Source organism: Phyllobates terribilis, unplaced genomic scaffold (genome assembly GCF_046119375.1).
Source record: "Phyllobates terribilis strain yellow unplaced genomic scaffold, ASM4611937v1 Scaffold_1__5_contigs__length_1240528914, whole genome shotgun sequence".
Taxonomy (NCBI): Eukaryota; Metazoa; Chordata; class Amphibia; order Anura; family Dendrobatidae; genus Phyllobates; species Phyllobates terribilis.
In genome coordinates this window covers 398,905,577-399,193,934 of record NW_027362761.1, presented here as the reverse complement: position 1 = coordinate 399,193,934, position 288,358 = coordinate 398,905,577, and the positions used below count along the sequence as shown (strand labels likewise).

Genomic DNA, 288,358 nt, shown 5'->3' with positions numbered 1-288,358 from the left:
AAGGGAAAGGCAGAACCAGGTACACACAGGATACTTGCAATGAAGTAGCGAGTGGACTCTAAACTCACAAACGGGAGTACAGGGACAACGAGTAGGAGTTAGGTACGGGATCAGATTCTGCAGGAAAAGGGAAGGTACGGACATAGAGAAAAACAGGTAACAGGCTAGGAGAGTATTCAGACAGGAACAGGCAAGATACAGGAACGGGTCTAGATATGCGGCCCCTAGAAGGCGGAAAGAACAGGCTAGGAGCGTGTTCACACTGGCCTGGAAATACAGCCTCCAGGATAGGCAGAAGACAACAGGCTAGAAGATAGTTCAGACAGGACACAGTTCAGACACGGGAACTGATACCGCAAGGCAGGAAGCATAGACAAGACCTGGCACATCAGTGACTGGAAGCCAACTGACAGAACACAATGCTCAGGCATGGATTCCAGGGAGGAGCTGGGTTAAATACCAGGTGATAGACAGCAATAGGCTGAGGACGCACAAGGGGTGTGCCTGCAGCAGCTACAAGAAGCAGGAAGTGATCGGGCGCCGCCCTTAAGCAGCGGAAACAGAGGCAAGCAGACAGCATGGAGGGAAGCCAGGCTAGCCGACTGGACTGGAGATCAAGTGCGCGCTCTTGCACAGTGGGAGATGGACCATTATGCAAGGACGCCGCCAGGTATGTTACAGTACCCCCCCCTTACGCCCCCTCTTCTTCAGGCCTGCCAGAATGTTCCGCAGGGAATTCGAGGGCCAATCCTTCACTTCAAGGAGATCACTTCCACTGTCCACAGGAAAAACTGGTCTCATCTGAGTAGCTCGGATGCTACCTCCTATCCAGCCATCCTCAGCAACAGACAAAACGGGTGGAGTACCAGGAACAGCACACAAGGAAGTCTCTCTCCACTTATTATCAGGTAGCACCCCAGAGGGTTCAGGAGACAACTGGAAGTCCTCCGCCGGGTTGGAGGGGTGCAGAGACTCGGGGGTAACCTCTGCTTTGGAGTACACTAGGTCAGACTCGCTGGAAGAAGCGGGCGAGGTATCAGGTACCGAGTATAGAAGAGTCCCTGTCCATTCGCTATCAGGTAGCACCCCGAAGGGTTCAGGAGACAACTGGAGGTCCTCCGCCTGGTCGGAGGGGTGTAGAGACTCAGGGATAACCTCTGCTTCGGAGTACACTAGGTCGGACACACTGGAAGAAGCGGCCGAGGTATCAGGTACCGAGTATAGGAGAGTCTCTGTCCATTTGCTATCAGGTAGCACCCCGAAGGGTTCAGGAGACAACTTGAGGTCCTCCGCCTGGTCAGAGGGGTGTAGAGACTCGGGGATAACCTCTGCTTCGGAGTACACTAGGTCGGACTCACTGGACGAAGCGGGCGAGGTATCAGGTACAGAGTATAGGGAAGACTCTGTCCATTCGCTACCAGGTAGCACCCCGAAGGGTTCTGGAGACAACTGGAGGTCCTCCGCCTGGTCGGAGGGGTGTAGAGACTCGGAGTTAACTACCGCTTTGAGGTACCCATTGTCAGGCTCACAGGACGGAGCGGACGAAGTATCGGGTACCGGATGTAGGGAAGTCTCTCTCCATTTGTCATCAGGTGGTATCCCGGAGGATTCAGGAGGCAACAGGGGGTCCTCCGGCAGGTAGTAGAGATGCACAGACTCGGAGGTAATCACTGCTTCGGAGTACCCTTGGACAGGCTCACCGGTTAAAGTGGGTGAAGCATCAGATACCAGGTGCAGGAAGTCCTCCTGTGTGGATTCTAGGTGGGCAGAAGTCTCTTCGGGCAGGATAACTGGTGCGCTACCCACGCACATTACCCGTCGGGGCTGCTCTGGGATACAGGGAAGTTAAGCTTCAGCAGGGACTTCAAGGTTGGGGTCAGGAGGTCTTTGGGAGGACAGACCCTGGCGTGACGGCTTGCCTCTACGCCTAGCAAGTCTGGACTGCCTCTTGAGGTTGGGAGAAGTATTCTGGAGAGCGTAGTCATCCTGTGTGGATTCTGGGTGGGCAGTAGTCTCTTCGGGCAGGAGGACTAGTGCGCTACCCACACACATTACCCAACGGGGCTGCTCCGGGTTATTGGGAACTGAAGCTTCAGCAGGAGCCTCCAGATTAGGGTCATCGAAGACCATTAGAAAGGCCACCAGGGAGGCCATTATGTCCAGGACGATAGGATCCTGTGCGTCCCATAGGGGGGTGATCCATTTCAAGGCATCACCCGCTAGGTAAGACATCATGAATCCCACCTTAGCCCGATCGGTGGGAAAACAAAGAGGGTAGAACTTGAAGTGTAGCATGCATTGCTCCACAAATGCACGACTCTGTCTTGGATCCCCATAGTACCGTGGCGGATCGGCAGGAACGGGTGCAGAAAGCTCCATCTGGACGGGTGTGAAATTCGCCTGGAACTCAGCTAGTAGCAAAAAAAAAAAAAATAAATACATTTCTTCTAGATGCACGTATTCGCTGGAAAAGGTCTCAGAGAGCGAAGGCCGTGGGGCTCAACGGGAACCATGGCCTGAGCATGCTGTAATGCACAAGAACGGGCTGAGTGGCGTGTGCGTGTATATGTAGTGGTTCCACTGGACCGTGCCGGAGAGTGAATGCCTGGAGGGGCGTAACTAAGTATCCACCCGATCCGACCAGGGTCGCACGACGGCATACGACGCCAGTGCACCAAGGAGGAACCGAGTAGAGGGTCCAGGTGCTACTCCAGGATAGACCCCGGACACGGCTGTTGACCCACACAGGTGAATACAGGAACAGGCAGGTTAGGCTGGCACACAGACTACTGGGTATAGGCAGACACGGTTGGTATGCAGACTGGCGGATGCTGGTAAGCACGACTGGTATGCAGGCAGGGAGGTACTGGCAGGTACGACAGGTTGGAGCACCGAGTGGATAGGACCCAGTACAGACTGGGACTCAGGAACAGAACCGCAGATGCGGTGGACAAACAGCAGAGTGAGGCCGCCCAGAGCGGCGAGCAAGAGCAGAACAAGACGAGACCGCCTGGAGCAGTGAGCGAGAGAAGAGCAGAACAAGGTCGCCTGGAGCGGTGAGCGAGAGAGGAGCAGGGCGAGACTGCCGAAGCAGCAAGCAAAGGGTCAGAGCAGAGCGAGACTGCCGGAGCAGCGAGCAAAGGGTCCGAATAGAGCGAGACTGCCGGAGCAGCGAGCAAAGGGTCAGAGCAGAGCAAGACTGCCAGAGCAGCGAGTAAAGGGTCAGAGCAGAGCGAGACTGCCAGAGCAGCGAGCAAAGGGTCAGAGCAGAGCGAGACTGCCGGAGCAGCGAGCAAAGGCAGAGCAGGCAAGAACCGCCGGAGCGGTGAGCAAGGCAGAGTAGAGGGGACAGGGCTCTGTTCACATGGAACAGACTGGAAGGGAAAGGCAGAACCAGGTACACACAGGATACTTGCAATGAAGTAGCGAGTGGACTCTAAACTCACAAACGGGAGTACAGGGACAACGAGTAGGAGTTAGGTACGGGATCAGATTCTGCAGGAAAAGGGAAGGTACGGACATAGAGAAAAACAGGTAACAGGCTAGGAGAGTATTCAGACAGGAACAGGCAAGATACAGGAACGGGTCTAGGTATGCGGCCCCTAGAAGGCGGAAAGAACAGGCTAGGAGCGTGTTCACACTGGCCTGGAAATACAGCCTCCAGGATAGGCAGAAGACAACAGGCTAGAAGATAGTTCAGACAGGACACAGTTCAGACACGGGAACTGATACTGCAAGGCAGGAAGCATAGACAAGACCTGGCACATCAGTGACTGGAAGCCAACTGACAGAACACAATGCTCAGGCATGGATTCCAGGGAGGAGCTGGGTTAAATACCAGGTGATAGACAGCAATAGGCTGAGGACGCACAAGGGGTGTGCCTGCAGCAGCTACAAGAAGCAGGAAGTGATCGGGCGCCGCCCTTAAGCAGCGGAAACAGAGGCAAGCAGACAGCATGGAGGGAAGCCAGGCTAGCAGACTGGACTGGAGATCAAGTGCGCGCTCTTGCACATTGGGAGATGGACCACTATGCAAGGACACCGCCAGGTATGTTACATCGTATATTTGCCTTTATGTAAGGATGGTGGACTGTGCTATCACGTTCCTGCCCCTGTGAAGACACCAATCACATTGTGTTGTATTGTAATGTGTATTGTGTCATGCGTCTTTTGTATATAATGTGTACTGTGATAAGTAATGTTAATAATGTATGGTGTAGGATGTGATAATGTAAGGCATAGTGTATAAGAATAAATAGTTGACTGTAGTTTAGGTAGTGACATTAGGGTAAGGTAGGGTTAATGTTTGGGACGTAGTGGGAGGAGATTAGTGTTAGGGCAAGTGACTGCTTCCTGTAGGTAGTTAGATAGGGTTTGGAGAGTGAAGAGAGCAGTGCTGCAGTTGGGGTGATCAACAAAAGGAAAGGAGACTTAGGGCCAGGGATAGCGAGATCCTGAAGTAACCGACTGTTAGAACCTTGCTCTTAGGTTTTTTCCTTTGCTGGTCACATGACCTTGTTGGCCTATTTAATCCTGCTCCGCCCTTCTGGCTTTGCTGGACTTCATTGTTTAACTACTTTCTAGCTAGCCTGTGCTCTGTATCTAACTCTGTCAGTTTGCTTGGTCTACGGACCTCTATGTTCTATATATTTTGTTTGTTCGTCTGTCTGTTAGGAGGTGTCCCATTTTCCTCCCAGTCCTTAGTACTTGTAGGGATTCCTTCCCCACATCTATAGGTCTCCGTACAGACTAGCTTAGGACTTTAGCAGGTCTGATCGCAGGATCAGGTCCCCTGTTACATCGTAGGGATTCAGCTGAGTTCTATCGTAGGGACAGATCTCCTCTCTTTCCTTAGCTCTGGTAGCAGAACATAACAGTAAGTCCAGCCCAGCAAATGCTCTAAGGAAAGATTTTTTTCTGTTCCATCATGGTGTCGGTTCTGGATTTGGCTAAACACCTGCAGGGACTCTCTTTGGAGGTGACTGAGCTCCGTCAACACGTGAGTAACTGTCCTGGAGCACATTTCTTGGAGCCTAAGGTACGTTTGCCGGATTTATTTTTTGGTGAACACCGAGAATTTTTTTCATTTAAAAATGCTTGCTTATTGTATTTTCGTTTGAGACCCAAGTCCTCTGGGGATGATTCCCAGCGCATAGGGTTTATAATGTCACTTTTGCGCAAAGAGCCTCAGGAGTGGGCCTTTTCTTTGCAACCTAGTGATACATGCTTCAGTTCAGTGGATAGTTTTTTTTCTGCCTTGGGACTATTATATGATGATCCTGACCGTGTCGCATCAGCTGAGACTGAGTTGAGACGTTTGAAACAGGGATCAGGTAATGTGGAAAAATATTGTACTCATTTCCGTCGATGGTCTACTCAAACAGGGTGGAACGATTCTGCTCTGAAAAGTCTATTTCTTGCTGGGCTCAGTGAAAGGGTTAAAGACCTGCTAATTGCTTATCCTACACCTGAAGATTTGCAACAGGCTATGCAATTAGCTATACGGGTGGATAGGAGACTGCGTGCAAGGGTTAATGAGAGCAAATCCTCTGCTATGTCAGTTTCTGGTTATGAGAATGTGTGTACTAACAGTGGTGAATCAATGGAGATTGGAGCGATGGCACCTCGCTCTCAAGAAAAAGATCGCAGATTTTCTGAAGGCTTGTGTTTCTATTGCGGAAAATCTGGTCATTTAATTAAAGACTGTGAGCTTCGTATCAAGAAAGAAAAAAAAATGGTCAGTCATGCCCGTATTGCCTGTTTCAAATTCCAAGGGTGTATTTTTAGCTGCTTCCACGATTGCTCAGGAAAAATTAATGGAATTTCGGGTGTTTGTTGATTGTGGGTCTACTCTGAATGTTATTGATGGGGGATTCTTGGAAAGACTCAATTTAAAACCCGAACCTTTATCATCCCCCATTGCTGTGGTTTCTGTGGATGGTTCCCCTTTGAAGAATATTACTCTCAAGGTCTGTGAATTTCCTCTCACTATTAATGGTGTTCACCATGAGAAATTGGATTTGGTAGTGTTGAATAACTTGCCTTCTCCAGTAATATTGGGATTGCCCTGGTTAAAATTTCACAATCCTGTACTGGATTGGTCTACCAGTGAAATTAAATCCTGGAGCCATAAATGTTATGACAAGTGTTGTAACGGGCGTATTGCAGCTTTGGATAGGGGAGAATTGCCTGTTCCTATTCAGGATTTTTGGAGAGTTTTTTCTGAGAAGGAATCGCAGGTTTTGCCTCCCCATAGAGACTATGATTGTTCTATTGAATTTGTCCCTGGAGCGACTCTTCCTAAAAGTCGTTTATTTAACCTTACTATTCCTGAGAGAAAGGCTTTGGAGGAATACATACAGACAAGCTTGGCCGCCGGTCACATTAGGCCCTCTAAGTCTCCTGTGGCGGTTGGATTTTTTTTTGTAAAAAAAAAGGACGGCGGTTTACGTCCTTGTCTGGATTTTCGTGAGATTAACAAAATTACTGTACGCAATCCTTACCCACTGCCATTGATTCCTGATCTGTTTAACCAGTTAATGGGGGCCAAGTGGTTCTCTAAAATCGACCTTAAGGGGGCATACAATCTGTTGCGCATGAAGGAGGGTGACGAATGGAAGACTGCTTTTAACACTCCTGTGGGTCATTTTGAGAATCTGGTTATGCCTTTTGGTCTTACTAATGCTCCTGCATTTTTTCAGAATCTTATTAATGACATCCATAGACCTTTGATCGGCAAAAATGTGGTTGTGTATTTGGATGACATTTTGATTTATTCGCCGGATCTGGAGTCTCATTGGCGGAGCGTACGTGAGGTATTACAGTTATTGATGAACAATTCGCTTTTTGCTAAACTGGAGAAATGTGAGTTCGCTGTACAGAGAATTAGTTTTTTGGGCTACATTATCTCCAGCGAAGGTTTTGAGATGGACCCGGTTAAAGTTCAAGCTGTGCAGGAATGGCCTAGGCCTATTGGTTTGAAATCGATACAGAGGTTTTTGGGTTTCGCCAATTATTACAGAAAATTCATAAAAAATTTTTCTAGTATTGTCAAACCTCTGACCGATCTCACCAGGAAAGGTGCTGATGCGGTTCAGTGGTCTTCTGAGGCCATTGAAGCTTTTGTGTATCTCAAGGAGAGGTTCACCTCTGCTCCCATCCTTATGCAGCCTGATGTGACTAAGCCGTTTTTGGTTGAGGTTGATGCTTCCTCTGTGGGGGTTGGCGCAGTATTGTCTCAGGATAACGGGGATGGATTACATCCCTGTGCCTTTTTTTCAAAAAAATTTTCGGAGACTGAACTGAATTACGATATTGGTAATCGGGAATTATTGGCTATTAAACTCGCATTTGAACACTGGCGCCACTTCTTGGAAGGTGCGGAATTTCCCGTTCAGGTTCTTACGGATCATAAAAATCTGATATATCTTGATGCTGCCAAGCGCCTGAATGCCCGTCAGGCTAGGTGGACACTGTTTTTCTCGCGGTTTAATTTCTCCGTTACTTACATCCCTGGTACTAAGAATGTTAAGGCGGATGCCTTGTCTCGCAGTTTTTCTCCCATAGTCGGTGCTGAGAAAGAGGAGAACATTTTACAAGAAGGTGTTGTGATAGCTGCTTTGGACTCCGTTTTGGAAGATGAGATTCTTAAAGCACAGGAGAATGCCCCATCTAACACTCCTCATGGGAGGTTGTTTGTGCCTGGGACCTTTAGGAGAGATTTGTTTGTTGAGTGTCACGAATCTCGGTTGGCAGGTCATCCCGGAATCTCTGAGACCAAGAGACTGGTGGGTCGCAGTTTTTGGTGGCCTGGATGGCAGAAGGAAGTCATTAAGTGGGTGCGCCAATGTACTATATGTGCTAGATCTAAGTCCTCACATACTCCTGCTGCGGGGTTGCTTTGTCCTTTGGAGGTTCCCAGTGCTCCTTGGACACATTTGGCTATGGACTTTATAACTGACCTTCCCCCCTCTGAGGGTTTTACTGTCATCTGGGTGGTCGTGGACCGTTTTAGCAAGATGTGTCACTTGGTTCCCTTCGTCAAACTGCCCTGCGCTAAAACTCTCGCTAAGGCCTTTGTCAAGGAAATTGTCAGACTTCATGGCGTTCCTACTGACATTGTTTCTGATAGAGGTCCTCAGTTCGTGGCTCGTTTTTGGCGTGCCTTTTGTGACAGGTTGGGAGTTCATTTGTCGTTCTCGTCAGGATATCATCCTGAATCTAATGGCCAGACAGAAAGGAAAAACCAGGATGTTGAGCAGTTCTTGCGTTGTTTTGTGGCAGACAATCAAGAGGGGTGGTCTGAGTTTCTGCCACTTGCTGAATTTGCTCTGAACAATCATACATCTTCTTCTGCTGGTTGTTCGCCTTTTTTTTGTTGTTCTGGGAGACATCCGTCGTTTGGGTCGTTCTCCAAGTTGGGATCTGCCGTGCCTGAGGAGGAGAATTTTTCCGGTGATTTGGAGAGAGTTTGGACGGATGTGCATGGTAATCTTCAGGAGGCCAACAGAAAATCTAAAGACTACTTTGATAGGAAACGACAGGAGGTTATGTTCGCTGTTGGTGACATGGTTTGGTTGTCCTCTAGGAATCTGCGGTTGAGGATTCCTTCTAAGAAATTGGGTCCCAAGTTTGTAGGGCCCTTTAAGGTGCTTCAGGTTGTCAACCAATCTGCTGTTAGGTTGGAGGTTCCTACCTCCTGGAGAATTAATCCGGTATTTCATGTCTCTCTGTTGAAAAAAGCTGTTGTATCGGATTGTGACGCCTCTGCCTCTGTTCCCCCGGTGGTGGAGGACGGGGAATATGAAATTTCTCGCATCCTTAACTCTAGACGGTATAGAGGTAGTTTGCAGTATCTTGTGGCCTGGAAAGGTTTCGGACCCGAGGATAACTCTTGGGTGAGGTCGGATGATGTTTCCGCGTCCAGACTTATCAGAGCGTTTCACAGGAGATTTCCTGATAAGCCTGGTCCTAGGGGATCCGGAGGATCCTCTTAGAAGGGGGGGTACTGTTAGAACCTTGCTCTTAGGTTTTTTCCTTTGCTGGTCACATGACCTTGTTGGCCTATTTAATCCTGCTCCGCCCTTCTGGCTTTGCTGGACTTCATTGTTTAACTACTTTCTAGCTAGCCTGTGCTCTGTATCTAACTCTGTTAGTTTGCTTGGTCTACGGACCTCTATGTTCTATATATTTTGTTTGTTCGTCTGTCTGCTACTATTTCTGTTAGGAGGTGTCCCATTTTCCTCCCAGTCCTTAGTACTTGTAGGGATTCCTTCCCCACATCTATAGGTCTCCGTACAGACTAGCTTAGGACTTTAGCATGTCTGATCGCAGGATCAGGTCCCCTGTTACATCGTAGGGATTCAGCTGAGTTCTATCGTAGGGACAGATCTCCTCTCTTTCCTTAGCTCTGGTAGCAGAACATAACACCGACGAGACAGAGTGGCCTTCTGGAAAAAGTACTTGGATAGGACGGAGAGCCACGAAACCCCTGAGCTTGCAAACGCCAAAGGTAACAGGCCTAAACAGGTCTGAGTTCGTGGGACTAGTAGGATTCCCAAGCTGTAGATCCAGGGCACCAGTAGTGGAATAAATAGGACACAGAACCGCTGAGCGAGTAGAGAGACTTGCTGATCAGGGCTGTGGCATAGAAGCTGGGTTGTGATGAAGTAGGGCGAAACAGTGGGCGTCACTAGCCCTGGAGTAGACTACTGTGTGAAGGAAAGTACTGTAAAGGAAACATCTATAAGACTTTGTTCCTGCTATCCCTTGTACATAACCCTTACCAAGCTAACATTCAGTAAAGACTTTATTTTTGAACGGAAGTCTCCTTTATTGAACTCTGGAACCTACGGTCCTGGCCAGCCAACACCACTGGCTACAGGTGGCCAGCACTGACATAAGACCTTCATAGCACAAGTACAAACACCCAGCCAATGTAGCATGCCGGAGCATAAAAGATGAGTGCCTCACCCGCAGCTTCCGCCCCGTGCTGCGCTACACTTACACATGAGTGTCTATCAATCATTGGTAGAAAAACACAAGAAGATTAAAAAAATATAACATAGAAATACTGTATTATAAGCTTTAAATAAATATTCCCTTAAAGAGGACCTTTCACGAAAATTTTCATGGGCATAGGATGTAATAGTAGTTGCAGAGTGTTATAAAACGTTTTTGTATTTTTTAATTTCGCCTCTCCGTTGTGGAAATGTTAGCAATAAAAGTACTTGGCACCTAATGAGTTAACTTTTCTTAAAGGGGTTATCCCACGAACAAAGTACATTTTAATCAATGGATATTAGAATAAAAATAATTTCCATAACTGGATGTGATAAAATGTTCCTGTTTTGACCCTGACCTGTGGCTTAGAGAATCCGCCTTACCAATAAGCCTTAAAGAGTAAACGTTTTAATTTTCTTTCATAACTCAATAATAGATGTGAAAATAAGTAAATTTGTAATGTATCTTATCAGAGAAATCTTCTTCTTTCTTCCCCTTGTAAGGTGGCTAATGGCTGTCCTCTGTGATGTAACCCGGAGTGTTTCTCTAATGCACATAAGCACTAAGAGGTTAGTTTGGTGCACCTGGGACTGGGTTATGGGTAGCTGAGAAAGTTGAGCGGGTCTAGCTACCCACATACCTCACCTCTGGGTGTGGTTAAAAGCCTATAAAATGGAGGCTGTTGTTTGGCACATGGTCTGTGTGTCTGGAGGGAGAAGGTCTCCTGTGTGGTTGTCTCCAGACTTGGACATGTACTGGATGCCTACCAGCCTGTGTGACCACAGTACTGGTTAACCAGAGTCTTTGCTAAACGGACTGTTTTCTTTGTTTTTGCCTGCACTAAAGGCTGTCTGTTTGCATTTTGCTTTTGGATGAGTTTATGAAGCCAATAAACCGTTATGGACATTTAAAGGAACATGCCTCCTGTTTGCCTCCCATCGCACCCAAGTGAGTATGATCCCTACAATTCATGTTAGACATGCGGGCACCGTTTCCAGCAGACATGTGTGACTTCTATAAGGAGGACTGCATGTCCTGGGTGAAGTCTGCCATAAGCCAGCAAGTGACAACGGACAAAATGGAGGACCTGCTCAAACATCTGTTACTGTTATGATCTGCAACAAGTACTAAGGAAAGATAGAGGAACGCTGTCCCTACAGTAAGACTAAGCTGAATCCCTACGATGTAGCGGGCTAACTGTTCCTTGTGAACAGACCCACCTTAGTCCTCGGCTAGTCTGAACGAAGACCTATAGGAATTAAGGGAGGGGTCCCTAAAAGAACGAAGGACTGGGACAAAAATGGGACACCTCCAAAACAGAAGTTGTTGCAGAGCACAAAAAGACAAACTGACAAAAAGTACTAGAGGTCCCAAAGGACCAGGCGAACTTGACAGAGAAAGGCACAGAAGCACCAGGCTAGAGAGACAGTAGAACACTGAAGTCCAGCACAGACAGGAGGGCGGAGCTGGAATATAAAGGCAGATGGTCACATGACCGCAAACCACAAGATAGAAAAACAAACAGGAGGGTTCTAACAGTTACAGGCACAGCAGACGCAGCAAACGCAGCACCAGCAGCACCAAGCGCAGCACAAGCAGATGCTACAGCAACAACAAATGACGCAACAAGAGATCACTAAGCAGCTGATGAAGCAGATACAGCTCCAAAAACAGCAGCAACAGGACCAGCATCGTCAACAGCAGCAGCAGATCGAGTTGCTTGAAGAGGCGGTCCATGGCACGGCGACAGCTTCGACAAGGTCAGTAGGCGACTGTTCCATCCGGAAGGCGGTAACAGGAGACTTGCATAAAATGACCCCGGAGGATAATATAGAGGCCTTTCTGACAGTGTTTGAAAGGGTCGCCGAGAGAGAGAGACTTCCGCCAGAGCAGTGGGCAGAGGTGCTGGCGCCATACTTGACGGGGGAGCACCAGAAGGCTTATTATGATTTAGCTTTGCAGGACGCCAAAGAGTATGGCAAGCTAAAAACTGAGATTCTGGCACACTTGGGAGTGACGTTGCCTGTCAGGGCACAGTGGGTCCATCGCTGGGCTTATCACCGGGACAAACCCCCTTGCTCTCAAATGTTTGACCTTTTGCACCTGGTCCAGAAGTGGCTGCAGCCAGAGTCCTCTATGCATGCGCAGATGGTAGAGCGAGTGGTAATGGACCAGTTTGTGCACTCCCTACCGAGGCCCATACAGACTTGGGTTGCCCATGGTGATACTCGGAATGCTGATGAAATGGTCGGACTGGTCGAGAGATACCAGCTGGTTGAGGGCTCCTTGGGAAAGCAGCCCACTCTATACTGGGGGTCCCAAAAGGGGGTGAGGCGTCCAAGGTCCAAAGGGGCAGGGGAGGTGGTGCCCAAGGTCCCTCCGGGTGATGTGATTTGCTGGAGGTGCCACGGCCCAGGCCATATAGCTGCCCGTCGTCCCTTGACCGCCAAGTAGATGGACTGCAGCATAGGATGCCTATGTTCATAGTATGTGTATCTGGCCTGCAGCGTGAACTGTCCACCCAGCAAGGGGCTACAAGCGTGTCCCGTGAAGGTGAACGGGTGGCGGGTAACGGCACTGCTAGACTCCTGGAGTCTGGTAACCCTTCTGAGGGCAACCCTTCCTCTCCAACTGATCACGGGGAAAAAAGTTAGCGTACGGTGCATTCATGGCGATGCTAAGGTCTATCTTATGGCCAAAGTGGACATTGAAACGTCCCACGGTACTGAGTCCCACAAAGTCGGCATCGGTCAGGACTTGTTGCACCCTATCATTATAGGCCGGGACTTTTGTTTATTTTGGGATCTGTGGGAGAAGGGTTCCGAGTTCACTGGCTCAGATAGGAAACCAGTTAACCCTGATGAGGTATCATCGCACCCAAAGTCAGACAGGTTTCCCTTTTGTGTCCTTGTGGGGGATGAGGAGGTAGTATCCCCCGACTCTGACATTCAAGAGTTAGGGGTGACCAGCGAGAATTTTGGGTATGCCCAACATAGGGACCTAACTCTGAGGGAAGCTTTTAATAATTTCATGGTCATAAATGGGGTTGCATAGGAGCCGGGGGCTGACACAAGCTTTCCCTATTTTATGATAAATGGGGAATTGTTGTACCGGGTCACGAAAGTGAGGGAGGAGCTGGTGGAACAGTTAATAGTATCTTGGCCAAGTGGCAAGGACCATATGAGGTGGTGGAAAAGGTTGGTGAAGTGAATTATAAGGTTCACCAACTGGGACGACGTAAGCCATATCAGATATACCACATCAACCTCAGAGAGGCAACACAGAGAGGCGGTGGAAGCTCCATGCTTATTGGAGATGCTAATGAAGACCCAAAGACAGCAGTTTTGGGAGTTGCTGCAGAGGAACAGAGATCTGTTCTCGGAATTGCTGGGCTGTACAAGAGTCATAGAACACGAAGTTCTGATGGAACCACATGTGTGGGTGAACTTGAAGCCCTATCGGATACCTGAGACCTGATGAGAGTTGATCTCCAAAGAGGTGGCTTGTATGCTGAAGCTCAATGTCATTGAAGAATCCAAGAGTGGTTGGTCGAGTCTGATTGTCTTGGTCCCAAAGCCTGATGGTGAGTGGAGATTCTGCAATGACTATCGGAAGTTGAATGAGGTCTCCAAATTCGCCACGTGTCGATGAGCTGATCGAGAGTCTTGGGTCAGCAAGGTACATAACCACCTTAGATTTGACAAAGAGATATTGGCAGATCACCATGGCACAGGGAGCCAAGGAGAAGACTGCGTTTTCTACGGCAGACGGATGCTACCAGTATGTCCGGATGCCTTTTGGACTGCAGGGGACCCCTGCAACCTTCCAAAGAGCCATGGATTGAATCCTTGCGTCCCATAAGAAATACGCCGCAGCATACCTGGCTGATATTGTTATCTTCACCCCAGACTGGGAGAGTCATCTGGAGAAGGTCCAGGCGGTGTTTGATGCTCTGAAGAAGGTGGAGTTTTCAATAAACCTGAAGAAATGTGCCATGGGGAAAGAAGAAGCCAAATACCTGGGTTATGTAGTGGGTAGAGGCGAGATCAAACCCCGAATCAGTAAAGTGGAGGCAATCAAAGCCTGGCCGAGGGCGCTGTTAAAAAGACAATTTAGAGCCTTCCTGGGGATCATGGGATATTACTGGAGGTTCATCCCAAACTTCGACATGATGGTCGCACCCCTGACTGACCACCTTAAGTGGACAAAATCGGCGATGGCCAAATGGTCTGAAGAGGCAGAGATGGCCTTTAAAAAAATGTAAGGGGCTTTGTGTAAGCAACTGGTCCTGGTTGCCCCCGACTTTAAGAAAGAATTAGTACGCCAAACGGACGCCTCAGATGTCGGTTTGGGAGCAGTCCTTTCCCAGGAGATACAAGGGGAGGAGCACCCTATTCTCTACCTAAGTAGGAAACTGTCCTCATGTGAGAGGAATTATTCGGTCATAGAGAAGGAGTGCTTGGCCATAAAGTGGGCATTGGACACATTATGGTACTATCTGTTAGTTAGGACGTAAGTTTAGGTTGGTATCCAACCATGCCCCACTCAAATGGATGATGGAAACAAAGGGTAAAAATGCTAGGGTCACCCACTGGTTATTAGCCCTACAAGATGTCAACTTCCATGTAGAGCATAAAGCAGGGAAGCTACATGGTAATGCCGATGCCGTCTCGAGAATCCCCTGTCTGGTAGTAGAAAGTGCCAGAGGGGGGAGGTATGTAAGGTGGCTAATAGTCGCACAGTCGATGGGAGGTATGTGTCACAGAGATGGTTTTCCTCTGTGATGTAACCTGAATTGTTTGTCTAGAGCATGTGAGTGCTAAGAGGTTTGTTTAGTGCACCTGGGACCAGGTTACGGATAGCTGAGAGAGTTGGGCGGGTCTAGCTACCCACATACCTCACGTCTGGGTGTGGTTAACAGCCTATAAAATGGAGGCTGTTTTTTGGCACATGGTCTGTGTGCCTGGAGGGAGAAGACCTCCTGTGTGTGGTTGTCTTCAGACTGGGCCGTGTACTGGATGCTTGCCAACCTGTGTGACCACAGTGCTGGTTAACCAGAGTCTTTGCTAAACTGACTGTTTTCTTTGTTTTTGCCTGCACTAAAGGCTGTTTGTTTGCATTTTGCATTTGGATCAGTTTATGAAGCCAATAAACCATTATGGTCATTTAAAGGAACATGCCTCCTGGTTGCCTCCCATCGCACCCAAGTGGGTACGATCCCTACACCCTGGACTGATCATTCATTTTAAAACTTCTCAATTTACGGGTAAAATCTGTTTTCAGTGAAGACAGACTTTCCCACTCCTGAGATAGAAGATGACAGTTGCTACTGATGAGATGCTATGTAGCGCCGGCGTCCCTGCCCTCTGCTAGGCAGGGACGCTGTTCCCCTCACCTCTCTGCTCCGTGCCCGGCGTCCTCCTCCCGCTCTGCTGGCAGCGCGCGCTCCTTCCCGGCCACTGTGCTTAGGGCGCGCGCGCTCTCCCTCCCTCTTAAAGGGGCCGCGCGCGCCGTCCTAAGGAGTCCCCGGCCAATGGCCGGAGGACTTCACCATATATAAGGCACCTCCTCCAAAATGGAGGTGCCCGAGCAATGTTGTTGCACTGTTCACTACTCTGCTTCAGCCCTCAGGTCCCGTTGCCAGTTACCTGCCAGATACCTGCCAGATTCCTGCCAGATTCCTGCCTGATTATCTGCTACCTGCCTGCTAGTCTGAGGTCCGACGGTCTGCCTTACTACTCCTGTCAGTCTGTCTAAGGACCAGCCTGCCCGCTCACCTGGGAGCGCACATCAGCCACCTGCCTGCTTGCCTGAGGTCCGACGGTCTGCCTTCCAACTCCTGTCAGTCTGTCTATGGACCAGATTGCCCGCTCACCTGGGAGCACACATCTGCTACCTGTCTGCTAGCCTACCTGGAGGCTCCGCCGTCACGTGCTGTGACCACCTGCCTGTCCAGTGACTCCTGCCCGCTCACCTGGGAGCGCTCATCTGCTGCCTGTCTGCTAGCCTACCTGGAGGCTCTGCCGTCACGTGCTGTGACCACTCGCCTGTCCAGAGACTTCTGCCCGCTCACCTGGGAGCGCTCATCTGCCGCCTGTCTGTTGGTCTTCCTGGAGGCTCCGCCGTCACATGCTGTGACCACCCGTTCATCCAGAGACTCTCGCCTGCTCACCTGGGAGCTCACGTCTATCATCAGCCGCCACAGGTCGTACCAACCCTTTACTTAGAGACTGCCCCGGTCACTTGCCGTGACCATCTGCCCGTTCATCCAGAGACTGCCCCGGTCACTTGCCGTGACCATCTGCCCGTTCATCCAGAGACTGCCCCGGTCACTTGCCGTGACCACCTGCCCGTTCATTCAGAGACTGCCCCGGTCACTTGCCGTGACCATCAGCCCGTTCATCCAGAGACTGCCCCGGTCACTTGCCGTGACCTCCAGCCCGTTCACTCAGAGACTGTCCCGGTCACCTGCTGTGACTTCCTGCCCGTCTTCCCTGGTCGCCACCCGCTCCCTTACAAGGACCGCCCCCTTGTATAGTAGCTCAGAGGTTCCGCCTCCCAGACCCGTTACATGCTATATAGGAGGAAGGAGTTCTGCTTCTATCTTTTGCTCCTACCCTCTCCATAAAACTTTATGGGAGCCACCTTTCATCTCCTATCTTAGTAATATAAAAATCTGTCTTCACTGAATACAGATTTTACCAATAAATTTAAAATTTTGAAAATGAATGATCAATCAAGGAGAAGAAAGAAGTGGATTTCTGTGATATATTATCTATATATTATATTATTTTTCTGTGTACTATTGATTTATGAATAGTGTTGAGTGAGCGTGCTCGGTTAACCCTTTCACCGAGCACGCTCGGGTGCTGCCTGAGTATTTTTGGCGTGATCGACAAGTATGTTTGAGCCGCCGCGGCTGCATGTGTCATGGCTGTTAGACAGCGATGACAAATGCAAGGATTGCCTGTTTGTTAGGCAACAGCCGTGACACATACAGCCACGGCGGCTCAAACATAGCTGCCGAACATGTCAAAAATACTCGGGCAGCACCCGAGCGTGCTCGGTGAAAGGGGTTACCAACCACGCTCGCTGAACACTATTTATGAAGTAAAACTTAAAACAATGGTTATTCTTTAACCCCTTCTGCCCTTAGGCTCTTTTCACCTCCCAGACAAGGCCAAATTTTACAATTCTGATCAATGTCACTTTTTTAGGTAATAACTCTGGAGCACTTCAACAAATCCCAGTGATTCTGTGACTGTTTTTTTGTGACACATTGTACTTCATGCTGGTGGTAAATTTAGGCTGATATTGTTTGCTTGCATTTGTGAAAATATTGGAATTTTGGCAAAAATTTTGAACTTTTCACAATTTTCAAACTTTAATTTTTATGCCCTTAAACCAAATAGTTATATCACACAAAATAGTTAATAAATAACATTTACCACATGTCTACTTAACATCAGCATCATTTTTTAAACATCATTTTTTTATAGGAAGTTAGAATTGTTAAAAATTGATCAGCAATTTCTCATTTTTCCAACAAAATTTACAAAACCAATTTTTTTAGGGACCCCTCTCCATTGCTAGCATCAGGGCTTGATGCCAGATGTGATTTTTGACAATTCAAAGCTGTCATCAACCCCAACTATCATTACCCCGATTGCCACCGCACCAGGGCAATCGGGAAGAGCGCCAGAATTGGCGTATCTAATGTGATGTGCCAATTCTTGGGCAGCTGTGAGCTGGTATTTTTTAGGCTGGAAAGGGTCCAAAAACCAGGAACCTTACCAGCCTGATAATATCAGCTCATAGCTGTCTGCTTCACCTTGCCTGATTACCAAAAATAGTGGGGGACCCCACGTGTTTTTTTTTTATTATTTAGTAAACACCCTTTAGTGCCACATGAAAAGCACTAAAGGGTGCAAGTTTATTATATGTAGGGGCTTGTGAAATTATATATCTACAGGACGTTTATTCTATTACACCACTTCTCCCATAGAAGTGGACAGAGCAGGGTTACACATTTCTATGGGAGCAGTGGTGTTATATGTGACCTCGCTCTGTCTGCTTTTATGGGAGCAGTGGTGTAATGTGTTATCCAGCTCTGTCCACTTCTATGGGAGCAGTGGTGTAATGTGTGACCCATCTCCGTCCACTTCTATGGGAGCAGTGGTGTAATATGTGACCCCCGTTCCATCCACTTCAATGGGAGAAGTGGTGTAATGTGTGACCCCCGCTCTGTCCACTTCTATGGGAGCAGTGGTGTAATATGTGACCCCGCTCTGTCCACTTCTATGGGAGCAGTGGTGTAATATGTGACCCTCGCTCTGTCTGCTTCTATGTGAACAGTGGTGTAATGTGTGACCCCCGCGCCATCCACTTCTATGGGAGAAGTGGTGTAATGTGTGACCCCCGCTCTGTCCACTTCTGTGGGAGCAGTGGTGTAAAGTGTGACCCTCCCTTGTCTATTTCTATGGAAGCAGTGGTATAATGTGTGACCCCCACTCCGTCCACTTCTATGGGAGCAGTGGTGTATTGTCTGACCCTCCTCTGTCTACTTCTATGGGAGCAGTGGTGTAATGTGTGACCTCGCTTTGACCACTTCTATGGGAGCAGTGGTGTAATGTGTGACCCCGCTCTGTCCACTTCTATGGCAGCAGTGGTGTAATGTGTGACCCATCTCCGTCCATTTCTATGGGAGCAGTGGTGTAATATGTGACCTCGCTCTGTCTGCTTCTATAGGAGCCAGTGGTGTACCACTAATGGCGACAGGACACGCCACTGCTATGGGGCCCGTGAGCCGGGGGGCCCCGAAGCAGTGGGGGAACGAGGAGGATAGGTGAGTATTGTATTTACCGGGTGGGGGGCGGGGGGAGGTCACGGAGGAGCGGGTCACAAGCGGTAGCCGCTGTTGCAGCTACCTTGTGTGCCCGCTGCTAAAGGGAAATGAATGTTCCCTCTTCTCCACTCCCATGGGCGTGGAGAAGAATGAATATTCATTCTCTTTAGTAGCGGGCACGGAGGAACGCTGAGCTGTGGCTCCTGCTGACAGTGCCTGCTACTAAATAGAATGCATATTCATTCTTCTCCACGCCCATGGTCCCGGAGTGGAGAGGAGGGAATATGCCGGCAGCTCACATCAGCGTCTGGGAGCGCGCGCTGCTCAGAAGCTGACATGAGCTGCTGGCAGACAGGACACAGCGCTGGAGCAGAGGTGAGGAAGGAAGGTGAGTATAAGTTTTATTTTTTTGTTTGTGCAATGATGGGGCCATACATACCAGGATTGGGGGATGAGGGGACCACACATACCAGGATTGGGGGATGAGGAGTCCATACATACCAGAATTGGAGGATGAGGAGTCCATGCATACCAGGATTTGGGGATGAGGGAGGCCATGCATACTTGGATTGGGGATGAGGGGTGCCATGCATACCAGGATTGGGGATGAGGGGGCCATACATACCAGGATTGGAGGATGAGGAGTCCATGCATAGCAGGATTGGGGGTGAGGGGGCCATGCATACTAGGGTTGGGGGTGAAGGGGCCATGCATACCAGGATTTGGGGAAGAGGGCCCATACATACCAGAACTGGGGGCTGAGGAGGCCATGCATACCAGGATTGGGGGATGAGGGGGGCCATGTATACCAGGATTGGGGATGAGGGGGGCCATGCATTCCAGGATTGGGGTATGAGGAGTCCATACATACCAGGATTGGAGGATGAGGAGTCCATGCATACCAGGATTGGGGGTGAGGGGGCCATACATACCAGGATTGGAGATGAGGGTGCCATACATACCAGGATTGGTGGAAGAGGGCCCATACATACCAGGATTGGGGATGAGGGGTGCCATGCATACCAGGATTGGGGAGGAGGGAGCCATACATACCAGGATTGGAGGATGAGGAGTCCATGCATAGCAGGATTGGGGGTGAGGGGGCCATGCATACTAGGATTGGGGATGAGGGGTGCCATGCATACCAGGATTGGGGATGAGGGGGCCATACATACCAGGATTGGAGGATGAGGAGTCCATGCATAGCAGGATTGGGGGTGAGGGGGCCATGCATACCAGGGTTGGTGGTGAAGGGGCCATGCATACCAGGATTTGGGGAAGAGGGCCCATACATACCAGAACTGGGGGCTGAGGAGGCCATGCATACCAGGATTGGGGGATGAGGGGGGCCATGTATACCAGGATTGGGGATGAGGGGGGCCATGCATTCCAGGATTGGGGTATGAGGAGTCCATACATACCAGGATTGGAGGATGAGGAGGCCATGCATTCCAGGATTGGGGTATGAGGAGTCCATACATACCAGGATTAGAGGATGAGGAGTCCATGCATACCAGGATTGGGGGTGAGGGGGCCATACATACCAGGATTGGAGATGAGGGTGCCATACATACCAGGATTGGTGGAAGAGGGCCCATACATACCAGGATTGGGGGCTGAGGAGGCCATGCATACTAGGATTGGGGATGAGGGGTGCCATGCATACCAGGATTGGGGAGGAGGGAGCCATACATACCAGGATTGGAGGATGAGGAGTCCATGCATATCAGGATTGGGGGAAGAAGGCCCATACATACCAGAACTGGGGGCTGAGGAGACCATGCATACCAGGATTGGGGGATGAGGAGGCCATGCATACCAGGATTGGGGATGAGGTGGCCATGCATACCAGGATAGGGGGATGAGGGGGTCATGCATACCAGGATTTGGGGATGAGGAGGCCATGCAAACCAGGATTGGGGATGAGGGGTACTATGCATACCAGGATTGAGGGTGAGGGGTGCCATGCATACCAGGATTGGGGGATGAGGGGGTCATGCATACCAGGATTGGGGGATGAGGGGTGCCATATGTACCAGGATTGGGGGATGAGGGGTGCCATACATACCAGGATTGGGGGATGAGGGGTGCCATTCGTACCAGGATTGGGGCATGAGGTGTGCCATACGTACCAGTATTGGGAGATGAGGAGATGAGCAGATGAGATCTGCTCTTCTGTGACACAGACAAATATTTATTTTTGTGGGGTAGGGGGGGCCCAATTAGAGCTTCTGCTATGGGGCCCCATGATTTCTATGTACGCCCCTGATGGGAGCAGTGGTGTAATGTATAACCCTGCTGCGTCGACTTCTATGGCAGCAGTGGTGTAATGTGTGACCCCGCTCGGTCTACTTCTATGGGAGCTGTGGTGTAATGTGTGACTCCCGCTCCATCCACTTCTATGGGAGAAGTGGTGTAATGTGTGACCCCCGCTCTGTCCACTTCTATGGGAGCAGTGGTGTAATGTGTGACCCTCCTTTGTCTATTTCTATGGGAGCAGTGGATTACACCACTGCTCACATAGAAGTAGACGGAGCGGGGTCACATCTTACATACATTAGATACTGCATATCTAATCTCACCCTGTGTGAAAGGCTATGTGCCCACGATGCAGAAATGCTCAGGATTTTTTCCTGAGCATTTCTGCATCTCCCTGGCAGAAAAAAACGCATGCGGATTGTACATGTGTTTTCCTGCCAGGGACATGTGGAAATGAAGCGTTCTTCACTTGCATTTCCGCATGCAGGTTGACAAGCGCTTTCCAAGCGATTAGTATCACTTGGAAAGTGCTTGTCAACTTGGTCACACTATATAAATCCATGCAAAAGGCATGGATTTATATAGTGTGACCCCAAAGAATGGTTAAAAATAAAAAAATAAATGTATACTTACCCTCCGATGGCCCCCGATGTCCTGCTCACTCCGTTCTCCCTTGCCGGCAGCGGTGGATTGAAGGACCTGCCGACGTCAGTGTCGCGTGACCCGTCACATGACTCTGACGTCAGCGCAGGTCCTTCAATCCACCGCAAAGTGCCGGGAAGCAAGGAGGAGCGCACCGCGGGCCGCCAGAAGGTAAATATATATTTATTTTTTATTTTATTCTTTTTTTACTCTCCACTCCTCTACACCCGGGTACCATCCGCGCATTAGAACGTGCCAATTATGCAAGTACAGATGCAGTCTTGCGGAATTGGCGCGTTCTAATGCAAGTCAATGGCGGTGAAAACGCAGTACTTCCGCAAAATAATTGGTAGTGCTGCGTTTTTTCCGCAATGATAATCCGCAGCGGAAATTTCCGCAGTATGTGCACAGCACATGCGGATTATCATTGGGGGACATGGCAGGCCTTCTACCATGCGTTTTTTAAGCGTTTCTGCAGCGTCTTTGCAGCTGCGGAAACGCTTAAAAAACGCATCGTGGGCGCACAGCCTTATACTCAGCTGAGCTTAATATCTAATCCCATCATGTGATAAACCACACTGAGCCCTGTATCTAATCCCAGCGTGTTACTCTAAGCGTATCTAATCGTGCACGTGATACACTTCTCTTATCTAACCCCAGTTTATGATACAGCGAGCAGCACCATCTAACAGAATCAGTGCTGCCATCCATCCTCGGTGACACTGTACTTGTCAATATTACTGGCAGTCACAAACAAAATGGCTCCACACTGTGATCCTAAACTTCACCCTTTCTTATCTTTTTACAAACACCCAGAAGGGGAGGGGAGGAGTGACATCACACATGCATGAGCTGATCCATCCCCAATTTACTGCAGTCATAATCTGAGCTAGTTGTACACTAGGTTTTCATGCCAAATTTCAGCAGCTGCTCCCCCTAGTGTTTAAAAGTAGAAATACCAAATATTTTAAAATTATTTTTCATATTTTATTTCATTAAAAATAAATGATAATATTAAAAAAAAAATTAAAACTTTAATACTTAACATTTTTTCAATTATTGAAAAAATATTTTTTTTGATGGTACCTTCCCTTTAAGTTTCATTACTCTGATTGCTGGTATAATGCATAGCAATGCACCAGCACTACAATGGATTATACCTGTCAGTGCCGCACTGGCAGAAGCCTTTTAGACCATATTCTGAGAAAGGTCTAACAGGCTTTCCATAGAAGGCAGACCCGGAGGTCGTCATGATGACTTCAAGTTGCGGGGAAAGCCAATTGGAAGGAAACTCCCTCCCTCTCCTAGCCTCCTAAATGTTGTGATCGATATCGATCGTGGCATTTAGGGGGTTAAATGGCCCAGGGCTGTGCAAGCATAGCCTGTGATAGCCGGGTCTCGGCTATTACTTTTGCCGAACTCACAGCGGCGATCGCGCGGACACTGCTCCTGAAAGTTATCCATCAGGAGAAGGTTTTTTTCAACATTTCCAAGTTATTAGATATTCCATGGAACACTGGAAAGAAAGTAATCAAAAAGTGGCTTAAAGAGTAACTATCAATATAATTTTTATTTCATAAATCAAAATAAGAAACTTAGTAATATATGTGATCAGAGAGATCTTCTTCTCATGGACTGATCATTCATTTTCAAAATTCTCAACTCACAGGCAAAAACTGTATTTAGAAAAGACAGACTTTCCTATTACTGAGATGACAGTTACTAGTGTTTAGAGTCTAAGGAGACGGGAGTTGAGAAGAGACGGGAGGAGCTAGAAGCAGAACTCCTCCTGTTCTTTTAGCTCCAATTTTTTTTATTTTCACAAGAGAAACAGTAGAAAATGCACCATACAATTTGTTTTGCAATTTCTCCTGAGTACACCGATACCCAATAAGTGGAAGAAAGCTACTGTCTGGGAGCACAACTAGACTCAGAAGGAGTGCCATTTGACTTTTCTAATGCAAAATTTGCTGGAATCATTAGGGGATGTCATGTCTCGTTTGGAGAGCCCCTGATTGCCTAAACAGTGGAAACCCCCCACAAGTGACCTCATTTTGGAAACTAGACCCCTCAAGGATCTTATCTAGATGTGTGGTGAGCACCTTGAACCCCCAGGTGCTTCTCAGAAGTTAATAACGTTGAGCCATGTGGTCGGTTTCCCTCTCTGTTGGACTACAGCCTGTGTTTTCTCTGTCCATCTGCTGATAATGCTCTTGCTTATCTTTTGCTTTGTTGTTTTGCTTCTGTGCAGGTTTTTTCACTTCCTCGTTTATTTTGCCCTATCACATCATGAGAGGGGCTATTTATACTCACCTGGCACATTGTTACGGGTCCGGGTGGTGGAACCTCTGTGCTGAGATGCAAGGAGGGAACAGAGGGGCGTAACTAAGTGCCAACTCAGACCGACCCTGGCCACATGGCGGCTTAATCGACTCCGTGAACCAGGGAGGGACTGGGCAGCTGGACCAGGTGCCACTCCGAGACCGACCTTGTGTGAGAGCAGGCGACTCCCACGGGTCAGATGGCTGAAGCTGACCGGTACAGCGAAAGAGCATGGCAGGTAGCTTGACCGATGATCCGGGTAGGCAGGCGAGCTCGGCAGGTAGTCAGACAGGTGATCCAGGTAGGCACGCAGGCGGACACGGCAGGTGGCCTGACAGGTGATGCGGGTAGACAGGCAGGCGGGCACGGCTGACAGACAGGCTGGCGGGCACGGCAGATAGACAGGCTGGCGGGCACGGCTGATAGACAGGCTGGTGGGCACGGCTAACAGACAGGCTGGCAGGTACTGGAACCTGAGGGCTGAGGAGAGTGTTAGCACACAAACAACAACCTTGCACAGGCACCTCCATTCTGGAGGAGGTGCTCTATATAGGAGTGGTCCTCCGGCCATTGGCCGGGGACTCTTTAGGACGGCGCGCGTGGCCCCTTTAAGAGGGAGGGAGCACAGTGCCCTGGAAGCTGTGCGCAGTGCGCGAAACAGCAGCACCGGCAGGGGAGCTGGAGGATGCTGGACCGGGACCGCGGCAGTGAAGGGAAGGGCGTCTCTGCCCGGCAGGAGGCAGAGACGCCGACACTACAGTACCCCCCGTTTACGCCCCCTCTTCTTTAGGCCCGCAAGAAATTTTTCAAGAAGACGAGGGGCATGAATGTTCTCTCTGGGCTCCCAAGATCTCTCCTCAGGACAAAACCCCTTCCAATACACAAGAAAGAAAGTCTTTCCTCTTACCCTCTTGATGGCCAAAATGTTCTCTTCCTCAAAGATGTCCTCAGCGGAGACTGGAGCTGGAGCAGTACCTGGATCGTCAGAGAAAGAATTAAGGACAACAGGTTTGAGGAGAGACACGTGAAAGGAGTTGGGAATCTGTAAGGAGGAAAGGAGTTTCAGCTTGTAAGTCACTGGATTTATTTGGTTCAGAATCTCGAACGGACCGATGTACCGCGGACCCAACTTATATGATGGTATCTTGAGACGGACACATTTTGGAAGAAAGCCAGACCTTGTCTCCTGGACGGAATTGAGGCGGATCCAGACGTCTCTTATCAGCATGCTTCTTCATCCGCTCGGAGGACAGAAGAAGCGCAGATCTAGTGTCCTCCCAAATTGCAGAAAATTCACTGACGAGAGACTCCGCGGCAGGATTGTCCACTGAAGCGGAGATGGAAACGGAATCCAGGGGTGTTGACCGTAGACCACGAAAAATGGATACTTAGCAGAGGACTCACTCACATGGTTGTTATAGGAAAACTCGGCCCACGGCAGGAGCTCAATCCAATCGCTACGGTGAGTGTTGACAAAGTGGCAAAGAAAGTTGGTAAGGATCTGATTGATACGTTCCACTTGACCATTGGACTGAGGATGGTAGGCAGAAGAGAAATGCAAAGAGACATCCAGCAGCTTGCACGTGGCTCTCCAAAAGCGAGAAGTGAACTGAACTCCTCGATCCGAGACAATATGGAGGGGTAAGCCGTGGAGACGGAAGATGTGACGGATAAAGTCCTTAGCCAGCACAGGTGCAGATGGAAGACCAGGCAGAGGAATGAAGTGAGCCATCTTGGAGAAGTGGTCGGCGACCACCCAAATGACAGCACAACCGGCAGATACAGGAGGATCCGTGATGAAATCCATTGCAATATGTTTCCACGGAGCGGAAGGCACGGGAAGAGGAAGGAGACGACCGGCTGGAAGGTGCCTGGGTATCTTGTATGGGCACAAGAGGAACAAGCCGTGACAAAATCCGCAACATCCTTGTGCAGGGTGGGCCACCAATAGTGCCGGGTAATGAGCAGAAGTGTCTTCCTCTGGCCGGCATGTCCAGCCAGTTTGGATGAATGGCTCCAGAGTAAGACCCTCTTCCGATCCTGAGCCGCTACAAAGGTCTTACCAGGGGGAAAATGAGATAGGTCAAACGGAGCAACAGTCATTATTCTGGGGGGATCAATGATGTGCAGAGGCTCCTCCTCCAGTTTGGAAGACAGAAAAGAGCGGGATAGAGCGTCGGCTTTAATGTTCTTGTCTGCCGGGCGGTAATGGAGGTTGAAGCAGAATCGAGCAAAGAACAAAGACCTTCTGGCCTGACGCGGGTTTAGTCTCTGGGTGGTCTGCAAATACACAAGGTTTTTATGGTCAGTGTAGATAACCACCGGGTGCAGAGCCCCCTCAAGCAAGTAGCGCCACTCCTCCAGCGCTAATTTGATGGCCAGCAGTTCACGATCCCCTATGGAGTAATTACGCTCGGCCGGAGAGAAGAGTTTGGAGAAGAAGACGCATGTCACCATTCGCCCTTACGAGGATTTCTGGATGAGCACTGCTCCGGCTCCGGAGGAAGAGGCATCAACCTCCAGGAAGAACTGTTTATTGCCATCAGGAAGGTTAGCACAGAAGAGGAGGAAAAGGCTTGTTTAAGAGAGATAAAGGCCTTCTCTGCCTCGGGAGACCACTCCCTGGGATTTGCACCCTTACGGGTTAGAGCAGAGATGGGAGCTGTCCGGGAGGAGAAATGAGGAATGAAGAGGCGCTAATAGTTAGCGAATCCCAGAAACCGCTGAATGGCCTTCAACCCCTCAGGTCATGGCCACTTTAAGACGGCAGACACCTTCTCGGGATCCATCTGCAGTCCGGTCTCCGAGATGATATACCCCAGAAATGGCAGGGAGGTCTGCTCAAAGAGGCATTTTTCGTAGTTAGCATACAGGCGATTTCTCCGGAGCCTCAGCAGTACCTGACGAACATCCCTCCAGTGAGAGGGCAGATCAAGGGAGAACACCAAGATATCGTCCAGGTACACCACCACGCAGGAATGCAGGAGATCTCGAACGATATCATTTACCAACTCCTGGAAGACGGCTGGAGCATTGCAGAGACCGAAGGGCATCACGCGGTACTCGTAGTGACCACCCCGGGTGTTGAATGCCGTCTTCCATTCGTCTCCCTGGCGGATTCGGACCAGATTGTATGCCCCACGCAGGTCGAGCTTAGTGAACACCTTGGCACCCTTTAGGTGGTCAAACAGCTCTGAGATGAGAGGCAGGGTGTAGCATCGGCGTCTCTGCCCTCTGCCAGGCAGAGACGCCGTCCCTCTCACCGCCGCGCTCCCTGCCCGGCGTCCTCCAGCGCTCCTCTTCCTGCTTCTGCTGCCGGCGCGTGCAGCTTCCCGGGCACTGTGCTTAGGGCGCGCGCACTCCCTTCCTCTTAAAGGGGCCGCGCACCGCCCTAAGGAGTCCCCGGCCATTTGCCGGAGGTCCTCCCATATATAAGGCACCTCCTCCAAAATGGAGGTGCCCGAGCAATAGTTGATGCACAGTGTATTTACCTCTGCTTCAGCCCTCAGGTCCCGCTGCTAGCCTGACTACTAGTCCTGCCCGCCAGCCTGACTATCACTCCAGTCCGCCAGCCTGACTACTCTCCAGCCCGACAGTCTGTCACTTGCCGTGACAACCTGTCTGCCTACCCGGAGGCTCCTGCCTGTCACTTGCCGTGACCACCTGTCTGCCTACCCGGAGGCTCCTGCCCGTCACTTGCCGTGACCACCTGACAGTCTACCTAGAGACTTCCGCCTGTCACCTGCTATCTATGCCAGTTCATCTACCCGGACCTCTCGTCAGCGTGCCTGCTGTGCCCATCTGCAGTATCAGTCAGTCTCAGCCATCTGACCCGTGGGAGTCACCTGCTCTCTTACAAGGTGGTCCCCAGAGTAGCACCTGGTCCCTCTGCTCGGTCCCTCCCTGGTCACGGAGTCGTTAGCCGCCGTATGACCTAGGTCGGTCCGAGTTGATATGTAGTTACGCCCCTCTGGGTCCCTCCTTGCACCGCAGCACAGAGGTTCCACCACCCGGATCCGTAACAGTTTGCTCGGGCCACGGAACCCGGTGGCTCCCAAGTCCCCGCACTCTCTGACCTGTACCAGGAGGTTTCTCGTCAGAGATCCCAACAGGAAACCATCCTGAACTTCCTGCATAGTGTCAACTCCCACCTGGACACACTGCCTGTTCCACCTGTGTCCGCCTCGAGTCGTGCTACTCCTGCTCCGGCAGCGCCGCTGCCCACCAATACCCCGGCTTTCTGCACCTCCTCGTTTAGGAGGCGAACCCGCTCTAGCTCGGGGTTTCATAAACCAGTGCTCCCTGCACTTTGAACTTTTGGCACATCAGTTTCCCTCTGACCGGGCCAAGGTGGCGTTCATCATGTCTCACCTCACTGGGGAAGCACTGGCATGGCTTAATCCCCTGTGGGAGAGAGAGGATCCCCTGGTGTCCGATCTGTCGTCTTTCCTCATTGCTTTCCAGAAAGTCTTCGATGAACCAGGACGAAAATCCTCTACTGCCTCCTCTTTGCTTCATCTCCGCCAAGGGAGTCTCACCGTGGGCCAGTATGCCATACAGTTCCATACCCTCGCTTCTTAGCTTGCCTGGGACAACGGGGCCCTGGTGTCCATCTTCTGGGAGGGCCTTTCCGGCCGGATTAGGGATGAGTTGGCCGGTCGGGACATTCCTACCACCCTGGATGACCTGGTGTCGCTAGCTACCCGGATCGACATCCGTTTCCTGGAACGTGCTAAAGAGACCACCCGGGAGCGAAGATTTCCTCGCCTTGTTCCGACTTTCCAGAGACCTGTCTCTCAATTAGCTACTCCCCGGGCCCGAACCTATGCAAGTCGACCAGACCAAGATGGTCAAATCTAGCCAAGAGTCACGCCAAGCCGAGGGGAGCTGTTTCTATTGTGACTGTAAGGAGCACTTCATCCGTTCCTGCCCGGCAAAGCTGGGAAACGCCAGTACCTAGGATCGCTTGGAGAGGTCGTCCTAGGCAAAAGTAAACCCTCTCCTTGCATGACTTTGTCTGTCTCCATCTCCTGGGGAGAGAAGCGCTACTTTGAAATTGCACACCTAGATTCCGGAGCTGCTGGGAACCTCATTTCCCAGTCCCTGGTAGAGAAATATCACATTCCCACCAAACCTCTGGCTGAACCATTGGCAGTCGCCTCCGTGGATGGAAGACTCCTTCCGGTGACCATCCTGCTCGTCACAGAACCTATAACCCTGCAGGTGGGAATGCTGCACTCTGAGAGGATCTCCTTCCATGTGCTTTCCGGTCTCTCTCACTCCCTATTGCTAGGTCTACCCTGGTTTCAGAGACATGAACCCGTGCTGAACTGGCAATCCGGTGAAGTACTCCGTTGGGGGCAGGATTGCCATGAGACCTGCCTGGTCCCGGTCCGCCCGGTTCGTCCGCCCCTCACCCCGGCTAATCTACCCGGTTTACCGGCACCTTACTGGTCCTATGCAGATGTCTTCGATAAAAAGGAAGCTGAGACACTGCCACCTCATAGGCCATATGATTGCCCGATCGACCTGGTACCCGGTGGGCGCATTTACCCATTGTCGTCGGCCGAAACCCGGGCCATGTCGGGATACATTAAGGAGAATCTGGCTAAGGGATTCATCCGGAAATCTACCTCCCCGGCTGGAGCCGGATTCTTCTTCGTCAAGAAGGATGGTTCACTACGCCCCTGTATAGACTATCGAGGACTTAACCAAATCACGGTCAAAAACAAATATCCCCTGCCACTCATCTCCGAGTTGTTTGACCGCCTTAAGGGTGCTAGGATCTTTTCCAAGCTGGATCTACGTGGGGCGTATAACCTGGTCCGGATCCGTCAAGGAGACGAGTGGAAGACGGCATTCAATACCCGGGAAGGTCACTATGCCTGTTACCTGTCAGCCTACCTGGAGGCTCCTGCCTGTCTCTTGCCGTGACCACGTGTCTGCCTACCCGGAGGCTCCTGCCCGTCACTTGCCGTGACCACCTGACAGTCTACCTAGAGACTTCCGCCTGTCACCTGCTATCTCTGCCAGTTCATCTACCCGGACCTCTCGTCAGCATGCCTGCTGTGCCCATCTGCAGTATCAGTCAGTCTCAGCCATCTGACCCGTGGGAGTCACCTGCTCTCTTACAAGGTCGTCCCAGAGTAGCACCTGGTCGCTCTGCTCGGTCCCTCCCTGGTCAAGGAGTCGTTAGCCGCTGTACGACCTGGGTCGGTCCGAGTTGATACGTAGTTACGCCCCTCTGGGTCCCTCCTTGCACGTCAGCACAGAGGTTCCACCACCCGGGTTCCGTAACACAGGGGGTGCTTATTCTTGATGGTAATCTGGTTTAGACCCCTATAGTCGATACAAGGACGAAGAGAGCCGTCCTTCTTTTTGACGAAGAAGAATCCTGTCCCTGCCGGAGAGGTGGATTTCTAAATAAATCCCCTTGCAAGATTTTCTTCAATATATTCAGACATGGCACGGGTTTCGGACAGCGACAAGGGGTAGATTCGCCTGTGAGGAGGTGAAGCACCAGGTATTACGTCGATGGGGCAATCCATATGGCCTATGGGGTGGTAGTGTCTCTGCCTCCTTTTTATCAAAAACATCTGCAGAGGACCAGTAGGGTGCAGGCAGGCCATGTAGGTTAGCCGGAGTAGACGGGGGTTGAGCAGGACGAACTGGAATCAGACAGGTCTTATGGCATTCCTGCCCCAAACGGAGCACCTCTCCCGAGCTCCAATTCAGGATGGGCTTATGTCTCTGTATCCAAGACAGGCCAAGCAAGATGGGATGAGAGAGACCGGACAGTACATAAAAGGAGATCTTCTCTGAGTGCAGCATTCCCACCTGAAGAGTTACCGGCTCAGTGACCAACAAGATGGTTTCAGGGAGAAGTTTTCCATCCACAGAGGAAACTGCTAAAGGATTCGCCAGACATATGGTAGGAATCTGAAAACGCTTTACAATGGCCTGTTGAATGAGATTCCCAGCGGCTCCGGAATCCAGATGGGCAGTCTCGAAGAAGCGGGTCTCACCACTGGTAACGGAAACGGACAGAGTCAAGGGCGGAGAGGAAGAACTCTTGCCTAGGACGACTTCTCCGATCGGTCCTAGACACTGGAGTTTCCCAGTCTCACTGGGCAAGAGCGGATCTGTTGCTCTATATTGCCACAATAGAAGCAACTCCCCTCGGCACGACGGGTCTCCTGGCGAGACTTGACCATTTTGGCTTGGTCAATTTGCATCGGTTCTGGTGAAGACAACCGGGGGAGTGCAGGTTGCGAGACGCGGAGGTTTCCTCTCACAGGTCATCTCCTTAGCGCTTTCCAGGAAATGAATGTCAATCTGGGTAGCTAATGACACCAGGTCGTCCAGGGAGGGTGGTATGTCACGACCGGCTAGCTCATCCTTGATCTGTCCGGAAAGGCTCTCCCAAAAGGTGGACACCAGGGCTTCATTGTTCCAGGCTAGTTCAGATGTGAGGGTTCGGAAACGTACGTCATACTGGCCCACAGTGAGACTCCCTTGGCGGAGACGGAGAAGTGAGGAGGCAGTAGAAGATTTTCGTCCAGGCTCATCGAACACCTTCCGGAAGGCAGCGAGGAAAGCCTGAAGATCGGACACCAGGGAATACCCTCTCTCCCACAGAGGGTTAAGCCACGCCAACGCCTCTCCGGTGAGGTGAGACGTGATGTACGCCACCTTGGCCCGGTCGGAGGTGAACTGGTGTGCCTGAAGTTCAAAGTGCAGCATGCACTGATTTATGAAGTCCCGACATAGAACGTGGTCACCACCAAAACGTGGAGGTGCAGAGAGCCGGGGTCCAAAGCCGGGTGCCACAGCGCCACTGGGTTGAGGTGCCGCTCGGTTAGAGACGGATACAGTCGGGGTGGACGGCGCGTCCAGGTGAGAGTTGACTGTCCGCAGATAGGACAGGATAGTATCCTGTTGGGATCTCTGGCGAGAGACCTCTTGGTACAGGTCTGAGAACGAAGGAGCCTGGGAGCCACCGGGTTCCATGGCCTGAGCAAACTGTTATGGGTCCGGGTGGTGGAACCTCTGTGCTGAGATGCAAGGAGGGACCAGAGGGGCGTAACTAAGTGCCAACTCGGACCGACCCTGCCCACATGGCGGCTTAATTGACTCCGTGAACCAGGGAGGGACCGGGCAGGTGGACCAGGTGCCTCTCTGGGATGGACCTGGTGTGAGAGCAGGCGACTCCCACTGGTCAGATGGCTGAAGCTGACCGGTACAGCGAATGAGCACGGCAGATAGTTTGATGGGTGATCCGGGTAGGCAGGCGAGCTCGGCAGGTAGCCAGACAGATGATCAAGGTAGGCAAGCAGGCAGACACGGCAGGTGGCCTGACAGGTGATCCGGGTAGACAGGCAGGCGGACACGGCAGGTGGCCTGACGGGTGATAGGGGTAGACAGGCAGGTGGCCACGGCTGACAGAAAGGCTAGCCGGCACGGCTGACAGACAGGCTGGCGGGCACGGCAGATAGATAGGCTGGTGGGCACGACTGATACACAGGCTGGCGGGCACGGCTAACAGACAGGCTGGCAGGTACTGGAACCTGAGGACTGAGGAGAGTGTTAGGACACAAACAACAACCTTGCACAGGCACCTCCATTTTGGAGGAGATGCTTTATATAGCAGTAGTCCTCCGGCCATTGGCCAGGGACTCTTTAGGACGGCGCCCAGCCCCTTTAAGAGGGAGGGAGCACGCGCGCCCTAAGAACAGTGCCCGGGAAGCTGCGCGCGATGCGCGCAACAGCAGCAGCAACAGGGGAGCTGGAGGACGCTGGAACGGGGCCGCGGTGGTGAGGGGAACGGTGTCTCTGCCCGGCAGGAGGCAGAGACGCCGACGCTACACACATGCAGTTTTTTCTGGCTATATTCCGAGTTAGATGGATGTTTGGAGTCCCTGCTCCCCAGTCAAGGATTATCTCGCTGAGGTTTTCTCTGTTGCTTCTCCTGTGTTTTTTTGTTTGTTCCCCTTAGCAGTACTCTTCCCATTTTGTTGCATTTAAGGTCTGGGGTTTTTCACATATACTTTTTGGATTCCTTTCCTTCCGTCTTTCATGTATGACTGTGTGAACACGTCCTTAGCCCTGTGTCTCACCCTCTGTCTGTGTGCACTATGTTCTGTCATGGTTGTTGTGGGTCACACTGTCACGGGTGTGTCAGATGTGGCAGACAGTCGCCCTGCAGTTGGTTGCAGAAGATCTCTTCGTTTGGCATTACAGACACCTTCTTAACTGTTTCACTCTAGGACCCAGCGGCTACCTCCCTCCTGCTCTAATTGACACCCTTGCCTGGGTGTTTAAATAGTTTCATTTTAGTCCAGGGATCAAAAATATCAAGGCTGATGCTTTGTCCCGGAGCTTCCATGGTGGCGTTGGCCATGAGAACCCTGGCCCGATATTACAGAAGGGGGTAGTCATTTCGCCATTATATCCTGAACTGGAGGGTGAGGTGTTGGAAGCTCAGGGGGACGTTCTTGCCGCCTGCCCTCCAGGAAGGCTATTTGCACCATCTAATCTGTGCCGCAAAGTAATTAAAAAAAATCATAACTCTGTGCTTGCTGGTCATCCAGGTGGTAAGGCAACCGCGGACCTCCTCTCTCGTCGTTTTTGGTGGCCGGGATTGCATCGGGATGTGATTGAAGGTTCTAAGGTTTCGCTTACCCGTCCGCCTGGTACTCTTCTTCTGCTACATATCCCTAGTAGGCCATGGACATACTTGTCCATGGATTTTATTACTAACCTATTGGTTTCTGCAGGCAAAATGGTGGTTTTGGTGGTTGTAGATAGGTTCAGTAAAATAGTTCACTTCGTCACATTACCTGCACTTCCAAATGCCAAGACACTTGCTCAGGTGTTTATAAATGAGATCTTGAAGCTTCACAGGGTTCCCTCCGATGTGGTGTCAGATCGGGGAACCCAGTTTGTTTACAAGTTCTGGAAAGCATTCTGTTCTCGACTGGGGGTGCAGCTGTCCTTTTCCTCTGCCTTCCACCCTCCGTCGAATAGACAGTCGTCTCTGAAATCAGAAGGATTGGGCATCCTATTTACCGCTGGCAGAATTTGCCATTAATAATCATCATCAAGAATCCACTGGCAGGTCACCGTTCTTTGGTACATATGGTTATCATCCACAGTTTGGTACCTTTAGTGGGGGAGGAGCTTCAGGAGTTCCTGAGGAGGAACGTTTTGCTTCGTCGCTGTCCTCAGTGTGGCGGGGTGCTGAGTAATTTAAAGATCACGGGAGACAGGTATAAACGCATGGCTGACAGAAAACGCTTGCCAGGTCCAGACCTGAATGTGAATGACTTTGTGTGCTTGTCTACCAGGAATATTAAGTTGAAAGTCCCTTCCTGGAAGCCGGGACCTAGGTTTATTGGTCCCTATAAAATAACTGCCGTCATTAACCCAGCAGCGTTTCATTTGGAGCTTCCTCAGGCCCTTAAGGTCCACAATGTTTTCCACAGGTCCTTACTCAAGAAATATGTGGAACCTCTTGAGCCCTCACCTCTACCGCTGCCCACAGTAATGGTTGATGGTAATCTGGAGTTTCAGATTTTGAGGATTGTAGGTTCTCATCTCCAACGTCGTTCTCTACAATACTTGGTGCATTGGAAGGGTTATGGTCCAGAGGATGTGGGTTTCAGTATCAGAGGTAAACGCTCCCAGGTTGGCTCCTTCATTCCACACCTCTTATTCTGAAAAACCGGGTCCTGACTGTTCGGAGGCCACTCGTAGAGGGGGGCTACTGTCACGGGTGTATCAGATGTGACAAACAGTCGCCCTGCAGTTGGTTGTTGAAAATCTCTTTGTTTGGCATTACAGACATCTTCTTAGTTGGAGCTTGGAGCTGGTGCAGTCTGCTTACTTCCTCTGTGGTGCTAAGAGGATGTGTGTGTAATCTCTCTGAAGTCGGCTCAAGCTAAGTTATTTCGCCATGTGTCTGTCTACCTTGTTGTCTTTAGTTGTTAGTGGGGACTGACTAGTGCTCAGCCCCCCACTTCCCTAGCCATTGGCTAGCTCTAGGGAAATAAAGGGTTTTAGGTTCCTGTACGGCAATTGGTGAGGAACCAATAAAGGGACGATAGGGGAGACAGGGTGATATCAGATCAGCCTAGGAGGTCTCCATTCCCCCTTTCCCTAGTGTCTGGGCTCCCTTCCCCTCATCCCTTCGTGTTGCACTTAGTCTTTCCCATACCTTGCGTGACACACACTCTGTGTATAGTTGAGGGTGTAGTTAAGGACACTCAAGGTTAGCCGTCGTTAAATGGGGGAGTCGTTGCATAATTTTAGGGTGCCAACCTCCGCGGTCATGAAGGGACAAATTAGGGGCAAGTTATGGATTTGCCTAGTCTGTACAGGAACCTATGGTGTGTAGGTTTAAAATCTCCCCAAGTTTGTTCATCCCCGTGCGAGTATTAGGACTCAGTCATAACAGTGACGTTTATTGAACTTCATAAACTTGCATAGTTCTTTAAACGAAACACAGCTTTTTTTCCGGTACACATGTAACAAAAAAATTACAGTTCTTTTTCAATGAAGGCAAAACAATAACAGGGTCTCACCCAGACAGCAATTCAGGTCCTCCTTTAGGATCATTGTGCTCATTTTCACTGGTAACTCAGACATGGATGAGCTAATCCGGATTTGGTCACACAAAACGACTATTGTCCATAGCAATCATACTTGCAGTTTGGTGCACACAACCTGTGCAGTTGTAAGAGTATGTCCAGGACAAACGTTCTCTTCTTTCCTCCTTACTAAAATGGGCACATTTTGTGTGTTTTAAGTACATTGAGTGGTTTATGGATAATAATGTAAATAATATAATATGTACGGTTTTATGAATATTTTGTATGTGAATGTATTAAGAAAGGGACAGCATAGGAATAGGATTAGGAAATAGTTAATACAGAAAGGATTGGAAAAGTGAAGTGGAGGGCACTATAGTTCAGGAAGTTCAATAGGTTCAGTACAGAAATAGTTAATGTGTTCAGGGAACTCACCCCAGTTAGGAGGGGTAGGAGTAGATTTAAGTGGAAGCATTTCCTGGTTAGAGCAAATGGAGAGAGATGCAGAAATAGTGACAAGTGTTGATTAGATCAGATAAGATTGTTGAAACATAAGTTCAGGGCCAGAGGGCTGAAGTGCACAGGAGATGCAGACAAAGGAAGAGAGAGCAGCATCAGAACGGTCGCAACAAATTTCTGTGGTCCATCCAAGGACGTCCGGGGCCTACGGCCCGAATTAGGTATGAGTCTACCTCAGGCTATGTGCACACTGTGCGTTTTTGATGCATTTTTGCGGCGTTTTTTCTGCGCAGACATGCACCAAAAATGCTACGTAATCCACGTGTCAGCTAATGCAATGACAATCCTGAAGTGCTGTGCACATGATCTGGAATCTTCCGCTTAGGATTGTCATTGCGTTTAAATCTGCAGCATGTCCATTCTTTATAGCAATTCTGAAGTGTTTCCCGCCCATTGACTTCAATTGAACCACAGCAAACCCGCTGGTATAAATATATTTGCGGATTTCCTTTTTTTTGTTTGCTGCGTATTTGACTGACTCAATTGAAGTCAATGAGTCAAATACGCCGCAAAAACGCACAAAGAATGGTACCCATGCCGGGGAAGAAGACTACTCCCATCATCCCACTGCCGCTCCCACTGATAACAGCGAGATCGACGCTGCTGAGGTGAGAAGTAGTCTCCCCAGCCGAGCTGACGTCTGTGCGCGGTGTAAAAAAAAGTAAAAATCTATATTGAATTAAAAAAATACCTTATTCTCACCTGTCCGGTGTCCTCCCAATGTCCCCTGGTGACCATCACCCGGTGGCCGGCGGTACAGTGACAGGAGCGCGCTCGGCAGTGTACATCGCTGCGCTGCCGGGATTGATTTCAACTGAGTTCATCAGCTGGATATCAGCTGACAAGATCCGGGACCTCACTTTACGGCATCGGTGCTGTGTGGGGATATTCTCACGAATTTTCCCACCAACACTGATGCAGTAAATGATGTTACCGGAGCTTAACAGCTGATCTTCCGCTGATGAACTCAAGGTGAACTCAGCCTGCACCACAGCAATGTACACTGACAGGAGTGACACTGACACTGATACTGGAGTGACACTGACTCCTGTCAGAGTATAGTGCTGTTTTCTACAGCAGTCACATCAGTGATTGATGTGGCTGCAGTAGAAGTGACCTGGATCACCGTGGGACACTCAGATTACGTCATGACGGTGGACAGATGAGGGATATGGTTTTTTTTTTGTTTTTTTTTACAGGAGACAAGGGATTCGGGGATTAGGAGAATAATAAATACATTATTAAAACCATGTGTCATTTTATTTCAATAAAAGACTTTATTCTGGCGGTGTCTTTATTGAAAAAGCGTTGTAAACCTTACTACAGGGTTAGTAATGGGGGTGTCTTATAGACGCTTCTTCATTACTAACCTGGGCTTCATGTCAGCCACCAATACAAGGCTGACATGAACCCCAACCTTATTACCCCACTTGCCACCACTGCACGGCAGTGGGAAGAGCGGAGGCTAAGCACCAGATTTGGTGCATCTTATGGATGTGCCATTTCTGGGGCGGCTGAGAGCTGATATTATTAGCTGCGGAGGGGGCCAGGATCAATGGCCTCTTCCCTGGCTATTAATATCAGCCCGCAGCTGTCTGCTTATCCTTTTCTGGTTAGATTTTATAGGGGGATCCTACGTCAACTTTTTTCTGGGATCCCCCTATAATCTAGCCAGTAAAAGCAAACAGCTGTGGGCTATTAACCAGGGAACATTTTTGGCTAATGGCCCCTTACTCGGCTACTAATATCAGCTCCCAGTGGTCGGCTTTCCCTCTGCTGATTATGAAAATGACGTGGGAGCCCACACCATTTTTTTTAATTTTAGGTTATGTGCCCACGATCTGGATGTAGCAGCGCTTTGGATGCAGAATATTTTTGCTGCATCCAAAACGCTGCATTCTATTGAACGCAGGTAAATCCTCATGTGTTCACTGAACCATGTGGATTTACCGCATGCAATATATTTTAGTGGTCAAATTTCTGTTGCGGAGACTAGCGACTCCGCAAGAGAATTTGACATGCTGCGGTCCTAAAAAGACCCGCTGCTTGTCAGTGTCCATGGGTGATCCGCAACCTCAGATGAACGCATAGTGGACATGGAATTTCTAGAAATCCCATCCACTATGCTGTAGCATCTGGACGCTGCGGGTTTGATGCTGCATAAACACGCAGCTTCAAACCTGCAGTGGCTTCTGATCGTGGGCACATACCAAAACTCACCTGCAGCATGTCAATTTCTATAGCAGACATGCTATTCTCCACTGCAGATTTTGACCAATTGAAATGTCATTATATGCTGTGGATCCGCATGTACTGACAACAAAAGTGCGGAATTAGAACACAGCGTTTTGAATGTAGCAAAAATACGCTGATTCCAAAGCGTTTCTGGTTGCTGATTAGGGGTACGTAGTGGCTAATAAAACAGCTGTGAGCTGTTATTAATAGCCAGGGAACATGTTTGCCTAATGGAACCTTCCTAGGCTAAAAATAGAAGCCCTCAGCTGCCTCAGATATTACTTGAATGGAAATGCTAATGAGCTTGGTTTTATTGTATTAGCTGACACCTAGCCCTTTTGTTTAGTGATCAAAACTGTCAATCACACCCTTTCATTACTAAACCTAATTAAAGTAAAGTAAAGATTTAAATAGACACACACACAGAGTAAACATTTTATTTGAAATACAACAGATACATTCTTTAATCATTTAAATTAACAAATATACTCACCCCAGGTCTGACGGTAATCCAAGGGTTATTAAAGTGACGTTTCTTTATTCAAATATCATTATTAAGCTCCAAAAAGCTGCAAAACTCACATTTTTTCTGCAGTGTTTTTTCTGCCAAGAGATGCAGAAACACTGCAGAAATTTCTGCAATAAAATCCTGAATGTGCGCACATAGCCTTACTTTCTTGCTCTATGGGGAAGCCAGACGGGAAGCCACAAAAGGAAATGGGTTGGGATTCAGGATAGCTGCGGAGCCGGGCGGAACATCCCAGGGACTAGAGGTGCCAGCAAAGAGAGGGATAGCGCAGGCTGAAGAAACCATTACCACTTTGACATATTGTGCTGTATATGTAACTAAAACTGAACTTGATCTGCTGAGTAAAGCTGAACTGTTTAAAAACGACAAAGTGCCTGCTGTTGACTGTGTGGCTGCATCCGGATCCGAAATCGTGGAGCTAGTGGAGTCTTCGGGACCAAAAGTGAGTGTTATCCACTTTACACAGACCACATGACAGATGGGACATTATTTACTTGTGGGGTGTCAGGGTGTGGAATAACAACACCCCCTTGCCCATGACTACCGCCCTGCACACCTTACACAGTCTCCTCTCAGATAGATTCTGGCTTGTCTCTCTTCAGTTCTAACGCAACCCACACTGCTCTGCTCCCCCAGCTTACTTCCTCCAGTGAACACAAGGCCTGATTCTAGTCATAGCAATCACATGCCTCTAATCAGGACATCTAGTGTTAGGTTTTAACCGTGTCCTACCTGCCTTTCCTACAGAGGGTTCTGCTGTTCTGGCACCTCAGATATTCTATCAATGTGTCATGGCATCCACAACTTATTATATCAAAATCTGCACTCCAATATGACGCTTCTTCCCTTCTGAGGTTTGCACTCTGCCTGAAAAGTAGTTTCTGACCACATTTTTGGAGTGTTCGCAAATTCAACAGAAATTGTGTTTTCTCCTCGTATCCCCTTGTCTAATCAACGCTCTTCATCAGCATCTTTAACAGTGGCTCAGGAACCACAAGCTATTCGCAGCTGCAGATTCTATTGATTATATGTGAGACTAGATGTGGCATTACATTATGCCATTGGCAATAGGGTCAAATGGTACCACTGTCAATTAACACTGGTGGAGTCAGAGTCATATTGTCTGGTCAAATCTTTAGTGGAACATTTTTCTTTTTAAAAAGAGTCTGGCACCCCCTAAACTTAATTTAAGCTAATCATGTTAGGATGCTGCTTGAGTATCCAGGTATTTGGAGCCCACATTGCTAACATGAACTCCTTTCCTGCTCTATCTAACTTACTGACAAATTCAGCTCTGCCACATCATTGGTTAATTTTGCTATATCACTGGCCTCTTATGCTTGGATTATGTGATAAAGCTAGCTCTGCTGTATTGCTCTGTAACTCTGCTGGCCAGTTCTTTGAAGGGTGAGGGCCTAAAAAGGGTGTACTCTTACTCACCTGCCTATGCTCCAGTGCTAGACTCTGCATCTTCCTCCTGCCTCACACATCTCCCTCTATTATTCTGCATGTCGGGTTACCATGGTGGGACGCCACATGAATATTCAGTTAGTTTGTGCCCAAGCCGCTACCATGGGCTGCTTTCCTGTTTTGCCTAAATCTCCTGACAAATGCAATTCTGTTGCATCAATGAGCAACTCTGCTACATTATTGGCCAGTTCTGCCTGGACTCTGTTACAAATCCAGCTTTGCTACATCAATGGGTAACTTTACTACATTGATGGCCAAGTAGTTTGGATATCTGAGAGTCAACAGGAACTAGTTCAGGAGGTGTAAGTGACGCGCCCCCTGGGCCATATTCTTTAGGGGAATACCCGGAGCCGGATCAGATGGGGGTTGTAGTCTTCCGAGTGGCTGTGACCCGGTCCGTGCCCAGGGTGTCAAGCTCAGTGTGTGTGGCAGTCCTACAGATGTTATAAAGTTCTTTATGTCGACTACGCCACCCGTTGTATTGCGGTCACTACGGCCGCCGCTGCAGCAGGGTCCGCTGAGGCTGATGGTGTTGGTGCAGCTTTTGATAGTATAACCCCCAACGGGTGGGGTATAGCCTCAGGGGGTCAGGTGCAGAGGATGGGGGTTGTGGTGGTGCAGCATAGATGGTAATTAAAGACAGAGTCGGGTTGTGCAGTTTAGGGTATTTACTTACTGCTGATGTTCCGGTCACTCCAGCTTCAAGTGACCACCCGAGCCGTGCTGCGTCCACCAGGTCCTGGATTCAGCCAACCCCCAAGCAAGTCCGGAGCGTGACCCTGAGCCCTCCTTCCTGTCCTGTCTTCTGGCCGTCCCCACCAGGGATCCACCTAAGTCCAGCTCCCTCGGGCCTTCTGTTGGGAGACCCTTGGCCTTGGGTTCCCTGACCCTCCACGTGGTTTGCCTTCGGGGTGGATGTGGTGGGTGGCCGTGGCAGACGCTGCCCACGGCCTCCGGTCTCTGGCTAGGGTGTGCTTTTGCCCCCACCAGCTTGGGATCCGGTACCCTATTGCCGACTCTTCACCCGGGGATTGAATTTGGGTTCTCAGAGTCCTTTCTTTTTCCCCCTCTGGGTCTTTCCTTCTCTGCTCCACTCTCTCTCTGCAGGCTCATCTGGACCTCTGCTTCTTACTGACTTCTCTCAGACTGACCCTGATCTTTGATGGTGCCCACCTTAAATACTCCCTCTATGTGTGAGCTCAGGTGACCAGCACCCAATGAGCTCCTATCTTTACCCAGGCTGCTCCCCCTATCTGCCCCTACACTACTTGGGATGTACCACCCCCCTCCCACTCCAGCCAGGAACAGACTCGGTCGTACCTGCACATTTCTAAGTGGGAGTACCGTTGGTCTGTTCCCCGGAAATGGGATGTGTGTAGTGCATGCAGCCTACCGAGCTCAGTTCCACACTCCATCCTTACCCGGGAGTGGAATATCACACCTCTGGGTTGAGGTGCAATACCCCTGTAGCAGCCGAATCCTCAGGGTGCTACATAAGATCTCAGGTTTTAAGAATCCTTGCAAGGTTCAACAAGAACCGTTATGCCTGCCGGGGCTTTATAGATCAGTTCCCATCTGATAGGTCAAGAGTGGCCTATATATTTGCATTACCACATTAACCTAGGCAGCACCCCTGTGGGAATAAGACAATCCCTGGTTTCAATTTTCCTGGTCTTGATGAAGCTAATTGGGTTAGCTCAGTGACTGATGGAGTGTTTGAGATGAGAAGGGACTATTTTGGTGGCTCAAAATACGATTTAATTTCAGATTCTGGTCTTTGAACTTGTTTGGAATAATGCATCTCTGATGTCTTATATGTCAGTCTTGCAAGTCAGATTAAAAATAAAATACCTGGAAGGGATCTACCAATTGCAGTGGACCTGCATTTCCAGGAGAGACTCAGAAGCTAAAGAATCGCCAGCTACCAAGAGCTTCTATTTAGCCTCCTTCCACATAGGGTTTCCCTGAGCCTAGGCATAATTTGTTGTCATCTTCAAAAGAGAAATGTCTAATTCCTGTTTCCATTTTCTTAAAATCTTCTGTTTTACCTACACAAGCATTAGTGGATTTTTCTTTAACAAAGTGACTGAATGTTCTCTCTGTAACCACTTTTGAAACTCAGTGCTGCAAATGGCTGCAGAATCCCTTATCTCCTTGTTCATTGAAACAAGAAGAACAATAAGTAAGTTTTTCATTTTGAAGATATTTCATTGCTTGGCTCTTCCCCACATTGAGACTAATTTTGGGGCTACCATGGTTAAAACAGCATTCACCAATTGGTCTACTAGTCAGATTACCCAAAGGCTTTCTTATTGTTTTTAGTGCTGTATCGAAATTCGGGCAACATGGTGGCTCTGTAGCCAGCACTGTAGCCTTGCAGGAGTTTGTATGTTCTCCCATGTTTGGTGGGTTTCCTACAGTTACTCTGGTTTCCTCCTACATCACAAAAAACATACTGATAACAAATTTAAATTGTGAGCCTAATGTTGACAGTGATTAGTAAGTGTGTAAAATGCTGTGAAAATTAATGGAGCAAAATAAATAAAGTATCACTTTTGCTGTTTTTTTGTTCCTCATTCTTGTTATTTAATACCTCTCCTCCATTCAGGGACTTTGCAAACATGTTTTCCAAGCAAAAAGGAGAAATATTGCTGCCTCATTGCCTATTTGACGGTGCTATTACTTTTCTTTCTGGGATTGAACCTGCTTGAGGACAATATCTTCAATCAGCTTACTCGGACTTTAGTAACACAATCTGTACACAATTTTTGATAAATGCCTATCTTAATGCCAAAAGTTTCGGTATTTATCTTCAGTATAGTAGTTTTTACTATAATTGGGTTGACAAGACCCATTTTTCCACGATGGCATGCTTTGTACAATATTGATTAAAGGGGTCGTGTGGTACTTTAGATTACCCTCCCATGTATCCCCCCCCCCCAGGTCCCTAAGACTTTTTGTAAATACCTTCTGATACTGATAATGCCTGTGAGCGGCGCTATCAGTGGCAGACATCACGTGACCCACGACAAGTGAGGAGTGACTCAGCGCTGGGGTCCCTGTGGTGGTTGCTGGGTTGTGGGCGGGGTTACCCCCAGCTGATCACGTGATGCCTGTGAGCTTCCACCGATAGCGCCTCTCACAGGCATTGGCAACAGCAGAACGTATTTACAAGAAGTCTTAGGGACCTGGAGGGGGATACATGGGGGGGTAATCTAAATTACCACACAATCCCTTTAAGGACATTTTCCATTTTCAGGGGTTTCCTGCCACTGTTGTCTCAGGCAGTGGAGTTCAGTTCATTTCAAATCTCTGGAGAGCTATATGTAAAATCCTTAACATTTCGGAGTGGGAGGTTTTGCTTACTGACTGCACAGCCTAGCACAGAATAATGGCAAAACAGAAGATTAATCAATCTATGGAAGAATATCTTTGAATATTTCAGAAGAAATTGGTCAAATCTGATACCTTGGGCCATCTTTGCTGAAAATAACTTTGGAGGCTACTGAAAAACTTCCTTTCTTCACCATATTTGCAAAAGATCCTCTTCTTCTATGCTTTTTATCTCTCAGAAGCAAGCTGCTGTGGACAAGGTTGTGAGGACATCCATGGCATATGGACCTTGGTTTAGTCCAATCAGCTATAACATACTTACATGTTGGTACGGCTATAATATACTTACATCTTGGTACAGATATACTTACATGTTAGTACAGATATAATATACTCCCAGGTTAGTATGGCTATAATGTAACGCCGGTGTCCCTGCAAGCAACTTTTCCCTCCCCCCGACAGCGAAGCCAACATACTCACTGCCGCGTCCGCCCAGCAGTGTCCTCTGTTCCGGGTCTTGCTGTGTCTCCTGTGTCCCAGGGCCTGCACACACCGTGCAGGTCTCCTGGCTGCGCGTTACCTGTCTCTTAAAGAGACAGCACATGTGCACCTGATGTGTCCCCAGCCAATAGCTAGGAGGCACCTAGTACTTAAGGCACCTTCACCTGTTGGAAGGTGCCTGAGCAACATTAGTCAGTGAATATGAATAGCGGTACCAGAGCGCCAATAACAGGGCAAAAATATTAAAAGGACTGATTTATTAATACACACAACGCGTTTCGGTGGTATCTGATGAAGGTGTCTGTGTCCACCGAAACGCGTTGTGTGTATTAATAAATCAGTCCTTTCAATATTTTTGCCCTGTTATTGGCGCTCTGGTACCGCTATTCATATTCACTGATTGTCCTTTTCCCCCTGTTGGGGTGTGGTAGAGCTGCCTTTAATTTATTGTTCTTTCACCTGTGGGAGGAATTTAATTAGAATTACTACCCTGGTTTTCCAAGCTGTGCTGCCCTAACCCCTCCGGAAAGCTGCCGGGGGTGTTGGTGAAGCTGGGCGTCTATCTCGGCGTTACATGCTACTAACCTGACCACGTGATCCACCATCGAGAGATCAGGATCTGTGAACGCCGCTGGAAATAGATGACAGCCACCAACAGAGCGGAGCTTGTGGAGCTTTACACTGGGGTTGTGCAGAGGTGCACAACTTCATAAGGTTAGTAGCCATCCCCACACCCCTCTAACAATTGCAATACTGAGTCACCCATTGCGCCTTGTTCTCTCCTCTCTTTACATATTGAGCAACATTAGTGTCTTTAGTGTTTCCAACATAAAAGTTCGTTGTCAGGTACCCGTTACTGAACCCGCCCTTTGTTCCAGTACTTGTGCCAGTCCTGGCTAATCCTGAACCTGTCTAGTCTGAACTAGTTCCTGAACCTGTTACCTGTCCTGTCAATACCAGTACTTGGGCTCCGAATGCACTCTGTCTGAACTAGAATCAGCATCCAGTCAAGCCCTTAGGCTCCAAGTCCGCTCCTGCATCCCTATTTCCTGGATTCAGCTGCTACGGTACCGTGGTCTGTCCTGGAGTGGTACCTGGCGACCACCTGTGGCTCAAGTCTAACCACACCATCAGGGGCTCATGTGAAGAACCAGGTGGTTGCTTAGTTATGCCCCTCCAGGCTCTCTCCGGTCCGTGGCTCAGTGGGTCCACATCCACCAGCGTGTGTGGCGTATATCCTGTGATACTAATCCTGCAAATTTTTCCCAGCTTATAAATATTACATGCCATTTAAACTGCACCAGTATTGTGTTAAAAACATACAGCCAAATTTTCCTACGATACCAATCCTGCCAAGTTTTTTCAGCAGGGAAATATCATACGTATTTTAAAATGGGCAAGGCGCATGGTAAAGGACGGGGAAGTGGATGTGATGCTGATGGTGAGCGCAGAGGCGGAGGCAGTGAGCAAGGTGAAACTGTGCCTGCTGCGGGAGCACAACAAACACATCATGTAGACCTAGCTTCCAATCCCACTTTTTAGGGGGGCGCGGAACCCCACTCTTGAATCCAGACCTGTGTGAAAATGTTGTTCGTTGGATAGCAGATAATGCTTCCAGTCAGTTTGCCAGCACCACTCTGTAAACACATGGTCCAGTCTCAGTAGCCGTGATTCTGTACCACATAATCCTCAACCTGATCCTCCTTCCTCCCACCATGCCGAGTGCCCGGAGACAAGTGATCCCACACTTGGACATTTTGAAGAGCTGTTCACATTTCCATTTATAGATTCTGGCCTGTTGCCCTGCCCGTTTCAAGTGGGACATGAGGAGATTGCAAGTAGCGATGGTGGGAAACTGCAATTACTGTAGCAAGAGGTGGATGATGATGAGTCACAATTGCCAACAAGTGATGATGTTAAGTCAGCAAGTCACAAGGAAGACCAGGGTATGGAAGTGGAAGGCGAGGTAGTGGATGATGAAGTCACTGACCCAACCTGAGAAGGTGACATACAGAGCAAAAACTGTAGCGTAGAGGGGGGGGGGGATATGCAGCACCACAACAGTCAGGAAGAAGCAGTGGGGTGGCCAGAGACACAAGGCGGGCAACTGTTCCCCAGAACATCAACAAGGTGGAAGCTGCCAGGCCAAGGGTTAGGTGCTCCCGAGTCTGGCGCTTTTTTAAAGACTGTCCAGTTAACCCAAAAAAGGCCACTTGCAACATCTGCCACGCCAGCATCAGCAAGAGCAGCACAACTACCAACCTGACCGCCACCAGCATGCTCAGGCACATAACAGCAAAGTGTCCGACTAGTTAAGGCGAATGCCAGGGTCCAGAAACAGTGTCTGCGGGTGAAACCACTGCCTCTTCCACTGTTCTACGTGCACACCAATCCCCTGTCCATGACGCAGGTCAAGATGTCTCCCACCCTGCACCTTTCATTGCACACTTGCAACCACATCCACGTCCTTGTCCCAGCGCAGTGTTCAGTTGTCCCTACCCCAGTCCTTCGAATGCAAGCGTAAATACACAGCCACCCACTCACCCGCCCGCCACAATACTAAACAGCCACATTTCTAGACTGCTTGCACTGGAAATGTTGCCGTTTAGGCTTGTAGAGACTGAAGTTTTCCGCAATCTCATGGCGATGGCCGTCCCTTGGTCCCCAGCCACCACTATTTCTCCCGGTGTGCATCCCCACCTTACACAAGCACGTGTCCTATAACGTCAGCCGTGCCCTGACCAATGCTGTTACTGGGAAGGTCCACTTAACCACAGACATGTGGACAAGTGCTTATGGCCAGGGATGCTACATTTCCTTGACAGCACACTTGGTGAACATTGTGGAAGCCGGGACCCATTTGGACCCTGGGACGGAACACATTCTACTGACGCCGAGGATTGCAGGCCTTCGTTCAATCATGGTTTCCCCCACCTTCTACAGCAGTCCCTGCACCTCCTCCTCCTCACCCTCCATCTTTGAAACGTCAACATCAGTCACAAGTTGGAAGCACTGCAGCACTGCCTCAGCCAAGTGGCAACAGGCTCTGCTGAGGCTAATATGATAAGGTGACAAACAACACACCACCACAGAGTTGTTGAAAGGTCTAACAGACCAGACTGATCTGTGGCTCTCGTCCCTGAACCTTCAGCCAGGCATGGTCGTGTGTGACAATGGCCGCAACCTGGTCAGTGGCAGCTCTGAAGCTTGGCAACCTCATACTATGCCTGTCCCACGTGTGCAACTTAGTGGTTCAGTGGTTTCTCAAAACCTACCCTGATGTGTCTGAGCTACTTGTGAAAGTACGTCGCATGTGTGCCCATTTCTACAAGTCAGCTCCAGCTTCCGACGCCATGGCAGTGCTGCAGCAGCGTTTGTAACTTCCAGCTCACCGATTGGTGTGCATTGGATCTCAATATTACATATGTTGGCAGGGCTTTGTGAGCAGCAGAGGGCAGTAATTGAATACTAGCTCCAACAAGCCCGTCGGTTTTCCGGTCAGCCTCCGCATATAAGAGCTGATGAGTGGCTATGGATTTCTGACTTCTGTGCGGTTCTCCAAAGCTTTGAGGACTCAACCAAAATGGCGAGCGGCAATGATGCCATAATCAGCGTCACCATCCCGCTTCTCTGTCTACTGAAACGCTCGCTGCTCTAAATTTAAGAGGAGGCTTTGCAGACGGAGCAAGTTGAGATGGAGCAAAAAACTATACAGCCCATCCTCATCTCATATTTTCAACACGGATTGGGTAATAATGAGGAAGAGGACAGGAGTTGGTTGCCTGTGCTACAAACGGTACTAACCACACCACCCTTATCAAGTCTGTTCAGCGTGGATGGCCTGAAAAGGACGAGGAGAAGGACAAGAAGGAGAAGATGGACAATCATCCTCTTGGTTGGGATAGGGAAGTCTTGGCTGTTGGCAGTCTGGCACACATGGCTGAATTTATGTTCCACTACCTTTTCCGTGACTCGTGACTCTCGCATTGCACACATTTTGGCCAACAGTAATTACTGGTTAGTCACCATTCTAGACCCACACTACATGGATAACTTTCCATCTCTCCTTCCCGGTGGTGGAGAGGTCTACTAAAATGTTGCAGTACCAGAAGGCCCTAGTTGAAGGTTTATTAAAAAAATTCTCTTCTGACAACACTGGCGGCAGCTAGTGGGGTTCGCCTGCTGGCACGCTATAATTTGCGAGGGATGCCTGCTGGCCCTCCAAGTTTCAAATTTTATAGTATTAATACTATTAATATGAAAAAGAAAATTTGCCCACCTCAGATGGATACATTATATTGTAGTAGTAACACACTACTTTGCATAGCCGGCTGCTGGCCCTCCAAAAATGCTTAGTAAGGGCTGGCTGCTGGCCCTCTAAAATTAGAGTGAGGGCTGCCTGATGGCCCTCTGACAATAGTGAGGGCCAACTGTTGGCCCTCTAACAATAGTAAATGCCAACAGGGAAAGGGAGAAGGAAAAGAAGCCAGCTCACCGGTAAGTAGAAGTCTTGATGTGATTGAATCCGCACGGATAGCCTGGGACCAGGTGGATAGCAAATATGGGAAGATAATTCCAGCAAATGCAAAAAAATATTTTTTAAAAACTGTTTATTCCACAAAAAAGTTGAAAGGTACATGGCAGAATACAGACCAGCAGAGTTCAGAAAAAAACAATGCGTTTTGACCTAAGTGGTCTTACTCATGGTTGTCTTACTCTTACCATGATTAAGATCACTTATGAGGAAACGCGTTGGTTTTTTCTGAACACTGCTGGTCTGTATGCTGCCGTGTACCTTTTAACTTTTTTGTGGAATAAACAGTTTTTAAAAAATAGATTTTTTTGCATCCGCTGGAATTATCTTCACATACTAACAATAGTAACGGTCACCTGATGGCCCTCTACAAATAATGAGGGGTGCCTGATGGCCCTGAAATAAAAATTGTGACTTTCAGAGTCCCTCCTTCATAGATTAAACAGGATGTGTCATGTCTCACACACAGCACATGGCCGGAAAAAGTAGTAAAATGTTAAAATTACATTAACTGATGAATGGTTTTTTTCACCATTGAAAGCAATTCAAAAGTGCAAAAACACTATGTGTGAACATAGCCCAAGGAGTGGAGGAGCACTTTTTTTCCTCTTATTTATTTTGCCTTATATACAAGTCATTATCTTGGAAAGAACGTTTCTTAACATTCTTGCAAGTAAAATCCATTTTCTCTGCGGTTTTATATGTTTTAATGTTAGTCTGTAAAAATGCCGTAATACTCTGACAACATTGTTCCAAGCTGCGACCTGGGATTCAGAGATGCTTCCAGGGGTCTTCCCTATGCTGTTCCCATGCCATTTCAGCGCTGTTTCCATCGATTTGAGCAATTTTTAGACCCCTCCAGACCTCCGGGGGGATTCGGAGCTGGAAAAAATGCTTGAGTTTCCCATTGACTTCCATTATACTTCTTACTCGGGTTGAGTACCCAAGCATTACGATTTGCTCGACTCGAGTAACAAGCACCCGAGCATTTTAGTGCTCGCTCATCACTAGTCTCACACAGACATGCATGCACAGAGCCTCCTGCTCTGATGTTTGCAAAACCAAACTGACACACCCAACCCTTACCTCAATGTTTAAATGGGAATCATGGACATGGGCCACTCCCAAGACCCGGAGTGGAGGGAGAGATCCGTCCCACTACCTTCTTACAGATCTCTCCAAAAATAAAATCTTCCTTCAGATTTCCTAAATCTGACTTGGTCAAATAGCTTGACCAAGTCCACACTCACTTTTATATTGCATTGTGATCACAGCTGTGGCTGTAATTACAATGCTCTCCAGCAGGTTCAGTATGTTTCTATGCACATTCTGGGGGACATATAATAACCCTCATATATGATTGCCCTCACTGCCTCACAGCTGGTACAGCTATATGTAGCATTGGCGTCTCTGCCTCCTGCCCGGCAGAGACGCCGTCCCCCTTACCGCCGCGGTCCTGCGCCGGCGTCTTCTGGCCTCCCTGCAGCTGCTGCTGGTGCACGCAGCCTCCCCGGCTCTGTGCTTAGGGCGCGCGCGTTGTCCTAAAAAGTCCCCGGCCAATGGCCGGAGGACTTCCCCTATAAAAGGCACCTCCTCCAATATGGAGGTGCCCGTGCAAGGTTTTAGCTTTGTGTTTGATACTCTGCTTCAGCCCTCAGGTCCCGCTGCTAGCCTGACTACTAGTCCAGCCCGCCACTCAGACTACAAGTCCAGCCCGCCAGCCAGACTACAAGTCCAGTCCGTCCGCTTGTCTACTCTCCAGCCCGACAATCTGTCTACAGTCCTGTCCGCCAGTCTGTCTATGGGCTCTGTCCGCCTGCTTACCTGGAGGCTCCTGCCTGTTACCTGCCGTGCCTGCCAGCTTGCTTACCTAGAATCACCTGCCTGTTACCTGCCGTGCCTACCAGCCAGCCTACCTGGAGGCTCCTGCTTGTTACCTGCCGTGCCTGCCAGTCCGTCTGCCCGGATCACCTGTCAGCCAGCCTGCCGTGCTCATCTGCTGTACCGGTCAGTCCCTGCCTTCTGACCCGTGGGAGTCACCTGCTCTCATACAAGGTTGGTCCCCAGAGTAGCACCTGGTCCCTCTGCTCAGTCCTTCCCTGGTCACGGAGTCGATTGAGCCGCTGTACGGCCTTGGTCAGTCCGAGTTGATACCTAGTTACGCCCCTCTGGTCCCTCCTTGCACCGCAGCACAGAGGTTCCACCACCCGGATCCGTAACACTATAATATACAGTTAGGTGAAGAAATATTTGGACAGTGACCAAATCTTTGTGATTTGGGCTCCGCACGCCACTATTTTTAATTTACAATGAAACAATTGAGATGCAATTGAAGTGTAGACTTTCAGGTTTAATTAAAGAGGTTGAACAAAAATATCCTGGTAACGATTAGGAATTGCAACCATTTTACTACAAAGTCTCTTCATTTTCAGGGCTCAAAAGTAATTGGACAAATTAACTTTACCATAAATAAAATGTTCATTTTTAATACTTTGTAGAGAATCCTTTGGAGGCAATGACTGCTGTGAGGATCTGAGGTTGTGGGTTGTAATATTCACCTAGGCAGGTTAACAATGCAACTATGTTTTATTCCTTACATCCATTGTCTTACAGTAATTCCGCGTAGATGGTCACAATGCAGTGTCCTCAGTCCACAAAATCCCATCCTGGGGCCGATAGTTCCACTACCCATGTACCAGGCGAAACCCACTGTCTCCCAACTTTTGGTTGGCCCAGTGCTTCTGTATCTCTCACCACTATAGTCTATAGTCACAGACCATGCTCCATACCATGACTGTAGCACGTCTCCCGCTTCAGCTGGCAATTTCAATCCTTAAGATAGTTCCTAACATCCAGACGATAGATATCATGACCGTAGCACGTGTATAAAGCTTCAGCTGGCAAACGATCTCCAACCGTCTTTATGGATTCAGTGATGGGCAGAGGAGCAGACATGTATTCCACCTGATGGAGCCATGGTTCCTTGGGCTGTTTCTGAAGATTCACTCTAGAGTGGGAGCCAGAGACTTTATACCCACAGCTCCCATTCAGGACATTCTTTTATAAGATTTGGGGAAGGTATTTTCCTGATGCTGAGCCCATCACCTGGGACTGCATGTGAGACCTCCTGTGGTGATGGCTCCACTGGGACTACTACCCTCATCCACACAATGGGGCTAGTGACTGGGAGAACAATGGCTTAATTGAGGCCCCTGAGACACTGAGGAGAGTAAAGGCCCCGTCACACATAACGAGATCGCTAGCGAGATCGTTGATATGTCACAGTTTTTGTGAGGCAATGGCGATCTTGCTAGCGATCTCGTTATGTCTGACAGGTAGCAACGATCAGGCCCCTGCTGTGAGATCGCTGATCGTTACAAAGCTTCCTGGACCATTCCTGGGTCGTTGCGCTCCCGCTGGGCAGTGTGCATCGCTGTATTTGACACCTTATCAACGACCTCGTTAGCGATTCAGAACTGAGACACGTAGGCGTGCATAAATTGGACTTTTCGCGCCCCTCGTCCCCGATTGGTGGTCGCTACAGCGTTCTCATTTTCCGCCGTGCATAAAGAAGGCAACAGAATAGCGATTCCATCGTTTGTTTCTGACCTTGTGATGGATTGCAGATCCTAGCAGAATTCTCCGGGCTGTTGATATCCGTTCATTCGACTGAGTCCTGATTTTGCGTAATTTTATGCACGCCTTTGTGACACAGTACAGTCCCTATCAAGGTGTGGATTGTTGAAATAGCTGCTGTGTGAAAGCGTCCCAACGACCACCGAGATCGTTAGTTATATCGCTGGGGCGGCCGAAATCGTTGGGAAGTTCGGCATGTTTGACAGCTCCCCAGCGATCACGAAACGACTCTCCAGCGATCCCAAAACCGTGACGTAATAACGATCTCGCTAGCGATCTCGTTATGTGTGACGGGGCCTTTATGGACTGATTGGTAAAGGTAAAAGCAATTTCCTGTCTGACCTTATGTATACATAAGATCCATCAGTCTTCATCTGCTTACTGTCACTGTTTGGAAACATTGATACCAGAGCCTGAACACTTTTCAGGTACAATTAGTGCACTTAAACTGACGAGCAAGCAAATCTCTAATAAAACACAACAATAAGTTTGACGTAACCAGTGCGCCATGCTGGAAAGAGTCTACATCCCTTAGAGCCGTGGATTCCGCTCTACGTATATTGGTCCAATAATCTTTAGTCAAAGGCAAAATCCTCACAACTGCCTGAAGTCTGGAAACCATGGACATCACCAAACTCTGGGTTTCCTCCTTTGTGATGCTTTGCCTTTACTGCAGTTGACTTCAGTTGGTGCTTGTTTGTGTCATGCTTCACTAAGGAGCCAGATGGTGCAAGGCGAGACAGACGGGAAGGGAAGCAGCACAACTAGGGACAGAATAAAGGAGCACCCCTGAATCTTGTCCTGCGCAACCCAGAGCTCACTGACGTCCCTAGACGGGTTTTTTACCCTGCATGGTGATCATGTTCCTAATCCCTGTCCTAAATAAAATGACAAAGAAGTCAGCTCACCCACTTATTCCTCCGATACACGGAATGACAGCAGTGCCGCAGCTATAGTAGATGAAGAAAGAAAGAATGGAATTCCAGCATCCGGATCTTCTAAAAACTTGAAATTTATTAGAAAAATATTTTTAAAAACTTATAACACAAAAAGTCATAACCAACCAGCATGGTATTAGAAGAGCAAAAGCATTTCAAACCATGTGTCTTTAATCATTGCATGTCTTAGTTACTAGCAGGACGGCTTTTTATGTCATATCCTGTCAGTCCACATGATCCATCATGTCCAATTGAAAATGAGTGCTTAAAATGAATAAAATCAAATGAATTACAAAAAACAACCACAAAAAAAGAAAATTACAATAAGTGATAGCAATAAAAAAGATTTAACTCATTCATAATGGTGCATAATATCATGTCTGATATTCATCCCGGATGGCATTCTTGTGTTAAGTATATAAATACACCAGGATTCTCTGTTCAGAAGTTTTCTACCCCAATCCCCTCCTCTATAAGGTTTATTAACCTTTTCTATGCCTATCACGGTGAAAGATGTAGTATCATCTCCTTGTATCTGGTAAGTTTGTTAACCGCATCGGACAAATGGCGTCTAATGCATATTTTTAGGTGTCCACTAGTACAGCCCACATACTGTATTTTGCAAATGCTGCAAGTGATCAAATAAATCACATATGATTAATTACAATTTATGAAATTGCGTAAGATATAAGTTTTACTGGTGGCCATAGATGTGAAGCTAGAAGTGACAGTTGTAACGGGTCTGGGAGGTGGAACCTCTGAGCAACTATACAAAGAGGCAGTCCTTGTAAGGAAGCGGGTGGCTCCCAGGGTAGGCGGGCAGGTAGTCACGGCTAGTAACGGGGACAGTCTCTGGGTAGAAGGACAGAAGGTCACGGCAAGTGACGGTGACAGTCTCTGGGTAGAAGGGCAGGAGGTCACGGCAAGTGATGGGGACAGTCTCTTGACAGGCGGGTGGTCACGGCAAGTGACAGCTAAGCCTCCAGATAGGCTAGCAGGCGGGTAGCAGGTGGACGCTCCCAGGTGAGCGGGCAAGAGTCTCTGGACAGGCAGGTGGTCACAGCAAGTGACGGCTAAGCCTCCAGATAGGCTAGCAGGCAGGTAGCAGGTGGACGCTCCCAGGTGAGCGGGCAAGAGTCTCTGGACAGGCAGGTGGTCACAGCAAGTGACGGCTGAGCCTCCAGGTAGACTAGCAGGCAGGTAGCAGGTGGACGCTCCCAGGTGAGCAGGCAAGAGTCTCTGGGCAGGCAGGTGGTCACAGCAGGTGACGGCTAAGCCTCCAGGTAGGCTAGCAGGCAGATAGCAGGTGGACGCTCCCAGGTGAGCGGGTAAGAGTCTCTGGACAGGCAGGTGGTCACAGCACGTGACGGCAGAGCCTCCAGGTAGGCTAGCCGGCAGGTAGCAGATGAGCGCTCCCAGGTGAGCGGGCAAACAGATCCATAGACAGACTGGCAGGGCTGGTAGGCAGACTGTCGGACCGCAGGAATGTAAGCAGATAGACAAGTATCAGGCAGGTATCAAACAGGAATCTGGCAGGTAACTGGCAGGTAACTTTCAGGTATCTGGTAACGGGACCTGAGGGCTGAAGCAGAGTGATAGGCTATGCAACAACATTGCTCGGGCACCTCCATTTTGGAGGAGGTGCCTTATATATGGTGAGGTCCTCCGGCCATTGGCCGGGGACTCCTTAAGACGGCGCGCGCGGCCCCTTTAAGAGACCCTAAGCACAGTGCCGGGAAGCAGCGCGCGCTGCCAGCAGAGCGGGAGGAAGATGCCGGGCACGGAGCGGAGAGGTGAGGGGAACAGCGTCCCTGCCTAGCAGGAGGCAGGGACGCCGACGCTACAACAGTCACTGTAATGCTGTAGCCATGTTGGTTGTGGCATTACAGTGATTGGCTGGCCGCATAGCGTCATCAGGTCTATATGACACCGGGGACCCTATGCTGGTTACAGTCTACCGATCAAAGATGCAGAGTAAGGAGAGCTGCAGCTGAGCAAGGGAGAGAATTGGTGGTTATTTTAACCCCTTTACCTCCGAGGGTGGTTTGCACGTTAATGACCGGGCCAATTTTTACAAATCAGACCACTGTCACTTTATGAGGTAATACCTCTGGAACGCTTCAATGGATCTCATTGATTCTGAGAATGTTTTTTCATGGCATATTGTACTTCATAGTGGTAAAATTTCTTCAATATCACTTGCGTTTATTTGTGAAAAAATCAGAAATTTGCAATTTTCAAAATTTTAATTTTTAAGCCCTTAAATCAGAGAGACATATCACACAAAATAGTTAATAAATAATATTTCCCACATGTCTACTTTACATCAGCACAATTTTGGAACCAATTTTTTTTTTATTAGGGAGCTATAAGGGTTAAAAGTTGACCAGCGATTTCTCATTTTTACAACAAAATTTGCAAAAACATTTTTTTAGGGACCACATCACATTTGAAGTGACTTTGAGGGGCCTTTATGACAGAAAATACCCAAAAGTGACAACATTATAAAAACTGCACCCCTCAAGGTGCTCAAAACCACATTCAAGAAGTTTATTAACACTTCACGTGCTTCACAGGAATTTTTGGAATGGGGAAGAAAAAAATGAACATTTAACTTTTTTCACAAAAATGTTACTTTAGACCCCAATTTTTTTATTTTTTCAGGGGTAACAGGAAAAAATGGACCACAAAATTTGTTGTGCAATTTCCCCTGAGCACGCAGATACCCCATACATGGGGAAAAAATACTGTTTGGGCGCACGGCAGGGCTCAGAAGGGAAGGAGAGCCATTTGACTTTTTGAATGTAAAATTTGCTTGAATAATTAGCGGACACCATGTTGTGTTTAGAGAGCCCCTTATGCGCCTAAACAATGGAAACCCCCCATAAGTGATACCATTTTGGAAACTAGACCCCTCATGGAACTTATCTAGATGTGTGGTGAGCACCTTGAACCCCCAGGAGCTTCACAGAAGTTTATAAAATGGAGCCGTGAAAATAACATTTTCACATTTTTCCCACAAAAATGTTTTTCAGCCCCCAGTTTTGCATTTTCATAAGGGTAACAAGAGAAATTGCACCATGCAACTTGTTGTGCAATCTCTCCTGAGTAAGCCGATACAACATATGTGGGGGAAAACCACTGCTTGGGTGTACGGCAGGGTTCGGAAGGGAAGGAGCGCCATTTGACTTTTTGAATGTAAAATTTGCTTGAATAATTAGCGGACGCCATTTTGCTTTGGAGAGCCCCTGATGTGCCCAAACAGTGGAAACCCTCCCACAAGTGACACCATTTTGGAAACTAGACCCCCTCAGGGAACTTATCTAGATGTATGGTGAGCACCTTTAACCCCCAGGTGCTTCACAGAAGTTTATAACACAGAATCGTGAAAATAAAATTTTCACATTTTTCCTACAAAAATGTTTTTCAGCCCCCAGTTTTGCATTTTCATAAGGGTAACAGGAGAAATTGCACCATGCAACTTGTGCAATCTCTCCTGAGTAAGCCGATACTCCATATGTGGGAGAAAATCACTTGTTGGGTGTACGACAGGGTTCGGAAAGGAAGGAGCGCCATTTGACTTTTTAAATGTAAAATTTGATTGAATAATTAGCGGATGTGCCCCTGATGTGCCTAAACAGTTGAAAACCCCCACAAGTGACACCATTTTGGAAATTAGACCCCTCTGGGACCATATTTAGATGTGTGGTGAGCACCTTGAACTCTCAGGTGCTTCACAGAAGTTTATAACATATAGCCGTAAAAATAAAATTTTCACATTTTTCCCACAAAAATGTTTTCAGCCTCCAATTTTGCATTTTCATAAGGGTAACTGGAGAAATTGCACTGTGCAATTTGTTGTGCAATTTCTCCTGAGTAAGCAGATACCCAATATGTTGGGTAAAACCACTGTTTGGGCGCACGGCAGGATTCAGAAGGGAAGGAGTGCCATTTAACTTTCTGAATGTAAAATTTGCTTGAACAATTAGCGAATGCCATGTCGTGTTTGGGGAGCCCCTGATGCGACTATACAGTGGAAACCCACCAGAAGTGACCCCATTTTGGAAACTAGACCCCTCAAGGATTTTATCAAGGGGTATAGTGTACATTTTGAACCCATAGGTACGACAAAATTTGATAACATTAGGTCATCATATTGAATAAGTTGTCATTAGTATTGAGCGCAAGTGCTCGCTACTTGAGTTTGCATCGGGTACTCGGGTATGCACCATGTGTCACAGGTGCTCAAGTGACATGCTCGACTCCCTGCCCCGCATGTTTCACGGTTGTTAGACACCCAAAAAAAAACATGCGGGGATTGCTCGTGCATGGCAGGCGATCCCAGCAACGTTTATTTTGGCCACGAAGCATATGGGGCAGAGACTTGAGCATGTCACTCGAACACCGACGATACTCAGTGCATACACGAGCACCAGATGCTAACTCAAGTAGCGAGCACTTGCACTCAACACTGGTCGCCATATCGTCATCATTTTTTTTCTTTACTTTTGAAAAAATCCCAACCCTAACCCCAACCCTAATACAACCCCAACCCTAACCCTAACCCCAACCCTAGCCCAACCCTAAACCTAGCCCAACTCTAACCCCAACCCTAGTCCAACCATAACCCCAACCTTAACCCTAACCCTAACTCTAGGCCAACCTTAACCCTAGCCCAACCCCAACCCCTGCCCTAACCCTAATGCAACCCCAACCCTAACCCCAACATTAGCTCAACCCTAACCCCAACCATAACTGTAGCCCAACCCTAACCCTAGCCCAACCCTAAACCTAGCCCCAACCCTAACCCTAGCCCAACCCTAACCCTAGCACAACCCTAACCCCAACCCAAATACAACCCTAACCATAACCCTAGAGTTTATTTTTTGACACCGTTCCTCATGTGGTATATGTGTTTAGACACACACTAAAAGACTTTTTTTTGCCAAGACTAGTTTTTGCATCGCCATATTTTGAGAGCTATAATTTTTCCATATTTTGGCCAACAGAGTCATGTGATGGATTGTTTTTTGAGGGACAAGTTGACGTTTTTATTGGTACCATTTTCGGGCATGTGACATTTTTTGATCACTTTCTATTCCGATTTTTGGGAGGCAGAATAAAAAAAAAACAGCAATTCCGGAATTGTTTTTATGAGTTTTTTTTTATGTCGTTCAGTGTGTGGTAAAATTAATGAGTTAGCTTTATTCTTTGGGTCAGAATATTTACAGCGGTATCCTATTTATATAGTTTTTTTATGTTTTGCCGCTTTTACACAATAAAAACTATTTTCTAGAAAAAAATATTTTTTTGTATCGCTTTATTCTGAGAGCTATAACTTTTTTATTTTTCGGATGATGGAGCTGTATGGTGGCTTGTTTTTTCCGGGACAAATTGACGTTTTCAGTGGTACCATTTTTATTTACATTCGCTTTTTTGATCATGTGTTATTCCATTTAGCATTATTTTTGCTTCGTTTTTTATTTTATTTTTTTACTGTGTTCACTAAAGGGGTTAACTAGTGGGACAGTTTTATAAGTCAGGTCGTTCCGGACGCGGTGAAACCAAATATGTGTACTTTTATTGGTTTATTTTTTTTTCATAATAAATAAATATTATGGGTTTAATATATTTTTAGTTTTTGGGGATTCTTTTTTTAATTTTTTTTTTTTTATATTTTTACAATTTTTTTTATTTATTTTTTTTACTGTTACACATTGTCCCACTATGGGACTTTCACTTTTTGCAGCCTAATCGGCTGCATGGCATGGAGAGCAGCAGCTCCCTATGCCATGCAGCCTGTCAGCGCTGCACACATGGGAGACATTACTTTGGTCATGCACTGCGCATGACCAAAGTAACATCCTGCCTCCTGGTGACCCGGATGTTGTCATGACGACATCGGGTCATCATGACAACATCCGGAAGCTGCCACAGACATCGCTCGATGCCAGCAGGGGAGGTGAGTATAGAGATCACCTCCTCCTATGCCACCGCACTGCTGCGATCGACTTCGATCGCAGCATTGCGGGGGTTAATGTGCAGGGAGTGGTGCGGGAACGCTCCCTGCACATAGCACCGGGTGTCAGCTGTGACAATTAGCAGTGTGGGGCGATCGCCGCACGCGTAATAGTACGTAGCTGGTCCATAAGTCCCAGGGCGCAGCTACGTACTATTACTGACCTGGTCTGAAAGGGGTTACACAGTGATTCCACACCACAATTATTAATCTACTCTAACAGGGCTCATTCTGAAGAATATTAATACTGCTGACAGCACTAGTTAGGCAGAGTTTGTGGAAAGCTAGTTTAATACAGAATAGGGTCCATTGCACATTCTTTCCGCTGATGGATCTCCTATCAATAGCCATAGATATCAGGGATAATATTCTTTTTGTTCTTAATCCTGATAATTTTGGTGCAAAGCAACATAATACACCATTTTACTGCTCCATTTTCTTGTTACTGCAATATTAATCCTGATTGTTTTGGAAGCTGCAAAATATTATACTCCATTTAAAGTCTGCTACTTGTGTGTCCAAAATATATCCACACTTGTTCGCTGACCAATAGCATCGGTATACTGGCACTGGCCAAAAGAACTGGTCATCAGACGTGATCAAATACTGCGGTATTAATCCTGACATTTTTTTGCAAGCTGCAAAATATTATACTCGATTTAAAATAGGCAGGGTGCGTGGTAAAGGATGGGGAAGTGGACATGATGCTGATGGCACACGCCGAGGCCGAGGGCAAGATGAAACTGTGCCTGCGAAGGGAGCACAACAAACAGCCACATCATGTTGACCTACCTTCCTGTCCCACTTTCTAGGGGGCTGCGGAACACCACTCTTGAAGCCAAAGCAATGTGAAAAGGTTGTTGGTTGTGTCGTCACTGAATTTTGGGTCTTCTATCCTTTGGATTACGAGCTCGGAGAGAATGAAGACACAGGACAGGATGTTTGTGTCTAAACATACTCTAAAAAACTTTATTACAAAACACAGGGCTAATATACACCCTAAAGGCAGGAAACGGATTTGCCATATATGGTTCGATTATACAGTTTAGCTGAACAAGCGAAAAAAGCTAGTTTCTGTATGCTTTAAAATATTTAATTAGACTTATCTAGTTAGCAAGGTCATTTCATCTTTCTGCAAGAACACATTATTGCTACAAGAAGAAACATCTGGCCAGGGAGTACACTTTATCTTCTCCCAAGGACACGCTATTGATACAAGAAGGAACATTCATAGCTGTTGTTTTCACCTAAAATAACTGTCAGACTTATATAGCATAGATGGGGCCCTTAAACTTGAGCGACTCCATCTTCTGCTATAACATTCCATCCTTTTGTTCCTTCATTTATCAATACGAATTTCTATGTTTTCTTTTAGTACAACGCTGAATACACATTAAAAAAGCTTAAAAACCAAATAAACCGCAAGACACATTAGCAAAACCTGTAAAATAGCTTGTACTATACCAGCCAACCACCCACCAATACCTTTAAACCAATTTGCGGGATTTAGAAAGGAAAATCTCTGTGTGGAATTATTGGCCAAAGTATTTGAACAGTTCACCCAAAAGTTTATCTCTTCCCATGAGACTGGGACAGCGAGAAAGGGTATGCTAGTGGACGTCACAGGGGCATGTGTACATATCGAACAATTAGCAATGGTCTGGTTTTGCTCCTTTAGTCCATCGATTAGAGCAAGATGGTGTCTAATGAATCTATTGTCGTCTCCATCCATGGTGCCTAACCTAGTCCATGCACCTGTGGTCGCAAGTATGCAGGTAAGTATAAACAATGTCTTCATTCTTTGTCCGCTGGTTCTCCTAGTATCTTTTTGCAATGGGACGCGTGGATCCAGGTCTCTTTTCCCTCTAGCTTAACGGCTGTACTTGTGGTCAGCAGAACTTGAAAGGGTCCGTCAAACCGTGGATATAGGCTTTTCCTCACGTGTCTTTTTATAACCACCCAGTCTCCAGGTTGCAGCGTATGGCTGCTAGAGTCTTGATCTGGATCTGGAAGAGAACTGAAGACATTATCATGTACTTGCTTAATCTTTTTGTGTAAAGCCCTCACATAGGAACTTAGCACATGGTTGTTCATTTCTAATGCTTGCGGATAGAAACACCCTAGGCTAGGTACGTTGCCAAACAATATCTCATATGGAGAGAGTCCAGTCTTTCTATTAGGTGTGTATCTTACTGAAAACAGAGCAAGTGGTAAACAGTCCGGCCATGGTTTTCCTGTCTCAGCCATGGCTTTCTGAATTTTTAATTTCAATGTCCCATTCAGTCTTTCCACTTTACCACTACTTTGTGGGTGATATGGGGTATGGAATGCTTGTTGAATTCCTAGAGCTGACATGACTTCATTCATTATTTCACCTGTGAAGTGTGTACCTCTGTCACTCTCAATTACCTCTGGTACCCCATACCTGCAGACCACCTCCGCAAGCAGTTTCTTTGCGGTTGCCGCAGCCGTGGCTTTGGCAATCGGGAAAGCCTCTGGCCATCCTGAGAACAAATCAATACAGACCAACACATATTCCCATGATCCTGACTTTGGCAGCTGAATATAATCAATTTGCAGTCTCTGGAATGGATAGAGGGGCCGGGGGGTGTGTTTGGGTGGTGTTTTAACTACTCTACCCTGATTATGTGTAGCACATATCATGCACCCTTGTACCAGGTTTTCAATACAGGTGGAGAATCCTGGTGCCACCCAATGTTTCTGCATCACACTCATCACACCCATTTTAGATTGGTGTGTCGGCCCATGTAGTATCTGGGCAGCTGCTGGGTACAGTGCCCTTGGAAGGCATCATCGTGTCCCTTTCCCCCATACCCCATTTGCTTCATTCAGGCATGCACCTTCCTTTAACCACTTATCAACCTCCTCCTTTTGAGCCTGAGCCTGCATTTGGGATAAGATGTCCTCCGACACAAAGGGGTTTTTAGGGGCACTTAACTGACGTACTGTTGACCCTTGCTGCAGCTTACAGGCTGCTGTTTTTGCCGCTGCATCTGCCATCGCGTTTCCTCTGCTTACCTGGTCGGTGCGTCTGGTATGTGCTCTTACCTTTATGACAGCTACTTGTTTAGGTAGTTGTAGCGCATCAATTAACTGCTGGACCGCATCAGCATTCTTAATGGGGTGTCCTGCTGCCGTCAGGAAACCTCTTGACTTCCATATTGGACCAAAATCATGCGCCATACCGAATGCGTACCTAGAATCTGTGTAAATGTTAACAATACTACCTTCCGCTAGTTTACAGGCCTTGGTTAGGGCCCTAAGTTCAGCTTCTTGAGCTGACTGGTGTGGGAGCATTGGTTCTGCCTTGATTACTGCATTGAGGGAGACAACTGCATATCCAGTATGGAAGGTACCTGAATCGTCCTGATGACGGGATCCATCTACAAAAAATTCAAAATCTGCATTTTGCAATTCATGTTCAAATACTGTAGGTAAACCTGCCGTTTCTTGTGCCATCATTTGTACACAGTCATGAGGAACTTCCTCTCTTGGATCTTCCTTAAAAAGCACAGTACCTGACTCCTCCTTTAGATCCAAGAGAGGTAACAAAGTTGCTGGATTCAGGGTAGTACACCTCTGTAAAGAAACATTGGGAGGCATTAACAGTGCACATTGTAACCTGAGATGACGTGCTGCTGAGAGGTGAGCGGGTTGCACTTGATTCAATATAGTGTAGACATCATGAGGTGTTAGAACGGTGAGCGGGTGGTCAAGAACAATGTCTGCGGATTTATGGAGTAATAGTCCAACAGCATGCAGAGCACATACGCAGGATGGTGCACCTCTGGCTACCGCATCTAATCTGCCACTAAAATAGGCAACAGGTCTCTGATTATCACCGTGTGTTTGAGTTAAAACTCCTGCTGCATGTCCAGCTTGTTCATGAAGGTACAGAGTAAATGGGAGCTCATAATTAGGGGTACCCAAAGCTGGAGCGGCCAAAATACGATTCTTGAGAGAATAAAAACAGTCTATTGCCTCTGATGTTAGTACAAAAAGTGTTGGGGTAAGACAGTCATAGAGGGGCTGCATTAAAACAGAGACGGCATGAATCCACTGTCTGCAACAGGAAACAAGTCCAAGAAAAGTTCTGAGGGCTGCAACATTAATGGGGACGGTGAATGCCTGTACTGCTTGTTTGCGTGCATTTGTTAAATGACGAGCTCCTGGTGTAATGCAATGTCCCAAAAAGGTGACTGAAGATTTACAAAACTGAAGCTTATCTTTCGATGCCTTGCAGCCAGCGTGATAGAGAAACAACATAAGCGATATAGTTGCACTATGACATTGTTTCCTGGAGGGGGCACAAATGAGGAGGTCATCGACATATTGCAAAACAACGATATGTGGTTCAGACCATCCCTCCAGTATTTCCTGCAGACTTGCAGTGTACATTGTGGGTGAATTCTGGGCACCCTGTGGCAACACTGTCCATGTATATTGACTACCCTGGAATGTGAAAGCAAACAGGTACTGGCAGTCAGGATGTAATGATACACTGAAAAATGCATTTGCCAAATCGATCACTGAAAAACAAAGAGAGTTAGAAGGTATCTGTGACAGAAGAGTATGTGGGTTGGGCACAACTGGTGTTAGAAGTTCTGTGGCTTTGTTAACCAACCGGAGGTCATGGACCATTCTATATGCGGCTGGTTGTCCTGGCACGCTCTTTTTCTTTACTGGGAACAGGGGAGTGTTGCAAGGGGACTGGGTTTTGACTAGGACTCCTCTCTGTAGTAATTTTTTGACCTGCTGGGCTATGGCATTCTCCTGAGCCGAGCTAAGGGGATACTGCCTCTGTTGAGGCAAGATGGCTCCTGGTTTTAATTTCACCATTACTGGTTGAACTCTTAACCTACCAACATCTGTTTTGTCTGAGGCCCAAAAATCATGTGGTACAGCCTGCTCCAATATCAGGGGAAACTCATTTGTCTCTTCTATGCTGGCAATATCTAGTGACATAATTTTGCAAAGGGTACTTGGTTTTAAACCTGGGGTCATGGTGACAGTGCCATCGGGATGATACTCAATATGTGCTTGTAATTGGGACAACACATCATTTCCCAAAAGGTTACATTGGCCTCGGGGCGATACCATGAGCTGGCTATGTACAGTAGCTCCTTGAATTTGCAGGGGAATTCTTTTAGTGACAGGAAGCAGGACAGACGGGGAATTGAAAGGGGTGGCAATGACATGATGTGAAAAATCAGTGTCAGTGTATGGCCAATCACCTTGCGTAATTACTGAATTGTCGGCCCCCGTATCTACTTGGAAATCGATTTCATGTCCCCCTGGTAGGTTCACCTGCACTATACAACTGGGAGTTGGGGGTAAGGAGATGAGGGGGTTCATGTGCAAGCTACCCTCATCCTATGGGGGCGTTGTTTGGTCGGCTGGAGGACCCGTACTCTGAGCATTTGGATACGGGTTGGTCCTACAGTTCTTTCTAAAATGTCCTGGCTTTTTACATCCGTAACACAGTTTCTGTCCTCCTCCTTCAGTCCGTCCTCTGCCTCTGTTGTTTCTGGGGGTCGTCTCTACTATATGTATTCTGGCAGCTCTTTTTGCCTGCGCTATGTCATGCTGTGTCCCCTGAGCTATTCTAGCTAAATCTTCTGCCTTCACTGATCTCCAGTCCGGTCTACTTGCTTTTACCTTCTCTGCAATCTCTTTCTTTAGTCCATTCATGAAAGCACTTGCTAATACCCTCTCACTAGTCTTATTCCCGTGGTTGAACCCCATTTCTGACCAGGTTTTCTTTAGTGCATAGAAATAATCCTTAGGATCTTCCTCCTTTCCCTGCACTCTATCTTCTAGTGTAACTTGCTTTTCTGCTTGCCTGTCTTGACATGCTTTTACCAATGCTGCTGCGAATAGGACTCCAGCTGCTGCATCATTAGATTCTGCATCTACGGGTCCGGTCCTATTGGCATACTGTTTTTTTGTCTCATCTATCAACCTATCATAGCGGGCTTCATCTGCCAATTTTCCCTTAATTACCCCCTGCAGATCTATTCTAGTGGCATGGTACGTATCCTGTATGGTGGTGATCATTCTAGCGAAACCCATAGGGGACTGGGACGGATCTGGCAGCTGGGAGATCAGTGCCAACTGCTCTGAAGGACTCCATGGTCTATACATTAACATTGTACGAGCTTCCTGACCTGGAACCACTGCATCCCCCCCTGCTGCTGCTGCTGCTGCTCCTGGCACAACTACCGTCCTCATTGGGAATAGACTAGCTGGGTGGGGTCTCGGTCCTCCACATGCCACACAGATGTCTACTGTCAAGGGATTCTGCTGTCCACATCTGGGGCAAACCCAACATTTAGGTTCCTGGGAATTCTGGTACTGGGGTGGGGGTGACGTTGGGAGCGGACAGGGAGGAAAATCTGTCATTCCAGTTTTTGTCAGTCTGTAACGTCCGTCTCCTAATTCTTCAATCTTTCCTTCAAAATAAGCGCATGCATTCATCCATACATCCACTGTCTCCAACAGACCCTTATCTTTCAGCCAGCCATGATAGGAGTTAAAGAAGGATTTCCATTTCTCTCCATTCATCTCTTCATTCTCATTCATTCCTGCTTTACACAATATTTTGTCAATTCCAATCAGTGCCTGTTTCCCTTCTCTGCGTACCACTAAGTCTTTGGCTATAATGCCTTCCTTGGCATTTTGGTTCCCCATTTTTTTCGGTTCTCCTCACCTAGAAGAGACTCCTCAGTCACTTAGACAATGGTCACTTAGACAATGGGCCACAAAGGTTTCTGAACCATTCCACTACTAGCCTCTCTAGGACTTATACGCCAACCAGAAAAACAGACCAAAAACATCAATCCTGGGACACATCCACAACACAATCATTGGATCCATACTTTCATTCTTAAATTCTCGAAAGGATAGAAGGCAGGACTGTCAATTTATCTGAGGGATTCTACTGGTTCAAAGGGACCTGAGCCAGACAACAATCTGTTGAATTACCTGGGGAGCCGACCGCTCGGGGGTGAGGGAGTCTCTTCTATGCAGTGATATAATTAGGTAGAATATAACAGTTATTCTTACCTCAGCGCTGTATATATCACCAACAGAGAGCTTCACTCGTCCCACGTCTCGGACCGGTCGAGCACCCTTGGGTAGATTAACTCAAGGTCCCTGTTCGAGGCGCCAGCTGTCGTCACTGAATTTTGGGTCTTCTATCCTTTGGATTACGAGCTCGGAGAGAATGAAGACACAGGACAGGATGTTTGTGTCTAAACATACTCTAAGAAACTTTATTACAAAACACAGGGCTAATATACACCCTAAAGGCAGGAAACGGATTTGCCATATATGGTTCGATTATACAGTTTAGCTGAACAAGCGAAAAAAGCTAGTTTCTGTATGCTTTAAAATATTTAATTAGACTTATCTAGTTAGCAAGGTCATTTCATCTTTCTGCAAGAACACATTATTGCTACAAGAAGAAACATCTGGCCAGGGAGTACACTTTATCTTCTCCCAAGGACACGCTATTGATACAAGAAGGAACATTCATAGCTGTTGTTTTCACCTAAAATAACTGTCAGACTTATATAGCATAGATGGGGCCCTTAAACTTGAGCGACTCCATCTTCTGCCATAACAGTTGGATAGCAGATAATGCTTCCAGTCAATTTGCCACCACCAGCACCCTGTCTTCCACACAGTCCAGTCTCAGAAGCCCTGAGTCTGTACCACATATTCTTCACCCTGATCCTCCATCCTCCCACCATGCCAAGCACCCGGGGACAAGTGATCACACACTTGGACACTCCGAAGAGCTGTTCACATTTCCATTTATAGATTCTGGCCTCACGCCAGGTGATCACCTGATGAAGGCGTTTTTTTCCGCCAAAACGTGTTGTGATTAATAAATAAAAATTTTTTAATCCCACTTATTTGCCTCATCCTAGCTATTTGGCGCTCCTTCCAAACCGCCTTTTCTTTTTCCTTGTTACACAAGCACATGTCCCAGAACATTACCAACGCAGTTACTGGTGAGGTCCACCTAACCATGGACACGTGGACAAGTGCTTGTGGCCAGCGACGGTATATTTCACTGACTGCACACCAGGTTAATATTGTGGAAGCCGGGACCCAGTCGGACCCTGGGACCGAAAACGTCCTCCCGAAGCCAAGGATTGCGGGCCCTGGGTCAATCAAGGTTGCCCCCACATTCTACAGCTCCTGCACCTCCTCCTCCTCCATCTCCGAAATGACCACATCACTCGCAAGCTGGAAGCACTGCAGCACTGCCTCGGCCAAGCGGCAACAGGCTCTGTTGAAGCTTATCTGCTTAGGCGACAAACCGCACACCGCTGCAGAGTTGCTGAAAGCTGTAACAGAGCAGGCAGATCTGTGACTCTCAGTGCTGAACCTACAGCCAGGCATGGTCATGTGTGACAATGGCTGGAACTTGGTGGCGGCTCTAAAGTTGGCTACATCGCAATCGTACCATGCCTGGCTCATGTGCTCAACCTAGTGGTTCAGTGGTTTCTCAAAACCTATTCTGATTTGCCTGCCCATTTCAGAAAGTCAGCTACAGCTTCTGCCACCCTAACAGTGCTTCAGCAGCCTTTGCAGCTTCCAGCTCACCGACTGGTATGAAATGTCACCACACGTTGGAACTCAATGTTGCATATGTTGGGAAGGTTTTGTGAGCAGCAGAGGGCAGTTGTTGAGTACCAACTTCAACACGCCCGTCGGTATTCATGTCAACCTCCGCACATAAGAGCTGATGAGTGGGCATGGATGTCAGACATCCTCCAAAACTTTGAGGACTCGACCAAATAGTGAGCGGAGATGACACCATAATTAGCGTCACCATCCCGCTTCTCTGTCTACTGAAACGCTCGCTGCTCACAAGGAGGCATTTCAGGCAGAGCACGATGAGATGGAGTAAAGAACTATACAAGGTGATGCTACACAGCTCAGCTTCATCTCATCTCAACGCGGATTGGGTGATAATGAGGAGCAGAAGGGGAAGGAAGAGGAGCTGGTTTCCTGCGCTACAGACAGTACTACCAACACCACATTCATAGCGTCTGTTCAGTATGGATGGCCTGACGAGGGGGAGGATGAGGAGGAGGACCAGAAGGATGATAACATGGACAATTGTCCACTTGGTGGGGACAGGGAAGTCTTGACTGTTGGAAGTCTGGCACACATGGCTGAGTTTATGTTCCGCTGCCTTTCCTGTGACCCTCACGTTGCACACATTTTGGGCAATAATAATTACTGGTTGGTCACACTTCTAGACCCGCGCCACAGGGAGAACTTTCTATCTCTCCTTCCCATGGCAGACAGGTCTAATAAAATGTTGCAGAACCAGAAGGCCCTTGTTGAAGAATTATTAAAAAAATTCCCAGCTGACAACACTGGCGGCTGAGGTCACAGTTCCTTGGACAACCAAGGAGTACAGGCAAAAGAGACACAAATCAGATGCAGTGATAAGCGAGCATATTCGCCACTATTTGTTACTTGCCCGAGCATTACAGTGCTTTTGATGCTCGTTGCTCGGTGACCATTTTTTGAATGTTCGGGCGGGAGCTCGAGTCCCCACCCCGCATGTTTGGCGCATAATAGGCAGCCAAGTACTACGCAGGAATTGCGTGTCAGTCACTGTAATGCTGTAGCAATATAGGTTGTGGCATTACAGTGATTGGCTGGCCGCAGAGCGTCATCAGGTCTATATAAAACCAAGGACCCTAGGCTAGTCACAGTCTACTGGTCAAAGATGCAGAGTAGGGAGAGCTTCAGATGAGCGAGGGAGAAAATTGGTGGTTATTTTAATCCTTTTACCCCCGAGGGTGGTTTCGACGTTAATGACCAGGCCAATTTTACAAATCTGACTACTGTCACTTTATGAGGTAATACCTCTGGAATGCTTCAACGGATCCCACTGATTCTGAGAATGTTTTTTGAGACATATTGTACTTATGACAGTGGTAAAATTTCTTCGATATCACTTGCGTTTATTTGTGAAAAAATCTGAAATTTGGAGAAAATTTAGAAAATTTAGCAATTTTCAAAATTTGAATTTTTATGCCTTTAAATCAGAGAGATATATCACACATAATAGTTAATAAATAACATTTCCCACATGTCTACTTTACATCAGCACAATTTTGGAACCAACAATTTTTGTAATTAGGGAGCTATAAGGGTTAAAAGTTGACCAGCGATTTCTCATTTTTACAACAAAATTTGCAAAACCATTTTTCTAGGGACCACATCACATTTGAAGTGACTTTGAGGGGCCTTTATGACAGAAAATACCCAAAAGTGACACCATTCTACAAACTGCACCCCTCAAGGTGCTCAAAACCACATTCAAGAATTTTATTAACCCTTCACGTGCTTCACAGGAATTTTTGGAATAGGGAAGAAAAAAATGAACATTTAACTTTTTTCACAAAAATGTTACTTTAGACCGCAATTTTTTTACTTTTGCAGGGGTAAAAGGAAAAAATGGACCCCAAAATTTGTTGTGCAATTTCCCTTGAGCAAGCAGTTACCTCATATGTGGGGAAAAAACACTGTTTGGGCGCACGGCAAGGCTCAGAAGGGAGGGAGCGCCATTTGACTTTTTGAATGTAAAATTTGCTTGAATAATTAGCGGACGCCGTGTTGCGTTTAGAGAGCCCCTGATGTGCCTAAACAGTGGAAACTCCCCATAAGTGATACCATTTTGGAAACTAGACCCCTCAGGTAACTTATCTAGATGTGTAGTAAGCACCTTGAAACCCCAGGTGCTTCACAGAAGTTTATAACATGGAGCCGTGAAAATAAAATGTTCACATTTTTCCCACAAAAATGTTTTTCAGCCCCCAGTTTTGCATTTTCAGAAGGGTAGCAGGAGAAATTGAACCATGCAACTTGTTGTGCAATCTCTCCTGAGTAAGCTGATACCCCATATGTGGGGGTAAAACCACTGCTTAGGCGCACGGCAGGCTTCGGAAGGGAAGGAAAGCTATTTGACTTTTTGAATGTAAAATTTGCTTGAATAATTAGCGGACGCCATGTTGCGTTTAGAGAGCCCCTGATGTGCCTAAACAGTGGAAACTCCCCATAAGTGACACCATTTTGGAAACTAGACTCCTCTGGGAACTTATCTAGATGTATGGTGAGCACCTTGAACCCCTAGGTGCTTCACAGAAGTTTATAACTTGGAGCCGTGAAAATAAAATTTTCACATTTTTCCCACAAAAATGTTTTTCAGCCCCCAGTTTTGCATTTTCATAAGTGTTACAGGAGAAATTGCACCATGCAACTTATTGTGCAATCTCTCCTGCATAAGCCGATACTTCATATGTAGCGGAAAACCACTGCTTGTGCGTACGGCAGAGTTTGGAAGGGAAGGAGCGCCCTTTAACTTTTTGAATGTAAAATTTGCTTGAACAATTAGCGAATGCCATGTCGTGTTTGGGGAGCCCCTGATGCACCTAAACAGTGGAAACCCCCCACAAGTGACCCCATCTTGGAAACTAGACCCCTCAAGGATTTTATCAAGGGGTATAGTGTACATTTTGAACCCAGAGGTACAAAAGAGTTTGATAACATTAGGTCATCATATTGAATAAGTTGTCTTTAGTCTTGAGCGCAAGTGCTCGCTACTTGAGTTTGCATCGGGTACTCGCGTATGCACCATGTATCACGGGTGCTCGAGTGACATGCTCGAGTCCCTGCCCCGCATGTTTCATGGTTGTTAGACACCCAAAAAAAGACATGCGGGGATTGCTCTTGCATGGCAGGCAATCCCAGCAACGTTTTTTTTGGCCGCGAAGCATATGGGGCAGAGACTCGAGCATGTCACTCGAACATCCACGATACTCAGTGCATTCCTGAGCACCAGATGCAAACACAAGTAGCGAGCACTTGCGCTCAACACTGGTCGCCATATCGTCATCATTTTTTTTTCTTTACTTTTGAAAAAATCCCAACCCTAACCCCAACCCTAATACAACCCCAACCCCAAACCCAACCCTAGCCCAACCCTAGCAATACCCCAACCCTAACCCCTACCCTAACTCTACCCTAACCCCAACCTTAACCCCAACCCTAACCCTAGCACAACCCTAACCGTACCTCAACCCTAACCCTTGCCCAACCCTAACCCCAACCCTAATACAACCCTAACCCTAGAGTTTATTTTTTTATACCGTTCCTCGTATGATATAAGTGATTAGACGACTTTATTCTTCGGGTTGGAGCGATTACAGCGATACCAGATTCATATCGGGTTTTTATGATTGACAGCTGTCACACACTAAAAGACTCTTTTTTCCAAAGACTAGTGTAACATCCCTGGCGGCGTGCTTGCATAGTGCACCACCTCCCACTATGCAAGACTGCAATCTTACCTGTCAGTCCAGCCTACAAACCTTGCTCCAGTTCATGCTGTGTGCATGTCTCTTGACTGACTGCTTAGGGCGGCGGCCAGGTTCCTTCCTGATTCTTATAGCTGCTGTGGGCGCACCCCTAATGCGTAACCAGCCTATTTCTGTGAGTCACTGGATATTTAAACCCCCTCCACCCAGAAGGAGGGGCCTGAGCAACACCTTCACTCAGTTAGTCCTTGCTACTGAATTGCCAGGTCCTGTCCTGTTTCTAGTCTGTTTCCGCCACTCTGGGGGCTGCATACCCAGACCTGTTATCTCTGACTTCTAGTCTGTTTCCGCCACTCTGGGGGCTGTATACCCAGACCTGTTACCTGTAACTTCTAGTCTGTTTCCGCCACTCTGGGGGCTGTATACCCAGGCTCGTTCTTGTATCTCATTGCAGTAGCAGTTCCTGTCTGAACTGTCTCCTAGCCTGTTACCTGTTTTTCTCTATGTCCGTACCTTCCCTTTTCCTGCAGTATCTGAACCTGCACCTAACTCCAACTCGTTGTCTCTGTACTTCTGTTTGTGAGTTTTGTGTCCACTCGCTACTTCATAGGAAGTACCTTGTGTGTATCTGGTTCTGCTTGTCCCTTTTCCCTTCCTCCGTATCTTCCTCCTGTGTTCTAGTCATCCTCCTGTATTTTCCAGTCTGTTCCATGTGAACAGAGCCCTATCCTCTCTGCCTGCACCTTCAGCCCTGTTCGGCTCTGCTTGCTCACCACGCTAGTGGTTTCTCTCTGCTCTGACTTGCTCACCGTGCCAGTGGTTTCTCTCTGCTCTGACTTGCCCACTGCTCCGATGGCTTCCCTCTTCTCTGCCTTACCCACTGCCCCGGCGGCTTCTCTCTGCTCTGCCTTGCCCACCGCTCCGGCGGTTCCGCTCTGCCCTGCCTTGTCCACCGCACCTGCGGTTTCGCTCTGCTCTGCCTTACCCACTGCTCCGGCGGCTTCTCTCTGCTCTGCCTTGCCCACCGCTCCGGCGGTTCCGGTCTGCTCTGCCTCGTCCACCGCACCTGTGGTTTCGCTCTGCCCTGCCTTGTCCACCGCTCCGGCAGTTTCTCTCTGCTCTGTCTTGTTCACCGCTCCGGTGGTTCCGCTCTGTTCTGCCTTGCCCACTGCACCTGCGGTTTCGCTCTGCTCTGCCTTGTCCACCGCTCCGGTGGTTCCTCTCTGCTCTGCCTTGTTCACCGCTCCAGCGGTTCTGCTCTGTTCTGCCTTGCCCACCGCACCTGCGGTTTTCGCTCCGCTCTGCTTGCTCACCGCACCAGCCGTTCCTCTCTGCTCTGCCTTGTCCTCCGCTCTGGCGGTTCCGCGTTACTCTGCTTGACTACCGCATCTGTGGCTCTGAACCTGTCTCCCAGTCTGTACTGGACCCTATCCAGCTTGAGCTCCAAACTGCTAGTATCTCCCTGCCTGCATACCAGCCGTGTTTGCCAGTGCCCACTTGTCTGCATACCAGCCGTGCTTGCCAGAGCCCACCGGTCTGCATACCAGCGGTGCTTGCCAGTGCCCACCTGTCTGCATACCAGTCGTGCTTGCCAGTGCCCACCTGTCTGCATACCAGCCGTACTTGCCAGTACCCACCTGTCTGCATACCAGCCGTACTTGCCAATACCCACCTGCCTGTATGCCAGTCTAACCTGCCTGTTCCTGCATTCCCCGGTGTGGGTCAACAACTGTGACCGGGGTCTGACCTGGAGTCGCACCTGGTCCCTCTGCTCAGTTCCTCCTTGGTCCACGGAGTCGACTAAGCCGCCATACGACCTTGGTCGGATCGGGTTGATACTTAGTTACGCCCCTCCAGGCACTCCTCAGTTCATGGTACAGTGGAATCACTAATCACGATCACGCCAGTCAGTCCGGGCGCGAGCGTAACAACTAGTTTTGCATCGCCATATTTTGAGAGCTATAATTTTTCCATATTTTGGCCGACAGAGTCATATGACGGATTGTTTTTTGCGAGACAAGTTGACATTTTTATTGGTACCATTTTCGGCATGTGACATTTTTTGATCGCTTTCTATTCTGATTTTTGGGAGGCAGAATAAACAAAAATCAGCAGTTCCGGAATTGTTTTTATGAGGGTTTTTTTATGCCGTCCCGCGTGTGGTAAAATTGATAAGGCAGCATTTTTCTTCAGGTCAGTACGTTTACAGCGGTACCGTATTTATATAGTTTTTTATTGTTTTGGCGCTTTTACATAATAAAAACTATTTTGTAGAAAAAATAATTTTTTTGTATCGCTTTATTCTGAGAGCTATAACTTTTTTATTTTTCGGATGATGGAGCTGTATGGCGGCTTGTTTTTTGCAGGATAAGATGACGTTTTCAGTGGTACCATTTTTATTTTCATTCGTCTTTTTGATCGCGTGTTATTCCATTTTTTGTCCGGCGGTATGATGACAAAGCATTGTTTATTGCTTAGTTTTTTTTTTACCGTGTTCAAGAAAGGGGTTAACTAGTGGAACAGTTTTATAGGTCAGGTCGTTCCGGACGTGGTGATACCAAATATGTGTACTTTTATTGGTTTATTTTTTTTTCATAATAAATAAATATTATGGGTTCAATATATTTTTATATTTTGGGGATTCTTTTTTTCATTTTTTTAAAAATATTTTTACAATTTTTTTTTCTACTTTTTTTTTTTTAGTCTTACACATTTTCCCACTATGGGACTTTCACTTTTTGCAGCCTGATCGGCTGAATGGCATAGAGAGCATCAGCTCCCTTTGCCATGCAGCCTGTCAGCGCTGCACACAGGGCAGACATTACTTTGGTCATGCACTGCGCATGACCAAAGTAACATCCTGCCTCCTGGTGACCCGGATGTTGTCATGACGACATCTGGTCATCATGACAACATCCAGAAGCTGCCGCAGACATCGCTGGATGCCGGCAGGAGAGGTGAGTATAGCAATCACCTCTCCCCTTGCCACCACAATGCTGCGATCGACTTCGATCGCAGCATTGCAGTGGTTAATGTGCAGGGACCACTCCCTGCACATAGCACTGGGTGTCAGCTGTGACAATCAGCTGACACCCGGCGGCGATCGCCGCACGCGAAATAGTACATAGCTGGTCCATAAGTCCCAGGACGCAGCTACGTACTATTACTGACCTGGTCGGAAAGGGGTTAAACAGTGATTCCACAACACAATTATTAATCTACTCTAACAGGGCTCATTCTGGAGAATATTAATACTGCTGACAGCACTAGTTAGGCAGAGTTTGTGGAGAGCTAGTTTAATACAGAATAGGGTCCATTGCACATTCTTTCTGCTGCTGGAACTCCTATCAATAGCCCTAGGTATTCTTTTTGCTCTTAATCCTGATAATTTTGGTGCAAAGCAATATAATACACCATTTTACTGCTCCATTTTCTTGTTACTGCAATATTAATCCTGATTGTTTTGGAAGCTGCAAAATATTATACTCCATTTAAAGTCTGCTACTTGTGTGTCCAAAATATATCCACACTTGTTCGCTGACCAATAGCATTGGTATTCTTGCAGCGAACAAAAGAATTGGTCATCAGACGGGATGAAATACTCCGGCAGTAATCCTGACATTTTTTGCAAGCTGCAAAATATTATACTCCATTTAAAGTCTGCTACTTGTGTGTCTAAAATATATCCACACTTGTTCGTTGACCAATAGCATGGGTATACTGGCACTGGCCAAAAGAATTGGTCATCAGATGTGATCAAATACTGCGGTATTAATCCTGACATTTGTTTGCAAGCTGCAAAATGTTATACTCGATTTAAAATAGGCAAGGTGAGTGGTAAGGGATAGGAAAGTGGACATGATGCTCATGGCACACGCAGAGGCCAAGGGCAAGATGAAACTGTTCCTGCGAAGGGATGACAACAAACAGCCACATCATGTTGACCTACCTTCCTGTCCCACTTTCTAGGGGGCTGCGGAGCAGCACTCTTGAAGCCAGAGCAGTGTGAAAAGGTTGTTGGTTGGATAGCAGATAATGCTTCCAGTCAGTTTGCCACCACCACCACCCTGTCTTCCACACGGTCCAGTCTTAGAAGCCGTGAGTCTGGACCACATATTCCTCACCCTGATCCTCCTTCCTCCCACCACACTCCGAAGAGCTGTTCACATTTCCATTTATAGATTCTGGCCTCACGCTTGGTCCGCTTCAACCGGGGCAAGAGGAGATCACATGTAGGGATGCCCAAATATCTGAGCAGCCACGGTCACATGAAGGCGATGGTGGGAAAGTGCAATTAGTGTCGCAAGAGGTGGATGATGGTGAGACACAATTTCCAGCAAGTCAGGAGGAGGCCCAGGGTGAGTATGTGGAAGATGAGGTGGTGGACGATGAAGTCACTGACCCAACCTGGCAAGGTGACATGCATAGTGAGGACAGCAGCGCAGAGGGGGAGGGAGGCGTAGCACCACAACAAGCAGGAATAAACAGTGGGGTGGCCACAGACACAAGGCAAGCAACTGTTCCCCAAAACACCAATATGAGGGAAGTTGCCAGTCCAACTGCTAGGTCTTCTTGAGTCTGGCTCTTTTTTAAAGACTGTCCAGTTTACCCAAAAAAGGCCACTTGAAACATCTGCCATGCCAGTATCAGTAGGGGCAGCAAAACTACCAGTCTGACCACCACCAGTATGCTCAGGCACATGACAGCAAAGCATCCGACTAGTTGGGCAGAACGCCAGGGTCCAGAAACAGCGTCTGCGGATGACACCCATGACTCTTCTGCTGTTGTACATGCACGCCAAGCATCTGTCCATGATGCAGGCGAAGATACCTTCCACCCTGCACCTGTCGTTGCACACTTGCAACCATCACGTTAGCAACCATGTCCACGTCCTTGTCCCAGAACAGCGTTCAGTTGTCCCTACCCCAGTACTTGGAAAGAATTGTGCAAATAAGCAGCCAACCACCCACAGGCCACAATACTAAACTGCCACATTTCTCGACTGCTTGCACAATAAATGTTGCTTTTTAGGCTCGTTGAGACGGAATCTTTCAGAAACCTTGGTACTCGATCCCCAGCTACCACTATTTCTCCAGTCCCTGCCTTACACAAGCACATGTCCCAGAACATTACCAATGCAGTTACTGTTAAGGTACTCCTAACCATGGACACATGGACAAATGCTTGTAACCAGGGACAGTACATTTCACTGACTGCACACCGGGTTAATATTGTGGAAGCCGGGACCCAGTCGGACCCTGGGACCGAAAACGTCCTCCCGATGCCAAGGATTGCGGGCCCTTGGTCAATCAGGGTTGCCCCCACATTCTACAGCTCCTGCACCTCCTCCTCCTCCATCTCTGAAATGACCACATCAATCGCAAGCTGGAAGCACTGCAGCACTGCATCGGCCAAGCGGCAACAGGCTCTGTTGAAGCTTATCTGCTTAGGCGACAAACCGCACACCGCTGCCGAGTTGTTGAAAGCTGCAACAGAGCAGGCAGATCTGTGGCTCTCACTGCTGAACCTACAGCCAGGCATGGTCATGTGTGACAATGGCTGGAACTTGGTGGCGGCTCTGAAGCTTGGCTACCTCGCACACGTATTAAGCCTGGCTCATGTGCTCAACCTAGTGGTTCAGTAGCTTCTCAAAACCTCTTCTGATTTGCCTGAGCTGCTTGTGTAAGTATGTCGCATGTGTGCCCATTTCAGAAAGTCAGCTACAGCTTCTGCCACCCTGACAGTGCTTCAGCAGCGTTTGCAGCTTCCAGCTCACCGACTGGTATGCAATGTCACCACTCGTTGGGACTCAATGTTGCATATGTTGGGAAGGATTTGTGAGCAGCAAGCAGCAGAGGGCAGTTGTTGAGTACCAACTTCAACACGACCGTCGGTATTCAGGTCAACCTCCGCACATAAGAGCTGATGAGTGGGCATGGATGTCAGACATCTGTGCCGTCCTCCAAAACTTTGATGACTCGACCATATGGTGAGTGACGATGACACCATAATTAGCGTCACCATCCCGCTTCTCGGTCTACTAAAACGCTCGCTGTTCAAAATTAAAGAGGAGGTATTTCAGGCAGAGCACAATGAGATGGAGCAAAGAACTATACAGGGTGATGCTACACAGCCCAGCTTCATCTCATCTCAACGCGGATTGGGTGATAATGAGGAGTAGGAGGAACAGGAGCTGGTTTCCTGCGCTACAGACAGTACTACCAACGCCACATTCATACCGTCTGTTCAGCATGGATGGCCTGAAGAGAGGGAGGATGAGGAGGAGAACCAGGAGGAGGATGAGAACATGGACAATTGTCCTCTTGTTGGGGACAGGGAAGTCTTGGCTGTTGGCAGTCTGGCACACATGGCTGAGTTTATGTTCTTTCTATCTCTCCTTCCCATGGCAGACAGGTCTACTAAAATGTTGCAGTACCAGAAGGCCCTTGTTGAAGAATTATGAAAACATTTCCCAGCTGACAACACTGGCGGCAGAGGTCACAGTTCCTTGGACAATCAAGGAGAACAGGCAAGAGAGACACAAACCAGATGCAGCAGAGACAGGGGAACACTGTCAAAGGTCTGGGACAGTTTTCTCAGACCCTCCCAGCGCCCAGGCCCTGATGCGCAGGGTACTTTGACAAGGAGGAAAAATTTTTGGAAGATGCTAAAGGTGTACCTTGCTGATCGTACCAGCATCCTCCGTGAATCCTCTGTGCCTTACAACTATTGGGTATTCAAGCTGGACACGTGGCAAGAACTGTCTCTCTACACCTTGAAGTTCCTGGCCTGCCACTAGTGTTTTGTCAGAGTGGGTTTTTAGTGCTGCGGGGGGTATTATAACTGATAGGCGCATCTGAAAATGCTGACAGGCTGACTCTTATCAAAATGAACAAGGGCTGGATTGGTGGATTGGGCCAGACTTCTCGACACCACCGGATTATAGCAGCGGAACATAAACTCAAATCCAGTGGGTTTTTTTGGAGGGTCTATTCCCATGCACCCCTTCACACCCACACTTGGATATATGCTTCAGGATTTTGTCTATTTTATGTCGTCCTCCTCCTTATCCTTTTCCTCATCCTCCACGACATCACCAGGGTGACCATCATGCAACTCCCACATTATTTTTTTAGGGGTGTTTATAATGCCCGTAAGAGCTATTTTTAGAGGCCTACCTCTAACATTCTAAATGATATATGTATACCCCCCAGGGGTAAATGTTTTTCAGCCTATGCACTTAGTGCATGGGCGTTACCAATCTAGGAGACCCACTCCTTAATAATAGAAAATAAATTTTTAACTCAGGCCCTCCTCTAAGTCTCTTCAAATTGGTATTGGAGTGCGTTCTAATTTTCGGCAACCCTTGAACTTGCTGCATACGCATTAACAGTATAGGAGACCCACTCATTAATTTTTTTTAAAACAATTTTTCTGAAGCCCTTCATTATATTTCTTGAAATTGGTATTGGAGTGCGTCCTAATTTTTGTCAGCCCTTGAACTTGCTGCATACACAACAACAGTAGTGTTGAGCGATACCTTCCGATATCGGGAAATATCGGATCGGATTGGATCGGACCGATACCGAAAAAGTATCGGATATCGCCGATTCCGATACCGGAAACCAATGCAAGTCAATGGGACAGAAATATCGGAATGAAAATAAACCCTTTCTTTCCTTGTAGCTTAATTCTACATGAAGGAAAACAACTAAGAATAATGTAGAATGTATTGGGGGAGGTGGGGGAGACAATAAAGGCATAGAGGTTTAGCCCAATCAAATGGAATAGCAGGAATTAATATTTTTTTTAAGACGCTCTGAGTTACGGAAATATTGACTATGTTAAGTATTTTTATATTTTGTCAGATATTTATGTTTCACTACTTCCATGCTCTTCACCTTCTTTTTTACTTCTCCCACACTTTCTCCTTCATCATCTTCTTCACCTTCTTCATCTTCTTCTTCTTCACCTTCTTCGTATTATTCTTTTTTTTTACATTCTTCATATTCTACTTCTTCATCTTCTTCATATTCTTCTTCTTCATCATATTCTTATTTGTGACAGGCATTCCTGTAGTTGTTATCTATAAAAGGTTGGACATTACACCTTTCGTTCTGCCCGTCACAAAAGATTTACAACAGGATTTGTCCGCGTTCAGTTTGGCCTGCAGCAGCAGGTCTTTTCCAGGGGCACCACGAGGAGGAACGGACTCACCCCCATACACTGCTTAGTCATCTTCTGCTTATAATTTAGATATTATCTTTTGCTCTGATTTTTAGTCTTATGCTTAATGTTCTTCCGCTTTTTGTTCTGCAGCTTCTTGTATTTCTGCTTCTTGGTTTTCTGTCTCTTGTTCTTCTGTATCTTGGTGCTTGTCTTCTCTTCTTTGTCCTCTTGGTCAACTTCTTCAGGGTCATCTTCTTGGTCTTCTTCGGGGTGGTCTTCAGGGTCGTCGTCTTCGGGGGTCCTCGTCTTCGGGGTCCTCGTCTTCTTCGGGTTGGTCTTCTGGGTCCTCGTCTTCGGGGTCCTCGTCTTCTTCGGGGTGGTCTTCAGGGTCCTCGTCTTCTTCGGGGTGGTCTTCAGGGTCCTCGTCTTCTTCGGGGTGGTCTTCACGGTCCTCGTATTCAGGGTCGTCGTCTTCGGGGTCCTCGTCTTCTTAGGGTTGGTCTTCAGGGTCCTCGTCTTCAGGGTCCTCGTCAGGGAGATCTAGAGTGATTACCAAGAACCATTTCAAAAAGCTTGAACTTGGAAATGTAGCAGAAGGTACAAGAAAGCTGAGGAACTACCGAGGACCAGCTGACGGTACTGGAACCCGGATGGGTAGCAGAAGGTACAAGAGCCAATGGAACTGCCGAAGACCAGCTGACAGTACTGGAACTCGGTTACTAAGCAGGAGGTACCTGTGCCAGAAAGCACTACCAAGGACCAGCAGACGTTGGTGGAACTTGGATACCGAGAAGGAGGCACCTAATCCAAAGGCACTGCCGAGAACCAGCTGACGGTACTGGAACCCGGATGGGTAGCAGAAGGTACCCATGTAAAAAAAAGTTCAAGGCCGCGAGCCGGCCGCAGTTACCAAAACCCACAGTCCTACAGGGGGTGCTTGTCCTATTGGCACTATGGAACCAGCCTTCATTGCCAGATCCCGCAGCCCACATAGGAGTCACCTAAACTGCAGGCACCATAGAGTCGGCTAACCCGACCGCAACACGACAGGACAACGCATTGGAGGCAAAGTGACGTTGACACTACCCGGAAACAGCTGGCGTGCTGGAACCAGGCTGGGCAGGAGGGAGTACCCATGCCAAAGTCACTGCCGAGAACCAGCTGACGGTACTGGAACCCGGATGGGTAGCAGAAGGTACAAGAGCAAATGGAACTACCGAGGACCAGCTGACGGTACTGGAACCCGGATGGGTAGCAGAAGGTACAAGAGCCAATGGAACTGCCGAAGACCAGCTGACGGTACTGGAACTCGGTTACTAAGCAGGAGGTACCTGTGCCAGAAAGCACTACCAAGGACCAGCAGACGTTGGTGGAACTTGGATACCGAGAAGGAGGCACCTAATCCAAAGGCACTGCCGAGAACCAGCTGACGGTACTGGAACCCGGATGGGTAGCAGAAGGTACCCATGTAAAAAAAAGTTCAAGGCCGCGAGCCGGCCGCAGTTACCAAAACCCACAGTCCTACAGGGGGTGCTTGTCCTATTGGCACTATGGAACCAGCCTTCATTGCCAGATCCCACAGCCCACATAGGAGTCACCTAAACTGCAGGCACCATAGAGTCGGCTAACCCGACCGCAACACGACAGGACAACGCATTGGAGGCAAAGTGACGTTGACACTACCCGGAAACAGCTGGCGTGCTGGAACCAGGCTGGGCAGGAGGGAGTACCCGTGCCAAAGTCACTGCCGAGAACCAGCTGACGGTACTGGAAACCGGATGGGTAGCAGAAGGTACAAAAGCAAATGGAACTACCGAGGACCAGCTGACGGTACTGGAACCCGGATGGGTAGCAGAAGGTACAAGAGCCAATGGAACTGCCGAAGACCAGCTGACGGTACTGGAACTCGGTTACTAAGCAGGAGGTACCTGTGCCAGAAAGCACTACCAAGGACCAGCAGACGTTGGTGGAACTTGGATACCGAGAAGGAGGCACCTAATCCAAAGGCACTGCCGAGAACCAGCTGACGGTACTGGAACCCGGATGGGCAGCAGAAGGTACCCATGTAAAAAAAAGTTCAAGGCCGCGAGCCGGCCGCAGTTACCAAAACCCACAGTCCTACAGGGGGTGCTTGTCCTATTGGCACTATGGAACCAGCCTTCATTGCCAGATCCCGCAGCCCACATAGGAGTCACCTAAACTGCAGGCACCATAGAGTCGGCTAACCCGACCGCAACACGACAGGACAACGCATTGGAGGCAAAGTGACGTTGACACTACCCGGAAACAGCTGGCGTGCTGGAACCAGGCTGGGCAGGAAGGAGTACCCGTGCCAAAGTCACTGCCGAGAACCAGCTGACGGTACTGGAACCCAGATGGGTAGCAGAAGGTACAAGAGCAAATGGAACTACCGAGGAACAGCTGACGGTACTGGAACCCGGATGGGTAGCAGAAGGTACAAGAGCCAATGGAACTGCCGAAGACCAGCTGACGGTACTGGAACTCGGTTACTAAGCAGGAGGTACCTGTGCCAGAAAGCACTACCAAGGACCAGCAGACGTTGGTGGAACTTGGATAGCGAGAAGGAGGCACCTAATCCAAAGGCACTGCCGAGAACCAGCTGACGGTACTGGAACCCGGATGGGTAGCAGAAGGTACCCATGTAAAAAAAAGTTCAAGGCCGCGAGCCGGCCGCAGTTACCAAAACCCACAGTCCTACAGGGGGTGCTTGTCCTATTGGCACTATGGAACCAGCCTTCATTGCCAGATCCCACAGCCCACATAGGAGTCACCTAAACTGCAGGCACCATAGAGTCGGCTAACCCGACCGCAACACGACAGGACAACGCATTGGAGGCAAAGTGACGTTGACACTACCCGGAAACAGCTGGCGTGCTGGAACCAGGCTGGGCAGGAGGGAGTACCCGTGCCAAAGTCACTGCCGAGAACCAGCTGACGGTACTGGAACCCAGATGGGTAGCAGAAGGTACAAGAGCAAATGGAACTACCGAGGAACAGCTGACGGTACTGGAACCCGGATGGGTAGCAGAAGGTACAAGAGCCAATGGAACTGCCGAAGACCAGCTGACGGTACTGGAACTCGGTTACTAAGCAGGAGGTACCTGTGCCAGAAAGCACTACCAAGGACCAGCAGACGTTGGTGGAACTTGGATACCGAGAAGGAGGCACCTAATCCAAAGGCACTGCCGAGAACCAGCTGACGGTACTGGAACCCGGATGGGTAGCAGAAGGTACCCATGTAAAAAAAAGTTCAAGGCCGCGAGCCGGCCGCAGTTACCAAAACCCACAGTCCTACAGGGGGTGCTTGTCCTATTGGCACTATGGAACCAGCCTTCATTGCCAGATCCCGCAGCCCACATAGGAGTCACCTAAACTGCAGGCACCATAGAGTCGGCTAACCCGACCGCAACACGACAGGACAACGCATTGGAGGCAAAGTGACGTTGACACTACCCGGAAACAGCTGGCGTGCTGGAACCAGGCTGAGCAGGAGGGAGTACCCGTGCCAAAGTCACTGCCGAGAACCAGCTGACGGTACTGGAACCCAGATGGGTAGCAGAAGGTACAAGAGCAAATGGAACTACCGAGGACCAGCTGACGGTACTGGAACCCGGATGGGTAGGAGAAGGTACAAGAGCCAATGGAACTGCCGAAGACCAGCTGACGGTACTGGAACTCGGTTACTAAGCAGGAGGTACCTGTGCCAGAAAGCACTACCAAGGACCAGCAGACGTTGTTGGAACTTGGATACCGAGAAGGAGGCACCTAATCCAAAGGCACTGCCGAGAACCAGCTGACGGTACTGGAACCCGGATGGGTAGCAGAAGGTACCCATGTAAAAAAAAGTTCAAGGTCGCGAGCCGGCCGCAGTTACCAAAACCCACAGTCCTACAGGGGGTGCTTGTCCTATTGGCACTATGGAACCAGCCTTCATTGCCAGATCCCGCAGCCCACATAGGAGTCACCTAAACTGCAGGCACCATAGAGTCAGCTAACCCGACCGCAACACGACAGGACAACGCATTGGAGGCAAAGTGATGTTGACACTACCCGGAAACAGCTGGCGTGCTGGAACCAGGCTGGGCAGGAGGGAGTACCCGTGCCAAAGTCACTGCCGAGAACCAGCTGACGGTACTGGAACCCGTATGGGTAGTAGAAGGTACAAGAGCAAATGGAACTACCGAGAACCAGCTGGCGGTGCTGGAACCCAGGGTAACTACTAAAAACAGAGTGGAGCCAGAGGTGTAATTGGAGCAAGTTTTAAATCCGTAGTACAGTGGATGTGGACAAAGCAGGAGAATTTGCCGGACACACAGCTGGGGATCAGCTGACGTTACTGAACCCCAATAACACTGGAGCAAGCTTTGACTGTGCAGACGGCACTTCTGAGCAGCAACTAGCGGTATTGGAGCCCAGGGTAAATACTAAAAACAGAGGAGCCAGAGGTGTATTTGGAGGAGGTTTTAAATCAGTAGTACAGTGGATGTGGACAAAGCTGGAGAATTTGCCGGACATACAGCTGGGGATCAGCTGACTTTACTGAACCCCAATAACACTGGAGCAAGCGTTGACTGTGCAGACGGCACTTCTGAGCAGCAACTAGCGGTATTGGAGCCCAGGGTAAATACTAAAAACAGAGGAGCCAGAGGTGTATTTGGAGGAGGTTTTAAATCAGTAGTACAGTGGATGTGGACAAAGCTGGAGAATTTGCCGGACACACAGCTGGGGATCAGCTGACTTTACTGAACCCCAATAACACTGGAGCAAGCGTTGACTGTGCAGACGGCACTTCTGAGCAGCAACTAGCGGTATTGGAGCCCAGGGTAAATACTAAAAACAGAGGAGCCAGAGGTGTATTTGGAGGAGGTTTTAAATCAGTAGTACAGTGGATGTGGACAAAGCTGGAGAATTTGCCGGACACACAGCTGGGGATCAGCTGACTTTACTGAACCCCAATAACACTGGAGCAAGCGTTGACTGTGCAGACGGCACTTCTGAGCAGCAACTAGCGGTATTGGAGCCCAGGGTAAATACTAAAAACAGAGGAGCCAGAGGTGTATTTGGAGGAGGTTTTAAATCAGTAGTACAGTGGATGTGGACAAAGCTGGAGAATTTGCCGGACACACAGCTGGGGATCAGCTGACTTTACTGAACCCCAATAACACGGCAGCAAGTGTTGACTGTGCAGACGGCACTTCCGAGCGCCAACTGGCGGTGTTTGAGCTCAGGGATAATACTGAAAACAGAGGAGCCAGAGGTGTAATTGGAGCAACTTTAAAATCTGTAGTAGTGAGAATGTGGACAGAGCAGGAGAAATTGCCGTCCGCACAGCAGGGGAACAGCTGACGTTACTGAACCCCAATAACACGGCAGCAAGTGTTGACTGTGCAGACGGCACTTCCGAGCGCCAACTGGTGGTGTTGGAGCTCAGGGATAATACTGAAAACAGAGGAGCCAGAGGTGTAATTGGAGCAACTTTAAAATCTGTAGTAGTGAGAATGTGGACAGAGCAGGAGAAATTGCCGTCCGCACAGCAGGGGAACAGCTGACGTTACTGAACCCCAATAACACGGCAGCAAGTGTTGACTGTGCAGACGGCACTTCCGAGCGCCAACTGGCGGTGTTGGAGCTCAGGGATAATACTGAAAACAGAGGAGCCAGAGGTGTAATTGGAGCAACTTTAAAATCTGTAGTAGTGAGAATGTGGACAGAGCAGGAGAAATTGCCGTCCGCACAGCAGGGGAACAGCTGACGTTACTGAACCCCAATAACGCGGCAGCAAGTGTTGACTGTGCAGACGGCACTTCCGAGCGCCAACTGGCGGTGTTGGAACTCAGGGATAATACTGAAAACAGAGGAGCCAGAGGTGTAATTGGAGCAACTTTAAAATCTGTAGTAGTGAGAATGTGGACAGAGCAGGAGAAATTGCCGTCCGCACAGCAGGGGAACAGCTGATGTTACTGAACCCCAATAACACGGCAGCAAGTGTTGACTGTGCAGACGGCACTTCCGAGCGCCAACTGGCGGTGTTGGAACTCAGGGATAATACTGAAAACAGAGGAGCCAGAGGTGTAATTGGAGCAACTTTAAAATCTGTAGTAGTGAGAATGTGGACAGAGCAGGAGAAATTGCCGTCCGCACAGCAGGGGAACAGCTGACGTTACTGAACCCCAATAACACGGCAGCAAGTGTTGACTGTGCAGACGGCACTTCCGAGCGCCAACTGGCGGTGTTGGAGCTCAGGGATAATACTGAAAACAGAGGAGCCAGAGGTGTAATTGGAGCAACTTTAAAATCTGTAGTAGTGAGAATGTGGACAGAGCAGGAGAAATTGCCGTCCGCACAGCAGGGGAACAGCTGACGTTACTGAACCCCAATAACACGGCAGCAAGTGTTGACTGTGCAGACGGCACTTCCGAGCGCCAACTGGCGGTGTTGGAGCTCAGGGATAATACTGAAAACAGAGGAGCCAGAGGTGTAATTGGAGCAACTTTAAAATCTGTAGTAGTGAGAATGTGGACAGAGCAGGAGAAATTGCCGTCCGCACAGCAGGGGAACAGCTGATGTTACTGAACCCCAATAACACGGCAGCAAGTGTTGACTGTGCAGACGGCACTTCCGAGCGCCAACTGGCGGTGTTGGAACTCAGGGATAATACTGAAAACAGAGGAGCCAGAGGTGTAATTGGAGCAACTTTAAAATCTGTAGTAGTGAGAATGTGGACAGAGCAGGAGAAATTGCCGTCCGCACAGCAGGGGAACAGCTGACGTTACTGAACCCCAATAACACGGCAGCAAGTGTTGACTGTGCAGACGGCACTTCCAAGCGCCAACTGGCGGTTTTGGAGCTCAGGGATAATACTGAAAACAGAGGAGCCAGAGGTGTAATTGGAGCAACTTTAAAATCTGTAGTAGTGAGAATGTGGACAGAGCAGGAGAAATTGCCGTCCGCACAGCAGGGGAACAGCTGACGTTACTGAACCCCAATAACACGGCAGCAAGTGTTGACTGTGCAGACGGCACTTCCGAGCGCCAACTGGCGGTGTTGGAGCTCAGGGATTACAGTTCAGGTGGTAGAAACATGAACAGAACAGGAGACCTGGATACTGTTGCCAACCAATTATTTATTCTGGAAGAGGACTGGCAAATTCATGAGAGATCCAGGCCTTGTTCATTTTGAGAAAAGTAAGCCGGTCAACGTTATCGGAGGATAGTCGCATGCGACGGTCTGTTAGTACACCACCTGCGGCACTAAAGACGCGTTCCGATAATACACTAGCAGCAGGGCAAGCTAGCACCTCCAATGCATACTGACTAAGCTCTGGGGATGTATCCAGCTTACAGACCCAAAACTTGAAGGGAGAAGAGCCGTCTGGGAATACACTAAGAGGGCAAGACATGTAGTCTGTCACCATCTGACGGAAACGTTGCCTCCTGCTGACTGGAGCCGTCTGTGATGGTGTAGACATTTGTGGCGGCGGGGACACAAAATTTTGCCACATTTCGGCCATACTGGTCTTGCCTTGTGCTGAGGCGCTGCTTCTGCTCCCTCTTTGTGCAGAGCTTCCTCCACTGCCTCGACGCACTGAGCTGCTTTGTAAAGCACTAGCAGCACTGCTCTCGGTTGGAATGGAGAACATGATGGAATGCACCAGTGCGTCTTGGTACTCCCGCATTTTACGCTCCCGGTTCAACGGTGTTATGAGGCTTTGTAAGTTGTCCCGGTACCGAGGATCTAGGAGGGTGGACACCCAATAATCAGCCGTGTTGAGAATGTGGGCGATGCGGCGGTCGTTTCTCAGGCACTGCAGCATGAAATCAACCATGTGCTGCAGACTGCCAACTGGCCAAGAAACGCTGTCCCCTGCTTGAGGCGTGATCTCTGCCTGCTCTGCATCACCCCACCCTCGCTCTAGATACTGACTACTAGAGCATTGTGTACCTCCCTCCTCTGGACAGATGTCTTCCTCATCCATTGACTCCTCCTCATCCTCCTCACAAAGTGTCCCCTGCCTAGGCCTTTGTGAGGAACCACGTTGCGCAGACTGTAGAGAAGCAGATGGCATTTGTGACTCCTCATCCTCCACCTCTTCCAAAACCTCGTCCCTTAGTGCTTGCAGTGTTTTTTCAAGCAGGCAGATAAGGGGGATAGTCATGCTGACTAGTGCATCATCTGCACTCGCCATCCGCGTGGAATAATCGAAGGCACGCAAAACGTGGCAAATGTCCTTTATAGAGGCCCACTCAGTGGTGGTGAAGTGTGAACGGCGCGCACTGCGACTTGTTTGCCCCTGCTGCAGCTGGTACTCCATTACTGCTGCCTGCTGCTCACACAACCTCTCCAACATATGTAACGTTGAATTCCACCTGGTGGGTAGGTCACATATGATGCGATGTTCCGGAAGACGTAATCGGCGCTGCAGAGCTGCAATGCGTGATCTTGCATTGCTGGAACGCCGCAAGTGAGCGCACTCTATGCGGACCTTGTGAAGCAGTGCATCAAGATCCGGATAGTCCCTCAAAAAACTCTGCACGACCAAGTTGAGCACATGTGCCAGACATGGGATGTGAGTGAGGTTGCCTAGGCCCAGAGCTGCCACCAGATTTCGGCCATTGTCACACACTACCATGCCTGGCTGGAGATTCGCTGGCACAAACCACACGTCGCTCTGCTGCTTGATGGCATTCCAGAGCTCCTGCGCTGTGTGGCTTCAATTCCCCAAAGAAATTAATTTTAATACGGCCTGTTGACGTTTGGCCATGGCTGTGCTCATATTGGTCACCATAACAGGTAACCGTTCACGGGTCGATGTGGAGGTAGACCGTGACGGCTCCTGCAGCGCTGATTCAGAGGAACTGGAGTATGAGGAGGAGTCAATGTGTACAGACTGGATTCCTGCAATCCTTGGAGTTGGCAGAACACGTACAGCGCCACTCTCAAGATCTGTACCCGGCTCCACAACATTTACCCAATGGGCATTGAGGGAAAGGTATCGTCCCTGTCCATGCTTACTGGTCCACGCATCGGTGGTCAGGTGGACCTTGCTACTGACGGCGTTTTGTAGCTCATGTTTAATTTTTCCCTCCACATGATGTTGCAGGGCAGGGACGGCTTGCCTGCTGAAATAAAATCGGCTGGGCACGTTGTATTGTGGGACTGCCAATGCCATAAAGTTACGGAATGTGTCAGTCTCCACCAGCCTGAATGATAGCATTTCAAGGGCCAGTAGTTTAGCAATGCCAGCATTCAGAGCCTGTGCTCGGGGGTGGTTTGCCGAGTATGGACGCCTTTTCTCCCATGCCTGTGCTAATGATGGCTGTAGACTGGCCTGGGAGTGTGAGGATGACTGGGAAAGTGGTGCTGTGGGTGGAATTACACTGTGTCTCTGTACAACAGTGCCAGAGATTCTTCCATGGCGATCCTGTGAGGAAGCCGAACCAGCTGTGTGTGAGCTGGAGGAAGAGGCTACAACACGAGCTGAAGAGGTGGTAGGTGGCGCTGTAGGTTGGCCTAGGTCTTCAGTTTGTTTTTGTAACTCCACCACGTGCTTGGTCCGCACATGTTTCCACATATTTGTGGTATTGAGGTTGCTGACACTTTTCCCTCTTTTAACCTTCTGATTACACAGCTTGCATTTGACAAAGCAAATGTCATCTGCAACTGTGTCAAAAAAGGACCAGGCACTGCAAGTCTTGGGAGCGCCCGCTTTGGATTTTGGAAGAGCCATGCTCCTAATGGGTGCCGAAGTGGAGGCTACAGGCAACCAAGTCTGCCCCCTCCCTCTCCCTCCTTTTTGGGCCGTTCAGGGAATCTCTTCCTCAGAGCTGCTCCCACCACCTTCCTGTCCCTCACGCCATGATGGGTCAAGGACCTCATCATCTACACCACCCTCTTCAAACAACTGCTTCTCCTGGGTAGTCTCGACAGCACAGTACGCACCAGAAAGTGGCACCTGAGTCTCATCATCAGATGCGTACTGAGGTGTGCTGCTGACCATAGGCACTGGCCCACCCGCCTCTTCAGATTCAGAGAGACAAAACGGTTGCGCATCACTGCATACTACCTCTTCTTCAAATTCTCGAATTCTGCTTGGCTGGCCCCCTCTTTCCAAGCCAAGAGATTCAGAGAACAGAAGTAGAGATGGCTCCTGTCCAGGGCTCTCTGACTGCCTGGGCAATTTGGCAGGTGGTGAAGAGACAGATGGCTGCTCTTCAGTGCTCAGGACCTGAGAGGATCTGGAACTAATTGAAGTCGATGCGTTAGCTGCCATCCATCCGACAACGGCTTCAATTTGGTCCTCGCGCAGCAGTGGGGTACGGCTAGCTCCTACAAAGCTGCGCATAAAGGACTGTTCCCAGGTAAAACTGGGGGATGCTGAGTCACTGGTGCCCGCAGCAGGCACAGAATCCCCACGTCCTCTCCCTGCAGGCACAGAATCCTCACGTCCTCTCCCTGCAGAAACTCCACGCCCACGCTCACGCCCACGACCACATGCCTTACTCCCTGCCTTCTTCATCTTGGTAGACTGATAAAGATAGGCAGAAAAGTACTAAGGGCTTAGTGTGCTTATTCCTGAACAGCTGCTAACAGGTATAAGAAACACTAATTTTATAAAGTGTGGACTAGACTTTAATATGAGCTAATGTGGCCTACACAACTGTAAAGTGGAGTGTTTGGTGAACTTTATTTAGGTTTTTTTTGTCACAAAAAGACACTGGATGTGCCTAAAGATGTAATAACGATAGTATCACAAACTTTTTGTAGTTATTACAATGTAGGAAGGTAACCTACAATGCAATAGATGAGGCTGCAAAAAATAGGCTAATACTAATCTGGCTGGGGCTGCAGGGCCCAATGCTGCAGAAAGGCTCCTCTAACTACTCCTATATAGTGTGTTTGGAACCAATTTAGCTGAATACGGATGGAACCACCACACTAATAGGAGAAATCAGGAAAAATTATGAATTGGCAAAAAAGGACAATGTATGAGGCAGTGACACACACTGAGTGCACTACAACCAGACGTGGTTGAAGCACACACTACAGGGTGAGCTGCACTCACACACCAGACCTTGCAGACAGCGGTGAACAGTACAGATGCAGAGCACTGTGCACTAGCGCTGCAAGAGCAAAAAAATTTCTCTATCTACTCCTATATAGTGTGTTTGGAACCAATTTAGCTGAATACGGATGGAACCACCACACTAATAGGAGATATCAGGAAAAATTATGAATTGGCAAAAAAGGACAATGTATGAGGCAGTGACACACACTGAGTGCACTACAACCAGACATGGTTGAAGCACACACTACAGGGTGAGCTGCACTCACACACCAGACCTTGCAGACAGCGGTGAACAGTACAGATGCAGAGCACTGTGCACTAGCGCTGCAAGAGCAAAAAAATTTCTCTATCTACTCCTATATAGTGTGTTTGGAACCAATTTAGCTGAATACGGATGGAACCACCACACTAATAGGAGAAATCAGGAAAAATTGTGAATTGGCAAAAAAGGACAATGTATGAGGCAGTGACACACACTGAGTGCACTACAACCAGACGTGGTTGAAGCACACACTACAGGGTGAGCTGCACTCACACACAGAGACCTTGCAGAAAGCGGTGAACAGCACAGAGAACTGTGCACTAGCACTGCAAGGCACAGCGATTTATAAAGTAGCTTGGGTAAAGCAGAATCGACCAAATAGGTAGCTAAAACTGTCCCTCAGAACAACAGCGTCCTATCCCTAACTGAATTCACAGCAGAGTGAGCTCAAAATGGCGGCGGCGGCTTTTATAGTGCATCATGACATCATTTCAGCAGCCAATCACAGCCATGCCATTAGTTAAGATGCCTACATGCCTAACAGGATGTGCCCACACTTCTTAGGATCCTCATTGGCTGAATAAAATGAAAATGGCTCATTGCATTATGGGAACTTCCGATTCCGGTATACGATATTGCAAAAGTATCGGAATTAAGTATCGGAATTCCGATACCGCGAATATCGGCCAATACCCGATATTTCAGTATCGGAATGCTCAACACTAAACAACAGTATAAAATACCTACTCCTTAATAATGGGAAGGCCAATTCAAATCGATTCTATATTCTACAATATTAACTCTCATCTGAAATTTGTGTACGGGTGAGCTATCGCACTATAGATAGCGTATTACACGCATCCAGACAGGGATTATTGCCTTATATTTTTGCTGCTGCTAGCAAACAAACAAACAACAAATCTATTCCCTATTGATACCGCTGTTAGCTGCTTTTAGAATAGGGACAGGTGCTAGGTATCATCAGCTGGAAATGAGTGTTCATATTCTAGTCACATATATATCTTCCACAGTGCATAACTTTTTTTTTTTTTACTTTTTATTTAGGAACGAAATATAAAACATAGCAAGCATATAGATTAAGCCATACACTAAACATATTTTTGGCAGAGTAATACAGTAGAATTACAAAAGTATCATAGAACAGTCAATACTCGTATAAATATAATATAATAAACATCTGTAATGTAATCAAGAATCCACATTGTGACTTTAGTTTAGTCCAAATTTTTCATATTACGACAGGAAGGAGAAGAGCAGAGAGAAAAGAAAAACTTCAGGCAAAAAAGGAAGGGAGTAAAAGAGAAAAGTAGATGGAGGGAGGAGGATTGGGAAGGGGAGTGGGGAGAAAAGAAAAAAAAAAGAGGAAAAATTCCCACCCCAATCCAGACAGTCGTTCGAACAAAAATCCCCAATGGCAATTATGTCTGAAAGTCGAGCTGCACAAGGCTTCCATATTCATTAAATTGCTTAAATTGCATCCAATAGAACCACGTTTTATAGAAGATGTAGCATCGGCGTCTCTGCCTCCTGCCGGGCCCAGACGCCGATCCCCTCACCGCCGCGGTCCCGGTCCGGCATCCTCCAGCTCCTCTCCTGCGTCTGCCTGGGGTGCGTGCACCGCGCGCAGTTCCCCAGGTACTGTGCTTAGGGCGCGCGCGCACATGTGCTCCCTCCCTCTTAAAGGGGCCGCGCCGTCCTAAAGAGTCCCTGGCCAATGGCAAGAGGACTTCCCTTATACAAGGCACCTCCTCTAAAATGGATGTGCCTGTGCAAGATTGTTGTTTGTGTGCTAACACTCTCCTCAGTCCTCAGGTTCCAGTGCCCGCCAGCCTGTCTTTCAGCCGTGCCCGCCAGCCTGTCTGTCAGCCGTGCCCGCCAGCCTGTCTGTCAGCCGTGCCCGCCAGCCTGTCTATAAGCCGTGTCCGCCAGCCTGTCTATCAGCCGTACCCGCCAGCCTGTCTATCAGCCGTACCTGCCTGCCTGTCTATCTGCCGTGCCCGCCTGCCTATCGGCCGTGCCTGTCTACCCGCATCACCTGCCTGTCTACCAGCTGTGCTCATCTGCTGTGCCTGTCGGCCTCGGCCATAAGTCCCGTGGGAGTCGCCTGCTCTCACACAAGGTCAGTCCCAGAGTGGCACCTGGTTCACCTTCCCGTTCCCTCCTTGGTTCATGGAGTCAACTAAGCCGCCGTGTGGCCAGGGTCAGTCCAGGTAGGCACTTCGTTACGCCCCTCTGGTCCCTCCTTGTATTACAGCACAGAGGTTCCACCACCCGGATCCATAACAGAAGACCTCATATCTACTGTAAAGAGAAGCCGTCAAATCCTCCATGTAGATTAAATCATTGACCTTAGAAATTCAGAGGGACGGGCTAGGTGGATTAACTTTCTTCCATAACAACGGAATACAAGCTCTGGCAGCCATCACCAAAAATATTAATAGGGACCATTTGTTGGAGGAAACAGAAGTCTCACAGAGCTGTAGAAGGAATAGTTTAGGACCCATTTCAGATGAAATGCCTGTAATCGACCTGATAATGCTTTTCACTTTAGCCCAGAACGGTTGTAAAACCAGACAGGACCAAAAGATATGAAGGAAATCTCCCTCGCCTGATCCAAATCTCCAACACTTAGGATCAATAGAGGGGAACATTTTGTTCAACTTAACCGGGACCCTGTACCACCTTGAAAGGAGTTTGAAATTCACTTCCTGAAGCCGAGAACTTATGGAAGATTTATGCGCTAAGGATAGCACCTTTTCCATTTGTTTCATGGAGAGAGTGATACCCAAGTCCTCTTTCCGTTGTGTTAAAAATCTGGGAGGAGGCTGATCCATTGGGTTAGCAGTGAGTGTACGGAGGAAAATGCATGATGATTCACCCCCTTACCCAAGATTTTCAAACGTGGAAGGGTTTGTGTATATTGAGCATAATTTGGAAGGGAGCGAAGTGATGCAGTTGAAGAGAACGCCATGTGCCCATTGGTAAGGGATCAGTAATAGCCTGAAGTGCCTTTAAAGAAGGCAAATCATTATCTACGCCAATCTGGAAAGCCCTAAACCTTCCTTGAGAAATCCAAAGTCTAAAAACAGGATCTGACAAACCAGGGGAGAAGTCCAGAGAGCCGATAATAGGCGATAAAGGAGATGGAATGGGAAGGACAAGTTTGCCTATCTCTGGTCTGGAGCAGCAGTAGAGTATAGCACTAATTGTCGGATGAGATTTCAGTGAAGATTGGGAAAAGAAGGGATAGTGCATAACTTGATAGATTTTTTCCATGCACTCGTTTACTGATTCACAATTTTTAACGGTGATCTGTAGAAACTGATGAATGCAGGCAGGGTTGCTTGCGTTCCTTCACAGTTTGGTGGTGCAACGTACCAAAAAAAAACTCTTTGGAGCCGGTTAAATTCTATTTTTTTATTGTACTATATTACATCTCTTATCTGAGATTCGTGTACAGGTGACCTATAGTAGTTGGGATAGCGTCTTACAGGTGTCTAGACAGGGATTATAGTGTTATACTCCGTGCTGAAATTTTTTTTTTTATTCCCTATTGATAACGCTGTTAGCTGCTTTTAGAATAGGGATAGGTGCTAGATGGTACCATCAGCTGGAAAGCAGTGTTCATTCTAGTCGCATATATATCTCTCACAGTGCATAACTTGATTGATGTTTTCCATGCACTCACTGACCAATTCCTAATTTTTACGGTGATCTGTACTCAGAAATTAATCAAGGTTGACAGAAATTTATCATAGTTGACAAAAATTCATCAAAGTTGGCAGAAATTTTTCAAGTTTGACAGAAATTAATCAAACTTAAAAAATGTCCTGATTTAATGTGCCATTTTGTTTCACTGCAGCTTCTGTATGTAAGTGGTGGGAGAAGTGACGCTACTGGAGCTGGAATTACCACTTCAGAACTCTCCACTGTTTGTTTCCATCCATTTCTGGGTGCTTCTTGAATTATGTTTGGGGTCATTGTCTTGCTGGCAGACCCATGACCTAGGATGCAAAACCAGCTTTATGACATTGGGCACTACATTGCAAACCAAAATCCTTTGGGAATCTTCACATTTCATGATGCCTTGCACACAGTCAAGGCACCCTGTGCCAGAGTCAGGGAGACAACCCCTAAATATCTGTGAACCTACACCATATTTGACTAGAAGTACTGTGTTCTTTATTTGTAAGCCACATTCAATTTACAGTAAACAGTTGAATGATGTGCGTTACCAAAAAGCTCTATCTTGGTCTCATCTGTCCCCAAGATGCCTCCTGGCCCTCAAGAAATAGTGGATGCCCCTTCTGGCACTCTATAAATTGTGAGTGCCGCCTGCTGAATATCCAAATTTCAAACTTTACAGAATATATATGAAAAATAAAATTTGACCACCTCAGATGGATACGTTATATTGCATAGCCAGCTGATGGCCCTACAACAATAGTGAGGGCCAACTTCTAGCCCTTTAAGAATAGTAAGGGCCGCCTGATGGCCCTGTAAAAATAGACTTTGTGACTTTCAGAGCCCCTCTTTCATAAATGAAACAGGATGTGTCTGATCATGTCTCACACACCACATGTCCAGATAAGGTAGTAAAATGTTAAAATTACATTTACTAGTGAATGTATATTTCACCAATGAAAGCAGTGCAAAAGTGCAAAAATGCATCAAAAACACTACGTGCGAACATAGCCCAAGTGTGGAGGAGCATTTTTGTTTTTGGTTATTTATTTAGCCTTATATACAAGTCATTACCCTGGAAAGAATGTTTCTTAACATTTTTTCCAGGAAAATCATTTTAGATTAATTTTTTTATGTTTTATAGTCAGTCCGTAAAAGTGGCGTAATACTCTGACAACATTGTTCACAGCAGTGACCTGGGATTCAGAGATGCTACCAGGGGTATTCCCCATGCTGTTCCCATGCCATTTCAGCACTGTTTCCATCGATTTGACCAATTTTTAGGCTCCCTCCAGACCTCCGGGATAAGGGGGGCCACTGGAAAAATGCTCAGGTTTCCCAATGATTTATATTGGGCTCGTTACCCGGGTCAAGCACCCGAACATTACAATTTACTCGACCTGAGTATTTTAGTGCTCGCTCATCACTAATCATTATAACTAGGTTTCTCCCCATCAATATCGAATATTTGTATGTCCAGATGGGAGGAACAGTTCATTTTTACAGATAACACCTTTTTCCCCTCCTATATCAGGTGGTATGGTCGTTATATTGACAACCTCCTCCTGATATGGGATGAGACAATAGATATGCCAGAAAAATATATTAAACACCTTAACGATAACACTATGAATCTCAAATTCACGTTTAATATTCAAAAAAACAAAATCGACTTCTTGGAGATTTCTTTGACTCATTCTCACACAGGTACTATAAATTATCCCTATAGAAAAGATATCGCCACAAACTCCACATTATTGGCCACTTTTTGTGATGCTAAAAAAAATATTCAAAATATACCAGTAGAGGAATTGATCCGAACAAAAAGAAATACTAGTTATAATGATAGATATTTACAAGAAGCCCAGATAATTAAACAGAGATTACAATATAGAAAATATCCAAACTGGATGCTCAAAAGAGCCACAAATATAGTGGAGAATATGGACCGACAAAAAATACTCAAAGAGAGGGAAAAAAATGATAATATCAAAATGGATAACATTACTTTTGTTATAACTTATAGCCCACAATTTACAGTGCTTAAAAATATCATTAATAAATGTATTCCCATGCTATATCAAGATTCCAATCTTAAAGGAGTTGTCCAGTACTTTTTACAATTGCCCCAATGTATTTATCCTGTGCCCATAAGTCTTTTTGTAATTACCTTCTGCTGTCCTTCTTGCCTGTGAGCGGCTCTATCGCTGGCCGCTCACAGGCATCACATGAACCCCGGCTGTAGCCGGCTCTTCCTTCCACTGATGTCACGTCAAGTGAGGCGTGACATCAGTGACGCGGTCCTCGCAGTGGATGCTGGGCTGTGGGCGGGTTACAATGTGCATCACACCCAGCATCCACCGCGTGCTTTCCCAATGAAAGATGCTGGGTGTGACGCGAGGGGTAACCCCACCCACAGCCCAGCATCCATCGCAGTTAAATCTTTTTTATTGCCATCACTTATTGTAATTTTCTTTTTTGTGGTTGTTTTTTGTGATTCATTTGATTTTATTCATTTTAAGCACTCATTTTCAATTGGACATGATGGACCGACAGGATATGACATAAGAAGCCGTCCTTTTAGTAACTAAGACATGCAATGATTAAAGACACACGGTCTGATAAACTTTTGCTATGCTAATACCATGCTGGTTGGTTGTGACATTTTGAGTTATAAGTTTTTAAAAATATTTTTCTAATAAATTTCAAGTTTTTAGAAGATCTGGATGCTGGAATTTCTTAATCCCTGCCTTGCCCTAAGCATGGCCCTGGCTAGTGAATTGGGCAGCAGGAACGCTAGTCCTGCCCTATAACACAGACACAAATACAGACAGACAAGGGTAAAGAAGGCAGCAATTGCTCTCAGTGAACCCAGACTAAGGACTGGCAATGGGAGAGAAAGGGTTTGACAAAACAAAAAGGGAGAAAAAGAGAAGGATAACACCAAACAAACTTCCAAACAGCAATGTCCAGAGACGACTCCTAAATGACTTCTCTTTCCATGGCTTACTGCTCCAAAACCAACTACAAGGTATAGCAAGCTACTACTGGCAACTTCTCAAGCTAAGAGGTGAGCATTTATACAAGAGCAGAGTGAAAAGGGAGCAAGGGAAATCTGAACAGCTTAACCCTTGCAACACCATAACAAGGGAAATCTGCACAGCTAACTGTAAGGCAAATCAGATCTATCCAGTGTTGGTGCACGTGTTGCCAGATGCTGCGATCTTCTGACCTCTCGCTGTCACGGTATCCCCGTGACAGTTTGTGGGTCTTTCTGTCTTAATTTTTGTCTTAAGCATTTGAAACATATGCTTGATGAAGTTGAGATCTGATGATTGACTGGGCCATTGCAGAATATTCCACTTCTTTACCTTAAAAAACTCCTGTGTCGCTAGTGCAGTATGTTTTGGGTCATTGTCCGTCTGTAATGTGAAGCACCGTCCAATCAACCTTGCTGCATTTGATTGAATCTGAGCAGAAAGTATAGCCCTGTACACTTCAGAATTCATCCAACTGCTTCTGTCTTCAGTCATATCATCAATAAACACTAATGACCCAGTGCCATTGTTTTCCATGCATGCCCATGCCATCACACTGCCTTCATCATGTGTACAGAGGATGTGGTGTGCTTTGGATCATAAGCCATTGCAAGCCTTCTCCATATTTTGTTCTTCCCATCATTCTTGTACTTCATCTGTTCAAAAGATGCTTTTCCAGAAATGGGCTGGCTTACTTAGATTTCTATTTTTATAGGGAACCTGTCATGTCCTAGCTACTATCTACACTGCCCCCATTGTTTTGTTAATGGTGCAATGTGCATCACTAACAAGCTTTTTTCATTAAAATTGGTGGTAGTATAATGATTTTATAACCTTTTATGTACTTATATCCCAGCTGCTCATTTTCAGTCATAGGGGTGTGATTCTGCTGAGGCTGTGTAGTTCGCAGATTCACTGCGCATGTGCTATGACCCTCTGTTCCCCACACGTGCGCTGTAAGGCTGTGTAGTTTGCAGCTTCACTGCACATGCCTGAGGACATAGCGCGTGCGCAGTGAAGCTGGTGACCACTTCACTTGGGTGGATGTTGTGAAGGGGTTTTTCTTCACTATGGAAACGATTCTGTGATCATCCACCTCTGTTATCTTCTGTGGACGTCCAGTCCTTTTTGAATTCTCAAGCTCGCCAGCAGTGATGTGGAGTCAGAGTCCATTTTGGTGGAGTTGGTATAAAATGGACCGACTGCGACAATATATAATAAATTGGGTACAGTAGTTCAATGTAGGAGGGGCTGAATAATTTTTCATACGAATTTGGGAAAGTTATGTAATGACCTATAAATGTATGTTCTATTCCTGATCTTAGGATCTCGGCTTTTAGTGGAGATGAATCTGTGTTGTACTTTATGTAAATGCTCAGTAGTGAAGCTCCTCTTTTACAGATCAGAGGAAAAAGGCACTGGGAAGGAATGCTTGCACTCATCTCAGAACTACTTGAGGGAACAGGAAAATAGGATTAAGGCAAGTAAATTGCTTGATTATTGCATCATAATGGTGATGAAAAGCCTGATGTTACCATTTTACTACAGTAAATTTATCACTTAAACATGAAACATGTATGAAGGAGTCGGAGTCAGAAAAATTTAACAGTTGGAATGTGAAGTTTCAATGAAGAAAGAGATCCTGGCACTCATGTGTTGAATGAATGGTGGTTAATCCAATGCATATATAGAAATCCAATCAAAGACGTTTCAGCCCATCTCAATCTTTTGTCAATAAGCTTTGGATGGACGGAAACGTCTCTGATTGGATTTCTATTATGCATTGGATTAATTACCATTCATTGAACACGTGAGTACCGGGATCTCTTTCTTCATTGTAACTTCTCTCCACGAGCACCACAGCTATATGGAGTGCAGCCTTTTTTTCTATTCATTGGAATGGGGGTGGGGTGTTGGCTTACAAGTGCGCTCTTTTTTGGCAGAATGCACCAAACTGTTCATTTGGCAACTCATAACATTTCTGCTATGTCTTTGATGGATTATTTTTTTTCAGTCTTATGATGGTCTGTTTTTCTTTCATTGAGAGCTCCTTTGATTGGATGTTGTGGGTTCAGAGCAACAGCTTCAAAAGGCAAATGCCACACCAGGAATCTACTCCAGACCTTTTACCTGCTTAATGATGGATTGACGAGGGAATCGCCCATGCAACCCATTAAAGAGCTTTTGAGATAATTGTCCAATTACTTTTGGTCCCTTTAAAAATAGCCAGCTACATATTAAAAAGCTGCAATTTCTAAACTCTTACTCCAATTAGGATATGAACGCTCTTAAATTAAAGATGTGAGTCTGCAATTTAAGCTCATATTGATTATATAACTTTAGCATCGGAGTCTCTGCCTCCTACTAGGCAGAGACGCCGTCTCTCTCACCTTCCTGTTCAGCGCGCGGCGTCCTCCAGCGACTTCCCATATATAAGGCACCTCCTCCAAAATGGAGGTGCCCGAGCAAAGTTGTTGCAAAGCATACTCACCTCTGCTTCAGCCCTCAGGTCCCTTTGCCAGCCTGACGTCCAGTCCTGTCTGCCTGCTTGTCCTCCCTTCAGCCCGACAGTCTTGTCTCCTGCATCCGCCAGTCTGTCGATGGGCAAGTCCACCTGCGGTACAGGAAGCACCTGCCAGTTACCTGCCGTACCTGCTAACCCGCTCACCTGGGAGCGCTCACCTGCTACCCGCCTGCTAGCCTACCTGGAGGCTCCGCCGTCATTTGCCGTGACCACCTGCCTGCCAGCCAAGAGACTCTTACCCGCTCACCTGGGAGCGCTCACCTGCTACCCGCCTGCTAGCCTACCTGGAGGCTCCGCCGTCACTTGTCGTGACCACCTGCCTGCCAGCCAAGAGACTCTTACCCGCTCAGCCGTCACTTGCCGTGACCGCCTGCCTGCCAGCCAAGAGACTATTACCCACTCAGCCGTCACTTGCCGTGACCGCCTGCCTGCCAGCCAAGAGACTATTACCCGCTCAGCCGTCACTTGCCGTGACCGCCTGCCTGCCAGTCAAGAGACTATTACCCACTCGGCCGTCACTTGCCGTGACCGCCTGCCTGCCAGCCAAGAGACTCTTACCTGCTCTTCCGTCACTTCCCGTGATCACCCGCCTACTCACCCAGAGACTGCTACCTACCAGCTGTGTCCACCCGCTTCTCCGGTCAGTCCCAGCTACCTGACCCGTGGGAGCCACCTGCTCTATTACAAGGTTGTCCCCAGTATAACATCTGCCCCTCGAGGTTCCGCCTTGCTCCTGGGCACAGAGGTTCCACCACCTGGCCCCGTTACAGTTTGCTCGTGCCATGGAATCCGGTGGCGCCCAAGCTCCCTCGCTCTCTGACCTGTTCCACGAAGTCTCCCGTCAGAGATCCCAACAGGAATCCATCCTGAACCATCTGCGTAATGTCAACTCCCGCCTGGACACACTGACTGCTCCACCTGGACCTGCCTCCAGTCGTACGACTCACGCCCCGGCAACGCCGCTACCCTTCAATGCCATGGTACCCGGTCCAGGTCCTCGACTCTCTGCACCGCCTCGTTTTGGTGGAGATCCCGCCTTGGCTCGAGGCTTCATTAACCAGTGCACCCTGCACTTTGAACTCTCGGCACATCACTTTACCACCGACCGGGCCAAAGTAGCTTTCATCATGTCCCATCTCACTGGGGAGGCACTGGCTTGGCTAAATCCCTTGTGGGAGAGAGGGGATCCCCTGGAATCCAACCTGTCAGCTTTCCTCACGGCTTTCCGGAAAGTCTTCGATGAACCGGGACGAAAGACCTCGTCAGCCTCCTCTCTGCTACATCTCCGCCAAGGGAGTCTCACCGTAGGCCAATATGCCATACGGTTCCGTACCCTCGCTTCTGAGCTTGCCTGGGATAACGAGGCCCTGCTGTCCGTCTTCTGGGAGGGACTTTCCGGACGGATTAAAGATGAACTTGCCGGTCGGGACATCCCTACCACCTTGGACGACCTGGTGTCACTAGCTACCCAGATTGACATCCGGTTCCAGGAGCGTACCAAGGAAGCCACACGTGAGAGAAGGTTTCCCCGCCTTGCTCCTAACTTCCAGAGACCTGTCTCTTCTCCAGTCACTCCCCAGGCGCACTCACCCGAGCCCATGCAGGTCGACCAGACCAAGTTGGTCAAATCCCGCCAGGAGTCACGCCGGGCCGAGGGGAGCTGTTTCTATTGTGGCAGCAAGGAGCACCTGATCCATTCCTGCCCGGAGAGGCCGGGAAACGCTGGTGTCTAGGATCACTCGGAGAGGTCGTCCTAGACAAAAGTAAGTCCTCTCCCTCCCTGACTTTGTCTGTCTCTCTCTCCTGGGGAGAGGATCGGCACTTTGAAATCGCCCACCTAGACTCTGGAGCTGCTGGGAATCTCATCTCCCAGTCCTTGGTAGAGAGATACCGTATTCCCACCAAGCCTCTCACTGAACCTTTGTCAGTTGCCTCCGTGGATGGTAGACTCCTTCCAGTACCCATCCTGCTCGTCACTGAACCCTTAACTCTGCAGGTGGGAATGCTGCACTCAGAGAAGATCTCCTTCCACGTGCTATCCGGACTCTCTCACTCCCTGTTGCTAGGGCTACCTTGGCTCCAGACACATGAACCCGCATTGAACTGGCGATCCGGTGAAGTACTCTGGTGGGGTCCAGACTGCCATAAGACTTGCCTGGTTCCGGTCCGCCCAGCTGGCCCTCCACCTACTCCAGCTAATCTGTCCGGTCTCCCGGCTCCATACTGGCCCTATGCGGACGTCTTCGGTAAAAAGGAAGCAGAGACGTTGCCACCCCATAGGTCATATGACTGCCCGATCGACCTGGTACCTGGCGCCACTCCTCCCCGTGGGCGTATCTACCCGTTGTCCGCGGCCGAAACCCGGGCCATGTCTGAATACATTGAGGAAAATCTGGCTAGGGGATTTATCCGAAAATCTACCTCCCCGGCTGGAGCCGGATTCTTCTTTGTCAAAAAGAAAGACGGCTCGCTACGTCCCTGTATAGACTACAGAGGACTCATTCTAATCACTGTAAAAAACAAATACCCCCTGCTGCTTATCTCCGAATTGTTTGACCGTCTCAAGGGCGCCAGGATCTTCTCCAAGCTGGATCTACGAGGAGCCTACAACTTGGTCCGTATCCGTCAAGGAGACGAGTGGAAGACAGCATTCAATACCCGGGACGGTCACTATGAGTACCTTGTGATGCCCTTTGGTCTCTGTAACGCCCCCACTGTCTTTCAAGAGCTGGTCAACGACATCTTCCGTGACCTTCTGTACTCCTGCGTAGTGGTATACCTGGACGATATCTTGGTCTTCTCTCCGGATCTCCCCACACACCGGAGGGATGTTCGCCAGGTCCTGCTTAGGCTTCGGCAGAACCACCTCTATGCCAAATACGAGAAGTGCCTCTTCGATCAGACCTCCCTTCCAGAAGGTCTGAAGGCGATACAGCGATTCCTGGGCTTCGCCAATTATTATCGTCTTTTCATCCCACATTTCTCGTCCCGGACTGCTCTCATATCTGCGCTTACCCGTAAGGGGGCAAATCCCAAGGTGTGGTCGCATGAAGCCGAGGAGGCCTTCCTTTCCTTAAAGAGAGCCTTCGCCTCTGCCCCCGTCCTGCACCGTCCGGACTGCAATAAACAATTCTACCTGGAGGTTGATGCCTCCTCCTCCGGAGCCGGAGCGGTACTCACCCAAAAATCCTCTACCGGGAGAATGGTAACCTGCGGCTTCTTCTCCAAAATCTTCTCCTCGTCTGAGCGTAATTACTCCATAGGAGACCGCGAATTACTAGCAGTCAAATTGGCACTGGGTGAGTGGCGCTATCTGCTTGAAGGGGCTTGTAACGGGTCTGGGAGGTGGAACCTCTGTGCAACTATACAAGGGGGCAGTCCTTGTAAGGAAGTGGGAGGCTCCCAGGGAAGACGGGCAGGTAGTCACGGCAAGTGACAGGGACAGTCTCTGGGTAGAGGGGCAGGTAGTCACGGCAAGTGACAGGGACAGTCTCAGGGTAGAAGGGCAGGTAGTCACGGCAAGTGACAGGGACAGTCTCTGGGTAGAAGGGCAGCGGGCTGGTGGCTGGTGAGCGCTCCCAGGTGAGCGGGCGAGAGTCTCTGGACAGGCAGGTGGTCACGACAAGTGACGGCAGAACCTCCAGGTAGACTAGCAGACAGGTAGCGGGTGGACGCTCCCAGGTGAGCGGGCAAGAGTCTCTGGACAGGCAGGCGGTCACGGCAAGTGACGGCAGAGCCTCCAGGTAGGCTAGCAGGCAGGTAGCAGGTGAGCGCTCCCAGGTGAGCGGGCAAGAGTCTCTGGACAGGCAGGTGGTCACGGCAAGTGACGGCAGAGCCTCCAGGTAGGCTAGCAGGCAAGTAACAGGTGAGCGCTCCCAGGTGAGCGGGCAAGAGTCTCTGGACAGGCAGGTGGTCACGGCAAGTGACGGAAGAGCCTCCAGGTAGGCTAGCAGACAGGTAGCAGGTGAGCGCTCCCAGGTGAGCGGGCAGGCTGGTCCATAGACAGACTGACAGGTGTCGGAGAGCAGACCGTCGGACTGCAGGCTTGCAAGCTGGTAAGCGGATATCAGGCAGGTATCAAGCAGGATTCTGGCAGATGACTGGCAGGAATCAGGCAGGTGACTGGCAGGTCACTGGCAAAGGGACCTGAGGGCTGAAGCAGAGTGAAGGCTTTGCAACAACATTGCTCGGGCACCTCCATTTTGGAGGAGGTGCCTTATATATAGAGAGGTCCTCCGGCCATTGGCCGGGGACTCCTTAGGACGGCGCGTGCGGCCTCTTTAAGAGAGGGGGGGCGCGCGCGCCCTAAGCACAGAGGCCGGGAAGCAGCGCGCGCTGCCAGCAGAGCGGGAGGAAGCCGCCGGGCACGGAGCGGAGAGGTGAGGGGAACGGCGTCCCTGCCTAGCAGGGGGCAGGGACGCCGACGCTACAGTACCCCCCCCTTTAGGCCCCCCCTTTTTTAGGCCAGAGAGAAATTTAGCAAGGATGAGAGGGGCCTGGATGTTCTCCCGGGGCTCCCATGTTCTCTCCTCAGGACCAAACCCCTTCCAATCTACCAAAAAAAAGGTCTTTCCTCTTACCCTCTTAGTGGCCAGAATACTCTCTACCTCAAAGACGTCTTCAGCGGAAACCGGAGCAGGAGGAGTACCTGGATTGTTGGAAAAAGAGTTAAAGACAACGGGTTTGAGGAGAGATACGTGGAAGGAGTTGGGAATCCATAAGGTGGCCGGGAGTTTTAATTTGTAGGCCACTGGATTAATTTGCCTGAGGATTTCGAAAAGACCGATGAAGCGAGGACCTAACTTGTAGGAGGGTATCTTGAGCCGTACATGTTTGGAAGAGAGCCAAACCTTGTCTCCCGGACGGAATTGAGGCAGATCCAGATGTCTCTTGTCAGCATAACGCTTCATCCGCTCGGAGGACTGAAGAAGTGCAGACCTGGTACTCTCCCAAATGGTAGAAAACTCGCTGACAAGAGACTGCGCGGCAGGGTTATCCACAGAGGCGGAGACGGGAAACGGAATCCGGGGGTGCTGGCCATAGACAATAAAGAACGGGGACTTGGAAGAGGATTCGCTCTCTTGGTTATTATAAGAGAACTCGGCCCAAGGAAGGAGGTCCACCCAATCAGAATGGTGGGCATTAACAAAGTGCCGGAGATAGCTGGTAAGGATCTGATTGATCCGCTCCACTTGACCATTGGACTGAGGGTGGTAAGCGGAGTAGTCTAGGGTGACGTCCAGCAGTTTACATGTGGCTCTCCAGAAGCGTGAGGTGAACTGAACCCCTCGATCCGACACGATGTGGAGGGGTAGGCCATGGAGACGGAAGATATGGCGAATAAAGTCCTTAGCCAGCTCAGGTGCAGACGGAAGACCAGGCAGGGGAATGAAGTGGGCCATTTTAGAGAAGCGGTCCGCGACCACCCAAATGACAGTACACCCGGCAGAGACAGGAAGATCGGTAATGAAGTCCATAGCAATGTGTTGCCACGGGGCAACAGGTATGGGAAGCGGCAGGAGATGACCAGCTGGTAAGTGTCTGGGAACTTTGTTGCGGCCACAAGATGAACAGGCAGAGACGAAGTCTACCACATCCTTACGCAGGGTAGACCACCAGTAATGCCGGGAAATGAGTAGGAAGGTCTTCTTTTGGCCGGCATGGCCAGCTAGTTTAGAAGAATGACCCCAGCGAAGAACCCTCTCACGGTCTGGAGGCGCCACGAACGTCTTGCTGGGTGGAAGACGAGTCAAATCCAAGGGAGCCACATTCATCACCTTGGAGGGGTCGATAATGTGCATAGGCTCCTCCTCTTGGTCGGAGGACAGGAAGGATATGGGACAAGGCATCAGCTTTGACATTTTTGTCCGCCGGGCGGAAATGAAGGATGAAATCGAAGCGGGCAAAGAACAAAGACCACCGGGCCTGACGAGGATTAAGTCTCTGGGCATTTTGGAGATATGCCAGGTTCTTGTGATCTGTATAGATGATCACCGGGTATAGAGCCCCTTCAAGCAGGTAACGCCACTCCTCCAGCGCCAATTTAACGGCAAGCAGTTCTCGGTCTCCTATGGAGTAATTGCGCTCAGAGGAGGAGAAGATTTTAGAGAAAAAGCCGCAGGTTACCATTCTCCCGGAGGAAGACTTCTGGGTGAGCACCGCTCCGGCTCCAGAGGAGGAGGCATCAACCTCCAGGTAGAACTGTTTGTTGCAGTCCGGACGGTGCAGCACAGGGGCAGAGGAGAAGGCTTGTTTCAGGGAAAGGAAGGCCTCCTCAGCTTCGGATGACCATACCTTGGGATTTTCTCCCTTACGGGTGAGCGCAGATATGGGCGCAGTCCGTGACGAGAAGTGAGGAATGAAGAGACGATAGTAATTAGCGAAGCCCAGGAATCGCTGTATCGCCTTCAAGCCCTCCGGACGGGGCCACTTTAGGACAGCAGAGAGCTTCTCGGGATCCATTTGCAAGCCTGTCTGGGAGATAACATAGCCCAGGAAAGGAAGAGAGGTCTGCTCAAAAAGGCACTTCTCGTATTTAGCATAGAGGTGGTTCTGCCTGAGCCTAAGCAGGACCTGACGAACATCCCTCCGGTGTGTGGGAAGATCCGGAGAGAAGACCAAGATGTCGTCCAGGTATACCACCACGCAGGAGTAAAGAAGGTCACGGAACATGTCGTTGACCAGTTCTTGGAAGATGGCGGGAGCATTGCAGAGACCGAAGGGCATCACACGGTACTCATAGTGTCCGTCCCGGGTATTAAATGCTGTTTTCCACTCGTCTCCCTGACGGATACGGACCAGGTTATACGCTCCACGTAGATCCAGCTTGGAGAAGATCCTGGCGCCTTTAAGACGATCAAATAACGCAGAGATGAGCGGAAGGGCGTATTTATTTTTAACCGTGATCTAATTGAGTCCTCTATAGTCAATACAGGGGTGTAGCGAGCCGTCTTTCTTTTTGACAAAGAAGAATCCGGCTCCAGCCGGGGAGATAGATTTTTGGATAAATCCCCTAGCCAGATTCTCTTCAATGTACTCAGACATGGCCCGGGTCTCGGCTGCAGACAACGGGTAGATACGCCCACGGGGAGGAGTGGCGCCAGGTACCAGGTCGATCGGGCAGTCATATGGCCTATGGGGTGGCAACGTCTCTGCTTCCTTCTTACCGAAGACGTCCGCATAGGGCCAGTAAGGAGCCGGGAGACCTGGTAAATTAGCTGGAGTTGGCGGAGGGCGAGCTGGGCGGACCGGAACCAGGCAGGTCCTATGGCAGTCTGGATCCCATCGGAGTACTTCACCGGATCGCCAGTTCAATACGGGTTCGTGTGTCTGGAGCCAAGGTAGACCTAGCAACAGGGAGTGAGAAAGTCCGGACAGCACATGGAATGAGATTTCCTCAGAGTGCAGCATTCCCACCTGCAGGGTTATGGGTTCAGTGACGAGCAGGATGGTCTCCGAGAGAAGTCTTCCATCCACGGAGGCGACTGATAATGGTTCAGCCTGGGACTTGGTGGGAATACGGTATCTCTCTACCAGAGACTGGGAGATGAGTTTTCCAGCAGCTCCAGAATCCAGGTGGGCGAGTTCAAAGTGACGGTTTTCTCCCCAAGCAATAGAGACCGGTAAAGTCAGAGACGGAGAGGGCTTACTTTTGTCTAGGACGACCTCTCCGAGCGATCCTAGACACTGGCGTTTCCCGGCTTCTCTGGGCAGGAACGGATGAAGTGCTCCATACTGCCACAATAGAAACAGCTTCCCTCGGCTCGGCGAGATTCTTGGCGAGATCTGACCATCTTGGTCTGGTCGATCTGCATAGGTTCAGGCGAGGGCGCCCGCGGAGTGACTGGTTGAGAGGCAGGTCTCAGGGAAGTAGGAGCAGAGCAAGAAAAGTCTTTCTCCCAGGTAGTCTCTTTGGCACGTTCTTGGAACTGGATGCCAATCCGGGTAGCTAGTGACACCAGGTCATCCAGAGTGGTAGGAATGTCCCAACCAGCTAACTCGTCCTTAATCCAACCGGAAAGACCCTCCCAGAAGACGGACACCAGAGCCTCATTTTCCCAGGCAAGCTCAGAAGCGAGGGTGCGGAACCATATGGCATATTGGCCCACGGTGAGACTCCCTTGGCGGAGACGTAGCAGAGAGGAGGCAGAAGAGGTTTTCCGTCCAGGTTCATCGAAGACTTTCCGGAAAGCAGCGAGGAAAGACGGCAGGTCGGACACCAGGGGATCCCCTCTCTCCTACAGGGGATTTAGCCATGCCAGTGCCTCCCTAGTGAGATGGGACATGATGAAGGCCACCTTGGCCCGGTCAGAGATGAACTGGTATGCCAATAGCTCAAAGTGCAGGGTGCACTGTTTTATGAAACCCCGAGCTAAAGTAGGTTCGCCGGCAAAGCGTGGAGGTGCCAGAAGCCGAGGTCCATAGTCGGGTACCATGAAGGTACTGGATTGCGGTACCGCAGGAATGGGCACGGCTGGACCAGAGGTAGACATAGACGAGTCACACAATGCGCCTAGACGAGAGTTAACGGACCGTAGATAGGAGAGTACCACCTCCTGCTGAGTTTTCTGACGTAAGACTTCCTGGTGCAGATCGGAGATCTGGGGGCCACCGGGTTCCATGGCCCGAGCAAACTGTAATGGGTCTGGGAGGTGGAACCTCTGTGCAACTATACAAGGGGGCAGTCCTTGTAAGGAAGCGGGTGGCTCCCAGGGAAGACGGGCAGGTAGTCACGGCAAGTGACAGGGACAGTCTCTGGGTAGAGGGGCAGGTAGTCACGGCAAGTGACAGGGACAGTCTCAGGGTAGAAGGGCAGGTAGTCACGGCAAGTGACAGGGACAGTCTCTGGGTAGAAGGGCAGCGGGCTGGTGGCTGGTGAGCGCTCCCAGGTGAGCGGGCGAGAGTCTCTGGACAGGCAGGTGGTCACGGCAAGTGACTGCAGAACCTCCAGGTAGACTAGCAGACAGGTAGCGGGTGGACGCTCCCAGGAGAGCGGGCAAGAGTCTCTAGACAGGCAGGCGGTCACGGCAAGTGACGACAGAGCCTCCAGGTAGGCTAGCAGGCAGGTAGCAGGTGAGCGCTCCCAGGTGAGTGGGCAAGAGTCTCTGGACAGGCAGGTGGTCACGGCAAGTGACGGCAGAGCCTCCAGGTAGGCTAGCAGGCAAGTAACAGGTGAGCGCTCCCAGGTGAGCGGGCAAGAGTCTCTGGACAGGCAGGTGGTCACGGCAAGTGACGGCAGAGCCTCCAGGTAGGCTAGCAGGCAGGTAGCAGGTGAGCGCTCCCAGGTGAGCGGGCAGGCTGGTCCATAGACAGACTGACAGGTGTCGGAGAGCAGACCGTCGGACCGCAGGCTTGCAAGCTGGTAAGCGGATATCAGGCAGGTATCAAGCAGGAATCTGGCAGATGACTGGCAGGTAACAGGCAGGAATCAGGCAGGTGACTGGCAGGTCACTGGCAAAGGGACCTGAGGGCTGAAGCAGAGTGAAGGCTTTGCAACAACATTGCTCGGGCACTTCCATTTTGGAGGAGGTGCCTTATATATGGAGAGGTCCTCCGGCCAGTGGCCGGGGACTCCTTAGGACGGCGCGCGCGGCCCCTTTAAGAGAGGGGGAGCGCGCGCGCGCCCTAAGCACAGAGGCCGGGAAGCAGCGCGCGCTGCCAGCAGAGAGGGAGGAAGCTGCCGGGCACGGAGCGGAGAGGTGAGGGGAACGGCGTCCCTGCCTAGCAGGGGGCAGGGACGCCGACGCTACAGGGCTCTTTACCCGGTAATCATCTACACGGATCACAAAAACCTGGCATATCTCCAAAATGCCCAGAGACTCAATCCTCGCCAGGCCCGGTGGCTGTTGTTTTTTGCCCGCTTCGACTTCATTCTTCATTTCCGCCCGGCGGACAAGAACGTCAAAGCTGATGCCTTGTCCCGGTCCTTCCTGTCCTCCGATCAAGAGGAGGAGCCTACGCACATCATTGACTCCTCCAAGGTGATGAATGTGGCCCCCTTGGATCTGACTCGTCTTCCACCCAGTAAGACTTTTGTAGCAGTACCAGATCGGGAGAGGGTTCTTCGCTGGGGACATTCCTCTAAACTAGTTGGCCAATGCTGGCCAAAAGAAGACCTTCCAGCTCATTTCCCGGCATTACTGGTGGTCTACCCTGCGAAAGGACGTCGTGGACTTCGTCGCGGCCTGTTCATCCTGTGCCCGTCACAAAATTCCCAGACATTTACCAGCTGGCCATCTCCAGCCCCTTCCCGTACCTGCTGCTCCATGGCAGCACATTGCTATGGACTTTATCACCGATCTTCCTGTTTCTGCCGGTTGTACAGTTATTTGGGTGGTCGCTGACCGCTTTTCTAAAATGGCCCACTTCATTCCCCTGCACCTGAGCTGGCTAAAGACTTTATTTTCCACATCTTCTGTCTCCATTGCCTACCCCTCCACATTGTGTCGGATCGTGGGGTTCAGTTCACCTCTCGCTTCTGGATAGCCACATGTAAGCTGCTAGACATCACCCTGGATTTCTCCTCCGCTTACCACCCACAGTCCAATGGTCAAGTGGAGCGGATCAATCAGATCCTGACCAGCTACCTCCGGCACTTCGTTAATGCCCACCATTCGGATTGGGTGGATCTCCTACCATGGGCTGAATTCTCTTATAATAGCCATGAGAGCGAATCCTCTTCCAAATCCCTGTTCTTTATAGTCAGTGGCCAACATCCCCGGATTCCAGTTCCTGTCTCCGTTTCTGTGGACAACCCTGCCGCGGAGTCTCTTGTTAGCGAATTTTCTACTATTTGGGAGAGTACCAGGTCCGCTCTTCTTCTGTCCTCCGAGCGGATGAAGAGATATGCTGATAAGAGACGTCTGGATCCGCCTCAATTTCGTCCGGGAGACAAGGTTTGGCTCTCTTCCAAACATGTGCGACTCAAAGTACCCTCCTACAAGTTGGGCCCTCGATTCATCGGACCCTTCGAAATCCTCAGGCAAATTAACCCAGTGGCTTACAAATTAAAACTCCCGGCCACCCTACACATTCCCAACTCCTTCCACGTATCCCTCCTCAAACCCGTTGTCCTTAACACTTTTTCCGACAATCCAGGTACTCCTCCTACTCCGGTTTCTGCTGAGGACGTCTTTGAAGTGGAGAGTATCCTGGCCACCAAGAGGGTAAGAGGGAGAACCTTTTTTCTGGTGGATTGGAAGGGGTTTGGTCCTGAGGAAAGAACTTGGGAACCCAGGGAGAACATCAACGCTCCGCTTCTCCTTGAGAAATTTCTCTCTGGCCTAAAAAAGGGGGGGGCCTAAAGGGGGGGGTACTGTAGAATTGGCGTCTCCGCCTCCTGCTAGGCAGAGACGCCGGCCCTCTCACCTTCCTGTTCAACGCGCGGCGTCCTCCAGCGCTCCTTCCCTCGCTGCTGCCGGCGCGCGCTCCTCCCCGGGCACTGTGCTTAGGGCGCGCGCGCACTCCCCCTCTCTTAAAGGGACCGCGCGCGCCGTCCTAAGGAGTCCCCGGCCAATAGCCGGAGGACTTCCCATATATAAGGCACCTCCTCCAAAATGGAGGTGCCCGAGCAAAGTTGTTGCAAAGCATACTCACCTCTGCTTCAGCCCTCAGGTGCCTTTGCCAGTCTGACGTCCAGTCCTGTCTGCCTGCTTGTCCTCCCTTCAGCCCGACAGTCTGTCTCCTGCATCCGCCAGTCTGTCTATGGGCAAGTCCACCTGCGGTACAGGAAGCACCTGCCAGTTACCTGCCTGCTACCTGCCGTACCTGCTAACCCGCTCACCTGGGAGCGCTCACCTGCTACCCGCCAGCTAGCCTACCTGGAGGCTCCGCAGTCATTTGCCGTGACCACCTGCCTGCCAGCCAAGAGACTCTTACCCGCTCACCTGGGAGCGCTCACCTGCTACCCGCCTGCTAGCCTACCTGGAGGCTCCGCCGTCACTTGCCGTGACCACCTGCCTGCCAGCCAAGAGACTCTTACCCGCTCAGCCGTCACTTGCCGTGACCGCCTGCCTGCCAGCCAAGAGACTATTACCTGCTCAGCCGTCACTTGCCGTGACCGCCTGCCAGCCAAGAGACTATTACCCACTCAGCCGTCACTTGCCGTGACAGCCTGCCTGCCAGTCAAGAGACTATTACCCGCTCGGCCGTCACTTGCCGTGACCGCCTGCCTGCCAGCCAAGAGACTCTTACCTGCTCTTCCGTCACTTCCCGTGATCACCCGCCTACTCACCCAGAACCTGCTACCTAACAGCTGTGTCCACCCGCTTCTCCGGTCAGTCCCAGCTACCTGACCCGTGGGAGCCACCTGCTTTATTACAAGGTCGTCCCCAGTATAACATCTGCCCCTCGAGGTTCCGCCTTGTTCCTGGGCACAGAGGTTCCACCACCCAGCCCCGTTACAATAACGTATCTTGAATATGTTTTGGTAAACAGCTAAAATGCCAAAACTTGTCACAATCCAAATAATTCTTGACTAGTGTTGAGCGAACATGCTCGACACTGCTCGGTACTCGCCCGAGCATCACGCTACTCGGGATGTTCGGCGAGCACCGAGCATTTCCGGGTTACTCGGGCGGGAGCTCGGGTCTCCGCCCTGCATGTTTGGCGCTTTTTACAGAGCCAATGAACATGCAGGGATTGCCAGCCAGTCACTGTAATGCTGCAGCCATGTTGGTTGTGGGCATTACAGTGATTGGCTGGCCGCACAGCGTCACCTCGAGTATTTAAAACGGGGAGCCGCCATCTTGGACACAGTCGCTCCGGATTAGACTGTGTAGGGACAGCGCTGCTGATTTAGGGAGAGATATAAACTGTGAAATAGTTAGTGTAGGGTCTGTAAAGGCTGCCAGAACAAACAAACAGTCCTTTTCAGGACTAATATCTATCCCAGATACCAGGCAGGCAGGTTGTATAGGAGACACAGTGGTTATACCAGCAAACGCTGCATTACAGTCCTGTGTGCTCCTGTTGCTGAAATTGCTGGACTTAGCACCAGGTGTCGGGGGCCAGGAATAATCCTTTTTTTTTCATCTAAATCCTCCTTTTTCTTTTCCTCCTTCACACTGTACAAATACCCGTCTTATTAACCTTTTGGTGTGTCCCCCCCCCCCAAAAAAAAAAAGCGTGTCTCTGATTTTTCAGACACAAATATAACTGTTGAAAATAGTCTGGTGTAGGCTAGAGAAACAGAAGTGTTGTTTTGCACTTCCACGGTTCAAACCTCAAAAATTATCCATTTTGGGCCATTTGTATCTAAAAAAAAACCAGTTTGAGTGTGTCGCTCACTGTTCAGCCACAAATATCTCTATTTAAAAAAGTGTGGTATACCCTAGCAAACAATAACTGTGGTTTTGCCATCCCATGGTAAAAAATCTCTATTAATCAGGTTTTGGTAGTTTTTTCCGTAAAGAAAAACAGTAGTGTCTCCTGACTGTTGTGACACAAAAATATATCTGTTGAAAATAGTCTTGTGTAGGCCCGACATCCCAGTGTGGTTTCGCAGTTCCACGGGTCAAATCGCTGTACTATCCAGTTTTGGGCCTTTGGTATCTAAAAAAAAAGCAGTTTGAGTGTGTCGCTCACTGTTCAGCCGCAAATATCTCTATTTAAAAAAGTGAGGTATACCCCAGTTAACAATAACTGTGGTTTTGCCATCCCACGGTAAAAAATCTCTATTATTCAGCTTTTGGTAGTTTTTCCGTAAAGAAAAACAGTAGTGTCTCCTGACTGTTGTGACACAAAAATATATCTGTTGAAAATAGTCTTGTGTAGGCCCGACATCCCAGTGTGGTTTCGCAGTTCCACGGGTCAAATCGCTGTACTATCCAGTTTTGGGCCTTTGGTATCTAAATAAAAAGCAGTTTGAGTGTGTCGCTCACTGTTCAGCCGCAAATATCTCTATTTAAAAAAGTGTGGTATACCCCAGTAAACAATAACTGTGGTTTTGCCATCCCACGGTAAAAAATCTCTATTATTCAGCTTTTGGTAGTTTTTTCCGTAAAGAAAAACAGTAGTGTCTCCTGACTGTTGTGACACAAAAATATATCTGTTGAAAATAGTCTTGTGTAGGCCCGACATCCCAGTGTGGTTTCGCAGTTCCACGGGTCAAATCGCTGTACTATCCAGTTTTGGGCCTTTGGTATCTAAAAAAAAAGCAGTTTGAGTGTGTCGCTCACTGTTCAGCCGCAAATATCTCTATTTAAAAAAGTGTGGTATACCCCAGTAAACAATAACTGTGGTTTTGCCATCCCACGGTAAAAAATCTCTATTATTCAGCTTTTGGTAGTTTTTTCCGTAAAGAAAAACAGTAGTGTCTCCTGACTGTTGTGACACAAAAATATATCTGTTGAAAATAGTCTTGTGTAGGCCCGACATCCCAGTGTGGTTTCGCATGTTCCACGGGTCAAATCGCTGTACTATCCAGTTTTGGGCCTTTGGTATCTTAAAAAAAAGCAGTTTGAGTGTGTCGCTCACTGTTCAGCCGCAAATATCTCTATTTAAAAAAGTGTGGTATACCCCAGTAAACAATAACTGTGGTTTTCCTCTTCCACGGTTCTAATCTACTCTTTATTACCCTTTTTCCATTGATAGTGCAAGTGTAAGCTATTTTACTTCATTTACAATGGGCAAGGCGCGTGGCAAGGGACGTGGAAGTGGACGTTCTGGTGATGGTTCGTGCAGAGGACGGGGCCGTGGCGAAGGTGAAAATGTGCCACAACCAACAGCCACATCTTCTCGCTCCCACTTCTTGACCGAATTACTAGGGAAGCACAGAACAACACCAGTATTGAGAACTGATCAGTGTGAACGGGTTATTAATTGGATAGCAGATAATACTTCCAGTTACCTGGGCACCACCACCTTCGGTCTGTCTTCCACACGGTCAACTCTTAGTAGCCGTGAGTCTCGACCGCATACTCCTCCTCACCCTGATCCCTGATGCTCCTTCCTCCTACCATGCCGAGTGTCGTCAGACAGCAAGTGATCCCACACTTGGACACTCTGAAGAGCTGTTCACTGGTCCATTTCCATATTTGGGCCCCTCGCCTGATACGCTTGAAGTGGTGGAAGAGGAGATCCCATGTTGCGATGCCAAAATATTTGAACAGCCACGGCCACAGGAAGTCGACGTTGGCAATCTGTCACAAGAGGTGGACGATGACGAGACACAATTGCCAGGAAGTGAGGAGGAGGATCGTGGTGCGCAAGTGGAAGAGGAGGAGGTGGTGGATGATCTAGTAACTGACCCAACGTGGAAGGAGGACATGCAGAGTGAGGCCAGCAGCACACAGGGGGAGGGAGGCAGAGTACCCCAACAGGCAGGAAGAAGCAGTGTGGTGGCCGCAGACAGAAGGCAGGCAACCGTTCCCCGTAACACCAACACGAGGGACGTTGCCAGTACAAGCGGTAGGTCTTCCAGCGTCTGGAATTTTTTTAAAGACTCTGCTGATAACCCCAAAAAGGCCATATGTTCCACCTGCCATGCCAGCATCAGCAGGGGTGACAAAACTACCAGCCTGACCACCACCAGCATGATCAGGCACATGGCAGCAAGCACCCGACTTTGTGGGGCGAAACTCAGGGTCCACGACCAGTGTCAGCGGGTGTCACCACTGCTTCTTCCACTGTTGTGCGTGCAATAGAACCCCCTGTTGTGTGTGCAAGGCAATCCCCTGTCCATACTGCATGTAAAGATGCCCCCTCCTCTCAGTCTTCACTTGTTATGGCAGTTTCTCAAGAAACAGCATCGACGTCCACGTCCACGTCCCACCGCAGCGTTCAATTGTCCATATCACAGACCTTTGAACGAAAGCGGAAATTCGCAGCAAACGCCCCACAGGCCACAGTCCTAAATTCGCACATTTCACGACTGCTTGCATTGGAAATGCTGCCTTTTAGGCTGGTGGAGACGGAATCCTTCCGCAATCTTATGGCGGTGGCCGTCCCTCGGTACTCGGTCCCCAGCCGACACTATTTTGCCCGGTGTGCCATCCCAGCACTACACAAGCACATGTCCCAAAGCATCTGCCGTGCCCTCAACAACGCAGTTACTGGGAGAGTCCACCTGACAACTGACACGTGGACAAGTGCTTGTGGCCAGGGACGGTACATCTCTCTGACGGCACACTGGGTAAACATAGTGGAAGCCGGGACCCAGTTGGACCTTGGGACGAAACACATCCTCCCCACACCGAGGATTGCAGGCCCTATTTCAGTCAGAGTTGCCCCCACAGTGTACAGCTCCTGCGCATCCTCCTCCTCCTCCTCCTCCTCCTCATGTTCAGCCTCCATCTCAGATATCACCACATCAGTTACAAGCTGGAAGCATTGCAGTACTGCCTCCGCCAAGCGGCAACAGGCTGTGCTGAAACTCATAAGCTTAGGTGATAAACCTCACACTGCTTGTGAGTTGTGGACAGCTGTGAAAGAGCAGGCAGATCTGTGGCTGAGACCGCTGAACCTACATCCCGGCATGGTCGTGTGTGACAATGGCCGTAACCTGGTGGCGGCTCTGAGGCGAGGTGAGATCACACACGTACCATGCCTGGCTCATGTGCTTAACCTCGTGGTTCAGCGGTTTCTTAAATCGTACCCCGAGTTGCCAGATCTGCTCGTGAAAGTACGCCGCCTGTCAGCTCATTTTCGCAAGTCGACTACAGCTTCCGCTGCCCTTGCTGTGTTGCAGCAGCGTTTGCAGCTTCCGGCACACCGACTGGTGTGTGATGTCCCCACACGTTGGAACTCTACCCTCCACATGTTGCAAAGGATTTGTGAGCAGAAGAGAGCAGTTGTGGAGTACCAGCTGCAACAAGGCCGTCGATATTCAGGTCAGACTCCATACATAAGACCTCAGGAGTGGACCTGGATGTCTGACATATGTACCATCCTGACAAACTTTGAGGAGGCCACCAAGATGGTGAGTGGCGATGACGCCATCATTAGTGTCAGCATCCCACTTGTCTGTCTTTTGCAACGCTCTCTGCAGAGAATTAAAGAGGAGGCATTGCAGCCAGAGTATGATGAGATGGATCAAGAAGCCGTAGCGGGCGATTACACACAGCGCAGCCTCATCTCATCCCAACATGCATTGGGGGACAATGAGGGAGAGGAGGAGGAGGAGGAAGAACAGGAGCTGCTATCATGCGTTGTAGACGGTAGTACCTGTACAAGTGTCATACCGTCGGTTCAGCGTGGGTGGCCTGAGGACAGGGGGGAGGAGGAAGAGGAGGAGGAGAGCATGGTCAGTCGTCATCTTGGTGAGGACACGGAAATCTTGCCCGTTACCAGTCTGGCACGCATGGCTGACTTTATGTTACGCTGCCTTAACCGTGACCCTCGCGTTGTCAAAATGTTGGGTGACAGTCATTACTGGTTGGTGACACTTGTAGACCCCCGCTACAAGGAGAACTTTCACTCTCTTATTCCTGAGGTGGAGAGGTCTACAAAAATGGGGCAATACCAGAAGGCCCTTGCTGCAGAACTCTTAAAAAAATTCCCATCTGAACACGCTAGCGGCAGAGGTCACAGTTCGTTGCCCAACCAAGGCGTACAGGCGAGAGAGATGCAACTCCAATCCAGCAGAGGCAGGGGAACACTGTCAACGTTCTGGGACAGTTTTCTGACACCCGCCCAGCTTACAGGCCCTGAGGCGCGGGGTCCTCTCACAAGGAGTGGAAAGTGCCGATCGTACCAGCGTCCTCCGTGATTCCTCTGTGCCTTTTAATTATTGGGTATCCAAGCTGGACACTTGGAATGAACTCGCTCAGTACGCCTTGGAGGTCCTGGCCTGCCCTGCCGCTAGCGTGTTATCGGAGCGTGTTTTTAGTGCCGCTGGGGGAATTATAACTGATAAGCGCACTCGCCTGTCAACTGACAATGCTGACAAGCTGACCCTTATCAAAATGAACAAGGGCTGGATTGGGCCAGACTTCTCATCACCACCAAATGACAGCAGAGTAACATAAAGTCAAATCCACTGTGTTATTTCGGGAGGTGTATTCACATGCACCGCTTCACACCCACACATGGGTATACGCTTCCTCGTTTCGGATGTTTAATCTTCTTCTCCTTATCCTCAGCCTCCACCACCACTATACCACCAGGGTGCCAGCATTGCAAGTTCCTCCGTCCTTATTTTTGGCAGCTTTTGCTTGCATGGCATAAGCAAATACTATGGGACACCCACTCCCCAATAATGGGACTTATGTTTGTAATATGCTGTACTGCATGGCTCTTGTAAGGGGCATTGCAAGTTGCTCCGTCCTAATTTTTGGCAGCTTTTGCTGGGAAAGCATAAGCATATACTATGGGACACCCACTCCCCAATAATGGGACTTATGTTTGTAATATGCTGTACTGCATGGCTCTTGTAAGGGGCATTGCAAGTTGCTCCGTCCTAATTTTTGGCAGCTTTTGCTGGGAAAGCATAAGCAAATACTATGGGACACCCACTCCCCAATAATGGGACTTATGTTTGTAATATGCTGTACTGCATGGCTCTTGTAAGGGGCATTGCAAGTATCTCCGTCCTAATTTTTGGCAGCTTTTGCTGGGAAAGCATAAGCAAATACTATGGGACACCAACTCCCCAATAATGGGACTTATGTTTGTAATATGCTGTACAGCATGGCTCTTGTAAGGGGCATTGCAAGTTGCTCCGTCCTAATTTTTGGCAGCTTTTGCTGGGAAAGCATAAGCAAATATTATGGGACACCCACTCCCCAATAATGGGACTTATGTTTGTAATATGCTGTACTGCATGGCTCTTGTAAGGGGCATTGCAAGTTGCTCCGTCCTAATTTTTGGCAGCTTTTGCTGGGAAAGCATAAGCAAATACTATGGGACACCCACTCCCCAATAATGGGACTTATGTTTGTAATATGCTGTACTGCATGGCTCTTGTAAGGGGCATTGCAAGTTGCTCCGTCCTAATTTTTGGCAGCTTTTGCTGGGAAAGCATAAGCAAATACTATGGGACATCCACTCCCCAATAATGGGACTTATGTTTGTAATATGCTGTACTGCATGGCTCTCGTAAGAGGCATTGCAAGTTGCTCCGTCCTAATTTTTGGCAGCTTTTGCTGGGAAAGCATAAGCAAATACTATGGGACACCCACTCCCCAATAATGGGACTTATGTTTATAATATGCTGTACTGCATGGCTCTTGTAAGGGGCATTGCAAGTTGCTCCGTCCTAATTTTTGGCAGCTTTTGCTGGGAAAGCATAAGCAACAAGCAAATACTATGGGACACCCACTCCCCAATAATGGGACTTATGTTTGTAATATGCTGTACTGCATGGCTCTTGTAAGGGGCATTGCAAGTTGCTCCGTCCTAATTTTTGGCAGCTTTTGCTTGGAAAGCATAAGCAAATACTATGGGACACAAACGCCCCAATAATGGGACTTATGTTTGTAATATGCTGTACTGCATGGCTCTTGTAAGGGGCATTGCAAGTTGCTCCGTCCTAATTTTTGGCAGCTTTTGCTGGGAAAGCATAAGCAAATACTATGGGACACCCACTCCCCAATAATGGGACTTATGTTTGTAATATGCTGTACTGCATGGCTCTTGTAAGGGGCATTGCAAGTTGCTCCGTCCTAATTTTTGGCAGCTTTTGCTGGGAAAGCATAAGCAAATACTATGGGACACCCACTCCCCATTAATGGGACTTATGTTTGTAATATGCTGTACTGCATGGCTCTTGTAAGGGGCATTGCAAGTTGCTCCGTCCTAATTTTTGGCAGCTTTTGCTGGGAAAGCATAAGCAAATACTATGGGACACCCACTCCACAATAATGGGACTTATGTTTGTAATATGCTGTACTGCATGGCTCTTGTAAGGGGCATTGCAAGTTGCTCCGTCCTAATTTTTGGCAGCTTTTGCTGGGAAAGCATAAGCAACAAGCAAATACTATGGGACACCCACTCCCCAATAATGGGACTTATGTTTGTAATATGCTGTACTGCATGGCTCTTGTAAGGGGCATTGCAAGTTGCTCCGTCCTAATTTTTGGCAGCTTTTGCTGGGAAAGCATAAGCAAATACTATGGGACACCCACTCCCCAATAATGGGACTTATGTTTATAATATGCTGTACTTCATGGCTCTTGTAAGGGGCATTGCAAGTTGCTCCGTCCTAATTTTTGGCAGCTTTTGCTGGGAAAGCATAAGCAAATACTATGGGACACCCACTCCCCAATAATGGGACTTATGTTTGTAATATGCTGTACTGCATGGCTCTTGTAAGGGGCATTGCAAGTTGCTCCGTCCTAATTTTTGGCAGCTTTTGCTGGGAAAGCATAAGCAAATACTATGGGACACCCACTCCCCAATAATGGGACTTATGTTTGTAATATGCTGTACTGCATGGCTCTTGTAAGGGGCATTGCAAGTTGCTCCGTCCTAATTTTTGGCAGCTTTTGCTGGGAAAGCATAAGCAAATACTATGGGACACCCACTCCCCAATAATGGGACTTATGTTTGTAATATGCTGTACTGCATGGCTCTTGTAAGGGGCATTGCAAGTTGCTCCGTCCTAATTTTTGGCAGCTTTTGCTGGGAAAGCATAAGCAAATACTATGGGACATCCACTCCCCAATAATGGGACTTATGTTTGTAATATGCTGTACTGCATGGCTCTCGTAAGAGGCATTGCAAGTTGCTCCGTCCTAATTTTTGGCAGCTTTTGCTGGGAAAGCATAAGCAAATACTATGGGACACCCACTCCCCAATAATGGGACTTATGTTTGTAATATGCTGTACTGCATGGCTCTTGTAAGGGGCATTGCAAGTTGCTCCGTCCTAATTTTTGGCAGCTTTTGCTGGGAAAGCATAAGCAACAAGCAAATACTATGGGACACCCACTCCCCAATAATGGGACTTATGTTTGTAATATGCTGTACTGCATGGCTCTTGTAAGGGGCATTGCAAGTTGCTCCGTCCTAATTTTTGGCAGCTTTTGCTTGGAAAGCATAAGCAAATACTATGGGACACAAACGCCCCAATAATGGGACTTATGTTTGTAATATGCTGTACTGCATGGCTCTTGTAAGGGGCATTGCAAGTTGCTCCGTCCTAATTTTTGGCAGCTTTTGCTGGGAAAGCATAAGCAAATACTATGGGACACCCACTCCCCAATAATGGGACTTATGTTTGTAATATGCTGTACTGCATGGCTCTTGTAAGGGGCATTGCAAGTTTCTCCGTCCTAATTTTTGGCAGCTTTTGCTGGGAAAGCATAAGCAAATACTATGGGACACCCACTCCCCAATAATGGGACTTATGTTTGTAATATGCTGTACTGCATGGCTCTTGTAAGGGGCATTGCAAGTTGCTCCGTCCTAATTTTTGGCAGCTTTTGCTGGGAAAGCATAAGCAAATACTATGGGACACCCACTCCACAATAATGGGACTTATGTTTGTAATATGCTGTACTGCATGGCTCTTGTAAGGGGCATTGCAAGTTGCTCCATCCTAATTTTTGGCAGATTTTGCTTGGAAAGCATAAGCAAATACTATGGGACACCCACTCCCCAATAATGGGACTTATGTTTGTAATATGCTGTACTGCATGGCTCTTGTAAGGGGCATTGCAAGTTGCTCCGTCCTAATTTTTGGCAGCTTTTGCTGGGAAAGCATAAGCAAATACTATGGGACACCCACTCCCCAATAATGGGACTTATGTTGGTAATATGCTGTACTGCATGGCTCTTGTAATGGGCATTGCAAGTTGCTCCGTCCTAATTTTTGGCAGCTTTTGCTGGGAAAGCATAAGCAAATACTATGGGACACCCACTCCCCAATAATGGGACTTATGTTTGTAATATGCTGTACTGCATGGCTCTTGTAAGGGGCATTGCAAGTTGCTCCGTCCTAATTTTTGGCAGCTTTTGCTGGGAAAGCATAAGCAAATACTATGGGACACCCACTCCCCAATAATGGGACTTATGTTTGTAATATGCTGTACTGCATGGCTCTTGTAAGGGGCATTGCAAGTTGCTCCGTCCTAATTTTTGGCAGCTTTTGCTGGGAAAGCATAAGCAACAAGCAAATACTATGGGACACCCACTCCCCAATAATGGGACTTATGTTTGTAATATGCTGTACTGCATGGCTCTTGTAAGGGGCATTGCAAGTTGCTCCGTCCTAATTTTTGGCAGCTTTTGCTTGGAAAGCATAAGCAAATACTATGGGACACCCACTCCCCAATAATGGGACTTATGTTTGTAATATGCTGTACTGCATGGCTCTTGTAAGGGGCATTGCAAGTTGCTCCGTCCTAATTTTTGGCAGCTTTTGCTGGGAAAGCATAAGCAAATACTATGGGACACCCACTCCCCAATAATGGGACTTATGTTTGTAATATGCTGTACTGCATGGCTCTTGTAAGGGGCATTGCAAGTTGCTCCGTCCTAATTTTTGGCAGCTTTTGCTGGGAAAGCATAAGCAAATACTATGGGACACCCACTCCCCAATAATGGGACTTATGTTTGTAATATGCTGTACTGCATGGCTCTTGTAAGGGGCATTGCAAGTTGCTCCGTCCTAATTTTTGGCAGCTTTTGCTGGGAAAGCATAAGCAAATACTATGGGACACCCACTCCCCAATAATGGGACTTATGTTTGTAATATGCTGTACTGCATGGCTCTTGTAAGGGGCATTGCAAGTTGCTCCGTCCTAATTTTTGGCAGCTTTTGCTGGGAAAGCATAAGCAAATACTATGGGACACCCACTCCCCAATAATGGGACTTATGTTTGTAATATGCTGTACTGCATGGCTCTTGTAAGGGGCATTGCAAGTTGCTCCATCCTAATTTTTGGCAGCTTTTGCTGGGAAAGCATAAGCAAATACTATGGGACACCCACTCCCCAATAATGGGACTTATGTTTGTAATATGCTGTACTGCATGGCTCTTGTAAGGGGCATTGCAAGTTGCTCCGTCCTAATTTTTGGCAGCTTTTGCTTGGAAAGCATAAGCAAATACCATGGGACACCCACTCCCCAATAATGGGACTTATGTTTGTAATATGCTGTACTGCATGTGACGCGCCACCTGGGCCGTGTGTACACGTGTGTGGGATACCCGGTGCCGGGTCTCTGGGGTCTGTAGTCTCCGTGGCGGTGACCCGGTCCCGTGGCTCAGGCTGGTCAAACCAGTGGCAGTCTTTCTTAGGTTTTGAGGTTAATTGTCCGACTGCGCCACCCGTGGATTGCGGTCAGGGAGTACCACCGCTGCGAGGCAGACCGCTGAGGCTGGTGTTGTGTGCGCAGCATAGAATGGAATAACTCCCCTCGGGAGGAGTATAGCCTCAGGGCAGTGAGTGTGGAAGATGGGGGTGATGGTGCACGAGCGCAGCAGGAATGACTCAGAGTCTTTGCAGTGCAGTTCAGGGTCTTTACTGATGATTATAAGGTAGACCCTCCTGGGAGTATAAGAGGCCTGGTCAGTCTGTGAGCAAGCAGGAGTTCCCCTGGCCAGGTGGAGTTGTAGGCCTCCCCGTCTGTCTGCACTCTTCCTCGCTACCTTGCTGTAAGCGGGTAGAAGTAGCCCACGTCCCTGAGTGTACCGTGTAGTGCTCACCCGTATGGCTGGTGACTTGGGGCCTTCTGTTAGCCTCCGCTCCACGACGGCGGTGCTGGTCCCTTGCTTGTGACTGAGCCTCCGGGCTTCTATGGCTAGAGGACCTGAAATCCCCTGCCGGCTGGTTTCTGCTGCTGGATATATAAGTCCTCACAGCTTCGGACTCCTGTGTCCGGTTCCTATTGTCTTCTGCCAGGGCGAGCTCTGCTCAGCTTCCAGCCCCTGGTCTTTAGCTCCTAGCTCCTACAGAGCTCCTTGCTGTTACTTTCCCTTGCTCTCACTCTGACTCTGACTGTTCTCTGACTCACTCAACCCCGCCCCAGATCCAGTTTATAAGGACAGAATTCTCCCCTCCCAGGATTGGGGCAGGAGGATGTTGCATGTTTAAGGGATCGTGACCAGGAAACCTCCCACTTGCTCTCCGACGTAATATCTCTATTACTGTGGTGACCAGACCCCTGGGGTGCCACACATGGCTCTTGTAAGGGGCATTGCAGTTCCTCATAATTTTTGGAAAGCCTTCCATTCACTGCTTAGGCCAACAGTGCACGGGAGACCCAGTTGCTATAAATGGAAAAAAAGGTTTAGTTAACGCCCTCTGACCTCCATGTCATTTCCAAGGGGCATTGGAGTGGCTCGAAATTTTTGGTAGACATTGCACTCACTGTATGCCCTATAACTGTGTAGCCGAACCGCTCCTTTTGATACAGAAACATATCCTACAAGACATATCTGGTTGACTGGCCTGATATTGATGTGAATGGTCCCTGTTCCTCCTGCTCTTTCTCCTTTGCCACTACCTCATCCATCATTTATCACCTGAAGCTTTGTTTTAACGGGAGTCATAGAACTTGGATAGTAGCAGGAAAACATCCAGCAATCCTCGGAGGAGGTAGGATATGCGCCAAAACGCTGACCACCTCAGGCCTAGCCGCTACTACATACATGCGCTTGCATTACAACAAAACAAAGCAGATGCTAACTTCTATCATCCTCATCATGCTCCTCACCTTGGCACTCTCAACTCCCCTGATGGAGAAGCCAGGGCCCACCGGAGGAGTCTGATAGTCCGGTGGGCTCGGCCAATGCGGCCCTAAAGCAGGCCAGGCTAAGAAAAGTGTGGGAAAGGTTACCGGGACAAATAGGGGTGGCTGGGGACCGAGTATGGACACCCGGCCACCCCCTGGAGGCTGGGGAGCAAGCGGGGACACCCGGCCACCAGGCGGCTGGGGACTGAGTATGGATACCAGGCCACCGACACAGCCATGGCGTGGTGGCCAGATTCCGCCTCCACATGCCTAAAAGGCCCAATTTAAAGTGCAAGCAAGCAAGCAGTATGGTATTGCAGCCTGGGGGTGGGTGGTGGCAGGCTGCATACTTGCGCTTGCATTGCAAGGAATGGGAGAGGTACAATTGAACACTGCCCTGGGACAAGGACTTGAATGGGGATAGTTGCAAGTCTGCAACTACAGGTGCAAGGTGGGAGGCATCTTCGCATGTACCATGAACAGGGGTTTGGCATGCACACACTACAGCGGAATAGGCTCTCCTTCCCACTAAATGCACTGGGGAGGGCACAGGTAATGTTTTGGTATATTCGCTTAATCTTATGTATAAGGCACACCAGGACAAATATGGGCGGCTGGGGACTGAGTATGGATACTTCGCTGCCGAAGCAGCTGTGAGGTAGTGGCCAGCTTCGGCCTCCTCCAAACTAAAAGGCCCCATTTCAAGTGCAAGCTAGCAGTATGGAATTGCAGTCTGGGGGTGGGTGGGTGGCAGGCTGCACACTTACACTTGCATTAAAAGAAAACATAGCAGATGCTAACTTCTGTCTTCATCATCATGCTCCTCACCTTGGCACTCTCAACTCCACCGATGGAGAAGTCAGGGCCCACCGGAGGAGTCTGGGTCTCTGGTGGGCTCGTCCAATGCTGCCTAAAGCAGGCCGGGCTAAGAAAAGTGTGTGGGGGGATGTTCCAAGGAGAAATAGGGGTGGCTGGGGATCGTTTATGGACACCCGGCTGCCCCCAGGCGGCTGGGGACCGTGTGTGGACACCCGGCCACGGGGCGGCTGGGGACCGAGTATGGACACCCGGCCGCCGGGCGGCTGGGGACTGAGTATGGATTCCAGGCCGCCAACACAGCCATGACGTGGTGGCCAGATTCCGCCTCCACATGCCTAAAAGGCCCAATTTCAAGTTCAAGCAAGCAAGCAGTATGGTATTGCAGCCTGGGGGTGGGTGGGTGGCAGGCTGCATACTTGAGCTTGTATTGCAAGGAATGGGGGAGGTACAATTGAACACTGCCCTGGGACTAGAACTTGCATGGGGATAGTTGCAAGTCTGCATTTTCTGATGCGGTAAGGATCACTTATGATGGGCACACTTTTAGACAGTGACCTGGGAGTCAGAGATGCTTCCAGGGGTCTTCCCCATGCTGTTCCCTTGTCTTTTCAGCACTTTATGCATGTGTCACACAGCACATGGCCAGATAAGGTTGTAAAATGTTAAAATGACATTTCACGGTGAATGCATTTGTCATAGTTGAAAGCAATACAAAAGTGCAAAAACGCATAAAAAATGCTACTTGTGAACATAGCCGAAGGTGTGGAGGAGTATTTTTGTTTTTGGTCATTTATTTTAACTTATACACAAGTCTTTACCCTGGAAAGGATGTTCCTTAACATATTTCACAGGAAAAAAGTTTCACTTTCGTTTTTGAACGTTTTATTGTGAGCCTGTAAAAGTGGCTTAATACCTCTGACCACGTTGTTGACAGCAGTGACCTGGGGGTCAGAAATGCTTCCTGGGGCGATCCCCATGCTGTCTCCATGTCATTTGAGCACTGTCACTATCGTTTTGGGCACTTGTTAGGCTTTTAAAAGACTGCCGGGGGTGCCACCGCAAAAATGCTCGAGTCTCCCATAGACTAACATTGGGCTCGTTGCTCGGGTCGAGCACCCGAGTATCACGGCGAGCTCGGCCCGAGCTTCGAGCACCCGAGCATTTTAGTGCTCGCTCAACACTATTCTTGACCTAACAGTACTTATATGTTGGTACAGCTATAATATACTTACATGTTTGCACAGCTATAATATACTTACATGTTGTTGGTACAGCTATATTATATACACTGCTCAAAAAAATAAATGTAACACTTAAACAACAGAATATAACTCCAAGGAAATCAAACTTCTGTAAAATCAAACTCTCCACTTAGGAAGTGTAATGCAGCGACTTGCTGGCATTACGGTAATGGTCCAGGATGTGTTTTACCTGACCATGTACCTCCCCCCTCAGGTGACTGGTCACATGACTGTGACATAGCACAGGTCCTGCGCGCACAGAATGTCTGTCTGATCACATGACTGTGACATCAGCAAGGTCCTGTCAGTATGTGTGTGTGTGTGCACGGGATGCATATATAAACCCTGCTTGATGGGAGACAGGTGTGTTCGGTGTGTTGGGCGTGAGGCCTGTTCCCTGTGTGTGTGGGACACCGTGATACTGTGAAGCCTGGCAGCCTGAAAGGTCAAGCCTGGATCTTGTGTAGATGCCAGTGGCCTTGGAAGGCAGCGGCTTGGTGAAGAATCCGGAAAGGCGCAGACTGGATGGGTGTGAGTGAAACATTCCAGTAGCCTTAGACGGGACAACGGCTAGAGACCCCCACCTGGGAAAGCCTTAAAGCCACAGTGGTGGTGGATTAAATGGACTGTAGCAACTAAACCCGGCAAAGGTAATACACTTTTGTAACATACCTGGCGGCGTCCTTGCATAGTGGTCCATCTCCCACTGTGCAAGAGCGCGCACTTGATCTCCAGTCCAGTCTGCTAGCCTGGCTTCCCTCCATGCTGTTTGCTTGCCTCTGTTTCTGCTGCTTAAGGGTGGCGCCCGATCACTTCCTGTTTCTTGTACCTGCTGCGGGCACACCCCTTGTGCGTCCTCAGCCTATTGCTGTCTGTCACCTGGTATTTAACCCAGCTCCTCCCAAGAAACCCTGCCTGAGCATTGTGTTTCATTGAGTGTGCTCTTTCACTCCGAATGTGCCAGGTCCCTTTCTGTGTTTGCTTGCCTGCCTTTCCTGGAGGCTGTATTTCCAGGCCTCTCTGAACACGCTCCTAGCCTGTTCCTTCCGCCTTCTAGGGGCTGCATACCTAGACCCGCTCCTGTATCTTGCCTGTTCCTGTCTGAACACGCTCCTAGCCTGTTCGTTCCGCCTTCTAGGGGCCGCATACCTAGACCCGCTCCTGTATCTTGCTGCTGTGTCTGTTCTTGTCTGAATACTCTCCTAGCCTGTTTCCTGTTTTTCTCTATGTCCGTACCTCCCTTTTTCTGCAGAGTCTGAACTCGTACCTAACTCCTGCTCGTTGTCACTGTACTTCCGTTTGTGAGTTTGTGGTCCACTCGCTACTTCACTGCAAGTACCCTGTGGGTATCTGGTTCTGCCTTTCCCTTCCTGTCTGTTCCGTGTTGTAATGGGTCTGGAAGGCGGAACCTCTGAGTAACTATACAAGGGGGCGGTCCTTGTAAGGAAGCGGGTGGCTCCCAGGGAAGACGGGCAGGTAGTCACGGCAAGTGACAGGGACAGTCTCTGAGTAGAAGGACGGGTACTCACAGCAAGTGACAGGGACAGTCTCTGAGTAGAAGGACGGGTTCTCACGGCAAGTGACAGGGACAGTCTCTGGGTAGAAGGACAGCAGGCAGGTGGCTGGTGAGCGCTCCCAGGTGAACGGGCGAGAGTCTTTGGACAGGCAGGTGGTCACGGCAAGTGACGGCAGAGCCTCCAGGTAGGCTAGCAGACAGGTAGCAGGTGAGCACTCCCAGGTGAGCAGGCAAGAGTCTCTGGACAGGCAGGTGGTCACGGCAAGTGACGGCGGAGCCTCCAGGTAGGCTAGCAGACAGGTAGCAGGTGAGCGCTCCCAGGTGAGCAGGCAAGAGTCTCTGGACAGGCAGGTGGTCACGACTAGTGACGGCGGAGCCTCCAGGTAGGCTAGCAGACAGGTAGCAGGTGAGCGCTCCCAGGTGAGCGGGCAAGAGTCTCTGGGTAGGCAGGTGGTCACGGCAAGTGACGGCGGAGCCTCCAGGTAGGCTAGCAGACAGGTAGCAGGCGAGCGCTCCCAGGTGAGCGGGCAGGCTGGTCCATAGACAGACTGACAGGTGTCGGAAGGCAGACCGTCGGACCGCAGGCTTGCAAGCAGGTAAACGGATATCAGGCAGGTATCAAGCAGGAATCTGGCAGGTGACTGACAGGTAACTGGTAACGGGACCTGAGGGCTTAAGCAGAGTGAAGGCTTTGCAACAACATTGCTCGGGCACCTCCATTTTGGAGGAGGTGCCTTATATATGGTGAGGTCCTCCGGCCATTGGCCGGGGACTCCTTAGGACGGCGCGCGCGGCCCCTTTAAGAGAGGGGGAGCGCGCGCGCCCTAAGCACAGTGGCCGGGAAGCAGCGCGCGCTGCCAGCAGAGCGGGAGGAGGACGCCGGGCATGGAGTGGAGAGGTGAGGGGAACAGCGTCCCTGCCTAGCAGGAGGCAGGGACGCCGACGCTACAGTACCCCCCCCTTTAGGCCCCCCCTTTTTTAGGCCAGACAGAAATTTATCAAGGATGAGAGGGGCATGGATGTTCTCCCGGGGCTCCCACGTTCTCTCCTCAGGACCAAACCCCTTCCAATCTACCAGAAAAAAGGTTTTTCCTCTTACCCTTTTGGTGGCCAGAATGTTCTCTACCTCAAACTCGTTTTCAGCGGAAACCGGAGCAGGAGGCGTACCTGTAGACTTGGAAAAAGAGTTAAGTACCACGGGTTTGAGGAGAGATACATGGAAGGAGTTAGGGATCCGCAAGTTGGCCGGGAGTTTCAATTTATAGGCCACCGGGTTGATTTGTTTGATAACTTCTAGTGGGCCGATGAACCGAGGCCCTAACTTGTAGGAAGGAATCTTGAGCCAGACATACTTGGACGAGAGCCAGACTTTATCTCCAGGACGGAATTGTGGAGGATCCAGGCATTTTTTGTCAGCGTGTTTTTTCATCCGCTCGGACGACTGAAGGAGTGCGGATCGGGTACTCTCCCAAATGGAGGAAAATTTGCTAACGAGAGATTCCGGAGCCGGATTGTCCACCGAGGTGGAGACGGAAAATGGGATCCGAGGATGCTGACCGAAGACTACAAAAAACGGGGATTTGGAGGAAGATTCGCTCTCGTGATTATTGTAAGAGAATTCGGCCCATGGTAGGAGATCCACCCAGTCCGAATGGTGGGCATTAGCGAAGTGCCGGAGGTAACTGGTCAGGATCTGATTGATCCGCTCCACTTGACCATTGGACTGTGGATGGTATGCGGAGGAGAAGTCCTGGGTGACGTCTAGCAGCTTACATGTGGCTCTCCAGAAGCGTGAGGTGAACTGGACCCCACGATCCGACACGATGTGGAGGGGCAGGCCATGGAGACGGAAGATGTGGCGGATAAAGTCTTTAGCCAGCTCGGGTGCAGACGGGAGGCCTGGCAGGGGAATGAAATGAGCCATTTTGGAAAAGCGGTCAGCGACCACCCAAATGACCGTACAACCGGCAGAGACAGGGAGATCTGTTATGAAGTCCATAGCTATATGCTGCCAGGGGGCAGCAGGTACTGGAAGAGGAAGGAGGCGACCGGCTGGCAGGTGTCTCGGAACCTAGTTGCGGGCGCAGGACACACAGGCAGAAACAAAGTCTATTACGTCCTTGTGCAGGGTAGGCCACCAGTAGTGCCGGGTGATAAGCTGGAGGGTCTTTTTCTGACCGGCATGGCCAGCAAGCTTAGACGAGTGACCCTAGTGTAGGATCTTCTCCCGATCAGGTACCGTTACGAACGTCTTACCGGGAGGGAGATGATTTAGACTCACGGGGGCCACCTGCATTACTCTGGCGGGATCGATGATGTGTTTAGGTTCCTCCTCAAGATCAGACACCAGGAAGGATCGGGACAAGGCGTCAGCTTTGATGTTTTTGTCAGCCGGGCGAAAATGAAGAACAAAATCAAAGCGAGCAAAAAACAAGGACCACCGGGCTTGGCGCGGGTTAAGTCTCTGGGCACTCTGGAGGTAAGCCAAGTTCTTGTGGTCCGTGTAAATTATTACCGGGTGAAGAGCCCCCTCGAGCAGGTAACGTCACTCCTCTAATGCCAGCTTAATGGCCAATAACTCTCGGTCTCCTATAGAATAGTTGCGCTCGGAAGAGGAGAAGAGTTTGGAGAAGAAGCCGCAAGTTACCATTCTCCCGGAAGATGATTTTTGGGTAAGTACTAGTGTTGAGCCACCCCCGTAGTGTTCGGGTTCGGTTCGGTTCGTCGAACACCGGGATGTTCGAGGAACTGTTCGTCGAACTGTTCGTCGAACACCTTAGAACACCGTCGAACACCGTTAAAACCAATGGCAGGCAAACAAAAACACATAGAAACACATAGAAAACACCTGCAAAGGTGTCCAAAAGCTGACAAACTGCTCAGAAGACACTCTCTTTAAAAAAGCCGGCCGGCAAATTCAGCAGCGGCATACACCGGTACCCGACAATTTAGACAAGAAGGAATAGAGCATCACACATAGATTAGATAGATAGAAACATATCAGTCACACATATAAGAAGCACAGTGACAGTGTTGGTTACTGCACTTGTCATTTAGTGTAAAGGATTTATTAAAAAAAATATTAGTGTTTTCATGCACCGTCTCTTTAAAAAAGCCGGCCGGCAATTCAGCATCTGTACCCGACAATTTAGAACAGAAAGAATAGAGCTTCACACATAGATTAGATAGATAGAAACATGTCAGTCACATATATAATAAGTACAATGATAGTGTTGCTTACTGTACTTGTCATTTAGTGTAAAGGATTTATTTAAAAAAATAATAGTGTTTTCATGCACTGTCTCTTTAAAAAAGCCGGCCGGCAATTCAGCAGCGGTACCCGACAATTTAGAACAGAAAGATAGAGCATCACACATAGATTAGATAGATAGAAACATGTCAGTCACATATATATGAAGTACAGTGATAGTGTTGGTTACTGTACTTGTCATTTAGTATTAAAATAAAGGATTTATTATTAAAAAAATTGGCGTGGGGTTCCCCTTAATTTTAGGCTCTAGCGGAGGTTAAGCAGACGGCTGGGGCAGATGTTTGAAGCCTGGGAAGGGGGTAATACCCACGGAGCTTCCCAGGCTACTAATATCAGCCCCCAGCTGAATACATAGCCTTTACTAGCTATTAAAATGGGGGACCCCCCAAAAAAAATGACGTGGGGTCCCCCCTAATTTAATAGCTAGCAAAGGCTAGGCAGACAGCTGGGGGCTGATATTAATAGCCCAGGAAGGGAGCCATGAATATTGGCCCCCTCCCAGGCTAGAAACACCAGCCGTCAGCCGCCCCAGAAATGGCGCATTCATAGGATGCGCCAATTCTGGCACTTAGCCTCGCTCTTCCACGCTGCCCTGGTGCGGTGGCAGGGGGTAATAGGGTTGGGGTTGATGTCAGCTTATAATGCCAGCTGACATCAAGCCCAGGTTAGTAATGGAGAGGCGTCTATAAGACACCCCCATTACTAACCCCATAGTCAAAGTTAAAAAAAACACAAACACCTAGAATAAAGTCCTTTAATTGAAATAAAGACACAATCCTTTATTGTTCTAAATTAAACCATACTTACCATCACGCCCATTCCAGCTGAAGCCAACGATCTCCTGCAATAAAAGAAAAATAATAAAGCAACCTCATCCTTACCTTTCCATGGTTCCCACGACAGCTTCAGCTCTGCTACATCGAGATGACAGGCTGGACCGCAGCAGAACGCTGCCATCCAGCCTGTCATCCCGCAGACACTGAGAAGCGCAGGCTTGCTTGCGCTGCTCAGCGTCTCTCTGTGACGACATCCAGAGGAGCCGAGTTCATGTCCAATGAACTCGGCTCACCTCATGCACGTCACTGACAGCGTGGGAAAATTCTCACGCTGAAGCACTGATTGCAGGAGAATTTTCCCACGCTGTCAGTGACGTGCAGGAGGTGAGCTGAGTTCATTGGACATGAGCTCACCTCATGCACATCACTGACAGCGTGGGAGAATTCTCCTGCACTCAGCACTTCAGCGTGAGAATTTTCCCACGCTGTCAGTGACGTGCATGAGGTGAGCCGAGTTCATTGGACATGACCTCGGCTCATCTGGATGCCGTCACAGCGAGACAGTGAGGAGCGCAAGCATGCCTGCGCTTCTCAGTGTCTGCGGGATGACAGACTGGATGGCAGCGTTCTGCTGCGGTCCAGCCAGTCATCTCGATGTAGCAGAGCTGAAGCTGTCGTGGGAACCATGGAAAGGTAAGGATGAGGTTGGTTTATTATTTTTCTTTTATTGCAGGAGATCGTTGGCTTCAGCTGGAATGGGTGTGATGGTAAGTATGGTTTAATTTAGAACAATAAAGAATTGTGTCTTTATTTCAATTAAAGGACTTTATTCTGGGTGTTGTGTTTTTTTTAAATACTTTACTAGAAATTCATGGCGGTCATGTCTAATACTGGCGTGACCCCATGAATTTTGGGCTTGGGGCCAGCTGATAATACCAAGCTGGCCCTAACCCCTTTATTACCCAGTGAGCCACCGCACCAGGGCCCTGGATGAGTTGGGTACAGCGCCAGAAGATGGCGCTTCTATGAACGCGCCATTTTCCGGGGTGGCTGCGGACTGCAATTTGTAGCGGGGGGGGGGCCCAGAAAGCTTGGGCCTCCCTGCGCTGCAGATTCCAGCCCCCAGCTGCCTAGTTGTACCTGGCTGGACACAAAAATAGGGCGAAGCCCCACGTACTTTTTTTTTAATTATTTCATGAAATTCATGAAATAATTAAGAAAAAAAGGCCTTCCCTATATTGTTGTGTCCGGCCAGGTACAAATAGGCAGCTGGTGGTTGGGGGCAGCCCGTTCCTGCCTGCTGTACCTGGCTGGACACAAATATAGTGCGAAGCCCCACTTCAATTTTTTTTAATTATTTCATGAAATTCATGAAATAATTAAGAAAAAAAGGGCTTCCCTATATTGTTGTGTCCGGCCAGGTACAAATAGGCAGCTGGTGGATGGGGGCAGCCCGTTCCTGCCTGCTGTACCTGGCTGGACACAAATATAGTGCGAAGCCCCACTTCAATTTTTTTAAATTATTTCAGGAAATTCATGAAATAATTTAAAAAAAATTGACGTGGGGCTTCGCACTATATTTGTGTCCAGCCAGGTACAGCAGGCAGGAACGGGCTGCCCCCAACCACCAGCTGCCTATTTGTACCTGGCCGGACACAACAATATAGGGAAGCCCTTTTTTTCTTAATTATTTCATGAAATAATTTAAAGAAAATTGACGTGGGGCTTCGCCCTGTTTTTGTGTCCAGCCAGGTACAACTAGGCAGCTGGGGGCTGGAATCCGCAGCGCAGGGAGGCCCAAGCTTTCTGGGCCACCCCCGCTGCAAATTGCAGTCCGCAGCCACCCCGGAAAATGGCGCGTTCATAGAAGCGCCATCTTCTGGCGCTGTACCCAACTCATCCAGGGCCCTGATGCGGTGGCTCACTGGGTAATAAAGGGGTTAGGGCCAGCTTGGCATTATCAGCTGGCCCTAAGCCCGAAATTCATGGGGTCACGCCAATATTAGACATGACCACCATGAATTTCTAGTAAAGTATTTAAAAAAAACACAACACCCAGAAAAAAGTCCTTTAATTGAAATAAACACACAATTCTTTATTGTTCTAAATTAAACCATACTTACCATCACGCCCATTCCAGCTGAAGCCAACGATCTCCTGAAATAAAAGAAAAATAATAAAGCAACATCATCCTTACCTTTCCATGGTTCCCACGACAGCTTCAGCTCTGCTACATCGAGATGACAGGCTGGACCGCAGCAGAACGCTGCCATCCAGCCTGTCATCCCGCAGACACTGAGAAGCGCAGGCTTGCTTGCGCTCCACAGTGTCTCTCTGTGAGGGCATCCAGATGAGCCGAGTTAATGTCCAATGAACTCGGCTCACCTCATGCACGTCACTGACAGCGTGGGAAAATTTTCCTGCACTCAGCGCTTCAGCGTGGGAGAATTCTCACACTGAAGCGCTGAGTGCAGGAGAATTCTCCCACGCTGTCAGTGACGTGCAGGAGGTGAGCTGAGTTCATTGGACATGAGCTCACCTTATGCACGTCACTGACAGCGTGGGAAAATTCTCCTGCACTCAGCGCTTCAGCGTGGGAGAATTCTCACGCTGAAGCGCTGAGTGCAGGAGAATTCTCCCACGCTGTCAGTGACGTGCAGGAGGTGAGCTGAGTTCATTGGACATGAGCTCACCTTATGCACGTCACTGACAGCGTGGGAGAATTCTCCTGCACTCACCGCTTCAGCGTGAGAATTTTCCCACGCTGTCAGTGACGTGCATGAGGTGAGCCGAGTTCATTGGACATGAACTCGGCTCATCTGGATGTCGTCACAGAGAGACGCTGAGCAGCGCAAGCAAGCCTGTGCTTCTCAGTGTCTGCGGGATGAGAGGCTGGATGGCAGCGTTCTGCTGCGGTCCAGCCTGTCATCTCGATGTAGCAGAGCTGAAGCTGTCGTGGGAACCATGGAAAGGTAAGGATGAGGTTGCTTTATTATTTTTCTTTTATTGCAGGAGATCGTTGGCTTCAGCTGGAATGGGCGTGACGGTAAGTATGGTTTAATTTAGAACAATAAAGGATTGTGTCTTTATTTCAATTAAAGGACTTTATTCTGGGTGTTTGTGTTTTTTTTAACTTTGACTATGGGGTTAGTAATGGGGGTGTCTTATAGACGCCTCTCCATTACTAACCTGGGCTTGATGTCAGCTGGCATTATAAGCTGACATCAACCCCAACCCTATTACCCCCTGCCACTGCACCAGGGCAGCGTGGAAGAGCGAGGCTAAGTGCCAGAATTGGCGCATCCTATGAATGCGCCATTTCTGGGGCGGCTGACGGCTGGTGTTTCTAGCCTGGGAGGGGGCCAATATTCATGGCTCCCTTCCTGGGCTATTAATATCAGCCCCCAGCTGTCTGCCTAGCCTTTGCTAGCTATTAAATTAGGGGGGACCCCACGTCATTTTTTTTGGGGGGTCCCCCATTTTAATAGCTAGTAAAGGCTATGTATTCAGCTGGGGGCTGATATTAGTAGCCTGTGAAGCTCCGTGGGTATTACCCCCTTCCCAGGCTTCAAACATCTGCCCCAGCCGTCTGCTTAACCTCCGCTAGAGCCTAAAATTAAGGGGAACCCCACGCCAATTTTTTTAATAATAAATCCTTTATTTTAATACTAAATGACAAGTACAGTAACCAACACTATCACTGTACTTCATATATATGTGACTGACATGTTTCTATCTATCTAATCTATGTGTGAAGCTCTATTCTGTCTGTTATAAATTGTCGGGTACCGCTGCTGAATTGCCGGCCGGCTTTTTTAAAGAGACGGTGCATGAAAACACTATTATTTTTTTTGATAAATCCTTTACGCTAAATGACAAGTACAGTAAGCAGCACTTTCACTGTACTTCGTATATATGTGGCTGACATGTTTATATCTATCTAATCTATGTGTGAAGCTCTATTCTTTCGGTTCTAAATTGTCAGGTACAGGTGTATGCCGCTGATGAATTGCCGGCTTTTCATGTTTCACTGTTGGCACTGTTCCCATCGATTTGGGCAATCACTGTAATGCCACAACCACCATGGCTGTGGCATTACAGTGAGTGGCAGACAATCCCTGCATGATTGGTGCTCTAAATAGCGCCAGACATGCAGGACACGCTTTTGGTGCACGAACAGTTATCGAACATAACCTCGAACAGCCGAATTTTTTGCAAATCGTTCGGGTTCGTCGAACAACTCGAACACCGCCCAAAACAGCTCGAATTTGAGATTGGCGAACAGTTCTAGTCGAACACCGCTCATCTCTAGTAAGTACCGCTCCGGCTCCAGAGGAGGAGGCATCAACTTCCAGGAAGAATTGCTTGTTGCCGTCTGGGCGATGCAGCACCGGGGCAGAAGAGAAAGCCTGTTTTAAGGAAAGAAAGGCTTCCTCAGCTTCGGGCGGCCATTCTCTGGGATTAGTGCCCTTACGGGTGAGCGCAGAGATTGGCGCAGTCCGGGAAGAGAAGTGCGGTATGAAGAGGCGGTAGTAGTTGGCGAAGCCCAGGAACCGCTGAATAGCCTTCAACCCCTCTGGTCGAGGCCACTTCTCGATGGCAGACAGTTTCTCTGGATCCATTCGTAGGCCGGTCTGAGAAATTATGTAGCCCAAAAACGGAAGCGAGGTCTGCTCAAAGAGGCACTTCTCATATTTAGCGTAGAGGTGGTTCTGCCTGAGCCTGAGCAGAACCTGACGAACATCCCTCCAGTGTGTGGGGAGATCCGGAGAGAAGACCAAGATGTCGTCCAGGTACACCACTACGCAGGAGTAGAGAAGGTCCCGGAAGATGTCATTGACCAACTCTTGAAAGACAGCGGGAGCGTTACAGAGACCGAAGGGCATTACCAGGTATTCATAGTGCCCGTCCCGGGTGTTGAATGCCGTCTTCCATTCATCTCCCTGACGGATACGGACCAGGTTATACGCCCCACGGAGGTCCAGCTTGGTGAAGATTCTAGCCCCCCTCAGACGGTCAAATAATTCCGGAATGAGCGGAAGGGGGTATTTATTCTTCACCGTGATCTGGTTAAGGCCTCTATAGTCTATACAGGGACGGAGTGAGCCATCCTTCTTTTTGACGAAGAAGAAGCCTGCTCCCGCCGGGGAAGTAGATTTCCGGATGAATCCCAGGGCTAGATTCTCCTCAATATATTCTGACATGGATCGGGTCTCAGCAGCGGACAAAGGGTAAATGCGCCCACGGGGAGGAGTAGCGCCGGGCATCAGGTCGATTGGGCAGTCGTATGGTCTATGAGGGGGTAATGTCTCTGCCTCCTTTTTATTAAAGACGTCCGCATACGACCAATAAGGAGCCGGAAGACCAGGTAGATTGGCTGGAGTAGGAGAAGGACGGACAGGATGGACGGGAACTAAACAAGTCTTATGGCAGTCCTGTCCCCAGCGAAGGACTTCTCCGGTCTGCCAATCAAGCACGGGTGCATGTTTCTGAAGCCAAGGTAGGCCTAGTAAGAGAGCGTGAGAGAGTCCAGGCAGAACATGAAAGAAGATGCTCTCAGAGTGCAGCATTCCCACCTGCAGGGTTATGGATTCGGTGATGAGTTGGATGGGATGTGGTAAGAGGCCCCCATCCACGGCAGCGACAGATAAGGGTACAGCTAGAGGTTTGGTGGGAATGCGGTATTTCTCTACCACAGACTGAGAAATGAGATTTCCGGCAGCTCCAGAGTCAAGTTGGGCTACTTCAAAATAACGGTTCTCCCCGCAGATGATAGAGACCGACAGCAACAGAGATGGAGAGGGTTTACTCTTGTCTAGGATGACCTCTCTGAGCAATCCTAGACACAGGCGTTTCCCGACCTCTCCGGGCAGGAACGGATCCGGTGCTCCTTACTGCCACAGTAGAAGCAGCTCCCCTCGGCACGGCGTAGCTCTTGACGGGTTTTGACCATCTTGGTCTGGTCGACCTGCATAGGCTCGGGTGAGTGCGCCTGGGGAGTAGCGGGAGAAGTGACAGGTTTCTGAAAGGTAGAGGCTAGACGTGGAAACCTCCTCTCACGGGTGACCTCTTTGGCGCGTTTCTGGAACCGGATGTCAATCCGGGTGGCAAGAGTTATTAAGTCGTCGAGAGTGGTAGGTATGTCCCGACCGGCGAGTTCATCTTTAATACGGCCGGACAGACCCTCCCAAAAGACAGACACCAAGGCGTCGTTATCCCAGGCCAGCTCCGAAGCAAGGGTACGGAACCGTATGGCATATTGGCCCACGGTGAGATTTCCTTGATGGAGGCGTAGCAGAGATGATGCGGATGAGGTCTTCCGTCCGGGTTCGTCGAAGACTTTCCGGAAAGCCGTGAGAAAGGCTGGCAGGTTGAACACCAGGGGGTCTCTTCTCTCCCATAGAGGATTTAGCCAAGCCAGTGCCTCCCCCGTGAGATGGGACATGATGAAGGCTACTTTGGCCCGGTCGGAGATAAACTGGTGGGACAGGAGTTCAAAGTGCAGGGTGCACTGGTTTATGAAGCCCCGAGCTTGAGCGGGGTCGCCTCCGAAGCGTGGAGGTGCAGAAAGCCGGGGTCCGGGGCAGGAAGCCATGGTATTGGTGGGCAGCGGCGCTGCCGGACTGCGAGTCATGACACTAGCGGTGGTTGCTGGTGGAGCAGTCAGAGTGTCCAGGCGAGAGTTGACATTCCGCAGATGACTCAGGATGGACTCCTGTTGGGACCTCTGACGGGACAGTTCATGACATAGGTCCGAGAGCGAGGGAGCTTGGGTGCCACCGGGTTCCATGGCCCGAGCAAACTGTAACGGGTCTGGAAGGCGGAACCTCTGAGCAACTATACAAGGGGGCGGTCCTTGTAAGGAAGCGGGTGGCTCCCAGGGAAGACGGGCAGGTAGTCACGGCAAGTGACAGGGACAGTCTCTGAGTAGAAGGACGGGTACTCACGGTAAGTGACAGGGACAGTTTCTGAGTAGAAGGACGGGTTCTCACGGCAAGTGACAGGGACAGTCTCTGGGTAGAAGGACAGCAGGCAGGTGGCTGGTGAGCGCTCCCAGGTGAGTGGGCGAGAGTCTTTGGACAGGCAGGTGGTCACGGCAAGTGACGGCAGAGCCTCCAGGTAGGCTAGCAGACAGGTAGCAGGTGAGCGCTCCCAGGTGAGCAGGCAAGAGTCTCTGGACAGGCAGGTGGTCACGGCAAGTGACGGCAGAGCCTCCAGGTAGGCTAGCAGACAGGTAGCAGGTGAGCGCTCCCAGGTGAGCAGGCAAGAGTCTCTGGACAGGCAGGTGGTCACGGCTAGTGACGGCGGAGCCTCCAGGTAGGCTAGCAGACAGGTAGCAGGTGAGCGCTCCCAGGTGAGCAGGCAAGAGTCTCTGGGTAGGCAGGTGGTCACGGCAAGTGACGGCGGAGCCTCCAGGTAGGCTAGCAGACAGGTAGCAGGCGAGCGCTCCCAGGTGAGCGGGCAGGCTGGTCCATAGACAGACTGACAGGTGTCGGAAGGCAGACCGTCGGACCGCAGGCTTGCAAGCAGGTAAACGGATATCAGGCAGGTATCAAGCAGGAATCTGGCAGGTGACTGACAGGTAACTGGTAACGGGACCTGAGGGCTGAAGCAGAGTGAAGGCTTTGCAACAACATTGCTCGGGCACCTCCATTTTGGAGGAGGTGCCTTATATATGGTGAGGTCCTCCGGCCATTGGCCGGGGACTCCTTAGGACGGCGCGCGCGGCCCCTTTAAGAGAGGGGGAGCGCGCGCGCGCGCGCCCTAAGCACAGTGGCCGGGAAGCAGCGCGCTCTGCCAGCAGAGCGGGAGGAGGACGCCGGGCACGGAGTGGAGAGGTGAGGGGAACAGCGTCCCTGCCTAGCAGGAGGCAGGGACGCCGACGCTACACGTGTGTACTGAGCCCTGTCCCCCCTGCTCTGCCTTGCTCACCGCTCCGGCGGTTCTAGCCTGCTCTGCCTTGCTCACCGCTCTGGCGGTTCTAGCCTGCTCTGCCTTGATCACCGCTCCGGCGGTTCTAACATGCTCTGCCTTGCTCACCGCTCCGGCGGTTCTAGCCTGCTCTACCTTTGCTCACTGCTCCGGCGGTTCTGGCCTGCTCTGACCCTTTGCTCACTGCTCCGGCAGTCTTGCTCCGCTCTGACCCTTTGCTCACTGCTCAGGCAGTCTTGCTCCGCTCTGACCCTTTGCTCACTGCTCCGGCAGTCTCGCTCCGCTCTGACCCTTTGCTCACTGCTCCAGCAGTCTCGCTCCGCTCTGACCCTTTGCTCGCTGCTCCGGCAGTCTCGCTTTGCTCTGACCCTTTGCTCGCTGCTCCGGCAGTCTCGCTCTGCTCTGATCCTTTGCTCGCTGCTCTGGCAGTCTCGCTCTGCTCTGACCCTTTGCTCGCTGCTCCGGCAGTCTCGCTCTGCTCTGACCCTTTGCTCGCTGCTCCGGCAGTCTCGCTCTGCTCTGACCCTTTGCTCGCTGCTCCGGCAATCTCGCTCTGCTCTGACCCTTTGCTCGCTGCTCCGGCAGTCTCACTCTGCTCTGACCTTTTGCTCCCCGCTCCAGGCGGCCTCGTCCTGCTCTACTCTTGCTCACCGCTCCTGGCGGCCTCGTCCTGCTCTACTCTTGCTCACCGCTCCAGGTGGCCTCGTCCTGCTCTACTCTTGCTCACCGCTCCAGGCGGCCTCGTCCTGCTCTACTCTTGCTCACCGCTCCAGGCGGCCTCGTCCTGCTCTACTCTTGCTCACCGCTCCAGGCGGCGTCGTCCTGCTCTTCTCTCGCTCACCGCTCCAGGCGGCCTCGTCCTGCTCTACTCTCGCTCACCGCTCCAGGCGGCCTCACTCTGTTGTGTTTGTCCGCCACATCTGTGGTTCTGTTCCTGAGTCCCAGTGTGTACTGGGTCCTATCCCGCCTGTGTTCCAACCTGCTAGTGCCTCCCTGTCTGCACTCTAGCCTTGCTTGCCTGTACCCCCCTGCCTGCATACCCGCCTGCCTGCATACCAATCGTGCCTGCCTATACCCACCAGTCTGTGTGCCAGCCTAACCTGTCTGTTCCTGTATTCCCCGGTGTGGGTCAACAGCCGTGTCCGGGGTCTGTCCTGGAGTAGCACCTGGTCCCTCTGCTCGGTTCCTCCTTGGTGCACTGGCGTCGTATGCCGTCGTGCGACCCTGGTCGGATCGGGTGAATACTTACTTACGCCCCTCCAGTCATTCAATCTCCAGCACGGTCCAGTGGAATCACTACATATACACGCACACGCCGCTCAGCCCGGGCGTGTGCATTACAACTTTGTTATATGGACACTTATATAGACATTGCTATAGTGTTACCTTGCTGAAGGCTGTAACTTGGGCCAATTGGGCCTGTCTGCTACTTGAGAGACTCCCGGATGTGAAGTGTGTAAACATGCCGGTGATATACTAAGAAGGACTGTGTAATATGCGGTTTATGATAAGATAATAAACTGCTGTATTGAGAAAATACCGGAAGGACATTGCACGTGTGCCTAATTTACCCAGTGCAGCGAGCATCCCCCATTATGATGACTAGTGCTGCCTTACATATGGTTCGAGAGTGAGGGCAGCTGCAGTCTGGTTGCTAGGGGCAACTGCAGTCTGGTTGCTAGGGGCAACTGCAGCCCGGTTGCTAGGGGCAACGGCAGCCCGGTTGCTAGGGGCAACTGCAGCCCGGTTGCTAGGGGCAACGGCACAGGACGAGTGTGGATTAAAGCATCTGGCTGCAACTCGGTGGGGTTGCGAAGATTGGCGTCGCACTCAAACCTGGTTTGCTGTGGCTCGGCGGGGCTCACGAAGTTTAAAGCATCTGGCTGCAACTCGGCGGGGTTGAAAAGGTTGTCGTCGCACTCAAATCCGGTTTTGCTGTGGCTCGGCGGGGCCATGAAAATTTTTCCGGGGAGAGCGGTGTGTGAATAGTGTCCTGAGGAAATGCAGGAGCAGATAAAAATGGCTGTGAAAGGAGCAGCAACTGAGTCTGAAGCTATTGAGCGATTAAAGTGCCTGTTAAAACCGGAGCAGGTATTTGAGAAACGTCTACTGGACATGAAACTGGACATGGTGCAGGAACCACAGGAGCCGTGGGCACCGTATAGAATGGTGGCAGTGGACCATTCTGTGAACTCTCCGGGGGCGGCCTTGTTGTCCCAGAGTGCCCGGGGAGGTGGTAAGAGCTGTTGTGAACTGAGTCCTTAGACTATTGTTGATTTTTCTTGTAAAAATTCCCCTGCCGGTGTGGTTGTTAAAAAGGGGGTGGAGTCTAAAAAAGGGGCGGTTGTTCAAAACAGCGTGGAGGATAGAAAATAAAAAAAAATTACTGGTGGTGGGTTGGTACCTCCTAAAAATGACAATGTGACCGTTGATAACGGGGTAGCTCCAGTAGAAGGGGGTGACGTCAAAGTGGGAGGTGACCTGTTAGTCCACAACACCATGGAGAGTGACACAGACACCGTAGCTGACTGTGACACTATGAAAGTAGAGAGAGAGTTCAGTCAGGAGGGGTTAGACGAGGTGAGAGAGTCCCCCTCTCGTCGTCGACGGCGCAAGGGCCACAAAAAGGTTGCTCCTGTAGACTTGGCTGAAAATGAAAATAAAAGAGAATGTAGCACTGTGTGCCTTTGCTTCAAGTGTGGATCCTCCATTAGAGGTAGAAGAGGAGGGGACGTTGCCAGTAGCAACCTCCGGTACGGTACCGAGTCAGAAGGATCTGACAGCCCTGAAAGAGGAGGCGGCCAGTCGTGACCAAGAGCTGGAGCCTATCGGCCAGCAGGGTCAGAGTGACGTGCAGCAATTATGTGAAAACCTGGGGAATGTGTCCTCAGACCAGTTGATCCTGGAGTCTGAACAGCAGAAAATACACCAGCTTATGAGGAACTGGCAGCGAGACGTGGAGCAAAGCCACGCGGAAATTAACCAGTGGAAGGAAATGTTCTACGCAATTAAGGAGGACCGCCGCAAAATCAAGGAAGAGGTTTTGCAGTTGAAGCTTGAGAAAGAGGCGCGGCAGGATGGTGTTTCTGGACGCGAACAAATCCTAGAACGACTGCGCAAACAGCTCAACCAGGAGCTGTGTGACTCCAAGAAGGAGTGTGGTGAACGCAGTAGGGAACTGCAACAGAGTAAGAGAGATTATGAGGATCTCCTCAAGGTGAAGGAAAAACTAGAGGAGGATAAGGCGGGTGCAGAGCAAGTGCGCCAAGTGGTTGAGACCACTCTGCAAGACACCCGTGAGGAGAACGATGATCTCCGGGGAAAGACCCTAGATCTGGAAGCTCGGGTGAAGGAGCTACAGATGTCCTGTGATACTCTCCAGAAGGCGGAGACGTACCTTAAGGAAACAGTCAGCAAGATGGAAGCTGAGCGAGAGAAGATGGAGGAGTCCATCGGAAAAGCCACAGACCAGGGCCAGGAGTTGACAAGTGGTGATGGGAGGTATGAAGCAGATACCTCCTCGAGTTATGTGGGCTTGGAGGGTTCGGTGGATGTCGAAGCCGAGATCAAGCAGCTCAAGGAGTTGCTACAAACCCAGTGGACGCAAGAGAAGCGTGAGAGACTGGCTATTGAGAGCCGAGTGGGCGCATTGGAGACGGAGAGGTCTGAGAGAGCTCTGCTGCTGGAAGAGCAGTTGAAGCAGGAAGAGCTTCAGAGACGGGCCGCTGAGAGGCGAGTGGCGGAGCTAGAGGAAGAAGTTTCCGGGCTCAAAAGTCACCTGACAAAGTATCACTCAGTGAACGAGGCCTTCTTGGAGAAGGAAAAGGGCGAACACGTTGCACTCACTCCCTTATACCATGAGAAGGTGGACGTGAGGAGAGCTAAGAGAGTGTTAACCACAGATAAATATGAGATGGAAGTGGTCAAGACGAAAATTCGTGAATTTGTAGCTGTAAGTCAGCTCAGGGGAAGCATACAGGGTGAAGAAGCTGGAGGTCAGTTGCCCCTGAAACCTGAGCTGGTTGATCGTATGGAAACCACTGGTGAGACCGAAACGTCTCGGTACAAGTGCCTTGTAGATGTACCCGAGGATTTGAGGGAAGAATGCACCAGTGAGTCCGTGCAGGAGGAGTTTAAGAAGGCCGTGGGAGCCTGTAAGGTGTACCTGACCTCAGAAGCTAAACAGTTGGTGGTCCTGTCCACGACCGAAGTCACAGTGAAGAGGGTGGCTATCCTAAGTGACATGCACTGGCGATGTATTCGCACGAAGCGGTTTCTCCGGTTGAAGATGGAACAAGCCGTTAGACAACTGGAGTTGATGAGGAAAGCTCACAGTATGCGTGAAGAGGTCATCCGGGTGCCTCATGTTCAGGTGAGGAAGCTCGTTGGGAGAAATGGTCGAGCCATGCAGGTGATGGTCAAGAAGTCTGGTGTGGTGAAAATAAGCAGTCCACGTGATCGTCAGGACTGGAAACCAGACGAAGACGGCAAGGTATCATTCTCCGTTGTAGGAACAGAAGAAAGCCTGGGATATATGCGCATGCTGTTGGAGTACCGAGTGGCCTACCTGCGAGAGGTAGAACAGTTGAATCTCGCTAGACTGCGAGTGGATAGACAGCATCATCTGAGTAGCAGAAGATGACAGCCGTCTAGAAATTATGAGACCAGACAGAGAAAGGGCCCCCTAAATAACAGAACAGCTATAGCTGGAGTTAGGGACCTTTCAAGATGTCCTGAGAGTAGTGGGCGTGGGTTTAGAGGTAGTGAGACCTCCAGTAACTCAGGTTTGAGCAGCCCATACAAACGACCCAATAGAGGACGGGACAGTACGGAGTCGAACCGGACCTTAGATACCAGGGCATGTGAGTCACACCGCTGGATGACTGATCGCTGGGAGCGGGGGAGCTCTGACAAGGTTACGACTGACCGCTGGGAACGGGGGAGACCTGACAAGGTTACGACTGACCGCTGGGAGCGGGGGAGACCTGACAAGGTTACGACCCGGAAAGGGGACCTGACGAAGTCAGTGACAGTGACAAATGGTAGGTCCCTAAGGAATGGGCTAATGTCGTTGACTAATGTTCCAGGGGCTGAGTAGCACAATTGTAAAGTACATGGTCTCTATGTGAACTATGTGTTATAGTGATTGTGTATATTATGTGTTCAACCCCACAAGTTTGAACAGAGGGGGGGGATATGTAATGCAGCGACTTGCTGGCATTACGGTAATGGTCCAGGATGTGTTTTACCTGACCATGTACCTTCCCCCTCAGGTGACTGGTCACATGACTGTGACATAGCACAGGTCCTGCGCGCACAGAATGTCTGTCTGATCACATGACTGTGACATCAGCAAGGTCTTGTCAGTATGTGTGTGTGTGTGCACGGGATGCATATATAAACCCTGCTTGATGGGAGACAGGTGTGTTCGGTGTGTTGGGCGTGAGGCCTGTTCCCTGTGTGTGTGGGACACCGTGATACCGTGAAGCCTGGCAGCCTGAAAGGTCAAGCCTGGATCTTGTGTAGATGCCAGTGGCCTTGGAAGGCAGCGGCTTGGTGAAGAATCCGGAAAGGCGCAGACTGGATGGGTGTGAGTGAAACATTCCAGTAGCCTTAGACGGGACGACGGCTAGAGACCCCCACCTGGGAAAGCCTTAAAGCCACAGTGGTGGCGGATTAAATGGACTGTAGCAACTAAACCCGGCAAAGGTAATACACTTTGTTATATGGACACTTATATAGACATTGCTATTGTGTTACCTTGCTGAAGGCTGTAACTTGGGCCAATTGGGCCTGTCTGCTACTTGAGAGACTCCCGGATGTGAAGTGTGTAAACATGCCGGTGATATACTAAGAAGGACTGTGTGATATACGGTTTATGATAAGATAATAAACTGCTGTATTGAGAAAATACCGGAAGGACATTGCACGTGTGCCTAATTTACCCGGTGCAGTGAGTATCCCCCATTATGATGACTAGTGCTGCCTTACAGAAGCAACACTGATTGACAATCAATTTCACATGCTGTTGTGCAAATGGAATAGACAATAGCAGGAAATTATTGGCAATTATCAAGACACCCTCAATAAAGGAGTGGTTCTGCAGGTGGGGACCACAGACCACATCTCAGTACCAATGCTTTGCGGCTGATGTTTTGGTCACTTTTGAATGTTGGTTGTGCTTTCACACTCGTGGTAGCATGAGACGGACTCTACAACCTACAGAAGTTGCTCTAGTGTAGCTCATCCAGGATGGCGCATCAATGTGAGCTGTGGCAAGAAGGTTTGCTGTGTCTCTCAGTGTAGTGTCCAGAGGCTGGAAGCGCTACCAGGAGACAGGCCAGTACACCAGGAGACATGGAGGGGGCCGTAGGAGGGCAACAACCCAGCAGCAGGACCGCTACCTCCGCCTTTGTGCAAGGAGGAACAGGAGGAGCACTGCTAGAGCCCTACAAAATGACCTCCAGCAGGCCACAAATGTGCATGTGTCTGCACAAACGGTTAGAAACCGACTCAATGAGGGTGGTATGAGGGCCCGACGTCCACAGATGAGGGTTGTGCTCACAGCCCAACACCGTGCAGGAGGCTTGGCATATGCCACAGAACACCAAGATTGGCAAAGTCGCCACTGGTGTTCTGTGCTCTTCACAGATGAAAACAGGTTCACACTGAACACATGAGACAGAGTCTAGAGACGCCGTGGAGAGCGATCTGCTGTCGGCAACATCCTTCAGCATGACCGGTTTGGCAGTGGGTCAGTAATGGTGTGGGGTGGCATTTCTTCGGAGGGCCGCACAGCCCTCCATGTGCTCGCCAGAGGTAGCCTGACTGCCATTAGGTACCAAGATGAGATCCTCAGACCCCTTGTGAGACCATAAGCTGGTGCGGTTAGCCCTGGGTTCTTCCTAATGCAGGACAATGCCAGACCTCATGTGGCTGGAGTGTGTCAGCAGTTCCTGCAAGAAGAAGGCATTGAAGCTATGGACTGGCCCGCCCATTCCCCAGACCTGAATCCGATTGAGCACATCTGGGACATCATGTCTCGCTCCATCCTCCAACGTCACGCTGCACCACAGACTGTCCAGGAGTTGGCACATGCTTTAGTCCAGGTCTTGGAGGAGATCCCACAGGAGACCATCTGCAACCTCATCAGGAGCATGCCCAGGCGTAGGGAGGTCATACAGGCACGTGGAGGCCACACACAATACTGAGCCTCATGTTGACTTGTTTTAAGGACATTAAATCAAAGTTGGATCAGCCTGTAGTGTGTTTTCCACTTTAATTTTGGGGGTGAATCCAAATCCAGGCCTCCATTGGTTAATAAATTTGATTTCCATTGATGATTTTTGTGTGATTTTGTTGTCAGCACATTCAACTTTGTACAGAACAAAGTATTCAATGAGAATATTTCATTCATTCAGATCTAGGATGTGTTATTTGAGTGTTCCCTTTATTTTTTGAGCAGTGTACTTACATGTTCGTACAGCTATAATATACTTACATGTTGCTATGGATATAATATGCTTACATGTTGGTACGGCTATAATTTACTTGCATGATGGTAAGGCTATAATATACTTATTTGTTACTATGGCCCGTGGCGTTGCTATAGTCTTAAAAGATCAGGGGCCCACGCCCCAATTACACATATACAATTATATACAGATATGTAAACACTATTTTATTATTTATTTATATAGCACCATTGATTCCATGGTGCTGTACATAAGAAGGGGTTACATACAAAATACATATATCACTTACAGTAAATGAACTAACAATGATAGACTGGTACAGAAGAAAGAGGACCCTGCCCTTGCGGGCTTACATTCTACACGATGATGGGGAAGGAGACAGTAGGTTGGGGAGTTGCAGCAGCTCTGATGGTGGAGATGCGGCAGCGTTGTCATTGCAGGTTGTAGGCTTTCTTGAATAGATGGGTTTTCAGGTTCCATCTGAAGGATCTGAATGTGGTGCATAATCGGACGTGTTGGGGCACTGAATTCCAGAGGATGGGGTATATTCAGGAGAAGTCTTGGAGGCAGGTGATTGGGTGAGGAACAAATAAGCATGGAGGAGAGGAGGTGGTCTTGGAAGGACCGGAAATTACGTGAGGAAATATATTGGGAGATTAGTTCAGAGATGTATGGAGGAGAAAGGTTATGGATGGCTTTATAGGTCAGTGTTAGTAGTTTGAACTGGATACGCTGGGAAATTGGGAGCCAGTGAAGGGATTTGCAGAGGGGGGTAGCAGAGGAGTAGCGAGGAGAGAAATGAACTAGTTGGGCAGCAGAGTTAAGGACAGACTGGAGAGGTGCAAGAGTGTTAGCAGGTAGGCCACAGAGGAGGATGTTGCAGTAGTCGAGGCGGGAGATGATGAGGGCATGCACAAGCAGTTTAGTAGATTGAGGAAAGGACGGATTCTGGAAATATTTTTGAGCTGGAGGGGACAGAAGGTGGCGAGGGCTTGGATGTGTGGTTTGAAGGACAGAGCAGAGTCGAGGGTTACGCCGAGGCAGTGGATTTCTGGTACAGGGGAAAGAGTGGTGTCATATATTGTGATAGATAGATCAGATGGGGAAGTTACGCGAGATGGGGGAAATATGATGAGTTCAGATTTGTCCACATTGAGTTTGAGAAAGCGAGGGGAGAAGAAGGAGGATATGGCTGATACACACGATGGGATTCTGGACAGCAGAGAGGTGACATCTGGGTCAGAGAGGTAGATCTGAGTGTCATCAGCGTACAGGTGGTGCTGGAAACCATGGGACTTTATGAGCTGTCCCAGGCCAAGGGTATAGATGGAGAAGAGTAGGGGTCCTAGGACGGAGCCTTGAGGGACTCCAATAGAGAGAGGGCGGGATGAGGAGGTAGTGTGGGAGTGGGAGACTCTAAATGTGCGGTTGGAAAGGGTTGAGGAGATCCAGGATAGGGCAAGGTCTTTGACACCAAAGAAAGAGAGAATCTGTAGTAGGAGGCAGTGGTCAACTGTGTCGAAGGCAGAGAACAGGTCTAGAAGGAGGAGTATGGAGAATTGTCGGTTAGCTTTGGCTGTAAGTAAGTCATTAGTAATTTTGGTAAGGGCAGTTTCGGTGGAATGGTAGGGACGGAAGCCAGATTGTTGGTTGTTGAGAGAGTTAGATGAGAGGTGTGAGGAAAGTTCAGCGTGAACATGTTGCTTAAGGAGTTTGGAGGCGAATGGGAGCAGTGATATGGGGCGATAGCTGAACAAAGTGGTTGGGTTGAAGGATTACTTTTTGAGGATGGGCGTGATTGTGGCTATACCAGGACTAGATACCACCTACATACTGATCCAAACAAAAAAACTACACAAAGACCACTGTCCCCAATAATACCACCACACCATAACCAGTACATAGTAAATAATAATTCTACGGAACAAAACACACTATACAAAGACCAATATTGCCAAAATACCACTATAGACTGTTGAATATTGTACACTATTACAGAGTGACTGAATTGCTCAACAAAACACTTACAAAAGAAAAATAAACCGAATATAAAAAAGACCGATATTATGACCATAAAGCGCCATATAGTTGTAGTTTCATCTGGTGACCCTGCAGGAGGTGCAGAAACCCGTTCAGCACATACTCCACTGCCAGAAGTTCCCACACATTCGGGGGAACCCTTCCTTTCTTCCCTTGACCATATTCCCTGTATTAGGTGGCTGTCCAGATGGCCCCCCTAGCCTCTGGGACTGGTGTCTGTGGTGACTATGCTGGTGACGTTGGGGATCCACGGCACACCTTCCCGGTTTGAGCTTACAGCTAACCACCACTGGAGAGAGTGAAGCACCTCCTGAGGAAGTATCAGATTGTCTTCAAGATTTCCTTCTAGGGTTTTCTCTTGTTCTAGAACGTCCCACTGCAATTGTCTCGTGTGGATCTGGGCCCACTTCACTGCCGGAATACAGGAGGTGAATGAGCCCAGTAGGGACATTGCGTTTCTGAGGGTCATTGAAGGTTTTTGTAATGCCCTGGATATCAGATTCACTAGTTTTTTCTTTTTTCTGATCCGGTAACCGACACTCTTGATGGTCTGAGTCTAGTATGAGTCCCAAGAAATTTGCGATCTTTGAGGGTCTCATGATTTTTCCAGATTTAAACACCAGCCCAAGTTTCTTAGAATGGCACAAATTTCCCTCACCTGTTCCTGATAATGATCGTATGAATTTCCTTCTCTGAGGAAATCGTTCAGATAGGGGATAATTAATCTGTTCTTTTCCCTGAGGTGGGCAGTAACTTCTGCTATGAATTTCGTGAACACTCAAAGTGCTACCGCTAAACTAAAGGAAAGGGCCTGTACTGAAAGTGTCCCCCCCCCTCCCTATTGTTATTGTCACCTTGAGGAATTTTTGGAAATTTGTATGTATTGGAAGGTGGTAATAGGCATCCCTTAGATCTAGTATCGTCATATAGCAGCCCAGGGAAGAAGATCAGTTTTATCGCTAATTTTATTGACTCCATCTTGAATGTTGGGATTCTTAAAAATTTGTTCAAGCGTTTTAGATTGATTATTGTCATGTAGGGATTGTCCGGCTTCTTTAGCAGAAATGGGGGAATAGAATCATTTTCCCACCTGCTCTGGTGGTACTTCCAATAGGACATTCTTTTTTTAGGAGGCTTAAGACTTCTGTCTGTTCTATCGGGGATACTCTTGGGGCAGTCAATACAAACTTGTCTGGTGGGTGCTTCAGGAACTTCAGCCTCAACCCCGATTTTATTAGGTCGAAGATCCAGACACTGGAGAAAATCTTTTCCAAGACTGGAAGGAAGAGAGAGAGCATTCCCCCCAACTGGGAAACAGAGTCATTTGGGGGGTTTCTTGCTCTCCTGAGAGAGACCACCAAAGAGAAACCCCCTTATCTTTTTGGATTGGTCATCCCACTTGTCCTGTTCCTTAAACATCCTCTTTCGGTTAAATTTCTTTCTCTGAAAGGGCTGCTTGAAAGATGAAAAGGGGGTTTTCGGGAAGTCTTTTTTCTTATCTTCTGCATTCTCGAGGAAGTTGTCCAGGGCTGTAACAAATAGGTATTCCCCTTCGCAAGGGAGAGAACACAATTTCCCCTTTGCCTGCATTCCTGGCCAGCATTTTAACCTGACGGCTCTGTGTTCCAAGTTAGACAAAGCCGCTGATCTGGCCGCTAATCTTGCTGAATCAGCTGAGGCGTCTGACAGGAAGACCGCCGCTTCTTTCATTACTGGGAGTGTAGCTAGGATGGATTCTCGAGGCGCATTATTCTTCAACTGATCCTCCAATTTACTGAGCCAGATCATTAGTGATCCGGCTGTACATGTTGCTTCTACAGCTGGCTTTAAGGCCCCGGCTGATGACTCCCATGTGCCTTTTAAGAAAGTGTCAATCCTCTTATCTAGGGGGCCTTTTAGTATCCCTGAATCTTCAAAGGGAAGGGGAGACTTTCTTGAAGCTTTTGTTATAGCGACATTCAATTTGGCGGCCTTACCACAAGAAATTGTGGCTTCTTCCTCAAAGGGGTACTTCCCCTTAAAAGCAGAAGGAAGGGGGCCTTTTTTCTCCGGTTTCTCACATTCTTTGTTGATGAGTTGCTGCACTCTCTTATTGATGGGAAAGGTTTTACATTTACGTCTGATCACTCACCACTCAGAGGATATAAAGGGGTACCAGAACAGGAGGCAGAACGTCATCCGAAATCTCTTCTCTTGAAATTGCGGAATCCTCAATCCTGCTGAAGCTGCGATGACTCCTGGACTCCTTGGTCCTGTGCCCTCCACTTGAGTGGCCACCACTTGACCATGGCTGCTGTTTTTCCTGCAGGCGTTTCTGTCATCGGCTTGTCCCGGGCAGGGGACGCTGCTGCTGTAGCTCCGGCTACTGCATTGTCAGCTTTTGCTGTGTTTGCGGCTGTATAAGGGAGCGCTGCTGGAACTCCATGGTGAGCCACTGAATGGCCAGCGATCATCTTTTAAATAGGAATCCCTCAAGGGGATCTGCCGGTCGGCGTCCCACGCCTCGTCCGACAGACTGTACCCCATCGGGCCCCGTGCGGCGCTTGCAGACGCCGAAACAGAAACTGTGCCCTGCTGGAAGGTCCACGTCTGGGAAACTTTTCTTTTCCTTCTTCTTGCTGCTGTTCCAGGAGGTTCCCCGTCAAGGACAGGAAACCACTGATGCGGAGAGAGGGCCAGCCCTTGTTATCTTGGTTTCCTGTCCTTGAAGGGAGGATACCCTCTCTCATCAGGGCTGTCATGTCAACAGAAAAAGGAGTAAAAGCCATCCCATCAACGTCAAGGTGTACCCAAGTTCAGGATGGTCCTAAACCAAGGTATATATTTATTTTGTTTCCATTGTGAGTCTTATGGTTATAACACGCTGACATGTTACTATTGTTATAACACGCTTACATGTTACTATGGTTATAACACGCTGACACGTTACTATGGATATAACACACTCACATGGTACTATGGTTATAACACTCTGACACATTACTACGGTTATAACACGCTGACACGTTACTATGGATATAACACGCTTACAAGTTACTATGGTTATAACACGCTGACACTTTACAATGGTTATAACACGCTGACGCGTTACTATGATTATAACACTCTGACACGTTACTATGGATATAACACGCTTACATGTTGCTATGGTTATAACACGGTGACATGTTACTATGGTTATAACACACTGACACGTTACTATGGTTATAACACGCTGACAAGTTACTATGGATATAACACACTCACATGTTACTATGGTTATAACACGCTGACACATTACTATGGATATAACACACTCACATGTTACTATGGTTATAACACGCTGACATGTTACTATGGTTATAATACGCTGACACGTTACTATGGTTATAATACGCTGATATGTTACAATGGTTATAACACGCTGACACGTTACTATGGTTATAACACTCTGAAACGTTACTATGGCTATAACACTCTGACACGTTACTATGGTTATAACACTCTGACACGTTACTATGGTTATAACACTCTGACACGTTACTATGGTTATAACACGCTCACATGTTACTATGGTTATAATATGCTTACAAGTTGCTACACTGCTATGGTTATAATACACTTATGTGTTGCTATGGTTATGATACCTGTTGGTATGGTTATCATACTTATGTGTTGCTATGGTTATGATACGTGTTGCTATGGTTATAATACACTTATGTGTTGCTATGGTTATGATACGTGTTGCTATGGTTATAATACACTTATGTGTTGCTATGGTTATGATACGTGTTGCTATGGTTATAATACACTTATGTGTTGCTATGGTTATGATACGTGTTGCTATGGTTATAATACACTTATGTATTGCTATGGTTATAATACACTTATGTGTTGCTATGGTTATGATACGTGTTGCTATGGTTATAATACACTTATGTGTTGCTATGGTTATGATACGTGTTGCTATGGTTATAATACACTTATGTGTTGCTATAGTTATCATACACTTATGTGTTGCTATGGTTATCATATGTGTTGCTATGGTTATAATACACTTATGTGTTGCTATGGTTATCATACGTGTTGCTATGGTTATCATACACTTATGTGTTGCAATGGTTATCATATGTGTTGCTATGGTTATAATACACTTATGTGTTGCTATGGTTATGATACGTGTTGCTATGGTTATAATACACTTATGTGTTGCTATAGTTATCATACACTTATGTGTTGCTATGGTTATAATACACTTATGTGTTGCTATGGTTATCATACGTGTTGCTATGGTTATAATACACTTATGTGTTGCTATGGCTATAAAGCTCTCCCCACCCAACTGTTAAATAAGCACCACACAAGAAAACAGCAGCAGGATGTGGTCCCCTCCCAGAGAAGGGCCCCCAATAACTCTTCCTCCACCCAGACTATGGTACAGTAACTTAGCCCGGGCGCATGCGCAGACGGCAGGCCGGTTTGGGCCCCTGTGGCTATAACTCGGGTGCATTACAGGACTCCGCTAAGGCCAGGCTGCCGGTAATTCACTATTAGACACACAGGCCGCGGCTCCATCGCATCTGCACGATGCGTTTTGCTGCCTGCGCCCAGTACATGTGCACACGTGCTGCCGTCGCTCTGTATGAGGCTTTCCTGCAGTTGTGTCTGCACAGCTCAGTCAGACAATGGCCGCAGGGACACATATGATAACCACGTCTGAGAAGCCGGCTCTGGCACTTGAGCTCGCCAGCTATGACGCGGCTGGCATCAGAGCCGGCAGTGCCATCCCTATGAGGTGACTGCCTCGCCCCATCCCATTGGTCGGCACCAGCTGCCGACCCGCTCCCGCCCTCCCTGGGGAATCCCTATGACTGACAGCATTAGCTGACCACTCTGGGACTGGGAGCTGAGTAAACCCCGCCCCACGCGGAGGCGGAGCCGAGCGAACCAGCCGGACCAGAAACACTATCTTGTGCCCCCAGTAGTAAGTGACGGTGACCACGCCCCGGTCTCGTCACTGTCTGGGGGATGAGGGCGTGGAAGCCTCGGGATGCCGCCACGTGATTGGTCAGGCTCTCGGGAGTAGGCGCGGTTGCTGTGCTCTCCGCTTTCCCCCCCGCTGCCGCCCCCTTGTGGTACCGCGAGTAAAGGGAGGGGTCGCCGTCACTTCGCTGCCTGTTCTTCCAGGCCGGAGTGCGGGGAATGGGCTGAGCGCGGCCCTGCTCCGGAGCCCTGTGTTGTCGCGGAAGAGGCGGGCCGCTTACAGGGGTGGTTTCCGCTGCGCGTTCCCCTCTGACACGGAACATTTCCCTCCAGTGTGTGAGGTCCCTCCTCCTCCTCCTCTGGCCATCTTTATTACATTCATTACCGCAAAGGAAGAGCGAGCCGGCCCTGCCTCTCACCGACAGCGCGACGAGCATCCGCGCGCTCCCCAGCAGCCGTTACCCGGGGGACGGACGGCGGCGGCGGTTGCGGACTCTCCGTCATCGGGATCCCGGGACATGGTCTGCTGGGATCGGGACGTGTGATCGCCAGACCCTGGTGGGTGACGGTGTCAGGTAGCGCTGCGTGCGGCCAGGGGGGGACCCCCGTGTGAGGCGGCGCCATGTGGGGGCTCCGGCCGTCCTCCCTGCAGACGGGCCTGCGGGGGGCTGGGCACAGGGATGCGGGTGCGGTGTCTGTGTGCGGAGGTCACTGCCGGGGCACTCAGCCCGGACGGCGGGGACATCACAGCGGGCATGACGTCACAGGCCGCATTGTTGTGGTGGGAGTGATGTCTCCACGTAGTGTGACCTCATCTGTCGGTGTGCAGCTCACATCCGGGACATGCTGACGGTGTGCTGTTACTCTCTGCTATCAGCCGAGGGTCCCCTAAGTGTTCTTGGCTGGGTTTATAGCTTACTGTACTTTATCATGGTGGAGCCATGGTCTGCTGAGGAGTGATACGGCATTGTGGGGCAGGATCCTGTTCATTCCTTCACATCCCTGCTGTCTGGATGCACTGGAGTCCAGTGGGCGGTCCTATCAGTGATTAACAGTCCTCCCTGTATGACTGTGCATGCAGACATAGCTGTCGGTCTCTAGTAGGACCGCCCACCGGACTCCTACATACAAGCACCAGGGATTACTATACCAGTCATTCGAAACGTTTTCCCACAAGCCGATATCATTCTGCTCAGCGTCTCCTTCTGTGTACCTCGCTGTCCACAGATCGGATTGTGTGTACAACGTGTCAGGGTTGTTGTGGAAGACTCCTCCACCTTACCCACTTTTCCTAGTGAGGCCTTTATTATGGAGCTGATGTCCAGAGTCTGACTATTACAGGGCATAACCTTCTGTAGTGTACAGACATTACCAGAAGACCAAGGATGGCGCTACTGAGCCAAACACAAGAGTGAATATCACGGCTGTGCTTCTATTTCTCCATGACTTGTGATCTGCTCTTGGGTTTAACAAATAAGTATCAAAATTAGCTTTACATTCTGAATTTGGCTCTAAAGGTATCGGCCACGTTACAGTAAGGTTTCTAAAATGCCGGTGATAGTCACAATGCCTGCACCCCCTCTCCCAACTCTTAAGAGGACCTGTTGCCACATCTAATAGACAGTCTTTTGCTCTTATTTTATTCCTGCCGCTCCGCTGATTATTCATTTTCCATACAGATCCAAAGATTTGGGTCTATTTATTTAGTGATACTCTGGTGTGTGTGTGTGTGTGTGTGTGTGTGTGTGTGTGTGTGTGTGTGTGTTTTTTTTTTTTTTTTTTGTTTTTTTTTCCTTCTTCTTTTCTTCTCCCAAGAGGGCGTTGCTCGAAGGGCAATAACACATAGTACCCTAAAGACACCCCTAGAGAATTGTAAGGCTGAGCCATGCACCCTTGGGTGAAGACCACGAAAATCAGCACTAAATAAAAAGACCCATATCTGACATTGTATGGTGGATTTAAAAGACATACAAGGGAGCAGCAGGAATAAAATAAGAGTAAAAACTGTGCACGTTAGACCTGGTGACAGGTCCTGCTTAAGAGGTGCCCTGTCCAGTACATTTTATTGCATATCCTGTGGATGTATCATAAATATCCGATGGATAAAAGACCCAACTCCATTCAATTCTATGAGAGCTGTGATAATTGTCATCCTTAATTGTCGGTACTTTAAGGGAACCTGCGTGCGGATCATGCTGCCCAAACTGTGCCCAACTGTGGGCAGCATGAATTTCATCCCTGCTGCAGGATTGGAGCCAGGAACAGAACGCTTCAGCATTTCAGAGAACATATACTTTGATGATCCGGCCAGAGACCAGACTAGCCCAGCCAATTTACAGCGCAGATGACTAATGGCTCTTTCTCTTAAATGTACACAGGGAGAGACCTGTCAATGGTTTTCCTAAATGTTTCTCCTAAATGAACAGAAGTAACTTGGGACCAGACAGGACAATTATTGTGAAGTTGAGTACAGTACTACTGTTTTGGTAGCATTTGAGTAATTCCAGAAGACCCCTTCAAAAAGGACCTATCACTAGGTCAAAAGTGGCCACTTATTGTTCCTTTTGCTCCTCCAGTCCATATATATATATTTTTTTTCTAATTAGCCTATATCATTCCAGAAAGGTAGGCACTTTAATCTATGGTTTTTACTAAGAAGGCATTACTTACAGGATAATAAATGCTATTTATCCACTGACTTAATGGTAATCTGCAGGTAAATAGAACTTAAATCACGCCTGGCAGTCTTAATGGAGCAGTGGCTACAGGTAGGAAATGAAGTTCTGTCCTCCCTGCAGCCACTGGCTTCCAGCCATCAGGATGGTGCAGTAGCTGTTATGGTCACCACTCACCATACAGTGAACGCATTGTGATCTCTCCCCAGCACTCTGACAACCCCCGCTGCGTACACTTGCTGCAGAGCAGGCTGTTAGACCACGGCTCCACTATCAGTATCTGGTCAGGAGATGGTGATAAATGCAGAATTGGTGACTTGTTTCTATTCTACCTTTTCTCTGATTGTTCCTCATCTGCTTTTGGCTCCCACTCCTGAGAAAATATACTGATAAAGGGGCCGTGGCTTTAATCAGGGTCTCGGGGAGTGATCACAGTATCCTGCCTGTAGTGAGCAGGGAAAGTCAGCTCACTTGTCCACTCGTATCATTGGAAGTGATTGGCTACATGTAAGGATAAAGGTTAATTTTCTCCCTGTGGCCACTGCTCCAGTAAGCCTGGTGAACAGGATATAAATGCTATTTACCTGCAAATTATCCCTATATCTGCAGGTAATTAGGATTTCTTGTGACAGGTGACAAGTTTCATTTAATTAAAATATATCAAATGACGGGAGCAGCAGGCCTAAAATGATAGCAACACTGTCCTCTTTAGACTAGGAGTCTATCATTTCTCTCCATGTGTAATTTAATCAGAAAAATACAAAAGTGAAAGACTTGCAAATGTTTTTTGGATTCATGCTGTCCAAACTGTGAGCAGCATGAATCCGAGCCTGGCTGCACGATTGCTGCCAGGAATGCTTTTCTCTGTAATGCCAGAGAGCAGTCCGGCTCCATCCCCCAGCCTGCATTTCCCAGCTCTTCTAGAGGTGATGGGTCTCTCCCATAGCGAGACTTGTCACTCTCGCCTCCTAGCAGCACTGCAAAGAGGCGGCCAGGGATGGGGCCGGACTATTCCCTTCTATGTTCCCCGGCCTGATCTTTTAAATGTTTTCTCTGAAAGACCTGAGTGTTTAGCAGAAAAACCAACCTGGCTATAATTGTTTAGCCTATAGTTTGGGCAGCATGAATCGGCAGATGGGTTCCCTGTTTGTATGTTCTCCAAGTGATTTCCTGGGTTTCCTCCCATACTCTGAAGACATATTGATAGGGAATTTAGATTGTGAGCCCCAATGGGGACAGTGATGATCTCTGTAAGGTGGTGCAGAATATGATGGCACTATATAAGAAAAGCATAATAAATTATTTGGCAGTGGAGATGTCACTGTTTTGTATCTGGTGTCCACGGAGGCCTTATGTTTTTTGTCCGCCCCCCTGCTGTCGATATCTAGTACATGCAGGAGAAGAATGAAGGGCCAACAGCAGTTGTATGCTCTACCACAATCCTCCTGATGTCCATCTAGGCTTTGTTTACATGGGAAGTGATTTATAAATATGTCGTCTTTAGTTTCCCAGGCCATGATGGGTAAGAAATGACTTGCGTTGGATTTCCAATAACTTTTGAGACCACCTATTCAGAGTGGAGAATTGGTTGTACATCCCTCAAATAGAATGGGCCAGAAAAAAACAGGTTTGTGTGTGCTTGTTGCACCATTGTAGCATGAGCACGCATTTGAGACCACCTTCTGCCAAGAACAGATTTCCTCTTCCGGACAGGTTAGATGAGAAGCTTAATCCGAATTACTCATATTTGCTTCATTCCCATAGTTATTGGGGGGTGTGTCTGCTACCTCTTTTTGGATTGATGAGGCTGTACCCTTGGAGCATCTCAGTCATGACTTACTTGTGAACTTAACTTTAATTAGAATGTAGCCTTAGGCAAAGTGCCCACGATGCAGAAATGCTGCATATTTTTTACGCTTCTCCCTGGCAGGAAAAACGCATGTGGTTTTTACATGTGTTTTTCCCGCCAGGTAGAAGCGTTTGTGAAGCATTCTTCACATGCATTTCTGCATGCGGGTTATCAAGCGCTTTTCCAAGCGATTTTAGCATCACTTGGAAAAGTGCTTGACAACTTGTTCACACTATATAAATCCATACAACCGGCATGGATTTATAGTAGTGTGACCAAGTTAGTTAAAAAGAACAAGAATGGTAAAAAATAAAGTTTATACTCGCCTTCCGGTGTCCTCCCGGTGTTTTCTCTGCCGCTTCCGGTCTGTTGGGCGGCTCGCGGTGGTGTGAAGGACCTGCGGTGACGTCATTGAGCCATGTGATGGGTCACATGACTCAGTGACATCATGGCAGCTCCTTCACAACAGCGCGAGCAGTGCAAGACACCAGACGGAGCAGACAAAACACCGGGAGGACAACGGAAGGGGAGTATAAACTTTATTTTTAAATTCTTTTTTTTTACAGTTTCTATTGTACCCAGGTCTGGATGAGACTCTCCTCTCCTCCAGACTTGGGTACCATCCGCACATAGAAACGCATAATATCCGTGTGTACAAATGTACTGACACGGATATTATGCGTTTCAATTCAAGTCAATGGCGGCGATTACGCTGCGTGTCCGCAAAATTAATGGACATGCTGCGTATTTTTGAGCGCAGCATAAATGCTGCGGAAAAATCCGCAACATGGGCATTGACATTGCGGCTTGTCATTGGGGACCATGGGGGGCGGATTACCAAGCGTATATGCTGCGGAAATTCCGCAGCATATACGCTTGTAAAACTCTACGTGGGCACATACCCTTAAGGAAAGCAAAACTACAGCTGGCAGACATGTAAGGATCTGTCGCTCCTGGTTGGACCATAATGATCGTTTTGGACAATGATGGCATCATTTCTACCCAATCTCTGCCAGGATCTTTGACCTAGTCTCAGCGTCTAATGATGCAGATCTGTCATTACAGAATGACCGACTGCTGCCCTCATCATGGGAGGTACACTTTTTGCCCCATATGTGGCATCAGTCAGCATGGATCAGTCTTGTTCATGGGATGGTGGTTGGCTGAACATGGCTTCTCCGGCCATCTAAAATCTCAAGTGTATGGCCAGCTTTGCCATCTAGTATTTGTAGGTGTTTGGTAAAGGCAATTGTTCATTTCTCCTGTTAATCATCCATGTTTAGTCCTCTTCCAGGAGAGGTTGGTAGCGGGGTGTCCTGTTATACACACCTGACTATAGAGAGATATTCATGTATAACACTTTCTGTTCAGCGGCTCAGATTTCTGGTAATATAGAACGGACGTTTCCCTTAAGTTCAGAGGATCTGTTTATTCCTGGCTATTGATTTTTCCCTTTCAGAATCTGAGTCGGGTGGTAATAGACGGCTGAGGTCTGCTACTTTATTGGGTGTTTGTTTATGCAGTGAAAGGAATATGGTTTGTAAATTCTATAAATTGTTAATCCTAATTATTCTGTCAGTAGAAGAAATGACTAAAAGTCATGGAAGTGGAGCAGCTGTCCTTATCAACCTGAGGTGGTGCAGAACTATAAAATTGTAGCTGGTCATTGGCAATGAAGGCTGCATGGTTTTCTTAAACTTTTATTGGTTGCCATAAGAAAAAAGCATGAAGTTCCTGTTACTATCCATTTCCAATAATCCTTTTGGACCAAATTTACATCTTTCCTAAACCTAAATAAAGTTCTTATAATGGTATATAATTCTGGAGACCAACTTGCGCTTCTACTTCTCATCTTTTTTTGGGAAAGGTGTGTTTTTTATTTATTTATTTTTATTTATTTTTTTAAGTTTTTATATTTTGCTTGAACTTTAATGTCTTTGGTCTGCACACAAGGTAAAAAGCCAAGTAACCACTGCCAAATAGATGTTCATTATTGCAATTTTTCTTTATTTTTATAACTTCAAGTACAGGGGTACTTTTTGTGCAAAGGAAAGACCCCATCCTTCCGCACCTGCTCACGGTCATAGTGATGGCATAGTCTGGTAGTTTGACAGCTCTTTATAAGATGGTATTACTACCCCTTTAAACGTGAGGACTAATTGAATGTCTGCTTAAAGTAACTCCTTTTTCATCACCATCCCATCATAAAAATGCTTTAGTTGTTGGTTTGGGACACAGATTGTATTATCAACACTTAATGTCTGGGGTCACACAGTGGCTTGTCAGGTGAGGTGTTGTGCTGTTATTGTGACTTGTTTCTCCATTTGACATCAGTGTAAAACCACCTGGTCTATATATTTCAATGGTATGTTGTGTATGCTGCTTTAATAAGAATGTATCCTGAAATGCTTTGACATACTGTGCCAGTGTCACCCATGTAGGATGGGGCCCTGCGTGCTTTTCATGCAGATTTTTTTTTTTTAATATTAACGGTGATTTGTCAGTGCAATAACTTTGTAGATCTATAGTTCATTTGACAGAAGGACGTATGGACTGTGAAAGGAAGCGATGGGAGAACTGACTGTCGACCTACTTCTGCTCATGTTTTCTACATGCAATAGATTTATATATAAGAATGGCACTAACAGGAAAAGCCTCTGCATGGTATGGAGATGCCTGAATGGTGCTGTATTGTGCTGCCATAATATGCCTGTGTACAGATATTATAGTGATAGTCCGATCTCAGAAGAAAAGTCTGCCGTCTCTCATGTGAGAGCGTGTGATTCACACACTGTCATGATTCTCTTGTATTTTGCATGTAGGTGGAATTTTCATCACTGCACACATGCGATTTGCATATTTGCGGTCACATTTCAAGTAGTCTTACCTGGATTTTCTCAATAGAAAAGAGTTAAGAGAAGTACTGGCACCTTTTTCACATGTATTCGATTTATATATTTACGGTCACATGCGATTACACAACTGGCCTCCTGCATTGGGAATATAGAGTAATAGTCAGTGTACAAATGGCACACCATCATGATCCTGCGGTAAGATAGTAACTTCATACTTCTGAGATTGGACAGCTCCTTTAAGGATGGGGCTACGTGGCAGCTTAGTTGTTGACACAGGTTGCACAGCATAAGGCCCCTTCACATGTCCGCTTAAAAAAACGTAAGCATCAGACTGTCAGTTTTTACTATCCATGTGGTTTTCTGTTGGCCGTCCGTGTTTACCATCCGTGTGGCACTTACTGGAATAGAGTGCAGGATAGAAATTACAGATGTTTAGGTGCCTATCATGTGATGCTCCACTTCTGGGATGGCTGCGGTTTGGTATTTTTAGGCTGGGAAGGACACAATAACCATGGACCTTCCCTGTCTATCAGCTCTCAGCTGTCTGCTTTACCTTTGCTGGTCACCAAAAAGGGGCAAGGGGACCCCACTTCATTTTTTTTTTTTTTTTTCACTTATTAACTTAATACATGTACAGTAAACTAAACACGCAAGACACTAAATATATATCTCACGGATATCTATCTATATCTTTGACACATAAAAATCTGTAATTTCTATTCTGGTATGTTGCTCACGGATGTCATCAGTGTGTGTGGTACGTTTTGTCACCTGTTCTGCCGGGTTAAAATGGACATGTCCACGTGTGAGACACACAGTTCGTGTGAAAACATGGACAGGTGCACAGCCCCATAGATCATAATGGGTGTGCGTGTCTCTCAGGGCTGTGCAGTCGAAGTCGCTGTCAATTTTTGTGGAGTCGGTATAAAATGGACCAACTCCTAAGGTATATAATAAACGGTTCAATGCACGATGTGCTGATTACTTTTTCATACGAATTTGGGAATGTTATGAAATGTCCTATAAATGTCTATTCTGTTCCTGATCTAAGGATCTGGGCTTTTAGATGAGATGAATCTGTGCTGCACTTTATGTACACGCTCAGTAGTAAGGCCGGGCTGTGGAGATGGAGTCAGGGGTCAGGGAAATTGACGAGTCGGAGGTTTCACTTACCGACTCCACAGCCCTGGTGTCTGACGTATGAGGATGGATGCCACAAGGTACTGGAAACACTGACGTGTGAAGGGGCCTAACATTGCTCTGTGCATGCATCACAGCATAGTGCAGGTGAATAATACGGGTACATTGCAACCCTGAAGGGGAATCTTGTCAGCAGACTTTTGCTACCTCATTTGAGAGCAGCCTGAAGTAGGCAGAGAGACCTTAAATTCAAGCATGTATCACTTAATTACTGGGTGCAGTAGTTGTGGCACAATCAGAGGTTTTAGATGTAACATGGAGTAGAGCTCAGAAAGTGAACCCCACCCACACCAGACTCTGATTACATTGTCTATTAACAGTGAGGTGCTTATCACAGGAGGGTGCTTGGTTGGAGGAGAGCTTAAGCAACAGCTAATGACAGCAATGATAATGTTCTAGTGATAAAACGTTCACTGTAAGTAAACAGCACACAACTTGATAAGTGACACATCATTGAATTCTTTGCTCTTAACTACTACCTAATAATGTCCTCAAATTGCTGACAATTCCATTTACTGTGACAAGCAAGTAGCAAAAAATTTTAACTGTTTTTATTTTTTAATATAGACTCGCTGGTTGCAGTACCTGGCAGATCGCAATGTGGCCCCAATCCTACTGTATCCTCACCCATCCCTTGAAGACTGTGAGCCCTCGTGGGCAGGGTACTCGCTCCTCCTGTACCAGTCGCCGTCACGTTTTGTTCAAGATTATTGTAATTGTTTTTGTATGTATACCCCTTTTTCTCATGTAAAGCGCCATGGAATAAATGTATAATAATAATCACCTGCATCACACAGCCATCTAGTAGCTGCATAAAATGATTTTTAGTCTTTCAACCAACGTGGCTAAAATCATTGTGTAGCTGCAGTGTTCTAGCAGCAGTTGTTAGATTTTATTTAAAAATTCCATCATAGCCTGTTACTAAAGAATAATGGGCAGGGTCTATGTAAACCTGTTTTAGTTGATGTTGCAAATGGTTGCCCTAATGCAGAGGGGATAGTCTCATCACATGGTTTTTACTCTTATCTTCCCAGCACTCACTGCGAAAGCCCAGGAGAGAAGTCTTAAGTATAGGGTCATATCTAAAGGGGTCGCCTTATTCTTGGGTAATGAGTTTTTCAACCCAAAAATTGTATGTAATATTTACCTCTGCCTTGTCTCTCACATTGTTTTTGCTTCCTTTGTAATTCTTTAAAAAATCATTTGGTGCTGTTGTCTCCAGGGACAAGTTTGTTGCCTGTCTCTCCTCTTCCTGCAGCTTCTCTGGCCCACTTGAGATCATGTAGATGACAGTAGTGCAGTTCTTTCGTACAGTTGTAGTATAGGACCCCTATAAATGCTCTTGGCAGTTATAAATGGTAAGTAATACATCACATACTAAAGTTTTACATTTTCCAGTTAGTGTTGGGGCTAACGCAAATGGTCATATTTGACTTATTGAGAAAGGTGGTCACTAATGTTCTTCTATGGTGATTGCATGGCTGAGTGCTTCTATCAGTCGATTTAGGAGAGTTGTCCAGATTTCTTGACTTCTAGCCTACTTGCTTGAGATTAATTTATGGCAAACCTCATGTTAGAATGCCAATAGGAAAACAATAGCCTACTGTACAAACTAGTAATAAAAGCTCTTGATGTGACTGTCCATAATGTGCTGAAGTGCCATAAGCTAGAATTGCTGCAGACATGAGCAATCCGAGAACGTCCAAACATATTTTTTGATAGAATCTGCAGAAATGTATTTTTTTGGAGCTCACAAACGTTTGGTTGTTGGCAGAGCCCACGAAAGACCTGTACACTGCATAGATCATATTGACCGATGAATGCGTGATTTGCTCGTTCATCAGATTGGTTGTAGCCTGTTTACACTGAAAAAAGCGCTCGTTTCATGATATTTGTGTAAATGGATCTTTTTAAAAAAAAAAAAACAAAAACAAACAAACTAAGATTTAATTACTTTCTCCTGTATCTATCCTGCCCCCCCAGGCTGATGTAGGCTGCCACTGAATTTGTCAGGACGTTTGCAGCTAAACAGCGTGGTTCGGCAGCAGACAAAAAGCGCTGGACCTGGGGAAGGTGTGTGTGTGTGGGTGGGTGGGGTTTTTTTTTTTTTTTTAAATTCATGCAATAACCTTTCTCTTCTTGACACTTTGTATGAATCTGGAATCTCAAGATTACACCTTGATGTGTACATGTAGGATGAGACTTGATGAGCTGGCTTCAGGCCTACTCAAATTCTGAGAAAGAAGTAGCCAAGGTTCTTAGAAATGTTGTCTATGGAGAACCAAGGCCACAAAAAAAAAAAAACTTGTTCCGTCACTCCAGAAGAGGCACCAAGATGTAGAATGTGGCTTCCTCGGAATATCTTTGTTGCTAATTTGGAAAACTAAATAATGCACATGTTTGTGGTCGTGCTTTATGCAGCCACTGACAGCCTGCCATGCGAGTGTCAGAATCCGGACGGGGTGCACATTGCATTTGCATTGATCGTATATTTGGTTGCTCTGCCCTTAAGTGCTGGAGCATTGATGACTCATCTAATTAGCTGTGCTGGCCTCTGCAGTGGGATCTCCTTGCAGATATGGATTGCATAACTCAGATTTCTAGTGTCGTACACGTTTTATGTCACATGGACTGGCCAAATCTCAAGAGCCTGGTAGACAAGCTCCTCAAAATGAGTAGCTAGCTAGCAACATTTTGGCCTTAAAAGTTGCAAATTGGCTCCTGGAGTGGTTTGTCTGTCTGAAAGCCTTAGGTAATTTATCATTGCTTTGTTCTGCTTCAGGGATCAGCTCATTGTGGAAAGTAAAGACGTTTTACTGATAGTTGTCTTCGCTGATCCGATTGTTCACTAAATATCACAACTAATGCCAAGATGAGCCTTTTTTTCTGAGTACAGCAGTGTCATATAATAGTCCCTTTCTCTGCCTTGTCCCACATTTTACCACACTGAGATGGCGATAGTAACCCTGACTGTGGTAAACATCAGACATTTAGCTGTGTGTAGTCCTCGTCCATAGCTGAGATCCTAAATGTGACTGGCTTCTATGAACGAGGCCTAAGCATAGCTGAGGTCTTAACTGTGGCTGTTTACCATGTGTAGGCCTCGTCCATAGTAAGCAGTCACAGTTAGGTCCTCGGTTATGTGTAGGTCTCCTCCGTAGTAACCAGTCACAGTTAGGTCCTCGGTTATGTGTAGGCCTCATCCGTAGTAACCAGTCACAGTTAGGTCCTCGGTTATGTGTAGGTCTCCACCGTAGTAACCAGTCTCAGTTTGGGCCTCGTCCATAGTAACCAGTCACACTTTATCTCCTATTTTTTTTTTTTTTTATACTAGGCTGAGAAATGTAAATTTAGACTTTGGCTGTTTTAGGCAACAAGTCTACTTTTACTATTTGATACAGTTATTCAAGGGTGTAAGGCTCATGTACATTATGTGAAGCGCAGTGTTAAACGACCTCCAACTGACAACATACTTGCTGGTCAGCAGACGTTTAACCTCTTAGTGACAAGACCAATTTTTTTTTTAAATCTGACCAGTGTCACTTTATGTAGTAATAACTGTGGAATGCTTCAACATATCGCATTGATTTTTAGACTTTTTTTTTTTTGACACATGATACTTTATAATAGTAAATTTAGGTTGATTATGTTTTGCGTTTATTTATAAAAATATCAGAAATTTGTCAAAAAAATGTTTTCAAAATTGCAATTTTCAAACTGACTGATTATCCCTTTAATCCCAATAGTCATACCACACAAACATTAATAAATAACATTTCCCTCATGTCTGCCTTACATCACCACCATTTGTAAAGTGTGTTTTGTTAGCATTTTAGAAGGCTTAAAAATGTAGCAGTTATTTTTCACTTTTTCAAGGAAATTTACAAAAATTATTTTTATAGGGACCTGTTCACTTTTGAAGTGACTTTGGGGGTCCTATATGTTGGAAACCACCCAAAAGTGATACCATTTTAAAAACTGCACACCTCAACGTATTTACAATAGCTTTCAGGTAGTTCATTAACCCTTCTAGTTCTGTTCAGGAAGTAATGGAAAGTGACATGACAAGAATGAAAAAGTTTATTTTTACCACCAAAATTTTGATAACTTCTGAACAGGCCGCTATAACCGGCAGACTCTAAGGCCGTTACCTGCCATGGCAAACATCAGGACCACACAATCAAGATCTCAGGGTGTTGATGAGGTTAGAGGGCGCCCCCACACTCTGTTAACTATTTAGATTCTGTAGTCCATATAGACAGCAGATTCTAAGGGGTTAAGCGTCCATGGTCAGTGCCAACACTGGTCGTGGCTGATGCAGCAAGTTGGCAGCCATAATGTACAGATGACCGTTCCAGGATAGTCGCCTGTCTGGGAACGCTAGTCTCTTATATTGCTGGTCAGTAAAAAGACGTCTGTTGGTCACTAAGTGGTTAATAGCCTGATTACAACCCCGCTTCAGATATGCATTGAGCATTAACTGTTCAGTGTGCATAGGCTGCTATTGTTCTCGGCATCATAGGTACTGTACACACAGGATGATGTGCTGCCGATCTTCTGGTTTGCAGAAAAATCATTCACACGACGAATGAGTGTTTGGCTCATTCATCGGGTGTTCGGCAGCCTGCTTAAACTTCACTATTATAATGAACGAGCGGTCACTCCAATTGTGTGTAATTGCATCTTTACTTTCATTTTAGCAACTTCTTGCCTTTCCCCAGGATAAATGGTAACTACCTGATTGCTGGGACCAGTAGCGAACAGCAAGTTGTTGTGTATTCTGCAGATGGGACCAGCCTATTAACATCCATCTTTGAAAAAGATAAATTGTAAAAAGCTGCAGATGTGAATGAATTGGCAAAATACTATTTGCCCCTTATCCCCAGAGATCTTGCCTTGAGAAGGTTTTTGCACTCAACGTCTTTTTTTTCAGGTGGTTTCCACTTGGTGCTCACCTGCGAAGTGCTAAAACAGACGCTGCAAGGAATGAACATGATGCACAGCAATGTCATAATGACTCGCTGTCCATCTTTTAAGGAAGCGCTTAAAAGATATGACGTGTTCAGTCTTTGGGTGGCTTTTGCTTGGAAAATGCTCAAATTGTAACGTTTAAATTGCAAAAAAAACAAACTCGTCTGAGCAGTCGCAAAAACAATAAAAATAAAACACTGCTGGCGTTTCCCACTTTAGTACACGAGTGTGTAAAAGGCGACATGTGCATATACCCATACTTTGGGCCTGGTTGTTTGAAAATGGCTGGCATGTATCTGCTGTTCTTGGTGGTAAAGTGCTGACATTGTGGCTCCCATTACTGAGGTCCCGCCAGTAATATATTAGTGACTGCTGCTTAAAAAGAGATCGTCAAATATTACCATGCATGGAACGAATATTACCACTTTCACATTACCAGGTTAGACCCCTTTTGTTTAGGAGCTCTTTGTTTAGATCGGGTAAGACGAGCGTTTATTGACGTGACATGGACAGCCTGGATCCTTGCCATACTGACAGTATTCAGCCAGGTCTCACAATGTCACAGTAGAAGGACAGGGGGAATGGTAATGCCTAGTTGTCTTTTTTAGTCTTAAGTTTATCGGTGGCATTGCTGAAGAAGATTGCCACATCCTAAGAAAAGATGCTACAGAATTGTTAGGAAATTCAAGTAATTACTAAATCGGACATTTTAAAGGGGTTGTCCACTACTAGGACAACCCCTTCTCATTCTGAATGTTTGTCCCCGTTAAAAAAATACTTGGGCCACGGCCCCACTATCAGTATTCGTTCAGTATTTTTTCTCAGGAGATGGTGATAAATGCAGAATTGGTGACTTGTTTCTATTATACCTTTTTCTCTGATTGTTCCTCACCTGGTTTTGGCTCCCACTCCTGAGAAAAAAATACTAACCAAATACTGATAGTGGGGCCGTGGCCTTATACTCGCCTCCCGTGCAGGCGCTGTTCCAGTGGTGTCTGCACTCGAGTTCCCGGCACTCGCGTGAGATGGTTGTGTCACGTGAACCCTGTGCCCAAGCAGTGCTAGTGTCACTGTCCCTGCCTTTTGTAAGTAATCAACAGGAAATAAGGGCTGCAACTAGCCGCTCACTTACTGTTGATTACTTATACGTCAGAAGGGGAGACGGTGACGCCAGTGCTGATCGGCCACAGGACTGATGTGACGTAACTGCCTCATACGAGTGCTGTCACCGCTGGAACGATGCCGTCACGGGAGTATAAGTGTTTAAGCATTCAGAATGAGAACGGATTGTCCCCTTTAAGGAAGGTTGAAAGACTAAAGCGGACATGTTTATTAATAAAGTGAGCTCAGACCCTATGCTATTTGCTCTGACAGACTGGTGTAGCTGCCCCTATGCATCTACAACTTGGGAACTCCCCTGTGGTCTCCATGATTTTTGTTTTTCCCCTTCTTAACAAGACATTGACTGTTGGGAACTATTGGGTTTTAGAAGAGCACAACTGGACCACGTTGTTTTGCCACTACAAACGGGCACGTCGACCCCCTTTAAGCTGGGATCACAAGGTGTGGTGTAAAACTGCAGTGTGTTTTTTTTTTTTGTTTTTTTGCTCCAAGGATGCTTATATATTATGACACATGGTGCGGTTTTCCAGAAATCATGTAAAGGATGATGGAGGGGGGGGGACGGACAAAAATATATATATTTTATATAATTTTTTTTTTTCTGTTCCAAGAATTGCATGAGAAAATGCTGTGGCCTTTATGCATCATTCCTAAAATCCGTTTTGCTCTAATTTTGGAACTCTTGACAAAAAAAAAAAAAAAAAAAAAAAGGGGGGGGTAAGAAGCAGGGGCGCTCTATATGTGTAATCGGTAGGGTAAAACTAAGAAATAGAGGCTCACCTGGTAAGGTGCTTGTAATTTGCACAACAACAGTGTACAGGGCATGGGGAATGGTAGCATAGCGGCTGCTCTACCTGCTGCACTGGACCCGTCAGGCACGGAACTAGAGGAGGGGTGGATCAACTAATTTCAGAGTTGTTCAAACTGCTTCATCAGGTGTAGGAGTTAGAACAACTCTGAAACGCTTTAATAAAATTCTCCTTTTTCTAATCTCCTGGTCACCCTGCTCCCTCTGGACCCAGCAGTGCCCACAAACACCATGTTTTCCATATTTTTCATTATTATTTTTTTTTTTTTTTTTTTAAGCGTCCAAGCGATTGTTCATATGATCAGTTTTGGTCACGAACACGTTCCCTTGTGTAAATGTGCATCTGCCTGTCTCCTGTAATAGAAACTGTGTGGAGAAAGGTGGGGAGGGGGTTGAGAGCGTATTGTTATAAAAAAACAACAATGTACCAATTTCTGATTGACTTTTAGGCTGCATACTCACAATGAGTTCTTAATGTTGCAAGTTTTCGAAAAAATACAAGTAACCTATTTTAATGGGTGCAGAAAATCGGCAACATCACAAACTCCCCAAAAACTCATTGTGGAAACCTAGCCTTATAGCGTCGATCTGTGCAGTTTGTCTGCTAGTGTAAAAGTGGTAAAATTGCTGTGAGATTAGGGTCTAGGATAATGATAAATATCTTTGTGTCTTAGTCCTATAGTATAACATACTTATGTTCAGCTATAAGAAAAATTAAATATTGGGATCGGCACATGCCACTAATGTTTATCAACTTTATTTCTCCAAAAATAGGATTAAAAATTGAACATGTTTAATATATTGATGACACATTCAGACAATGGACATCTTGCACTCTTTTTTTTTTTTTTTTTTTTTTTTTTTTTTTTTTCTTCCCCCCCCATCTGGCCCACGGTATACTTGTGTTCTGCTGTGCAATGTCACTGTTTTCTCAACCACAGGTAGCAGATGTCAGATGCTGGCTGCCGTATTGCAGCCGAGTACGTTTTACTCTGAAACGCTGCAATGTTTCAGATAGAACTTACTTTGAAGGGCCGGCAAGAGACTGAGTCTCTGATGACTTATCCGAATAGGTCTCCAGGAGCTTCTCCCTGACCTGCTTCCCATGGCGTCTGTGGCAGGGAGGTGCAGTAGTTATTTGAGATTTCTGTAATTAGGTTTAGAACCATTTACCTGTCTATAAGGCTGAGGTCAGATGTGTGTGTGAAAAATGAGTTTTATCCAGAAAACTCAAGAGGGTTTTTATCCATGTGGCATTAGTTTTTATATATCAACAGTTTAAAATGTACAGTACCTGATCAAATGCACATTCCTATTTCCTAGGTTAATAATGGCAATGGATCTGTTAAAATCAAATGCTATACAGATAATATGTATACTAAATTCTCATGTGAGAAGTTAGTGGAGACTAGTGCATGCTATCCATGTATATATTCACACACACACACACACACACACACACACACACACACACACACACACACACACACACACACACTACAATATTTTTTTTCTGTCCAAATGGTCCTTGTAAAAAAAAAAAAATGGTCATCTGAACAGCCCTATTGAATGACCCTGATCCGTGTACTGTCCGCCATTTACTCCGCCAGCGCACGTGTGTGTAATGCGCTCGTCTGAACTAGTGAATTATTCTGCATTGCTGTTGCAGGATCAAAGAAACAGAACTCGTGACTGAAGCGAACGTGTCCTATCACGGACATAAAGGCCACCAGACCTTCCCCCGTTGCTCTGTTACTGTGCTTCTGATTTTACCAGAAAAAAAGTGCAGCATGTGTAATGGAGGCCCAAACACAAGTGTGAACCCAGCCTAAGCGTTGTATGTAATGCTGAATAAACTTGCCATAGGATTGTACGTGGTTTGTGGCTCGGCCTCTGAGTCTCCCAGGTTTGTGTCCATAGTGCCACATTTCCAGGTCTGATGTTCTTGTTCCCTTGGCATTTCTGGATTCTTGCAGTTGGTGCGAGTCTGTGCCTCCGTTTTACATCTTTGTGTGGCTCTTCCTCCTAAGCTGGTTGAGCTTTTCTTGTGACCTTCATTAAGTCGTCCTGACCCTCATCTCTCCGTTTAGGATTTGTGTGGTGCTGCGGCTCTACATAATTCCTCTCCTTTAACTTTCTCTGCGAGTATCTCTTATCAGGGCAGATTTTGGAATGGCGATGTCTGAAACACATTGGGAAATGTCATTTACATGGCTCTGAATAAACACAGGTCTTACTGTCTGTGAATACAGAACATTAGTTGCATACTAATACCTAAGTGTTTTAACGATCACATATTGGATAGTTGGTCACCATGGTTAATTTGTTACTCCCTCAGTGTCCAAATTGCTCCTGGACAGTATAAGAATCTTGCAATATTCCAGTTAGGCTATGTGGCCACGATGCAGAAATGCTCAGGATTTTTTCCTGAGCGTTTCTGCATCTCCATGGCAGAAAAAAAATGCATGCGGATTGTATATGCATTTTCCCGCTAGGGACATGTGGAAATGAAGCGTTCTTCACTGACATTTCCGCATGTGGATTGACAAGCGCTTTCCAAGCGATTAGCATCACTTGGAAAGTGCTTGTGACAACTAGGTCACACTATATAAATCCATGCAAACTGCATGGATTTATATAGTGTGACCCGAGAGAGTTGTTAAAAATAAAAAAATAAATATATACTTACCATACGATGGCCCGTGCTGTCTTGTTTCGCTCGGTCCCGGCTGCCGGCAGCAGTGAATTGAAAGACCTGCCGACGTCAGCGTCGCGTGACCCGTCACATGACTGACGTCGGCGCAGGTCCTTCAATTTTACTGCAAAGTGCTGGGAAGCAAGCAGGAGTGCTGCGCGGGCCGACAGGAGGTAAGTATACATTTATTTTTTATTTTGTTCTTTTTTTACAGATTTTTTAATGGTACCTGGGTGTGGATGAGACTCTCCTTTCATCTACACCCGGGTACCATCCGCACATTAGAACGCTTGGATTACGCATCTACATATACAGTGATGCGTAATCCATGCGGTCTAATGCAAGTCAATGGCGGCGAAGACGCAGCACTTCCGCTAAATAATTGTTAGTGCTGCGTTTTTTTTCCCGCAATGATAATCTGCAGCGGAAATTTCTGCAGCATGTGCAAAGCACATGCGCATTATCATTGGGGAACATTGCTGCCCTTCTACCATGCCTTTTTAATGCGTTTCCGCTGCTGCAAAAACGCTGCGGAAACGCATTAAAAACGCATCGTGGGCACACAGCCTTAAAGTGTTTGTGTGTGTCCCCCCCCCCCACCTTTTCCTTGGTCTGTGGTACTCGTGCACATTTGTTAACGGAATTGTATTTTTTTGATCAGCCCGCACCCCTGGAGGAAGGAAATGGAGGTGTGAGACATGTCATGCTGTGGTTCATGCTATGCTCCTATATTATGATCTTTTTCATGACGCTTTAGCCTGTGCCCACAGATGCAGTGGTACACCAAAACTGTGCAAAGAAAATAAATGTTTATTATTTTAAATGTATTTTTTTGTCCTTGCATGTATCTCAAGGAATTTATATGTAAAGTAAGTTGTGGCAAAGGCCTAAAGGAAACATAATGGGTCCCCCAATTCTTTTAAACTGCCTCCATTACCTTTTAGAGCTACGCAGAGGTTCCTATTCAAACTCTGCCTGCTTCATTGTTAATGGCACTGTACTTGGCTTTCTCTGAAAGTCCCATGGGGAATGAATGGATTGGAGGACGAGCATACACCTCTGCAGCGCCGAGGTCGCAGGATCGCTGGTGGTCCTAGTGGTCAGACCCTTTGCTGTCATTAAGTTATCTCCTATCCATTGGACATGGGATAACTTTTAAAGGGGTTGTCCAGTCTTGAGCTACCAGTCTCCACTCTGTGACTGCAGACTTGTGAATCCTCACATCGCATGAACAGTGCTCTCTGAGGATTCTCCAGTGCCAGCCTCAGGAGCGGGCTGCTATGTGACTCCAAATATGTCTTATGCATACTCCTGGCCACAGTGTGACACAGCCCATCTAGTCGGAATGGTGTCTGGAGTATGCACATCGCAAATTTGCGGTCACATGAACTCTAGCTCCCGTCATCGGAGAATCCTCAGAGTGCACAGTGTTAACTACGTGAGGATTCACAAGTCTGTAGTCAGTGATTACAGACTTGTAGCTTAAAGGGAATTGGTCACCAGGTTTTCGCTACCTCATCTGAGAGCAGCATAATGTAGAAAGGGAGACCCTGATTTCAACAATGTATCACTTAATTTACTGGGTGCAGCAGTTGTGACAGGTACTTAGATGTAGCATGAAGCAGAGTTGAGAAAGCTGCCTATGGCCACACCACAGCTGTCTATGAACATGGTCTATTGACAGTGAGCTGCTTTTCACAGGAGGGGGCGTAGTTTAACTTGAGCTGTAGTGCTGGCAGTGTTAACATCCTGATGATAAAACCTTCATTGTAAGTAAACTGCACATAACCTGATAAGTGACACACGCCTGAATTCAGTATTTTAACCCCTGCAGCATACTATCTTCATGTTACATAGCAAAATCCTGCTGACAGATTCCATTTAAAATCCGACAACCCCTTTAAGGGTTTTCCCAAAATCGCAAGTTAACAGGAGAATGATAGGTAACTCCATTACTGATTGGACTAGCTTCTGAGAAGAAGCTGACGTGTGTACAAGAGGAATAACATGATTTCTGGCCATCACCAGTTTTCAGCTTTTCAGACTTTATCATTTGTCTCTGATGTAGTGGGTGAAGACTAGCTGCTATGTTTCGCTTTCACAGTACAGAGATTGCTGTTTCTTTTTTTTTTCTGTTTAGCACATCTTCTGGAGCAGCAATAGTATGTAAGACATACAACAGTAATGAGCTGTGTAACTGTGAATCTAGCTCTGTACTGAGATATTGCTTGTTTAAGGTTGCAGCATCAGTCTGTGTCACTGCTGAGGACTGCCCATCTCCCACCACCTTCTTTCCTCCACAGAGTAAAACAGGAGATTTATCCTGACACCTCCAGTAATTAAGCTGTCTTTCAATGTGGATGGTGAGTTCATGAGGCAGGGGGGAGTGGATGAAGTGGCTAATAAGTGGAGGAAGGATAACATATTTCAATGTTTTACATTCAGCTCTACTATTGGTCTCTGAAAATCTTGTTTCCATTTTTTTCCCTGAAAGCTTTAAACTAGCTGCTAGGAGAGTAGTTTTATGAAGCTGAGGCCTGATCCTGAAGCCAAGGGCAGGCTGATAGTAAGTCCTTCTAATGGGGCATCGTGCCCATTCAGTTTAAGAGAATTCTAACAGATGACGCTTCTGTTCTAGTTTATGTGATCTACTTGCTGAGCGCTGCCAGATCGCTGGTTTCTTCAGCAGCACATGGACGTGACAGATGCTTTACCGAAATTGATTTGTTTCAACTGTAGAAAGCCTTACTTTATTTCATATGCAAATCTAGTAGAAAGTCATGAAATGGCTGCGTTCTACCGAAGGAAGCTTTGTGTTAATGCACATGAGAGCATGGTGATCAAAGGTTTTATTACCTGCAAAAATGTATTTTATTTTCATGAAGGAGTGGAATCTTGCCTATAGTTAAATCATTGACCTGCCTACCCGACTTAGTATTATGTTTTTATATTATATTACCTTTTTTAGTTTGTAAATCTTTTTTATTAGTTATGTGCATCAGTTTTATGTAAACACAGGGTAGAATAAAGCTTCAGAGACCTCTGACTTGTGTTTAAAAAATTAGACCGTGAATGGAGAAGCAAGTGTCAAGGATATTGTGGGGCGGTTTTGGATGTCAGGCTGGATTCTAGGAAAGAACAGTTCTTTCCATTAAATTACAAGGCTCTGCTGCATAGGTTTAGAGCTCTATTAAGCAGGCCGTGCATACAAGATCAAAAGGGTGTTCCGGAAACCTTCTCCCTAGGCTCTGTTTTTTTTTAAATTTAAAATACCAAACTGTTCTTTACTCACCCTCCCCGGGTCCACTGTCGAGCTTCGCTGCTGATCCCAGTGTCTATTGATGTCTGCTGTGCTGATGTTACAGAATTGATGTACAGCTGCAGCCAATCTGTAGTCTTAGCGGCTGTGCCTGAGTTGATGACATGAGCTGGTAAGCTCACTGATTGTCTGCAGCTCTGTCGTCACCACTTCAGCACTGCAAATAAAAACAGACACTGGCAGTAGTACACTACACTGAGCCCTTGGCCATACCAAGGGTGCACCAAAGCCCCTTCATTTGCATTCGAACTAAGTTATTTCTTCAGACACTGTACCACTAAAGTGTACTGTGCATTCTGCATTTTAGGGGTTGATGGATTCCTTTAAGAGTAGAAATCTGTGTACACCCATGGAGAAGTGTTGCATTTCAGGCACGTCTGCATGGGCACTGCTGTGGCTTTTTCCCCATATATTAAAATTTCATGAGCAGTTAAAGGGTTTGTGTATGTGTAAAATAAGACACCACGTGTCTGTCTCCCTGCTTCCTCTTCTATGGCAGTCATCACATGATCGCTGCAGCCAATCAGTGCACAAAGGTTGGCTGCAGCCTTGATGTTTTTGTGGAAATGAGAAGAGAGGTAGAAGATGTACTGGGCACAAAGGCAGTGGGGGGGGGGGTGTTCTCCCAAATTCCCTCACCCTCCAATTTTAACACCATCATGAAACCATTTTTGAAAGGAAGAAAATAACTTGTAGAGAAGCTTTTTTTTCTTTTTTTTTTTTTTTTTTTTTTCCCTTCCTTCCTTGTCGTTGCTGATTTTTATCTCAAAGCAAAACCTTGGCTAATTACTTACTAATGAGGTTTATGCTAATACATGATGAAGCTGTTTACATACATTGAGAGCTTACATACCGATGACATTGCTTGGCATGGTGGTATGGAGGTTAGCTTGGCATGGTGACATACTCACTGGACTTGTCATGTCCCTGGAACACATCAATGTGTTTCCAGCTTTCTCACCTGTACCTTGGCTGATATTCGGGTGTGCCACATACTCTTGCATTCCTGAGACTTTACAACATTACATGTTTATTTATAAGTATTACAATTTGTAGATGACCACCCCTTTAAGGCTGTCTCTATTCCTGAATGTTATGTCTTCAATGTTACTCTTAGGCTGTGTGCCCACGTAGCATTTTTCAAGCGTATATGCTGCGGAATTTCCGCAGCGTAAACGCTTGAAAAACGCATGTATATCCGCACCCCATGGTCCCCAATGGGATTCCGCAAGTTCTATGCACATGCTGCGGATTTTTCCGCAGCGTTTATGCCGCGTTCAAAAATCCGCAGCATGTCATTTAATTTTGCGTTTCCGCAAGCGGAATTGCCTTTGTCCAATGCATAAAAAACGCAAGGCAATTCCGCATGTGGAAAACGCGCGAAAAATGCGCGATAAACGCGTGCGGAATTCCGCATGCTTTTTTCCGGGAGAGGACTTGCATTTATGCAGCAGAAATTTTCTGCTTCATAAATGCAACGTGGGCACATAGCCTTATCTGAAGCAGGAGTGCATTCTGGGGAAAGAGTCCTAGGAATGTCGTTCATCAAGACACATTGGGTTCTGATTAGTAAGCTTTCTATTGTCTGTCGGCAGATTAAGGACAGAACCAGGCAGCAACCTACAGAATACTGCATGCATCCTTCATAGTGAATGGTGGCTTATCGTGTATCAGTGTTTGCTGGAATCCTGTGATGTTATTGCGTGTAGATTACCGTATATCTAAGTAAGGTGATATCTGAATTTACAGATGTGTTGCGACTAGAACATGGTTTCTATACATGTCGTTGGGGTTGTTTCTGCAGCACGTGTTGTACATAGATTTCCATGTGTAAATATGCCCTAGAATGCCAAAATGCGGTATTTTTGCAGATGAGGGGATTAGGAATATGTAGAGATTGGAACTTCCTTGTAGAACTTAAATACAGAAAATTTTTTTTCCATTACCTTTCTTTATTGCCCTAGGCTTTTCTCACGCCGTTCTCTTCTTTTTAACCTTTACTGTAAAGCAAGTGCAGGAGTTCTGTGTTCAGTGCCCTGACCTTCTATAATATAGAGAAACGCTGGGCCGAGCAGACATGTCTTGGGGTCTGTTACTGTAAGAATTGTAATGACATTTGAAGGAACTTTTCAGTTTCCTCCCTAATATATTTTCTCTTTCTTATTCTCTTCTCAACTTTTCAGCAGATGCAAATATGAAGGGGGTTATCCACCAGCCAGGATGGTGAAATAACCAAAGCACCCACACACCTCGGCCCTGATCCATCAAAGCAATTTCACCAGATTTCTGTCGTAGATCGTTTTGACAAGTAGCTAAATTTTCTGGCAACTCAGAGTTGCAGAAAAATGTAGCAAGTTTTGGCTTTTTCATGGCAGTTTCCCACAGCTCTGCCAAAATGGATGGAGCTGTGCTGGGGCAGGGGTGTGCCCCATTTATTAAGTCTGGCGGTGTACATTTCATTAAGTGGTGCGCCTTGTCAGAAATCTTGCTGCAGTCAGAGTAGTAAGATTTCTGGTGTAAGGTGCTCCACGTGCCAACAGACTGTGGTAGGTAGTCATGTAGTGGAGCTCTTTGGAGTATGACAGTAAGGGCAGCTGGCAAGAGCATGGACCATGGTTATGTCTGCCCATCAGCCTGACATATGTCATGGTCTGTGCACCCGGCTGTGGCCTTCATGGGTTCTTGGTAAGGTTAAACAATGTAAGTCCAGGTTGGGTTTCAAACAGCATTTAGCACAATGACTGATCGAGTGTCGCTTTTTATTCCCAGTGATCTCTGCAGCCTTTGACGTGGTCGATCAACTTCTTTTTGCATAGTGATGCCTGACACCTCCTTATGTAAGCGATTTGATTGTGCTGCAATGTCAAAGACCTTAAAAAGAGACAATCTATCATTTATTTCTAGAAGCTAAGTAGTATAGATAGTATGTAGTCTTGTCCCACTAGAACTAATGGTGCCCACGAACATAACTAGTCGGAAATACATCACAAGTGATCATTGATTGTGCCCACCACTCCTTAGATATTTCCCAAAAATAAGGTGACGTTTTAAATTTGTGGCCTCATTTTCTGACAATACTGGTCAATTGTATTTTGGGGTTGTCATCCATACAAATAAGTTAGTTTGGACAATCACCCAAATATCGTCTCCCCATCTGTATTTAGTAATATGCAGAAAAAAAGAGAATGGACCGCACCTCCAAAAACATACATTGATCCAATTTCTCTCGGCCATAATATATAAAACTGAACATGAGGTTCTTAATTTAACATTCTGATCAGACTGTATGAAGCCCACTGCCACGTCACGGCAAACCTCGTATGTCGTAACGTTTCCTGCCTGAACGGGAGCGGAGCCGTGCGCCAATCACTGCCGAAGCGACAATGCACCAGCAGGGGGGGCGGTCTGGTGCCTCACAGCACCCATGCTGCAAGGCCGCGCCGCCCCACAAGCACAAAACCACAGCAACAATGGCCGACACACTGCACCAACACCACAAGAAAGGAGCATTGTGACTCACCTTCCTCAAACTCTCAGGTGAGAACAAAAATAGGCTAGACCCTCTTTGCAGTCTGCTACTAATTAAAATCATCTGTGCTAAATGAGAGGAGTGCACATCTGAAAAAAAGGACAGATCATGCAATATGCTGAAAAAAGAGAATGGACAGCACCTCCAAAAACATGCATTGTATTTTGGGGTTGTCATCCACACAAATAAGTTACTGTTTGGACAATCGCCCAAATATCATCTCCCCATCTGTATTTAGTATTTTCTATTTAGTTTTTGCACAGTAGTGATGGCACACAAAGCAATCATAGGAGAGAGGGCTTAGTGGCTTACTATATGCCGCAAGCTCCCCCTAGTGGTGGCATTCAGTAGAAGTTTTCTCATGTAACTCTGGTTTCCCAGAGTCAGAGAACCAATGTTCCATACTGACAAAGCTCCTACTGCTATATACATAGGAAACGCATCTAATCTTGGACCTAGCTGAGCAAAACCTTGCCCAATTTTATTTTTTTTTTTCTTCATTTATCCTCCAGTGTCACAATGTATAGTTGTTTGTAGTGACCGCAAACCAGTAGATAACCAGTAGATGCCCGTTTAGCTACCACCCAACATTCCTACATTGCACCCCCCTGCTGGCAATCAGAAATCTGCAAGTCCTCATGGGTAGCTTATTTTGCCTGCTATCTAATATCGCACTAGCAGTGTCTGGTGCTCCTAGAGAACTTGGCACCATTATTCTGCTGTTGCTTTTTACAATCTTTGACCAGTCCAGACAGACTTGGTTGCTGTCAGTTGTAGCCTGTCCCTGGTGTCGAGTTTTCAGGATTAAAGCATACGTTTTAACTTCAGGTGAATGCTCAAAATGTGTGTACCCATGAGGAGTAACACCATTTCCTCTCATTTGACATGTATCCTGAATTTTTCACCAGTTTTCCCCTGCATGCTCTCCAATTTTCAGTTGTCTCTAAGCTAGTGGATGAAGAGTACTGTAATTTTTCCCATACACTATACACACAAACATGAAGGATTCCTGCTCTCGTGTGTCTGTGGCACCTGTTCAAAAGCCGCAACATGGAGGACATTATACAGCAGTACTGAGCTGTGTAGCTGAGCGTCCATCTGAAGGGTGAGATAAAACACCAGGAAGCAGCAGCTCTGTCTTTGTGATTTTCAACCTGTGTTGATGCTCGCTCTATAGAATTTCTTTACACCTCAGTAGGCAGCTGTAATTTGATCCCTCAGTGAACTTGTATTCTATCCAGTTTTTGACTGATTTTAGCAGTGGGTAGAAGAGAAAATGTCTTACAAGTGGAGAAAGAAGCATAATTTTCTGATGAGATACATTAGAGTTTGTTTGCTAGTCCTATTAATTTATGGAAAGTTTATTGAAATGATAGTGACTATTGAGATTTTAGTAGCAGACTGCTAAATGCATATGTCAGGAAGTCATACCCAGTTGCCAGGAAGGATCTAGTTGCCCTGGCCTATATGGTTTTGGTAGCTGGGATGTTGGTGCCTACCGTATGTGTGTAAGTTAATGGTATTATAGTTTAGATTGGTCTGTGATTAGTATTTTATACTGACTGGTGCTGTAAAAACACCTTTATTTACTTTTACAGCACTTGCTTGTTCTAGTGCTGAATCTGATAAATGGGCATAAACAGACAGGCTGGCAGGTATTTTAGTTGGGTTACTTTCCATGTACTATTCCATTAATAATCTATTAATTCTGTTTATTTCACTTTGCCTCTGAAATATAATTCTAGATGTCTTGCGTACTCACATGGCTAAAGTACATAAATCATTTTAATTGCAGGGATCTGAAAAATCAGGTTTGGGAAAAACGCTCCCAGTTACAAGGATATTTAAGACTAGGTTTGTACAGACACGACAATTGTGCTTAATCTATGCTAGAGCGAGTGTGGTGAACCTAGATTATTTCACGTGGTATTTATTCCTGTTGAAACATTTCATGATAAAAAGAAAAAAAAAAATGCCTATCCTGTATTGTATAATAGCAGGAGTATCCAGCTCACCGTTGTAGGTGCAGATCGGAGCACGGACCAGGTCTCTGCCTGGACCTGGCGAATGGAACAAGGAAAGGTGAATTCGACTAAACAAACAGTCTTCTTTATTAAATGTACTTATTCAAGACGCGTGACCGGTTTAAAATCCACATATGGGTAACACGTGGCTTATAAACCTGTCATCTGTCTTGTATACGTACATTTAATAAAGAAGACTGTGGAGCTAGATTCACCTTTCATAGTTCAATAGATCTATTGGGATCCAGTCCACCAGGATAGAAACAGGCCAGTCTGCCCTATGGGAAAAAACAAAAACGGATCCTAGCGGAAACTTGTGAGACTCTTCGGCTCCTTTCCCACATTGAGTATTTCCACCACTCTAGCGAGCGTGGTGTTTTTTTTTTTTTTTCTTACACTTTTAGAGCTGGAGTGATGCTACTCCCTGACCCTAGTCCTATACTTACCTGCTGCTATCTTCAGCTGTTGCCGCCACTTCTCCTATCCCGTACTGCCATCTTGTGACAGCAACTTCTGAGTGACCAGAAACCGGAGGTAACGATCACAAGCTCTCAATGTAAGTCTGAGATCCTTGTTCTGGCTCTCTGGTTGTGACTTCCGGTTCACTCAGCAAATACTGGAACGATCTGGCAAGGTGACAACCGACAGCAGACCGACCGGAGCAGACAAAGGAAGACTGCAGCTGGCATTATACTAAGGGCAGGGAACTTAAATTAGTAGCACCACTCCAACTCTGCAAAAAAAAATCCTGGTGGGGCTTTAACTAAATTTGGTTACGTGTGTGTGTGTGTGTGTTTTTTGTTGTGTGTTTTTTTTTTTTTTTTTTTTTTTTCTATAATCCTGTGTTTTTGATGCTGTTTTTGTATTTTTATGTCATGTTTTAAATAAAGCTGCTTTGTTTTTGATACTTTCTAGGATTTGGCATTAACAACTTTTTTGATAGTTATGTGCGGATTAAATGATTTTTTTTTTTTTTTTTTAACTGCAGATTTTCCGCATCTTATGCAATGCACATAAAACTCGGCGTACCCACAAGGGACAATGACACGTTGCTCATTTGGAACGGGCAGCATTGAAGCACAGTGGGCCTGAGTTTCTATGAATCCCATCCACTTGGCTGAAACTGTAAGACACTGTTCGCTTTGCATAGCGAAAATACCCAGTGTCAAAAACCCATCTTTGCAATTTGACCTTAGAATTTCCATTGTAAACAACTGCCAATGGTTCTGTAAAAACACAAAAAGCTTATTTAAGACAGCCAAATGTGACGTGGACAGGCTGAAACTGATGCATCTTGTTGATCACAAATGTAAAAATTGCTAGAGCCATAACTACCATTGAAATATTCACTGGAGTGAGGTTCCAGCAGGAACAACTTTCTTTTTAAATATATCCTGTCTGACAATGAGATGACCCTGGGGGGCTGAGCTACGAGTCTGACTGCTGACACTTTACTTTCCACACATCACTGCAAGGAAAATTGTGCAATACCAATTATATTAATTGGTCGTCAATGTAACGCCGAAAAGGTGCTTTTCACAATGCTTATTCATTCTAGGACCTAGAGTCTAGGTGATCGAAAGAAAGTCCCAGTAGGGAACCATCATTGTGATTTAGTTGTTTTCGACCAACCTGGTACAAATTACTGAATTTAGCAAAAATCCCTTCCATTAAATAAAAATGGATGCCTAAAGTTTGCTGTCTGAGCGTTCAGGATGACCCAGTACACACCAAGCCAAATGCCTGAGCATGTAAGGAAGTGCAGCAGTGCATGGCGTTGTGATAAGACACACAAAGTGAATTTCTTCTGATATTTATCGGCTTCATTTGGTGTTCAGAGTATTTATATAGGTTGTATGTATAACATGGAAGCTGACTCTGTGATACTGTTAGTATAGAAGAGGCTGGTTCTCTGAAGACGAGATCTAGGCAGCAGACGATGAATAATGGTGTGATTTCAGCAGGCTCATCTTGGTACTAGTGATGTAACTTGTGCTGACCTTGTATTTTGGAGGTTTTGTTTTCTTTGTGGTTTGTGTGTTAGAATGTGGTCTAGCAGTACTGAAGTCTTCTATAGAAAGCAATGTGGTCTTGTCAGTTCTGCAGCACATTCGCTCTGCTTTCACCTGCCGTCTTATATTACATGACTTGAGGATATTGATAAAATTCTAACTATTTTTCTTTCCACTTTCCGTATTAACTTTAACTGCTTAGTTACCAGACCCGAATGGCCATTTTTTAAATTTATTTTCCACTGACGTGGCTGTATGAGGCCTTGTTTCATGTGGATCATACACGCACATATAGTACAGACCAAAAGTTTGGACACACCTTCTCATTTAAAGATTTTTTTTCTGTATTTTCAGGACTATGAAAATTGTACATTCACACTGAAGGCATCAAAACTATGAATTACCACATGTGGAATTATATACTTAACAAAAAAGTGTGAAACAACTGAAAATATGTCTTATATTCTAGGTTATTCAAAGTAGCCACCTTTTGCTTTGATGACTGCTTTGCACACTTTTGGCATTCTCTTGATGAGCTTTAAGAGGTAGTGGCCGGAAATGGTCTTCACTTCGCAGGTGTGCCCTGTCAGGTTCAATAAGTGGGATTTCTTGCCTTATAAATGGGGTTGGGACCATCAGTTGTGTTGTGCAGAAGTCTGGTGGATACACAGCTGATAGTCCTACTGAATAGACTGTTAGCTGCTTTTTTCTTGCCATAATACAAATTCTAAGTAAAGAAAAACGAGTGGCCATCATTACTTTAAGAAATGAAGGTCAGTCAGTCCGAAAAATTGGGCAAACTTTGAAAGTGTCCCCAAGTGCAGTTGCAAAAACCATCAAGCGCTACAAAGAAACTGGCTCACATGAGGACCGCCCCAGGAAAGGAAGACCAAGAGTCACCTCTGCTTCTGAAGATAAGTTTATCCGAGTCACCAGCCTCAGAAATCGCAGGTTAACAGCAGCTCAGATTGGAGACCAGGTCAATGCCACACAGAGTTCTAGCAGCAGACACATCTCTACAACAACTGTTAAGAGGAGACTTTGTGCAGCAGGCCTTCATGGTAAAATAGCTGCTAGGAAACCACTGCTAAGGACAGGCAACAAGCAGAAGACTTGTTTGGGCTAAAGAACACAAGGAATGGACATTAGACCAGTGGAAATCTGTGCTTTGGTCTGAGGAGTCCAAATTTGAGATCTTTGGTTCCAACCACCGTGTCTTTGTGCGACGCAGAAAGGGTGAACGGATGGACTCTACATGCCTGGTTCCCACCGTGAAGCATGGAGGAGGAGGTGTGATGGTGTGGGGGTGCTTTACTGGTGACACTGTTGGGGATTTATTCAAAATTGAAGGCATACTGAACCAGCATGGCTACCACAGCATCTTGCAGCGGCATGCTATTCCATCCGGTTTGTGTTTAGTTGGACCATCATTTATTTTTCAACAGGACAATGACCCCAAACACACCTCCAGGCTGTGTAAGGGCTATTTCACCAAGAAGGAGAGTGATGGGGTGCTACACCAGATGACCTGGCCTCCACAGTCACCAGACCTGAACCCAATCGAGATGGTTTGGGGTGAGCTGGACCGCAGAGTGAAGGCAAAAGGGCCAACAAGTGCTAAGCATCTCGGGGAACTCCTTCAAGATTGTTGGAAGACCATTTCCGATGACTACCTCTTGAAGCTCATCAAGAGAATGCCAAAAGTGTGCAAAGCAGTCATCAAAGCAAAAGGTGGCTACTTTGAAGAACCTAGAATATAAGACATATTTTCAGTTGTTTCACACTTTTTTGTTAAGTATATAATTCCACATGTGTTAATTCATAGTTTTGATGCCTTCAGTGTGAATGTACAATTTTCATACTCATGAAAATACAGAAATTTCTTTAAATGAGGTGTGTCCAAACTTTTGGTATGGTCTGTACAGTACATACATACAGTACATACATACAGTACATACATACAGTACATACATACAGTACATACATACAGTACATACATACAGTACATACATGCATACATACATACATATTAAAAAAATAATTTGACTGCGTCAGGATAAGCTGTGACTATCAGTCGGGGTGGTTGGACTCAAGGCTGACACTGCCGGTTCCTCACTGTTTTTATTGCCTGTACATTTATTAATGACTATTCTGGGTATAAGGCTGTGTGCCCACGTAGCGTTTTTCAAGCGTATATGCTGCGGAATTTCCGCAGCGTAAACGCTTGAAAAACGCATGTATATCCGCACCCCATGGTCCCCAATGGCATTCCGCAATGTCAATGCCCATGCTGCGGATTTTTCCGCAGCGTATATGCTGCGGTCAAAAATCTGCAGCATGTTCATTAATTTTGCGGAAGCGCAGCGGAATCAATGTGCGGATGGTACCCAAGTCTGGATGAGAGGAGACTCTCATCCAGACCTCGGTACCAAAGAACCTGTAAAAAAAAAGAATAAAATAAAGTTTATACTTATCTTCGGATGTTTTCCCTCCGTCGCGCTGTTGTCTGAAGGACCTGCCACGTCATTGAGTCATGTGACCCACCACATGACTCAATGACGTCACCGCAGGTCCTGCACACAACAGCGTGAGCCGCTCAAGCCTCCGGACGGGGCAGAGAATGCATCAGAAGGTGAGTATAAAGTTTATTTTTTTATTTTTTACCATTCTGAACAAGTTGTCAAGCACTTTTCCAAGTGATGCTTGGAGAAGTGCTTGATAACCCGCATGCGGAAATGCATGCAAAGACGCCTCACAAACGCTTCTACCTGGCGGGAAAACCGCATGTAATATCCGCATGCGATTTTCCCGCCAGGGAGAAGCGTAAAAAATATGCTTCAGGTCCGCAACGTGGGCACATAGCCTAACTGTTATGTCCCATCATTTAGGCCTTGCTTATATCTTTATGTAATTTTATTTGACATTTAGTTTACCAAATCCTTTTCTCTTCCAGGTATCCGGCCCCGGTCATTTGGATAGACGAATTGACGCGGAGGACATCCTTTGCTGCGCGGAAGTCCCCAGTGGAAACCATTTGCGAATGGGATGAATCCGCCTTTACTGAGCCCTCATTATCAGCTGAGAGAATAAGAACATCCAGAGGGGGGGCTTCTCTAGTTATGTTTCCATTTTTACAACACCCCATTTAAGTTTGCTGGTCTTTAAAAAAGAATTCAAAGTGGAGTACCGTAAACTTGATATGGATGGCAAAAAGAAAGACAAGGACAAACCTGATGAGAGGATGGCCCGGCCTAGTGGTGGACGGTCGGGTCATGGCACACGTACTGGTTCCTCAAACTCTGGAGTATTGATGGTTGGGCCTAATTTCAGAGTGGGAAAAAAGATTGGATGTGGAAATTTTGGCGAGCTTCGATTAGGTAAGTGCAATTACAATGCCTGGAGGTTCAGACAGACTCCTACAAAAACTGTAGTCTAATTTATTGGAAGTCTCAAACTTATGAAGAAGCACCTGTAATGTATTCTGAGAGGGCAATAAATTAATAATGAAGTTTTCTCATTTGTGCACATGAACCATCTGGCAATTGCTGCAGGGAATGGATCTTTTTAGAGTTTTGGATAATTTTTTTTTGCGTTGTCTTTTTTGCTCTGCCCGGACCAACATTCTCATAAATGTAGTGTTATATGACTAGACTTGTTCAGTTCACCTTATAGCCTTCCTGTAGTATGTGTCTGGGTTGTTATTTTAAAGGGAACCGGTTATGTAAAAAAAAAAATTCTATTCACCTGCAAATATGGGGTTAATCTGGAGGTTTATAGCCTTCTAAAGCTATGTGATCACTGCACCGAAAGCCCTGCTACTGGGAGGAAATAAACTTTATTATTTGGGCTTTCAGTCAGAGGTGTGGCTTCAGTTGCCGCTCCATACACGGAGAACGGCGACTGTAACCACTCCCCCTGCACTGACTGACAGACTGTTTTGTACTGATGCACTTTTGAGTTGGCTGTCAGTCAGTTCCAGGGTGTGGTTATAGCCGTCGCTCACTATATTCTAAGTGGTGATGGAGGCTGTGCTGACTCCGGCCGCTGACTGAAAGCTGGAGACTGCCGGGAGGAATAAGTCATTTTTCTCATTTGGGCTTTCGGTGCACGGCTTTAGAACGCTATTCGCCTGCAGATTAACCCCATATCTGTTGGTTAATAGTCTTTTTTGACATGACAGGTTCTCTTTAAGAACTATGGTAGTGACCCCTTGTGTGTGCCGCTGCACTGTTGAGAAAAATAATTGGTACTAACCCACATTTCTGTGGCACTGGACGAGGACAGATCGACATGTCATATTAAGTAACAGGAGTTATGCGAGTCCTCACTGAGGAATTACTCTCTCCACTATGTCTCTCTGATGTGCCTTCTCTCTACTTGCTGGTTGGTTTTCATTCAACTTGTCTCCATGATACTGTCAAGCATAGGGACCAAGGGACCAAAGTGTGTCAACAAAATTGTGTTCATTTTAAAGGAGTTGTCTGGACTGAGCAGTTGATGACCTATATTTTCATTAATATGAGATTGAGTTGGGGACGACACGCTTCACCTCCACTGCTTTTAGCTAAAATCTGCTTCTACAGCTGCCTGGTATGTGAAGTCGATGGTGGAAACGGTCAACAGCGACTGATCAATGTACAGGGCCGCTGAGTACTGCAGTGTATTCACTTGAATGGGAGATACTGTGCAGTAATGTATGTCTGATTGTCTGCTCTAGACATTGGTTATATCTGGTCACTGTCTGCGCCAGAGGCCTCAAACACGCGGCCCGTGGCCCCTGTGTCCAGGGCTGTGAAGTCTGAGTCTGTGTCCATTTTGGAGACGTCTGCATAAAATGAACCGACTCCAACTCCTAAAATATATAATAAATTGGGTACAGCAGTTCAATGCAGTTTGTGGGGAATATTTTTTCATAAGAATTTGGGAAAGTTATAAAATGTCCTATTCCTGATCTAAGGGTCTAGACTTTTAGCTGAGATGAATCTGTGCTACAGTAAATTTATCACTTAGACTCCCTCATACATGGCTCATGTCTAAGTCGGAGGTTTGGCTTACCGACTCCACAGCCCAGCCGGTGGCTTCTTCATGTGGCCCATAGGCACCTGAGCTTCGCGTGACCATCTCGGCCTTGCCCAGGGTTGCCAGCGCTTCGTTACAGCTGAATGTGCGTCCTTGGAATCGCATTCAATAGAAATGTTTTGCGGAGCAGAGACCATCTCTCTGCACCACAATACCAGTCACCGACCAATCAGAGGCTGGAGACCAAGATGGGGACATTTGCTACAAAAAGGTGACCAGGATGTGGACATTGCTATATGAATGTGAGTTGCTATAAAAATGTACCATAACCCATAAGATGAATGGCATTAAAAAAAAAACAAAGCTTCAAAAATGATCAAAAAGTTGTATGGGAAAAAACTGCTACCACTGAAAGTCATCTCATCCTGCAAAGAATGTTTGTTTTTACCCCTCACTCCCAGATGCTGCTCGAGGGCCGATTATCAGCTTTAGATACCACCAATGTGTCATTAGTTGCATCTGGGAGGGACAGGTAAATGCGCATACTTATAATGGGCAGCACGGTGGCTCAGTGGTTGGCACTGGAGCCTTTGCAGCGCTGGGGTCCTGGGTTCAAATCCCACCAAGGACAACATCTGCAAGGAGTTTGTATTTTCTCTCCATGTTTGCGTGGGTTTTACGGTTTCCTCCCACACTCCAAAGACATACTGATAGGGGTTTTAGATTGTGAGCCCCAATGGGGACAGTGCCTGATTATATCTGTAAAGCGCTGTGGAATTAATGGCACGATTTTAAGTTAGTAAAATTAAAAAAGAATAGGGCCCGCCAAATTCAAATTTTTTTTTTTTTATATATGTGCGGCCCATATACCCAGCAGAGTCTGAGACCCCTGGTCTAAGCTGACTCCTCCTGATCGATGGGGGTGGCAGGTGTCGAACCCCCTGATCTCATATTGATGACCTACCCCAAGGATGAGTAATCAGTTGTTAATTCCTTGATGACCCCTATAGGTTTCTCCACAACATAACCAGATTGTTGCCCTGCACTAGTTTTAATATCGGGAGTCTCTTTACCTTCATATGTGATCCGGCTTATACATATAATATCTGGCATATACTTGTGATCCTGTACATGCACATACTGTATATTCTGACTACAGCCCTCATCTGGCATGTTCTGTGAGCTGTCGCTGGAGTAATAAAGCTTAGGTTATAGAGTAATGCATGTCACACTTATTACATAAGAACAGGACAGAAGCATCCTGCTCCCCAGCCGCCCAGGGCTCAGGTTATACTGCAGCTCCTCCTGTCAGTATGAGGAGCAGGGGGAAGGGGAGGACAGGACAGAGTGCTCTCAGTAGCTTGTCCACCCTGTCGCTACACAGCTGCTGATGTCCTCTAGGATAGCCATTTCCAACGCTGAGGACAGAGCGGATTGATCACCTTGCTGAATATGATCTTCTCATGCAGCGCAATGGGCCCCACACAGTGCTCCATGCAGCGCAATGGGCCCCACACAGTGCTCCGTACAGCGCAGTGGGCCCCACATTAAAAGATACTCACCTCTGCCCTCTCTCCTGTGTCTCCATGGTGTCTTCAGATCCTCTGCACATCTCTGCACAGCGGGTGTGTTGTAATGATGTCATTGCACCCACTGCGCTGAGATGTCAGACGCAGAGGGAGAACGATGGGAGAGGGAGCGTCAGCTGATGCCTCCAGCCTTACTTTCAACTGTATCTGCATCTAGGATGCCGATTATAGTTGAAAGTGCAATGCCCGGTGGGGGACCCGTCCTGCGTCGCGGGCCAAATATACTCACCCTGCGGGCCATATTTGGCCAGTGTTTGATGTGTGATTTATCAGAAACAATCCCTGTACCCCCTTCCCCACTACCCTGCAGGTTGCACTTTTTCATTATGACCTGAAATGGCAGAACTTTTGACTGAACCCCTTAACAGAGTCTTACTAGCCTAGGGGCCCCTCATGCATATTAGACTTAAATCCCTATGTTTCCTCTGTCAGGGCTGTGGAGTCTGTAAGCCAAACCTCCGACTCCTCAATTTCCATGTCTCTGACTCCCTCATACACGGTTCATGTTTAAGTGATAATTTTACTGTAGCACAGATTAATCTTGGCTAAAAGTCTAGACCCTTAGATCAGGAATAGGACAGACATTTATAGGACATTTCATAACTTTCCCAAATTCTTATGAAAAAATATTCCTCACAAACCGCATTGAACTACTGTACCCAATTTATTATATATTTTAGGAGTTGGAGTCGGTCCATTTTATACAGATTCCAACTTTACAGCCCTGCTCCCAGTAAGGTAATAACGCCAACACTCGCCGCCACCTTTTCAGTGGTGTCTGCCCTGGCTCTCGTGACATTACCTGTGGCTGCTCTGATTTCCTCTGGGTGTCAATTATGTTTGTAGAAGAGGAGAGTGAAGTCAGCGCCGATTATGTCACATGATCCCTGCAGCCAATCAGTGCTGACTTCACTCTTCTCTCCTATGGACATAATTGACATCTGGAGGAAATAAGACGGCAGCCGTGACTAACCATGTCACGTGAGCCACGGGAGAGGCAGTGCCAACACCACTGGAACAGCATCGGAGGGGAGTTAGGTGTTTTACTGGGGGTAAAATACAGAGATTGAGAAGGGGTTGTCAAAGTAGTGGACAAATCCTTTTAAGTTGACTAACCCCACAGAGTCTGTGTATGTGATTAGAGGGAGGGGGGGTTTGGCTCCGAACATTTACCCCATCAGATGATGTGATGTCGGGGGAGAATGGGGCTCGGGCAGTCTGATTACACCAAGCCTTTCATTTAGGAGATAAGGGGTAGCCTGAGCTGTCTGGCTACGGCTTTCTCTTCTCTCCCCAGTGAAAATGAATGAGCATTTATTTGGTGAAGCCAAAGCTTAATGTGTACGGGGGTGATGGGAGCGTTAGCTGATTGCCAAATGAGTTCTCAGCCTGCAGCGATTGTATGTGCACTGCCCGCCCGTTTATGCGGCTTTTGACTTTTTTTTTTTTGTTTTTTTTCCCTTTCCTGTTTGGGTCTCTAGCCGCCTCCAGTTTAGGGCTTGGACTATAACCTGCATTTGTAGTGCAGATAGCACCATGTCATTTGATGGTGGTGCTTGCTGTACTTCGTAAAATATGTATCAAGAATTGTGCCAAAGAATCTACAGCTGACACTCAGGATTTCTTTTGTGATGTCACAGGGAACCCATACAAACATTAGTCCCATTTTCATCAATTCGTGCCAGTCCCTGGCATTTTATTTTCTGTGTAATATTAAATCTGTGCAGCATTCTCATTCTGCTGTATTTAACCCTCGACTGCTGAGGTGGGGTTTGCCGCACCCCAGGGAATTTTTGTTCGGCTTCCATTCATTGAAAAATGCTGGTATGAGGATACGTGTCTCGCTAGCTTCCATCCATTTGTGGGTGTCAAAAATTTGTTATACTCATGTGTAATCAATCGCCAATAAGAAAACTATGAAAACAAACGTGATCTTTGCATTTTCTGTAAAATAAGAGATTTCTAAACACTGGGGTATAGGAAACCCCACATCACCAGTTGCGTGACAAAAACCCCATCTCACCAGTTGAGGGTTAAATAGGGTACAAACTCTCCTCCATTTTCTTGCATTGGATTTCTCATGTTGGTAGATTTAATGGAGACTCCACATCCACTCTGGTGACCGGTTTTCTCACCTGCAAAGAATGGAGAGGTCTGTAATTTTTATCAGTACACTTCACCTGCAAGAGTTTCTTAAAAAAAATAAATAAATAAATAAAAAAAAATCACATTGTATGATTTTCACAATTCATTTGCATTTTATTGCATGAAATAAATATTTGATACAATAGAAAAACAGAACTTAATATTTGGTGCAGATTTTTTGCCATTAGAGGCTAGACTTATTTCTGTAGTTCTTGACCAAATTTGCACACACTGCAGCAGGTATTTTTGGCCCACTCCTCCGTACAGATCTTCTCCAGATCTTTCAGATTTCGGGGCTGTTGCTGGGCAACATTTTGTTTCAGCTCCCTCCAAAGACTGTTCTATGGGGTTTAGGTCAGGAGACTGACTAGGCTACTCCAGGACCTTGAAATTCTTCTTACGGAGCCACTCCTTAGTTGCCCTGGCTGTGTGTTTGGGTCACTGTCATGCTGGAAGACCCAGCCACGACCAATCTTCAATGCTCTTAACGAGGGACTGAGGCTGTTGGCTAAAATTTTGCGATACATGACCCCCATCCATCCTCCCTTCAATACAGTGCAGTCATCCTGTCCCCTTTGCAGAAAAGCACCCCCAAAGTATGATGCGTCCCCCACCATGCCTCATGGTTGGGACGGTGTTCTGCGGGTTTTACTCATCCTTCTTCCTCCAAACATGGCGAGTGGAGTTGATATCAGAAAGTTCTACTTTGGTCTCATTGGACCACATGACCTTCTCCCATGCATCCTCTGGATCATCCAGATGGTCATTGGTGAACTTAAAACGGGCCTGGACATGTGCTGGCGTGAGCAGGAAGACTTTGTGTGCCCGGCAGGATTTTAATCCATGACTACGTAGTGTGTTACTAATATTAATGTTTGAGACTTTGGTCCTAGCTTTCTATAGGTCATTGACCAGGTCCTCCCGTGTAGTTCTGGGCTGATTCCTGACCTTTCTCAGAATCATCCTTACCCCACAAGGCGAGATCCTGCATGGAACTCCAGACCGAGGAAGATTAAGTCATCTTGTGCTTCTTCCATTTTCTAATAATTGTGCCATCAGCCTTATCACCAAGCTGCTTGCCCATTGTCCTGTAGCCCATCCCAGCCTTTTGCAGTACAATATTGTCCCTGGTGTCCTCAGATAGCTCTTTAGTCTTGGCCATGGTGGAGAGGTTGGAGGGTGATTGAACTCGTTACCTATATAAAAGACACATGTCCACACACAAGGGTGTGATGAATACAGGTAATGAGTGCAGAGTAGGAGAACTTCTTAAAGAACAGCTAATATGTCTGTGAGAACCAGAATTCTTGTTGGTTGGTAGGTGATCAAATACTTCATGCAATAAAATGCAATGTAAATATTTAAAAATCATACAATGATTTTTATTTATTTTTTAGATGGTCTCTCACAGTTGAAGTGTACCTACGATAAAAATTACAGACCTCTCCATTCTTTGTAGGAGGGAAAACTTGCAAAATCGGCAGTTTATCAAACACTACTTGCTTTCCCCACTGTATAGGTGCATCTCACTAAATTAGAATATCATCAAAAAGTTAATTTATTTCAGTTCTTCAATACAAAGTGAAACTTGTATATTATATAGAGTCATTGCAAACAGTGATTTATTTCAAGTGTTTATTTCTATTAATGTTGATGATTATGGCTTACAGTCAATGAAAACACAAAAGTCATTTTCTCAGTAAATTAGAATACTTTATAACAGCTTGAAAAATGATTTTAAAATCAGAAATGTTGGCTTACTGAAATGTATGTTCAGTAAATGCACTCAATACTTGGTCGGGGCTCCTTTTGCATCAGTTACTGCATCAATGCGGCGTGGTATGGAGGCGATCAGCCTGTGGCACTGCTGAGGTGTTATGGAAGCCCAGGTTGCTTTGATAGCAGCCTTCAGCTCGTCTGCATTGTTGGGTCTGGTGTCTCTCATCTTCCTCTTGACAATACCCCATAGATTCTCTATGGGGTTAAGGTCAGGAGAGTTTGCTGGCCAATCAAGCACAGTGATACTGTTGTTTTTAAACCAGGTATTGGTACTTTTGGCAGTGTGGACAGGTGCCAAGTCCTGCTGGAGGATGACATTTCCATCTCCAAAAAGCTTGTCGGCAGAGGGAAGCATGAAGTGCTCTAAAATTTCCAGGCAGCTTGGATTGTGGCCTCTCCACTCTTCCTCCAGACTGTGACTGTAAGCCATAATCATCAACATTAACAGAAATAAACACGTGGAATAGATCACTCTGTTTGTAATGACTCTATGTAATATGAGTTTCACTTGTATTCAAGAACTGAAATAAACCGCCGTTAAATCACCTTTTATTGTAGTGTCATGTTTTTGGTATGTGTGTGTCCCCCCCCCCCCCCCCCCCCCCACCCACCCCTTTCATTTTCAACATTTGGGTCATGGGCCCTGAATTTGTGGAACCAGTCATGTCCGCAAATTGCAGGTATGCCTGGCTCCATGTCAGATCTATTTACATGCTTTTAGTCTGGTCCATAAATGGGACCAAACTAGCATAATCTGCAATTTAGTTCACACTGCTCTGGGGCCCATGTTATCTATCGTATAGGCTAACATTGGGTCCTTATGCTATTTATTTGTCTCACAGTCTGAAAATACATTCATCTGATGCACCTTAAAGTGCTGCATGGGCGGTCCATGCTGTCTGTGATCAGGTGCCTGGATGTTTAACACTTTATTTGCAATGGTTACCACAGTTCCTCTTTGACAGTCACACACAGGGGATCCCCTATGCAGTCGGCTTAGGGTTCCTGGAAATGACTCCTGGGATGTGTGTGCACGAACAACGCTGCAGTTCTTTAAAGTGGACCTAAGCAAACCGGCCCACGAGCAACAGCTTTCTCTGTGATGGAAGAGAAACTACTACGGGGCTTCTAGGGCAGTGTGAACCTGACCAGTGTAGGCACGAAGAGATTCAGATGTGGCGCGCTCTCCTGTCTGCAGATGCTCCACTGCTGCACCGCCAGAATAGCGCACCCTGTAGTCCATAGTAAGCCACCATTTAAACATGTTCTATGGCCGAGTTATCTTTTCACCTGGCCCATAGTGTGATTCTAGAATAGTGAGTCTCGTTCTGTTCCAGAATTGCGCTTTTGGTCAGATGAATAGTTATTTGGGCCCATAGACACGTGGAATGAGTAAGACTTGTCACATGTGCATGAGGCACAAATATCTTTTTATTAGAAGTTTAAAATGGAACATGAATTACATACTCCTAATGTGTAAACCCCGTATTAAGGTTTTATGCTATTGGGCAGACCCTTTTTAAGTGTCCCTAGAGTGCTGTAAAAAGAAAAGTATAATCTCCTCCTGCACCAGCACTCACTCAGTCGGATGAGTATGATTGGTCCTCATGCTGTTCTTGTGTGACAGTCCGCACAAGAGCTCATTCATGGAAGTGTGCAGTGCACATGGCTGATTTTTCTACACTGACCACTTGTGTGAAAGTATCGGCGTGCGCTGCTCTGGACCAGAATAATTCATGCGATGTAAAGGCCGCTTCAGCCTGGTCTGCGGTCGACTTCCGGGAGCTGCACAAGTAACCAGTCACATCTTCTATTTGCCAATGTAACTCGCCTGTTTTTCAATGCAGCCGTCTGAGCCCAGGTTACAGATTATCAGCCCTCCACAACAGTCCCAGTTTCTCATACGATTCCTTAAGAAAATTACTTGCCCACCCTGAGTTTTGAAAAAGTTTATTTTTTCTTTAAATTGATCACTTTTCTAAAAGGCTATTTAACATGCTTAGTGTGATACCTGAACATAATTTCTTTTTTTATTTATGTATTTGCACAGTTAAAAAAACGAAAAACAAAAATTGTATGGCGATGTACAGATGTCGGTCTGCTGTGCGTGTGCGAACCGTCCTTTATACTGTCGAAAATCACAGCCTGCATCCTCTTGCCTAAAATGACCCCACAAATTAAACATTTTAGTTCTTAATCAAAATGAATATAGTCCTGATCTTTATGGGTCAAAGGGCATTGTCTGATCTATCCTCCACTTTCGCCATCCGCGGCTTGCTTCCCAGTGTGTAGTAACCGCCTGGGAGAATCCTGCCATCACTGTACGACTGTTTGCGTATGTAGCTGCTTTCTGGAATTGGTCCAGGATTTTTCAGCATTCCCAGGACAATACTGGTATTTTTCTCTGCTTGGGCTGATTGAAATAATTGTCCACTAATGAAACTTTCTGTTGCTGGGTGACTTCGGTGACTCAATTAGCCGCTGTGAATAATTCTGCTTGGGGTCCATGTGTTATTTCTGCAGAGGGATCTGTGTGTTCCTTACTGTACTGGACTCCGTATCTCCGGATAGATAGCGGATAGTGCGTATAAAATATTTAGGACTGAAGGCTATTAGAGGCTTGCAAACCTTTCACTTTATGAAAGCACAAGGTCATCGAACTGGAAGCTGAATTCTCTGTAATTATTATTACTGCAATTATCATCTTCGGCTTCATCACTGCTTTCTGCAGAATATAATAATAGATGTTGGGAGCTATCCAGATAAATCCCCGGATCCAGGGGGACTCTGTGCATGGGATACCTTCCTCATTGACATTAATATGAGAGCAGCCATAGTGATCTTACTTATCCTTCTCTTGTCATCCCACTAAAATTGTCACTGGCTGTTTCCCTGCAGCACCATACAGGGAATGACTACTGGTACATGTGTCCATGTAATAACTACCCAGACCAGGACTGCCAGTGAGAGTTATGGCTTAGTCCTAACCCTTAAACCCCCTATACACACAAGTCTTCATGTCGGCTGAAAACTTCTTTATCGATGACGTCCGGTTCGTCTGACAGTCTTGTGTGTATGGTAGTACCAGACTATTGATTGTCGGAGGAGTTAAGCATCTCGCATGTTTGATTTCAGACTGACGATACTTTTGTTCTCCTGGAGTGAAGCTGCTCCCAGAGCCTTCTAGAAGTCTCGTTCGTAAAGAACACAGGAGCGCTTGACAAAGAGAGTGCTCCTATATATGTAAGAGACTGCGAGAACTCTGGTTGGACTTTTGGCCAAACCATCGTTTATCCAATAATGTGTATAGTGGTCTTTAGAGGTCCATATGCCCCCCACTCCAGTCCTCTATCTAGAGCCACCAGCAGGTCATAATTTTCAGGATTACCTTTAGTATGGCCCAGGTGATGGAATTATTGCCTGCGGATCTTGACCTGTTTGTGGCTCTGGGGGACTGGAGTTGGGGTTCACTGCTGTAATAGGATTTATGGAAAGGGATTATTAATTTGGGTTGACTTTTTGCAAAGAAAATTTGTCACAAATTTTTCCATTTTTAAAATGTATTTAAGTCTAAAAATATAGGATAAATGCAAGATGCAATTTGATTGTCTCCGTTCATTCAAAAGTGACTTAGATTTTAGAGGTTGACTACTTTTTTTTATTTTTTTTTAATCTTTCTGAGCTGATTTATGACCAGAGAACACCTCAGCGTTTTAATGTGCAGGGGAACAGAGTTGTGACAGCAAACCTTTTAATGAAACCCAAAAACCATTTTTTGACACCGAATACATGCATTTAAAAGTGAACTGTCATCAAATTTTTCATGCTGACCTGGACACATGATGTAACTGTGGCTACAGAGCAAAATAAAACTTGTTTTTTATTTTATTTTGTTTTTTCATTGTGCAGATATTGCCAAAGTATTTTGCACCCATTGCTTTAAATTCCACTTGGACTCAACAAATGTTATGAGAGCGTTTTCACTGGGGGCGTTTTTACTTCTTTTCCCTATATGATTCTGACCAATCATAAGCTGGCAGCAACGAACACACCCCCACCATAGCTTAGGACAGTTTTCTCAGTGGTATAGATGTAATCACACTTATGTCTGCTGTGCTGAAGCAACTTGTCGTCGCTCTACAGTGAGATCAGGGCTGTCTTCACATCTCACATAGGAGTAGCCAGTCTGATCTAGGCTTATCCTGTGTTAGGTTTAATGAGACCCTGCTCTGATCTCACTGCCAAGCAATGACAAGTTGAGCACAACAGGCTTAAGTGTGATACTGACACATCTCCCATCTGGTAGAGTAATGGGAAGGGCAGTACAGCAGAGGTGACTGCAGGGAGAGGAGGAGAGCTGATAGAAGGGTTTGTAATGTGACGCAGCTAAACTTGGCTGTGCTGCTCCTTGCCTCACCTGGACCTTATCTGAAAGGTGTTGGTCATCCGTGCTCTTTTCCAACAATTTCTAACATGCAGGCGGTTAGACTGGAGGGAAGACTCTAACGTTACTTCTCATACTGAGAAACCTCTTCTAAGCCATTGATTGGGCGTGTTCTTTTTCTACTTTGCTGCTACCTGATTATGATTAGTCAGCATCATACAAGGAAAATAACATGCCTCCCAGTGAAAACTATCTGATACCACCCCAATACTTTAATATCTGTGTAATGGAGAGGCAAAATTTACAACAAAGTTATTTCACTCTGCAGCCACTATTTGGTGAAAGGTCGCCCGTAATGACCGCCATGTGCCTTTCTAATGATCTGAGATATAAGCCAATACCATACCATGAGGAGAGAAAATGCAGCAGTTGTATACTATAGCTGATACCCTGCTGCATCAGCCACAATGTTTGCATTGACCTTGGCTGTTCAACCCCTTAGATGCTGCTAATAGTGACAGCGGCATCTAGATAGTTAACGGAGTGTGGGGATTCTCTGTTTAATCCCATTGGCACCCTGAGATTGCAGGTGTGGTCCTGATGGTTGCAATGGCAATCCAAGGCCAAGTAATGGCCTTAGTCTGCCAGCTATAGTGAGTGGCCTGTTCAGATGTTAGCAACATTTTAGTGGGAAAAATACAATTTTTCATTTGTCATTTCACTATGCACCAATTCTTGAAAAGCACCTAAATGGTTAACAGACTACATGACAGCAGTTTTCAGTATGCTGAGGGGTACGGTTTTTAAATTGGTAACCCCTTTTTGGGGGCTTTTTAATATATTTGTCCCCCAAAGTTACTTCAAAACTGAAGGTCCCTAAAATACACTTTGTAAATTTCCTGGAGATTTTTTTTTTTTTAAAAACCTGACATCCTAACAAAATAAAAGAACATTTTGACAAATGGTGCTGTTGTAAAGTAGACATAAGGTAAGTATTACTTATATATTTTGTGTTAAGACTTTCTTAAGAGTAAAAATATTCAAAGTTTGACAATTTCCAAAAATTTGCAATTTTTCAAACTTTTGATAAAACACAAAACCTTTCGACCTAAATTTACCACCGTCATAAAGTGTCACAAAAAACCATCGCTATCACTTTGGAATGTTTCAAAATACTGTTATTTGGGTTTGTCACTAAGGTGGGCAACCCCTCTTAACCGGGCATTTCCATCTCTGTAAGTGATGACCTCTCTAGGATATGAAAGTGGATACCTGGCACACTCTGCCAATGCTTGTAAAGTACTGGGTGTAATGTTCAGTTTTTTGCAATTTTGTATCAAAACATGTAAAAGTATGTAAAAATTCACTTTCGCATCAAGTCTGCCCTGATCAGACACTGCACATGTTAAACTTTTTTATTTTTTAGGTGAGTGCGTACAAGTCTTCTGTACGTGTACATGGACACATCATTACATGTTCACCAGGAGTAAATCTTGAATACTTGGATGTGTCCACTACCTTTTGGAAAATGGTGATTTTTAGTTCTTTATGTTCAGGTCGTCACAAGTGTTATAAGTTATTTTATATTCCATACAACCTTAGCAGTTAAGGGAAATGGAGAACTCTGAGATGAGGTTCACCTCTCTAGTACAGCCTCACCCAATGTGTTTTGGTGATGAGCCTAATGGTTGCTGTTTTTGGGTTTCCTATCAGTTTGACACCTTGTATAATATATAAATATTGCTTGAGCGATATTAGTCATTTGCTAGTTTTGATTTTCAAAATATCTACGTTTTGGTCTCTTCCAACAGGAAAACCATAAAAGAGATTTGTGACACCATCGTTGTGTACAGCAACCAATCACAGCGCATCTTTATTTCTTGATGTGTTTATTAGCATTGAGTATGCGATGTGATTGGTTGTTGTAGACAAGTCAGTTCTTCTCCTAGGCCGTGTCCTAAATCTGCCTATTGTGTAGATATAGCTGTTTTTGATAAATGATGCATTGTGCCGCAGATGTGCCTTCAGAGGATACCAAAACTTAGTCCAGGTAGCCAATCAGCCGTTGGGGCCTCCTTTTTTTTTTTTTTTTAATTTTATATACTGTATATAAAACTTCTCACTGTGCAGCCAGTAAGGCACAATATAAATGTATTGGGAACATGGACCCCTGCCCCCCACTCATGATCCCCACCTTTAATCCACCAGAGGGCTACTGTATAAGAGCGACTCTCATTTCTGGCAGACACGTTCTGGCTGTTTATTACTGCTGTAGGGGACTTTCTTGCCTAAGGTTTCCTCAAGCAAAATTGTTTGCTGGAGGGGAGTGGAGCCACTGCTAGGAAGAGAGCGGGAAAAAATATACATTTCTGATGGTGGGTGACAGCAAATGGTTTGAGAGCAAAGGGAAAACTGCCTACTTGCTATAAGGGGTTTATATCTGGTTGTTCTTGAAGCCCTCCCTCCTACCATCTCCCAGAAGTGCAAGTAAGCAAAGTGAGTGCAAAACATGCAATTTTTGTCTGTTTGACCTTTTTTTGGCATTCTGTCTTTTTAACCATTATACAGTTATATGAAAAAGTTTGGGCACCCCTATTAATCTTAAGCTTAATGTTTTATAAAAATTGGTGTTTTTGCAACAGCTATTTCAGTTTGATATATGTAATAACTGTTGGACACAGTAATTTTTCTGCCTTGAAATGAGGTTTATTGTACTAACAGAAAATGTGCAATCTGCATTCAAACAAAATTTGACAGGTGCATAAGTATGGGCACCCTTATCAATTTCTTGTTTTAAATACTCCTACCTACATTTTACTGACTTATTAAAGCACTTTTTTTGGTTTTGTAACCTCATTGAGCTTTGAACTTCATAGCCAGGTGTATGCAATCATGAGAAAAGCTACTTAGAGTGGCCACTTGCAAGTTGTTCTCCTGTTTGAATCTCCTCTGAAGAGTGGCATCATAGGCTTCTCAAAACAACTGTCAAATGATCTGAAAACAAAGATTATTCAACATAGTTGTTCAGGGGAAGGATACAAAAAGCTGTCTCAGAGATTTAACCTGTCAGTTTCCACTGTGAGGAACATAGTAAGGAAATGGAAGAACACAGGGACCGTTCTTGTTAAGGCCAGAAGTGGCAGGCCAAGAAAAACATCAGAAAGGCAGAGAAGAAGAATGGTGAGATCAGTCAAGGACAATCCTCAGACCACCTCCAGAGAGCTGCAGCAACAACTTGCTGCAGATGGTGTCACTGTGCATCGGTCAACTATACAACGCACTTTGCACAAGGAGAAGCTGTATGGGAGAGTGATGCGAAAGAAGCCGTTTTTGCAAGCACGCCACAAACAGAGTCGGCTGAGGTATGCAAAAGCACATTTGGAGAAGCCAATTTCTTTTTGGAAGAAGGTCCTGTGGACTGATGAAACCAAGATTGAGTTGTTTGGTCATACAAAAAGGCTTTATGCATGGCGGCAAAAAAACACAGCATTCCAAGAAAAACACTTGCTACCCACAGTAAATTTGGTGGAGGTTCCATCATGCTTTGGGGCTGTGTGGCCAATGCCGGCACCGGTAATCTTGTTAAAGTTGAGGGACGCATGGATTCCACTCAGTATCAGCAGATTCTTGACAATAATGTTCAAGAATCAGTGATAAAGTTGAAGTTACGCAGGGGATGGATCTTTCAGCAAGACAATGATCCAAAATACCGCTCCAAATCTACTCAGGCATTCATGCAGAGGAACAATTACAATGTTCTGGAATGGCCATCCCAGTCCCCAGACCTGAATATCATTGAACATCTGTGGGATCATTTGAAGAGGGCTGTCCATACTCTGCGACCATCAAACTTTACTGAACTGGAATTGTTCTGTAAAGAGGAATAGTCAAAAATACCTTCATCCAGGAACTCATTAAAAGCTACAGGAAGCGACTAGAGGCTGTTATTTTGCAAAAGGAGGATCTACTAAATATTAATGTCACTTTTCTGGTGAGGTGCCCATACTTATGCACCTGTCAAATTTTGTTTGAATGAAGATTGCACATTTTCTGTTAGTACAATAAACCTCATTTCAAGGCAGAAATATTACTGTGTCCAACAGTTATTACATATATCAAACTGAAATAGCTGTTGCAAAAACACCAATTTTTATAAAACATTAAGCTTAAGATTAATAGGGGTGCCCAAACTTTTTCATATAACTGTAAATAGAGTAGATACAGGTGATCGACTGACAGTCCAATTGTTCATTCCACCTAATACATAATAGTTTCCTTTTTGACCTAGTATATGTTTGTATCAAGCACCTAATACATAATGTCACGCTTCATAAAGACCTATACCAGATGGAAACTTAATACTTATGTATTAGAGGGAATAAATGATTTCCTGCTTTCAGATGACCACCCACTTGGGCGCTGTCCACTGATTGTTCTATTCAGCCATGTTGGACTCCTTGGTTTTTGGCCCTTGCTCCCTCTTGACGAGTGCTGTTTGCCACTATATAGGTAGATTTCTTTTTAGCTAGACAGAATAGTGACTCATGGGCACATCTGAATCTTCTTTGGTTATCAGATGGAAGCCCACAGTGTAAATGGGAACGGGGGCTCCAATATGGTGTGAATTTCTCAGTGCATTGACTGGCTGCAGAACCCTATATGCCTATGAGGCTACCCAGTTTAGGTCAGGAGACCCAAGGACCGGTTCATACCACAGTCCAAACGTGTAAATTTGCCTTCAGACACAACTAGTGGAAAAAAAATAAGTACATTGTTATATATGTGGGTTGTTGGCTCAGCCCTGTGCAGTTGCTCCATCTTCCACCACTGCAGAACCCTTACAACTGAAAGTCACCGAATGAGTGAAATCCGTAACGTTTTCATGTAGTGAAAGGGTTTGTAACAATTGCTATTCACTTAAGCAGTGGCTGACAGAAGAAGGCAGCCTTTGCCATTGTGTCCGTTTTTGGCAAACCTCTTAAAAGACATTAGTTGGGGCCTCATTAATGTTTTCTGTGGACTTTGGATTCTGGCACATTGCTCACTTGTTTCTCTATGCTTTGCTATAAAGCCAGTCCTGGCAACGTCTAACATTCTTGTTTTTCTTCTCTTCAAGGGAAAAATCTGTACACAAACGAGTATGTGGCAATTAAACTGGTAAGTTTTTATTCACCTTTTATAATATTTTGAGCCATTGGATACTTGCATTATCCTGTGATGCCAATCTGTGTGATTTATTTTTGTATGTTAAATGTGTGGCGTTTAAAGTCTTACATCTTTTTTTTTTTTTTTTACATTAGAAAGGACATAGTTGTTCTTACTATAATTAATATTACAAGCATAATGGCGTTCATTTGCGCCCCCTCGTAGCTGGTGTAGATAGATTTGTGTGTTTATAGCACATGGGCTGCCCAAAACTCGGCAAATCTTTTAAACCGCCTGCTCCGCTTAAGCGCCATGCATTTTAACCAGCACACTTGTAATTAAAGAAGCTCTCCAAGACTTTTTTTTTTTTTTTATGCCTTGAAGCATATATGTATATATGTAATATTGTAAGTGACTGAATTTCCGACTCTCCGGATCACACTGAGGTTTATGCGTGAACTGCAAGTTACTTTTACAATGTAAATCTATAGATAGTCAGAACAAGGCTGTGTAGACAGGCTTACATTCTTGTGATCCAGGGAAGACGTCAATCGTGATACTTTGATATCTGTGGCCTGATGTCTTATAAGAAAAACTTGGATTTCTCTGGAATATATAATGCGCTGTTCATGACTGTGGGCCGGACACAGACCCGCATGAGAATCTGCCTCCAGACCTTATGTTAAGGAGATCTTCTAGTCTAGACACCCGTGTGTTGTGTGTTGTTTTTTTTTTTTTTTAATGGAAGTATAAGGATTTTTGGTATCAGGTTTTTTAGAACATATTTATACATTCTTGAAGTATTCCCCAAAAAATTTATTTCATGAAAAAAAGTATTGTAAAAATGCAGTAAACTTGGCAAAGAAAACAAAATGGTGGTGAACCGTGGCCATGATCCTAGCTGTTGTACTTGTCTGAAACCGAGAATCATAGTAATTGGTGCTGAGCGAGCACTAAAATGCTCGGGTGCTCGCCCAATGTAAGTCTATGGGAAACTCGAGCATTTTTCTGGCGGTCCCCCCTCCCCCGGTGGTCTGCAGAGGGCCTAAAAATTGCCCAAATCGATGGGAACAGTGCTCAATTAAATGTCAGGCAGGCAGAATATAATGGGCAGACCTTCAGGCAGGGTATATAGGAGGGTGCATGAAAAACATAGCAGGGCACTCAGAACACACTAGTGCCCTCCGATTTTCATGCACCCGTCTCTTTAAAAAGGCCGGCAATTCATCAGCTTCATACACTGGTACCCGACAATTTATAACAGAACGAATAGAGCATCACACACAGATTAGATATTATATATGTGACTGACATATTTCTAAGTACAGTGACAGTGTTGGTTACTGTACTTGCCATTCAGTGTTAAAATAAAGGATTTATTAAAAAAAAAAAAAAAAAAAAAAAAAAAAAAAATTGGCGTGGGGTTCCCCGTAATTTTAGTCTCTAGCAGAGGTTAAGCAGATGGCTGGGGCAGATGTTTGAAGCCTGGGAAGGAGGTAATACCCACGGAGCTTCCCAGGCTACTAATATCAGCCCCCAGCTGAATACCTAGCCTTTACTAGCTATTAAAATGGGGGACCCCCCAAAAAAATGACATGGGGGTCCCCCCTATTTTAATTGCCTAGCCTTTGCTAGCTGACAGCTGGGGGCTGATATTAATAGCCCAGGAAGGGTGCCATGAATATTGGCCCCCTCCCAGGCTAGAAACACCAGCCGTCAGCCGCCCCAGAAATGTCGCATCCATAGGATCCTCGCTCTTCCCACTGCCCTGTAGCGGTGGCTGTGGGGTAATAGGGCTGGGGTTGATGTCAACTTATAATGCCAGCTAACATCAAGCCCAGGTTAGTAATGGAGAGGCGTCTATAAGACACCCCAATTTAATGAGCTGTTCGCAGTAACTGTGCTATTTGTGAGAGAAGCATATGCTACTGCCCGGATCACCCAGTATCCCCCCAATGTGCACCTGTATCCACAATAAGTAAATTCTCATACAGGCTGGGGTCCCACGTAACGTTCGGTGCACCTCCATGGTAAGAGGTTGCTTAAAATTCTCAGATGCTTTCTGTTGCCTAATTAGAAAAAAAATAATTGCCAGTTCATGGTTAATGGCTGCTCGGTTGGGCATTACCAATAAGCAAGCTATGTGCATTCAATTTTAATGTTAGATCAGATGCTTTAGCACGCCATGTGCCACGTGGGACCCCGGTTTTTGGGCCTTCGTTTATAAGGTATCATCCCACATAGCAATCAGTGTGGCTGGGATGTAGGCACAATAGAGCCATTTTATGGGAGGTCACAGCGGCTTTCTGCTGGATTACTAGAAATTCAATGTGAATTGTCAGCTGTGTGGTTTCTGCACAAACGGAAGGCAATCACCATAAGCAAGCAATGTACACTGTATTTCTAATAATGCAGATGAAAGCAGCTTTGACTTGGGCTGAATTCAGACATCAGTGTATCACGGTCCGTGCACGGCCTGGCCACATGTCTACTGACCCAAACTTGATAGTTTCATATGAGGCCGTCAATTACAGGTCAGGAGACCCCCCCCTCCAGCCAGTCCGTACTCGGGAGTTGGGCCAAAAAATGGCAAATGGGGTTCAATGCCGATAAATGTAAGGTCATGCCCATGGGAAAGAAAAACAGCAGTCACCCATACATATTAAATGGGAAACCGTTGGGGAAATCTGACATGGAGAAGGACCTGGGCGTCTTGGTTAACAGCAAATTAAATTGGAGTGCCCAGTGTCAGGCAGCAGCTGCGAAGGCAAATAGTCATGGCATGCATCAGAAGAGGAATAGGGGCATATGATGAGAACATTGTTCTTCCTCTGTATAAAGCGCTGGTAAGGCCGCACTTAGAATATTGTGCACAGTTCTGGGCTCCGGTGCTCAGGAAAGACATATTGGAGCTAGAGAGGGTACAAAGGAGGGCGACTAAGGTAATAAAGGGAATGGAGGGACTAGAATACCCAGAGAGGTTGTCAAAATTAAGCCTATTTACGTTGGAAAAGAGAAGGCTTAGGGGAGACCTCATAAACATGTATAAAAACATCAGGGGCAGTACAGAGATCTCTCCCATGACCTGTTTATACCAAGGATCGTGACAAAGATGAGGGGGCACACTATGCGTCTGGAGGAAAGGAGGTTCCTCCACCTGCATAGAAGGGGATTCTTTACGGTCAGAGCCGTGAGACTCTGGAACTCTCTGGGAGAGGAAGTGGTGATGTCCAACTCACTTAATGAGTTCAAGAGAGGCCTGGACGCCTTTCTTGAGAACCATAAAATTACATCTTATGCTTAGTGATAGTTAATTAATCCAGGGATTTAATCTGACTGCCAGATTGGTGTCAGGAAGTGAATTTTTCCTCAATGATGTAAATTGGCCTATACCGCATGTTTTTTTTTTTTGCCTTCCCCTGGATCAACGCTGCGGAATAGCTGCAGTGCACAAGAAATAGGCTGAACTGGATGGACGCTTGTCTTTTTTCGGCCTTATGAACTAAACTATGAACTAAACATGATACACGGATGTCTGAATTCTGCCTTGTTAAGCGATGGTGCGTACAGATCGTTATATAGGACCCTGTCCTTGGTATAATCCACATGGCAGAAAATTCTGTGACTGTCCCACTTATCAGAAAGCGTGCACATACCAGAGAAACAACCATTCTGGCATGTATGGAAGTAGATTTCACAGCTTTCTCCTACAAATCTGCCACATGTGACTGTACCATTGGTGACGCCATACATTTGAGACATCTTTTCGCCTCTGCACGAGCAGCCACTGGCTTTATTATGGTGGATATAGGGGCATGTGTTTGTCCTTAATGTGGCCAGAGTCTCCGTTTTAATGTTTTAATATTTTTTTTCCTCACCAGGAACCTATGAAATCTCGAGCGCCGCAGCTGCACTTGGAATACCGATTCTACAAGCAGTTGGGGTCTGTTGGTAAGTTGTTTTTTTTTTTTTTTTTTTTTCTCCTGATTTTACGTTTTTTTTTTTTACAAGGTGAAAAGTGGCATTTGGCAAATGATAAAGCAGTATATTGTGTGTGCGTCCTCACAAAGGCGATGCAGGCACTGTGTGCGTTCTTGTACTGTTCCCTGGAGCACGGTAGCTATGGTTTCTGTGTTCTACACGTCGCGATGGATACTACTGTCAAGGCTTTAAGAACTGGGAAATTGTTGCACGTGTCTGATTATGGTTCGGCTGTATATATGCTGCATCTCTATTTCTGCCGCCATTTCTAAGCTGACGGGAACACAACCTGTTTTCACTGGAAAACCCCTTATCGCCTATCCGCGGGCTCAGTGATGACTTGCTGATCGATGGGTGCCGACAGCTGGAAATTGCAGAGATCGGCAGAATGGGGAATCTTTCTCCCCATTACAAAATGATGCAGCAGGTCTGACGCCTGACCGAGAACTCATGCACTCTCTTTAGGTCTGCTGGGAAAAAGACTAGCGCAGCACTCGGCAGTCCCATAGGGAATGAATAGAGCATCTGTCGAGGCATGAGTACTCCACTCCATTCTAATGGCAATAAAAATTCCCTGTTATAAAGATCAGTGCGAACCCTCACCGATCAAGAAGTTGTCGCACTACAACCCCTTTAAAATTCAATTAATTGATTTATTTTATTATTTGTAGTCTGACTTGTTTCTAGGATTTTGGTTGGGTGCTATCATATCCTGTAGAGGATGAAGAGTCTGTTGCAGATATGCTAATCCAGAATATATCAGAAAAGTTTTTTGAAGAAAAGCAAAACAAAAGAACCCCTTACCTGCTGCTGTTTGGAGGGGAAAAAAGTATTAAAAATCAAATGCAACTAAATAGTGTTGGGCGTAATTATGCCTTCATTTTGCTTTTGTTAAAACCAAATCTAAGTTGTATCCACTAGGAACAGTAGTAGGACATTAATGTTCTCTTGATTATCTGTAATCCTGCTGGAAGAATTAAAGGATCAATAAACTAAGAAACTATATGCTAAGATTGCGGAGTCTTCATGCTTGGCCAATAGGGTGCAGTTAAATGCGTTCTCCATTATTATAAAAGTTAAACCTAATGGGCCCATGAAGGCATATGAAAAAGAAACAAAAAACAGTCCTGTACTTGGCTGCCTGCCCGGACTGCTCCTCTTGACTCTGTACTGTTACCTGCTCCTCTCCCTGAGTGAGCATACAGTAGGGAGCGTCAGACTGCTGCAGACAATCAGCGACTTCGGATCAGCTGCAGTGTTCACCTACCCAGCCGAATAGGGTGAAACTGCAGCCGATCCATGAAGACTGCAGCTGATGAGAAGGAGAGGAACACTTTTGTGCTCTACAAGATTTCTACAAGATTCGTTGTTTCAGGATCGTGTAGAAAAAGGCAGTTGTATTAATGTTACAGTCGGCGTCATCGGTCAGCAGGAAATAAAGGGATCCAACATTGTCACTCACATCCTGCTGCACCTATTTTGTGTTTTACGTAGTCTCCAAATACAATGTGAATAAAAAGAAATGTATTCATCCTTTATAGGGTTTGTCCGGTCTTAAATGACTGCAGACTTTGAATCCCCCCAGCGCATGTGTTGTATGCTGCGAGAATTTGCTGGTTTCTGATCCGGTAATAGTGATTTATGTGATATGCATACTCCTGGGCAGAATCTGTCAAGGTGGGCACGGCCTCTCTCCATTCAAGTGTATTAAGCGAGGCCATGCCCACTGGATGACTATGCCCCTATCTCCCTACATTTGTATGGAGCGAGACTGCTCCCATTAGTCTGCTTCTGCCTAGGAGTATGTATAACACATACATCACTGCTGTTCCCGTCTTGAAAACCAGCAAATCCTCGCAGCACATAGTACTTGCTTTGGGGGGATTCGAAAGTCTGCAGTAATTTACGGACTGCAGACTTTTCCTTTTAGACCGGACAAATCCTTTACGAAGATTTTCTCACAAATAACGTGTTGCCTGTTTACATGATGGGTAAAAAATGCTGATCTCTGCCAACCTCACTTTTAGGACCTCCACCGATTACTCAGATGGGATCCTGAGCCCTACATACTTCCTGGTATTGTATGACATGACATTAGTTACTCAGCGCTCTGCATCCTCATTCATGGTCTATGGGACTGGTGGAGATGGCAGAGTGCAGCACTTGGCTATCACGGTCAGTCAATGAATTACTAGCAGTCATGTCTAACCAGCGTCACTTCATTCATTCAAGGAAGCAGGACCACCCATTCTAGTGATTAGTGGGGCGACAACAATCTGATTTTTACCAAGGTGATAAATGTTTGTGAGAAAATGAATACCATACTGTTAAATGTTTTCCACAAAAATAAACGACAAATGTTTAAAATGTTTTTTCTTTCCACCCCATGCTCTGGCTCCTTCCAGTCTTGGTTGCAGCAGGCAATCGGTGGCCTTAGTGGTCATGTGCAGCACTGGCGACATGGCTCCCATCGCTGAGGGGTGATGCCAGTCATACCGCATGTGATTACTGAGGCTACCGGGGGCATAAAAACTCTGCACTGCCAGTCTTCATAAGATTTCAACCCCCCCCCCCCTTTAGCAAGAGCAACCTCTTATACCGACCAGCCTTTCAGTTCCACCATAGTTTAAGCATACTTGTTGTCTTCTGTAGGAAGACCTCCTCACTAGTATTCTTATTAGCAATGCAATTTACCGTATAAGACGCACCGGACCATAAGACGCACCTAGGTTTTAGAGGAGGAAAATAAAAAAATAAAAATTTAAGCAAAAAATGTGGTCATGATGCACTTTTAAGGGGGAGGGGGTCTTCTGCTGACACTGGTATAGGGGTAATGTCCCCCAATTCTGACTATCCCCCATCCTGGTATATATGCTGCCCCCCATCCTTTTATATGTGATCCCCATCCTGGTATGCCTGGCACCCCTCATCCCTGTCCTGGTATGCATGGCACCCCCTCATCCCTGTCCTGGTATGCATGGCACCCCCTCATCCCTGTCCTGGTATGCATGGCATCCCCTCATCCCTGTCCTGGTATGCATGGCACCCCCTCATCCTTGTCCTGGTATGCATGGCACCCCCTCATCCTTGTCCTGGTATGCATGGCACCCCTAATCCCCATCAGGCTGCACATTAAAAAAAATAAACATTCCTACTCGCCTTTCTTCTCTTCTCCAGCGCTGTGTCCGGTCTGCCCGCACTGATCTCTCCATGTGAGCCGCGCATGACGTCACGGTCATTCGCTTCTCACATGGAGAGATCAGCTGCCGGAAGTCACTGCTCCTCACGCCGGGTATGTGTGTGCGGCGAGCAGTGACTTCACTCTCCTTCATAGCTGGCACACACTGCGGCTGCTGCTGCTGCCGGCTATCTCCTGTGCCCGCTCATTAAAGGGCATGAATATTCACCCCCTCCCCACGCCCATGGGTGTGGAGAGAGGTTGAATATTCATACACTTTAACAGCGGGCATAGGAGATGGCCGCAGCGCGGCTACACTGTATACCACTATTTAAGGAGCATGAATATTCAGTGCTCCCGGGAGCAGTGAATATTCATTTTCTTTAGCGGCGGGGACAGTGTAGGCTGCAACGGGTGGGCGGCTGCTGCCTCCTGTGCCCCGCTCATCCACCGATACCGCTCCCCCCCCCACCACACATAAATATACCCCCCCCCCCCCCAACATTCGGACTATAAGACACCCCCCCCCCCCCCTATTTTCCTTCTAAATTTTGGAGTAAAAAAGCGTATTTCACACAACCATGAATCTCTTTAGATTTTACCTTTTTATGTGTGAATTGTGTTGTGTTTTAGGGATTATTGGTAACTGTACTTTGTCAAATTACTCGTTGGTCTATGGTATAACATACTGGCTACTTTCTAGAATGGAGTTACTGCTTAATTTTGATCTTTGTACAAGTAGAGCTGAACATGTGGCAGTGCTTCAATGTAAATTGCTGGTTTGGCTACATAATGCATGGTTTTACCAGTTTGTCTTGGATGACACGTGGCGTTATGAAGTGTTGTGGACCAATAAAGTGCTGAGCATCAGGGTTAGTAGGATCAGTGCGAGAACTTCAGTGGGTATTTCCAGGGAATGCAATGTTTTTCAAGTGGTAGCAATGTGTGAAATTTAAAATGTCTGCAATTTACCTTGATTAAAAATTGAGCTGGATGTGACTACTTTTTGCTCTTTTCCTTCAACAATTTAAGTTCTGAAGTTACTCCTCTCTCTACACTGAGGAAGTTGATCCCTCGTGGAGATATCTGCCCACCATGGGGCTCAGTGTGGTGGGCTTCTGTGCTCCAAGCCACAGCTCATTGGTCTAGTGTAATCGGCATCTTCAACAGCATGGCTATTGCCACCCTCCTAGCTCTCCACTCCACAGCCCGGCTTCATGACTGGTGGGAGAAATTCTTGTACCACCGAGGCCAGCGATTGGTATGCTCTCTGACCACCGAGGCCAGCGATTGGTGCGCCATGTAACCTTGGTGCCTGAGTGTTTATGGATATTGCCAGTGTGTTTTTTTTTTTCTTCTGTTATACGTTTTGTCTAGACATGGCCTCAACCTGGCCTGGTGCAGGGGTGAATTCTTAATTATGCCAGACGTATTGTTCCTTTATTCAGTAGGTAATTGGACATGAGCTGACGTTTCATATGAGCCTGTACGTTGACTCTTGTATGTATGTTAATTTGTGGAATTTGTGGAATACCTGCTGATTACGTATTGCATCAGCCCCTGCGGTGTACTAGTTTATGCAATTAAGGACAAATATGCAGGTTAATTGAACAATCAAACAATGAGGGATTACATCCCCCCACCTTTCTCTAATCCTGTGGGGGACTGTACTGAATGGGAGCTGTGAGTATAAAGTCTCTGGCTCCCTCTCCAGAGAGACTCTACAGGAACAGCACATGGAACCATCGCTCCATCTGGTGGAATACAGATGTGCTCCACTGCCCATCACTGAACCCTCAAAGATGTTTGGAGAACCCAGATTGGGACACTCGGGTCACCTGGCCACATAACTCACTCTGCTCAGTCTCCTAAGCTTGCCACTACCTCCTCTCTGTGGTTACCCACCAAAGGCATGGTGCTACTGGTTGGGGTATTTGGCTATAGCTGTCCCTAAGTCGCGGAGGTTTTTAATCCCCGGCGAGCCAGCAGAAGGTTGAGAACTTGACTGTCATTTACACCATCTTGTTTACTTGCTGGGACTGTACTGTACGTTGTTGCCAATGGAGCTGGATGCACATGCTATGGTCATTGTATCCGTCATCTGGAAGAGCATGGACTGTGACTACAGTCTATTACTGGCGGGAGATACAAAAGCTGTGAGCCAACCAAAAGTTGGGGGGCAGTGGAACTACCGGCCTCAGGTTGGGATCTTGTGGACTGGGCACATTGTCTCTTGGCCAGCTACCTGGAGTTGCTGTAAGACCATGGACGTAAGGAATAAAAGTTTCTTCGTTGACCATCCTAGGTGATTATTACAACCTACAACCTCCACTCCTCAAATGCTTGATCACTTTTTTAGCATTCTTGTATTTTAATCCACACTGATTCCTGTTGCCATCTAGTTAATATTTCAGCCCTTGTTCAGCCGTGGCCTGGGTGGGTTCGGCTGTGGCAATATATCTCCGTGCTGCTGTTGGCAGCATACCTGCCAAGATTTTGCATTGTTGCTTTTCGGATGCGATTTATCTTATACCCTTGGGTACATTATCAAAATATGGCAAAGCAAATCCACTTTACTAGCAAGGACAGAAAGCCAATAGCACTAAAAATATCTCTACCGGAAGAAGCAGACTAGGAAATATATATTCCACCTCCTCCCATTAATGCGGCTGCCTCTCTTATGATCAGTTGATGTGCTGAAGTAAATGGTGAAGAGGTTTTCCAGGACGCTTCTGACATTTCTTTTAGGGATTTAGCATTGATGACAGATGAGTATTGTCACCTTTTCCTTTGTGTGGATGGGTGAGGATATAAACATGGCAGATATCGTGAAATATACCAGCTTTAGGACTGAGGCCGTACATTGTGGATGAGGTCTGCCGCCGTCCTATTATCCCAGGACCGGATTACAGTCATGGCTAATACCTCTATTATAAAGCTGGGGCAGACGCCTTAGTCATCCCGCTGACCGTAGGTGGCGCTAACAGCTCGGGTCTTCCTTCTTTTGTTTACTTTTAATAGCCAATCAGAATTGTGGATTCTGCAGTATCATCCTATGATGGCATATTTCTGCTTCTGTATGCCATGACGCTGGCTGCTTGTGGTCTCTTCTGTCCATATTCATCTTTTCCCCCCGAGGGTCTCAGAAGATCGAGCTCTCTACAAGCATTTCCTGTTTATATCGCTCAGCAAAAAAACCCACAACTTTTGTAAATTCCATTTTTTTTTTTTTTTCCGTAGAGAAGTACTTTACTGTTATCAACAGGCAGCTACTGAAACATTTCCCACCTAGGAGTTAATTAAAAAAATAACAAGATGTCTGGTGTGTTTGACTAGCAGTCTATCCACATGCTGCATTTGACTGTAGCATCTGAGGGGTTAAGCAGGCATGGTTGTAATTCTGATGAAGTATCAGCTATAATATAAAGCTAGCAGATCCTGTGCCACCCCTTTGCCAACTTCTTAAATGTGTGACTTAGTGCTAGACTGTACCAGTTATTATTAAAATGATGATTTTGGTGATGTTGGACATGTTGGCTTCTCATTCGCTTTTGTTTGACTTCAAACATGATCAGTCATTACCTTCGCTCTTAGTACTGAAGTTTTGGAAATACACAGCGGGAATTCTGTACTAAGTTCTGCTTTTTTTTGTTTTGAAGGAAAACCGCAAATCATTGGAGTAAATTGCATAATGTATTAAGACTAGTGATGATCGAGTAACCCTTTTTGGTGTGCTCGGCGTTTCTTTAATTGTCGCCGCGCCTGCAAGTGTCTTGGCTGTTAGACAGCTGTGACACATGCAGAGAAAGGCTGACAGGCGTGGCGACAATGAATGAAACGCAGAGCACGCCAAAATACTCGGCGAGTACCAGAGCGTGCTCGCCAAAAGGGTTAGTGAGGTATACTCGATCATTACTAATTAAGACATAGACCACTCTATCTAATTTTGATTGATCTTCAACTGGTTTAAAGTTAAAAACTGAACCCTGCACCTCCTTTCATCAGTCGTAGGTTTGTGCTTAAGGCTTCAGCCCAACTAAATCTGTCTACTGTTCATGGTTCAAACCCTCTCCTGGTGAACCACTTGCAGATTTTCAGCTTTTGGCAAGCATTTTATAAGAAGTAAAAAGAAAATTGGAATTATTACAAACTGGGCAAATCTAAGGTTCACTTTATGCCAAAAAACGGTTGATTTTACGTTCAGGACTTTAGCATTTTGAGCGAAAAAAAAATTAGTGGGTAATCCTCCAGAAATATCTGCAATGATTAGGGATTTGTTTTGGATTTTGGCCTCCCAATTGAACGCAAACCTTTGGCCTTTTCACAATGCAAATTGGCATTCGGGTTAACTTACCCATGGATCATTTTCTGAATTGTGCGTAAGATTTATAAGATTTGTTACTTTTTTTTTTTTTTTTGTGTGGCAAATCTAGAGGGAAAGCCTGCAGCTCTAACTCCAAGACTGAATGTAGCCTAGTCAGGCCAATCCTTTGCATATTCACTCCTAAGTAAAAACTTGCTGAAAAACTGCTCAACATGGCACTACGAAGGTCAGATGTGAAAAGGCGGTCAGCACGTCATTGAGGGTAAACCGATGATAAAACTTTGATCAGTGCTCATTAAAGGCCCTTATACGTAGTGAGTTGCAAACCACATATGGGTAACTGATCCTCAATGTGATATGCTGAATTTTAGGCCACCCCCCAAAAAGATGTGATCAGCTGACAAATAAGCTTTTTTTTTTTTTTTTTTTTTTCTCTCCGCTACCTTGTGCACATGAAGCAAGGGAGAAATATCGGGGAAAATATCAGTCCAGCATGTACAATTTTGGGCTGCTGATCATATTGTCTCCCGGGAATGAGACTGGCAGAAGCTCTTTGGGTATGTGCACACGATGCAGAAATGAAGCAGAAAATTTCTGCATCATTTCTGCATCTCCCTGGCAGAAAAAACGCATGCAGATTGTGCATGCGTTTTTCCTGCAGAATACATGCGGATCCACATGCAGATTGACATGCGTTTCCGCATGCAGATTGACAAGCGCTTTCCAGGCGATTTTGGCATCACCTGGAAAGTGCTTGACAACTAGGTCACACTATATAAATCCATGCAAACAGCATGGATTTATATAGTGTGACCCGAGAGAGTGTATATACTTACCTCCGATGGCCCTCGCTGTCCTGCTTTACAAAGTTCCCGGCTGCCGGCAACTTTGAATTGAAAGACCTGCCGACGTCAGCGTCACGTGACCCGTCACATGACTCTGACGTCACCGCAGGTCCTACAACTCACTGCAAGTGCCAGGAACCAAGCGGGAGTGCAGCGCGGGCCGACAGAAGGTAAGAATACATTTATTTTTTATTTTATTCTTTTTTTTTACAGCTTTTTTAATGGTACCTGGGTGTGGATGAGACTCTCCTCTCATCTACACCCGGGTACCATCCGCATATTAGAACGCGCCAATAACGCAAGTACAAATGCTGTCTTGCGGAATTGGCGCGTTCTAATGCAAGTCAATGGCGGCGAAATCGCTGCGTTTCCGCAAAATTAATTGACATGCTGCGGATTTTTGACCGCAGCGTTAACGCTGCGGAAAAATCCGCATCATGGGCACAGCACATGCGGATTTCCATTGGGGAACATTGCTTCCCTTCTACCATGCGTTTTTCATGCGTTTCCGCGGCGTTTCCGCAACTGCGGAAACGCATGAAATACGCATCGTGTGAACTCAGCCTTAGCCTAAACACTCCTGTATATGGGAGAGTCAGCCAAGGTGATAGTCAGCCGACAGCCACCTAATGTGTATGGCGGACCTACGACCCTCTTGGCCATGTTTATGGTAGAGTAGAGAGCTTTTGCTGACGGCTACTTTCATGGATCCGGCCAGCTTCATTCTTACCCCACATTCTGTTGTACAAGGACTTACCCAGCCTACACATTCACATTATACAACCCCTGGCAAAAATTATGGAATCACCGTGCTCGGAGGATGTTTAATGTTGTTGAAAAAAAGCAGATCACAGACATGGCACAAAACTAAAGTCATTTCTGATGGCAACTTTTTGGCTTCAAGAAACACTAAAATAAATCAAGATTAAAAATGTGCTACTCAGTAAGGGTAATTTTTTTTCAGACCAAGCAGAGGGAAAAAATTATGGAATCACTCAATTCTGAAGAAAAAATTATGGAATCACCCTGTAAATTTTCATTTTCAAAACTAACACCTGCATCAAATTAGATCTGCTCGTTAGTCTGCATCTAAAAAGGAGTGAATGCACCAAGTGGACTGACATGAATCATGGCTCCAACACGAGATATGTCAATTGAAGCAAAGGAGAGGATTATCAAACTCTTAAAAGAAGGTAAATCATCACGCAATGTTGCAAAAGATGTTGGTTGTTCAGTCAGCTGTGTCTAAAATCTGGACCAAATACAAACATGGGAAGGTTGTTAAAGGCAAACATACTGGTAGACCAAGGAAGACATCAAAGCGTCAAGTCTGGAAACTTAAAGCAATATGTCTCCAAAACAGGAAATGCACAACAAAACAAATGAGGCACGAATGGGAGAAAACTGGAGTCAATGTCTGTGACCGAACTGTAAGAAACCGCCTAAAGGAAATGGGATTTAAATACAGAAAAGCTAAACATAAGCCATCATTAACACCTGAACAGTAAAAAACAAGGTTACAATGGGCTAAGGAAAAGCAATTGTGGACTGTGGATGACTGGATGAAAGTCATATTCAGTGATGAATCGCAAGTCTGCATTGGGCAAGGTGATGATGCTGGAAATTTTGTTTTTGGTGCCGTTCAAATGAGATTTATAAAGATGACTGCATGAAGAGAACATACAAATTTCCACAGTCATTGATGATATGGGGCTGCATGTCAAGTAAAAGCACTGGGGAGATGGCTGTCATTACATCTTCAATAAATGCCCAAGTTTACATTGATATTTTGGAAAGTTTTTTCTTATCCCATCAATTGAAAGGATGTTTTGGGATGATGACATTTTTCAAGATGATAATGCATCCTGCCATAGAGCAAAAACGTTCCTTGAAAGAATACACATAAGGTCAATGTCATGGCCTGCAAATAGTCCGGATCTCAATCCAATTGAAAATCTTTGGTGGAAGTTGAAGAAAACGGTCCATGTCAAGGCTCCAACCTGCAAAGCTGATCTGGCAACAGCAGTCAGAGAAAGTTGGAGCCAGATTGATGAAGAGTACTGTTTGTCACTCATTAAGTCTATGCCTCAGAGACTGCAAGCTGTTATTAAAGCCAGAGGTGGTGCAACAAAATACTAGTGATGTATTGGAGTGTTCTTTTGTGTGTTTGTTTTTCATGATTCCATAATTTTTCCTCAGAATTGAGTGATTCCATAATTTTTTCCCTCTGCTTGGTCTGAAAAAAATTACCCTTACTGAGTACCACATTTTTATTCTTGATTTCTTTTAGTGTTTCTTAAAGCCCTAAAGTTGCCATTTGAAATGACTTTAGTTTTGTGCCATGTCTGTGATCTGCTTTTTTTCAACAACATTAAACAACTGAATGAACATCCTCCGAGCCTGGTGATTCCATAATTTTGTTCCTCTGAATTGAGTGGTTCCATAATTTTTTCCCTCTGCTTGGTCTGAAAAAATTTACCCTTACTGAGTACCTCATTTTTTTTTAAATTTCTTTTAGTGTTTCTTAGGCTGTGTGCCCACGATGCATTTTTTAAGTGTTCACGCAGCTTCAAAAACACTGCAGAAAAGCTTAAAAAATGCATGGTAGAAGACCTGCCATGGTCCCCAATGATAATGCGCATGTGCTGTGCACATGCTGCGGAAATTTCCGCTGCGGATTATCATTACGGGAAAAAAAACGCAGCACTACCAATTATTTTGCGGAAGTGCTGCGTTTTCGCCGCCATTGACTTGCATTGAAACGCATGGATTACGTATCCCTTCATCTGCAGATGCGGAATCCATGCATTTGTGTGCGGATGGCACCCGGGTCTGGAGAAGAGGAGACTCTCCTCTGGACCCGAGTGCCATAGAACCTGTAAAAAAAAAGAATAAAATAAAAAATAAATGTGATATTTACCTTCTGATGGCCCCCCACTGTGCTCATCCTCCCATGCCGGCAGCTCGCGGTGGACTGAAGGACCTGCGCTGACCTCATAGTCATGTGACGGCAGGTCCTTCAGGGTAGTGTACCGCTATCTGCCAGCAGCCAGGACGGAGCGAAGCAAGACTCCGGGGGCCATCGGAAGGTAAGTATAGATTTATTTTTTATTTTTTGACATTCTTTGGGCTCACACTATATAAATCCATGCCGTTTGACCAAGTTGTCAAGCACTTTCCAAGTGATGCTAAAATCGCTTGGAAAGCACTTGTCAACCCACATGCGGAAATGCATGTGAAGAACGCTTCACATCTGCATGTCCCTGGCAGGAAAAACGCATGTACAATCCACATGTTTTTTTTTTCTGCCAGGGGAGATGCAGAAACGCTCAGGAAAAATCCGGAGCATTTCTGCATCGTGGGCACATAGCCTTAAAGCCCTAAAGTTGCCATTTGAAATGACTTCAGTTTTGTGCCATGTCTGTGATCTGCTTTTTTCAACAACATTAAACAACTGAATGAACATCCTCCGAGCCCGGTGATTCCATAATTTTTGCCAGTTGTTGTATATGTGGGTATTCTGCATTTCCTTTTTTTTTCGTGCATATAATCTAAGGAAATTGGCAAGGAAATGATCAGTAATGTAGAAAGGTGTAAACTGCTGTTTTTCATTGTGTTAGCCGGAGCTTCCCAAGGACATCTGTGTAGGTGCCACAATCCTCAAACCGCAGTTTTGTTACCACTTCCTTTATATATAGTACAGCTGCAACCAGTACCTCGTTCATGTCTAAAACTGATTACGGCCCGGGAAGCAATAGAAAGTGAACCCTCCTATTGAGATCACTTGTAATTAGATGGCATCAGACTGTTAAATTCTGTAAGAAAACTTCCTTAGATCTTTACACTTCCCTGATTCCAGTCCTTTGGCAGTAGGGCTGCGTTCCCACCACAAGCTTTTTGGTGACTTTTTGATGTTGCAGCATTTCTGCATCCATTAAGTAAGATGGGATGCTTGCATTTTTTCAAAAATGCGCAGCGTAAAAAACCATAATATATTCAGGCTACATTCCCGTGTTATGTGCAGTTTGTGTATTTGTATTAATTTTTCTATTAAGCCTCCTCATTTCAGGGGCTCATAAGTAATTGGACAACTTAACTTTACCATAAATAAAATGTTCATCTTTAATTATTTGTAGAGAATTTTTTTGCAGGCATTGACTGCCTGAAGTCTGGAAGCCACGGACGTCACCAAACGCTGGGTTTCCTCCTGTGTGATGCTTTTCCAGGCATTACTGCAGCTTACTTCAGTTGTTGCTTGTTTTTGGGTCTTTATGCCCTAAAGTGGTTGTCCGGTGTAAAATGGAAAGTCTGCAGTTGCTCTGTGTGACTACAGAATTTGTGAATTCCCCCAGCACACGCACTGTGTGCTGCAAGTCTCCTATTAAGGTGGTCCAGTTCCCTTTTAAGAAACGTTTTACTTTTGAACTGCTGATCTCTTGTCTTTAATCAGGAAAGATTTGCAGATCACACCCTCAAGGCACACAGACTGAAAGGAAACTGGATAGTGTAGGTGTGTATTGTGGGCGCCCTTGTAGGTGTGTATTGTGGACGCGCGTTGTAGGTGTGTATTGTGGGTGCGCGTTGTAGGTGTAGGAACCATGTTGATCTGCTCTAGAGTTCCTCCTTCCGTCTCAGAATAGAACGAGCAGGAATCCTCCCCGGTTATACACGAGTCGTCTATTCATGGTATAAGTACAGTGTTGAGATACATGAAAGGCCACAGGATTCACTTCTTTGTCACAATGACGTTGCTGAACTGGTTTCTACTGTTTTTTCATTATCTTTAACTTTGTTCTGCGTAAGAAAGAGCTGACATGCTGAGAGTATAAATGCTGGGCAACAAGGTTTCTATGAGGCTGTAATAAAATAGTTGAATGGTCTAGTGAATCGCCACAAGTAAAGTTGCTAGGGAGCTGTGTGGAGTTGTGAAGGATTCTGACAATGCAGGCATGGAGGGCGCTCTTTTTGGATTGGTACCTTACTTTACCGTGTTTTCTCGGCTTTTATAAAAGGGGGCGTTATGTAAAATGTCTGTAATGAAACGTTCTACAACATTAGTGTTGTTTTTTTTTTTTCTTCAGGATATATATATATATATATATATATATATATATATATATATATATATATATATATATATATATATATATATATATATATATATATATATATATATATATTATTTTTTAGTAAATGTGATGAAATTTAAAAAATTAACACTCTGCTAATTCTTTTTGCTACACTATTTCCAGCCTGACCTTGTGTACTTTGTTACAGCGATGCAGCAAATCGCTGACCCTCACATTGCCCGTACGGCGCAAGACCACTCCTGCCCATAATTGACTGCAGTGGTCATGTGGATGTTAACTTATCACTGCAGGACAAGTAAGAAAAGTAAGAATTGACTAGTGGGAGCCACTTATAAAACATTTTTGAACTTTATTTTTCTTCCCATTTCAGAGTCGTACTTTTTTTTTTTTTTTCCTCCTTCCTCTGTTGAGGGCTTGTTTTATGCAGAATGAATTGTAATTTTTAATAACATAATTGACTTTCAAAATTTCAAGTGAAGTGAAACGGTGGTAACATCCCCTGACCCACCCCTCCCAAAAAATCCATATATTTTGTTTTGGATTTACTGTGCTCATTTTGCGATTAAAACTGACCTAGCAACTTGATTCTCCAGGTCAGGATGATTATGGCTAAACCAAACTTCATACATTTTTATAAAGAGGGGAAAAACAACTTTGGCTTGTGTCACCATTTTCCAAGACCAATAACTTAATTATTTCACCATCAGTGAATATGTGAGGGCTAGCTTACATATTTTTGATCACTTTGTATTACATCTTTGGGAGAGGTACAGTGACTGAAAAAATTGCACTTTTGGCGTTTTTTAAGTTAACCTTATGGATTAAATAACTTTTATATATTGGTAGATCAAACTTTATTAATGTAAGAATTTTTTGACTTTTTTTTCTTTAATTTCTCATTTTATTAGTTCCCAAAGAAGAGTTTGTGATTGTTTGATCGCTTATACTTTACAATGCAGTAAATCTGCAGGCAACTTGTTGCTGAGCTTAAAGGGACTCTGTCAGCACAGAATGACTGTTCAAACTAAGTCCTGCCGCTCGGTGCTTCATGACAGGGCCAATCATTTATATACACCTTCCCACCTGCTTGTTTTCCATCTGTCTCCACTCCCCTCTTCTTTGACAGCTCTGGCTTCATATACCAAAGGAAGTATGGAGATAGATGGAAATCAAGCAGGTGGGAAGGTGTATATAAATGATTGGCCCCACCATGAAGCACTGAGTGCCTGTACTTGGCTTGAACAGTCATTGTGTGCTGACAGACGTTTTAAAGGCAATGTGTCACCCCCCTGGGCGATATCAGACCTCTACTATGGCCATACAGGTGATAGAAAAGTAAATCTATACTTGCGTGTATGGCCCATAGCAGAGGTCTGATTGCAGAGAAATCTGGTTTTATAAAGTCTTATTTTCCAGAGGCTTCAAGCAAACCCCTCCTATCTGCTTACTATTACCCTAAAACGCCACCTCTGTGCTAAATTACCATATTCCCCCCCCCCCGTGACGTGCCCTGCTCCGCCTCCCCACCCGCACATGCGCAAAGCACCGCTCCCATGTTTACTGCGCCACAGGCAACTGAGAGTCACCGACTTTCGCTCCGCTGGCAGTACGCAGCCAAACGGGGCCGGAGGGAAACAAAGCGTGCTCCATGGAAGCGGTGCTTAGCACATGCGCGGGAGGGGAGGCAGAGCAGGGCTCGTCACAGGGGGGAATATGGTAATTTAGCACAGAGGCGGCGATTTAGGGGGATAGTAAGCAGATAGATGGGGTTTTTGGCATCCCCCGGAGGTCAAGCCTCTGGAAAACAGACTTTATAAAAACAGATTTCTCTGCAATTAGACCTCTACCATGGGCCATACAGGTAAGTATAGATTTACTTTTCTATCACCTGTAATGGCCATAGTAGAGGTCTGATATCACCCAGAGGGGTGATGGGTTCCCTTTAAAGGTCCAGTGGGTGGTCTCTGATCTGCAGTCCTTTGACCAGTCTCATACAGGGAACACAAAGAACCAAGATTTAGGTAAGTAAATTAGAAGTTATGCTGAATCTTTCCCCGCTAAAGAATGTATCCACGCGTTCATCACTATCTCTATAGCATGCCGCCTGCAGAATCCACTGCATTTTCATTGTGGCTTGTTCCCTTTTAAGCCTGTAGAATTGGCTTTTTTTCACGTTTTGAAGGACGTCCTGGCACTTGCGATCTTGTTACCACTAGAGAACTAGAGGTCGTCTTCCTGGATGGCTCCGGTCCTGATTCCAGCCTTTGTGCAGTGTTGGAAGTGAGTGTAACAGATCTGCTCTTTCCTGCTGCCGAGCATTTCAGACATGGTTAACTAAAAGGGAGTGTTTCTACATTTTGGCTTGCTTAAATTACATGACATACATGTGGTGTCTCAATAACATATGCCATGGCTCAAGCATTTGAACTATTTGGCCCATTGCCATCTTTATACCAAACTACCTTTCTCTCCGCCCCCCCCCCCCTCCCATCCTAAATTCTTTTGCTCTTATTTGCCTTCTTTCTATGTTTTGCTCCCAGGAACAAACGTTCTCCTTGCTGTACATGCAAGAACAGCAGCTGTTCTGTGCCCTCATCTTTCTCTGTTTTACTGTATCAATCTTGTACTAATTTTCAAAGTGTGGTCTTAATTCTAGCTTTTCACATATTTGTAGATACAGCAGGGCCTACTGTGGATTTTATGGGTATTCCAGCGAGGACTTAAAGTTAAAAGCCCAAACAATTAGACGGTGTGATGAAATGATTCTTGTATAAGCCCAGGGCGCATCAGAAAGTTTAGAGGGACAATAGTCACTGCTCCAATTCCTTGGATACCAGGAAGAGAGACGATTTCCCGGTGTGCCAGTAGATCCCTGATTAGGCAGCCTGATTTGGAAAGTATAAATCACATTTTATTGGACAAAACCTCTCAATGATAACAGGATTTCTTTCAAAACTAAAATACTCAAACTCAAAATGCACTCTTCAAATTATTATGCCCAAAAGTGTTTCCAAACATTTTATAGGTTGTAAAGAGCTGAAAACTGTGATATGTTGAATTTTCAGCATTAAGAGGTCACATTTACTGAAATGAAAAGCTTTTTTAATCAAAAACACCTAAACAGGCCAACTTGCATGTTAACTCAGGACTGCTTCTTTGATATCACTTTCACAATTCCTGCATCCATTGAACTTGTGAGTTTTTAGATAGTTTCTGCTTGAATTTCTTTGCAGGATGTCATAATAGCCTCCCAGAGCTGCTGTCTTGTTGTCAACTGCCTCCCATTGCTCTCTTGCTTCAGGATCTCAATAGGGTTGAAGTCAGGGGAGAATGGTGGCCAAACCATGCATTTCACACATTTTTATGCCCATAGCAGCCATAAACTCAGTTATTCTTTGCAGTATGAGAATGGTACATTGTCAGGCATGAAAAGTTTGCTACTGAAGGCACTGTTCTTTTTGTAACTTCAGTACAAAAAGAACAGTGGTCAGTCAGAGACTCTATATACTATGCTGAGATCATTTTCACTGGCTCTCCGCATGATTACTGCCAAAACGTGACTCCATTACCTCCTTGCTGACGTCGTAGCCTTGTTGGGACATGGTGATCCACCAACCATCCAGCACTCCATCCATCTGGATCATCCAGGGTTGCATGGCATTCCTCAGTAAACAAGACTGTTTTGAAATTAGTCTTAATGTATGAATGGGCCCACTGCAACCGTTTCTGCTTGTGAACACAGTTTAGGGATGGCTGAATAGTAGGTGTATGCACAGCTGCAAGCCTCTGGAGGATCCTATATCTTGCGTTTCACTGGACTCCAGAGGCACCAGCAACTTCAAATACCTATTTGCTGCTGTGTGATTGGTATTTTGGCAGTTGCTCTCTTAATCCGATGAATTTGTCTGGCAGAAACCTTCCTCATTATGCGTTTATCTGCACGAACCCATCTATGCTCTGTATCCGCCACAAATCTTTTCACAGTACGATGATTACGCTTATGTTTTCATTCTTTGTACAAGGCATTGCACTATTTGATGCTTTTTGGTAGCCGAGATACTTTTTCTTTCCCATATTGCTTGAAACCTGTGGTCTGCTTAATAATGTAGAATGTTCTTGTTACGTAGGTTTGCTTTAATTGGGCTCATCTGGCAAACTAATTATTACAGGTGTTTTGAGATTGATTTCAGTGATCCAAAGAGCCCGAGACACAACCATCCATGAGCTTATTTGAAAAATAAAAAAATACATCTTTATGACACTTAAATTCAATTTGGAAGGCAGGTTTTTTTTTTTTATGCTATTAAGCAATTGCAAGAAGAGATCACATGAGAATCCTGAAAACTTACCGATAAAGCCCTATTCACACTGCGGTTATACGGTCTATTTGGCGTATGATCCAGGAAGGCTCCCCAAGCATACTCTGAACATAATCCCTGACTGGTATCTTTTGATAGTAGTCAGGTCTGTATACTTTTTATTCAGTTTGGTGTCTTATCGTTGTAAGTAAGCTGCACTTTGAATTAATTTACAATGATACATGTGAGCCTCTGTCTGATATGCCACGATATGTGTCTACTGTGGCTTTCGGGGGGTATTTCACGACTTTTGCTTCTGATGGGCACTGCACAAGCTGCATGAATGGGACCTTTTGTGTTGGCACCACTAAGCTCCTGGGAGTTGTCCAACCCTGAACTAATGCTGTGAAGAAGTTTTAGCAAAGAAATGTCACTCTCCTACTTTATCATATGTGGCGTGCTACCTGGTGTTTGTTTTTTGAGGCATTTTCAGACATTTAGATTCAACTTCAGTAAACCTTTATCAAAAACCCCCCCACAAACTTATGGCGTTGCTATGGCTATCATAGACATGCCATAGCTGTTGGCCTTTACTAGCCATCTCTGCTGACTGCCCTATACACTGACTAAGGCCACGGCCACACTTTCAGTATTCGGTCAGTATTTTTTCTCGGGTGGGAGCCAAAACTAAGGTGAGGAACAATTCGAGAAAAGGTATAATAGAAACAAGTGCACTAATTCTGCATTTATCACCCACTCCTGGTTTTGGCTCCCACCCTTGAGAAAAAATACTGATAGTGGGGCCGTGGCTTTATTCTCACACTAGTGTTCATGTTTTTTCAATCGGGATATGGGAGAAAGCCTTTGGCTTTTTACCCAGAGGAGAAAAGGGTCGAGGGTTTAATGAAGTTCAAACCACCCAAACCTTATCTCCCCATACGGATTGTGTCAAGGATGAGAAAACTGGGGTCGACGAAGTCAGAAGGCGTCCCTTCCACATTAGATATCAATATTTGCAGGTTTGGATGACTTTAATATAACATTTTTCTGAGTTGCTCCGATATCGATGCTATCTTGGTCCTCTATCTCTCTGCTTACCGAGGTGGTGCATCGATACGTGATTACTACAGTCAGGATCTGCAAAACAGTAAAGGTGTCATATACAGTATTATACTATCCATAGTAACAATGTACGCATTTCAGAATTAGGTCAACGTCTTGTCTGGAATTGTGTTGGCTTATTATTATTATTATTATTATTATTATTATTATTATTATTAATTTATATAGCGCCATTGATTCCATGGCGCTGTACATAAGAAGGGGTTACATACCAAACTATTGGCTGCTATTAAGCGGACAGTTAGCTTCTAACCGGGGTGTCGGGAAGCTGATGGGACTGAAGAATCTCCTGCAGAACTGTTATTCCTACCACTGAAATGAAAGATCTTTACGATTTACAGAACCTCCCTTGAAGCAATGCTATATTTTTTGTGAACGGAGCTTATTTATTTTTATTTTTTTGTGTTGTCATGAGTTACTGATCTCTTATGACAATGGCCTTAAATTCTCCACTTGTATACTAGTAGTTAAAGTAAATGTGTTAGACCTAAAGATCAATCCATCGTAATAGTAGGTAAAATGTTGTCCTATTCTGCCTTAGTAATGCGGCTTTAAAAAGCTCTTCTCAGTAAGTGTACATTCAGTGCGATCAGCAAGCATGAAACCTTTCTAATATGTGCGCTCAATGCCAAATTGTGTCTTGGGAGTGGACAAGCAAATTGATTATAGACTGAATTAGCTGTGATATTGTATGTGTTATATGTACAGTACAGACCAAAAGTTTGGACACACCTTCTCATTTAAAGATTTTTCTGTATTTTCATGACTTAAAATTGTACATTCACACTGAAGGCATCAAAACTATGAATTAACACATGTGGAATTATATACTTAACAAAAAAGTGTGAAACAACTGAAAATATGTCGTATATTCTAGGTTCTTCAAAGTAGCCACCTTTTGCTTTGATGACTGCTTTGCACACTCTTGGCATTCTCTTGATGAGCTTCAAGAGGTAGTCACCGGAAATGGTTTTCAGTTCACAGGTGTGCCCTGTCAGGTTTAGTAAGTAGGATTTCTTGCCTTATAAATGGGGTTGGGACCATCAGTTGTGTTGTGCAGAAGTCTGGTGGATACACAGCTGATAGTCCTACTGAAGAGCCTGTTAGCTTTTTTTCTTGCTATAATACAAATTCTAAGTAAAGAAAAACGAGTGGCCATCATTACTTTAAGAAATGAAGGTCAGTCAGTGCAAAAAATTGGGCAAACTTTGAAAGTGTCCCCAAGTGCAGTTGCAAAAACCATCAAGCGCTACAAAGAAACTGGCTCACATGAGGACCGCCCCAGAAAAGGAAGACCAAGAGTCGCCTCTGCTTCTGAGGATAAGTTTATCCGAGTCACCAGCCTCAGAAATCGCAGGTTAACAGCAGCTCAGATTAGAGACCAGGTCAATGCCACACAAAGTTCTAGCAGCAGACACATCTCTACAACAACTGTTAAGAGGAGACTTTGTGCAGCAGGCCTTCATGGTAAAATAGCTGCTAGGAAATCACTGCTAAGGACAGGCAACAAGCAGAAGAGACTTGTTTGGGCTAAAGAACACAAGAAATGGACATTAGACCAGTGGAAATCTGTGCTTTGGTCTGAGGAGTCCAAATTTGAGATCTTTGGTTCCAACCACCGTGTCTTTGTGCGACGCAGAAAAAGGTGAACGGATGGACTCTACATGCCTGGTTCCCACCATGAAGCATGGAGGAGCAGGTGTGATGGTGTGGGGGTGCTTTGCTGGTGACACTGTTGGGGATTTATTCAAAATTGAAGGCATACTGATCCAGCATGGCTACCACAGCATCTTGCAGCGGCATGCTATTCCATCCGGTTTGCGTTTTAGTTGGACCATCATTTATTTTTCAACAGGACAATGACCCCAAACACACCTCCAGGCTGTGTAAGGGCTATTTGACCAAGAACGAGAGTGATGGGGTGCTACGCCAGATGACCTGGCCTCCACAGTCACCAGACCTGAACCCAATCGAGATGGTTTGGGGTGAGCTGGACCGCAGAGTGAAGGCAAAAGGGCCAACAAGTGCTAAGCATCTCTGGGAACTCCTTCAAGATTGTTGGAAGACCATTTCCGGTGACTACCTCTTGAAGCTCATCAAGAGAATGCCAAGAGTGTGCAAAGCAGTCATCAAAGCAAAAGATGGCTACTTTGAAGAACCTAGAATATAAGACATATTTTCAGTTGTTTCACACTTTTTTGTTAAGTATATAATTCCACATGTGTTAATTCATAGTTTTGATGCCTTCAGTGTGAATGTACAATTTTCATAGTCATGAAAATACAGAAAAATCTTTAAATGAGAAGGTGTGTCCAAACTTTTGGTCTGTACTGTATATGTGTGTATAGTATATATGCAGGCCAAGATTTTTAGCTTGCAGGGTCCAGCAGCAGGTCTACCTCTTACATTACTGTAACATTACACCAGCACACCACTTCCTCTGCCGCGCTAATCATATCAGTCAAATCACTTAGGCTATGTGCCCACGATGTAGAAATGCTCTGGATTTTTCCTGAGCGTTTCTGCATCTCCCTGGCAGAAAAGACCAATGTGGATTGTACATGCATTTTTCCTGCCAGGGAAAAGCGGAAGTGAAGCGTTCTTCACATGCATTTTTGCATGCGGGTTGACGAGCGCTTTCCAAGCGATTTTAGCATCACTTGGAAAGTGCTTGTCAACTTGGTCACACTATATAAATCCATGCAATCGGCATGGATTTATATAGTGTGACTGTAAAAGAATGGTAAAAAATAAAGAAAATAAATCTATACTTACCTTCTGATGGCCCCCGGAGTCTTGCTTCGCTCCGTCCTGGCTTGCCAGCAGCTCGCATCACATGACTATGATGTCAGCGCAGATCCTTCAGTCCACTGCGAGTTGCCGACAAGTGAAGACACGGAGACTGGGGGCCATCAGAAGGTAAATATAATATTTTGTTTTTTTATTTTATTCTTTTTTTTTATTACAGGTTCTCTGTTACCCAGGTCCAGAGGAGAGTCTCCTCTCCTCCAGACACGGGTACCATCCGCACATTGAAATGTTTGGATTCCGCATGTACAGATGCAGTGATGCGGAATCCAAGCGTTCCAATGAAAGTCAATGTCGGCAAAAACGTAGCGCTTCTGCAAAATAATTGGTAGTGCTGCGTTTTTTTTCCGCAGCGGAAATTTCCACAGCATGTGCATAGCACATGCAGATTATCATTGGGGAACATGGCAGGCCTTCTACCATGTATTTTTTAAGCGTTTCTGCAGCGTTTTTGACGCTGCGGAAACTCTTAAAAAACGCATCGTGGGCACACAGCATTAAGATCCGTCTTGTTGTGACCATGAAAAATCTTTTTCTAGTATTGATCTTTTGTTTGTCTCCTTTTAATGTTGTTGGCATGCTGGGAATAAATTGAACGAAGGATCATGGATTCGGGTCAGTGCAGTTCTCCCATCTGGACAGGAAAATCAGTGTAATACAGTAGCAATGGAAAAATCACACACTGTGCTTGGTTGCTACTGACACTACTTGTGAACCCACCCAGGTATCACGTGAAGTTTTTTTGGAGCCAGACTCAGGAATGCATACGAAGGAGGGGATAGATGGAAGTTTCCTTTTACGCTTTTCATGCTTAATGGATGCTCTGGCTTTGTATACCTTTTTTAAATTACAACCAGTTATTTTATTGCTGTCACTGGCTTCCTACATTGAGTATATTAGCTGGAGTGGAGATGGATATGACTGCACAGGATTTGATTGCGGTCTGTCACCATGAGCACACATTGTTCTGCAGAGCCGTTGTAAACGAAAAAAGAAAAATAAATGTAAAGAATTTTAATAAAGCTGTGTTTTTTTTCGTTGTAGCAAAATTCAAAAAGGTATTAAAGAAGTATAAAAATAAAGGTATATTCAAACCTGTATTGTTACAGAATATTAGCATTTATAGTGTTCAGGGTTCTGCAGCTCTTCATTGCTTTCCTTTGCAAAATTGCACCCTCTGTGCAGAGATGGTACTTGATCCAATTCATTCTCTGTGCGTATGTCCCAGCAGCTGGACCCCCACCTACCATAACGTTAGAGTACAGAAAGTAAGATGGGTTTTTAGATTTGATATTAGAACAGTTGTTAAGAAGGACTTTTTATTTATTTTACCCTTGGGATCACATCATGATAAACCAAGTGATAAACCAATCTAAGCAGATTTATTGACAGCTGCTGAAACCAGCTGCACGGTTGGCTGCGCCGCTGCACTACTGCTCCTTTTAGGAAGAGATTTGTGTTCTTGGGACTAAGAGTATTGGTATAATGTAGTGTGTGTGTGCGCAGCTGCGCATACAAAATATAAAAATATTACTTGTACTGTCAGCAAATGTAAAATCGCGCTATCCACCTTTTGTGAGAAGGGGAAAAATACTGTAGAATCCAGATGTGTGTGCATGCGTGCGTATGTATACGTGCCATTTTTCACACTTTAAAAATTGCAAAAAGAAAAATGGGCACCCTTGGAGATTTGTGTGCTCAGATAATTTTTGACCAAGGTTTCAGACCTTAATTATGGCTGGTTGACTATCACCATTAGGAAAGGCCAGGTGATGCAAATTTCCCAGCTTTATAAAAACCCAGCCTCCCTTGTGCCAAAAACCGCATCCATGGGTTCTTCAAAGCAGCTGCCTAGCACTCTGAGAATGAAAATGGTGGAGGTCCACAAAGCATGAGAGGGCTATAAGAAGATATCAAAGCGTTTTTAAGTTGCCCTTTCCTCAGTTTGAAATGTAATTAAGAAATTGCAGTTAACAGCAACAGTGGAGGTCAAGATAAAGTCTGGAAGACAAAGCAACATTTCAGTGAGAGCTGCTCGTAGACTTGCTAGAGAGGCAAATCAGAACCCCCACTTGACTGAAAAAGACCTTCAGAAATATTTAGCAGAATCTGGAGTTGTGGTACATTGTTCTACTGTTCAGAGACAACTGCACAAATATAGCCTTCATGGAAGAAGAGTCATCAGAAGGAAACCTCTCCTGCATCCTCACCATAAAATTCAGCAGCTGAAGTATGCAAAAAAACATCTAAACAAGCCTGATGCATTTTGTAAACAAGACCTGTGGACCGATGAGGTTAAAATAAGATCTCTTTGGCCACAATGATCAAAGATGTGTGTAGAGAAAAAAGGGCACAGAATTTCAGGAAAAGAACATCTCGCCAACCATTAAGCATGGTGGTGGATCAATCATGCTTTGGGGTTGTGTTGCAGCCAATGTCAAGGGGAACAGTTCACTGGTAGAGGGAAGAATAGATTCAATGAAATTTCAACAAATTCTTGATGCAAACATAACACCATCTCTAAAAAAAAGCTGAAGTTGAAGAGAAGATGGCTTCTACAAATGGATAATGATTCTAAACACATGTCAAAATCCACAATAGCCTACCTCAAAAGGTGCAAGCTGAAGGTTTTACAATGGCCGTCACAGTCCCCTGATCTGATCATTTAAAATCTGTGGCTAGACCTCAAAATAGCAGTGCATGTGACGCGCCCCTGGGCCTGTGTCGCGCTGCGTTGCGCACGCGGGAGCCTACCCGGAGCCGGATCAGTGGAGGGTTGTAGTCTCGTGGCGGTGACCCGGTCCGTGCCCAGGGAGTCAAACTAGACGGCAGTCTATTAGTAGTAAATAGTTGATGACTACGCCACCCGTTGAGTGCAGCCAGGAAGCTGCTGCTGCAGGGCAGACCGCTGAGGCCGGTGGTAGGATTGTGCAGCGTGATAGTATAACCCCCAACGGGAGGGGTATGGCCTCAGGGCAGCCGACGTGGATGATGGGGGTAGCAGGAACCACTCAGAGACGGTACGGTGTAGTTCAGGGTCTTTACTGGTAACAACGACAGACCCTCCCGGAGTACTTGCTAGCAAACGGGGCCTGGTCAGTCTTTGAGCAGATGGGATCTCCCCTGGCCAGGCGTAGTTGTAGGCCTCCCAAACTGACTGTACTCTTCTGGCTACCTTGCTAGAAGCTGATGTAAGTAGCCCACGTCCCTGAGTGTACCGTGTGGTGCTCACCCGTATGGCCGGTGACTCGGGGCCTTCTAATGGCTTCCGCTCCACGATGGCGGTGCTGGTCCCACGCGTGTGACCGTGCCTTCGGGCTTCTGGGCCAGAGGACCTGAAATCCCCTGCCTGACGGATTCTGCTGCTGGGTAGGAGTTAGTCCCCACAGCCTCGGACTCCGGGTCCGGTAAAGAATCTTCTTAGTCAGGGCGAGCTCTGCAGCTGCCAGCCCCTGACTCCTTGTAACTCTGCTGTTTCCTATGCTGCTTCTTGTCTCCACTCTCCTTGTCTCCAGGCTCAGGCCCCTGGACAGGGCCTGCCTGTGGAGCAGAGCCCATAGAGCAGCTCTGCTCCCTGTCTTCTCCTCTCAGAACTCTCTACCCTGCCTCAGCCCCAGGTTTATATAGGGGAAGTCCTTCCCCTCCCAAGACTGGGCAGGAGGTGTGGCATGCACAGGATCCCTGACCAAAGGACCTCCCACCTGCTCTCAGACGTAATATCTCTATCACTGTGGCAACCAGACCCCTGGGGTGTCACACATGCAAGACAACCCAGGAATCTCACAGAACTGGAAGAATTTCCAAAGTAAGACTAGATGAAAATCCCTCAAAGAAGAATTGAAGGACTCTTGGCTGGCTACAAAAAGCGTTTACAAGCTGTGATACTTGTAAAAGGGTGTGTTACTAGTTCCTCATGAAATCCTTGATATTAATTAGACCTTGCTGTCCTCACCCATGTCCAGCATAGGCAGAAAGCGGTCACTAAATGGTGTGATTTCATCTCATTTGAGATGACTAGCAAAGCTGCACCATAGAAAACAGTGGTTTTATGAAAACTACAGCAAGAAGCCCAGTATTTAACACATTGCTTGAATTGGGGTCCCAATGTTCCAATTTTAGGCTGTTGCCAGATTGGGAAGAATAAACCTGGTGACTGATTTCTCTTTAAATGTTTACTTATTTTCCATTTGAATGAGTTGTGATGTTTCTGGCTCCATAAATGCCACAGGCTGGATTTTAATAATTCATTCCCTTCTACTCACTCCTTACAATAGCTATGAAACTGCCATAGCCTGAAATATAAATGATGTAGTATTTGCTCCTTGTTAGCACCTTTCCAGTTCCCTGGATTACCCACATTTATTATCAATATATCATCTATCAATGTGTAAAGTCAGATTACTGCAACAATTACCTCTTATAAAGGCCTTAGCAAACCCAATGAGAGGTTTGATTCATAGCCTGGTTTGCTTTGTTTCTTGTTTTTGTTTTTTTCATTTAGTTTTTAAAAGGTGTGATTTTGTAATCTGCAAAATGGAGTTAAAAATAAATTTGAGAGCTATGAATGCTCATTGTACCTTGAGCTTATCTACAACCAGATTTAGAACACTGTGTGAAAGGTATGTGTATAGATATGATATATAGATGATAAATAGTGTTTTTTCTTTTCCTCTTCAAAAATATAACCGAATAAAAACAATGTTCTACAATTGGACCAAGGACTAATTCCCCTCCATTGCTGATGGCTCCCATTGTATGTGCATCAGAAGCCGTTTACAGCTGGTCGTGTACCGATCCGCTTCTATTGGATTGTGATTCTTCACTCTATTAGGAAATATGTCATAGATAAATCCTTTTTTGCTCATACTGCATATGCTTAATCCTGCTTAATCTGGTATATTAAACTGTATTCATGAATACATGGCTAAGCCTGTGCTGGATTTGTGTGTATGAGCAGAGATGGAATCTGAACAATTTCTGCAAGCTGTGATTTTGCTGTAACCGTTCGTGTCTTGTGGCAATGTGTAATTATTCTGTCACTAGAAATAATCTGGATATTGGTAACGACCTCCTTTGGATCATTTCCTACTGCCATTTGTACTTGTGTGATGGAGTGGAAAATGTGTATTGGAGGACACCACCCTCTTATTTGCATTACCTTTTTCTCTATGTATTTTCTACTTGTCCTTTTATAACATCTGAAGCGTACACAATGGTGAGTGGTTCCGGCAAATAGTTTTGTATTTTACTTTTTTGGTCTGTTTTTTTTTTTTCCAAGAAATTTTTGTAGCCGCTCCACAGAAACCTTCGTAAAAATGGTCACAATGGTACATGGCTTATTATCATGCACAGCTCTGAGAACTGTGCCATTCACCTGTGCGCCCGTCACATAATCAGGGTACACTTATACCCGCTGGCAGTAAACGATGAATGTTGCTATGAAGTGGCTACATGTTCAGGTCTTGAAAGATGTGAGAATTTGATTAAAAAATAAACCTAAAGGAAAATGTGCTTCCTCTATTGAATTGCACAGGTTAATCTGCTGGGCACTTTATAAAGGCCCCAATACACATTAGACTAAAGTTGTCTGAACCAGCAGTCACATCTGTATGGGGGTCTCCTGACTCTCCCCTGACAGCTGATGTGCACTGTTTAATTTCAGCTGCCGATTCTTTTCTCATGGGAGATGAGCTGCTGCCAAAAAAATCTATCAGCGTCTTCTTGATGGAGAACTCGGGAGTAATCTGCAGTGTTCCTTTTGTAGGGGTGGTTAAGTAGCAGTCAGGCGAATGCTCCTTCTTCTAACATGACCAGCATTGGCTAGAACAGATTCAGCAGCAATCCATTGACAAAAAAAAATTGTGTGGACACAACTTTTTTGTCCTGTTTAAAAGCGGAGAGAAAAAAAAGCTGATTTTGACTAAATCTTTTCTTTTTTTTTTTCTTTAATATTGAGGTCTGAGGAAAATAGATCCGTTAAATAGCCATCCCTTTTTCTTCCATTTGGAAAGGATCTGTTATTTGCTTTCTGGATCAGTTTACAGTGGAATAAAACATGACCATTTTAACGGATCCATTTTCCATAGGATTCCATGTTAAAAAAAAAAAACTGATTCATTTGACTTTTTTTTTTTTAATCATTATTATCCAGACACCTAGGTTGTCTGCACAACTTTTTTTGTCAATGGTTTGCTGCTGGATGATTACTGGGCATGTGAACTTATAACCGCCTTTACAGTTTTCTGCTATATATTTAGACTAGACAAACGCTGTAGCGTAGTAGATGCATTGAATCAAGTTGAGTCTTCCTTGAAATTTCTTTATTTCTAATTCTGAAACACCATTAATTTGCAGATAAATATTTCTTCTCTATGTAGTAATCTTGTTTTAGCAGACTTGTTTCTTCTATTCTGTTGATTATGCAGTTGTATTAATATTTCTCTTTTTCTCCCCCATTAGATGGTGTACCTCAGGTTTATTACTTTGGTCCTTGCGGTAAATATAACGCCATGGTGCTAGAACTACTGGGGCCAAGTTTGGAAGACTTATTTGACTTGTGTGACAGAACGTTTTCCCTGAAGACAGTCCTTATGATAGCCATACAGCTGGTAAGCAATGTTTGTTTTTTCTCCCTTTTTACATTGGTGACTGTATGTATTGTTCATTGTCGATCAGTATTTACAGTGCATAAAATTGCTGCTGTTTGTGGTATCGTTAATGTCGCATCACAGTAACTATGCCTACACGATTAAACTTGTTTCAAAATAGCTTTTTTATTTTTTCCTTTCTGAAAGTACAACTTTGAGAATCACTGGCATTGTTCTGCCCATATAGTGCAACATACCCTAATAAAGAATTCTGTAGGGGCATTTTTGAATGTTGTGTATGCCAGTTTTAGTTGATGTGAATTTTATGGATTGTTTGTCTGTTATCTCGGCTCATTCTCCTTCCTTTTGATATGGTTTTTCCAAATGTTCCTTGATTCCTTTGGCTCTTCAAAGGCAAAAGGGTGACAGTCTCTCCACAGGCTGCACACTTAATTTGGTCAAAATACTATCTGAGGTCAGCAATTAAGAGATTAGTGATCTAGAATAGCTGCCTTCTGATATATGCTGCAGAGTCTTGCTGCATTTTAGGTGCTGCAGATTCAGCTGATTTCCTCTGCTTCCTGCTTATGATGGGCTTCTCCTTGTCAGCTCGCACAAGCAGGATGCAGGAGAACAGCGTAAAGTTGCATTGAGTAGGAATACAAGAGTCTGAATTCTGCACTCCACGATTGCATAGATAGACTGTGAGTGAGGGGACGTCAGCAGGTAATCATTGTATTTAACTATTGTTTGCTGTACTCCTGATACCTTCAACAGCACTCTATATATGAGGACACACTCAGAGAAATAAGGAGAGTGGAGCTGGTTGGGGAAGGAGCTTATAGATTTTGTTGCTATGCTGTATTACATAGTCAGAGACTGACCAGTCTACTCAGTAGAGAGCGTGCTGGTCTGGTAGACACAATAGATCACCTGACACAGCTGCCTATCATAAAGGAGGGAACGTGTGGATGCATTTGAGCTGGAATTAAAGAGTTTAACTACTTTAGCATTGATGACTTATCCTTCGGATCGGCCATCAGTGTCTGATCGTTCTGGGGCCGACACTGGTCACACCCCGCCGATCAGCAATTCCCGGTGTTGGCAGCTGCCTGCCGGAACTGCTCAGTTGCGCAGCTGCTGCGTCTTCTCATAGTGGCTGCTGCAGGGTACTGCACATCCACCTCCTATTGATTTTGAATAGGAGGCAGATGTGCAATACCCTGCCACGGCCACAATCAGGAGACGGAGCAGCTCCGCAATTGAACAGTTGCAGCCAACACCGAGAACAGACGGTCATCAATGATAAAGTAGTGGACGACGTCTTTTTAAATCCCCCAAGGTTTCTGCAGTTATTTTTCTGAAGGAAAGATATGACACATGCTGGCATGACCAGTAGGTCCAATGATTGGCTGCAGTGGTCACATGTTGCTTTGGCCTTCATTACTCTAGGAAGGTAAACGAAGGCTGATGGGGACCACCATAGCATCCATGGTGGAGTAATATTTTTTTTCCCTCTTACATTTCCTTAACCTACTTTAATGTCTTCAGCTCTCAGACAACCGCTATAAAGGAATTTTCTGAGCCGCCCTCTTAATGTAAACATTTTCCTCCATACTCCATGAACTCTGCAGTATTTCTCTGCTGCTCTGTAAAGCTCTGTTGGACCTGACCCAAGGAATGGTAATGCCGATCTAAAAAGAGAAACCTGATTCATTCATGTAGACATGTTGTGAACAAGCTTCTGCATTGGAGGTTTGTCATAAATGCATTGTGCTGCTAGGTGTAAAGGCAAACGCTGGCTCTGATGGCTCCCTTCACATGTTACGTTTTTGGGTGCTCTAATGTTAGAGGAGAACTTCCCAATCAGAGTGGAGAGCTGATTTCTATGGACACTGCTGCTTGGATATGATGATCACCACTGTTTGTGGGGGGTCCCTGAGGCAGAAACTCATGAAATTGACAAATGCCATATGATTGTTGTGATGTTTGTGGATAACCCAACTTAAGGGGACCTCTCATGTTGTACATGCAGTCTGATATCTGGATAGTTTTGTACAGAGAAGCTGAACAAAATAATATATAGCCTTGTTGGGAATGATTCAGTAATGCTTATATCTTTATAAATTAAAATCCCTGGTGTTTGTATATATGAGTTCAGTGGGCGGTCCTATTCAGTGATTGACAGTCTTGGATGATTGTGGATATAGAGGTAGCTGTCATTCACCAATGGGACCGCCCACTGCACTCGTATACGCACAGTAGGTGATTGACAACTGCCGCTACATGCTCAATTACAGAGGGAAGGCTGTCCATCACTGAATAGGACCGCCCACTGGACTCCGATACATCCAAGCACCAGGGATGTCAATGAATTAAATGCAATGTATATAGAGACTTTTCCCACAAAAAATGTACATCAGTCTACACTGTTCCTCCTGCTCTAGTGTCCTCCCTGTAGATCAGATGCCATTTTCAATATGACCGGTTCCCTTTAACGATGTTGTGACCATTGTGAACATACAGCTGTAATAAATAATATATTCTCACCCATTTGCTTCAGATTATTAATGCTTGTACGTTTACTTCTTACAGATTTCCCGCATGGAATATGTCCACTCCAAGAACTTGATATATAGGGATGTAAAGCCTGAGAATTTTTTGATAGGTCGTCCAGGAAACAAGAACCAGCAAATAATTCACATAATAGATTTTGGCTTGGCAAAAGAGTACATAGACCCAGAAACAAAGAAGCACATACCCTACAGAGAACACAAGAGCCTTACAGGAACAGCTAGATACATGAGTATAAACACGCATTTAGGAAAAGGTAGGTGTGACAGGTGCCGGAGTCTCCACTGTTACAGCAAATGGTGTCTAAAGTATAAAGGATTGTTTTCTAGATTGTACGTTATCACCTTTCCATACGTTAGGAGATTGCTGGGGTTTGACTGCAGCCACCTCGAGAACTGCAGAGTGTCCCCTTGAATAAAGCAGAGCGAAGGTGTGCGTACTCTGAGGCCATGTGTCCACAAAGCTTTTTTTTACGGCCGCGAAAATGCTTGTAAAACCGTCTGCAATGCAAAGCAATGTGAATTCTTATGTGCTGTGCACATGATGCGCTGATTAGCGCACTCAATTCGCATTGCGTTGCAAAACGCAGCATGACCATTTCTACCGCGATTACGCTGCAAATTCGCGGCCATTGAGGAACATTGAAACGCAGCAAGCCCGCTGGTATATGTGCATTTCGCTGCGAATTTGCGGCATAATCGCGGTGCGTGTGGTACCCAGGATGAAGAGGGGACTACAACTCCTCTTCATCCCAGCTACCACGCGGTGAAAAAAAGAAATAAAGTTAAAAATAAAAAAAAATCTGTATACTCACCTCTCCGGTCTGCTCCCGGCGGCGTCCACTCACCTCGGCGTCCCGCGGTGTACTTGCAGGACCTGTGGTGATGTCATTTAGTCAGCTGATGGTCAAGCGGTCAGGTGATGGTCGCTTGACCATCAGCTGACTAAATGACGTCACCGCAGGTCCTGCAAGTACACCGCGGGACGCCGAGGAGAGTGGATGCTGCCGGGAGCAGACCGGAGAGGTGAGTATACAGATTTTTTTTTAATTTTTAACTTTTTAATTCTTCGTTTTTTTTTTAATACTTTAGATGCAGCATTTAAAGCTTCTAAGTTGGTCACACAATATAAATCCATGCCAGTTGCTTGGATTTATATTGTGTGACCAACTTGTCAAGCACTTTTCCAAGTGATGCTCAAAATCGCTTGGAAAAGTGCTTGAAAAAACGCATCTAAAAACGCTGAAAAAATGCTTCTTTCTGGCAGAAAAAAACGCATGTAAATCTGCATGCGTTTTTTTTCTGCCAGAGAGCGGCAAAAACGCTCTGCATCAAATCCGCTATGTGGGCACATAGCCTAACTCCGCTCTAGATTTTGTCCATGGGATTGTGCAAAATAGAACTTACTAAATTGTTAATATCCCTTTAATAAACACGACCTGTGTAAAACATCCAATAGAAGAGTCTCAGCAAAGGCCCTTTCATGGATATTTGTCCCTCTTCCATCTGGCATTCTTGTACTGCGCTAGAGGGCAGCTGTTGACACAACTGATCCTATAGTTTCCGGTGGTGTCAGGTTTGTGTCAATCACTTGTGCTAGATGTTTTATCTAGTCAGTAGCATGCACTAGACAGGTGCAGTGTGTTTGTGTCCTGCTCAAAACTGGCCACACACAACTGATGTGCGTGCAGCTTCAGCAGACAATGCCACTAATGTCATCAAAATTATCTGATCAATCATATTTATGTAAGAACATCACATTGGCATCTTCGCAGACTGCAGAGGGCTCTGTGGCGCAATCTATTTACTTTGTACACTATGGATAGTTACTTTATAGGAGCTTTTGAGGTTTTATTTTAACGAGATTTAAAGAAGTGCTCCAGTGCCTAAAATGTCCTTTCTAAATATCTATTTTTACACCCTAATCACTCTTGAAATTTGCTTTATTATAATATACACTACTCTTCTCCCTATCTAGCTAATCTCGAAATGTGATATATATTTTTTTTACATCACTTCCTGGGACATTTAAGAGGAGTTTGAAACTGGACATCATCAAGGGGTGGCGAAGTTACTTTCGATAGGTTTTTGTGAAGATGTCCTGGTTCCTTGGTGCTGATGGAAGCTGTGGGAGAGGTGAGTGCAGCATCGGCCACAGCTGCCGCTTGCTGGGAAACGAGACGTAGTTAGGGGTTGAGATAAAAAAAAAACAAAAAAAAACTGTGCGATTGAGACCAGCGCTGCCCCACAGCTTCTATCACCATTCTCAAACGAATTGTCATCAGAGGGCAGTGCTGAGGTCACTCACCCTTCTTCTATCTCTGCTCCTTCATGACAAATCGTTTTAGGACTGCGAAGCTGTGGGGCTGCACTGATGTCACTCACACTGTTGTGTTTTTGTTTTTTTTCTCCAACCCCTGACATCATATTTCACATTAAGAGGCGACAGCAACAAAAGCAGAAAACTGGTGCTGCGCTCACCTCTACCACAGCTTCTATTAGCACTAGTGATGAGCGAGTATGTTCTGTTAACCCTTTTGCCAAGTATGCTCGGGCGAGCACCGATTATTTACAGCTGCTCGGTGTTATGTTTGAATCATTCCTGTGTACATGATTTGCAACTGTTTGACAGCTTTAATACATGTGAGGAATGTGTAAGAAATAGGCATTCCTCACATGTAATAAAGCTGTCAAACAGTCGCAAATCTTGCACAAGGGAATGATTCAAACATATCACCGAGCAGCTGTAAATACTCGGAGCTCGGCCGAGCATATTCGGCAAAAGGGTTAACAGAACATACTCGCTCATCACTAATCAGCACACATTTAGGAATTTGCAGAATAGGGAGAAGTGTAGGATAAATTATCATAAAGCTAATTACAAAAATGTATCAGGGTGTAAAAATAGATATTTAGAATAGACATTTTAATTATCTGACCACCCCTTTAAAAATAAAGCAAATTTACCTGAATAACTCTTGGTCATTTTTCCATCCCCAATTCTGGCATGCTCCAGGTCTGTGAATGGTTCATGTATGCTGATGGTCTGAGACATCATTACTTGCCGATAAGGAGGAAAAAGGTGCAGACGGGCTGCTATTATAGTTGCAAGACAGTAAAGAATTGCTAAAGTAATTGGTTTCTATTTCAGTTTCCTCTTAAAGCTAAATTTACTCTCTTAGGCTGGGTGCCCACGTAGCGTTTTTCAAGCGTTTATGCTGCGGAATTTCCGCAGCATAAACGCTGGTGAAACGCTAGGTAATCCGCACCCCATGGTCCCCAAGGGGATTGCGCATGTTCTATGCACATGCTGTGGATTTTTCCGCAGCGTTTATGCTGCGTACAAAAATCCGCAGCATGTCATTTAATTTTGCGGAAGCGCAGCGGAACTCCCGCCATTGACTTGCATTGAGACGCATAGAAACCGCGACTGTATATTTGTACAAGCGGCTTCTATGTGTCTCTATGTGCGGATGGTACCCAGTTCTGGAGGAGAGAAGACTCTCATCCAGACCTGGGTACCATTGTACCTGTAAAAAAAGAATAAAATAACAAATAAAGTTTATACTCACCTTTCCGAAGGCTTTTCTCTGAATGCCGGCATCGCTTGAGGACCTGCGGTGACGTCAGTCATGTGACCGCAGGCCCTTCACCGCTCTGTCTCGCGATATGCCGGCATCCAGGAACCAGACAGGAACGAGCGCTGCAGCCACGCCGGGGCCTCGGGGGCGAGTATAGCTTTATTTGTTTTAATTTTTACGGTTCACACTGTATAAATCAATGCTGTTTGCATGGATTTATATAGTGTGACCTAGTTGTCAAGCACTTTCCAAGTGATGCTATCGCCTGGAAAGCGCTTGTCAATCTGCATGCGGAAACGCATGTGGATCCGCATGTATTCTGCAGGAAAAACGCATGCACAATCTGCATGCGTTTTTTCTGCCAGGGAGATGCAGAAATGCTGCAGAAATTTTCTGCTTCATTTCTGCATCGTGGGCACATAGCCTAAGTAGTGTAAACTAGCTGTAATATATACAGCCACCTTCTGCTGCAATAGCTGGGATCGGAGATGTTTTTTATCAGAACCATTTACCTACTTAGATGTAGTGGTCAATTTGTGACTGCGACATCTGAGCGCTTTGTCACCCCATCGTGATATTGCTATTTATAAAAGACCAATCGCCAAATTTTTCCTGTTTAACTGGACACTATGTGGAATAAACCGCGTAGTTTTTTTTCACCTCTGTTGCAGAGATATTTGCAATCAAAGTATTTAGCACTTAATGAGTTAAATGGGTTAACTCCCGCATTGGACCTTACAAAAGTGAGAGAGTACTTATTCCCCCTGTATGATGCTGACCAATCCATAAGCAAGCAGCAACACGCTAGAGAATGAACACGCCCCCACCATATTTTAGCTCAGGTTTCTCAGTGGTATAGATGTAATCACACTTATGTCTACTGTGCTGAAGCAACTTGTCATCGCTCTACAGTGAGATTGTTACATCTCGCATCTTACATCTCACATAGGAGTAACCGGTCTGGACTACTCCTGTGTGAGCTATCATGAGCAATGACAAGTTGAGCACAACAGACAATAATTGTGATACGGACACATCTCCGGACAGGCAGTATGGGTCTAGGGGCAGCTCAGCAGAGGTGACAGTGCTAGGAGAGGAGGAGAGCTAATAAAAGGGTTTGTACTGTCACACGGATAAATTCAGCTGTACTGTCCCTCCCCCACCTGGACCTTATCTGAAAGGTGTTAGTTATCTGTGCTTTCTAATCATGTAAGAGCCAATACCAGAAGGTAAGAGCTATAGATCTCACACTGAGGAACCTGGTTTAAGCTCTGATAACTTGTGTTAACTCCAAAACTTGACAAATGCTTTTTAATTGCCAATATCTCTGCAGTGGAGAAGTGAAATAAAAAATAAAAAATGCATTTTATTCAGCTCTGCAGCCAATATTACATCCAATAGGACACTTTTTATGGGTTTTCCGATATCAACACATTGATGACCTATTCATTCTGTAGTAAATCAACTTCATATTGGTGGAGGTTCAACACCACCCCCACCGATCAGCTGTGCCAGGAGCAAATTACAGTTAGTTCTTGGGGGAGTCGGGCACCCATCAGATATTGATGGCCTACCCCTTGGATCGGTCGAGTATGTTATGACTGAACAAACGTGCTGAATGCATTTTGAGAATATTTCCCCAGCCAAGAAAAAATAAATTGGTGACCAGTTTGACTGGATTTTCAGGTCAGGCCTCCCTTAGTGGCTGTTAGGCACTAATGTAGGCGATCTCCTTCTTCTGAAACATAAGGTCGCTGTTCTGCAGATGACCCCCTCTTTATTTGATCGGTTTACTGTGAGAAAGCAAAAGCTCTAAAGTCTTTGTATTCTGATGGTCAGAAATCAAGAACTAAAAGTATCTCCTATGTGAGGGATGCGATCAGCCAGCTCAAAAGTAACATTCCCAAGGCCAATGTGTTATACAACAGTTTCTTCCAGAATGCACATATAATGTTCTAGCGTTTCGTGTTTTAAAGGTTTTTCCCATCACCGACACTTACAGCAGATGTATAGACTATACCATAAATAGCTGAAAAGTGACCACTGCTGAGACTTGATCCTATGGTGAGAACACCAGTCCTGCCTGGTGGTGTGACTGTCAGGATGAGTGGCATAATGCTGGGCTTAAACCACCTTCTACTCCCAGCTCATGGATCTCAAATGTGTCCCTGATGTAATTAGCCAAACGGAGTCTAAACTGAGCTTCTCACTCCATTTGTTACTTCTTTTGCTTCTTGTTCTGTGTGCGGTACGTTTTCCCCCTCCCCACAGCACACAGACTGAAAAAACAAACGTGAACATACCCGTAGGGAGGGCTTCTGGTGCTCAACAGTGGACTTACAATCACTCCCCTCCCAAGTGAGCCTGGACCTGGAGACCCCCACTGTGCTCCTAATTGCAGTCTGTCATGGGGGAAAAAAAAACCTAGAATGGAGACAAATGTGAGTCAAACCTGAATAACAGGTGCCTAAAACTTCGTGATGGCTGCTCTTCCATCTTCCAGAATAGACTGCTGGATGAGTGCTTGTCATACTAGAACAGTGAGTGCACCACAAGGATCATCCTACCTCCACAGGTCAAATGTTTAGAGGAATATAAAAAAACAACAAAAAAAAAAACCCCCACTCCCCCAAAATCCTGTAAGATCTGTAGAGCTTGTTGGATGATTCTTCAGAATTTTCCTCAAATAGGAAAAATGTGACTCTTCTTTGCACTAAAACTTGATTCTGAATCTTTGTAGGTCATCTGTATGAAATATAAGCCAGGCCCGAAGTTACAAAACCTGGATCTAGCTGTGGCATCTCCTAGTGTTGGCAGCGATCCTGGCACCGGAAGTCAATAAAGAAATTGAAGAATCTCCGGGCCGGACATAAAAATAAATGTGTACAGCTTAAGTAGATCTCCAGTTTGCGAGTGGGAAAGATGGCATTGATCTGTCTGGTCTCTCTATTTTCCTGTTTCTATGATTTACATCTGTTCATTAATGAAGCTGGAAATCCTGGATTGCTCAGCATGCTTGGAAATACTAAGCTGCAGCCATTTCACCGGCTCTTACTGACCAGTCACATTACAGAGTATGGGAACTTGCAGAAAGGGAAGAAAAGCCGATTCTGACCATATTCTGGAATCTGAGTAGCTTACTGCTGCCACCTTCTGGCAGATAATCTGAATGTCTGTCATTTAGTTTGGGGGATTTGACGCTGTGTAGTGTAAACAGGACATTTCAGGTGACTGTGTAATATTACCGGGCCATGAAAACGCCATCTCCTGTGTCACTGGGTAACATGGCCGTGAGCAGTGTGATAAAAATAGCCTGAGGCATTTCTCCCCGCCTGTTCAGAAGTGTCAATACTTGAAATTTCTGTCCCCCCTTGCACAGAAATGCTATTGTATTGTCTCCCACTGAAGAATGTTGAGCGTTCGTGCTGATTGTGTTATCTGTGGTCTGGTGACAGGGGGCATTCATGCCATATTTTATATTCCACAGCGCTGGACAAAGGTTGGCATTGCTCATCAGTTGGGGCTTACATTGTAGATTAAATTTGGCTTTTATGTATGTGGGAGGAAACGAGCACCCTAAGGGATGTCATACACGTGCCATGGAGATGGTGTCCTTACTAGACTTTGCACCCAAGAACCCAGCGCTGAGCCACCATGACAGGTCAACCATAGCTGGTCAATGACTATTAGACCAATTTTGGAAAGATGATCCTTTTCTTCTCTGAGAAATAAGCCAAGGCCAAAGATGTCTGACTATGGCTTTCCCATAGAGAGCACAGGGCAGTCGGATGAGATGGCTGCCGGGTGAACGATCTAAAGCAGTGATCGGGAACCTTTTTGGCTGAGAGCCATGAATGCTACATATTTTAAAATGTAATTCCGTGAGAGCCATACAATATTTTTAAAATTAAATACATAAAATGCACACATTTACTTGTAAGACCAACACTTTTAAAGTACAATAAGTCTCTGAATTCTTTTTAATAACGTTGTTGTGCTGTTGCTAACCAATGATGAATAAAGTACTTATTAACATTAATGTGACTTCTGGTGCTGCATGGTTTTGCTGATGGCTTTGTAGTCTGGTTGATACGTGGTGAGGTTGAGCTTCATGCAGGCGTTGAGACTTCCATCCGTTAAACGTGATTGTAGGTTGGTCTTAATGTTCTTTAGATGTGAGAAAGACTGCTCACATGCGTACATAGAGCCAAACATTGTCAGTACAGCAATACTCACACTCTGCAGTGTGTGGTATGTGATGGGAAGTGCTTTCCAAGTTTTGACAATCAGCTGGTCCGCGGGTTGAAGTTTTTTAATTTCTCACCACTTGTGTTTGCTCGCCAACTCTGCTTGCTGTCGTGCAAGTCTTTCCAAATCTTCATTCAGTGACTTGAACTTATTCATCCACATGTCCGAGGCCTTCAGGACACCAGCTTGTAGCTCAAAATCTGACGGAGACGCTGGGGGTGTAACTCAGGTCAGCGCTGTCCACTGCACACTCGTGTGGATGGGTGATGAACTTAAAAAGACGAGTGCGCTCAGGAAATTCTCTAAAGCATGCTTTGAATGACTGCAGGAGATTAGATATGAAGCCTGCTAGCTGCTGAAGATCAAGATGTTGAGCAGGGTCACTTGCTGTGCATGAATCTTTAAACTCTCCCAGTTTTTCAAAGTGTAGTAAACGACCTGTTTCAATGTCTGCTATGAAGAGTTCTAGCTTGTTTTCAAATGCAAACACTGCTTGCTGAAGGGATAAGACTGTATTTCCAACGCCTTACATTTTCACATTGAGCTGGTTCAGATGTTCAGTCATGTCCACGAGATAGTAGAACTTCAGGAGCCACTCAATGTTAGCTAATTCAGGATGCTCGACGTTTTTCATTTCAAGAAAAGTCCGGATTTCGCTCAGACAAGCCGCGAAACAGCTGAGCACCTTCCCTCTTGACAACCAATGCACATTGCTGTGCTGAAGCGGACCAGGATAATTATTCCCAACTTCATCCACCAGTGTTTTAAACTGGCGATCATTTAAAGCTCGGGCAACAATAAAGTTGGCCCCCTGAATGACCAGCGACATCATCTCACCAACCTGCTCGCCACACATCTGAGCACAAAGCGCCTCCTGATGTAGGATGCAGTGAAAACTTAAGATAGGTCTCTTTTCATGTTCGCGAAGAAGCGCTACGAATCCTCCGTATTTCCCCACCATGCACGGAGCACCATCAGTACACACCGAAATAAGTTTATCCATTGGTAGATTTTTTTTCTTTAGCGAGCTCAGTGAAAGACTTGAATAAATCCTCCCCTCTTGTTGTCCCTTTCATAGGAAAAACAGCAAGACTTTCCTCACATAGTGTCACCGGCAGCATACCTTGCAATCACGCTGAACTGGGATTAATGGCTTACTTCTGTTGACTCATCCAAAGCGAGAGAAAAGAATGGTGCTGCTTTTATGTCTTTCACTTGTTTTGCCTCAATTTGATTTGCCATCATGATGGTACGATCGTGAACAGTTCTTGCTGACAGAGGCATGTCTTTTATTCGTTTGATTATCTTGTCTTTATCCGAAAAGTCGTCAAACAGCTCATTGGCAACATCAAGCATGAATGTTTTGGCATACTCTCCATTTGTGAATGGCTTTCCCTTTCTTACAATTGCTAAAGCACCAGCAAAGCTAGCCGAATTCCAGTCACCTTGTTGGGTCCAAACACGGAGTTGCTGCTGACTAGCTTGCACTCTGCACAGTAGCTCTTGACATGTTTTCTTCCTGCTGTCCCCCGCAGGATATTTCGATGCAAATGTAGTATGGCGTGTGTCGAAGTACCGCTTTTATATTTGACCATTTTATCGATGCAATTTTATCATTGCATATTAGACACACGGCAGAACCTGCTCTCTCCACAAAGGCGAATTCTTCTGTCCATTCCTGCTGAAAAGTACGATACTCCTCATCTTTTTTTTCTTTTAGCCATCTTCTTCAATAAAAGGGTTTTTGCAATTTAGCTAGCTGACTACTTGATTAAAAGGAGGGAAGTTTACTTCCATATTCTGGAGGTGTCCCTGGCTATTTCCATGTGGAGAACAGATGGGGTCTTTGCTCTTAAGGGGAAGGGCAAACTGTACCCCCGCAGTACTGTGTATATAGGTAACTGGCGTCCCCCTAATTGACTGGTGGTATGAAGGAAGATTCTTGCCAGTGGAGTTTAAAATGGCTCTTCCGCTTCTGATCCACACCACAGGAAGCTGTCACCCCTATAAGGTGCCCGCTCTCCTGACAGGGCTGTGCTTGAGCGAGCGGAGAACGATGGCTGACAGCGCGGGAACTCCGTATACCTGCTGGTGAGCTCGCCTCCGGTCTGCGCTTAATGATGACTCTCCCCAGCATAGCAGCAACTGAGCGCCGCTCTAGCTGTCAGGAGAGCGGGCGCCTTATATCCCAGATGACCGCTTCCTGTGGTGCTGATCAGAAGCTATGACGCCATTTTAAGCTGTCAGTGGCAGGTAGAGCAGTCACTCGTCTGGGAGCCAGATGCAGCCTTCAAAAGAGCCACATCTCGCTCACGAGCCATAGGTTCCCGACCCCTGATCTAAAGTGTACGTCAGAGCTTTAACCTGAGAAATAGATTGGTATCCAGTTGTCTCCTGCCCTGTATTATCTGCTGGGATTGTATCGTTGTCTGTTCTTGTAGGTAACATATATGCTTTCTTTCTTTTTAGAGCAAAGTAGAAGAGATGACTTAGAAGCTTTAGGACATATGTTTATGTATTTTCTACGAGGAAGCCTACCTTGGCAAGGACTTAAGGTAAAGCACAGTTCATTATGGGCCAAACTTGAGACGTGAAATTCCCAGAAATCCCAACCATGGAATGAAACTGAATGGGAGAAGATACAGATTAGATATATTAGAAAAATCTTTTTCACAGTGAGGGTGACCAATGAGTGGAACAGGCTGCCATGAGAGGTGGCGAGTTCTCCTTCAGTGGAAGTCTTCAGATGCTGGACAGACATCTGTGTGAGATGGTTTAGTGAATCCTGCATGGAGCAGGGGGTTGGACACGATAATCCTGGAGGTCCCTCCAACTCTACCATTCTATGATTCTATGACCATGAATGACCAGTAAATTAACACCTTTGCAAATATAAAAAAGTACTAAGTTCAAAGATAACAGATGCCAGTATCCACGAATAAAAGTAAATTTTCCTGTGTTTTTTTATATTTCTCGTGTATTTTAATAAGAAAATAAAGTGCTTTTATTCGTTGCTGCTGGCTTCTTCGGTCTCCGGATTATATTATGGACTGAACCTTGCCGTGCAAATCCCATGGCAGAGGGTGAGGTGACAACTTTGCTTTTTTACTAACATGTTATTACAAAAATATGGAAAAATGTTGATGATGGTTAAAGATGTCTCTACAGCTTGATCTTACTGATAGGATGGTCCTTTATAAATGTTACACCCATTTATAGAATATATTTCAGCATCCAAGCCACTGAGGGCATTTACAAGATCAGAGAAGTGGTACGCTAGCAGATACTGGGCATCAGTCATGTTCATGTTAACTTTTTAAAAAAAATAAAAATAAAAACTCTACTCCAGTACATTGCAGTGTAGTGATATTGTGGTATGGAAAAGCTTCTCTGTTTCTATCCTATTTAAATGGCTACAAATGTCAGACGCATAAGCAATATTACTGATAATGCCGCCATAACTGGTACTTCTGAGTTTTTATTTTTCTCATAGTTTGCAGTTTACCAAATCCATTCAATCTTTCTTTTCTTCATTGTAGGCAGACACCTTAAAAGAAAGGTATCAGAAAATTGGAGATACAAAGCGAGCGACTCCAATTGAAGTACTCTGCGAGAATTTCCCAGGTAACTAACTGCTGCCAAGTGGCATCATTTCTGTGCAAAGCGGACTGATGAATGAACAATACCTACTCTCAATAACCACTACACGCTCCTTGAAATGCTATTTTATTTTTTATTAAGATGCCTTCCTCCTTTGTATGTAAATTGGGGCTTTTTGGAGCAGGCAGAAGATTTGATGAAATATTCCTCCTCCTGCACTGAGCGCATCTTACAGTCTGCTGTTATTGTCTTCTAAATTAGACTAAATGACAGTAAATTTGCTAATGCTCTGCCGTGGATGCGCACTTCTGTCATCCAGAAGATGGCTCATGAGCGCTAAAAGATTTGTGTGAAAGAGATGTTACTCGGGTTCTCTAAGACCTGGTGAAGCTTCATACTTAACGGCTTATTCACAAAGTGCACTCTCACTGCAGTTTTAGCAGTAGATTTCTTTTTTTTTTTTAAACTAAAACCAGGAGTGGAACCACAATTATTAGAGTTAAGCAAAAAGATTTACAGGACCCTGGTCAAGCAGCCACATTTCTAGTCTGTGGCCACCAGCCTAGTGCCCTGTAAACCTCCTCTTATTTGCTGGACTCCATGGTGTGACGTTGGGTGGGCTTAATGATCATAAGAGGAGCTGGAGATCCTTACAGGTAGGACGCTCTCTGGGTGCTGGAGAATGCCAGTAGGAGGAGGCTCTCGGGGTGCTGGAGATGCCGACAGGTGGGAGGAGGCTCTCGGGATGCTGGAGATGCCGACAGGTGGGAGGAGGCTCTCGGGATGCTGGAGATGCCCGGCAGGTGGGAGCAGGCTCTCGGGGGTGCTGGAGATGCCCGGCAGGTGGGAGCAGGCTCTCGGGGGTGCTGGAGATGCCCGGCAGGTGGGAGCAGGCTCTCGGGGGTGCTGGAGATGCCCGGCAGGTGGGAGCAGGCTCTCGGGGGTGCTGGAGATGCCCGGCAGGTGGGAGCAGGCTCTCGGGGGTGCTGGAGATGCCCGGCAGGTGGGAGCAGGCTCTCGGGGGTGCTGGAGATGCCCGGCAGGTGGGAGCAGGCTCTCGGGGGTGCTGGAGATGCCCGGCAGGTGGGAGCAGGCTCTCGGGGGTGCTGGAGATGCCCGGCAGGTGGGAGCAGGCTCTCGGGGGTGCTGGAGATGCCCGGCAGGTGGGAGCAGGCTCTCGGGGGTGCTGGAGATGCCCGGCAGGTGGGAGCAGGCTCTCGGGGGTGCTGGAGATGCCCGGCAGGTGGGAGCAGGCTCTCGGGGGTGTTGGAGATGCCCGGCAGGTGGGAGGAGGCTCTCGGGGGTGCTGGAGATGCCCGGCAGGTGGGAGGAGGCTCTCGGGTTGCTGGAGATGCAGGTAGGAGGGAGCAGGTTCTTGGGGTGCTGGAGATGCCTGGCAGGTGGGAGCAGGCTCTCGGGGTGCTGGAGATGCCTGGCAGGTGGGAGCAGGCTCTCGGGGTGCTGGAGATGCCTGGCAGGTGGGAGCAGGCTCTCGGGGCTCTGGTTCGGTGACCACAGACTGCCTTAATGGCAACTGGACCAGGCTTCTCTGAATCTTTTAGTTCAACTCAAGTGAATTTCTAAGTCTTTCCTGATGTGGATCCATTCGAGGATCATAACCCCATTCTCATTCAGTAAGATTAATCCTTACGTTTTCAATGTTAAATTCATAGGAAATAAGTAGCAAACTACTTTCCACTCTGGCACATAGGAAATTTCTAATGCATGTGAGTGTGGTTACAGATGCCCCATACCTGTTAATGGGGTGCAGGTTTAAAGCGCACCTGTCAGCAGGGTTCTGCTCAGTAAACCACATACTGGCAGGTGGGCGACATTACACTGATTAATATGATAACTTCGTTGATGAAATCCGTCCTGTGGTTCTTGTGTAATCTTTACTTTCAGTTTGGAGATGATGATATGCCCGTGCTCCGGGGCAGCCTGTGGGGGGTGCTCTATCTTGTGCTCTGCTTACATATTCACCTGTATGCTCTTATGACAGCTCACTGATCGTTCAGTGACCTGCCTCCTATTTTACCTAGCCCCGCACTACTAGATGCATTATGTAAAATAGGAGGCAGGTCAGCGAAGGCTACAGAAAGCAACATTTTTAACTTTTCAATTTAGTTGTGACACATTTTAGCAAAAGCAACAAATCCATTCTGCTGCCATGTTGGTTGGCTTTTTTTATTAGCTTTTCTGTTACGTACTATTGTCATCAGTGATTTCTGTGAAATGCATAGCTCATTTCCTGCATGCGTGTTACATTAGGATCTGTTCCTGTCACTTTATACTGTTTTTCCAAAATATGCCTATGGAAATATAGAACACATGCCTCTCTATAGTGACATGTGTTGCACGTAGGCTCTGATCTCTGTAAAGGAAGGCTCGGCAGACTACATGGCATATGTTGCCTATAGGCTTTCCGCAGTATAGGAATGCTTGGCAGATTATCTTAGAAAGTAAAAAAGAAATACATTGATTTTATTTCCAGAACTAGTCAGGTCAATTTATTATTTTACTTCTCTCACTACTATACACAGTTTGGTACATTGTACTCCAGCCCCAGGGCATGTGGCTTGTCTGATCATATCAGACCGCAAAACTGTTGTGTTCTGGTAGCAATAATATTAAACCAAGTCTTGCCTCTGTAGTAACTTCATATTTATTCGCCAGAGAGGGCTCGGGTCCTCTGCCGTGCAATATGAACTCCTTCCCGACCTCTGATGCACTTGTACGTCATATGTTGGGTCCCCTTCTTCAGCTCCTGAGCCCACAACTTTCCCGACTTCGTTATTCATCTGCTTCTAGCTGAGCTCAGCATCACTTGCGGCTGTTATCTTGTTAAATGCCGCTGTCCACCTCTGACACTGACATCTACAGCACGTGACCCAGAGACTGTTCTAAGCGATCATCAACTTCCCTGCAATGCAATCTGCTCAATACCCCTGTGCTTGTCTTGACTTTGTACTTCTATGAAAGCGAGCCTGTGACTGACGGTCATAGGAGACTGTGATTTTTTTGCTCTACACAGCAATACTTTAGTATAAGTGCAGTGCATAGGTGTGCATTCACACTGTGGCCATTTAACTTCAGAACCAAGATAAATACAAAATGACTCTGTTATAGGTAAGTAAATCGTAATAGTGCATGTAAATAACATGGAGTACTTTGTTAATATTGTTTTGATAAAAAAAAACATAAAAGCCATCCCACCACGACAAGGTGTACCCAATCAGGACGGTACCTAACTCTTGAGGTTCACCTCACTATGTGTCAGCAGATGTAAGAATAGATAGGGGCAAAGGAGGACCTGGGTCCTGACTGTTCAGACACCTGCCCACAGAAAGCTGTATAAACAAAATGAACAGCCCAAAAGGGAGGGCACAGTGCCTCTGTTTGTACAAAGTCAAAAAAAATAAATAAACCAAACCCTAAAAAAAAAAGAGGCAGAGCACATGTTGGTGTCAGTGCAATGCATAGGTGTACATTCACACTGTGCTCATTTTCTTTTCATCTTCGGTCCTTTTTGTTAGCCAAACACCATGTAGTAAGTAAAGTTTAGTAGTAATTTTTTGATCAAACCTATGTTAACTAAGTCCTATGTTATTTACATGTACTATTACTATTTACTTACTACAGGGAATTTGCTCATATTGTTTTTATCTTTGGCATAGTGCTAATTTAGCATTGTAGTATAAAAAAATTAATCCTTGCCAAAAATATATTTAAAGGGATATTCCCACGAACAAAAGTTGATTTTAATCAATAGATCATGGAATAAATACAAGTATAGTCTTTTCCTTCCTCCCGTGCCCACCGAGCTGTGGTTTGATCAGACCATGTTCCTGCAGGGTCAGACACAGCCATTACACAGGACACAGCAGGGGCACATTTATAAGATTATCTCAGCACAGGAACATTTTATTTAAACACATCCAATTGTGGAACTTATTCCATCTATTGATTAAAATCAACTTTTGTTCGTGGGAAAATTCATTTAACACAAAATCTGTTGTGACGAAAAGGTAATATTTTCTGATGAGATGTTCCCTGTAACAGTGAATGAAGGCTTGCTTATATACTTGCTATGTTAGTGTTTCTTTTTCCCACTTATTTGCAGAAGAGATGGCCACATACTTGCGCTACGTAAGACGGCTAGATTTTTTTGAAAAACCGGACTATGACTACTTACGAAAACTATTTACAGACTTGTTTGATCGAAAGGGATATATGTTTGATTATGAGTATGACTGGATTGGTAAGCAACTGGTAAGTTCTGAAATAATTTCTGATTTTTTTAAGAGAATATCAATGTAATGCGATAGATAGATCTATATAGATATAGTAGATTTCTAGAATATAGATGCTTAATATAAAAAGTATGCTCTCTGCTGGTGCTAGGTCTCAAGTGGTCTTTCCTTCCTTGAAGTTATCCCTAGTACGGATCAATAGTCCAGTAAGACGGATAAAGATTTCTCATCTAGCTGACCAGGCCCCTGAAATCTACTGATGAGATCCATGAAACACTAACAGATCTCCGCCTAGATTAGTTTCTCTTACAGCTTAAACTCTAGTCATGTCTTTAGTGGTTTTCTTATAATGAACACTTATTAGTTATTACCTATCCAAAGGATAGGACCCCACTTGGCTCTAGAGTTTGCATCCTGAACTGCATGACTGCAGGTATGAGGACTTTAAATGGGTGGTCATCAAGCTTGGGTGGTGCTTCTGTAATGTCTACAAGGGCTGACAAATGCAGTAAAGCACCGTACTAGATTTTGTCCATCAGTCCTTTAGACTTTGAATACAGGGGCACCAAGCACACTTTGACAGCATCATTCAAAGTTCTGCACACGTTTAAGTGAGGAGGATAGCCCTGGAGGTCTAGGGGGTCAGGTTGCTCCTGGAGGAGAGTACCATGCTGGGTAAGGAGACATCTAGGCAATGCTTTTTTGGGGAAAAGGAATGCAAATTAGCCTCTTCCATGAGAAATACAGAAAATTTTCTAAAGAGTGGCTACATTCAACATGTGACACTACAGTCAGTCTAATACAGAGCAGAATGTATCCTGCAGACAGCGATTCCTTATTCTGTAGTTATTTCAGATTACACATTGCTTTCGTCAGTAGGTCTTGAGCTTCTCTGAATGATTCTCATTCTTTCTATACTTTTCGTTGACTTTAGCCCACACCAGTTGGCTCCATTCATGCCGATCCAGCACTTTCATCAAACAGAGAAGCACATCAACACAGAGATAAGATGCAGCAAGCCAAAAACCAGGTAAATGTGGGGAAATGTCCTTAACCACTCATTCACATGGTTTAATTTTCATTTTTTGTATTGGCAAATAATTTGTAAATAATAAATCTAAGTTGTGTGGTAATTCAAGTAACCTTACTGTAAGCTCTCGTTTTTTACACCACACGCTAACCTATTACTTTATTTGATCTTAGCCTAATATTGAGCGATTAGTTTGTCACTTCTGAGAATGTCTGTCCGTGCAGATGGACTGTGTGTACTTCTGGCCTTGTGTGCCATACAAGATTGACATCTCCTAGGCTTACAGCTTTTATGGGAAAAAGCCACATTTTTTACCCTTGTAATATCGATGCAGCATTACACTAGTGCAGGGGTGGGGAACCTCATGCCCATGGCCTTAAATGGCCTGCGATGACCTTACATACCCCCCCCCCCCCCCTGGCAGATTCCAGGGAACCGCAGTGCTCGGACCGGCAACTGCATTTTGACGGCTGCCGACCCTTAATTCCTTCTTACTCTGGGAGTACGCGCACACACACTGTTCACTACTGCAACACGTGCAATAAAAGATTATGTCCTCACGCTAGCCAGTGCCAGTGTGAGGACGTACTTTGAGGGCGGAGTTAGTGCGCTCCCATCCTAAAGAAGAGGACTGCAGCGACAGCAGCTCCTGTGACGTCTATGCCGCAGCCCCCCGTGTCTCCTGTGACGTCTATGCCGCAGCCCCCCGTGTCTCCTGTGACGTCTATGCCGCAGCCCCCCCCGTGTCTCCTGTGAAGCCTATGCCCCCCGTGTCTCCTGTGACGTCTGTGCCGCAGCCCCACCCCCCGTGTCTCCTGTGACGTCTGTGCCGCTGCCCCCCCCGTGTCTCCTGTGACGTGTATGCCCCCCCGAGTCTCCTGTGACGTCTATGCCCCCCGTGTCTCCTGTGACGTCTATGCTGCAGCCCCCCGTGTCTCCTGTGACGTCTATGCCGCAGCCCCCCCCGTGTCTCCTGTGAAGCCTATGCCCCCCGTCTCCTGTGACGTCTGTGCCGCAGCCCCACCCCCTGTGTCTCCTGTGACGTCTGTGCCGCTGCCCCCCCGTGTCTCCTGTGACGTCTATGCCCCCCCGAGTCTCCTGTGACGTCTATGCCCCCCCGTGTCTCCTGTGACGTCTATGCCGCAGCCCCCCCCCCCGAGTCTCCTGTGACGTCTATGCCCCCCTGTGTCTCCTGTGACGTCTGTGCCGCAGCCCCACCGTGTCTCCTGTGACGTCTATGCCGAAGCCCCCCCGTGTCTCCTGTGACGTCTGCCGCAGCCCCCCCGTGTCTCCTGTGACGTCTATGCCCCCCGTGTCTCCTGTGACGTCTGTGCCGCTGCCCCCCCGTGTCTCCTGTGACGTCTATGCTGCAGCCCCCCCCCCCCGAGTCTCCTGTGACGTCTATGCCCCCCCGTGTCTCCTGTGACGTCTGTGCCGCAGCCCCACCGTGTCTCCTGTGACGTCTATGCCGAAGCCCCCCCGTGTCTCCTGTGACGTCTGCCGCAGCCCCCCCGTGTCTCCTGTGACGTCTATGGCCCCCGCGTGTCTCCTGTGACGTCTATGCCGCTGCCCCCCCCCGTGTCTCCTGTGACGTCTATGCTGCAGCCCCCCCCCCCGAGTCTCCTGTGACGTCTATGCCCCCTGTGTCTCCTGTGACGTCTATGCCGCTGCCCCCCGTGTCTCCTGTGACGTCTATGCTGCAGCCCCCCCCCACCCCCCCGAGTCTGTCTCCTGTGACGTCTATGCCCCCCTGTGTCTCCTGTGACGTCTGTGCCGCAGCCCCACCTTGTCTCCTGTGACGTCTATGCCGAAGCCCCCCCGTGTCTCCTGTGACGTCTGCCGCAGCCCCCCCGTGTCTCCTGTGACGTCTATGCCGCAGCCCCCCGTGTCTCCTGTGACGTCTAATGCCGCAGCCCCCCGTGTCTCCTGTGACGTCTAATGCCGCAGCCCCCCGTGTCTCCTGTGACGACTAATGCCGCAGCCCCCCCCCCCGTGTCTCCTGTGACTTCTAATGCCGCAGCCCCCCCCGTGTCTCCTGTGACGTCTAATGCCGCAGCCCCCCCCACCCCTCCTGTGTCTCCTGTGAAGTCTATGCCGCAGCCCCCCGTGTCTCCTGTGACGTCTTAGAAATTGTTGTTCATTCACCTCAGTGAGTTACTTCAGGTTAACTGGAAATTAGTTTTGTCTTTTTTAAATCGCTTTTGATTGTTGCCGTACAGTATTTATACAGTTTCCCATTTTGGACCCTTTTTTGTGTGGTGGTCCAATGAATAATTGATACTCTGCCTTTTTAAGGAGTTTCTGCTCAAAAAAATGTTTCTCACCTCTGAGACATTGGTTAGTGATATTGTGATTTGTAAGCCCTGGATGAATCTCTTTACCTCAAGGAGAAGCTTATGACCGGCCCAGTAGAGCATAGACTCTGAATTTTCCATCGCTGTAGATCTGTGGTAGGTGGTCTCAAGGGGTTTTCTGCATTCTGTGCAGTAAGAGAGAACTTATTTTACAAACGTATCCTGATGTCCTTGCATTACAGAAAGTAAAATGGTATTTATAGAACAGACATCGTTTTGGGTCCATTTCCAGTAAAACTGTAATTATTGTAGGATTGCATGCTTTTGGAGGCGTATGCAGCATTTACAATAAAATGGTACTTATTGTAGAGCCGCAGGGCTTCTCACATGAGCGCAAGTAAAATAGTATGTTACACTTGCATAGTCTTTATAGGTGATATTCTGTTTTTTTGTTTTTTTTATTCCATGCTTACTTTTTATATGCAAAATTAGGCAACTTTCTGAAACGTCCTAATTCAAAATGTCCTACTTTTTTTTTTGCTTCTGTAGAATGTTTCTGTACGTTCCCCACCAGCCGTCTGGTCTACAAAATTTGCCATACATTTTTCAAAGTAAAGGGCTGCAGAAAAGGGAATGATAAAGTACATGGCAGGTCAGCGTGTGGAAAGGGGGAGGCATACAGTGCCTACAAGTAGTATTCAACCCCCTGCAGATTTAGCTGGTTTGATAAGATGCAAATAAGTTAGAGCCTTCAAACTGCAAACGAGAGTAGGTTTTATGAACAGAAGCATAAATCTTACAAACCAAAAAGTTATGTTGCTCAGTTGAATTTTATTAAATTTTAAACATAAAAGTGTGGGTCAATTATTATACAACCCCTATGTTTAATATTTTGTGGAATAACCCTTGTTTGCAATTACAGCTAATAATCGTCTTTTATAAGACCTGATCAGGCCGGCACAGGTCTGTGGAGTTATCTTGGCCCATTCCTCCATGCAGATCTTCTCCAAGTTATCTAGGTTCTTTGGGTGTCTCATGTGGACTTTATTCTTGAGCTCCTTCCACAAGTTTTCAATTGGGTTAAGGTCAGGAGACTGACTAGGCCACTCCAACACCTTGACTTTTTCCCTCTTGAACCAGGCCTTGGTTTTCTTGGCTGTGTGCTTTGGGTCGTTGTCTTGTTGGAAGATGAAATTACGACCCATCTTAAGATCCTTGATGGAGGAGCGGAGGTTCTTGGCCAAAATCTCCAGGTAGGCCGTGCTATCCATCTTCCCATGGATGCGGACCAGATGGCCAGGCCCCTTGGCAGAGAAACAGCCCCACAGCATGATGCTGCCACCACCATGCTTGACTGTAGGGATGGTATTCTTGGGGTCGTATGCAGTGCCATCCAGTCTCCAAACGTCACGTGTGTGGTTGGCACCAAAGATCTCGATCTTGGTCTCATCAGACCATAGAACCTTGAACCAGTCTGTCTCAGAGTCCTCCAAGTGATCATGAGCAAACTGTAGACGAGCCTTGACATGACGCTTTGAAAGTAAAGGTACCTTATGGGCTCGTCTGGAACGGAGACCATTGCGGTGGAGTACGTTACTTATGGTATTGACTGAAACCAATGTCCCCACTGCCATGAGATCTTCCCGGAGCTCCTTCCTTGTTGTCCTTGGGTTAGCCTTGACTCTTCGGACAAGCCTGGCCTCGGCACGGGAGGACACTTTCAAAGGCTGTCCAGGCCGTGGAAGGCTAACAGTAGTTCCATAAGCCTTCCACTTACGGATGATGCTCCCAACAGTGGAGACAGGTAGGCCCAACTCCTTGGAAAGGGTTTTGTACCCCTTGCCAGCCTTGTGACCCTCCACGATCTTGTCTCTGATGGCCTTGGAATGCTCCTTTGTCTTTCCCATGTTGACCATGTCTGAGTGCTGTTCACAAGTTTGGGGAGGGTCTTAAATAGTCAGAAAAGGCTGGCAAAAGAGATCTTTTAATCCACACATGTGAAGCTCATTATTCTTGGTGCCTGAACTACTTCTTAATACTTTAGGGGGGCCAAACAGAATTCTTGTGGTTTGAGGGGTTGAATAATAAATGACACTCTGAATTAACTTTTTACGTTTAAAAAAAAAAAAAAAAATTTGCTGCAGTGCATTTCCCACTTCCAGGCTGATCTACAGTACAAATGTCACAATGCCAAGTTAATTCCGCATGTGTCAACCAGCTAAATCTGCAGGGGGTTGAATACTACTTGTAGGCACTGTATATGTTCTCAGGTAGGGCAGAGAATACAGGCTGGAGATGGGGAGGAAAGCACATGAATCTGCAATCATTCCCAGCATGACGCTGTGCTGATATCCTAGTGAAGACTGCAGCACACTGGTACTGCCCACAAGTCAAGTATCAAGTTACCGCTCTCTCGAAGTATGTTACTGTCAGGGCTTGGTAAAGGACAACATCTTGCCTTTTTTCGGAGAGTGGTGGGATCCCCCTCTGCATGCCTGGATCCCATTGCACAGTAATTTTGGCCTGACTTTTCTTAAAAAATGCGGCCCTTTTCAAGAGACTTTGGAGAGTGTCCTACGCACTTTCGTCTGTAACGTATATTTAGTAAAATCACCAGTCTTGGGCTGTACACTTTTATTAAATATAAAGGGCTGCCCAAGACTGGTGATGGTCACTTTTCAAGGGTTCTTGCATTTTATATGCAGTTACCAGGTATTTATTGTGCATGAGAGGGATACTAAGACTGGTGTGACTTACGACTTTCTTAAACAGCAGTACAATACATTTCTGAAGAGGCATACCTCAATATAAGGTGCCATAAGTTATAGTAAACCGTTGGCCCGCAGAAGTCCCGATAGTCTCCATAAATGAATCCCCCTCGTCACTTACGAATGTTGAGTTTTGTTCTTTACTACAGAAGAGATGATGAGACACATCTTGTTAGAAATTAGTTTATCACCATTCACTGTTATCAAATATGATTTCTTTACTCATGAAAATGTGCCATTACATTTCATCCATAGTCTCCTGGGTCTTTACATTTCATCCATAGTCTCCTGGGTCTTTTGTATAAATATATGCATTTTTGCACATGCGTACATTGCAGTATATTTATACAGGTTGTCATACATGTACATTTGTGTCTGAACACAGCACAATCTTTGGCTACGCATCTTTGCAAGGAGCTAACTGCGTAATCCAATAGCCGCAATAAAACCTAACCCAACTGGACTCTACTAATTGTGTCCTCTTCTGCTTCTCTAGTTTGCATGCCATTTTTTGCTTTAAAGTGTAGTGTGCACTGTAATTATAACTCTTCTGGTATAATTTGCTTGCTCTTTATTTAATTTCACATGTTGTGATGACGCATGAGGTGTTTAATATGTTTTGGGTTTTTCTTCCTTTTCCATGCATGTTTTATGCATTATATAATGAGCAGTCGGCAGACCACAGGGCAGCTTGGGACTCCCAGCAGGCCAACCCCCATCACGTAAGAGCTCACCTAGCAGCTGACAGACATGGTGGCTCGGTACAGGTATTTTCTGCTTCTTTGCATGACTGGCTATTTGCGCGACCCCCCTAACTCCTGCGTGCCCCCCAACCTCAGATTCCCATAGCATGCTTTTTGTTTCTAGCTGATGTGATGCCTTTAGTGCGTTCCTGAATGCATTGCTGTTCATTTTATCATTTCTGAGACTTGGAATAAATGTCTACATTTTTACATATCCAACTTTTTTTTTTTTTCTTGAAGGGGAAATAACAGAATCCCTCATTATTGAAATCACATTTATTTAAAGAGTTAAGCTATGACCATAGTGGAAATTTAATTTGGGTTCTTAAGTATAAAAAGAGACACTTTTTACATTTAAGTATCAACTAAAATTTTCTTCCTCACGTTGTTACACTAAGGACCTGCTATTTTCTTGTTTTGAAAAAACTTTTAATCTGGAGATCGGCAAATTGTATAGACTTCTGGAGCCAGTTAGACCGCGGCACCACTTTTAGTGGCTTGAGAACACAATCCAACCAATAGCAAATCTCTAGGTTCATTGGCTTTCTGGCTCCTGGACTTGGCTAAGGCTTTGATTTCATGTATCACTATGCCCCAATACTGCATGTCAACCATCCAGCATAGTTAAAGGCAGTCTTTTATCACAAAATGACTGCTCAAACCATGCACAGCCATTTGGCTACACTGAGGGTGCACCTTCTCACCTGTTTGTTTTCCACCTATCTCTTCCCTTTTCTGTAACCCCAGAGAGCTGTCAATCATGAAAGACTAAGGTAGAGACGGATGCAAAAGAATTAAGTGGGAAGGTGCACTAAACGGTTTAACTACATCAAGGATGCAATAAGTGCCTGTGGTTGGTTTGAGCAGTCATTACTGCTGTCAGATTTCCTTTAAGATAAACAATGAGCTCTTTGCATATTCTTTTATGTGGTGGAAACGTATTCCTTGTTTCCTTGAATGACTTGCATTGCAAACAAACATTACCTAACATTACGGATCTCTAATCCGTTTACTGCATGTCGCGCACAGCAATATGTGACGGATATTGATTTGAGCCTGTATGACTATGCAAGGTTTAGCATGAAGCACAAGGTGGTACTGTCCATAAAATAGCTGACTGTAGCATTTTAAGTATAACTTATCTGCACAGAAGATGGTGTTCAAAGTGAGAAATCTGTGGTGCTGTTATGGATTTTACTTTTTTGTTAAAGGCAATATGTAAGGGAAAAATTACCTTGCTATAAAGAAGTAAGCATCTGTCCATGTAGGGTGGCTTTCCATGAGAAGCGGCATATCTGTAATTCTAAAATTGGCACTTGCAAATGATGTGCTTGGTGCACTGTGGGCAGTCTGTGGCTCCATCCCTCAGTCAGTCTAACCGCCAGGCTCCTCCCTGCGCTTCATTGATTGACAGCGCATCCCAAGTGAAATCAGGGCTGTCAGTCGATGACGCAAAGGGAGATGGGATGTCAGATCGACCTAGGGATGGTGCTCTTGACCACCCATGGTACCCTGAGCGCTTAATTTGTACATTTTAAAAATGTTAAATGTAGCACTCAGATTTTGGAAACTCTCATGCATATTTAAGGTAGAGAAAGACGCTCTTCATGGAGATCGCCTTACTTTATTACAGAGTTTTGCCCTGATAAACTAAAGCAAAGATGATGCTGACAATAGCTAATCACTCTAGTTTTTCTTTGATTATTAGAATATGAAAGCAATGATCTGATTGGTTATATGCAACTTTTTGCAATGCTATGTGGCATGCTTGGTCACCGGCCTTTGGTGCATGTCTGCAATTTTATACTTCGTAAACAGATAATATACGGTTCTGTTAAATGAATCAACTTTTTTTTTCTTTAAGGCATATATTGTAGACATGTTGGGGACATTTTAGGATGTGACACCCCTGACTTTACCATTTAGAATTAAGAGACTTTTACCAATTTTAAAAATTAGTGTGTAGATGAGCTAACTGCAGTAACATATGCACTGCTCAAAAAAATAAAGGGAACGCTTAAACGTCACAATGTAACTCCAAGTCAATAACACTTCTGTGAAATCTACCTGTCCAGTTATGAAGCAACACTGATTGTGAATCAATTTCTCCTGCTGTTGTGCAAATGGAACAGACAACTGGTAGAAATGATAGGCAATTAGCAAGACACCCCCTATAAAGGAGTGGTTCTGCAGGTGGTGACCACAGACAATTTCTCTGTTCTCATCCTTTTTGGCTGTTGTTTTTGGTCACTTTTTCATTTTGCCATTGCTCTCACCCCTAGAGCTACAGTAGCATGAGGCGGTGTCTACAGTACAACCCACAGAAGCTGCTCAGGTAGTGCAGTTTATCCAGGATGGCACATCAGTGTGAGCTGTGGCAAAAAGGGTAGCTGTGTCTATCAGCACAGTGTCCATAGCATGGAGCAGATACCAGGAGATGTGGATGGAGCCATAGAGGGCAACAACCCAGCAGCATGACCGTTACCTCCTCCTTTTTGCAAGGAGGAACAGGAGGAGCACTGCCAGAGCCCTGCAAAACGACCTCCAGCAAGGCCACAAATGTGCATGTGTCTGTTCAAACTGTTAGAAACCGACTCCATGAGGGTGGTATGAGGGCCCGACGTCCACAGATGGGGGTAGTGCTCACAGCCCAACACCGTGCAGGACACTTTGCATTTGCCACAGAACACCAGGATTGGCAAAGTCGCCACTGGCGCCCTGTGCTCTTCACAGATGAAAGCAGGTTCACAGACGTGACAGAGTCTGGAGACGCCGTGGAGAGCGATCTGCTGTCTGCAACATCCTTCAGCATGACCGGTTTGGCAGTGGTTCAGTAATGGTGTGGGGTGGCATTTCTTTGGAGGGCCGCACAGCCCTCCATGTGCTCGCCAGAGGTAGCCTGACTGCCATTAGGTACCGAGATGAGATCCTCTGACCCCTTGTGAGACCATATGCTGGTGCGGTTGGCCCTGGGTTCCTCCTAATGCTGGACAATGCCAGACCTCATGTGGCTTTAGTGTCAGCAGTTCCTGGAAGATGAAGGCATTGATGCTATGGACTGGTCCGCCCATTCCCCAGACCTGAATCCGATTGAGCACATCTGGGACATCATGTCTCGCTCCATCCACCAACGTCACGTTGTACCACAGACTGTCCAGGAGTTGGCAGATGCTTTAGTCCAGGTGTGGGAGCAGATCCCACAGGAGACCATGCACAACCTCATCAGGAACATGCCCAGGCGTTGTAGGGAGGTCATACAGGCATGTGGAGGCCACACACAATACTGAGCCTTATTTTGACTTGTTTTAAGAACATTACATCAAAGTTGGATCAGCCTGTAGTGTATTTTTCCACTTTAATTTTGGGGGTGACTCCAAATCCAGGCCTCCATTGGTTAATAAATTTGATTTCTATTGATTTTTGTGTGATTTTGTTGTCGGCACATTCATCTTTTTACAGAACAAAGTATTCAATGAGAATATTTCATTCATTCATTCATTCATTCATTCATTCAAATCTAGGATGTGTCATTTGAGTGTTCCCTTTATTTTTTTGAGCAGTGTAGAAGTCTGGTTTACAGAGGCAACTATGCTACAGACAGCAGTGTCTCTGTTCCATACTCCCAATGTTCATGTCCTAATTGTGTGCCGTCTGTCACTCTGAACAGGTGTATGCTGCCTCACTCCTTCGCCGTAGTACAGGACATCCCTCATAACATTCTTATCTCCACTGTTCTATAGCTCTTTTATCCCTGTCTTTGAAGGGATTGTGTTTAACATACTGGGCAGCAGTTACTATAGACTTGGTGTGCAACAGAATAGCAGAGTCAACAGGGAATAATTACAGCAGCATTAATCACATCACCAACACACTAGTAGGAGGATGCTCCCTGCCAGTGTTAGAAGCTTTACATGTGGGACCAAGTGACAAGGTTTGAAATCAAGCCATTTGGTGATTTAAAGTGTCATAGTGTGCTTATTTTACATTTACAAAATACTTATGAACTTTTAGGTCATCAGACTACATTAAAGGTGAAACAGATGTTTGTGTATGAGCACAAGTTGTGGGAAAAATTGGTTTGTGCTTACTTTACTTTTATTGGGGCTGGTGCTCCACTTTATTTAATTGGTAATACTGCATAAAGGGATTTGCGTTGCATGCAGTGATCTATTAGCCACTCTGTTGGGAAACACTAAAAAGGGATCATAGCTGACATGATGGTGAAGAAGTTAAAGGGATCCTGCTGATGTGTTAAAGAAAAAAACCTAGTAGCAAGCAGGAGGCTGGAATGACTTGTCTGAGAAGACTAGCCACAGGAGTGGGTCCGCGCCTGCTTCTCCCATCTCTATTCAGCTGCATTGACAAGTCGTTGTCATACGGATAGCACTGTATAAAATGCCAAGTGATGACTATAAATGATAGATTTTTCCATATTCTCTGCAAATGGAAATGTTACTGAGAGGTCCAAAATCGAAATGAATGAAAACCATTCCCAGTGTGCCTTCTGCATGTTTTATCTTCCTATTCATACGGTAGGGCATTACAGTAATTTGGCAGGCTTTCAGCATTAATTAACCGCCAGGGTAAAATGACATGAACAATACTCTATTTACCTTACTGTATAAATAAGAGCTTCTACAAAAGTGGTTCTGCTTTGGCATAGTAATATTAGAGCTGATGGCTACAGCTCACATTCTGCATATATCAATCACAAAGAAGTGTTAGAAAAACTGTTCAAAAATCAGAGAATTAGCCTCATACAGTGCTGATGTAATTGAAATGATAGCATTGCTCAGCTATACATTACTTTGCAGATAATTGTTATGCCTGCTTCTCCACCCTCCAGCCCCTCATTAACACACCTCTATATGCTGATTTCACACATTTATTCTTGCAGAGGGTACAAGTGTTTCATCTGCACAATTGCCATTACAATTGGTGCAGGAAAACAGTGAAAAGGCCACAGTGACACAGGCTGCTGTGGTTTTCAGCCACAGTATGACTGACGGATTTTTCAGGCTGTGTGCACATGCAGCAATCAGCACCTTGGACGGGCGGTGCAGCCTGCATAACATGAATGTCGTCGGACTCCTACACAGCGGACTCCTTGATGGACGTGTGCTGCAAAGTTTAAAAAGCATATTCTCCAAAGCTGCTTCATAAATGAGTGACAAACTGCTGAACTGTACCGCTGCCTTCAGAGAGGGAAGCATAATAGACTTTTTTTTAAAGAATTTTTAAACTTCTAGAAATCCTGTAATTTTTCCCTCCCTTTTATTAGAATGAGTGAAAAATGCTGCAAAAACTGAATGAATTGACTATTGAAAAAAAAGTTATGATGGTTCAAATCGGCAAAGAAAAACTTGCATTTTATTTCAGAAATCTCCTTCACTTTGCTGGCACTGTGTTAAAAAAAAAAAAAAAAAAATTTTGTTTTTTTTTGCCCTTGACAAACATATGGAAAAAGCACTGCAAAGTGTGAACAAGCTGCTTCTGTGAATTACAGATTTATAATTAAATAATTTGGCACAAGTTAATTGGACACAATTGAAGATGCCAAAGTATGCAAATTAGAACGGCAAAGTTAGGTCTTGTTTTATCTCTACTTTCCTAAGTGAAAATCCATTAAAACAGTCTGCATTGGCACAGCATAGTGTAATGGGCACTGGTGTTGGTAACAGAATAACTGGGCACTTTGTCTCCCTATTCCACTGTTTTGTGTTGGCTTTTTAATCCGATTGTTTCCTCTTTACAAGTTGCGTGTTTGTGAATCCCAACCTATTTGCCTTATCAAAAAACATTAAGGATGGCCAAGTGCTTTACTGCACGTTGAACAATAATGTTGTATTTGGAGGGTTGTGTCCATAATGACCATTCAGAAGCTCGTGTTTATATCATCTGTCCTATTTTACAGGTCGTTAGTTCAACAAATGGTGAGCTGAACACAGACGACCCCACCGCTGGACATTCAAACGCACCGATCACCGCCCCAGCAGAAGTGGAAGTCCTAGATGAAACAAAGTACGTCCTTCACTGCACCAACCGCTCGCGCTGTACAGACGGCATTTTCTGTTGGGTGATCAGTTATACCTGTATTATGGGATAGGTTAAACCTGACTAGTTATTCCTAGTGGCAGCATTTAATTTAATTAAGTGAAAGTTTTTTGTTGGGGAATATGGAAAGATCCTTATTAATTTCTCTCACCTGCTATTAGAGGAGGTCATACATAAGTAGATTAATGTGAACAACATAAAACCTTAGTTTAATTACTACATTATGAAAGTCAAATGTTTTATGAGTTTACCCTGAGGCTGAAACTATGTACTTTTAGTGAAGGTTAATTGAGTTCAAGCGAGGCTAACCACCTTTAATGGCAGCTAAATATTACTGCACTATCCAAAAGAAAAGCACAGGACAAAGCTTATATGTTCATATATAGCAAACAATTCACAGCCTGAAAACCCTCTCCTGACCCTAACTCAAAAGCCTCATCTGCCCGAGTTCTGGTCAGGAGACCGGCAGCCGGCCCAGACATCGCACTCCGTAGTTGGACGGGTGAATCTGCCCAATGCTTAACGTCTTTCTCTAGCATACACTATTTTCGTTATAATAGAGTTTGCGCCCAACTACATGAAAAAAACTAATCTATTAGGGGAAATGAAAGGAATTTAAACCAATCAAGTATGTCACATAAAAAATGTTAAGAAGCCAACAATGGTTGAATTTGTTGAGGTGCTATGTGGCTCCGTGTCTGATTTTTCTCCTTTTTCCCTTGTGTTCTCCCCGTGCATAGCTGCCAGAAAGTGTTGAACATGTGGTGAGTTGTCCATATGCAGAGGCAGGCAGAACAGGCTCCACTAAAATAACATCGTTGTCACAAATCCATTGTGAAACATGTCTAGATTTCTACCATTGCCTTTACCATCTCATTTTAATATTTAGAGCATTAATACTGTTCTGTTCTACATGTCAGGAGCTGTTTTGCCTGCCGCAGTTTGTGTTTGTGTCAGTGGAGTAGCGTTTTGTGCACAGTTGTCTGTTACACATAATGTTCTTCGTTCACAGCTTCATCTCTGTTGCTTCCTTGATCTGCCACACAGGTTAATGTGTAGTTCAGTGGCCACCTTATCACAATTCTTTGGTTTTCAGCTCACTATAACATTTCTATAAAGTGCATTTCTTACTTTTTGCACAGCATTGTCAGCAGGTGTTTACTTTGCATTTGTGGGACACCAGCATTGTGGAGTCAGTAAGCTAAGGTTCCAGCTCCTTTATTTATTTTTTATTTTTTTTAAGTACTATTAATTAACTATTGTGAACTTGTCTAAATTCCTATGAAAGATAATAAATTGAATAAATATATATAATATTTGTGTTATGGTGCAAAAGTTTGAGGAAGGCTTGGGGATAAAATGCTGCAAAGTAAGAATGCTATTGAAAATAGAAGTTACTAGTTCATTCATTTTGTTAACAGATAAAAATAAACGAGAGAAATCTAAATCAAACCAATATTTGGTGTGACCGCCCTTTGTCTTCTAAACAGCATCAGTTCTTCTATATACATTTTCACAGCGTTTTTGATGGAAGTTGACTGAGAGGTTTTTCCACACATCTTGGAGATCTAGTCACAGATTTTCTGTGGATGTAGGCTTGTCTAAATCTTTTTGTCTCTCCATGTAGTCTCAGACAGACTCTGTTAAGATCAAGGCTCTTGTTCTTTAAGTTTACGCTGAAGATTGTTTGTTTTTATTGACATTGACTGTATGTAGGTTGTTTTCCTACTGCCTAATAACTTTGGAACCAATCAGACCCTACCATTAATCTTGACAAAATTCGAAATGCCATTTGTTGAAATGCAGCCCAAAGGAACCTCCCACCAGTCTTCACTGTTGCCTGTAGACAGTCATTATTGAACTACTCTCCAGCTGTTTGGTGAACAAAACTGCCTTCTGTTACTTCCAAATATTTCACATTTTTGCTCATCGGTCCAGACCACCTGCAGCCATGTTTTGCACCCCAGTTCCTAGGTTTTTGTGCATGGTTGTGTCGCTTGACCTTGCTTCGATATTAAAGATTTTTGGGCACAATTCTTCATTGAAGACCACTTTCTAACTAGACTTCTCCAAACCATAGGTGAGTCTAGCTGGGTCCCACTGGCTGCTGCAAGTTCTGTGCTGATGGCCCTGCTGGTCATCTTCTGATTTGTAAGTGAAGTAAACACTGATGGCTTTCATCTGCTGAACAAATTTTCCTTTCCTTTGCCTTCTACTGATGCCATGATACTCAACATTGCCCATTTCTTGATGATCTCAATGTCGAGAAATACCGGCAGATACCTATCTATCATGTAATACCATTATGGATGAGTGTCTGATGGTCTCTAAATTTACTCCAAATATGCTGTATGTCTGAGGTCATTGTTCTGCTGCATTGTCATTAAGAACTATCGTCAGGGTAAAAAAGTACAAGTAGTCCTTGAAATATGTCCTTCACAGAGCCCTGATCTTTGTCATCAAGTTGGTCTGGAATTACTATTTGAAACAGAAGGATTTTTGCCAGCCTACATTCACAGAAAATCTGTGGTTACTTCTCCAGGATGTTTGAAGCAAGTCAGCAGGGAGGTTGTTCCAGAAACTGCAAGTGTACCTTGAAGAATTGATGCAGTTTTGAAAACAAAAGGTGGCCACACCAAATATTGATTTGATTTACAGTGAGCTCTCTAGTTCATTCACTTTTCCTTGTCAATTGATAAAAATAAAGTATAAACACTTCTATTTTTTAATACATTCTTACTGTGTCGCTTTTGCACATTACTGTGTGGTGTGAAGGTATATGGTATATTTTTTGTATAAAGCTGAAGTCCGTACATTTCTTCTGAATCCACATCCTTGGTAGCTGCTGCTATCGTTTCTTCAAATTGTGTCTAAATCTGGATGTTAGTGGGAGGACTGCTTGTAGTGGTGTCCTGATTGACTGTTGGCCTTCTGCTTGTACCTGATTATTAAGTCATTTAATTTGCCAAAAGTGACTTTTGTTTCTGCTGTACATGGCTGTAAAGCTTTTTTTAGCCCCTGCCATGGATGAGCTGCACTGTGCCTGATGCAGGAGACTAATGCCCCTGCCGGCTCTGTTCACACTAGCATTACGCCATCCTCTATTTTCCAGTTTTCATGACCTTTAATTATCCATGAAGGCCAGTTATTATGTAGGCTTGTTTCAATTGCTATTTTTATTTATTTTACTGGGTAGACTAGAGCAGCATGATATGCTATTCTGTCCATCAAAGAGCAACAAAAATGTAAAAAGAACTGCTGAACATGTGAGGTGTAATGATTTCACAGTATGTTTTGTGCGTATTTGTCATGACTGTGGAAGGTTTTGTTTTTTCATTCAAGTGAAACCTCTGAAAAGTGTAAAGTGCACCTGTAAGGCCGTGTTCACATCTTCAGGAATTGATGAGGATGTAGATGTGGCTTCCAAGCCTAAATCTTAATTGAAATTGATGATAATCCATGTGTAATGCAAATGAACCTGTGTGTTTTATTCTTTCAAATTGTAGTCAAATAATTCGGTTGAGGGAAGAAGGGGGAAAAAAACTCCACAAAAAAGAGCATGTTAATTATTGTTGTGGATTTCATATGGAAAAGCTGCATTTTTGCTGCAGTTACTCTAGTACATGAAGTGTCATATTTGCCATAAGCAAATCCTCAATGTGTGAACTCTGCCTAAAGCCCCATTCACACATCCATGATTCGGGTGTGTTGTTCTTTTTTTTTTTTACAAATAGAACATGTACAGATTATATCTTAGGGGTTCATTCATATATTTTTTTTTTGGTCCAAATTCACACATGTCAATGAATGGGCCTGTGATTTAATAAACAACAAGCCGTTGCCATCCATGTGCGGATGTGTGAATGGGGTCCTCTTGTTCTTAGTGATTTTGGGTGCTTATCACAGGTTTCCTAGTCTTTTCTGTGCCATCTATTATTTTACCTTGTGAGCAGTTCTCGAGTGCACTTTTATGGTGGTCCGGGTCGTGATCGCTCTGCAAGCGCCCTGTATATTCTATACTGGCATTTTTGCTCTTTAATTAACATGTGTAGCAGATCAAAACAGCATTGGCTTTACCTCTTGTTCTTGTTCCCACTTGTTCTAATCAACAGCAATGCTCTCAACCTTCTCTAGTAATATAGTAACTATCTGTGCTCTTAAGACCATATTCGTTTTAATGCTTCCTCTTTTATTACATATATTTTAGAGGTGGCTTATATTAAAGATTGTAGAATGGGACTGCGGTTCTTTTCTTGCAAAGTAAATGAAATGAATCTTTGATTATTGTGAGCACTGCATTTCTATTGACCTGAATTCTAGCTCGCCTTGTCGCTTGCCATATTTAGGTCAGACGAGCCAGGCTCAGACTGGTTTCCATGTGCATCTGTTACGCAATGCTTCTCGCATCTGTTGCTCTTTGACAACTGAATTGTTTTCCCTTAGAATAATGCTGAAAGCCATGGCCACTAAATGTGTACATGTGGATTGCATGCTAATGTACCTTTTTTGTCTTTTAATTCATATTTTGGGAGAGAAAGACTAAATAAACTGTTATATAGGGTACTTGGCCCATATGTAAATCATCTAAACAGTATATATTTCATTTCTGTAATTACTTTTACATTTTTTATTAAATATATATATATGCAAATGAGGTGGCTTAAGTGCACCTTTGGTGTGGCTAAGAGCTTGCTGCACCTTTTCACTCCCTCAGTTTGCATTCTGAGCAATTTCTCTGAGTCTGATTGTCAGCACTTACTTGGCTGGAGCAAGCCTTGCCAGAACCCTAACAGCGTGCTGCACGTGCACACTGACTGTCAAGGAGTGAGGTTCGCCCACAGGAGACACATGTAACTGATCCTATCCTCCTCTCTAAAGCCACTCACAACACTTTTGTGTGTGTAGAAGCAGAGGCCACTGCCAGAAATCAATGAGGATAGCTGTGACAATCCCCCACACAGTGTGAGCTGCTGACTCATTGTCTATAGGGACATGCTGTGCCACAGGGTTCAGGCATGGCTCGCTGTGGCTAAATGTGTTGTCAATTCGTCAAGTGTACTGCTTACTGTGCAATTTAAGGGGGTGTAAATGTGTATCGAGCTCTTGTCCACACCAAGGGTGCACTGAAACCACCTCATTTGCATATAGAGTAAAACTAGTTTCAAAAGTAATTGAAGCACTGAAATACAGTTGAAACCAGAAGTTTACATACACTATATAAAGAGACACACGTGCATGTTTTTCTCAATATCTGACATGAAATCAGAATAAATCTTTCCTGTTTTAGGTCAATTAGGATTACCATCACTTTTAATATTTGCCAAATGCCAGGATGAGCAATGTTTCAAGGCATTTTTATTGCATAGTGCAAACTCAAAAGTTTACATACACAAAGATTACTATGCCTTTAAACAATTCTGGACTGCCCATTTGATGATGTCATGTGTTTGGAAGCGTCTGATAGTGTTTTTTTTTTGGCAACATCTGAGTTAAAGACATACCTGTTGATGTATTTTAATGCATACCTGAAATACACTGCTTCTTTGTGCAGCATCATGGGAAAGTCTAAAGAAATCAGCCAAGATATCAGGAAGAGAATTGTGGACTTGCACAAGTCTGGTTCATCCTTGAATACAATTTCAAGATACTTGAAGGTGCCTCATTAATCTGTACAAACAATTATGTGCAAGTACAAACAAGATGGGAATGTCCAGCCATCATAACGCTCAGGAAGGAGACTGGTTCTGTGTCCCAGAGATGAATGTGCTTTGGTCCGACATGTGCATATCAACCCAAGTACAAAAGCAAATGACCTTGTGAAGATGATGGCGGAAGCTTTTAAGATTGTGTCAATAACCACAGTAAAATGAGTACTGTATCAACATGTGCTGGAAGAAACCATTACTCCAAAAGAAACAAAAAGCCAGATTAATGTTTGGAAATGCTCACAGGAACAAAGACCTAAATTTTTGGAGACATTGTCCTGCGGTCTGATGAAACTAAAAGTGAACTTTTTGTGCATAATGACCATCGTTACTTTTGGAGGAAAAAGGGGGAAGGTTGGAAGCCTAAGAACACCATGCCAACTGTGAAACACGGGGGTGGTAACATCATGATGTGGGGTTGTTTTACTGCAGGAGGGACTGGTTCACTTCACAAAATAGATGGCATCACGAGAAAAGAAGATTATGTGGCGATATTGAAGCAAAATCTCAAGACATCAGCCAGGAAGTTATAGCTTGGGCGGAAATGGGTCTTCCAAATGGACAATGACCGAAGCATACTGCCAAAATGGTAACAAAGTGGCTTAAGGATAACAAAGTTAATGTTTTGGAGTGGCCATCACAAAGCCCTGATCTCAAGCCTATTGAAAATTCATGGGCAAAGCTAAAAAGGCAGGTGTGAGCAAGTGACCTACAAACCTGGATCAGTTACACCAGCTTTGTCAGGAGGAATGGGCCCAAATTCCGACCAACTATTGTGAGAAGCTTGTGGAAGGATATCCCAAACTTTTGACGCAAGTCATTCAGTTTAAGGGCAATGGTACCGAATACTAATGAAATGTATGTAAACGTTTGACTTTGCAGTAAGTAATAAAAATGCCTTAAAACATTCTCTCTCTCTCTCATTATTCTGGCATTTGGCAAATATTAAAAATGATGGTAATCCTAATTGACCTAAAACGGGAAAGGTTTATTCTGGTTTCATGTCAGATATTGAGAAAAACAGGCATATGTGTCTTTTTTATATGGTGTATGTAAACTTCTGGTTTCAACTGTGTATATACTGCTAAGTCCTCTATATCACTGTTTAATGTGCGTTTCAGAGGTGACTGACTCACTTTTAAGTTGAGACCATGTAGAGATGGGCATTTTTCCATAGCATTCAGAACTTGCTACCCTGCAGGGTTACAAATAAACTGTCAGAGATGTGACTTAATAACTGTCATAGAGAACATCTTCACTGCACTTATAACTGGACACTATCCATATGTTGTGTTTTTCCAATAGTGGGCAATCCCTTTATTAAATGAAAGTGAAAAAAAATTTCCTGCTGGAGCCATACTCGGCGCTCCGCCATACTCGGCGCTCCGCCATACTCGGCGCTCCGCCATACTCGGCGCTCCGCCATACTCGGCGCTGCATCTCCCACCGACTTGCTGGGGATGTAATGTGATACTGCAGTCAGTCAGTCACACTATATGAGCTGAAGCAACAATGTGTACTTAGCTTGGATAAAATGAAATCTCAGAGAGAAATTCACACAAGATTGGTAAGAAAATGATGTTCAATAAAAAACAAGAAATCCTTGGCACACATGTTGGTCAAAACAGTAAAAAGTGCCCATTTGCCACTTCACAAGGGATTTATTCAAGTTGCTCCATTCTCTAAAACAGAGCACTATCACCATTTCTGCCGCACTGAGGTTGTGTAAGAAGAACCTCATGAGGAACTTAATGGAAAAAAAACGGGAGTGTTTTATATTTTTTGTATTCCCCATGAGTGTTGTGTCTGGAGAACGTGAGTTTGTATTCACCATAGTGGTTTTCTCTAGGTGTTTGTGCATGCCAAGTCTATAGATAGAAGTCTAGCATTGTGACACATGACCGTTCTTAATGGCTCGTTACTGTTTTTTAGGTGCTGTTGCTTTTTCAAGAGGAGGAAAAGGAAAACTATTCAACGTCACAAATGACTCTGGAGAAGGGCAGACCATGGGGAATTACTCACTTGTTCATCTGCTGTCCTGTGATCACAAACGTCATCTCCACAACGACCATCTGTTTCTTTCTTCATATGTCTTTCCCCTTTACAAAATATCATGTTCCCATGCTTCTGTTTGATTGTCTTAAATTTTACGTCCAACCTTTTAGAAGCTTTAAAGTTTTGTCATGTTAGCATTATTTCAATGGACCAATGAAGTGGTACAGACACGAATACCTGTCTTCAGCCAAAAGTAGTTACACCACCCTTGGGAACTGCGAGCTGTTCATAGTTGGATAACTCGGCAAGAGGCCATTTTGCATACAAATAAAGGATAAGGATTGTTTGCTAAAGCTTTAATATAACACACTAAAAGTCTTACCCCTTGGAGATTTGCAGTTTGATGTTGGTGAGATTCACAGTATTAATGAAATGGTACTGCACTAATCGACGATCGGCATTGCCTTTCTCTACACCATGTGAATGGTACAGCCGCCGGCCAGAGGTACCGAGGATGATCCTGTCTAAGAACAACATTCACAGCAGTCGGAAACTGACTCCTACAAAACATCTCAAATTGTTTAATGTTGTACCTCTCTGTGATGGAGAGAAGTGGAAGCCACAAGAACAGCAGTCCTTAACGTATATTACTGTATAAGGAAAGGTGGGCTTCACGGTAATGTCTAGAAAAATGATCTGGTCATTGTAAAGAAACCATTGAACTGATGTAAGAAAATAAACACTACATGGAGGAGTGGGGGTTAAGAATAACTGAATTATGCATAGTCTAGCTGGAGAGCACTTTGTTACTGCTCGATGTAGAAGAGCTTATTACTCCGTTAGTGGTAACCTCCGGATCCGTCATGCGGTTGGAGTGTAAACCGTTCTATTCTGGCACGGAGCAGCTCCGCTGATGGACGCTTCACTGCCCTCCACATACATACATGTAGAGCATGTGGAAAGAATTAGCCTGACACTTCATTCTCCGTAGGTCCCTTCTGTTGTAGAAGTGTCTACATAATGGGAGACTGGCTTTTTTTTTTTTTTTTCTGTGTTTCTTTGTTTGCTGAGAGGAGGGTCCTAAATAATATAATCATTAAAAATTGTTACAAAGTCCAGCAGTAATGTTCTTACACAGAACTTTGTAGCCTCCGAGTCCTGAAGCCATGATGATGACTTTTTGTTAAGCTGGTAAATTGGCCGACTTTTTCTTGAGATTTTTTTTTTCTTTTTTTAAGGGAAGTGGCTAGAACAAATATATTGACCAAACTATGGTTAATTTATGTAGAAAGACAAAAAAAAGAAAAAAAATCTCCAAAAGTTACCTAGATCGAACCTGTATTTTTTTTCTCCTTGTCTTTCTGTGCACGCCCTATGGTTAATTTATTTATTTTTTAAGTCTGGTTTGTGGTAACATTAAATGTGTATTGCAGAGACATAAATGCACATCTTTGAGTTCATTATTGCATTTACAGGGATTTTAATTGTAATTTGTAACTTATTTTGGTTAACAACCAAGAGTGCAGTGCTTCTTTTTGATGGTTTATGCGCTCACATAAAACGCTGAAAATTACTGATCTGATGGTTGTTTATTTTCACTGTCGCTGTACATTACTTTTTTTTTTTTTACATTGGTCAAATACATGAATTCAACCCTCTATCAACTACAATATTCATACTGCAATTCTCAGTCTGCCTTGTTTGTTATTGTCTTAATCTCAAGAATGATATATAAATATATATATATAAATACATATATATTTTTTTTCGTTATGAAAGATGAGAGTTGTGGCCATTCTAATGTGAAATCACTTCTGTCTCTACAGTATTTGACCAAATTTTGTTGCACCATATTGTAAATACATTCAGCAACTTGTGTTTCTTATAAGACCTCTGTTTCTTTTGTTTCTTGGTAGACCTTTCTATTGTGTGGAGAGAAGAAGCTATTTGGCCTGTACAGTGTTTATATGATCTGAGCTCATCACACATCAAGGAAATGTGTATATTAATCCAATTGTGGACTTCAGATATTTAAAATACAAAACCCTTTATTTGCTGCAATGACCAGTATGTAGACATTTTGCTTTTTAGCAATATTTAAGTGCTCCATTTACTGCCGTATAAAGGGGAATTTTCTCTTTGGCAGCACAAAACTGGTCAATAATAGGTAATGCAGGTATGTTCAGGTTAAGCCAACAATGTTTTGCATTTATATGCTTTTTCCCTGTCTATACTAATGAAGTCAACATTGCCTGAATATTAAAATAATGAAATACATCCCTGTTTAAAAAGTATGTAACTGAAGAAATAAAAAATAAAGGTAGTTTTTTTAATTTGCTGTTTTTTTTTTTATTCTTAGAAGACTCTACTATTTATTGGTCGTCTTTATCAAGGCAGATACCTCAACCCCTGTGTCCTCCTCTTGGTGAAAAGAAATGGAGTCGTTTTGGTACTGTAAGACGAGTGTTTTTAAAGGGGTTTTTGCCTCCTAAAGGGAATCTGTCAGCAAGTTTGTTACCTCATCTGAGAGCAACCTGATGTAGGCAAAGAGAAGCTGATTCCAACAATGTATCACTTAGATTACTGGGTTCAGCCATTCTGACACAATCGGAGCTTTTAGATGTAGAATGAAGCAGAGCTGAGAAAACTAAACCCGCCTACACCAGACATGTACACACAAAGTCCACAGACGGTGAGGTGCTTTAGTTGCCGGACTAGTCCAGCAATGTCAGTCTCTTAGTGATAAATCCTTCAGTTAGTAAACAACATCACACACTTTGATAAGTGACACATCCTTGAATTCTGTGTTCCAGCGCCTCTCTTGTTGTCTTCGGATTACATAGCCAAAAACTGCTGACAGATGTCCTTTAAAGAGAATTTATCACCAAGTTTTTGCTATGGCATCTTAGAGCAGCATGGTGTGGGGCTAGAGACCCTGATTCCAGTGATGTCACATACCAGGCTGCTTGTTATTGTTTTGATAAAAACATTCTTATCTGCTGTAGATCTGAGTTTTTTAAATGCAGAGCTCTGTATAACTCCACCCACACAATTGATTCACAGCTTTCTGCCTATGAACAGTGTACGCAGAATGCTGCCAATCACTGGTGTGATCAGGGTTATGCAGAGCTCATGAAGATGGAGGACTACATGGCAGTTGATTTACTTGTACTCTGGTGATAATCTCCTCCTCAAAACTGATTTTATCAAAACTATAACAAGCAGCCCAGTAAGTGACACATCGCTGGAAACGGGGTCTCTCTCTCTATATTGTACTAAACCAGCGAAGACCCCTCTTGGTGTTCGGGGTTGGTGGTAGTTGAGTGTGTTTTGATAATGCTGTTTTCATGGAAATGTTTGGACAGTAGTACCATAATTTTTACACAATAGGGGGCTATACATGGCTTTACTCTAATGTCTAGAACTTTGTCACCATATCATTTGAGCGAGGTCATTTTAAACACATAGATTACTGCCAGCAAAATGGCAATTGTTCTATATTCCAATTTTTAGGGTAAAGCTTGAGAACTTTGACAGGGTCTGTGGCTATTTATAAAGCTGCAATGTCTGTGCTTGTTGACACCTATCAGAGGCGGCATCAAAGGAGTTTCACAACAGACATTTATAGCCTACCCACAGAATAAGCTATAGATATCGATTGTGAAACAATTTCTTTAGTTTTTACCCTCTTTGAGCACCCTGCTGTACATGTATGTCATGGTTTGGGTGCAATCTCACCCACAGCCTCATCCTTATCCCGCAAGCAACACAATAGTGGGTTACTATTTCAGCCAATGCCCTCTTGATTGGCCCCATCACCATCTTTGCCCCCCTCTAACTTTCAGCTATGCAAAGAAAAAAGTTTTTCCAGCTCACCAATGTGAAAGGAGCCCTCCGCTAGTGCAAGGATTCAGCTGTGTCTGTAGCGGGACGAAGCAATAGAGGGGAGTATCCAGCAACAGGTCCAGTAGAGCGTGATTGAAAACAAACATTTTTGATTATGAATTCATTAAAAGGCAAACAAGGAAAACATTTTTGGGGACTATACCATGTTACTTAAGTAGATATAACTCTTTTCGAACTAGGTAGTTCTTATTCATAGTCTGGCAATAGTGGATTACAATTTCAGCCGATGCCCTCCTGATTGGCCCCATCACCATCTTGGCACTCCTCTGACTCTCCTCTACACTAAGCTTTAAAAGAGATCACAATTCATAGTATATACTGCAACATCACAGTATTGCAATGTATAGTATGATCAAACAATTGTAGGTTAAAATCCCCTAGATGAACTAAAAAATAGTAAAAAAAAAATTATATATATATATATATATATATATATATATATATATATATATAATCTCTATCAAGCTAAAATAAAAGTATAGATCATCCCCATTTTCCAAGTTTTAAAAGAAATGTAAAATATAACCATAATTTTGGTATTGTTATAAAAATCATAATATAAAATTATTTAAAACATGTTGATTCCGAAAACAAACAAAAAATTTTAAAGTGTCAGATTTGCATTTTCTTACTACTTGCAGTTCCCCTCAAAAATACAATAAAGAGTATTCAACATGCCGGATTTACCCAAAAATGGCATCAATAAAAATTACTGGTCGGCATGCAAAAAAAAAAATCCCTCACTACTCCAACAGAAAAATAAAAAAATCTCAGAAAATAGGCACTTTTTTTTTCTTTACAATTTTTTTTTTTTTTTAGCACTGCTAATTTATATTAATAACTATACAAGTTTGCTATCACTGTAATCGTGCTGACCTGAAGAATCCCGTTGACGACAGATCATTTTTACTGTACAATGAATTCCATAAAAACAATGGCAAAATTGCATTTTTTTCCGACTTCACCTGACTTACTATATAGTGAGTGGTCACCGTAACCATTCCCTGCACTGCTCCAATGATTAGAAACGAGCAGCTGCAGAGAGGATGAAGCTTAATTTTCTCCCTGTTGCTGGTCCTCCAGTAAACCTGCCAGGCATGATTTAAATGCTATTGACCTACATATTACATCAATATCTGCAGGTAAACAGTGTTTATTGGACGTGACCGGTTCCCTCCCTTATAACATGTGCTGTTGTATTCATTTTCATTTTAGTGTTCTGGCTGCTCATCCGAACACTCGCAGGGAGAGACCTGGAGCTGCTTGGTCCTAGGAGATCCAAGCAGCTCTGCTTTGCAGGCAGGAAGCTGAAATTCTCCTGTAACTGGGGCCAATATGCCAACATCAGTTACATTATTTTTTATTACGGATTTCCCCTGTATTATTATTGAAGCATAGCTGGGAAGGACAATTTTTAAATCCCAGGTCTTGATTAGATGCACGTGTAGGGTTTTGCTAAGAACTAGGAACTAGCTTCATGGAGTGGCAGTCTCCTGAGGGAGTGACAGTCTGCTGCATGTTGAGCAGGGTCGAGTAACGTCTGCTAGGGAAGCAGAGCAGACTTGGAGGTGTCTTAGAACCGAGGAGAGTCTACACAGGCCGTATGCTGAGAGCCGCAAGTATCATTGGTTGCTATGGGCGATAGCTATTTTGTTTGACCCAGCTGGGGCTAGCTCAGCTTTGTATGAGTAGCCAGGGTCTGTTCTGTTTAGTGGAAAAGGTTAGGGATTAATGTTTGAGTTTGTTGTTGGTGCTGTGGAAAGGAATAAAAACTGCACCTGTTTGGAACAAAACTGCATTGCCTGTGTGAACACTAGCTAAGGCTTAATGCCTATCAGAGAGAGTGAATCCCTACAATATGTAACCTTAAAATGTTCAAACCCTCCCCAATGTCTTTTAAGGCTTCATGGAGGAAGGGGTATGTATGGGTGTCTAGTCGTGTCCCCATCGGGGAAAAAAAAAATACATCCAGTACATAAGAATAATTACTTTGGAGAGGAGATCACAATTTTAAATGTTTTCTAGTGGTCCATTGTTAAAAAAAAATTGAAATAACAAATGAAAAATACACTATAATAAAAAAATATTTTTTCCTTACATTTTCCCCTGATATGAGCAAAAATAAAAAGGAATATAAAAATTAAATGCCATCTATCGCATGAAAGAGGAAAAAATTATTTGAGTATCCGAATGAGAAAATTAGAACCATTTAAAAACATATCTATGTTAAGACCCGAAAACATGCTTGGTGAGCAGTGGATCAGTTAACCCCCTTTACCCTCCAAGGTGGTTTGCACGTTAATGACCGGGCCAATTTTTACAATTCTGACCACTGTCACTTTATGAGGTAATAACTCTGGAACGCTTCAACGGATCCCATTGATTCGGAGACTGTTTTTTCAAGACATATTGTACTTCATGATTGTGGTAAAATTTCTTTGATATCACTTGCGTTTATTTGTGAGAAAAAACGGAAATTTGGCGAAAATTTTTGACATTTTGCAATTTTCAACATTTGAATTGTCATGCCCTTAAATCAGAGAGATATGTTACATAAAATAGTTAATAAATAATGTTTCCCACGTGTCTACTTTATATCAGCACAATTTGTAAACCAAAATTTTTTTTTTTTTTTTAGTAGGGAGCTATGAGGGTTAAAAGTTGACCAGCGATTTTCTAATTTTTCCAACAAAACTTACAAAACTATTTTTTTAGGGACTACATCATATTTGAAGTGACTTTGAGGGGCTTTTACGACAGAAAATACCCAAAAGTGACACCATTCTAAAAACTTCACCCCTCAAGGTACTCAAAATCACACTCAGGAAGTTTATTAACCCTTCAGGTGCTTCACAGGAATTTTTGGAATGTTCATTTTTTCCTTACACATGTTTTTTCACAAAAATGTTATTTTAAACCCACATTTTTTATTTTCGCAATGGTAAAAGGAGAAAATGGACCCCAAAATTTGTTGTGCATTTTCTCCTGAGCACGCAGATGCCCCATATGTGGGAACAAACCACTGTTTGGGCACATGGCAGGGCTCGGAAGGGAAGGAGCGCCATTTGACTTTTTGAATGTAAAATTTGTTTGAATAATTAGCTAATGCCATGTCGCGTTTGGGGAGCCCTTGATGTGCCTAAACAGTGGAAACCCCCCACAAGTGACCCCATTTTGGAAACTAGACCCCTCAGGGAACTTATCTAGATGTGTGGTGAGCACCTTGAACCCCCAGGTGCTTCACAGAAGTTTATAACATTGAGCCGTAAAAATAAAAAAATGAAACTTTTTCCACAAAAATGATCTTTTAGCCCCAAATTGTTTATTTTCACAAGAGTAAGATGAGAAAATGGATCCCAAAAACTTGTGCAATTTCTCCTGAGTACGCCAATACCCCATATGTGGGAAAAATACACTGTTTGGGCACTCGACAAGGTTCAGAAGGGAAGGAGCACGGTGTGACTTCTTTGAACGCAAAATTGGCTGGAATCAAGAACTGACGATACGCCGCATTTGGAGAGCCTCTGATGTGCCTAAACAGTGGAAACTGCACCCCTCAAGGATTTTATCAAGGGGTATAGTGAACATTTTGAACCCAGAGGTACAACACAGAATTTGATAACATTAGGTCATCATATTGAATAAGTTGTCATTTAGTCTTGTCTTGTATCAGGAACTCTGGTATGCACCCATGTAACGCAGATGCTAGAGTCCACGTCCTGCATGTTTCACAGTTTTTAGACACCCAAATAAAAAACAAGCGGGATCGCTCGTACATGGCAGACAATCCCCGTGAAGTTTTTTTGGCTGTATAACAGATGCAAAACATATGGGGCGGAGATTCGAGCATGTCACTCGAGCACCCACGATAATCTGCATACCCGAGCACCCGATGCAAACCCAAGTAGCGAGCACTTGCACTCAACACTAGTCGCCATATGGTCGGCATTTTTTTTTTTTTCTTTTGAAAAAATCCTAAACCTAACCCTAGCACAACCCTAACCCTAGAGTTTTTTTTCACACCTTTCCTCTTGAGGTATAAGTGATTAGATTACTTTATTCTTGGGGTCGGTGCGATTACAGCGATACCAGATTCCTATCGGGTTTTTATGATTGACAGCCGTCACTCACTAAACCCCCTCCCCCCCCCCCCCCCTTTTTTTTTTTTTATTTGCAAAGACTAGTTTTTGCATCTCCATATTTTGAGAGCTATAATTTTTCCATATTTCGGCCGACAGTCATGTGACAGCTTGTTTTTTGCCGGAAAAGTTGACGTTTTTATTGGTACCATTTTCGGGCACGTGACCTTTATTCGTACTCCCATGACAGCACCACGAGAGAGAGGATCCGCCCATCAAGGACAGGAAACCTACAGGTTAAAAAGGGCGGCACCTCTCTCCTGCCTCAGTTTAAGTTTCCTGTCCTTGATGGGAGACCTATCAGGCTTACCTGCAGGATGAAGAGAATAGGTCTCCTGCCCCAGATGGAATAGACAGGGCTGGGGTGGTGAAGCTCCTGCCCTAGTCGGTCCTGAACTTCTGGAGATGGCAGGGCTCATTGGGGCACCTCCGTGTGCGTTGCGGTCAGCGTGACATCCCCTCTTGCGGAGGTGGATGTCCGCTATGTGTGGGTCTGCATGCGGGCAACCCCCATCCCCGCTACACTTTGCAGGAGATCTGGGCTGCGCCGGCGGGGAACGTGTCAGGTGTGGCCCTGTGACGTATTTCCGGTGCGCTAGAGCCTTCTGGAAGTGGGCGTGGCTCGCGCGCGGCCAGGAAGTATGGGACCACATGCGAGCGTGTACGCCGGAGAGGGAGCCTGTTCGCCGCTGACGAGGGGCGTCCCGCCAGTGCTGCTGGGGGGCAGTAGTTAGCCCACCTGGGGGAGGGGGAGGTTCCTCCCGGGGACCCACCACATAGGTACCTGGTATGGCCTGTATGAAAAGGACCTGGCAGCATACAGAGGTGCTTCCCAGCCCATTGTTTTCTTTTGGCAACATGGGAGATTCACAGGAGCAGCTATCACCTCAGCAACTGCTGCAGGAGCAGCCCTCTGGGGAGCCCTCACAACAGGCGGTGCAACGTCGTTCCCGGTCTGGGTCCAATCGTTCGACTAGGAAGTTCACCGCAAAAAGCAGGAAGGAAGGTCCTGTTGTCCGGAGTGATCCTCCGCCAGTTAATAAGAACATTTCTTGCTCGTAGAAGCAGAGGAATCCATTTAAATCAAAACATAAGGAATGTGCCCTATGCAGCAACCCGCTCCCTGATGCATATATTAAAAAATTGTGTCAACCTTGTATTGACAAGGTGATGATGGAAGAAACCCCTGTGTTTTCCTTAGGTCTAAAAACTTTAATTAAAGAAGAGATAGACAAGGTTTTGCGGGGGAATTCTGAGCCCAGGCACTCTCTTCAGGACCCTCAGCCAGTCTCAGACTCTGATATCTCAGACGTTTCCTCCTCTTCCCTCTCTTCCTCTAATAGCGAGTCTGATAGACAATGTTTTCCTCTTCATGAGGTTGATGCCTTGGTGAAAGCTGTCCGCACTAACATGGGCATTGTGGACACTAAACCAGAAAAATCTTTGGAGGATGTAATGTTTGGGGGATTAGGTCTGAAAAAGAAGAGATGTTTTCCCATGAACACTAAAATTAAAGATCTCATTGATAGAGAGTGGCAAAAGCCAGACAGGAAGGGTAGCATCCCCCCCTCCTTCAAAAGGAGGTATCCGTTTGATGCCGCAAGTTCCTCTTGGTCAAAGGCACCAAGGCTATATGTTGCCATTGCTAAGGCATCAAAAAAGTCTTCTCTCCCATTCAATGACATGGGAGCATTAAGAGACCCCCTGGACAGACGAGCAGATACCTTTTTGAAAGGGACTTGGGAGACAGCTGCAGGAGCTCTGAAACCAGCAGTTGCAGCCACCTGCTCATCCAGAGCCCTGATGGTCTGGCTGGAACAACTAGACAACCAACTGAAGGAGGGTGTCTCCAGAAAGGAGATTATTTCTTCCCTCCCCCTAGTCCAGGGAGCAGCGGCCTTTCTGGCTGACGCGTCTGCGGACTTGGTTAGACTGGCAGCGAAATAATCAGCTCTTTCAAATGCTTGGCGAGCCCGATTGCTTAAATGCTGGCCTGGAGATGTACAATCTAAGTCTAGACTTTGCACAATTCCTTGTGAGGGGGAATATCTTTTCGGCCAAACAATGGATGAACTTTTGGAAAAAGCTGGAGATCCTAAGAAGGGGTTTCCGTCTGTATCTCTGCCCTCTTTTAAGAAATCATTTCGGAAAAAGTTTGTCCGAAGAAGATTTTTTAGAGAAGGTCACAAAGGTAGAGGCCTACTCTTTGGTGGTTCTTCCAGAGATGAGCAGAAGCCAGGGGAATCACTATCGGCCCAGGTGGGAGGGAGATTGTCATTGTTTTTCCCGGCTTGGGATCGTATTTCACATAGCAATTGGATTCTGAGCCTAGTTAGATTTGGTCTTAAATTTGAATTTAAAGCCCTTCCTTACAGAAAATTCGTGATTATTCCCTGTAGTTCCTCCCCAGAGCTGCAGACTGCCCTCGTATCGGAGATTCAAGACCTAATAAAGAAAAACGTCCTGATTGAGGTTCCGAAAACAGAAGAGGGACACTGATTCTACTCCCCGCTCTTCCTGGTCCCCAAACCAGATGGATGCTTCAGGACAATCATAAATTTAAGATCCTTATATAGCCTTCTTAAAATGGATACCTTTAAAATGGAATCATTAAAAACGATAATAAAATTACTTTTCCCCCACTGTTATATGGTAGTCCTGGATCTTAGAGACACTTATTACCATGTTCCCATTCATAAAGATTATCAGAAGTATTTAAGGGTGGCCATTGAAATAAGAGGGGTTGTTAAACACTTTCACTATACCGCCCTTCCCTTTGGGTTGGCTATAGCCCTGAGAGTTTTTACCAAACTAGTGGCAGAAGTTATGGCCCATATAAGAGAGAAATACATCCTAATATTCCCTTACCTGGATGATTTCCTGATAGTGGGTAACTCCTTTGTACAATGCGAAGCCCACCTTCAAGTGACAATTTCTGTCCTAGAATGCCTGGGTTGGTTTCTAAATCTGGAAAAATCTAGGTTGAGCCCACAAAAGGCTCAACCGTTCCTGGGGTCATTTTAGATTCAGAAAGACAGTTATGCCATTTATCTGAAGAAAAGGTTGCAAAGATCCAGGGCCTAGTAAAACATTGTATGGATAGACCCACTGTCACTCCGTAAAGCCATGTCAATATTAGGGATCCTGACCTCAAGTTTTACCGCGATGCGTTGGTCCCAATTTCACTCAAGGGCTCTTCAAATAGGATATATTATATAACGATTCAATTCTAGATGGACATTTAGACCAGCAGTTTACCTTGGCCCCTCGCTCCTTACAATCCCTTTGTTGGTGGTTGGTATACACTAATCTTTCTAGGGGAGTACTTTGGGAAAGTAATCCTACAGCAGTCTTGACTATGGATGCAAGTGCTACAGGTTGGGGAGCTCATTTTGAAGGTAACTTAATTCAGGGGACCTGGTCAGAGAATGAGGTACAGTTTTCCTCGAATGTTAGAGCTTTTGGCGGTTGATCATGCGCTCAGTGGGTTCCTTGTATATTTGCAGGGCCAGGATGTCCGCATACTCTCGGACAATCAAGGCACAGTAGCTTATATAAATCATCAAGGGGGAACCCGTTCAAAAGACTTAATGAGAGTAGCAGACAGACTTCAGAAAGCAGAAGATCATTTTCTCTCCCTTTCTGCTGTACATCTAAGAGGAAAAGAGAATGTCAAAGCAGATTTTCTCAGCCGTAATTCCCTAAGAGAAGGAGAATGTTCCTTGAACCCTCAGATATTCTCCAAGATTGTCGCAATGTGGGGTCTTCCAACAGTGGACTTGTTCGCGACAAGATACAATCGGAAGGTGGCAACATTTTGTTCTCTAAACCCCAGAGAAAGGCCCCTGGCAGTGGACGCCTTCTTGATTCCCTGGGAGTTTCCTTTGGCATATGCATTCCCTCCCATGGTCCTGCTTCCGTCAGTCATAAGGAAGATCAGGGCAGACAAAACCAGAATGATCCTCATATGCCCCTTTTGGCCCAAGAGGCCATGGTTCTCTTGTCTCCGGAGAATGTCAAGATCAGACCCCTGAGTTCTTCCGGAGATTCCGGACCTTCTCACTCAGGGTCCGGTATCCCATCCTCCAGCCTCAAATCTCCATTTAACGGCATGGAATTTGAAAGGGTGCTGTTAACCAACAAAGGGTTTTCCACAGATGTAGTAAACACTCTACTATGTAGCAGAAAACCCGTTACTACCCACATCTACGCTAGAACTTGGAGGAAGTTCCTGTCCTTTTCAAAATTGAAACCAGAGGATGGGGTTCCTCTTGGGAAGATACTAGAATTTCTACAGCGGGTTTAGATCAGGGCCTTACCACTAGTACATTGAAAGTACAAGTTTCGGCTTTAGAAGCCTTATTTTCCTTCGATATAGCGGCTAATTATTGGATATCACGGTTTATAAAACGCTCTCTTAACTGTAGACCTATTATTAAATCCAGATCCTCTCCCTGGGATTTAAACCTGGTCTTAAATGCCTTGACTAATCCTCCCTTCGAGCCCCTAGATTCAGCCTCCCATAAAATTAATCTTCTCAAGACAGCCCTGTTAGTTGCCCTGACTTCAGCCAGAAGAGTGAGTGACATACAGGCGCTTTCTATATCCCCACCATTTTCTCAAATTCTGGATGATAGAATTGTATTAAGGCCTGACCCAGCCTTTCTTGCAAAGGTAGTCTCACGATTTCATAGGACTCGAGAGATAAATCTTCCAACTTTTTGTTTTCCCCCTAAAAATCAGAAAGAGGAGAAACTACACATATTGGATGTTAGGAGGTGCGTACTTAAATATCTGGAGGTTTCACAGAGTTTTAGGAAAGATAGTTCCTTATTTATATGCCATCAGGGGGCTAGGAAAAGTTGTAAAGCTTCAAAAGCTACAATTGCGAGGTGGATTAGAGAAGCCATCTCCCTCGCTTACTCTTCGTGAGATAAGGAAGT

At 46.2% G+C, this 288,358-nt stretch overlaps 1 protein-coding gene across 6 annotated transcripts; it reads left to right on the top strand.

The window, feature by feature from the left end:
• The first annotated feature begins 155,282 nt into the window (after nt 1-155,282).
• Nucleotides 155,283-277,703, top strand: CSNK1G3 (casein kinase 1 gamma 3). Of its 6 annotated transcripts, XM_073676781.1 has the most exons (14): nt 155,286-155,731; nt 187,186-187,609; nt 204,265-204,305; nt 208,175-208,244; nt 236,399-236,547; nt 239,122-239,356; nt 249,398-249,483; nt 250,468-250,552; nt 254,652-254,800; nt 255,716-255,811; nt 261,545-261,640; nt 267,531-267,637; nt 268,411-268,434; nt 275,308-277,703. In XM_073676781.1, exons 2-14 carry the CDS (start codon nt 187,432-187,434, stop codon nt 275,360-275,362), a joined length of 1,371 nt encoding a protein of 456 aa, XP_073532882.1. In that variant the 5' UTR covers nt 155,286-155,731; nt 187,186-187,431; the 3' UTR covers nt 275,363-277,703. The 6 variants fall into 6 exon arrangements, with proteins under 6 accessions (XP_073532898.1, XP_073532906.1, XP_073532882.1 ...); XM_073676785.1 differs by lacking the exon at nt 268,411-268,434 and having other exon boundaries at nt 155,287-155,731; XM_073676791.1 differs by lacking the exon at nt 261,545-261,640 and having other exon boundaries at nt 155,292-155,731.
• The last annotated feature ends 10,655 nt before the right edge of the window (nt 277,704-288,358 follow it).

Coding starts and splice junctions, on each gene's coding strand:
- CSNK1G3 (XM_073676781.1), top strand. CDS start 187,432: ATGGATGGCAAAAAGAAAGACAAGGACAAACCTGATGAGAGGATGGCC. Junction 249,484..250,467: donor TACCTTGGCAAGGACTTAAG/GTAAAGCACAGT, acceptor TCTTCATTGTAG/GCAGACACCTTAAAAGAAAG. Junction 255,812..261,544: donor TGCAGCAAGCCAAAAACCAG/GTAAATGTGGGG, acceptor TATAATGAGCAG/TCGGCAGACCACAGGGCAGC.